Here is a 233,724-nt window from a genome sequence, read left to right as displayed (position 1 = left end):
TATAATAATGGGGGATTTTAATTACCCCCATATTGACTGGATACATGTCACCTCAGGAAGAGAAGCAGAGATAAAATTTCTCAATAGCTTAAATGACTGTTTCTTGGAGAAGCTGGTGCAGGAACCCACAAGAGGAGAGGCAATTCTCAATTTAGTCCTGAGTGGAGTGCAGGATCAGATCCAGGATATAACCGTTACAGGACCACTTGGGAATAGTGACCATAATATAATAACATTCATCATTCCTGTGGTGGGAAGAACACCTCAGCAGTCCAGCACCCTGGCATTTAATTTCAAAAAGGGGAATTACGCAAAAATGAGGAGGTTAGTTAAACAGAAATTAAAAGGCACAGAGACTTAAAAGGCACAGAGGCTAGAGCCAAATCCCTGCAAGCTGCATGGAAACTTTTTAAAGACACCACAATAGAGGCCCAACTTAAATGTATACCCCAAATTAAAAAACATAGCAAGAGACCTAAAAAAGAGTCACCGTGGCTTAACCACCATGTAAAAGAAGCAGTGAGGGACAAAAAGGTATCTTTTAAGAAGTGGAAGTCCAATCCTAGTGAGATAAATAGAAGAGAACATAAACACTATCAAATCAAGTGTAAAAATGTAATAAGAAAAGCGAAAAAAGATTTTGAGGAACAGCTAGTCAAAAACTCAAAAAGAAATAATGTTTAAGTACATTAGAAGCAGGAAGCCTGCTAAAAAACCTGTGGGCCCCTAGATGATCGAGCTATAAAAGGAGCAATCAAGGACGATAAAGCCATTGTGGAGAAACTAAATGATTTCTTTGCTTCAGTCTTCACGGCTGAGGACGTTGGGGAGATTCCTGAATCTGCACCGTCCTTTGTGGGTGATGAATCTGAGGAACTGTCCCGGATTGAAGTGTCAGAGGAGGTTTTGGAACAAATAGAAAAACTTAATGTTAACAAATCGCTGGGACTGGAATGGCATTCATCCAAGGGTTCTAAAAACTCAAATGGGAAATTGCTGAGCTATTATCTGTGGTTTGTAACCTATCCTTTAAATCTGCTTCTGTACCTAATGACTGGAAGGTAGCCAACGTGACACCAATATTTAAAAAGGGCTCTAGAGGCGATCCTGGCAATTAGACCGGTAAGTCTAACTTCAGTACCGGGCAAATTAGTCGAAACACTAGTAAAGAATAAAATTGTGAAGCATGTAGAAGAACATAATTTGTTGGACAAAAGTCAACATGGCTTCTGTAAAGGGAAATCCTGTCTTACTAATCTGTTAGAGTTCTTTGAAGGGGTTAACAAACATGCAGACAAGGGGGAATCCAGTAGATATAGTATACTTGGATTTTCAGAAAGCCTTTGACAAGGTCCCTCACCAAAGGCTCTTGTGTAAATTATATGGCCATGGGATAAGAGGGAAGGTCCTTTCTTGGATTGAGAACTGGTTAAAAGACAGGAAACAAAGGGTAGGAATAAATGCTAAATTTTCAGAATGGAGAGGGGTAACTAGTGGTGTCCCCCAAGGGTCAGTCCTGGAACCAGTCCTTTTCAACTTTATTCATAAATGATCTGGAGAAAGAGGTAAGCAGTGAGGTAGTAAAATTTGCAGATGATACAAAACTGTTTAGGATAGTCAAGACAGAAGCAGACTGTGAGGGACTCCAAGAAGATCTCACCAAACTGAGTGATTGGGCAACAAAATGGCAAATGAAATTTAATATGGATAAGTGTAAGGTAATGCACAATGGGAGAAATAACCCCAACTTATACGTACAGTATGATGGGGGCTAATTTGGCTACGACAAATCAGGAAAGAGATCTTGGGAGTTATTGTGGACAGTTCTCTGAAAACTTCCACGCAGTGTGCAGCAGCAGTCAAAAAGGCAAATAGGATGCTAGGAATTATTAGGAAAGGGATAGAAAATAGGACCCAGAATATTTTACTGCCCCTGTATAAAACTCTGGTATGCCCACATCTTGATTACTGTGTACAAATGTGGTGGTGTCACCTCAAAAAAGATATTTTGGCTTTGGAAAGGGTTCAGAAAAGGGCAACTAAAATGATTAGGGGTTTGGAACGGGTCCCATATGAGGAGAGGTTAGAGAGACTGGGACTTTTCTGTTTAGAAAAGAGGAGACTGAGGGGGGATATGATAGAAGTCTATAAAATCATGAGTGGTGTGGAGAGGGACCGATAAAGAAATTAATAGGGAGCACGTTTAAAACTAATAAAAGAAAGTTCTTCACTCAGCGTGTAGTCAACCTGTGGAACTCCTTGCCAGAGGAGGCTGTGAAGGCTAGGACTATAATAGAGTTTAAAGAGAAGCTAGATAATTTCATGGAGGTTAGGTCAGGTCCATAAAAGGCTATTAGCCAGGGGATAAAATGGTGTCCTTGGCCTCTGTTTGTCAGAGGCTGGAGAAGGATGGCAGGAGACAAATCACTTGATCAGTCTTCGGTCCACCCTCTATGGGGCACCGGGTGCTGGCCACTGTCGGTAGACAGGATACTGGGCTAGATGGACCTTTGGTCTGACCCAGTACGGCCGTTCTTATGTTCTTATATAAATAATGTGAGTGAATTGAAAAGTAGCTTCTGAAGTGAGAATGTATATGCGTCGTGCTGATTCAAAATCAGTGGTGATAGTACCATGTTTTGGGGCTTACCTTTGATTTACTTTGACTTCCACTATTTCCCTGAAGTATCTTGAGGTTTTTTCCCCCCTCAAGCAAGCAAAATTTTTAACTCTTGTCAGCACAAATGCATTGTACCATTGAATTTGGGGAAAGCTTCAATATATGAGGACTGCCTTTCTTACCATATTTGTATGGCTTTTACTTCCATGCAAACAGCTGAGGTATTGCCAGTACAAAAATGCATGTACTATAACAAATGCTAGCTGTGGAACTCCATATTAAGTCATGTTAAAAGTCCATTCTCTAAATCGCCTGAAGGGCAGACCTCCCAATATACCACTGTCCTAGTCCGACTGTAATGAACTATAAACTTAACTGACTGAAGAACTAAAGGATTTACTTTGAAACATTGAGGAACATCTAGGCAAAGCTGTGTCCTAAATGTGCATGACTGGCTACATCTGAACACTTGTAGTGACATTATGCAGGATAACAGATGACAATAACAGGAGAAGTGTTGGAGCATATCACATAAAATGGGACTGTTGTGATAAGGAAGAAACTGAGCCTTAAAGCAAACAAAACAAATTGGTATGGTATTGCCAAGAACATGACTTTCCTTAAAACAGTTATAAGACACACAAGATCAAATTAAGACTGATGGACAGGTTAGACCAAACCATTACGCCCAAATGCTGGGACACAAACGTTTTAATTACAAAATAAGAAACTTTAAAAGGAACAGACGTATTATGTGCATGTACAGATGAACATGAGTTCAAGTAGTCAAATTCATTATTGGAGTAGTGTTTCCATTAGATTTCACCTTGCTAAAAAAAGTTATCAGGTCAAAAGTAGTTACATAGAATTTAATCTGTAATAAATCACAGGTATGTTATGAAGCTTAGTTAGTTTTGCATATTTCCTTACAGTGGAGGATTCCAAATTATTACAGTCCTGCATTAGAACTGTATTTTCATCTATTTCTGACCTTGACTATTAACCATTGTCATTGACTCTGCAATTAGGTGACATTACAAGAAAAAATTAGGTGGATATTCTTTGCTCAACTGTACTAAAATATCACCTTGAATCACTTCATATTAAGGTTTCAATACCTAATTTTTCCACTTTTGTTTTTAAAATCAAAGTTTATAGATGCATTCTAAACAACTTCATAGCCTAAGCATACAGATTTTAACCATAAAATACATATTCTGTAAGCTTGTGCTTCAAGATTAGCTTCTGATAGCTTCTAAAATCTTGCTGTTTTGTCAGATTCGGCAAATACTACTAGGCAAGAGCGCATCCACAATGCCATGTGCTTTTGCACAAGAGTGTCCATGGCCGCATGGACTCTCACTTTCGCAAGAAACTCCTGTTGCCCATCCACACTGCTTTCTTGCGCAAGAGGGGTTAATCCTCACTAGGAGAGGAATAACTCTTGTGCAGGAAGCCCTCTGTTCAAATGCTTTACTGTAAATTTACTTGCACGAGGATGCATATGCAGTGTAGATGCTTCACAAGTTTTTGTGCAAGAATACCTATTCTTGCACAAGAAGTCTGCAGTGTAGGCGTAGCCCTAAAGGTTTGGTTCACAGGGTAATAAAGGACCTTGAAAGCTATTAATAACAGATACAATATGAGAAATAACTGGATGAATAAGAGAAAAAACACTTCTCTTGTTTCTGCTCACTAAACTGTGTGGCTGTGTCTAGACTGGCAAGTTTTTCCACAAAAGCAACTGCTTTTGCGGAAAAACTTGCCAGCTGTCTACACTGGCAGCATGAATTTCCGCAAGAACACTAACGATCTCATGTAAGAAATCAGTGCTTCTTGCGGAAATACTATGCTGCTCCCGTTCGGGCAAAAGTACTTTTGCGCAAAAGCTTTTTTTTGTGCAAAAGGGCCAGTGTAGACAGCTCAGATTTGTTTTGCGCAAAAAAGCTTTTTTGTGCAAAAGCGTGTCTAGATTGGCAGGGACGCTTTTCTGCAAAAAGTGCTTTTGTGGAAAAGCATCCCTGCCAATCTAGACGCTCTTTTCCGCAAATGCTTTTAACGGAAAACTTTTCCGTTAAAAGCATTTGCGGAAAAGCATGCCAGTCTAGACGTAGCTGGTGTGTGTATAGGATACAGTAGTGTCAAATATTTATAAAATTACATTTTCCATATCAGATATACTGATATCTAGTGCTAAATTGCATTTATTGTGTACCTTTGCCATGCACCTACCATCTGTGTACTATTGCATTAAGCAGGAGTGGCCTGAGGCTGGCTGTGGCAGCTGATGCCCCAGGCGGAATGCGCGATCAGCGCTCCCTCCTGCACGGCTGTCAATGGCATGATGTAATTATCAGGTGCCCCATGACATCATCATCGGGCGCCCCAGCCACCCCGTTGAAGGTGGCACCCTAGGCAACCACCGAGTCTGCCTCTACTTACGGGCTGCCCCTGGCACTAAGTGACTAGACTCGAAACATTCCAATATCCTGAATGACTTTAAAAACCATGTGGCAGAAAAGTATCTTTCACCACAAACATGAACACTCAAAATTATGCATAGCCAAGGCCTAGAAAGTATTCGGGGCTATTTTTATATAGTGCAGTTGTACATTGAGAATGACTATGTGGTGATCTTGCAGAGTTAGAAAACTAAGTCTGTCCTTTCCTAGGTACATATTGATATAAAGCTTTGATTTGCGTGAATGTAGGGTGATCACATTCACAAACTGCATAATTTTAATTAATGATGCAGGTCATTGCAAACAAGCTTATTAAAACCTGTATATCACGCAACTGCAAATTCTGTATGTACTAGGTTAAAGGAAAAACATTGTTTTTTATAGTTTATTGGGCTTTTTTGCACCTGCGATGCAGGCTGGAGTTACAAAGGACGCAGGCGTCATGTGCACCTCACAAATGTCTGTGAAGCGGCCATGGTGGTCCACGAGGGCCTGGAGCATGACGGAGAAGTACCCCTTCTGGTTAATAAAAATGGGGCACTCGATGTTCTGGGGCACAGATGGGGATGTGGGTTGCATCCATGGCTCCCCCGCAGTTGGGGAACCCCAGAGCAGCAAAGCCAGCCACTGTTGTGTCAGTACCCTGAAGGCGGATGATTCCCTGGAACAGGATGTCATTCATGGCATGGACAACCTGCAGAAGAGCACACAGAAACATAGGGAATGTACCAAATGAGGCAGAGTAGGTGCATGATCCCTTTGGGGGTGCCGACCCCCCTGTGATGCCCTCTGTCCCCAAACACACCAGGACCCCCTTGCCCCACAGTCTCTCCCTCTCCCCCATATCAGCAGGCCTGTGTGAGGGAGAGATGGCACAAACCCCTGGGTGACGGGGCTTTCCCCACCCTGGAGTCCTTTTCCTTCCTCGGGGCAGGGAATGCAGCACCCCCGCAGGACTTACCTGCATCACAACGGCACTGAGTGTCCCACTGAGCAGTAGCTGTCCAGAGTGGCCAGCTTCCAGAGGGCAATGGTGACCCTCTTGTTGACCAGGATGTCGGGCCGCAGCCGGGTGGTATGTCTCCGGAGCGCAGGGGCGAGCCAGGCACACAGCTCCAGGCATGTCTGCTTTCGCATTCTGAAGTTCCGGAGCCACTGTTGGTCGTCCCATTGCTCCAGGACCAGCCGGTCCTACCAGTTGGTACTGGTGTCCAGTTTCTAATAACATGTCTCGATGGTCAGCTGGGGATGCCACAGGGACACCACTGCATCCATGGAGAGGGGTCCAGATCAAGCTCGGTCTCGAGCTCCTGTAGGAGTAGCGCAGCAGCATGGAGCAACAGCTGCAGGTACTCCAAAAAATGGCCATGTGGGGCCAAAGCAGGCACAGAGGCACCCCAGGCTCCGTGGCACAGCAGTGAAAACGCAAAAGGCACTAGGGCAGAAGCTGTGGTGTCCAAAGAGGCTGAGGGAAACCACAACTAGAACTGCTATGGCTGTCAGTCCCTATAGAAGGTCCTGAAGCACGCAGCAGGAGAGAAACAGCTGTCCAGGGAGATCCCTTTAAGCACGTGTCTCAAAGGAGCTCCAGCCCCCGCCCCTTGAAAGTTCTGGTGCCCTTTTGCCCTCTGCAAAGTAGTTCTGGGCTGAAGTTTTTGCGCAAGACCGTCCTATCAGCATGAATGCTCTCTTGTGCAAAACAGTTCTTGCACAAGAAGCCTGCAGTGTAGATGTAGCCCTTGGGTTAGGGATGTGAACAAATAGTTGAATAGACAACTGATAAGCCTAGGCATATCAGTTAATCTTCTTGACTATTCAAATTTACCCCCCCCCCCTCCTGCCCCATCACGCAATTTTGTGAGATCCCTTTGTAGCGCTTTGCAATCAGCTTTGGATTAGTTCCTGTTCACCCCTCTTTCAAGAACATTTGTAAGTTTAACAATGACCCAAATTCAAATCCCAGCAGCACAACACTCTTTTCCTACTCTTCTCCCCCCCCCCCCCCATCTTTTAAGTGGCAATGTTTTCTTGATGACCTAACAGCCATTCAATTACTTGAATGCCCAGCCTTTTCTTATTGTTAATGGCCCTGCCTTCCTTTTTTATAACAAGTTCCCTGCCCCAAAGGCAAAGCTGCAAGCAGCTCAAACTCTATTGCATGTAAGAACTGCCTCTGGCCCCCAGGACATCTCTTTAAGCAGACAAGTATGAAATCCAACGGGTTCATACTTGGGAGCGGGGGCTACTGCTCCCTCTAGCCCCCCATAAATGGTGCTTCGGCAGCAGCCTCCCCTGGCCAATGGATAAACATAAAAACAACCGATGGGCTGGTAGCACTGTCCAGACTCTCAGAACCGGAGAGGGGATCGCGAGCCTCCGTGGGCACAGCCCCTTCTTCTTCGAGTGATGTCCCCGTGGGCTTTTTTAGTGTGGAAAAAAGAAGATTAAGGGGGGACATGATAGCGGTTTTCAAATATCTAAAAGGGTGTCACAAGGAGGAAGGCGAAAATTTGTTCCTCTTGGTTTCTGAGGACAGGACAAGGAGTAATGGGCTTAAAGTGCAGCAGGGGAGGTTTAGATTGGACATTAGGAAAAAATTCCTAACTGTCAGGGTGGTCAAATATTGGAATAAATTGCCAAGAGAGGTGGTGGAATCTCCCTCTCTGGAGATATTTAAGAACAGGTTAGAAAGACATCTGTCAGGAATGGTGTAGACGGAGCTCGATCCTGCCTTGAGGGCGGGGGGCTGGACTCGATGACCTCTCGAGGTCCCTTCCAGTCCTATTATTCTATGATTCTATGTGGGTGCTCCACTACAGGTGTCGGGCTCGTCCCGGCGCCGCAAACCGGAAAGTTCTTGCTAGCAATAGCCCCCTCCAGAGGACCGCGCATGTGCAAAGTGTCCCGCGGCGTTCGCGCCTTTTCTGCGTCGCGCGGTCCGACTCGCCAGTTCCTCCTAACCGTCCACGGCCGCACATGGATTTGGAACACGCTCCTCTCCTGAGGAGAAATCGCATTGTTATTTCTGTATTCTTTCCCAGTTAGCCCCTTCCTACATAGTGTTAGTCAGTTATTGTCTTAGATTAGTTAGTTAGTAGTTAATAGTTAAAAAAAAAAAAATTCTTTTCCCATTATAACCCCTGAGGGCCACTCCAGCGAGCCCCTCAAGTTGGTCTTTCCCCGGAGACCTCCGCAGTAGACATGCCCAGCTCTCCGGGATTTAAGAAATGTGCTTCGTGCGGTGAGGCCATGCCTGTCTCTGATGGCCACTCCCGTTGCATTCGCTGCCTAGGAGAAGTGTGGTCACTGTGCCAAGAAATGTGGTCACTGTGCCAAGCTGACTGCGCGCACAAGGCACGACAGAGAAATGCGCCTGAAAATGCTGCTTTTCAATAAGGCTCTCCAGCCCCCGTCAGCAGCAGAACGAGAGGCTCCGGGCGCGCATAAGTCCAAGGATGGAAGAGGCTCCGCTCCGTCCAAGAGCCTAAGTGCAGCAGACGCACAAGGCTCGTCGGGCCACCCTCCCACACAGGGAGCGGACAAGTTATCGAAAGCTCGCAGCACATCAGCGCCGAGCCCCACACTCTCAGTGCTATCGGTCCCGCCAGGTCGCCCGGAATCGGCACCATCATCAGCGGCACCGAGTCTCCGAGCGGCACCGCAGCCAGATACGGTGCGGTCCTCGGCACCGAGGCACTCGGCACCGTTACTTCACGAACGCTCCCAGGCTAAGCCGGCACCGGGAGTCGACCCGGCACCGAAGCCTAAGCAGGCACCGAAGACTAAGCCGCAACCACCTAAGGCACCGGATACGGCACTGAGAAAACACTCGGCACCTAGGTCATCCCATTCAAGACCTAGTGATGCAGCTACCCCACACACACAGGGCACGTCTGCACCAGCCCGCACCGACCAACCATTGTGCGCGGCTGAGCCGGCTCCGTCTGTTGTTTCGGCTCTGGCCCCTATGGCCCTACAACCCCACGTCTCTGGGATTGATACGGCTCCACCATCTTCATCTTCTGCACCTCGGTCACCACACCTTCCGGGAGAAGTCTCTGACGTTGCCTCAGTTGCCTCCATTCCGGGTAGCCCAGTCCCCCAGGCTCCACCATCCACGGCGGTGCCAACTAAGGCGCAAAGGAAGACCCACCATCCTCGCACACCTTCTCCAGGTTCCGATAGGGCGACTTTCTCCCCTGGACCATCGCTCTCACCCCCTCAAAGACGGCGGGATCACCATTACGATTATTCCCCTACGCATCGCTATTACAGATCCCCAAGGCGATCCATTACACCACCTCGCTATCACCGCACATACTACTCGAGATCTCCGTATCATTACTCATACCGCTCACGATCCCCGCGATCTCCTCCTCGCTCCCATTACTATCGCCACAGGAGCGTCGCTTCTTACTCTCCGCAATATTCACACCGTGGTTCTTGCCATCGTATGCACACCTCGCCTCATTCTGATCGTTCACGTTCAGTCACAAGGTGCTCACCCTTGTCCCCAGACCGGAGACAATTATATTCACCACGGCCGACTACCCAGGACTCTATCCCGCCGGCTCAATGCCCACCAACGCCCACCAACACCTATCGGGGATGCGTCAACAACCTCTGCCCCGCATGACGATATCACTCAGTCACCGGTGGCAGAGCACCAGCCCGTGGCCTCTCCGAGAGATGCCGCTTCCTCTTCCCCGGACAACGCGGTGTTTAACGATGAACCTCCTCTTGCGGATGACTACAAGCAATTTCACGAACTTTTCAAACGGGTAGCACATTCACAAAACTTACGTACTTCTGGGGCACCACCAAAGCACCATGCCCTCCTTAGAAACTTACAGCAATCCAACAAATCAAAACTAGCTCTCCCTTTCTATGCCGCTATCCTGGAAGTAGCTAATGACATCTGGCAAACCCCGGCATCTATGCCCCCTACCAATAAACGCACGGACAGGAAATACTTTATTGATGCCAAAGACACAGACTTTCTTTTTACCCCGTGCCAAATTCCATCGTTGTCGACGCAGCCCAACAAAAGGCAAGGTCCGCACAAGAGAGAAATTCCGCCGCGGACAAAGAAGCCAAGCGTCTGGACTTGCTCGGCAGAAAGGTATATTTGTCGGCAACAGCCACATTAAGGATGGCAAACTACTCCGCCCATCTTGCCAACCATGACTTCGATAACTACTCGAAGTTGGTGCCGTTGATACAACATCTTCCACATTCCAAAAGGGACGTACTGAAATCCATTGTGCAGGAGGGTTACACAGTGGCCCGTAATGCACTCCAGATATCTCTGGATATTGCCAACTCAGCTTCCCGCACTACGGCGACATCGATCGTCATGCGACGTGACTCGTGGCTCCACCTGGCTTCTGTGCCAAAAGATCTACAGCCTAAGGTGGAAGACCTTCCATTCGACCGAGCATCCCTGTTTGCCCAAAACACGGATCAAGTGTTTCACTCCGGAAAAGACTCCCGAACCACGTTAAGAACCCTCGGGATGTACACTCCGCCTTTCAGGCGCAGGAGAGCTTGGCCGTATAATAGACAAAGGCCTCCTCCTTCTTCTTCTTCTTTTTATTCCAACCAATGCTTTAGGCCTTACGACCAACATAGACAAAGGCAGCGCCCCCAACGTCGCTGCCAGCAGCCTAACAAAAATCACAACCAGCAACAACCTCGGCAGCAAGTTTGACGGACTTGTCGAGGGTCTGCGTACCATCCCCCTACTGGAATCCCCACCACGAGTAACCAAGCTCTTCCACCGCCATCTGAACCCTTATTGTCTTCGTTGGTTCGCCATCACCACGGACCGTTGGGTCAGGGAGATCGTGACCTCTGGGCTCACCATTCCGTTCTCCACTTTACCTCCCACCAACCCCCCATCCCTGTCCCTTTTCAGGGACCCCTCTCACGAATCCCTGTTACGTCAGGAGGTCATGCACCTACTTACCATAGGTGCGGTGGAAGTAGTTCCTCCCGAGTTCCGAGGCAGAGGTTTCTATTCCCGGTACTTCCTCACCGAGAAGAAGTCTGGGGGATGGAGACCGATCCTAGATCTTCGCGGCCTCAACCGCCACCTGCAAAGACACAGATTCAAGAAGGTTACTCTGGGTTCCATCATCCCAGCACTACACATAGGGGATTGTTTCGCGTCCCTCGATTTACAGGACGCATACTTCCATATTGCCATCCACCCAGCTCACAGGAGATTTCTACGCTTTACCGTGGGAGACGATCATTACCAATACACGGTGCTCCCCTTTGACCTATCCGCAGCTTCAAGAGTGTTTTCAAAGACCATGGCAGTCGTAGCTGCGTACCTCCATCGAGCCGGCATCACCATCTTTCCCTATCTCGACGACTACCTCCTCACGGCCCCTTCGAGACAAGAGGCCGAGACCGCAGTTACCACTACAAAAGGTATCTTCGAGACTCTTGGACTAATTATCAATCTTCCGAAATCTACTCTGATCCCCGCCCAGTCCACCGTTTTCATTGGGGCCAAACTAGATTATACCACCGCTATAGCGTATCTACCTACAGACAGAGCCGACGCCATCCGAGACCTATCGAGCGTCCTGCTTATGGCCCCGACAGTCTCATACCTTACCTGCCTGAAGCTGTTAGGCCACATGGCCTCCACCACGTATGTCATAACCTACGCTCGCCTCCGCATGCGATGTCTGCAACATTGGCTTCTCGCAGCCTACAAACCGGGCATTACCAATATCAACAGTCTCACACCTGTCCCTGCCCGTGTCAAGGAATCGCTCGCATGGTGGCTCTAACCGGCCAATACTCTGGCGGGTGTTCCCTTCCGGATCCAATCCCCGTCAATTCAACTTACCACGGATGCGTCCCTTGTAGGCTGGGGGGCACATATGCTACACTATCGGGTCCAAGGATTATGGTCCCACCAAGAATCCCTACTTCACATAAACTTCCTGGAACTCAGGGCAGTTTTCAACGCTTGTCGCCACTTCGTCCACCAGATACAGGGAACCACTCTACAGGTCCTTATGGACAACATATGCACTGTATACTACATCAATCGACAGGGCGGAGCCAGGTCCAGGACCTTGTGTGCGGAATCAGTGCGCCTTTGGAACTGGGCGATTCGTCACAATGTCACACTCACAGCCTCCTATCTCCCCGGCAAAACCAATACAATTGCGGATGCACTCAGCAGGTCCTTCCAATCCCAACACGAATGGGAACTCCTTCACGCCGTAGCCCGCAATCTGTTCCAGCTACGGGGCTACCCAGAGATTGACCTCTTTGCTACTCGCGACAACAAGAAATGTCGCGCTTACTGCTCAAGAGCGGGCATAGGCACCCAATCGATGGGGGATGCCTTCCTGCTCAGGTGGGGAACATACCATCTCTTATACGCTTTTCCCCCAATTCCACTGATACCCCGAGTAATAGGGAAAATACTATCCGACTCAGCGACAGTAATCCTGGTGGCCCCCTTCTGGCCTCGCCAGACTTGGCTCACGCAACTCATGCAGATGTCGGTATCCAGACCTCGACGGCTTCCACGGCTCAGCAACTTGATCTCGCAGCAAAAAGGCAATCTTCTCCATCCGGACATCAACCGTTTGCACCTGACAGCTTGGCTCCTAACTGGCTCCAAGGCCTAGAGCTAACCTGCTCCCAAGCAGTCAGGGACGTACTAGTACAAAGCAGACGCCACAGCACTCAACGATCTTACCTCTACAAGTGGCGTCGCTTCTTTGCTTGGTGCCAATCACAAACCATCGATCCCCTCAAAGCACATATTCAGTGCATCCTAGACTATGTACTTCATTTACATTCGCAAGGCTTGGCAGTTGCTTCCCTAAGAATACACTTGGCAGCAATTTCGGCTTTTCACGCTCCAATAGAGGGTTTTTCCGTCTTCTCTCATCCATTTACGAAGAAGTTCCTCAAGGGTATTTTCAATCTCTACCCACCGCATAGACCTATCTCACAACCATGGGACCTTACCCTCGTGCTGGACACTCTTACCCGCCCACCATTTGAACCACTTGCAACTTGTGATTTACAGACTCTCACTATTAAAGTTGCCTTTCTCCTTGCGATCGCCTCAGCTTGACGAGTCTCCGAGCTCGCGGCACTCTCCGCCGATCCTCCCTACACAGTATTCACTCAGCAGGGAGTCTCACTGAGATGTCATCCAGCTTTCCTGCCAAAGGTTAATTCGTCATTCCACGTCAATGAGCCTATAGTCTTTCCTACCTTCTACCCCAAGCCACATGCTACACCTGAGGAAGCCCGCTGGCAAACATTAGGGGCTACGTCTACACTGGCATGAATTTCCGGAAATGCTTAAAACGGAATACATTCCGTTTTCAGCTTTTCCGGAAAAGGAGCGTCTACATTGGCCACGGAGTTTCCGCGATAACGATGCGCTTTTCCGGAAAAGTGCGTCTACATTGGCGGCGCGCTTTTCCGGAAAAGCAAAAAGCCCGGAACCATTTTGAAAAGGGCAAAGGCCACCAGACCTTTCCGGGGGCGGGGCCGGAGCTCCGTCCAGACGCGTGGTTAAAGGGGTCTCGCCGGGCAGCCGTTTGTCTCGTGCTCCCGTGCCTTGTGACCTCTGCCAGAGACTGGCACCCTTCACAGGGTCGGTGGTTGCCCTGTGAGTTTTGGGGACACCACCCTTTGGCCCCCCACCAGCTTTTCCTGGCATTTTATTTTTTCTGCTCTGCACTGTCTGCTATGGAGCCGTGGGTGGCCATGTACCTGCTCGGGCCCCTGTTAGACCTGTACAGGTGCCTGGAGCTCGTGCTGCAGGCTGGTGCCCTGCTGTACACATACCAGGAGGCAGAGATTGCCTTGGACTTCCTCACCAGGGAGGTCCTGGCAACCGCGTGGCATCAGCACCCAACGATAGACCGGCCCATTTGGACTTTGGAAACGAGCACCGACTGGTGGGACCGTGTGGTCCTCGGACGATGGGACGACTACCAGTGGGTCCGGAATTTCCGAATGAGAAAGCGGACCTTTTTGATGCTGTGCACCTGGCTGACCCCCGCGCTGCAGAGAACCGCCACCCGGCTGCGGGCACCCATCCCCGTCAACAAGAGGGTTGCCATCGCGCTGTGGAAGCTGGCCACACCGGACAGCTACCGCTCGGTGGCACACCAGTTCGGGGTGGGAAGATCCACCGTTGGTGTTATCGTCATCCAGGTAAGTCCCAGGGGGAGTGAGATTGGGGGAGGGTGCTCCACTCCAGGCCCAGGGACACCCAAGACTTCAGGCTGGGTCGCTCAGGGGTTTCGACCGTCCCTCCCTTGCACCGGCCCACTGGTGGGGGGGGGCGTGGGGCGAGGGGGGCCCTGTGTGTGTGTGTGTGTGTGTGTGTGTGTGTGTACAGAGGGAATCAAGGGGGGGACCCAAGGGAGCGCACACTCACCCCTGGCTGTATGTAATGTGTTCCCTTGTGTTTCTCTGCACCCTTCTGCAGGTCGTCCACGCCATCAACGACGTCCTGCTGCCAAGAATCATCCGCCTGCGCGACGTCGATGAGACCATGGCCGGCTTCGCTGCCCTCGGGTTCCCCAACTGCGGGGGAGCCCTGGACGCCACCCACATCGCCATCCGGGCCCCGGAGCATCGAGCGGGCCATTTCATGAACCGCAAGGGGTACTGCTCCATCGTCCTGCAAGCCCTCGTGGATCACCGGGGTCGCTTCCTGGACATCTATGGCGGCTGGTCCGGCCAGGCACACGACGCCCGCATCCTCCGGAACTCAGGACTGTTTCAGAGGTTGGAGGCGGGCACCTACTTCCCCCGGCGGGACTTGACTGTCGGGAATGTGCCGATGCCCATCTGCATCGTCGGGGATGCGGCCTACCCCCTGATGCCCTGGCTCATGCGGCCCTACACGGGGCAGCCGGACCAGAACCGGGCCCGGTTCAACGACCGCCTCAACCGGGCCCGAAACCCAGTGGAGCTGGCGTTTGGACGGTTAAAAGCCCGCTTCCGTTGTTTGCTCACCCGTCTCGACATGGGTGAGCAGAATGCAACGGAAGTGCTGGCCGCGTGCTCCACAATATTGTGGAGCGCAGTGGGGAGGCCTTCCTCCCTGCATGGGTGGCAGCTGAGGCACAGACCTTGGACCAGCCCGACACAGCTGCCATCCGCCAGGCGCGCCAGGAGGCGGTGCGCATTAGAGAGGCCCTGGTGGACATGTTTGCCCAAGCCCCGTAGCAGGGTCGCTTGGGTCACCCCAGAGTACTCCGTCCCAGCTCCTACCCTTCCCCACCTCCTCCCCTTACCTCCCCCCTCCCCATAGTATAGTAAAGCGTCGGGTCACAGCACATCGCGGCCGTCATCGAGTCTGTTCGTCGGGTGCGTCGGGTGTAGTTAGGGTTTTTCTTTTAAGTTAGGCTAGGGTTCAGGCCACCATCGCCGTCCTGAGGAACAGCCAACAGGATTTGGGACTTGTGTGGAAGGCTTACATCAGTGCCATCTTCAATGGATCTCCTGGCTGTTCCTCTCCTGAGGCCCGGAAGGCCCAAAGGACTGACATGGCCAGGAACACCACAGTCATCCGTCGAGGGATCTCCTGGCTGTTCCTCTCCTGAGGTCCGGAAGGACCAGAGGATCGAGGTGGCCAGCAACACCACAGTCATCCGTCGAGGGATCTCCTGGCTGCTCCTCTCCTGAGGCCCGGAAGGACCAAAGGATCGAGGTGGCCAGCAACACCACAATCGTCCTCCCTGAGCCTAACTTATGTTTTTGAATGTGTACTGTACTGCATATTGTAACCATTTTTTTCTGCTTGTTTGTTGCTATGTAAATATAGTTTCTGGTTAACATCTTTACTGAAAAGTCTCAGTATTTCTTTATGCGCCGCGAACCAATGACCACTGAAAAAGCACCCCCCCACCCCGGTGATAGAGTCATGAATTTGTTGTCCACAGTTGTAACCCTCCTTAAATTGAAGTGGCTAATTGGCATCTCACATAATTTCTGTACAGTTACTAGAGGAACACAATAACCACACAAGATTGAAATGAAAACAGAACTTTTTATTTACAAAGGAGGGGGGGGGGGGAGGGAGGGGGGGGACCTTTAACTGCGAGAAGGAGGGGGGGGACCTTTAACTGCGAGAAGGAGGGGGGGGCAGTTACTGGGACGGGTGGTCCCTGCGAGCGCCCCTCTGGGGGCGGACCTGCCCACGCTGGGCAGACCGCGTTGGGGCAGCCTGCACGCTGAGGTGCCCACGAGTAGGAGCACGAGTAGAAGCACGAGTAGGAGCACGAGTAGGAGCACGGTCTTCAGGGTCAGGAGCGGGAGCATGAGCAGGGTCAGGGTCAGGGTCAGGAGCATGAGCAGGGTCAGGGTCAGGAGCATGAGCATGAGCATGAGCATGAGCAGGGTCAGGGTCAGGAGCATGAGCATGAGCAGGGTCAGGGTCAGGAGCATGAGCAGGGTCAGGAGCATGAGCATGAGCATGAGCAGGGTCAGGGTCAGGGTCAGGGTCAGGAGCATGAGCACGGTCAGGGTCAGGGTCAGGGTCAGGAGCAGGAGCAGGAGCAGGAGCAGGGAGAGGAGCAGGAGCTGGGAGAGGAGCAGGGATAGGAGGGGGCATGGGCTGTGCTCCCGGAGGGATGGCGGGGGCATGCGGTCCGGCCATGCCATAGTGGATGGCATGTATTAAATGTGCCGTCAGGGTGCCCATTGTGGCACGCATCTCGCGGCATTCCTCCAGGAACGCAGCCCATCCCTCCTGCCGCCACTCCTGGTCCCCCTGCACACGCTCCGCAATGGAGGTCTGGATCCCCTCCACCGCGGTGACATGACGCCGAAGCAGCTGGTCCCGGTGTCGGAGCCTGGTCCTCCGGGCTTGGGCAGCTGGGGGTGCCGCTGCTGCTGGAGTCGCTGGTCTGGTGCTGGGTCCTGCTGCAGGGAAGAGAAGAAAGGACGGGTCAGTCAGGCAGGCCATCCACTGTCCCCACACTTCCATGCCCTCCACCCCAGAGCCCCAGGTGACCGCACAGTTGTGGCTTGGGCCCACTCAGTTCCCCTCCTGCTCCCGGGGGGTGTTGTATGTTGGCAAGAAGGACCACCCCTGGGAGTAGGGTCCTCCCTGCAGTATTGTAAGCACCGGTCTGTATCCTGGCTCCGTGCAGGGCAGGAGGGTGCTTGTGCTGCGTTCACCTGTGGAACTCCCTGCCGGTGGACACTGTGAAAAGCTTAGGGCTAATCACTGGTGTTTGACAGGGAGCGAGATGCATCCCCACGCAGTGCCTGGGAGCACACCTGTCAGTGGCGGTCTGGGCTCTCAGATCCCATTGCGTGCGATATCTCCTGGTCAGAACCAGAAAGGGTGACTGGGTGGGGGGATGTCCCATCCTTGCAGCAAAACTCAGGGGCCCATCTCCCTCCCACTATCCCTCCCGCAAGCCTGGTAGCCCAGGGACAGGTGTGGCCGCAGTGGGGACTTCCCTCGGGGAACCTGCCAAGGCACTGGGAGCAGGTGAGCGGCTCGGTGTCGGTCCACGGTCACAGGACTGTGACGCTGCACTTATCCCAGGAGCAGCTGGCTGTGCCTCACAGCCAGGCCTGGGACAGTGTGCCATTCCCTGTGCTGCACCCCTTGGTGGAGCAGCAGGCTCTGGGCTGAGTCCCTCGGGCCCTGGCCGGTTCCAGCCGGCATCCACCCTTCCCCCTGATCCCGCTGAAATGTGTTGTGAGAAGCACGGTCCCAGCCGTGCCCGCAGCTGCCTGCCCCGGCCACCTGCCGCTCAGTCACCAGGTTGCACGTGCTGCTAACTGCCGCATGCTATGCAGCGTGCAGCTCACGTGGCCTGAGTGACATGCTCTCCCCTTCCCCCCTCCGGACACTTGGGTCTCGCTCCCCCCCGCCCTCCGCCCCCCGCCCTTTGGGAGTGTAACCTTCAAAGACTCACCAGTGGGTTCCTCCCCGGCCACAGAGGAGCTGCTGGAGGGGGCCTGCTGGGTGGCAACGCTGGCCTCCTCTCCCGAAGCGCCGCCGCTCTCGTCTTCCTCCTCCGGTTCGGTGGGACGAATGATCGGGGGGTGCTGGCAGGTGTCAACGGGGACAGCTGGGCCTTGCGGGGCTGGCTCGCCCAAAAATGAGTTCAGCCGCTCAAAATAGGGGCAGGCATCAGGCCCTGCTCCCCTCCCCTCCGTGGCCCGCACGTACCCCAGCCGCAACTCCTTAACCTTCGAGCGGACCTGCTCGCAGTTGCGGCTGGGGTGCCCTTGCTGGGCGAGGTTCCTGGCCATCCGGGTGTACAGCTCAGCATTCCGGCGGCGGGACTGGAGGTCATGGAGACCCTCCTCCTCCTCCCACAGGTCCAGGAGGGCCTCCAGCTCCCTGGGGGTCCAGGATGGGGCCCTGCGCTTCCGGCCCCTGGGGGCTTCCTCCTCTGCCCCGGGTGACGGTGGCTGACCACCTCGAGCTGCCATGCCTCCGCTCAGGTGGCTGGGCAGCACACTTGCCACGTCGCAGAGCTGGGAAGGGAGGTCTCTGGGGGCCTCCTGCCACGTGCGGCCAGTAGTGTGCGTGCTCTTTAAGCCCTCGGGTAATGCGGAAGTCCGTGGCTTCTACGGGGTCTCCCGCCGTCCAAACCGCTTTTTTACGTTTCTTCTGCTTTTCCGGAAAAGCTGTCTACACTGGCCCTTTTCCGGAAAAGCTTTTCCGGAAAAAGGACTTATGCCCGAGCGGGAGCATCGTACGGTTTCCGGAATAGCGGCTGATTTTGTACAGTACAGCATCGTTGCTTTTCCGGAAATTCAAGGGCCAGTGTAGACAGCTCGCGGCTTATTCCGGAAAAGCGGCTGATTCTCCGGAATAAGTGGCCCAGTGTAGACACACCCTAGCTGTCAGAAGGGCGTTGGCATTCTATTTAGACAGAACCCTTCCGGAAGTCTCCACGATTACTATTGTCACTGGCGAATCGCTCTAAAGGTCATCAACTGTCGTCACAACGTATTTCGGCACATATCGTTAACTGCATCACTCGTTGCTACACCCTCAGGGGCAGGTCTCTATCCTGTCCACCAACCGCGCATTCAACCAGGAGTGGGCTGCCTCCACGGCATTCATGAAGAACGTCTCGCTACGGGACATATGCCGTGCAGCTACATGGTCGTCCTCATCCACGTTTGCTCGACATTATGCCCTTGACTGTCTCAAAGCGGCAGACATAGCAGTCGCTCAGGCAGTTCTTTCTTCTGTGCACAAGTAATTCCAAAGCACGACCAGTGGTTAGATGACTGCTTCATACTCACCTGTAGTGGAGCACCCACGGGGACATCACTCGAAGAAGAAATTGTTACTCACCTTGTGCAGTAACATCTGTTCTTCGAGATGTGTGTCCCTGCGGGTGCTCCACTACCCGCCCTCCTCCCGGCTTCGGAGCTCTGTCTTATCTCTTTCAGATGTTCTGGCTAGGAGGAACTGGCGAGTCGGCCCGCGCGACGCAGAAAAGCCGCGAACGCCGCGGGACGTTCTGCACATGCGCAGTCCTCCGGACGGGGCTACTGCTAGCAAGAACTTTCTGGTTTGCAGCGCCGGGACGAGCCTGACACCTGTAGTGGAGCACCCACGGGGACACACAACTGGAAGAACAGATGTTACTGCACAAGGTGAGTAACAATTTCTTCTTCACGTGACCCGAGAGCCCTGGGAAGCATCCGGAATGAGACAGGCTCTGTGCCCCGCCCCATCCTCTGCTGGGCCTTCGGAGCAGCTGACAACATGGCCGAATGGGGGGGGGGGGGGACACCCAGGAGGAGGTACCAGAGATCGCCCCCCCCCCCCCCCGCTGCATGGCCCCCCTCTCGCTCTTTCCAGCCTCCATGCCTGTCCTCAGCCCCGCTCCTGCCCCTTGTCAAACTCCCTCCCCCTTCTCACCCTGGCATCCCCGCCCTCTGCCCCTTTCTCCGCCTCGAAGCGGCTCCCCGCGAGCTCCAGCGGCAGCCTCCGTGCCAAGCCAACCGCTCCCTCCCGCGCGCAGAGCAGCCCCGCCCGTCCTGTCCCGCCCCGCCCCGCCCCGCTCTGGCACCAGCCCCGAGCTCCGCCTTCAGCCGAGCTGACTACGTGTCCCACGCGCCTTTGCGCGAGGCCGGGCTCGCGAGAACTGCCGCGTGTGGCCTAGATCCGGGAGCCGCTGGTTGGGCCGCGAGCTGAGTTCCCGCGGAAGTGCTTCGAAGCCGATTTCCCTTTCCCCCTCCAAGGGGCATCGTCACGGCAACGCATGGGGCGGAGCCCGATGGCCGGGCCAATCAGAGGAGAGCATTGTACGAAGCTGCCCAATGGGGGCAGAGGCGGGGCGCTATTTGAAGCGGAGGGCGGCGCGCTGGGGCCGTAGCTGTGTCAAACGCCGGCGGGTGTGGGAGTCGCTCTCGCAGCCAGCCCGTGTCCCGTGCAGAGCTGCCGCCCTCATGGCGCTGGTCCGGCGCGCTGCGGTGAGTGCGGGCCGGGCTGGGGCGACCGCGGGGTCCCCTGCAGGCGGGTACCGGGAAGGGAAAGCCCGGGCAGGGCTGGGTCTGCGACTCCGGGCCCAGCCTGCTCTGCCCCGGGCGGGTCGCAGCAACAGCCCCGGCAGCTGTGGCCAGGCCGGTGGGATCACGGTCACCTCTGCCCAGGGGTGGGTGTTGGGTGGGGGCGCTTGGCTCCCCTGCATCCCCTCACGTGGGGACTCGCCTCACGCTGCTGTAACTCACTTCCCGTGCAGGCAAGGCCGCGCGCCAAGGGCCTGAGCAGTCTCCTGGGGCAGTGCAACACCTGGGGCTCAGGTATTGATCTCAGCTGTGTCTGTCAGGCAGGACACTCAGCAGATGGCAAGAACAGCGCTTATCAGCTTGCCCTATGGCAGGGTTTCCCTATCTGTGGGTTGGGACCCAAATATGGGTTGCTGTTATATTTCAAAAGGGTCTCCAAGTATCTCCCCAGGTGGCTCTGCCTCCTCTCCGCTCCCCATTTTTGAATTGCCTTGGGTCACCAAGTCCTCCTGAATTGTCAAAATGGGTCCCCATCTGGAAAAGGTTGGGAACTGCTGCTCTATGGGAATGGGAGACAGAAGTGCTTGGGCAGGGAACTTGTTCTGGGAAAATCTTCCATGACTTTTCCAGAACAAGAAGAATGCCTACTGTTTCTCTTGAGCTCTGGGAGCTCTTCAAAAGTAAGGCTGCTATACAGCTGACTGTGGTGATCTCAAAAAAAAAAAATCGAATAGCACTTATAGACTAACAAAACACGTAGATGGTTTCATGAGCTTTCGTGGGCCCAAATAAATAGGGGGAAAAAATGGGAGTGCAACTGGGGAAAAACATGTAGGCAGAGCTGGTAGTTTAAGAGCATCTAAAGATTGGGTAGTTAAGATCCTAGGATAGCAATTACAGAGGAAGAGTACTAAGGCAAGAATCTACAGACAAAGAGCTGTTGGCACCTTCAATGGAGATAATGGATGGCTGGGACATTATCAACCTAACAGTCAATGAAGGTGCCAACAGCTCTTTGTGTAGAGAATTGAATTTTTGTTGTTTTACAGTGCTTTATTATCTTTGCACTTGTACCCTAAAATTTCATTGCCCAGCTACCAATAAGTTGTTTAAACAAATGTGTTGCAATGGTAGAAGAAAATTGTCTAAACTGTAGGTATTGGCCGGGGGGAGAGGTGTATTTTATTAAAAAAAGTTGAGTAACACTGTTCTTTTGGAAACTATGTTGCAAAGCCTGAAATATGAACTAATTGCTCAGACACAAGGGACAACAAATTTAATTTCTACGTTGTGACCACTAAAATATTCTTACAGCAGAGTAAGTCTTCTCAAAGGCTTGTTCTCATGTAGCTCTTCCCATTTCTTAGCTTTCAACAAAAGGAGACATTACTATCACCCTTAGAAATCTTTCCTAACTTCACAGTAACAGATAGGTTTCAGTAAGGCAGTTCAGGGCTCTGCTCTTCTATCTGAAACTGAGTAAAGTACTTTGATGCTCTGACATACAAAGCATGCAAAATAACTGGCAACAATGCCTTACCATGTAGTGTAAAATGCATAAGGCAATTTCCTCTTTGAGGTTCTTTTGTCCCCACCTAATCTGGTCACTAAGCTGCATTTCTGTGGAGGTGATCCAGTTACAATCGGGTGGGCACACTAAGTAGTTAAACCACAGGTGAGCATTCTAAAACTGAACCTTAAAGCATTTGTTTCCAGTGAGGAAGGACAAGATTTGGGTGACTTCATTTCTGATTTCTGTAAACAGTTTTAATAGCACTCTCCATCATGCATTTGACCAAATCCTTTTATTCGCCTCCCTGTCCTGCTATACACAGTTGTGTGCTGGGAAAACACAGTGCAGTAGCATACAAGACTAGTGAGTGTGCCCAGATACTGTGGTGGCTGATTTTAAGCTTGGTAATCTGAAAGTAATTCTACTTGGACTTGATTTAGCTTTTTAAACCTTGCTTACATTTTTTTTCCCTTGCAGATTACTAGAGGGGTGGAAAATGCTGGGACAGGACTTAACAACAAAGGCAAAAGTCAAGTAACTAACAAAAGGGCTGCTCTGGAAGAGATTGGAAATAAAGTTACAATCAGAGGAACATATATAGCCAAGGTAAAGGTTTTGTTCCACTTTAGTAGGCAGAAAAGCAATTTGCTAGCTCTTATTAAATGTTCTTCTTTCCTCTGGTAGAAAACAGATAGCTTCAAAGTACCTATAAAAACTACAAAAGGAGCTACTAAGCCGGTAAATATAACTGCACAACCTAAACCTCCAGTTGCAGTGAATTTAACACTCAAAGAAGATCCTGTTCCAAAGGTAGGAAATTAATTCCTATACTATAGTTTTTACCCTCTGGTCCTCCACTCTAGGCCTTTCTAAGGCAAGAGCTTTAACAGTTCAGAAAAAGATCAGATCAATATTATGGATATTATCCCTGGCTTCAAACTATTGGCTCAGAGTAGCAACTGTCTTGGGATGTGACAGTTAACACTACCCTGTTAAGACTTGGAAAAAACACTGGTCAGATCATGAAAGATATCCGTAACTATGAAAAGGCTTTATGGGCTCAAATATTGTAGGTGTCTTAAAGCTAAGATGCCATTTTGGTGGCTGGCTGCTTAGTTTACCTGCCATTCAAACAACTTGGGGGAAGGGCAAAATATTGTAAAATGAGATGGTAGACCTAATGTACAGGCATCAGGAACTCTAATCTTTCCACTAGATTCTGTCTCCAACCCCTATGGATGTGTCCATGAAAGAAGAGGACCTATGCCAAGCTTTCTCCGATGTTCTGCTTAACAACATAGAGGATATCGATGCTGATGATTGGGAAAACCCTCAACTATGCAGTGATTATGTAAAGGATATTTATCTGTATCTGAGGCAGCTTGAGGTATGAACGCTTAAGTACTACACATTCAAATGAAATTAAACTTTCAGTCTATTTCATATGGGTCTCTGTTTAACAGTTGCAGCAATCAGTACGTCCATACTATCTCAATGGGAAGGAGATTAATGGGCGTATGCGTGCAATTCTAGTTGACTGGCTGGTTCAGGTCCACTCAAGATTTCAGCTCTTGCAGGAAACACTGTACATGTGTGTTGCTGTTATGGATCGTTTCTTACAAGTAAGTATCTGAAATAAGCCTGCCCAACAGAGATGGGCTGGATCCAGTCTAAGCCTTTCACTTTAGACTGTGGCCATCCTGCCAACTCTCAGGCAGGGAGCAATCTCAAGGCTCAGCGTGGCTGTTGCATGTGCCTATCTGCGCAAGGGGGAGAGGGGAGCTTCGTGTGCTGCCCATACCTAGCATAATCACTCTGCTCCCATTGACTGCCCCTGCTCCCAGTACAATTGAACTCTCCCAGCCATTGGGAGCTGATTATGCTGGGTGAAGTGAAGGCAAACTGACCAATGGGAGCTCAGTATTCTGGGGTGGTGCATGAATCCTCCCTCCATGGCACACAGAGCAGCCAACTGGAGGGTCCTGCTGTCTAGGAGCTACCTAAGCAAGTGCCTCCCAATCAGCCTGCCCTCTGGCACCAAAATCCCTTCCACACTCCCAACTCTTGCCCCAGGTCACCACCCTTTCCTGCCTTAGATCACAACTCTCATCTCCTGCACAGACACAGATCACAGCTTTCACAGACCTTGCACCCCTCAACTCTCCTGCATCCATATCTCCTCCTGGACCCTGAACCCCATCCCTTGCCCCTGGTCACTGCACCCACCTTCATCCTAGTCCCCTACCTTGAGCTTTCTACACCCAACCTCCATCCTAGACCCCAAACCTACTCCATAGATGAGTGCAGCCCTTGACACTTTACAAAATCTTGGCAGGCCCCCATCGAGTTATTGCTCACCCTTGCTGTACAACATGATCTTGCATTAGGAGACTCATTAAATACACTCTAAAGTAACTCTTGTCTGATGCTTCTGGATTTTGGATGATAGATATTCCATGCAAACTTAATGTTAACTTTCTACCTCCCAGTTTAGCTCTGGGAGGGGTGTTCTGGCTACCCCAACTCAACTTGGGGACAGATGGATCCCAAGGTTAAATAGATGTATTGCATGCTGAAATTAAATTAAACTGACTCGCTAAGCAGATTCACAGGCCTTTTTAATAGTTCTCTAAACCTGTTAATACAGATTCATCCTGTATCGCGTAAGAAGCTTCAGCTGGCAGGTGTTACAGCATTGCTTCTTGCCTCAAAGTATGAGGAGATATTCTCCCCTAATATTGCGGATTTTGTCTACGTCACTGACAATGCGTACTCTAGTGCTCAGATCAGAGAGATGGAAATGATGATTCTTAAGGAACTGAACTTTGATTTGGGACGCCCTCTGCCACTTCACTTCTTAAGAAGAGCATCAAAAGCTGGAGAAGTATGTACTTTTGTCTCAATTCTCCTGCTAATGAGATACAATTATTGGTGGTAAGGGAAGTTGGGGATGCCCATTTAGGCAGTGTGATCTGGCCTTCTGGTTTTAAAGCAGGATATGCTAAGACAGGGTTTCCCAACCTATGCATTGCCAAGTGGCTCTGCCTCCCTCTCCTCCCCCCCCCCATTTTTGAATTGCTTTGGGTCACCAAGTCTTCCTGAATTGTCAAAATGGGTCCGCATCTGGAAAGGGCTGGGAACTGCTGTGCTAAGGGATGCTCACTTAAACAGAACAAACTGGTGTGTAGGATAGGTATGTCAGAGGCAGGAGCCAGTGCTGGGAGAAATGGCTTTAAAGCTGGTATCCCCCCAGCACTGTCTCTCTGGTGCTGCCAGTTCTCTCCTCCCCTGCCTGGGGCTACTGCTTAAAAAGAGGCTTCCCCTGAGCATGATCTCTCTAGTGCTGGGGGAAAGGGAAGGAGGGGGGGCAGAGAGGGCAAGGGAGACAGGGGTGCTGCAGCTCTGCCTTTTAATGTAGTAAAAGCTGCCTGGCTCTTACTACTTCATTAAAAAGGCAGAGCCACAGTGGGGTTAGCAAGCTGGGACCAGTGTGAGCCAGGAGTGCTTAGCCCCAGCTCGTGCTGCCTCTGGGGGCTAACCCTGCAGCAGCTCTGCAGTTTAAATGTAATAGGAGCTGGGCTTCTGCATGCCTGGCCCCTATTACATTTAAACTGCAGAGCTGCAGCAGGCTGATCAGCTAAATTACAATCTAACATCCCTATTTATATGGCCCACCCAACAAACAGTCCTTCCTTACAGAAAGGACTAGGCAGTAGTGAGTCATTTTACTCTGACTACAAAGTAATTTATGAATTGCCACAAAGACTGACAACTTGACAGTGTTACAACAGTTACAATTCTCCTCTTGAATCTTTTGTTCTCATAAGGATGTAACAACTACAGATGTGTAGCTGTCTGATACAGATGACTAGTTGGTTAAACAACATGGCTACATCTACACTGGCATGATCTTGCGCAAAAACGCTTGCGGAAGAGTTCTTGTGTTAAAGTAGTTGTGGGAGAGCGTGTCTACACTGGCATGTGCTATTGTGCAAGAGCATCCATGCCACTGTAGACGCTTTCTTGTGCAAGAAATTCATGTTGCCTGTCTACACTGGCCAGTTGTGCAAGAGAGCTTATTCCTGAGCGGGAGCATCATCGTTCTTGTGCAAGAAGCCCCGATTTTATACAATAGAATGTCAGTTTACTTGTGCAAGAACTCGTGGCCAGGGTAAAGAGGCAGCAAGTTTTTGCACAAGAGCAGCTGCTTTAGCGCAAGATCGTGCCGGTGTAGACACAGCCCATGAGGCAAGTAACCAGGAGCAGGGTGGCAGGTGGGAGCTGCCTCTTGTGTAATCCCTGAGATTTTCAGCAATTGTTTAATTACATGCATTAATATCCCTAGTTGTGCAATAGATTGAAGGAGACAAAGATTAAAATCGAAGAGCAAAAGCTTTGCTCACCCTGTCACAGAATGGAAGCCTTATTAGGTGAAACCATTGGCTGTAATACCTTAATCAAAATTAAGTTATCCATTGTCTCACCCCAGAGAGGCAAGAGTAGGACTCCTCATTCTCTAGGTATGCTGTAGTACTTGCAAAAAGCACTGCAGGGAGTCTAGCTTTTCATGGTGAGGCAAATAGTGACCCATACCCATTAGGCTTCTGGTTAGACCAAACAAGTCTTGCTACCTGCTCTGAGGCAAAGGTTCTATTGCATCTTCAAGAGAAAAAGACCAAACTCCCACTTAACCAAGTTGCAAAGACTTGTATAACAGAGGGCAACAGGGTTAGCAACAACTCTATTCCAAGCAGAAGGAAGAACATGAAGTAGCTGTAAATCTGGACCACCTTAATGGTGCTACCATGAAATGGAGTGGCAAATATTATGACTTAACAAGCTATTGATCTTGGCAGGCTGATGCTGAGCAGCATACGTTAGCTAAATACCTGATGGAGCTGACACTCATAGACTATGATATGGCACACCATCCTCCTTCAGAGATAGCAGCTGCTGCCTTATGCTTGTCTCAAAAGGTTCTGGGGCAAGGCAAATGGGTGAGTTGCTTTTTTTATTTGACCAGACACAGACGTCAGCTAAACTTGTGGGCTGTGCAAGTTATCTATGCAAAACATAGCTGGTATGATTACTACTAAGTTTCTGGTACTAATGAAACATTTGTATTTTGTTGCCCTTAGGCCTGACCAGTTCAGTGTGTGTTAGCTGGAGGGTTGGAACACTATCACAGTGCACTTGGCATGAAGGCCTATACTAAGCTACTAAATTTATCCTCAGAAATAATGGTGGGGGGAAAAGCCAGTTTAGCCACTAGGTCCCATGCCTTGAGTATTTTTCTTGAGTATTCTTTCTTTATCTGCTTAATAAGACTATAGTGAGGGCATTCTGAAATAGTTAGACCCAATAACTTTCAGTCAGTAAAGGCTTTTTGGTCAGTATCAGAATTCCACTTCAGGAAGCAATGTGGTCTGGTACCACAAAGAATAGTGACTGCATGAGAGCAAATTCCAATGACGGTTACTGAACTATCTACACTAACATCTTAGCCTGGCTTAGATTTTTGCCTACAATCACATCTTCCCCTTGGTGAGGAAGGACCATGTCAAGGCAATAGTGTAAAGCAGTGTTTCCCAATTTTATTTGGCCACAGAACCCCTAGTTGCCTTTTTTAAAAGGCCCCTGCCGCATTTTGTTGAGCCAGAAAAAAAAGCCCTTGGCCATGGCTCTTTCACAGGAGGCGGGGGAGTGCCGGCTCTTTGCAGAACCCTTGCTTTCGCTTTGCGGATTCCCGGGTTCCCCAGAGCACCAATTGGAAACACTGGTGTAAAGATACCACGGTAGGCAATGTAGTGAACATTTTACTGGGATGAACAGTCAAAAGTAGGCATCAGCCTGTGGCTCTCGGGAACTTGAAGTAAACTTCACCTGGATTATGATAAACATGTTTGAGTTGGGTCCTGCACTCCTTAAACTCAGACACTTTTGAATCGGTCCTGCTGTTGCAGGTCACTCCTTCCTTACCACTGTCAGCACAGAGGCTGGAAATGCCCTGAGCACCTGCTGCCTTTCCTGCCAGCTGAACCTGTTCAGCACACACAGTTCAAGTTTTACTGTGGCCTTTTAATGTTTCTGACTTGCATTAAATCCTTAGGACTGCAACTTGGGTGCCATTACCTAAGCCTCATAACCAAAGATGATTCCGATCTAAGCTACACACAGATTGAGTTGAACGTGTTACCTTTTAATGTTTGGTTTAGACTGGATGTTAGTTTGGGTGATACTGTAGTGTCTCAGGCATTTTAGGCAACTATGGTAGGGGGTTCTGACTAGTCTTGTATTGCAGGGTGTAAAGCAGCAGTTCTACACTGGATATGCAGAAGACAGTCTTACACTAATAATGCAACATATGGCCAAGAATGTAGTAAAAGTAAACAAGAATTTAACAAAATACACTGTAAGTATATGGTAAGGCTAAATATCTATACTTGAAATTAAGTAATATACTAGAGATGTATATTGCCTAAGTTTCTTTTCAATATTAAACTTTCTGGACTCTTTGAAAGTGCTTCAGTGGAAATAGGTAGTAAGTAGTCTGATTTCTCTAATGTAGCACAAACTGTAAACTTGTGTACTTGGTATTAATAGTCTCTCTAATTCCTACAGGCTGTAAGGAACAAGTATGCAAGCAGCAAGCTCATGAGAATCAGCACAATTCCTCAGCTGAACTCCAAAACAGTCAGAGACCTAGCTTCATCACTCATGGGATAATCCTAGGTAGACAATTTCTGCTCCATGCACTTTGTCAACATATGCCTATTGAGGCAGAACTGCTGCTTTTTGTACATAGCCTTCCAATCTTAGCACAGACACCTCAGACTGTGAAAGCAAACTTTTAAGACTTGACCTCTACTCTTCTATACCTAGAAATAAAGCTCCTTTTCTAAAAAACCTTTCATTGGGCATTACTTGTGTAGATAGTGCATGTGACAACTTTTTGCACTTAGTGTTGACTTGAGATGACCTTTGTCATAGGCCAGCAATCAGATAATCTACATTTGTCATAGTTAACCAGGCCTGGTCTAACCTGATTAGGGTATAAGCCGTAACTTATGCCACAGCAGTGATTCATGTCAACAAGGTTTCATATTCAAATTTCTACTTGTGCTCCTACCAATCCTAAGTAGATTTGCTACAAATCTCCTGCAGTAGCCATATATGGCTGTGGCATAGTATTACAACATCATCTGCCCTCCGTGGCTTGCTAGGGGTAGAGGTACATTTAAATCTGGTCCAAGGCAGGAGCTTATGTTGTCTGAACAGGGTTTTAGTCATGAATAGCAATTAGACATTTAATCGATTCCCTACCTTAATCAGAACCACCTTTCCATATAAGCAAGTCCTAGGCTAGCACTGTATGCAAATTGCTGTCTAGCAAAGTACATTAGCAAAACAAATCTTTATACCAATAATTGGATCTTCCTTCCCCTATAGTAGGGGCACTTCTTGGTCTCATAGGCTATAGCATGTTGTCATGGATTCTAGTGGGACTAAATCTGTATTGTATACTCACATGTGAGTGCACAAATAAACAATGAAAATGGCAAATGATGATGATCTGACCAGGCACTTAAGCACCCCGCAGGCTTAAACTATCAAGTACAGCTGAGTGAACTGCCTTGGCTGGTCTCCAAGATGGTGATGAAAAAGGGTTTGTGTTGTATTTAAAAAAAAAAAAAAAACATGTCTTAACTAACATAGTAATGCTGTTGCTAAAGCAAAATGTTTTGGTGACAACCATTTTTACTTCATGCTGCAGTTTTATTGTGGTTGTCTAAACTCACCTCCCTGTTCTAACACCCTCAGGACCTGAATGGTCCCAACAAAAGTTTGCTGGACCAGAGGAGGTTAGGCCTCTGGGGATTTCCTTGCTGAGCCCTGGCCAGACTGGCAAGCTGGCAGCAGCAGGATGTGGAAGGCTCAGGTGCTGGACCACTGGCCCTGTAGGTTGCTTGCTACCAGACTGGCTTGGCTTCCAATGTGGTCCAGCAACATCCAGAGGGAGTGGGTGGGGGTGTGTGCGTACATACACTAATTAGCCTGTATTACACCTTAACACCCAGTAAAGGGGGTCTGGCTAGAGCTAAGTGTGAAAGAGCCATAGGCAAATTCCCCCATTACATGTTCTCTTAATTCTGAACTTTTAATCCCTCTTACATTTCACCTGCTGCTTATTGACAGATGCTTTTCCCTAATGTTGCTGTTTCTCTGGTTGTGTAGCCTCACCCTGTCCCCTTGTACCCAACTCAGCACAGACAGCTGAGTAGAAGGAATGCACTCCTAAAACTTGTTCACCAAAACACTATCCTGTCCCCCAAATTCCTCTTAAAACGAATGTTACCTATGACTGGTAAGTGATATGTAATCAAAGCACAGGCTATACCACCTCCTTTCACAAAACTCTAAAAATTCTATCTTCAACTGCTTTTATAATAAACACGGCAATTCTCCACCTTGCCTCTGTTATGGTGTTCAGTTGGTGCATCATATTTGACTTTGGATTTAAACTGATAGCGTTCTCTGTCTCCTTCCACTGGGTTCTTTCTGTACGGTACTCTGCCTTCCCTTTTGGGCTCTTAATCTACAATCCAGGTCTGTCTACAGTGGCCCCTTCTTTGGAGGAGGCATGCTAATTTAGAACTTTAGAATAGGGAAATCCATGGGGGATTTAAATATCCCCCACGGGATTTAAATAAAACATGGCCACTGCTTTTTTTCCGGCTTGGGGAAAAGCCAGAAAAGAGCGTCCACACTGGTGTGATCCTCTGGAATAAAGCCCTATTCTGGAGGATCTTATTCCTACTCGAAAGTAGGAATAAGAGATCCTCCGGAATAGGGCTTTATTCCGGAGGATCGCGCCAGTCTGGACGCTCTTTTCCAGCTTTTCCTCAAGCTGGGGAAAAAAAGCAGCAGTCATGTTTATTTAAATCCTCCACGGATTTCCCTATTCCCAAGTTCTAAATTTGCATGCCTCTTCCAAAGAAGGGGCCAGTGTAGATGTAGCCCAGGAGTCTTTGGAGGAATTGTGGTGTAAGGGCAGTTTAGGTTCATCGTAGGCTCCAAACCAAATTTAAACTTCAGAAGATTGCATTTTAAACTGCACTTAATGCTAGATTTTGTAGTACTTCCCTCAAACCACTCTGTGGAGATTACAAATATGCAGTACATCCCTCTTGAAATGAAAGAGCCTCTTTACCTACTTGCAGACCCTACTATGGCTGTGCGCTGGAAGTTTGGTTATCCATTCTGGAATGAGTTGCTTCATGAATGACTGGAAAACAAATACTACACATTCAGCTCTTTGGTGCCTGTGGTTTATTGAGAGACGGTTAGGGGAAAAAATGGATACTGATAGCAGCAGCCATTTTACATTGGGGGGGGGGAGAGAGGAGGCAACTGGGTTTAAAAAGCATTAACACTGATTTGATCAGGAATAGTGCATATTTGTATGTACCTGGCATGACACAGCTAATAAAACTACCTTATGGATAAGTACAGTGAATACTACATTATACATTCATACATGTTTCTACCATATTAGATTTTTTTATATACAGTGTAATTTTCTGTAAATGTACAGCTCAGGGGAAAGAGTTGCTTCCTGTAAAAGGTACAGCATTAACCATAAATCCAACATGGGCCAGCCATATTCTAATAAAAATCATGGAGAAGGCATCATTGCATAGTATACAGTACTTTTTTTTTTTGCGGTGCCTTTTGGAATCCCTAAATTTTACTAGCAAATAATAAACCAGCTCCATTACACATCTGTACAGAACTATTTAAATATACCATCACCAATCCTAAATCTTTGTGACATGTAGCAGCATTCTTAACATATTCCCCGGAGTGATCTGTATCAGAGGAAATGTGCATTCAATGCCATCTTCATTATATATATATATATATATATAAAAACTAAAGGCACTTATTAAATACAACCTTTCCAAAGTCCTTGGTCCCAGATTGCAAAGCACTGTGCAGTTTCAGGAAAACTATAAGAACTAAACACCCCTTCATTCACTCTGCCCTAGAAACAGGTTTAAATATAATAAATAAATCCTTTTCAGTACTTCCCTATGTGTATCTGAGGCACAGATCTGCACATTTGCTTTATGGGCAGTAAACTGAGTGACACTTTCTTGCTTGTATACAACTTCACCGGTGAAGATGCTGCTAAGAATTGCAGGCCTCTGAGAAGAATTGCCGTTTAACCTCATAGAAAAGAGAGGGAAGGGAAAGCATCATATTCTTCATTTAACAAAACCTTCTTAGTATTTTGTTACATCTTGGTCACATAGTTGTTGGGGAACAGTCCTTGCTTCCCTCGTAATCGGCCTGTCCACCAACCTGAGGGATCTGTGATAGACAAAGAGCAGAGTGAGCAATGAGGTTTTATGAATCCTTACTTCATTTTTAGTTCCCCTGCATTTTAGCTGTCTTTGCTTTACATGCATTTTGTGCAGACTGGCAAATCCTTCCACACACAAATCAGCAGCCTACTCTGTGGAGACCATGTACAAAAGGCTATGAGAGCCAGATTTTCTAGCCTTCTGGACACACTGCAAAGCTTTTCCACTTGGGAAGTATTGGAGTTGGAACTGCATTATTAACTGCTTTTCAGCTGCTGTGCTTTAGCTTTTGTTATGGTCTTATACGTGCAACTGGAGGCTGTGGTGGGGCACAAGATATGGAACTCTACAGTTGGGAATTCATTATGTTCAACTGAGCAGCCTAGGGCAGACACAGCCCTGCTTATAAATGAACAAGCCTAATAGATGTAAGTGTGAAGATTCCTCTTTATCCTGCCTATGCCAGAAGCAGGCCTTCTATTGTGTCAAGAAATGCAGGAGTGTCTCTTCAGGAAAATGTTCATAGAGTTGGTTAGCTGCAAGATCGTATAGTAACAATGAGCGTGTACTCAAGACTATGGAGGAATTTGTGAACAAAGGACATTTAAAACAGAAACAAATCTATGCCACCCACTTCTTTACTTACCTTCTTTGATTATATCAATTATGTCATTGGCATTAAAGCTAAGTTCATCTGTGTCCTGAGCATCATATGCATACAGTGCCCGGCACTGTGGTACCTGAGGCTTGGGTTTTGGCTGTGGTTTAGGTCTCCCTCCAGCTGGTGGGGGCCGATTTGTTGTCTGCCTGCGAACACTACAAGGGGGGAAAATCAAGTAATTAACAGGGAAAATGCTCCAAGACTATAAACTCAACCAATCTTACTGCTTTTTGCTCCATTACATCACCAGCTCAGCCAATGGAAGCACTCCGTGGATTGGGAGGCTGAGCCCACTCATGAAGATTCCCTGTAAATATAACAGGCCTTACAGAAAAAAGACTTGTTAGATTGCACATGGAGCTTTCATAATTCTTTTCTCCCCACTAGTTCTCCTGGAGGGGCTGTAATGGACATTACATTCTTATGTTCTATGACAAACTGTAGACAAAGAAGTAGGAGATTTCAGTTGCCCAAATACCTATTTATAGGAGTAACCATGTCATGTCATTCAGTGCAGCTTTATCTACATTCGTATCCCTTGCCTTGAGATAGAACTTGCCCATTTCTGCTCTTTTAGAGCTTCTTATATAGCATGGGTGATGAAAAAGCACAGAGTGTTTGTGGTTTGCCTTTCCCTGCCCCCAAATAAAATACTTTTGAAGCTTACGTGTCAGGGTACCTGTCATGATAAGAAGTGCTAACCAGCACCTGGTGACTAAGGGGTTAACTCAGATACCTAGTAAAGGTGTTGGCTGGGATTGGGGGGTTCGGGCAATCAGCCAATAACAATGCAAGTAGGAATTTCAAACTGAGGGTTTTTTTTCTCTTCTTTGAGAGCAGAGCAGTTGCGCCCAGGTATTGAGGAAGATGCTTTCTCTCTCCAAGAATGGACTTCTTGAAATGTGTAAGTAGGGAAAAGTTTAGATAATCTGTCAGGATTCAGTTCCTTGTTTGGGGGTTTGGAAATCATGTTTGAGCTGGCTAATTGTTTTTCTCTTTTGTAACTAAGGATTACAGCCCCGGGACTTTACCTGAGTATATATATATCAAATTGAGGCTATTTACCAACTCGCTAATTTACTATTCTTGCAAAGAGAAGTTACTCACTTTGTGCAGTAACGTTTGTTCTTTGAGATGTGTGTCCCTGTGGGTGCTCTAGTGTTGGTGTCGAGCTCGTCCCAGCATCACAGATCGGAGACTTGTGAAACAGTGATCGTCCAGGCAGTTCGGAAGCGGGCAGGGAGATCATAGAGACATGGGATAAAGACATGGGAACCATGTCTGTCGAGGCCATGCTGGGGCTATTAGAATTACTTGGACCCCCGTTTTCCTAGTTCTTTTGGAGGACTCTGGGAATGAGGGGGATAGAAGGCAAGGCATATAGTAAATGGGTCCCCCAAGGAAGGAGCATTGCATCTCCCAGGCTATGTCTACACTGGCCCCTATTCCGTAATAGGGATGCTAATGTAGCACTTGGGAATAGGCAAATCTGCGGGGGATTTAAATATCCCCCGTGGGATTTCAACTGGGAATAAGAGATCCTCTGGAAAAGAGCTTATTTTCCGGAAGATTGCGTCCAGACTGGCGCTTTTCTCCGGCTTATCTACAAGCTGGAAAAAAGCGGCAGCCATGAAAATGCAAATGCCGCGGGGGATATTTAAATCCCCCGCGGATTTGCCTATTCCCAAGTGCTACATTAGCATCCCTATTACGGAATAGGGGCCAATGTGGATGTAGCCCCAGGGAGCAGTATCCAATGCCCGCTCTTGAACAGTACTGGGGGCATTTGGAGTTCTGGTCACAAAGAGGTCTATCTGTGGTACACCCCAACACTGGAAGAGCTTGTGGGCGATGTGATTGTGCAGCTCCCACTAGTGCTCTTTGAGGAAGTTGTGACTGAAGGTACATGCCATAATATTCTTGTCCCCAGGTAAGTATGCTGCCATTATGGCTATGTTGTGGCTGATACACCAATTCCACAGCTTGGTTGCCTCTGTGCATATCGACTGGGATCTTGCACCCTCTTGGCAATTGATGTAGAACATAGTAGTCATGTTGTTGGTGAGATACGCACTGAAGAGCCCTGGATGTGTGGAAGGAAGTGCTTGCACATGTTGTGAACTACTCAAAGCTAGAGCAGGTTTATGTGGCGTTTGGACTCCTTTTTGGACCACTTCTCTTGCACAATTTGCTGTTGGAAGTGTGCACCCCAGTCCATCGGCGAGGCATCCGTAGTAATCTGTTTGGATGGCTGCTCACGGTGGAAAGGCACCCCTTTGCATAGGTTCTGTGCCTGGGTTCACCCCACTGGGAGGGAGGTAAGGACCCATGGAGGACGAGGAGGCGAGATGTAGCTGTGGATGTGGCAGCTGGCAGGCATGTACACTGAAGAAATCCAGTGCTGGAAACACTGAAGTGAAGCCTGGCGTGCGGAACTATGACCGTGGTGGCTGCCATGTGTCCCATAAGCTTGAGGCAAGTTAGGATGGGTACGGTTGGGCTGGTGGTCATGATAATGACAAGGCTTTTTATGTTGTTGAAACAGTGATTGGGAATAGGCTCATGCTGTTATGGAATCTATGCGAGAGCCTATGAACTCCAGGGATTGCATAGGACACAGTGTGGATTTCTGCTCGTTGATAATGAAGCCTAGTGATTGAAGAAAGGTCTTTTTGTAAACCTGATCATGCCTCTTGTGGCGTGTTGTGAGGGGCCTTTGATAAGTCAGCCATTGTATCTGAGATGTGCTGCTGCCGCTGTGAAGGTCTTGGAAAAGACTCTGAGGGCATAGAAGAGTCCGAATGGGAGGACTCTGTACTGGAAGTGATGTGAAGCTACCACGAATCATAGAAAACGCCTGTGTGCACGCTGAGGAGGAGAGGGTTAAGCTCTGTCCATAGCCGAGGGCAGCAAAGAAGGAACTGAGGAAAAAGTGAGCTGCGCATGCTACTTCAAAGGCGGAAATGCCTCTCTCCACTCGCACATGCGCAGTCTGCCTCATGACTACTTGAAACTCTCCGATCTGTGGTGCCAGGATGAGCCCAACACCAACAGTGGAGCACCCAAGGGGACATCACTCTAAGAAGAACAGTAGTTTTGTTTTGATAATAAAAGAGTTTTCCTTTTATGCTAATTAACCAGTATTGGTTGATTGTTGTTTCCTTAAGACTAAGGGTACGTCTTAACTACATGGCTCCGTTGACGGAGCCATGTAGATTAGTTTACTTGAAAAAGGGAAATGAAGTGGCGATTTAAATAATCGCTGCTTCATTTACATCAAAATGGCTGCTGCGCTGTGCCGATCAGCTGTTTGGCGGCACAGCACAGTAGTCTGGACGCTCCGCGGTTGACAAGGGAAGCCCTTGTCCACCAGCCCAGTAAACCTATTTTGATGTAAATGAAAATACACAGTGCGGCAGCCATTTTGATGTAAACGAAGCGGCGATTATTTAAATCGCCGCTTCATTTCCCTATGTCTAGAAACCTCATCTACATGGCTCCGTCGACAGAGCCATGTAGTCTAGACATACCCAACGTGCCTAGTTACAAGGGCAAAGTTCATCGTTGTCTCTGGATTCCCTCTGTTTTCCCAATCCAAGCTAAACAGTTTGGGGCAGTGGGGAGAGCTTTACCTTAGAGAGGGGATTTCCCAAGTGACCTCTTCTCTGGAAAAGAGTTTATTTTTATCTTTTCTTGGGATCATTTGGGTGGTAGCAGCGAGGAACCAGTCTTGGGTGGGTTTTTGTTTTGTTTTTTTGTTTTAAATCTCAGAAGGACTGAGATTGAATAAGTTTGTCTCTGGGAATCATAGAGACAGGCTTTGCAGAGTTTTTTGGTTAGCCGGCCCCCCCCATCTCTGCATGCATAGTGTCAAGTTGGGGGACTGAGCCGCGACAGTACCATTTACCAAAGATTCTACCACATATAAAATTCCTTTCTTGCACAAAAGCTTGCTGTTCCAATACTATCATTGCATCAGCTCTTGGAGGTGGGGGAATGTCTAGAGTTGATGTGTGCTAGATGTGAAGCAGTGGGTAATGTGACTTTATTGGAGTGGCTACAGTCCTTCCAAGTATCCAAGGCTAAGCAAGGGAGGAGGAGTAAGAAGAATGGTACCTTTTCATCTTAGCAGGCAGGAAACAGTGGAAGAAAGCATAGATGGTGTGTGGTGTGTGAGAACCACAAACAGCCCCTGCAGAATCCACTGATATATGAAGCAGATGAGTTGTGCTAGGGTAGTGTCATGCTGGGCTTATGCTGTGCAGTTCTGGGCATGTTTGCTTGAAAAGAGCTTCTACCTTTCGTAAGTGCAACATCAGGAGGGGTGTGGCCCTACATGATACTTTTAAACTTTGTAATGTGCTTCCTGGAAAGAAAGTACTTAGGGCATGTTAAAAAACTTGAAGCATTACCAATGGTCAGAAAGAGTTTTTCCTAATATGTTTATTTATTAAGGGGTATCTGCAATTGGCCTGGAATTTTTGTATTTGCTCTGAACATGTTTATTGTTTGCTCTGGACAGATGATACCATTTGGATCAAATTAATAATAATCATTCACTCTTCCATTTTCATCTGAGACTTACTTCAGCTATGATATTGTGCTTGCAGGCAAGAAGTTAGGAGGCCAGTTCTATAGAATAAATGGGTATATATCTTAAATTGCCAGCAACAGCCCAAGAAATTAAAGACGTGATTAAAAACTGTAACTTTTCCTTCTCCACCTACAGCTTTTGGTGGTTCATATAAAATGGAACCTCATTCTTGGGGAAAAAACCCTCCCCTCAAACAACAAACACGCAAACCACCACTACCTACAAAGCACCATATGTCAGTTGAGATTTGAAAAACCAAAATCCACGCCACTCTGGCTTGTCCCTTGTCTGCTAGGAACAGAAACTACATCTCTGCCTCAGGAATGTATTATTTATGATGAACAATCCTCCAAGACCTATGCCAGTGACTAACAACTTACTGTAAAGGAATAGTGGGATTTCAGAAAAAGTTACTGACTCAGTATGATGGCGTTCAGGAAAAGATTCCTGTAGCCTTGATACCACTGTCTGTGGCCCTTTCCCTTGTACTTATCACCATGAAATAAAGAGTTATAAAACCACTTATTGGTCAGTTTCCCCCCCTTATATGTAGTGTTGTAGCTGTCTTTGTCCCAAGTTATAAGGTGGGAGAAGTAATAATGTCTTTTATTGGATCAAATTTTTCAGTCTGGGAGTATTTTTCCTTTAATTTTATATTTATTATCTCTCTGGTGAACCAGCGTTATAATAACATTAAACATTCCTGTGGTGGGAAGAACACCTCAGCAGTCCAGCACTCTGGCATATAATTTCAAAAAGGGGAATTACACAAATGAGGAGATTAGTTAAACAGAAATAAAAAGGCACAATGACTAGAGCCAAATCCCTGCAAGCTGCATGGAAACTTTTTAAAGACACCATAATAGAGGCCCAACTTAAATGTATACCCCAAATTAAAAAACATAGCAAGAGACCTAAAAAAGAGTCACCGTGGCTTAACCACCATGTAAAAGAAGCAGTGAGGGACAAAAAGGCATCTTTTAAGAAGTGGAAGTCCAATGCTAGTGAGATAAATAGAAAGGAACATAAACACTGTCAAATCAAGTGTAAAAATGTAATAAGAAAAGCAAAAAAAGATTTTGAGGAACAGCTAGCCAAAAACTCTCAAAGAAATAACAAAATGTTTTTAAGTATATTAGAAGCAGGAAGCCTGCTAAAAAACCTGTGGGTCCCTTAGACGATCGAGCTATAAAAGGAGCAATCAAGGACGATAAAAGCCATTGCGGATAAACTAAATGATTTCTTTGCTTCAGTCTTCCCGGCTGAGGACGTTAGGGAGATTCCCAAATCTACACCATCCTTTGTCGGTGATGAATCTGAGGAACTGTCCTGGATTGAAGTGTCATTAGAGGAGATTTTGGAACAAATAGAAAAACTTAATGTTAACAAATCTCCGGGACCGGATGGCATTCATCCAAGAGTTTTAAAAGAACTCAAATGGGAAATTGCTGAGCTATTATCTGTGGTTTGTAACCTATCCTTTAAATTGGCTTCCGTACCTAATGACTGGAAGGTAGCCAACGTGACACCAATATTTAAAAAGAGCTCTAGAGGCGATCCTGGCAATTACAGACCGGTAAGTCTAACGTCAGTACCGGGCACATTAGTTGAAACAATAGTAAAGAATAAAATTGTGAGGCATGTAGAAGAACATAATTTGTTGGACAAAAGTCAACATGGTTTCTGTAAAGGGAAATCATATCTTACTAATCTATTAGAGTTCTTTGAAGGGGTTAACAAACATGCGGACAAGGGGGATCCAGTAGATATAGTTTACTTAGATTTTCAGAAAGCCTTTGACAAGGTCCCTCACCAAAGGCTCTTGTGTAAATTACATGGCCATGGGATAAGAGGGAAGGTTCTTTCTTGGATTGAGAACTGGTTAAAAGACAGGAAACAAAGGGTAGGAATAAATGGTAAATTTTCAGAATGGAGAGTGGTGTCCCCCAAGGGTCAGTCCTGGGACCAATCCTTTTCAACTTATTCATAAATGATCTGGAGAAAGGGGTAAGCAGTGAGGTGGTAAAGTTTGCGGATGATACGAAACTGTTTAGGATAGTCAAGACAGAAGTAGACTGTGAGGGACTCCAAAAAGATCTCACCAAACTGAGTGATTGGGCAACAAAATGGCAAATGAAATTTAATGTGGATAAGTGTAAAGTAATGCACATCGGGAAAAATAACCCCAACTATCTTTTTTTTGATCTGAGGAAGTGGGTCTGGCCCACGAAAGCTCATCATCTAATAAACCATCTTGTTAGTCTTTAAAGTGCTACATTGTCCTGCATTTTGCTTCAGCTACCCCAGACTAACACGGCTACATTTCTATCACCCAACTATATGTACAGTATGATGGGGGCTAATTTGGCTATGACAAATCAGGAAAGAGATCTTGGAGTTATCGTGGATAGTTCTCTGAAAACTTCCACAGTGTGCAGTGGCAGTCAAAAAGGCAAAGAGGATGCTAGCAATTATTAAGAAAGGGATAGAAAATAAGAAACAGAATATCTTACTGCCCCTGTATAAAACTATGGTATACCTACATCTTGAATATTGTGTACAGATGTGGTCTCACCTCAAAAAAGATATTTTGGCCTTGGAAAGGGTTCAGAAAAGGGCAACTAAAATGATTAGGGGTTTGGAACGGGTCCCATATGAGGAGTGGTTAAAGCGACTGGGACTTTTCAGTTTAGAAAAGAAGAGACTGAGGGGAGATATGATAGAGGTATATAAAATCATGAGTGGTGTGGAGAGGGCGGATAAAGAAAAGTTATTTATTAGTTCCCATAATAGAAGAACTAGAGGACACCAAATGAAATGAATGGGTAGCAGATTTAAAACTAGTAAAAGAAAGTTCTTCTTCACACAGCGTGTAGTCAACCTGAGGAACTCCTTGCCAGAGGAGGCTGTGAAGGCTAGGACTATAGCAGAGTTTAAAGAGAAGCTAGATAATGTCATGGAGGTTAGGTCCATAAAAGGCTATTAGCCAGGGGATAGAAATGGTGTCCCTGGCCTCTGTCAGAGGCTGGAGAAGGATGGCAGGAGACAAATCGCTTGATCATTGTCTTCGATTCACCCTCTCTGGGGCACCGGGTGCTGGCCACTGTCGGCAGACAGGCTACTGGACTAGACGGACCTTTGGTCTGACTCAGTATGGCCATTCTTATGTTCAGCGTTCTCCCATGAATGAATGCTTGCAATTGCTGCAACAGGTGTACTGCGGACTGAATTTGTTAAGGTTAAAAATGAAAAAAGCACTTAGGTGCTTTTATTTGTATGGTGCTTTTTCATATTATGTTGAACAGCTATACAGAATAAAGGCCTTCTGGGATCTAACATTTAAATAAAACTATGTCAGAAGGACTTTCATTTTCCTCCTGAACTTTGCTTTTATTTCTGAGACCAAGCAGGAAACCCTGGAAATGAATGGTAGTTCCGTAGTTAGCACTGTGTGTATATTTAATATATTATAAAGATATTCCTCTGTGGCTGAAATATACGGTACATGGCCCAACAATCAAGAAAGAGGGAAGCAATGAGCTTTGGGTCAAAACATCAAATGGGCAGAGGAACTGATGAAAACACCAGCAGGGGATTGTTAGCTGCACCTGTTGTGAGAGAACTCTGCAGAAGTTCCAGATCTAAACTCTTGTATGGAAAAACCAAGAATCAATTACAAAGGCAGGTAACAAAAGCGTTTTTCATATTGCTGCTGAATCTGGAATGTATTTGTGAGAGGCCTTCAGATTCTGCAAGTCTTATACCAGTCCCACAAACTCAGGCTACCTGGCAACCCCACAGGGAGAGTAATTACAGACTCCCAGGGAGAGCAAAAGCTTTGTGGGTACCTCGTAGCTGACATGCAGACATTACTCCTGGCTTTTCAGGCAACCACAGGTGTAGGGCTTTGCTAATGAGAGAGTAAGGAGGGAGACACTTCTGATTGGTAAAAGAGAATAAGAATTCAGAGACTTGATGACCAGCAATAACCACCTGGATTCAAATGCCTGTGAGAGGTTTTATTTCCAGAGCTGTAAATGTCAAGTGAAGTGCCATCTGTTTCAACCCTCAAGTACAACAAAAGATTTTCCTTTTTAATAGCCAGAATGAGAGTCTGTAATTATTTGATGCATGGCAAGATATCCAAGTAGCTTATTGCATTTGAAGAGTTAAACTTCAGCATAGCAATTCACACACCATTCATTGGGATCACTCTTATGAGGACAAATCTCAACACATGCTTCAGGAAAATAAGCAGAAAAATGCTGGATGATAAGAGGGCCACAGTGCTTTGGAAGCCTTTCCAAAGAGTGACTGTTACTGTTACAAACAGTGTGTTTTGCACTGTGGGGTTTGAAAGGTTTGGTTCAAAATTGAGGCAGATCTCCCTGTTCAGGACTGGATGGCTAAATACTAATTTGTGCATGCATTTTCCAGGGAATCTGTGCAGTTTCCAAGCAATGCACGGTCCCATTTCTACAAGAGGACAGCCCTATTGGAGGGAATGGCGAGGAAAGCTATCAGGGAAAGCCTCTGGTATTCTCCCTTCTTTACCTCCCTCTCATAGCTTTTCCTCTGGGGGGAGGCAAGCAGCCCAATTTATGTTTCCAAATATAGGTAAGACACCATATGCTTTGGAGATAATTCTGATTAGACACTTGGACAGTTCATTTGACTTAATGAGTAGTTCTGAGAGCTGATTTTCCTTCACTTCACCTTTGATCTGGTAAGAGAAACAAATATGTGCTCTTTTCATTTAAAAAAGTAAATCAAGCCAATGGGGGAAAAAAATCCTGATTTGATTAAGCCAATACTACAGTTTTCATTCAAACAGTTTTTCATCAAAAACACAAGCTGCAAAAATAGTAAGTGGCAATACAGAGCTAACCATGTCACCCTAAGGATGCCACAGTCTGTGAAAGGCTGGCCTGGAAACAAGTAGATGGTGCTGCTTGTCATCATATAAGACTTATTTTTCTTTAGCATGGGGAACACAGTCTGCACAAACTTTTCTAGTGACTTGCAACATAGATTATAACTAGATTGCACATTGACTGATCTTGATCAGGAATTAAATTGCTATACTTTGGCAAAAATTCAACTCCATTATTTGAACATGGACTAAATATGTGCTGAAGCTCCAGGAGATGCAGATTAAATGATGCAACCCAAGAGCCATATTCTGCAGCCCTTTGCTGTGCCTGTACTGGGGGTATCACTCTCCACCCCTTGCATTCCATTAGTGTGTTCATGAACAGCATGACAGAATGTGTCTAGGGCAGCTGCAAAGCAGTATTCTTAGTGATGAGATTAGGTTATACAATGTGATCTGGAAAGATATATTGCTCAATAAATCATTGTAATAGGGATGGGAGGTAGTTACGTTGTACTGGAAGTAGGTGTAAATTTTGGTCTTTTGCTGGTTGCTTGCTTGCAGACGTTTGAGTCTGTTGATATGTCCCTGTCCTCCCTTTATAACTACCAGCTGGTTAATGCAGTGCTGTTTACTCTCATTCTGCCATGTTCAGCTTGCCAAAATCATTACCTTTGTGCCATACCCTGCCCCCCCAGCTCTTTCTGGTGAAGTCTCTACAATAATTACTGGAATTTTTAATCCCAAGGTCTGAGCACGTTACCCTCACCAAGAGTGCTTCTTCCAGGCATTCTCCCCTCCTCCTTTTGAAATTCCATATCAGCCTGCCTTTCACAAGAGACCAACAATAGACATATAAGTCACAAAGAGGTAGATGGACACTATGCTATATTGCACATGCATTTCATCTTCACTATTAACCACATTTCAAATTTTTTAACTCACATCCCATTTGATGCAGCCTGACTAGGATGAATACTATAGAAGAACAGGTTTACCAAGAATAAATTGACATGAAGTAAAGAGGATCATTACACAAATTAACGAAGAATGATGTTCTTACTATAAATATTGTAGTTTACTTGAGTTGATAACATGGCAAATTAACAGTGTCTATCATTTGTTTCTTAGGTATGGGTCATAAAATATGCAAATCAAAAGAAAGTTTTAAAGTTTTTTGGGGGGGCCTAAAACTGGTAAGAAAAGGTGAACATCTAGGAAAATGTGTTGGACAGTAGTGGAGCAGGAATCTAGAACAGATGATTTAATATAATCTAGAGCAGAGTGTGTCTACACTGCACCCTTAGTTTGAAATCAGCTATGCAAATTGCGTAGCTTATTTTGAGTTAATTGCAAAACAGATTATTTCGTAATTTGGCGCTGTCTACACAGCTATTCCAAAATGTCCCTTAATCCTTGTGGAACGAGATTTACAGGGATGTCAGAATAGTGAACCCATTATATTTCAAAATAATGGGCTTGTTTCAAAGATGCGGAACAGCTATTTTGGAATGCCAGAAATATCCGAAATAGCGCTGCAGTGTAGATGTACCCTAAGTGGTCTGCCTGTGAAAATTATTGCCTGCCGCTGATCAACAGGGTCATATGAATTCAACTGAACTCCTCTTGGCATAGAAAGGCCTTTGGCTCTATGTACATTTACATATCCTCTCTCATATATGGTGAGCACTATTATTTTGTAACTTATCTGGACAAAGAAAAGAGCTATACAATGTACTGTGTTAAGTTCTGTTAAAAGGCAAATAGGACTGCATTGAACAGAGTAAGAGAGGTGGCTAGCCCTCCGCCTGAAGACGTAAACTGGAGGGTGTAATGCAGGTCACCTGGACACCCTCTAAAAGCTTCCCTGTACAGGGGCATGGCTGCTTATCTATAAGGCTGAACTGTACCAGGTGAGTGAGTGAGCTGTTCTACCACTACAAGAGTCAAAGGAGGGATGTTTGACTGACATGGCAATGTCCTCTCTAATCTTTTCTTTCTAGTGTGGAATAATGTTTATGTGCACCGAGGCATGTACAAATGTGCACCACCAGCAGAAACAAAATACCTAGCTGTGGGCACTCCGCTAATCAGCCAGGCAACAGTGAATCTCTCTTGAGCAGGGCTGGATTATCCAATAGGCAGACTAAGCACATGCTTGGGGCGGGGGGAGGGACATAATCTTTTCAGTCCTTAAGGCCTCTAAAGGTCTTAATCTGGCCCTGCTCCTGAGCAGTACAAGTGGATAGTTTACTGGGAACACTGCACTAAGGGTATGTCTATACAGCAACTACACTGGCATTACTGGCCTATGCCAGCCAACTCTGGCTCCTGGGGCTCTGCCTGCAGGGCTCCCGTGTAACTTCTGGTGTCGGATAGCATCCTGAACACTGGGACCCTGCCTGCCCTCTGAAGACCACGAGAGGTCCTGCAGAACAGGAGTGGCCAGGTTAGAAGTGGAATAAAAATTCAACTCAAACCAGGGCTGGGCAAAATATGATCTGCAGGCTGGATCCAGCCCATCAAGCTGCCAGATCCAGCCCACAAGAGCCTCAGACAGCTCCCTGCCTGCCCTGCATCTGCTCGGCACTCAGGAAAGTTGGCTGCAGGGCCATGTGTGTGTTTTTGAATGCTGAGAGCCTGGGAGTGGGGACAGAGGCTTCTCGTGCTGCCCCATCCACCAGTAGTTCCTACTGGCTGGTTTACAGCCATTAGCACTTGCCTGTATGCAGGACAGGCAGCATGTGAAGTGCCCCTCCTCCCTCATTCCCCAGGCTTACAGCTTCAGTTCAGAGCAGTACACAGGGTCCCTGCAGCTGCCCTGAGCACATACAATCCTGCTGCGGCTCTGCATTTAAAGTGTTTATTATTAGGAGGTAGGAAGGCAGGCAGCCTGGGTCAGTTCAGTCTCACACCAGGTCCAGGAGCTCAGATCTCCCACCCCCAGACATGGGCTGCTGCCACCTCTGTATCAGAGGCAGCAGTGCGGAGTGGCAGGGGATTCCTCAGGAGTGAGGACAGATTACAATGGCTGCCAGTCCCATCCCCGGGACTATACAATAGTAGAATAACTGATAAGAATTCATGAGGTCACAATCCCCTCCAAACTCCCTCCCCAAGCTCCCTTCTGCAACCAAACTCCATCCCAGACCCCCACACCTCCTCCATTAATATAATGGAAGAGTGCAGCCCTTGACCACTTACCAAATTCTTGGAGTGGTCCCCCGTCAAAAATTATTGCCCACCCCGACTCACTCCATCCCTAGTACAAACTATACATTTGACAGAATGATTCCTCATCAGGCTGAGACCTTGCATAACAATTTACAAGCCAGGGCAAAATTGTTATGACCTAGTTTTAATTGTCTATAAATAGAAAGTAGCAATGGAAAAAGTGGAAGTGACCTTGAATAAAGCAGTATGATTACACCAGAACAACTGGGATGAGATAGGGTAGGAAGACTGCTACTAAAGCAGGCCCTTCTGAGTCTCTTAGGGCAGTGCAGTGCGGCTACACAGGGCACGAACTAGGTAGTTCGAACTAGGAAGCTGCACGGGGTTCGAACCAGCGGGGTTTTAAAAATGGCGGCTCCCCGCTTATGCAAATGAAGCCCGGGAAATTCAAATCCCGGGCTTCATTTGCAAGTGCGGTATGCCTACATTACCCCGCTAGTTCGAACTAGCAGGGTAATGTAGACATACCCTTAGTTTGAGAAATTCATACTCTTCTGTAGCAAAATTCCCAGTATGACAGCATCTTTGTTTTAACTTTAACCTCCTGTTCTACCTTCAGAGAATGGTTGGGACTCAGCTGCTAGGGTCATTGGGAGCTCAAACCCTGCAATGAATCAGTCAGAACAACTATGCAGCACATGGCTTATTGCTTCCAGCTGGCCACTTGCTGAGATATGCTGGGCTAAATGACCAAGAATCTATTGCAAGGGGTTAGGGGAAGAGAGACTGTATGGAGGACAAGAGTCTGGGAAGAAGGAGTCTGGTGGTGGTGGTGTGAAAGGGAATGAATTTGGATTATAGTGGTCCCTGTTAAAGTGGAATTCACCCCATCTACTCCTCCTATAGTAACACAAACTTAAACTAACACAGCACCCATCATTCCAAGGTACTGCAGAGTCAGTTGGTGATTTACAGCTATGTAAAATGTTTGAAAAACTGCTTTCAATGAGAAAACCTGAGCTCTAATTATATTAAAATATACTAACAGACTTGACTCATTGTTCCCTAACTAAAGTGACAGTCACTGAAGTGACAGACAGCTCTATTCCAAAACAACTGCTGTTCTGTGCCCTCTGAATTTTTCCTCCAGAAGACCCAAGGTATGCAACCTCTCCTATTTGCTGGTAGGAAGTGATCATGTTGGGATTTCTGTAAAATGGTGGGCTAGAAGATTCTGGCTATTATCATCCTAAACATGCTGTGTTGTTTTACAGTAGCCTCCAATGGAAACCTGAGCAAGCACTCAGAGTACAGCATGGAGCATTGTAGATTGCTTGCAAGTGCTGTAATTCTCAGAAGACATATGCAAGAGTGCTTGTTACAGGTGTAAAAATCACCAGTGTGTGATGTACAGATACATCCTAGGGCTGACCCCCATTTTTAATATGAAAGTTGGAACCAATGAAACTATGCCTCGTAATGTGATGCTCATGATCTGTGATCATCTCCAATATTGTACTGTTTGAATCACATTTCTATTTATTAAAGAATAGAACGCCTGTAAAGTACTCCATTTTGTACAATTTGGATTCCTGAAAACTTTAGCATGTCCCCTCTCCTGAACAAAGTTTGCATCCCTGCTTCATCTCATCTATTCCTAAGGGAACACCACATCTCACAAAGGACCAAAATCAGCATGGAGGCTTTAGAATAACAGTCTGCATCCTGGACAATTCCATTTTAAACACTGAAGTAACAACACAGATTAACAATATGGAAGGAAACCCTCCCCCCCTCCCCCCGGTCAGTCAGCAGTGAGCTATTGATGAATAGTCAATACATGCTTATTTTGATAGGCTGCAGCTGACAGACGGGAACTTGTATAAACTGTCACCAAGCACAATTATTAATACTTATTGACATCAGATTTGTGTTTTATGTGCACGAGTTATGACTGCTTGGTATTTGAATCTACTCTTGGTATTTGAATCTGTCGATTTGAATCAACATTTGGATCTTGGTCACTTCATAATTATCTCATTATAAGGAATAGAGAACTGTGTGTATGGAAATATGCAAAGTGATTATTCCAGATCAGATTATGTTCTACAATAGTCAAACAGGCAAGAACCTTTGAATCTGACAATCAGCTGGCATTAAAATTCCTACTAAAGCAAAGCTCCAGTAAATGTGCATGAAAGCAGAGTAGAAGGTTCTCAGAGGAGAAATTGTTTAGTCACTGTAATAAAGACTGTAAGTATATTGTGTTTAAATATTTAATGTTATTTCAGGGCTTGGGAAAGGTGCCAAATTGTTATCCCAGAGACTAAAGACTTCTGTTTATCCACATAACGGTGACAATATTGACAGCAGTTGTACAGCTTTTCCCACACAAGACCAATGAGGGGAAAGCTAAGCGTGAGTGGTTAGTTCAGCCTTCATTGTCAATTTAACTTGTGGTCTCTCTGAACTTCTTATTTACAAGTGTGGTGGTGATGGTAACAATGATTTTGGTGATGAGAACACCTGTCCATTGGGAAATACACGGACAGCACAGGGCATCTGGCAATGAATCTGGGCCAACAAGTTGACTGTGCTATACTCTTTTGCAATTGTTTAGAATAGCTTATTCATAATTAAAAACAAAAATAAATCTATATTACTGATTTCAGCTGATCAACCTCAACGCCACTGTCAAGCCAGAGAATTTTTTCCTTAGCACACATAGTGTTGTCATAGTAACAGATTATAGGAAGTGGGTTTTTTTTAAGTAATTCTGAGATTTCTCTTATTGTTGATTCCAAAAAATGTAACCTGGACATCACTTCCTGTTACTCCTCTTTGGTAACTGAGTAATTTCCATGTCAACTGTGAGCTAAGGTATTTTGGTACTATATCATTCACACAATGTACAGCTCTCCAGTAATCTAGTAATTTCCTGAAGTAATCAGGAATGTGTACATCACCAGTTTCCATTTCTGAGTCAGTAACATGTTACTTTCTCAAAGTAACTGAAATGACCCTAATTACACATTCGACTTGACTATGATCATGATCTAATATACCTACCTGTGTCCCTCCATAGATGATTGCCTAATACAGTTTCAATCCAGCACTGAGAATTGCTTCATGCAGGAGATGGGGGCAAGATGTCACAGAGCTGGGTATAATCTCCCTAATTCTCTTCCTTCTGCAGCTCTAATCCTGGTGTTGGAATTGAGTATATTCTAATGATCTACACCAGGGCTACGTCTATACTGGCACCCTTTTCCGGAAATGCTTAAAACGGAACAGTTTTCCGTTATAAGTATTTCCGGAAAAAGCGCGTCTACATTGGCAGGATGCTTTTCCGGAAAAGCACTTTTTCCGGAAAAGCGTCCGTGGCCAATCTAGATGCACTTTTCCGCAAAAAAGCCCCGATCGTCATTTTCGCGATCGGGGCTTTTTTGCGGAAAACACTACTGTGCTGTCTACACTGGCCCTTTTCCGGAACAGTTTTCCGGAAAAGGACCTTTGCCCGAATGGGAGCAGCATAGTTTTTCCGGAAAAGCACTGATGATTTTACAGTAGATCGTCAGTGCTTTTCCGGAAATTCAAGGGGCCAGTGTAGACAGCTGGCAAGTTATTCCGGAAAAGCAGCTGATTTTCCGGAATAAGTGGCCAGTGTAGACACAGCCCAGCTGTCAAAGATGACCAAGGGACTGTGTGCCACCTGGGAATTGCCAAGCCATGCCCCCTGCCCTTCCTTTCAGCTGTCCAGATATGACCAATATTCAAGCTCTTTACATTGCACTTCCTGAGTACAAAGGAGACAAATTGGAGCGGAATTAATATGGTCCCTAATTTCACCAATAAAATCAACTTCCTGCCATTCTCCCTCCAACCAAAAAACATCAATCTCATCTGGAATAACTGTCATCTTCTTATAACGATAAGACAGTATTTGAGAGGGGGGACTGTCCCATGGTTGGAACAGGGGACTGGTAGTAAGAATTCCTGGGTTCTGATAGTTGTTGGGAGACAGAAGCCAAGTAAGGTATTCTCACTCTGCCCATCCATCAAATGGATATGAAAATACCTCTCTCAGAGGGGATGTACGTGTACATTGGCAGCTTCTTGCGCAAGAACTGTTTTGCAGAAGAGGTCTTGCGCAAAACGTCTTCCACAAGAACACATCTACACTGGCTTTTGCAGAAGAGATGTGCTTTTGCGCAAGAGCGTCTATGGCAGTGTGGATGCTCTCTTGTGCAAGAAAGCTCTGATGGCCATTTTAGCCATAGGGGTTTCTTGCACAAGAAATTCATGTTGCCTGTCTACACTGGCCTCTTGTGGAAGAGCTCTTGTGCAAGAGGGCTTATTCCTCATGGGGAGAGGAATAACTCTTCTGAAAGAAGCCCTGTTTTCCGACGTTAGACTGTAAATTTACTTGTGCAAGAATGCGCGTGCAGTGTAGACACCTGGCAAGTTTTTGCACAAGAACAGCTGTTCTTGCGCAAGAAGCCGCCAGTGTAGTCGTAGCCTAAGAGTCTTAAGTTGTAGATACTGTGTAAGTACCTGATCTTAGCATTTGGAATACTGGAACTGGTTCACACTGACTGCAGTGAGTGGATTATGGTCCTAAGCTCACCATCACTCTGCAGGTAGAAATCCTACAGAAGTCAATAGGACTCTTGAGCACAGCTTAATGCCATGTTTTGGCCATGTGCACGCATAATACCATTTCACCAGGGTGCATCATTTGAGTCCAAGAACCTATTTATAAAGATTAGCCCCTTCTCTCTTTGAAAGAGTTTCCACATAAAAGCTTACCCAGCAGCCCCTTGGTCGGGAACCTTGAGGAAGTCCAGACTTTGTGGTTGGTGTGAAATCTTGTCTGATCCTGCTGAGAGTTGCTGTGGTAATGGTGGGCGCATCATACAGGTTGTATACAGGTTCTTCTGACTGGCTCCTTGGTTTCTTGGCATGTGGGGACGTGACACAAACTGCGGGCTTTTTATCACTCCATTTTGATGGTGACCTAGAAGTATTTAAAAATACGAGCGCATGCAGAACAAAAGTAATGTGATAAAAGGCTTTCAAAAAGGTGGTCTCCTTTCTGCAGTGCTTAGCTTTGTCAGTGGTTCAACTGTCAATTGCCACTTGGGATTCAATTTTCAAGGAATTGAAAAACTCAAAGTAAAATCAGCAAAAACCCTAACGTGGCTCTGTACATAGCCCAGGGTTACTGAAAACTCATCCCAGATTCATGAGTTCAAGACCCTTGTTTAAGTTTCAGATATGTGATAAAAGGATCACTGGGATTTGCACAGCTCTTCCTTTCGCAAAACTTTACATTTTTTATGTTGGCTGATCTTTAACCTTAGCCCTTGTGTTTTGAAACCATTGCAAGGGGTTTTAGCTATGTGGGACTTGATCCAATTCCAAATAAAGGCAATGAAACTCCCATTGACTTAAATGAACTTTGGGAGAGGCACTTGATTTTCCAAAAATTAAAGGGAATCATATGAGGAAAACAGTATAGCAGGGTAACTCAACTTTGAAAGCCCTGAGGGGATGGGGGGGGCACAATGATACTCTCAGCACATGCTGAGAGCTGCAAGTATGGTTGCATATACATGCAAATATATATGCAAATAGCTTCTTTCACACTGATGGGCATGAATTCAAAGTTTAAGGCAAGACTACACAACACACAGGCAGTTCTGCTGATACTAATAAAATGCAGTATTTACCCGATTTCCACCAATTTGACAACACTTTTAATGAGCAATGACAACCAGGAATTTAACTATTAAAACGCATGTCAACAGAAGACCATTATATTGACTCCTTTTTTGTTTTGGCTCCCACTTGTGGGCCGTGTGTTAAGCCCTGCGTAAACCCAAACCGCACCGCAGACCGCAAACGGCCCATGGGCCGAGTAGCCCTGCCCTATAGAGCTCTTTGAACAATGAAGTAATTCTACCTTACAAGGGTTTCTATTTAAAATAACCAATGTAAATGTTTGCCCATGTAAAAGAAGTACTAAAAGAATGGAAAAGACTTATTCAGATGCTTTCTGGCTCTCTCATGGATCAAACAGTGACTCTTTAACCGTAATCTGGAGTTCACTATAGAGATATGAAGGTTTAAATGGGTTAACTGGTAGGGCTGGAGCAGCTCCCCACCTGCCGTGGGCAGGGGCTGCACCAGCTTTGCAGGGGGCCCACCACAGGTGGAGGCAGAGGCTGGGTTGGAGCAATACCTGTCTTCAGGAAGGAGGGGGAGCCCAGTGGTGGGTCGGTTGAGCTGGAGCGACTTCTACCTGCTCATCCCTCTTTAATCAGTTAACCAGTTAAACAATGTGTTAAAGCCGTTAGCCAATTAAATAGGATTTTACATCCCTAGTTCACTTATGATCAATAGAGACTTTTGAAAACTGTCCATTGCAAATGTGTGTAACCTCTCACAATATTTAACCAGTCATTCACATGTAACATCATCCACTGATGTCACACTGCAGAGCATGAGGCACAAAGGTAAAGGCAGTGCTTTGTCTTAAGCGCATTGCAGGCCAATGCAGTCTCCACAGTGCACTGCAGCAGATGTACTGCCTTCAGCTGTCCTCGAACCATGGTGCAGCACTTCACACGCCCGTTCAGAAACCTTGCTTCTAAAACAGACTTTCAAACAAACATCTCCTGACTTCAGAGCTCGTTGCAGAAGGGGCTTATCAGAACCGGGGGTTCCTCAAGATGTGTGGTCCCTACTTGGGTGCACACAAGGCCGGCCCACAACATTTTGGTGGGGAGCTCAAATGACACCCCCCATACACCCTCGCTTGGGCCAAAACTTTGAAAGGTCTCGATTCTGCCCTCTTCCTGTTCTACTACTTTCATGGTACTGCTCTGCTAAGTACCCCAATAAAGGAGAACTAACAAGTTAAAATGCCTTGTTCAAAAATTTTAAGTAACACTTAACTTTCAAATGCCTGAACGGCAAATGTAACTTTTCTTGTCCGCATAGTAAACACTGGCATTTTTATCTGTTTGAATAATCAAAGTGGTGTTTTCCGTGCCTTCTTGGTTGCAAAGATTTGAACTGCTTCCTGAAGGTCCACGGTCTGGGCCAAATCATGCTTACTGAGATGGTTGCAAGGCCAACCAGCCTCTCCTGTGTCATTATGGAGCATAGATGTGTTTTTATTAACACACAGATGTGTTTTTATTAACTTCAGCTTGAAGAAGCTGCGTTCTCCACTGGCAACTGTTATAGGAATTGTCAGAAGTATGCACAGAGCAACAAAAGCATTTGGAAAGAAGGTGGTCATCTTATTTGTGCACATATATTCCAGAACAGCCTTTGGAGTTGATCCTGCTGAAATGTATTTTGAAAGGGCTTTCAGTTCATCATCTAAATCACTCGCATCAATATTGCTCATGCCATCATGTGTCAGCACCGTCTCTGGTGCCCTGCATTGCTGGTGTAGGTCTTCAGGTATAGTGAGGAGTTTTGGAATATCATACAACATCCCAAATATACTGCTGTGTTCCTTGGGCTGCATGAAATGTTCTTCAACTGACTGTATTGCACAATCTAGCACCTGGTTAAAGAATTCAACTTTGAATTGTTTTTTTGGGTCTCTTATGGGATTATCCCGTGGCTTGTAATCAAAATGTCTTCTTCTTCGGTGACTCTTGTATTCTTGAATGGGTGGGAAAATAGCTTCAGTGTGAAGTTCCTCCGCCAACTTCAATGCACTCTTCAGAACGTTTTGAAATCCCTCATCTGACTGGTAAGACTGTAGGTATGACTTTGCTTTGTCCAATTGTTCCATTGCTCCAGATATATCAAGGTCAACACCTTGGAGTCTCTTGCTTACAACATTTATTTCAAACAGTATGTCATGCCACAATACTAAGCCACACAGAAATTTGAAGTTATGTATATTTCTGGTGATTCCATTTCCCTCTGCCACTGTTTTCCCATTAACAGTTCCTGTCATAGCATTATCCTCCATAATGGCAACTATGACATCATCTATCTTCCCAATTTGGTGTTTGATAGGCTTTATCGCCTCCACTCCACTTTCCCATCGTGTGGCACTCAGTGGCAGAGAGGATGTTCCCAGATGTTGCTTCAAAATTTGCCATCGATGAACTGATGCAGAGAAAAATACATAGATGCTTTGAATTACATTACAAAATTCAGCAGCCTCATGAGAAGCTGATGCTGCATCACTGACCACCAAGTTCAATGAATGAGAATTGCATGGGACAAAAAAAGCGCAAGGGTTTAACTCTCAGATCCATGTCTGCACTCCTCTGTTCTTTCCTCTCATGTTGGCATCATTATTGTAGCTCTGACCTCTCATGTCAGCTATCGCAATTCCCGTATCTTCCAGCTTTTTAAGAAGCACATTTGTCATACCAGCTCCTGTAGTATCATCAATGTCAATAAATTCTAGAAAATGCTCTCTGACAGTCATCATTGCATGGACATTTTCACTAGGTTCTGTTGTTGTTACAAAACACACCATTAAAGTCATTTGTTCCATATGGCTGATGTCAGGTGTGCAGTCCAGAATAACTTGCTGACTTCAGATATCTGTAATAACTTGCTGACTTCAGATCTGCCACAATCTTCTGTTTGACTTTTGCTGCCAGTAACTGTATGATCTCATTTTGAATTGTTTTTCCAAGGTAGTGGTATGTGTACATTTTTTGGGTGGTGAATCTTCTTAGATGCTACTGGAGTACAGCGTCAAACTCAGCCATCAGCTCCACAATTTTAAGGAAGTTTCCATTGTTCAGCACATACAGCTGATCTGAAGTGCCACGCAGTGCTAGATTTTGGGTAGCAAGTATTCTCACAATGGCAATGAGCCTTTTCAGAACATTTTGCCAGTAAAGAGACTCTGATGTAATCTTCTCTTGGGGTGTGTCTAGACTACAGGGCTTTGTTGACACTACCGCCGAGTTCTATTGATATAATGTCGACAGAACTCGGCAGTTTTGTCGAGGGTGGTAAACCTCATTCTACGAGGAATAACAACACCTTTTGTTGACAGAGTTCTGCCAACAGAAGGCGTTATTGCATCTACACTGTCCTTTGCGTCTACACTCTCATGTCGACAAAACAGCTTGCTTTGTCGACAGAACTGGATTTAGTCTAGACGCGCTTTTTCGACAGTATCTGTCGACAAAGCCTCTGTCGACAAAAGCCTGTAGTCTAGATGTACCCTTGATGCTGATCATCTATGGTGGCCTTAAACCTTAGTCTCATCTCAAGCTCTTTCCACCTATGGAACGCTCTGGTGATTTGCTGCCTTCTCATGGCATGGCAGATTTCTAGCCAGATTTTTCCAGTCCTTTGTTCCTGTAGAACCCAATGAGGCTGGAACTTTAGACTGGAAGAGTTTGCAACAAAAACAGTATGCAGCATTCTGGGTTTTTGAGTACATAAGTCATGGCCTCTCCACTTTGTCACCATTGTGGATTTCACGCCAGTAATGTGTTGGATGGAAACTTCTATTTTCATTGTCTTTGGGGAACATGAAGTTGTTCACTTGCTGTGGCCCATGCAGTACAAGGAAGTCCCTCAGGCTACTGCTCAAGTGGGTCCAGAGTCCTGGATCAATCTAGACTTAAGGAACGAAACTCAGCAGCAGCTGTTCCTTGCGCCTTCACCACACTCTTCTCTGATCTACACTTTTCTTCAGAGATGTGCATGGTTACATCCATTTGAGATGGAGATATGGATGCTGCAGTGGCTGCCAGGTCACCTGCACTCTGACTAACTGGAAGATCAGGCATCTCCTCATCACTCACATCCTCACTGGGGCCAGAAGGCTCACTGTGAACATTTGTGTCTATGTATCTCAGGAGCGCTCCTTCCTGCTTAGATAGAAAAGCTTCCTTTGCTTGCTTGCTTTTTCTGAATGCTGCCCCAGAGGGGCGTTTTCTTCTTTCACTCATGACTACTGTTCTGTGCCAGCTATAGTGGCTCTCAATTCTCAATTGAAGGGGACAAATAAGCAGGCTGCTAGCAGGGCCTGAGTGAGGGAAGGGCCTAACTGGCTCTTACTACTTCAGTTGACTGCCTGTTCTCAAGTGGGTTCAGGGAAGCAGCAGGAAACAGGAAGTTCCCTGAGAAGCAAGTATTAATCAGTCCAGTCTCCTGGGGGTGCTAGAGAGGTACATAAGAGGCTCCTCCTCCTCTCTCTCTCCCCCTGCAGCTCCTGCTGCTTTCTGTTATTCCTGCCATTTTCTCCTGCCTGCCTGTTATGTCTCTTGTGCCCTCCTTCCTCAAGAAGCTGACAAACCCAAACTGTGGCCCTCCCCCCCCCCCCTTGGACAAGGGGGAAAATAATTGTTCTTGGTAGCTGGGATTTTCATCAGAGCCTAAGAATTTAGCTCCCCAAATGACATGGTGCCTAATTTCCTTTGAAAATCCCAGTGAGTCTGTTTGAAATACTCTGGGATGTTCTCTTAAGGCAGTAGGTTGCCTAATAAGGGTGGTTTCTTGCACAGGTGAATTGAGAAAGAACACACTGCATGAGCAGAGACAGCTTTGGGATGTTAAATGTCTATTTAAAAATCTCTTTAATTTTTTAAACAAAAACTCTTAAAAGTGACAGTACAGATCTGAAGGAATGTCCGAGGACAGCTGGCCCTGAGTAGGGGGCTCAGTCCGTCCCAACAAGCTTCACAAGAGAGAATGAGGCAACTCAAGTTAACCCGGGTCTAATGAAATCACTGAGTAATCAGGAATTAATTAGGTAAGGAAGCACCTGGGCATGATAAAATGGAAGGTATGGGGAGATTAGGAGAACAGAGATCCCTGGAGTGTAGGGAGAGCAGTCTCCTTCAAAGAGGCTTCTGGGGAACCTGGTGAAGGGGGCAGCCTAGCAATGGAAACCCAGGGAGAATGCTTCTGGGTGGGAGAGTTTTCAGCAGGAAATTATAAGATGTCCTGAAGAAGGGTCCTTCTGGTTAGCCTTCATGCGGGAGAGCCTTGGCTTAAGAAGAGATCTGTTCCCCAGTTATTGCCAAGAGGAGCCCTGACTCCAGGGCTGTGTCTAGACTGGCATGATTTTCCGGAAATGCTTTTAACAGAAAAGTTTTCCGTTAAAAGCATTTTCAGAACAGAGCGTCTAGATTGGCATGGATGCTTTTCCGCAAAAGCACTTTTTGCGGAAAAGCGTCCGTGCCAATCTAGACGTGCTTTTCCGCAAAAAAGCCCCGATCGCAATTTTTGCGATAGGGGCTTTTTTTGCGGAAAACAAATCTGAGCTGTCTACACTGGCCCTTTTGCGCAAAAGCTTTGCACAAAAGGGACTTTTGCCTGAACGGGAGCAGAATAGTATTTCCGCAAGAAGCACTGATTTCTTACAGTAGGAAGTCAGTGCTTTTGCAGAAATTCAAGTGGCCAGTGTAGACAGCTGGCAAGTGTTTCCGGAAAAGTGGCTGATTTTCTGGAAAAACTGGCCAGTCTAGACACAGCCCAGAAGTGATTCTGGGTCATGAAGACCTTGCTGCTGGTAAGAAGCTTGGATGTAAGTGGAGGTGATAGATTAAGGTTGATTCAGTCTATCTTCCCACCAGCTACAGAGTGGGAGGACTCTTCATGTGATGTTCTGCTTTTGGAGTTGAATAAACTAGATTCCCTGCATGTTTGCTGTGCTAGGCAGTAGTATGCAGAGTTGAGCCCAGCATGGATATCAGGAGAGTCTTATTTTCACTTATACCCTTACTCTAAAGTAATCTTATTTGTTCTGAACTCACAGGACAGAACAATGTTTTGTTGATGTAACACTTTCCAAAATTTATTTTCAAAATTCTCACTTTAAATGAGGAAAAGCCACTTAGTATTTCAGGGAAAACCCGCAACAATACTAATTATAAAGTTCATGTCTAAAGTTGAGGCAGATCATTCCTTTAGAATTTTCATTCCATGATATTCAAAGACACAAACTATTGTGGACTTATTAAAAAGCTCATTCAGGGAAACTGAGGCAGAATTGCAATGGTAGGCTACCTGGGGTTGGCCCCTGTGCGAGGTTCCCCATTATACCTACATTTGCTATTGAACAAAAGGGCCTTTACAACATCAAAACTCAGGGTATGTCTACACTACAATGTTAGTTCGAACTAACGGATGTTAGTTCGAACTAACATTCATAGCCACTTCACTAGCGCTTCACTAGTTCGAATTTGAATCGAACTAGCGGAGCGCTTAGTTCGAACTAGAAAAACCTCATTTTACGAGGATTAAGCCTAGTTCGAACTTACTAGTTCGAATTAAGGGGTGTGTAGCCCCTTAATTCGAACTAGTGGGAGGCTAGCCCTCCCCAGGTTTCCCTGGTGGCCACTCTGGCCAACACCAGGGAAACTCTATGCCCCCCTCCCGGCCCCGGACCCCTTAAAGGGGCACGGGCTGGCTACGGTGCCCGTGCCAGGTACAAGCCTGCCAGCACCCAGCCAGCAGACCCTGCACCTGGCACGGCACAGAGCCACCCACCCGATGTCCCCCAGCCCACCCCCTCTTCCCGGGACCAGGCTGGCGGCTCCCGGGAGCTTGCCCTGGACCGCAAGAGGCGGGCACCTTCCTGGGCTAGTGCGGACATCGTGGACCTCGTCCACGATCTCCGCACTAGGCACAGGAAAGTGGCCGTCTAGGGCAGGAGAGCTGCCAGCCTGGCCACCCAGGAGCAGGTGTGCATGAAAATCAAGGGGGTCCACTGAGACCCCCGACCCTGAGCCCTGAGCTTACAATGGCCGTCCTGGGTCAGACCAAAGGTCCATCTAGCCCAGTAGCCTGTCTGCCGACAGCGGCCAACCCTAGGGACCCTGGAGGGGATGGACCGAAGACAGTGACCAAGCCATTTGTCTCGTGCCATCCCTCTCCAGCCTTTCACAAACTTTGGGCAGGGACACCACTCCTACCCCCTGGCTAAGACTACTCCATGGACCCAACCTCCATGACTTGATCTCACTTCCCTTTAAACTCTGTTCTAGTTGTAGCCTTCACAGCCTCCTGCAGCAAGGAGTTCCGCAGGTTAACTATTTGCTTTGGGAAGAAGAACAACTTTCTCTTACTAGTTTGAAGCCTGCTACCCATTCCTTTCCTTTGGTGTCCTCTAGTCCTTCTTTAGGGAAACTCATGAAGAACTTTTCTGAATGCACCCTCTCCACCCAACCCCTGCTTTTAGGGACCTCTATCCTGTCCCCGCTCCATCTCCTCTTTTCTAAGCTGAACAGTCCCAGTCTCTGTAGCCTCTCTTCATCTGGGACCTGTTCCCAACCCCTGATCATGTTAGTTGCCCTCCCCTCTCCCAGCCTTTCTCTTCCCCTCTCCCACCTCCTTTTCCCAGTCTCCCCCAGTTTTGTTCAATAAAGACAGAATCAATGTTGGAAGAAACGTTATCTTTATTTTGTACATCAATAAGAAGGGGGGCTAGGGAAGGGTAAGTGGAAGGAGGTGAGGGAGGAATGGGGTACGAGCCCCCAATGGGGAGGACTGGGCTGGCTCTGCGGGCTTCTGGGGGTGGAAGCTCTCCTGAAGCCCCCCGATTGCCTCCTCTCCCCAGATGGCAGCCTGCGGCAAGTGCAGCCGGGCTGATGGCCGAGTGGTGTGATGTGCCCAGTGTGGGTACTCCAGGCACTCCAAGCCAGGACTGCTTTGCAAGCGGGGCACCCCTTAGAACTGTCTGTCCGGGGTGGGGGTCGGGACCCTTTAAGCGCAGCCCTCGGCTAGCCTGAGACAGCATCTCCACGCTCTAAGTCCTCCTCTGATGCCCTGCCGGCACTGCTTCCGGCCATCCTTAAGCCCTGTTCAGGGTCCACTCAATGTGGACTTGCTAGTTCGAATTAGCAAAACGCTAATTCGAACTAGTTTTTAGTTCTAGACGCGTTAGTTCGAATTAGCTTAGTTAGTTCGAATTAACGTTGTAGTGTAGACGTACCCTCAATGTGGCTGTCTTTTGCAGGCCTGATTCTCAAACACTGGTGAGTGTTTGCAAATACTGTTAAAAATAAACAAATTTAACTCCAAACAAATATTTACTGCCTAATTATGAACATTCAGAACTAGGCTACATCTACACTGCAGACTTTTTGCGCAAGAACAGTTGTTCTTGTGCAAAAACTTGTGGGGTGTCTACACTGCACGTGTGTTCTTGAGCAAGTAAATTTACAGTAAAGCACTGGAACAGAGGGATTCTTGCGTAAGAGTTATTCCTCTCTCCACAAGGAATAAGCCCTCTTGCTCAAGAGCTCTTGTGCAAGAAGGCAGTGTGGATGAGCAACAGGGGTTTCTTGTGCAAGACACCCCTATGGCTAAAATGGCCAGCAGAGGTTTCTTGCGCAAGAGAGCGTCCATACTGCCATGAACACTCTTGTGCAAAAGCACATCTCTTGCGCAAAAGCACATGGCAGTGTGGACACACTCTTGTGCAAGAATTTTTGTGCAGAAACTCTTGTGCAAAACAGTTTTTGCGGAAGAAGCCTGCAGTGTAGACGCAGCCCTAGTGTTGAAGAAAAGTTGATCCAATATTTACTGCAGTGAAAGCATTCTATTGCTTAATTGTTGCAAACAGGCTTCACATCTTGAAAAATAATTCCATGCAATTCTTTTTGTCTGAAATTCACGCTGAACTTTGTCCTGCCTGAGTCAGTACTGTATACATTTAGACTTTTATATTATTTTATCTGGCAAAGTGTGTCAGCATGAAGTTTTCTCCTTGCACTGTTCTTCTTTTCTAAAATAAGTGGTTGCTTCTTATTGAAAAAATGTCTAAGACTTTCCAAAATGTGCTTAGTAAATTACAGTGTTATTTTCTGTAAATTAAATTATAACTTAAGGGCAAAAGTGAAAATAATAGACCCAAGCCTAAGGACATCAGTCTAGATTCAATTCTGCCCACAACTTAGAATAAAAGCTACCATCCAGGTTACTAGTTTATTCAACTCCAAGGAGAGAACATCTCATAGAGAGACTGCCTCTTCTGCATATATGCACTGGTGCAACTCATACTCATCAACATTTCTGAAAGCTGTTGCATACCAGAAGAGTAATGAGGCACAAGTCAAGTTCCTTTATGGGTGGCAGTGAGAGCACAGTGACATGGCTGAGTATTATCTAGCCCTGTGCTGTGTTTACTTGTTGACTAGTCAATTTCCCCCTCCCACTCCCGCTACCTCTATCAGATAGAGGCAGCAAAGGGGGACGAAAGGGGGGTACTTCAAAATGGCAGCGCCGCACAGAGTCTGTACTGAGCTCCATGCTGTGCTGCTGCTTTGATATGCTGAGGTGGCATTTCATAGGGGCAGCGCTGCACAGCTGAGATTGGGCTCGGTGCAGCACTGCCTGTTTGAAGTACCCCCTTTTCAAAGAAGCAGCGCCACACAAAACTGAGCTTGGGATCAGCTATGCAGCACTGCCCTTTTGAAACACCACCATGGCATTTCAAAGCGGCAGCGCCAAGTGGAGCCCAGGGTCGGCTGGGGACTCATCAGCGAATCCCGGGTTCCGGTGCGGCATTTCAAACTGCGCAGAGCCTGGGGTCAGCTGGGAAATCCCCAGCTGACCCCAGGCTCCACATGGCATTTCAAAGCAGCAGGGTAGCATGTAGCCCGGGGTCAGCCGGACTTCCCATTGGCCCTGGGCTGCATGCGAAGTTCCACATTCCTCCTTTGAAATGTACAAGAGCACTTACTTTTAGAACTGAGGGATAAAACAAACTCCAGAATGCTTTGCCCAGCTATCACACCAAAGACAGAAACTGAGTCTGGAATGCAAAAAGAGCAAGATAACTTACCTGGGGGAGGTGGAGCAGCCCTCATGGGGTAATTCTGAGTTTGAGTCCTGTGGGAATACCCTCTGCTTTGGGTCATGTTCCGTCTCGTGGGGCCTACAATAAGCACACTAAGCTCTGTCATTCTTGATCAGAACAAGGCATTTGAAACTCAGGTCTTGGCCAAGCTTAGAATATCACCTGAAGGGCTAAGGGATGAAAGGTAACTTAATGCCATTTTAACAAACCCACCCAGTCCTAGGGCCAGCTGGGGTTTGGTTTTGCTCCCTACTGTGATCTTAAAGCTGGTTTAAACGGAACTCAAGTGCCATTAGCCCCAAGGAATGTTCCAGAAGCCAGGGAGAGTTGGTTTAATAGTGTTCCAAACACATTCTTTGTCCAGTAATTTCTTTATACTGTAAGTCCACTATGTCAAGTATTACTGAAGCTCTGTCAGAAGATTTCCTCATGTCAGAATCCTTCACTAGCTGGCTCTGTGGATCCTTTGAACCACAGAGTGGCACAAACTGGCCACACTGTGGCTGAGAACGTATCTTCTATTTTTTAATTAAAGGGCTGTAGAGAAAAGTGAGTGTGTGTGTCTGTGTGTGTGTGTGTGTAAAGGGGGGCATGAGAGGTAGACCTCTGTAACCACAGGTGAAAGAACAAAGGAACAAAACTGGCTAAATATGGTTTGAACACAACTTATGATATGTACAAGACTTAGCTCATGTTTGAGAGGCTTTAATACTTAACAACAGATTATTACAAGGTCTGTTACATCTGTGGCTCTTCCTTACCCCGTAGTAGGACTCCAAAGGCACGTCTACACTACAGAGGAAGATATAAGTTGCTGCTGTAGATCTTCCAGGGTTTGAATTAGCAGTCTAGTTAAGATAGCTAATTTGAAGTGAGAGGGGCACTCTGGTTGATGCCAGTAACCCTGCTTTCACAAGGAGTAAGGGAAGTCGAAGGGAGAGTGTTCTTCCTTCGACTTCCTGCAGTGTAGACAGCACCAAAAGCCGAGTAAGCGACTTTGACTTCATCTACACAATTAACGTAGCTGAAGTTGCGTATCTTAATTCGACTTTGTTGCTGAGTGTAGACATACTCCAAAGGAGCACGGAAATATGCAAATGGGGTAGTCCTCAGAACCCCATTACACGAGGTGGGAAGGCTACACAGCACAGAGATGCTCTGTGGCAAAGCTACTGAATTCTTAGGTACTATTAAACTTGCTGTCGTATCACTCCATAATTTGATATTGGCACCTTTTCCTCCTCACCCAGCCTGCCCCCTTCTCACATGTGGATCCCCAAACCAGAGAAGGGTTCTCTGTAAAAGATAGTGCCCTTTGTGGACAGACTATGTCTGATCTGCACCTTGTACTCTGTTCCATGTTACAAGACCAGACTTCTTATGTCCCAGGGTCATGAGCTCAGAGTCTTCCATAAACAGTCACTGTGCACTGCTGAATTAACAGTGAATCACATAAAGGCTGTACAAGGTGAGGCACGTCTATTGCAATGTTATAGTTTGCAATTCACTCTTCTTGTGAATGCCAGAGAGAAACTGTGAAGCACATAGGGACTGTGGTGGATAGGGAAGAGACTGAGAAATAAAGGTAAAATGAACAGACAATATCAAGCCTGTAATCCATTGAGAAAGACAGTCAAGGGGAAATTCATACTTACGGGAATTCTTTGGTAGTCCTGGTCCAATGCTGACCTGCAGCACCTTGTTACTTGGCTTGAAGATGGCTAAATCTCCTTGGCCTTGCATAAATTGCACTTGGCGAGAACCACCTGCACTCCATGGTCCCCAATTCTCCTTCTTCAGCTTCATTTCAAGTCTAATGCAAGCACATATACACACATGCAGACAAAAAGAGACGCATTCATGTCTGGGTCAAGGGAACATCATTAACCAACTGAGAAAAATAAACTGGAGAAAAATAAACAGGACCATGCTGATAGCTGTACCTGAGAAAGTGCATCGTGAGTATTTTAAACTGAACAAAACATGGTTTCATTAACTGTTCTTGGGAGGCCTAAACAAAGTAGAAGATGCTCTCAGTGGAGTTTCAACTTTAGAGAATGAATGTTCAAAGGTTTGAACAGATCACCCACTGTACATGCAGAACCCAGCACATGCTAGTGGGTGTCACATACCAAAATATTCATTAGTGTATGCCATTGCCTGACATATGCATGCAAATACATTTCCTTGTGGGTGCTATGGGAATGTTTAAAATTTTTGCAGGTGTGCTTATGCCCTCCTTTAATGATACAGGCCTCTATCAAAATTCAAATAGTTTCATTCACTGAAGGCAATATCCACTTGCTGAGGATATAAGCAATGTACTGTAGCTAGAGATGGGCTCAGGCAGCCATAGTAAGCAAAACCTCAGTTATGCATTGTTTTTACAATAGTAAACTGGTTTTGGATTCCCAGGCTACATGACTATATGGAACCTTTTACACTTTTTCCTACTCACCCATGTCATTATCAAGCTAAAGTAATATTCTCCCTTAAATAATTCTTACACTTCTTTGACTGGAATAAAACAGATATGCAAACTTCAGGCTCAATATCATTATTTTACTTACTACATAGCAGTATTACCAAGAACGCAGTGTTATTGCTATGGTATCCAGCATGCTGCTGTTATAGCAAAAATCACTCCCAATATCCAAACAAAATCCTACAAATTCAAGTTCTCTAATATTTGGGGGCCTCTTTGGACAAGCATCTAGCTAGAAGTTCTGATACTTATCCACACTATGCCCACTGATCCCTGCAAGTCTCTGGTCCCAAAAATCCAAACACCTACCCTAAATAAGGACCCATTTTCAAATAGCCACCCATCACTCCAGCCTTGTTTCCCCATTATGTGTCTAAGCACATATATTACATGCCTCAGTGTAGTACTTCAGCATCTTCAGGGTAAGGTCAAGGAGTACACAATGGGACTGAAGAGAATTTTTCCTTTTTAGGGCATGCCATACCAGAACAGCCTCTCTGCAGCTGCTACTGCCCTGTCCTCCTCTAATAGGGGCAGGGTTTGGACTGTGAATCTATGTGGCTGGCCTCTTGCAGTTGGGAGAACTGACACAGAGAACTGTTATGTTGAACACCGACGGTGAAGAATGTCCCTTATGTGGCCTCTCTATAACCTGATTCCCCATTCAGCGAAGCAAAGGCAGTCATGCTGCACGCAGGTCACACTGCACGCAGAGGATCAGAAGTGGGAAGTGGTTAGGATTTTACCCTGTGGTATTACACAGGCAATGCAAGAAAGACATGTGCTTAGAAAGCCAGAAGACTATGTAGGCATTCAGGGTATGTCTACACTACCCCGCTAGTTCGAACTAGCGGGGTAATGTATGCATACCGCACTTGCTAATGAAGCCCGGGATTTGAATTTCCCGGGCTTCATTAGCATAAGCGGGGAGCCGCCATTTTTAAATCCCCGCTGCTTCGAACCCCGTGTAGCGCGGCTACACGGGGCTCGAACTAGGTAGTTCGGACTAGGGTCCTATTCCGAACTACCGGTACTCCTCGTGAAACGAGGTGTACCGGTAGTTCGGAATAGGAACCCTAGTCCGAACTACCTAGTTCGAGCCCCGTGTAGCCGCGCTACACGGGGTTCGAAGCAGCGGGGATTTAAAAATGGCGGCTCCCCGCTTATGCTAATGAAGCCCGGGAAATTCAAATCCCGGGCTTCATTAGCAAGTGCGGTATGCATACATTACCCCGCTAGTTCGAACTAGCGGGGTAGTGTAGACATACCCTCACATAGCACACCTCACCATAGTTCTGTAAAAGAGCATGGAGTATCAGTATGAGAATACAGTACTCACACTATCCTGTTTTTGCACCTTAACCCAGATAACCAGAAGAAACAGTTGTTTAATTAAAAAAAAATCTGTTGGAAAAGCCATTACTCACATATTGCTAAATTTCAGAGGTAGTTTTCTTTGTGTTTTCTCTTCATATCGCTTAGATAAAAGGCTTAAAAATTCTGTTTTGAAGACTGATTCAAGCAAACTATCATATTCCTGCTCATGTAGAATGAAAATGTCATCTTGCATTGTGCTGTAAACGAATCAGATTATGCGTCATTCAGACTTGAATCCAAAGTGAAACAAATAACCCCGCATTTTTAATAGCATTTGAAAGCAATCATGGTGAAGAATAGCCAAATTTTGCTTTTAGATAATGGTCCTTTGTTTCAGCTGCTGGTAATGGAATTCCCCTAACAATCTTCCTATGTGATAGCTGAATACAAATTAGTCATTTTAAGTTAATTATTGTTATTATAAAATGGGAATATGTGCTATGATTATAAGCTCATATCCTTAACAACAACAAAACTGTCATTAAGGCTACATTTGTAGAGTGTTGTGTGACGTTAATTAAGAGAAGCTGAAAAAGAATTACTATTTAAAATGAGACAAACTCAAACGAACAAATGCAAGCAATCTCCCATGCTGCATCACCTTTAACTTGGACTCACCAAACTTGGACAGTGAAGCAATCATAGACTCTAGGTAAAATCCTTAGCTGGGGTAAGTCAGCATCATTCCACTGACCTCACTGGAGTGATTCCAATTTACTTCAATTGAAGATCCTACAAACTCATAGAAGCAGAATCCCAAGGCCACATGGAGTTCTGTTAAAGGACTGGGACATGGTTGATTCTGCACACTTCTGGAATCCCCAAGATAAAAAGTTCTCTCTTGTGATACTAAGGGTATATCTACCCTGCAACACTATTTCGAAATAACTAGCGCAATTCCAAAATAACTTAGTCCACGTCTACAGAGCAGGCAGTTATTTCGAAATAGTGTCAAAATACTGTTCAGCTGGAGGACTTCTTACTCCAATTCCTGTAACCCTCATTGTACGAGGAGCAAGGCAAGTCAGAGGAAGAGTGCTCTGTTTCAAAATAAGTGCTGTGTAGACGCGCTCTATTTTAAAACAAGCTATTTCGAAATAAGTTATGCAATTGACGTAGCTCAATTTGCGAAGTTTATTTTGAGTTAAGCCTTGCAGTGTAGACGCACTCTAAGACACCAAGCCAGGTTTACCTTTGCTTCAGCGTTAATGTTTAAAATAGTTCTTGTTTATATAGAATTCTTTTTTTTCAGGGTACATCTACACTGCATGGCTATTTCAGGATACCAGAGTAGCACTGGTATCCTGAAATAGCTACCCTGTGTCTACACAAACCGCCCGTTATTTTGAAATATTTCTTGAAATAACAGGCACGCTATTTCGGCATCTCAAAGGGCCTACTGCCTTATACACGTGTTTAGGCTGCCATTTCTTACAGATGTTAAACTCTGCACACAGCTTTTACGGCACCCATACCAGTGTAAGGCTTTGTTGCATACTGGCCTCCCTTTCATCTTCTCTTCTGACTGCTAACAACGTTAGCAAATATTGGGTTACTGTTGGCTGTAACATACTAAGCAAAAGAGAACCTGGAGTCTGCATTTCTCTCTGAAAAGAAATGATTTTGTATTTCAGCATTTAGATTTAGAAATAACATTTATTTAGAAAGGCTCTTTTTAAACGGAAACTTATTAGAATCTGTTGCTGCAACACTAGTCAGTGTCAATATCCACCTAATCTAGTGAAAGCTGTGGCAAACCATGCCTCTTTGTAGCCAGGTGGAAGGGAAGCCCAGATTATATGGTGGCCAGCAGGTGATGGCTTCATTTCTCAAAAAAGTACGTATGGTGTTAAACCAAGCAAAGGAAATCACTGATGGCTAACAGAAATCTGAATATGTATAGCTTCAACACATTACAACAAATCAAAAGAGGACTAATTAGGTCAACCACACAAGGCTCTTTCACCCTTTTGTCTGACACAGAACTCAGTTTGCTCACTCTTTCAATTACCTACTTTTTGATTACCTGGCTATTAATTACCCTCCCCTTTTAGGCACACCCTTTTAGAATGCTCCTTTCCCAGCATGCTTTGTTTATAGCTGGCACTTTAAATCTGGGAGAGGCAAACAGCAGCAGCCTTTTGATACTCACTTTGTCTTAGATTGCTGCAGAATGCAAGCCTCTCCAGTTCAGATTGTAAGTGTGTATATATATTGTACATAGAATAAAAAGAATACCTGCTCTAGATGCCCTCAAATTAGCTTAAAATAAAAGCGCCCATAGTCACTCCTCTTCAATATTATCAAATGACAGCAATTCCATCTCATGTAATCCCCAAGCAGAACACTGAGAGGAAAAGTTGAACCTCTCTATCCCTCTGAGAAATAATCACACTCTCTACCTCCCACATTCCTATTTAAAAATATGCTTTATTCTATTCTGAGTGCTCTTGTTAAATTAAAACATGTTGAAAATAATAGTCTAGAAAAGAATTTAATGCTTTGAAATGTTTGTTATAGTTATAGATGTATAATTGTAATCCATTCGAGATGAGCTCAGGAGAAACTAATTTAACATATTTTCCTTCTGGATTCATTTCCAGGTTTGTTCAACAATTCAATTATTGTAACTATATTTAAAACATGCAGAATTTTCCAGGCTGAAAGATTGTGTTGAAAAGTGCAGATTGATTTACTCATGAGACACTAAAAAGCATGAAGAATTTCTATACAAATAAAACTCCATGGCTGTGTCTACACTGGCCTCCCTTTCGGAAAAGGGATGCTAATGTAGCACTTTGGAATAGGCAAATCCGCAGGAGATTTAAATATTCCCCGCAGTATTTGCATTAACATGGCTGCCGCTTTTTTCCGGCTTGGAGATAAACCGGAGAAAAGCGCCAGTCTAGACGTGATTCTCCGGAAAATAAAGCCTTTCAAGTAGGAATAAGAGATCCTCCGGAAAAGGCTTTATTTTCCAGAGAATCACGTCTAGACTGGCGCTTTTCTCTGGCTTATCTCCAAGCCGGAAAAAAGCGGCAGCCATGTTAATGCAAATACCGCGGGGGATATTTAAATCCCCCGCGGATTTGCCTATTCCAAAGTGCTACATTAGCATCCCTTTACAGAGTACTAGGGTCCTAGTCTGAGTGCCTGGTTGTAGTAATTTTCAGGATCCACACTCAAACAGTTTAGTTTTCAAGCACCAGAATGGGAGACTTCACTCTAACATCCAGCCAACACCTATAACTGTAGCTGGTCCTGGTTGCAATTTTTGTTCTAAATGTGTGTCAAACAAAACAGCACAGCCTGATTTGAAAATGAAGTGGAAAAGAACAAGACCAGGAATGTGTTAAGATATCTGCTTAGAAATACTTTGATTGAACTGGCACATTTTACACCGCTTTTCCTTATCCATGAAAATTAGGAACAGATGTGAAGTAAAAACCACACAGAAATATGAATTTGGCATTTACTAAGCACCTGATGTTCTGATAATTTGTCTGACAGAATTTTAGGCTGGGCTAATTTGAGGTAGATATTTATAAACATGTACTTCAAAAGTTTACTTTTAGTTACAAACCCATAATATTGAGGTTGGGAATTAAAAACATGTTACTTTAATATTTAACTCCACTTATTGATCTAAACAGGTGGTTTGGTTATCACTGTGTATCAATCAAATGTCAGCATTGGCAAAATGTGACAAGTTCAAAGATGGCAGAAACCTTTGTTTTCTCCTTTTGTGAGGGAGAAATGTGTTTTAGATGGGAAGCTGTCTAATGTGCAGTTTCTTGTTGTTTTGTTCTGAATCACCTGGAAGTGGGTTCCTAAGCATTATGTGACCACAGAAGCTATTTCCTGTAATTGGGAATTTGTCTGGCCCTGAGTCAGCAGAAGTACTTAGCAGGCTAACCAGCACAAAAGGCCTAATGTAGAATGGCTGGAGAGAACGTTTCTTTAGCAAGTTTTACTGGCAGAACTCCACCAAGAAGGACTGACATAAGATATACTCAAAAAGCATTAGGAATTGTTCTAAGATAAGACATTCGGATAAAAAGCAATTACCAATTCTTAATGTTAATTACAATTGATCATGCAGGTGAAGACACGGGTCAAACTACTGACTGCACCGCTTTACTAGGTACTCAGAAATCTGCATGTGTTTGTGCAAATGTAAGTTTGTGTACTCCTGTATCTGGCATTTTGGTAAGAATGGAAAAGCAGTTTGGTTTCCAGAAATGTGTCTCATTGCTGTCATGAGTTTTCAAATTCACCAAATACTGCCAGCTCTTGTAAACAACCTCCCCTCCCCTGCTCCTACATGATTTTTCTCTGCCAGCAGAAAGAACCTAGCCAGGCACTGACCTTAGGGAAACAGAAAGAATTCTTTCCACCTCAATCCTCCGCTTTAACACCTCCTTCACCAGACCTTTTTCTGGACCTTGCTTCACCTTTTCACGCCCAATCAGATATATGCACTTTGGGGTAAGGACAAGGTCTCGCTTCACACCCTGAAATGTGAAATGATTTGAAAAAATATAAATGTACAGCATCATCAAAATCCACAGGCACCTAAAATTGGCTAAACAAGAAGCACACAAATAAGCTACAGATACATAATGTACCAGCTCTATTTTTTTTTTGGGGGGGGGGGGGAGAAGTGGGTGAATGTTTCTCAGCTTGGATTGCATTTAGATAAAAATAAAACTTTGCTCACTACTCTCTATTTCTTACTCCATTTTCTACTCAGCACCTGCCACAGCCCACCCTATCCTTGGGACAAAAAGCTTGAAAATGACCTGGATCATGGCTAAAAAATGTGACAGCATCCTTTACCAGAAATCATATGCATCCATCTGTCCCAAAAGTAATAATTTTCCTTCAGATTGGAATCCTTGGGTGAATGGAACTGCCCTATACCCTTTCTACAGTCAGGAACGGGGGTTTTCTAAGTTTGGTGGAGTTTCCTATACAGGGTAGTTCCTAAAAAGCTTTGATCCAAAATATAGACACCATGGACTGAGGACCATGAAGTTTTTTGTAATCATACCTTAAACCGCCTGTCATATTTAGTAATAGTGTCTGCAAAATCAATTTTCTCCCGTTTCCCTACAAACTGACGTAGCTCTGGATGCTCTTCCATGCCTATGTAGTCCCCAATAAAGTTCCTGTTGATGCTGTTTCGTCTTCTCTCTTTCTTGTTCAGCAACAGATCTGAGGCTTGAACACCAAAAGTGTACATCAATAAATACTGCTTACCAGAGACGTTTCTAAATGCATGAACAGTAAAAGCCCATAGGGCTTCAAGAGGAGCTTAATGTAAGGAAAAAATGTAGGCAAATATATTTGTCTGAAAGGTTAAAAAAGGCAATGGTTAAGCTGATAATCCTTCTGATAGCCAATGTGTGATTTGAAAGCCATCCCTATTTAAGTATTTGCCCAGAATGGAGAACCACTTCCAGAATTTGGGTTGGTTCTGATGCAAACCTGATCTCTGTGGCTTCGAACTCTTTCTAAGAGCAACTACTAACCCCGCCCCACAAAAAGCCTCAGTGCTGTCAAACTCGTGCCTACCAAGATTGTCAAAAACTATTCATTTTTTGACTGACCGAACTGTCTTTGAAGTGAGAGTATATCTTCTTCAAACAAACATTTGTCCAGGCAAAGCAACTTGAAAAGGTCTTGAGAATTAGCAATGTCACACTGAAATGGGTTTTCCATGAATCGAAATGCCAACATTAAGCTTTCAAAATCTGAAAAAGGCTGGCTGAATTACATTGCCAGGTGTTCAAGCCATCTCACATAATGCTGACAATCAAGGTCATCACACTCAAATTCACCGTCTCCAGCAATTATCTTCAAATTTGGGAAGTGGGTGAATTCTCCTGCCTACATTTGAATGATGAATAGCTGTAGCTTAGACATGAACTCCCAAATGTGCTGGGCCACATCAAAAATCATCTTTCCCTGAAGTTTCAGACCGAATTCATTCAAATGACAAGTTGCAGTGGGGGAGGTCTAGGTTGGATAGTAGGAAAAACTATTTCACTAGGAGGGTGGTGAAGCACTGGAATGGGTTCCCTAGGGCAGTGGTAGAATCTCCATCCCTAGAGATTTTTAAATCCTGGCTTGGCAAAGCCTTGGCTAGGATAATTTAGTTAGAGTGGTCCTGCTTTAGGCAGGGGGTTGGACTCGATGACCTCCTAAGGTCTCTTCCAACCCTATGATTCTATGACTCAATGAGAGATTTGACTACTGGTACTTTCTTTTGAGGCTCTCCTATAATGGGAACATTTTTATTCCCTGGGAATCGTAAAATGAAAAATGAAAAGTAAAATCTTAACGTTTTAACATTGATGACGATACACCTCAGTTTTATCCTCTGATGCTTGGGTCTCATTTTGCTGATCTACCAATTTAAATCCCAGATGTAATCAATCCCTATAGAAATATTGCCAGCTTCTGCTCTCATATTCTGTGTAAGCAAAAGGAAGCAGAACTTCCTATTTCTGGCAATGAAAGAGCATACATATTTAGTATCAATACCCCAAATCTAAAGTATTACTCAACATCCTCTGCCATCATAACAGATTCGTGCTGTAATAAGCATCATACTTTTTTCAAAATATTAATTCCTTACTTTTGTTTAAAGCTAAGAACTTGTGGGAGTATTTTGCTATTGTCCAGGAAGGCAATAAAGCATGACAAATCTAGGACTGAATTTGTATTCTGTTCAGCAATGGGAAGCTCTTTTTTCAAAATCCTAGATAACCTCAATCCCCACCACTTTGAATTATTAGAAAAATGCATTCAACTTCAAACAAAGCAATGCAACAGTTTGCACTACAAGATGGGAGATACTACTTTGCTTGTTTAATCATGCTCTCTTTCTGGATCTTGAATCATTCATATAGCGCCAACAGCATAAGTAGACATACCTTCTTCTCTCATTTGTACATACTTCTTCCTGGCCATGTATTTCCTCCATGCTTTCTGGATTGCCCTAGCATATCTATCATACTTCCGTTCTCTCATCTCTTCAAGCAAAAACAGCTACACATAAAGAGGAAAAATGAGTCAAATACTTCAGATGAGGACTAAGTAAAGTTGGAAAAATGCACGTTCCAGTTTCAACCTCCATGGATGCCACCTATTGTTTACACTTCAGAATCAAGAGTCTTTTACAAGCAGTGTCAGTGGTCCCAGCATCAGACTGGGAAAGAAAGACCTCTCAGAGAAAGGAAGTGTCCTCTGATGGTGATGGGGGAAATGATGGTTCATGTTGAATCTACTCCCTACTGCAGCTGTCAAAGTCTGGAGGACAGTGAATAGGGACAATCTTTCTCCCTGCAGCCCTATCACAACTTTGACTGTGGTTTTCTAGTGGATCCATCTCAACTGTACTATGTGTGACCTGCCCTCCTGCCATTTGCTGTTTCTTGACTGAATCTGGGCATGGCATTACCAGGGTACAGAAGAGGACTGGTCTTATCTTAGATAACATGTAATCAAGGATGCCTAACTTGATCCTACCCTCTCATTTCAGGCCAGAGGGTGACTCTAGTTCCTGCCCTGTCCAAGTCTTCTGAATTTCAAAGTCATTGTGCCTCTTTTTCAGTAGTGGAAGTCCCCTAGATGATTCTGTAGGTCCAAGTTACTCAGGGTTCCCTGATAGACATGGTGTAGATCCTGGTTCAATTAATCTGTGCCTAATATGCTGTTTTTTGGCAAGGTTTTAGGGCATCTCTGGGAAACTTCCCTGTAGGCTATATCCAGAATTCTTGAGGATGGTCCCCATTGTGTTCTGAAATACTGTTTTCTTGGCATAAGAAATTATATGCCAAACATAAGAAATTATATGCCACTTATATAATTATAACTAAAGATTTAATTACAGTTTAGTTAGTAACAAGACGCATTACCACATCAGAGATCAGTAAGCTTTCAGTTTGTGGGATGTGTTTGAGGAGTTCAGTTGTTCTTAGGAATAGAAAGCAAAACCTTGGATTTATGGAATGATATCTTAACTCCATATAAGTATATAATGACCTAAGTGGACGGCAGGTATGCCTATAGTGTTCACTAACAACTGTACTGCTTTGTGGGTGTGTGTGGGTGGGCGGAGGTTCTGGTAATAATTACAGAAAGTCCCCAATTTACAAATCGGTTTGGTTCCAAAAGTTCATTTTAAATTCAGTTGTTTGGAACTCAGAACACATTTTCCCATAGAAACAGTGTTATAAATGATAGTTACAGTCCCAGGCTAGCCCAAAAACACCTATTTAACCCATAAAATAGCTGAAATACTGTATATTTGCAATGCAAAATAGTAGAAATAGTTTTTTATTTAATCTTGAATGCTGGTGCTTGAGGAAAGGTAGATGTAATTAGAGACAGATGAGGAGATAGGGAGCAATTCTGAAGGGGACTTCTGGGAATCTCCCAGCCATCCCCTCACCATAGAGTCTGCACTGGCCCCTGCAGCCAGACGCATCCTGTGCCCCTTCCTCCCATGGGCTGCACCCAGCCCCCATTCACACCAGGACGTGGCAAACACAGGCTGGAGGACTCCGGAGGAATAAGGGGTGGCGGTGTTGTTGGCAGTTGGAGAGAAGCAGTGGTTTCCCTTTCAAAGCACTACTTCTCTCCAGCCGCTGATTACATGACCCTACTCCTCTGGAGTCCTCCTGTCACTTGCACAGCTCACCACCAACTGTGCCTCTTGCCTGATCCTCTGAGGCTGCAGGTGAGCTTTTGTTTGTATGTGTGGAGGCTTGTAAGTCAGATGTTTGCAGAGTACCTGTAATAGCATTCTGCATGTTAGCTACAGCACACTTGAAGGCAAACCTTCGATAAGGACACAGGATTTTTTAATATCCTAGTAATTCTGTACTGTCTGTGTATATGTACAAATAGAGAGGCACAGCTAAATTGGATGGGAAGATGTAAGAAGAAGAAGAAATACATGGCATGAGTAAAGTGTTTGCATACTTAAATGTTTCTTTCTAGACTGCTGAGTTATCTATAGAAATGAACACATATTTTTGAGGCATTAGATAGACTGATAGATGCTGATATTTTTAACCATAACTATTTTGAGGGCTGTTGCCAAACAATATGTATGCTTTTCCCCTGCAAAAATGTAATATCCAGTATATCTGCAAATGTGAGAAGATCCTATAGAAATCAGAGGAAAGTCCTTCATGAAGATACCATGTCTATTGTTTTTCAGGGTCACAGACCCTACATTTGGTTGCTAGATTTCAGCTGAAAGAGAGGCATGTCAATATGTTATCCTAGGAATACAGACAGACCATAAAACTTTAACACATGGAACTGTGAGTAGCAATTTTAAAATCTTGACAGTGCTGTGCATGGGCAAAATCATGCTTAGAGCCAATCATGGCACTAACTGAACACTAAGCCAATTAAAAGTTATAATGCAGGCACAGGCTTGACTTGTTTCAAAAATTCCATGGGAGTTTCACAAATTAATCCAGAAAGGTGATGAAGTCTGATGCTTACTCCATATGAAAAGGGAAACTCCTAAAACTAGGTTATTCTCTTTTCATTTTAAAATCATTTATGCCAGCTAGGGGTTTTGGGTTTTGTATATCTTTGCAGGATGTTTCTTAGAAAAGGCTGCAGGAATTTCTGTTGTTTTCTGAGAGAAAAGCAAAGATACTAAATTTCCTCTTTGCTAATTAGGGTATTTCATAAAAATGGTTAAAAAATAAGCATAAATATAAAACATAAGTATTAAAGTATAAGCATAAAATATACTATTTTAAAAGAGTTAGCTGTCTTGTGTGAATGTCTTTCAAGCTGTGAAGTTTGAAACTGTGGATGCTACCAAAAGAAAAATAATGTCATGCCTATCCACTGTGGGTTTTAAAGCAAACACATCTTTTCTGCATGTTCAGCAAAGTAACTAGAGCTACCAAAGTGAAATCATATGGTAAACATAAAGCTTTTACACAAAACTGAAGATGGGAAGTTGGTCTTAAAGAGAAACCCACTGACAATGGAGCAAATTTTAAAATGATACCAGTCATACAAGTGGGAAGATTCATTATATTTGAGGAGTGTTTTAAGCTTACTTTCTTCTGTTATAAAGTGCTTTTCTGTAAGGGACAATGGGAAGGTCTAAAAGCATCACTGCCACCCCTTTGTACACTTCTTCAGTAGCAGCACTAAGATAAGTCCTCCTGGTGTCTACATTCCACAGACCTGCCCGGGTGTTTTGGGTGTTGAATAATACACAGGAGTGACATTGCCATAAGCAGGAAATGGAACTGAACATCAAGAATATCGTAAAAATCAACTCTACACAAAATGTTTCCAAATGTATAAATTTAATCACCTGAAGGGCAATATTTAAAAATAGTAGCTCAAAAGTTTCACACCAAAGTGTGATTTCCAGTTTTGTTTCCCTCTAAAGTAAAATATCTGAGGGAAAAAAAGATTAGGACTTGTGATGTCAGCTGTGTTGGAGAAACAACATACAATCCTGAGCTCTTCCTAAAAGAGACACTTGGTTCAAACACATCTTGGTGCAGAAATTACTGGGTGAAATTTTATGGCCTGTGTTATGCAGGAAGTCAGACTTAGATCATGATGGTCACTTCTGCTCTTCACATTTTTTGTAACATAAGCTTTGCCACTCATCTTAGGGTTAAAAATAGGCCTTGCCAGTCTAAGGAGTTTCATAACTGATAAAAAAAAAAAAAAAAAAAAAAAACAGACGTGACCGATAGTAACAGTGCATGTTTAATATTTTGATTGTCAGAATTAATAACCGACTTAATATCATTGTTGTTGACACAAAGCAAGACCTGATTTTTACTCCCAGTAGAGATACAGACAATGGCACACATGCTACGATAGAATACAATTGTGTGAGCCCATATTACAGATTAGATGCAAACCTGATTGAATTTTGCATTTGGGACCATTATGGACCCACCAAGATAATGACAGGAGGTTCCTGTGGTGGTCACAACCTCAGTGATTAAAGTTAGTAAAATTCTAAAGAAGCATATAAAATAAAATTTTCCCCTCCCCACCTTCTGACATGTAACACAGGGAGCGCTGTGCTTTAAAGATCTAAACACTAAATCTTTTTCAGAGACTGAGATCGGTGTTTGTTTTGTGGATACTGAAATGACATGGACAGAAAAGGAAATGTTTCATTTTATATAGAAATGAGGTAATGCTAATGTGGCACTTCAATACAAAAACACAGAAATATTACTACACTCCTTTTAGAAGTGTGTTTTACTCCTGTATATGTCTTATTTAGTATCTCAAAGCTTGTGTGGAATAAAAAAAATCAGAACCCAAACAATGAATTCTCACTAAATTGCATTAACCTGATAGTTTCAATAAAGAATAGATAGAGTCCCTGTGACTGATCATTCTGCATTGTATCAGACTCATAAATATAAAAAAAAACCTCCTCAACTCTATTACATAGATCTATAAATAGACAAGGATATAAAAGCTGACTGTAATTTTACATTTTGATGCATATTGTGAGGAATTATAGTTTCTCCCTTTTTTTGCTCTCTCCATGTACAATGTGAGCAGAACCTAATGTAGCCTCCTATATTAAATATCAGTGCAATGTTGTGAACCTTTCATGGCATAATGTAGTACAAGAAGTAATACTACAAAAATAATTACAGAAGATGTCATCATTAGCACCTTGGTTGTTATCCTGTCAGAAATATGTCCTTTTACTAGGGTGATCAGATGTTCCGATATTCAGGGCTTGACAAACCGTGGCGAAATCTACTAGTCAGCCCCGCACTGTGCATGCGCAAGACCTGCATTGCGCATGCATGCGCCACCGGTGAACGGGGCAACCGGCTGAAATTTACTCATCACGGGCGAGTAGATTCACTGATTTGTTGAGTCCTGCCGATATCATTGGGACCATCCTGTTACTAGGGACTTTGTCTTTTATAGGAGCATAGTACCCCCTGCCCCACCCTGTCCTGATTTTTTACTTGCTATCTGGTCATGCTATCCCTTATATAAATGCAAAACCTGGAAATAACCATGTACCAGTCGCACAGTAAATTAGATGCTTATGGCATGTTCTAGATTGACTACTCCAGGACCCAGAAGAATACAAAATAAAATCTCCCCCTCCCCAACTTCTGACATATAAACATATAAGGGAAATGAACCTAAACCAAAACCCTAGGAATGATTCTTTTTTTTTTTTTTTTAGTGGAGCTAGTCTGAGAAAACACAGATCATAGGTTCAGAAGTATCTTTTTTTTTTAGTCAGTTAATGAGATTCTGAATAATTGTCATAAGAAACTGAAAGAGTATTTGTTTTAATCCAGCCAGATATACAGACTTGGTTTATTAGAAATTTTCAGTAGAGCAATTTTCATAATTGCAAAGGAATAGAACATATTGCACTGTATCCATTTATGGCACTGTAAATTTTTTTGTTAGTAGGCTGATTTTTATTGTAGGGAAAATTTTTCCTACTTAATTAATGCTGCTTTTATCATCAGCATGATCATCCAGCTTACTGTATCATGGTTAAATCACAAAAATGTTGTCTGGATTGATCTGTACTCGCTCTTGTTGTTTGTTAAATTGCCATAAGCAGTTTGTTTCAAGTAGCCAGCAATAGACCCCCGAAAAACAGTGAAAATCATCAAACAGCAGACTCAGACATTTAAAAACCTTTTGCTCAGTTTATCTCCTGAAATCTTGCAAAGACTTAGAAATGCTATAAAAAGGGGGTGTCATACTGATATTAAAGAAAAAAAACCACAATCTAGTACAAACCATTTTCACTGGGTCTCACTTTCCCTTGTATGTGAAGGCAGAATTATTTACTCAGGTGTGTATTGGAAATGGCCTCCTGTCTGCCATTCATAAAACCTTACTTCATAGTTAGTTGGCAACTCTTCATCTATAGAAAGCTTGTAAAATTCCCTTCAGAATGATGCAAGCAGTAGATAGGATTTCAGCACACAAACTCCAGTCCTTCAGTCAGCTTCAGTGGGGGCATGATCACACCCTAAATCAGTGCACTTTAGGTTATAGCAACATTACTGATGTTGTGTCCTGTCAGCACATACCATTTTTGTCTATCTGTCATACTAAAAGCAGTCTAGCAAAGCAAAGCACTTTATCAGCTGTAATTTAAGGCCATTACAAAGTCATACTCTCCCTCATCTAATAAAAACATTGATTAAAAAAAAGTGCTGTTCACAGTAAGATGTTGTGAAACAAAAATACTAGAGAAATTCTTTCATAAAAAATCAATGTAGTCATTACATAGTCAGTTCCTTTTACACTCCCTCATAGCAAGCTGACTGAGCCCTGCAAATCTGTGGATATCCATTTTATATCTGTGGGTATCCACATCCACAGATGTGGATATGGAGGTGGATATTCAAAGATGTGGATGCAGATATCCGCAGCTCGTTTTTGCAGATATCAATGGGGATACAAATTTTGCATCTAAAACACTGCCATTTTGCAGCTATCCACTTTGTATCCATGGATATCTGCATCCGTGGATGTCAATGCAGATATCCGTGGCTCATTTTGTGGATACCAATGCGGTTGCAGATACAAATTTTGTATCTGTGCAAGGCTCTACAAATCATAGGTCTCCCCACCTATAACAATCACATGCCTCCTTTTATTTTGACAGAAACAAAATATAAATCTACATGAGTCATCTACAGCTTCATGTCTCTCAAAATTAATGCAACCCTTTTAATAGTTTGGATAATTTAATAAGATAATAGTTTGATACCAGTGGTTGGGTATTTTTTTTCTGGGAAGATATGTGATTTAGGAGCTGGCTAGAAAATATGCATTTTCTTCTGTCAGTGGAAAATTTCATCTTTTTGTCAAAACAATTTTTTTTGATTCTCAGCGAAAGCCCTCCAAAATCCCCCAAAAAGCAGATTTGATTTTTCCAATGAAAAAACTGAAAATTTTGGGAAAGTGAATACTTCCTGTGAATATTTTAATTGTTAAGAACCTAATTTTCAGTAGAAAGCAAGTTTTGACATAACATTTTCCAATTAACCTTCATGGTGGGACTGTGAAAAATGCTTTCAAGGGAAATTGTGGAAGCACCATCAGATGACATTTAAAACTAAACAGGATAAGGCAGAAAAATGTACCAGCAAGGGAACAGCCCTCCACTGATTCAGGCCCTGATATTCTGTCCTTTGAAAGACTTCTGATGACTTCCATGGGAGCTGGATCAGATTCTAGGGGTATGTCTACACTACGGGGTAAGTCGAATTAAGATACACAACCTCAGCTATGATAATTGTGTAGCTGAAGTCAAAGTACCTTAATTTGACTTTTGGCGCTGTCCACACTACAGGAAGTCAAAGGGAGAACACTCGCCTTTTGACCTCCCTTACTCCTCGTGGAAGCAAGACCACTGCATCAACCATACTGCCCCTCTCAGTTCGAATTAGCGTGTCTTCACTGGACCTGCTAATTCGAACCTTGGAAGATTGATAGCATCAGCTTTGATCTTCTTTGTAGCATAGTCATACCCTAAGTGAGGTAATAGGCCTTTTTCCACCACTATTTTGTTCCAAAAGTCTGACTGACTTGGGACTGAGAAGGACTATGCAATGTTGAATGCACTATGTTTTCCCACTAAGAAAGATATTTTTTCAATAACAAATGTTAAAATAAATAAATAAATAAATAGTTGTTGAATCTGATTTTTTTCAATGTGAGTTCAGCAAGTATCGGGATAAATATTCAGTCCAGTACCCTAATGTTCACATGGTGTCATCTCTTAAATCTCAGTCATGCCAGAATATTTGGTGCGGGTCTAATAAATACAAAACAATTTATGCTCCATAATATTTAGGGCATTTTCTCTACATAGACACTATTGCTCATCTGTTATGTTTGTGATTGATCAAATAATACTTCTTTTATTTCTTGTTCTAATAGTTACACATATGCTTTCATTGCTTGACTCCTCCGCATATTACAATTTCTTACAGCGATGTGCAAGCAATGTTCCATGGACCCCATTATAAAAGTACTTGTAAAGTCTTCCCTCTATCCTAAGAGCAGTCTTGTCAGTGACTTGTTGAGCCTGGATAAAAAGATAATATTCCGTCCTTCTGAGGTCCTGCCCACAGAGGCTTCTTGCATAGCAGGAGAAGGCAGAACTGAACCTGTCCCAACCAAATTGTGCCATGTGCAAAAGACTCAGGATAAGTCATACTTACAGACTCTGGAGCTTTGATGAAGATCTTAGTTTTCCCAAGCTGGTACTGATCAGGGTCCATATTGACTGAGCGGAGCAGGTGGAGAATCCCTTGTTTCTCATCTCCTTTCCAGGAAGGCCAGGTTGCTTTGGTCAGAATGGCATATCTGAGACCGCAGTGAGAGAGAGGAAAAAAATTAAGACTTGGCATCATGCAAATAGCAGGTGCAGAATGCCACTGGCTCCCAGCCAGTATAGCCCCCGGGATTAGTCCCTCTTTTCTGTGTTATCACACTGTGTAGGAAAGGGTTTGTGGAAGAACACACAAATGTATGTGTTTTCACTTTAACCAAAGTGGTGGTGTTCAGTGTGAATATCTTTGATCGAACCTTTCCAGTCTGCCTAGGTCAAGGGTAGGTGACAAAACAAACACCAAAATCTTTGCTTCCTTAATCCTTGACAATCTTGTGACAAATAGGTTCATCAGCAGTATTTATAGTGAGACAATCAGTAAATCATCTTTGGCACCTCGCTGATTCCTCCCAAAACACACGACCTGTTCCAATTCCAACCCTTCTCTAATCTTTGCTATGGCCGTTTGTGAAGTACCTCTAATATCTAAGCTAGCAGTCAGCTTCACTCTCCCAGTCCAGCTGTTGTCTGCAGCTGGCCTGCTCAGAGAGTCATTCTGGCATCTGTACTAGGAGGCCCTTGGTTTGGTCTCTCCTGCAGGAGGAAGGGGAGGGACTGGCATGATGGCCACCTGCTCAAGACTTGGGTGCTTGGTAACTGGCCACATCAAGAATTTGAGCAGGGAGAGAAGTAACTGTAATAGGGAACAGGACAGGCATTTGGCATGTGCTGAAAGACGGTCCTTGGATGAATATTCAGTACTACTGTGCTGTTCTGCAGCATGAGGGAGAAGATGGAAAACAGGACTGTGACAAGGACAGGCAGCTCCCACCTGAGAGAACCAGCCACAGAAGTGGCCATCATGCCAACCCCTTCCTTCCCCTCCCTCCTTTAGGAGAGACCAAGCCAAGGGCCTCCTAGTATAGATGCCAGAATGGCTGTCTGCTGATGAGCAGGCCAGATGTGGACAACAGTTGGACTGGGAGAGTGAAGCTGACTTCTACCTTACAACTACTTGGGAGTTGCCCACATTTCTTAAGGTTAACTAGATAGAAACATGGGGTTTGGAACTGAATGGCCCAGAGTTAGTCACAACTCTCTGGAGGGTGTGCGCTTGCATGCCCACATAGGAAGGAATAAAGGGCTATGCATCTAATTAGTGGAGCTACACAGGCATGGCAGTGGTTCCACTAATTAGGTACCTCCTGGACCCTGAAGAAGATGTGGAAGATGAGCTAGCGGGTGGTGGAATACAGGGGTGGATGAGGAACAAGGGTCAGGTGGCGTTCGGGACTAAGTTTCGGGCATGCTACACCCAGTTGGGCTACCTGTGTGAGCCAGGGAAAGTTCCCACTGCAGCAGTAGCCAGCAGGCAGAGCAGCATCTGACTCCATTTCAGCCCCAGCTGAGCTGCTTGGAGAACTGAGAGACACTGAGGCTACGTCTACAGTGGCATGATTTTGTGCAAGAACTCTTTCACAGAAGAGTTCTTGTACAAAAACTCTTCCAGAAGAGAGCGTCTACACTGGCATGTGCGTTTGCGCAAGAGATGTGCTTTTGCGCAAGAGCATCCATGTCAGTGTAGATGCTCTCTTGTGCAAGAAAGCTCCGATGGCCATTTTAACCATAGGGCTTTCTTGCACAAGAAATTCATGTTTTCTGTCTACACTGGCCTCTTGCGCAAAAACAGTTGCGCAAGAGGGCTTATTCCTGAGCAGGAGCATCATACTTCTTGTGCAAGAAGCACTGATTTCATACATTAGAATGGCAGTGTTCTTGCGCAAGAACTCGCGACCAGTGTAGACAGGCAGCAAGTTTTGGTGCAAAAGCGGTTGCTTTTGTGCAAGATCGAACCAATGTAAACACCACCTGAAAGTGCCTGCTCCTTCAAATGTGCTGGGGCAGCTCTTAGAGAGTCTGTCTCCCTTTCAACCCCAGCTGGGCTGGGAGGGGCTGGGAGAGACTGAGGTCTGCGGTCTAGCTGCACTTGAGCAGCCTGCAGAGGGGAATGGGATTTCCTTTGAGCCTCAGCTGGGCTGTGGGGGATGGAAGGAAAGAGACAAGTTCTGGATGGAGAATAACTCCAATAACTGTAGGGTTTTTTTTAAGGACTCCAAACTCTCGTATTTTTAACCTGTCATTATCTGAACCCCCGGTCAGGGGCTACAGTGGCATTGTCCAGGAGAGATGCCTCTTTCCCAACAATTTCTAAAACTTAATAGAAATTGCTTGGTTTCTAGACAAGTGATTCTCCATTAGGTTTTAGAACATGTTTGGGGGCAGGTATTGAAAACCATTAAGGCAGATCTTTGGTATTTAGTGTAGTTCTGGCTCCTCAGAGTACTTCAGTGACTCATAAGTAACAAGCACTAGATTTAGTGTTATACTTGTAGAATGAAGACTTTATCTGCAAGCTCTTTGAAGCAGGGATGCAAACTCCAAAGCCATGTGCTCCATTTCCTTAAGGTGTGTCAAAATTTAATGAGCCTACTCTGTTTTCTTAAGTTGGTGAAACACAGTGCGAAACCAGGAAAACATTTTCTTTTTTCTACGGGGCTCTATTGCATTTGCACAGTTTGTGGGTCCTAAATGCTCATTTAAAATACACATAACCAACTACTTGTTTTATGTTCCCTTGTATTTCAGTGCTGTCATTTGTTTGATTACAGTTTTGTTTGCTCTGTGTTCCTTTATTATTTATTTTTACTGTTTTCTGTGCGTGAAGTATTAATTGAATTAATATGCCTTAGAAATTGTGTATGCCTGAGTGGAATGCCTTTCACACTCTTTCCAGTTATCAGAAAATTTTGTATTAATATTTGTGACGAGGGAATGATTATTTCTAGATGTTTCACAGATTTGTTTAGCATCTTAAAACTGAGCTATGCATGCAACAAGAATGGTTTTGTGAACTGCAAAAGTTGATGGCATGGCAGTGTTTTAGCAAATGCTTCATTTTTTGAGAGAAGCTTTCCTTGAAGATTTAGTAGTCTGTCTATGATAGGAGGAGTAGGTTATTAAACTGGGTCTCTGATGCATATTTTTATGCTTTCACTTAATGGCCATTGTGGCAAGGGCCCCTCTTCCCCAAGCCACCACTGGGTAGGCCTCCTCCTCTTACCCCCCAAGTTTGGGGTTTTTGCAGCGGGTCTCAATGGTAGGGAGCCCGGACAGGGGCCCACAGGCTCCCTCCCTAGCTGCCTTTCCCTAATGCTGGTCAAAATTGTTCTCTCCGATTTCTTCCTCTCTGTCTCTCCACCACCTTCCTTTTGTCCTCTCACTCTCTCCTCCAGCCTCCAACTGCTGAGGCTTTTAAAGGCCCTCAGACAGACAGCAGAGAAGTCAGCTGGCCCCAATTTGCCTGAGCCTGCTCCCTCCCAGCTGCATCTAATTGGGCTGCAGTTCTCTGCTTCTTCTCACAGGGTTTTTCCCTTTTAGGCTGCTTTTTCCCTTCTCTGCAGCAGCTCTCTGGCCTGACCCTGCCACACCATGCCTTTCTTTATGTAGCTGTTTTGAAGATACCACATTTTGGTGTATTTATTATCTTTAGTTGTTAGAATAAATGATAAAATACTTGTATTCCAAGCATACTGTTAATTTTTTTTATTTGATTTATATTAAATACTTAAGCAGTGATCTTGTTAATTATGCATTGTTTTAATATTATTTTCCATAACTATGAACTTTAAAAATATACATCTAGGTTTTTTGTTTGTGTTGGTGGCACATAATCTCAATATTGGTGCACACACCAAAATTCAATCCACCCATACATAGAAAAAAATTAGAGGGAAAACTGGTTACAATGCTTTCTTGTTTCACTGCCCACCAATAGGCTAGGTTTTATATGCCTCAGTGTGCCTGGGGATAAGTAATTTTTGCAGAACTCTGAGCTGCTTTATGAACTAGACTGAAAACAGAGCTGCAGAAATCTGCCTCACAAAATGAATCTTATATTCATCTCCATTTTAGACAATCTCATCACACTTTGTTTTCCTGAGCCCTGCCACGCATCCTGGGGTACAGTGTAAATCATGTTTATTAGTGGAACTATTTGAATAGTGGGGGAAGAAAATCAGTGATAAAGTGTTGTTTGGTTCACTATGATTTCTGAGCTCCTTCTATTCTTGAGAACTGAGGCAGCTCCTGGGTGTTAGTGACAATGTTTCCAGACCCTGAAACAAGTTATTTATTAGAAAATTAACAGTGGGAAAGTTCATTTTTCATTGTTCTTCTGTCTAAAACATTTCCCAATTGGGGATCATATGCCATGCGATGTATATGACAAACCATACAACACAAATAACAGTGACAGGCAACAGACTGTGAACAACCCAAAGTATGCAAATAACTTGTCCAAACTTCCACAAAAACTCATGAACAGCAAATGTACTAGGGAGAATTTGTGAACAATTCAGTAATTAACAAGAGGAATTACATCTGTAATGACTCTCTTGACCAAATCTATTTATACATGTTAAAGTTCAAAGGCTGAAGTAATATGCAAGATGGTGTAACATGGACAGCAGTAGGGCCCTCTAAAATTATCTTAGACCTAGGTAAACTCATACTGATGCAGCAGGGAGTCTAAAGTTAGTATAATTTATGTGGAGGAGCAAGAAGAACTGTTAATGAAAGAGATTCCTACTCAATTACAATTTCTTCTGGCTGGTCAGCACATAAACTCATCAGTACAATGGGTTTAAGTAGATCCAGGGAATCTTAATGGGGACTCTAAGTCAGTTTAAGAAAGGTTAAGTTATATTATCTTGCATATTCCCTCTGAATTTGACTTTATACATGTTCCAAATCACAAATTCTAGCCATTTTTGGGAGGAGATACAGACGTGGAAATCAGAGAATAAAATATTATTATAAAGCTATAAAAATACTTAGAAACTTTTTTTTCCTCACAGTTACTAAATACACCACGATCGCTCCAACACACTGCATGCTGTGGAGTATCTAAGTTTCAGGACAGCTAAATTATTATATAATATATAATAATATATGGTGGTATTTGTGCTCTGCCATGTGGTATAGCACTCCTCTCAAACATCTCTCTGTGTATTTGATAATGCTGTTCATTTCTATTAGTAGTATTAATATGCCTCTATCTGGGCTTTTCGAGCTCATGCAATATGAGATGGCAGAGTGACTGAGGCACAAGCGCTAAGCCTGTGATTAAAATGCCTTTGAAAAAATGCCAAATCATGACTACCAAAAAAAAAAAAAAATTATAAATACACACTAAGCACTTAGGTCATATGTCTAAATATGGGGTTTAAGTCTCAGATTGGTTATGCTTTAAAACACATAGGCCTTTTCAGTGACTTTGGCTTTTTGCATGCAAATATAAATTGCAGACACAAAAGTCCATTCAGCCCAGAAATCTCCACTTACACAGAGCTGCCAAGGCGCTCCCAATGAAAACAACTGCACAAACATGCATTTCCTGTACATCCCATGCCTCAGCCCATTTTACTCACACTGACTCATGTTGTCAGAACAGAGCTTGTTCTGGATGTTAGGTAACTGTGAATGGAAAGGGTGCAGGAAGAGTTTTACTCATAACAAGAAGTTACACTTTACCAAATGGTACTGACACAAAGAAATAAATCCTACGGCAGAGGGTTTCATGGATGATGTGGATCTCTGCCTTTAAGGGAAGAACTCTATTTTTCTTCTTTTCTAAGTGTTGTGTGACTCACTATGCAGATCTCTCATTCTGAGAAACTTTTGGATCTGCGTGGCCCCAATATGTGGTCAATGTTCAGCTATTATCTGGCTGAGACTAGCTTTAACATGTAGTATTAGTTACTTATCCTATCTGCCAAACAAAATGCTTAATTCTCCAACCTGTATTTCTTTAGCATAACATTCTGAGGTTGGCTCACACATTACATTCATATTTTACTGAAAGGAGAATAAATCATGTGAATAACTGTTCCACAATCAATTATCCCAGAGAAGGGAACAAATTAATTCCTGGAAATACTCTACTGGCTTCTCTGCAGCTATATTACCAAACAGGGGGACATGCTAAAAAAAATGAGGTTTCTAATCAAGACTCTTCTTCATGCCAAGTGCCCCATCACTAAGGTCAGGTCTGCACTGGACCTGAAAGGTTGGCTTAAGATACCCAACTGCAGCTATGTAGAATATGTAGGTGTGGTGGCGCTCACAGTGCAGCAGGCCGACGGCAGTACAAACCCATAAATCAAACACCAGATTGACCTCCAGAGCGTCTATCCACCAGTAAGTATGACGTGTCCTAAGATTGTTGCTTCCAAAAAAGGAAGCAATGTTTTCTATCTTGGTGTGTCATTCCTTAGCTTTTCTTGATCCCAGCACATCTGGCTTAACACAAGAGTATGGTATTGAGATTGAATGGTTCTTCCAGGTGGAGGCTTTCATGATGAGGAATTAAAATAAGATGTCCATGCCTTATTATTTTAGATCTATCCACTATCTTAAGTTATTCTGTTTCTTTCTTTGTGAGGGACACGGAGGGAGGTGTTGGGTGATCTTCTTATCTCATCCTTTGTAATAATAACTTTTGCAATATATGCAATATATATATATATATATATAATTAAAGCATAGATTCTCAAATACAAGAGGAAAGTTGGTTTTTTTTAAGTACCAGCTTGCTGATCTACCATAAGATGTCTGTTTGATGCACAGCTATCCAGGGTCAATTATTCCAATAAAGACTGGAATACATATTATTATTTGGTTGAAATTACTTTCATTTAAGAGTGTCTCGGCCAGCAAAGAGATACACAATAATCTACAAATACAGTGCTAGTCCCACAATAGGGAACTCAAAGAAGTGTGGGTTTCATAAACTGGAGCATACTCTACTGAATACTTTCCTAATTTTCTAGAGACTTTAATTCTGACCACTAAGGGGTCCATAGCATTACAGTAAGAATAGATACTTTAGGTAGGTTAAGAGAAGAACATGATAATTCTCACTGGCAAACAGTTGGTTTTAAAAGCCTTTGTTTTTTTAAATTTCTATATAAACAGCATACAGCACAGTAAAAGCTAATGGGAGAGAACTAGTAGCATTTCCCCATCTCTCTAGCAAACTACTGTACAGTAGTACTGAAACTATCTATAATACTATACCTCTGCAAAAACTTTTTGAATACCCGTCTGTAGGCATAGCCTGCTCTCCTTACTCGAATATTTTCTTTCAGGCCTAGGTATTCCACTTGATGCTTTACCCTGTGGGGAAAAATACAGTGAGATTTATAATCCTTTTCTTTTCAGTCTGTTACAATTTTATATTTTGTTTAAAGTCACTATTCTGAACTGCATACCTATGTGTGTGCGTTGCATTCACTCACACTGAGTACAGGAAGAATAATATTCAAACTGTATGTCACTACATGGTGGGATGAACATGTGGATGCAAGCGAGACAGGGATAGAGTTATTATATCTATTCTGTTCCTCTTCCTTGTAAATTTATCTCATTATAAATTAATGTTTAGGGAAACATGAGCACTTGATTAAGCCTATTCTCATGTAGAGGTCCTTTAACCAGAACTTTAACTTTCCAATTTTATTTTGGCATTTTTTTTTCCCTTCTGTTTAAATTAAAATTCTAAGATATAATTCTGGATTTGATTAGTCCACAGTTCTTGGCTTTAAAACTTGGCTACACAAAAAGCCAAGTAAATGCTGATCTGCACAAATGCTCCAAATACTGAGATGACATTGGAAGATGGAATGAGAGATTAACTTGTTTTCTTTTACAGTACATTATTAATTTTCACCTTCTCTTTACATAGATCAAAAATAGACATCTTATTTTTGGCTATTCAGGCTCAACACTGTGTGAGAAGGGGCCAAGTTTGATGCCAATAATCCAAAATACCACCTTTTAGAGTAAGAGGGACTGGAAAGCAGAGGCTGGACAGTGTGTCTCTGAATACTATGGGTCCTATGTCTGTCATATTACCAAGGGATTTGTGGCAGGAGCATGCTTAGCAATCTGCACACTACATAGTTCTAATGGTCACAAGCCCTGTGGGCTGGTACCAGTCCCACAGGCTGAACTAACAGCTATAGGCAGGATGTGGAGGTGCTTTGTATCTTGTGTATGGGCTGAAGGGGAAGATTCCATTCCTCTCACAGCTCTATAGTTTCTCTGTGAAAAGCCCTTTTACTTCAGTTCTGCACAGGAGCTGAGGATTTCATCTTAAATCTCAAAGAGGGAGAAACATTAAAGACAAGGCTTCTTTGGGACTTCATTCTCCCTTTCTGGACCTTGGGAGCATATCTGATATTTTTCTAATTTTTATTTAAAAAGTATATATCCTGCTAGGCCACTTTTTAAAGCTTAGACATGAAAGCAGAATGAGGGACTATTTTTCAATGAACTGTTGTATGAGTTATGCTTTACTGCTCTGCATTTCCTTAAATTCCTGAATGTTTGTAATTCACACTGGAGAGCTGGACGGTATGTATATTAAAATGACTGAATTTTTTAAAGGTCCAAATCTCAATAGCAACAAGCAATAACAGGACTGCTGAAGTTTTTATTGTGAATCTAACAAATCACAACTCCGTCTTTAAATTGTGTATAATTTTAAAAAAATCTTTTGCTTGCCATCTCTCCATTCTTTACAAAGAACTATTTCAAAATCTGGTACCTCTAAATTAGTGTTTAATATGTAAAGAAAGAGGGGCTTGTGCTCAAATTTTTTTAGAACCGTAAGTAATAAATATAACAAGCTCATAGGTTTCTGGGCTATGAAAAGCTAAGACTAAAAGTCACGAGGCTCAGTCCAGGCACAAATTAAAAACTCCTCTCAGTTGTTTCTTCATTGCTTCATTCCAAGCCTCTAAAGTACAGGATGTTTTGCCCGTTGATTTTTTTTTTAAATCAAGACATTCCTTTTACATGACTCACAGTATAAAGAAGGATAATTTTTCATTTTTAAAATCCCACGTTGTCAATGACAAACCCTCTGGTTACTTCTTATTTTTAATGAAACTTTACAAAAATTAAGCAATATACGTTGCTTTTTGGACTTCAAATTGACAGGAAAAATGCTGCATATATCATCTTGCAGTATTCAAAGAACCAAGGTAGGTTTTGTACGCTTCTGGTGCAGTAACAGTAGAGAGATGATGGTGAAAAATACACTTTCCTGTTTATAGCTTTCCCTCCTGTTAACATCTGGAATAATGCAGTGGAACAACATTACAACCCCCCTTTTCTTACTACTCTGCCAATACCAATGTCTAGCAACACATTTCTGAAACATTTTTTTTTGTCCTTTTTTCTTCTGGAAAAAAAAAAGCCATTCTTAAAAATTTCTCTTTAGGTACCAACTTCAAGCTGGATCAGAGTCTAGGAATTCTGCTAATACAGAAATTTTGAATTTTAGGCCAAACAGCTGCATCTGAATTGAAGCAAAAAACACTCCCCACATTTTGAAATAAAGCAACTAATCCTGCTAAAGCTTAGATTTGATATAAAACTTAATCTTAAAAAGAGTGATGCAATTTCAGAAACTATTTGATTGAAGTACAAACCAGGAGTATCATGGGTTTGGACAGCACAAGGTAACACAGACTTCCCTGGACAAAGTTCTTTCTTTAGCAAGACAATAATTTTGAAATCCAGTAACATGCTAATGGATCAGCTATGCAGCCACAACCATTTTTCTAATAGGTGTATGCATTGTGTGGTGCATGAGACTAAATAACCCGAAGAAGATACTCCATTCAAAAGCTAAAACATTGTACAGCAAAATACTACTGTGGTTCTTTCAACCCAGTTAGATGTTGTCTCACTCAACTTTTCCACAGCAGGGAGATCACACGACTATGTAAGGAAAACAGCAAAACAAAAAAAATTCCTTTGGTCAGTTCCATGAATCCTCACAACATAAACAAACTGCAGACTAGAGTTTTGCTTGGAGATATGTATATGAGAAGATGTGCCTTTCCTTGGGAACATCACTAACAACTATGAAGAATTTCTGGGTGTTTTGAATAGAATATAAAAATAAAAAAAATTCAGTGTAATGAATGAGAGACCATTTCTTTTTAAAAACTAGGGAAAAGTGCTCATAGTTATATGGCTAGATGATGTCAATTTACTTCTGGGGATGTTATCAGACAGAGTGTTGTATTATATTTACCTATATTTCATTGCCAATTACCTCAGCAATGACAAAACAACATACATTCTTGGAAAATGAGGGCTCAGATCCTGAGCCCAATGTCTAGGCTGCAATTTTATAGTCCTGTAGCCTGTGCCTGTTGACCCAGGCAGTTATGACTGTGCCACAAGCCTTTTATTGCAGTGGAGACATATCCGGAGTGACTTCTGCTCAGACTGTTAGCTAATAAAAATTTAAATCAAAGGAGAGAAGTCAAAATGTCTTCATACTTTATTTTTATGGCACATTCTTATATATTAAATTCAAATTTTAATTAATAAAAATAACAGTAAACATTGCGCTGGTTTTTAACTACCTACTAAAAGCTGTTTTTCAAAGCAACAAGCAAAAGCTACAAGCTACATCCCATATGTGTATAACAGGATTTGGAAGTGTCAATCCTATTGTATTATTCTGGAAATTTAACCCTTAATTACTGGGTTATTTAAATACGTTCTGTAAATCGTGATTACCCATAACTGGCTAGGGAAAGACTAAGATTAACCATAGTAATGGCTAATGCTAAATCAAACAAAACTACTGTTTTCCTCAGAGTTTAGTAGAGGCCATAGAGTAAGTTGGTATAAACCAGGTCTTATTTCTGAAGGATTTTCTTGAGTACTGTGTCTAGAGTACCCAGTTCTATTTGTTGGCATGCACAGTTTCTGCTGGTTTGGATTATTACTTTGGTTTTGCACACCCATATTTGCTAACTCATACCTGCTCTCCTCCCAATCTCGAGGCTTCTTGGTTTCATTGGGCTTGATGCAGCGGATATAGTGAGGTGTACATTTCATCAGGGTACCAACAAGATCATTTGCTTGTTTCTGTGAAACGAGGAACAAAATTTAGGTATGAGCTCATTCAGGTAAGTTATATGGACATTTCTTCCAAGTGTCAGTCATCTACTGCTCCACTGACCACTAAAGAAACATCGAATAATATGCAGCATGCATCAGTAAGTAGCCACTGTTACCATTTACAAGGCGTTTTAATTAAAAACCTCAAAAATTGAAGGCCAGCTATCAGTTACTTTTACATTGTAGACATTTATCTATTTCTTGCTCTTGTTTTATGTAATTCAATTTTGCTCCATTAAAAAAAGGAAACTTCCATCTTATTGATTTGTCAACTATACCCACTGTAATAGAGGCATACGTACACCTTGAATGCACAACTTAATACAACAAGACTAACTTTATATCCACTGAAAAATTCCACCAGCTTCCACTATAATGAAACTCAGCAGGTCTATATTATGGGGAGAAGTCGATCTAATTTGTTACATTAGTAGCAGGATCTACGCTGCGCTGGGTCAACAAAAGAAAATATAATGTTGTAGCGGTTGAAACAAAAGTACTGTACACCTGTGCCAGCTTTGTAATTTTCTTCTTCATCAAAATAGAAGAAAAACAAAGAAAAACAGTGAACTATTTTTTTCATTAAATACACCCATCCACCCATATTACATTATGTATTTGGGAAAAAATTATATATATGTAATTGGGGGAAAATATATTTCCCAAATACAATATACATGCATGTGTGGGTATGTATGTACAGGCAGTCCCCGGGTTACGTACAAGATAGGGACTGTAGGTTTGTTCTTAAGTTGAATTTGTATGTAAGTCGGAACTGGTACATATTTTGGGGGGGGACGGGGAGCTGGAGTTAGGTGGAAAAGACCCTGATTCTCATACAACTTCCTTATTCTAAGAAAAACACATACTGTTTTGATATGAAGGTTTTTTTGGTTGATATTTTAATTAAAAATTGATCATAAGTTTCAGTGTTTCATACTATATCCAAATCTTCCTATTGGGGTACCTGAAAGATCCCAGTTATTCATTTAATAGTCAGAATCTTTGTTTTTTATAACTAAAAAAAGATTTATTCAATGCATATTACTGTTCCAAATAGAATTTGCTACAGATGGTCAGTGAAATGGGTATTAAGTGTAATCAATAGTCATTGGAGAGCACATTGTCCTCATTGTCCACTCACCCACTTTGCAACCAGATCCATCCCCTCGGGGCTTACCCTGCTCTGCTCCAGCCAGGGTGTGGGGCTGGGGCTTATCCCCTCTTCCCTTCTGTCCTGCTCCTCCCCATTCTTGCCCACCCACACCACTGGGTAATTTTTCAGCTTCACCTCTGCCAGGCTGGAAGGGACTTGTAAATTTCACGTGACGCTAACAAGATACTTGCAGCTGTAGTGCTGAAGAGGGAAAGCTGTTGCTCCCAAGGTGGTGACTGTAACACAATGGGTCTCACTGCCTGCTGTTCCTACTGTTCCCTAGGAAATTTATTTTTCCGCTCTGGAGTGCCCCCTTTTGGCTGGTGTCTTGTTCCCCCCAGCAGTCCCGCGTCCTCCGCGGCGAGAAAAGCCGCTCCGCGTCTCCCTGAGGGGGGGAGAGGGGGCGCTAGCTCCGCTTCTCCCTGGTCTGCCGGGGGGAAGTGCCCCCCGCGCCGCCGGAGGCAGCAACAGTGCAGGAGGCACCCTGCACTAGCTGCGCCCGCCCCCCCCCGTTTGTAACTAGGGATCCGACGTAAGTCGGATTGATGTAACCTGGGGACTGCCTGTATTTAATGAAAACAAGTGTTTTTCACTGTCCAAAACTCCTGTTTTGGTTATAAGGAAAATTACAAAGCTGGCATGACTGTAAAATAACTTTGTATATAGTGTGTATGTGTGTGTATATGAAATTCCAGCACTCCTTTTTTATCCATACAAAACTTAGAAAATTTGCTATTGCTAATTTGAAGTTACTGCCTTGCTTGTTGTGCAGTTTGTTGGTTTTTTTTACTTTTAATGAAATAAAATGGATTGACTTTTCACTTTATTCCAAAATGGTTACAATGCATATATTTTCTAAATGCAGTACAGTATTCATCTTTCAAAAGAACACTCTGATCCTGATGCGTGGCCGGTATAAAATGGTGTACCTCCATTGATGTCAATAAAGCCGTAACAATTTACCACTTAAGGAATTTGGCCTGTTAACTTTGAAGCCCAGGCACATTTCTTATTTTTGATAGTGTAGCCAGACTTGTTTTTACCAGATACATTTATTAAATAAGCATAATAAAATATTTTCCACTCATGCAGCTAATGTATTTTTCAAAAGCTATGCAAATATTAAGCACGGAGAGGTCACAAGGTCTAACTTATCAATTCAGTTAAAACAGATGTTACACACATAGAAAATGTTCAATAACTATTTGATAGGAGCCACAGATGGGAACCTTTTTTTTTTTTTGGTCCCTCTATCTAGGCTAGGGCATCAGACCCCCTTGAGCTGATCTGTTAGTATTAAAAAAAGTCTTCAAAGATAAAAATAATACCAACTCCAAGAAAAAAAAGTTCTGCCTTATCTCCCAGTTATACGCAAGAGACATAAACTGAACATACCTTAATTTTACTGCCAGCAGTGGTTGGGCGGCCCTTCTTGTCTGCTTGAAGGTTTTCAGGAAACAGAGCCTTTATAAAAGGTCTGGAAAAGAATTAGCAAGATGTACTGGGTGTATGAGGACAGGACAGCCATGTACTGGGCACACTCAAGAATATCAAGGGATACATGGTAGAAACTTGTGGTTTAGTAGAATATGCATGATTATTTACAGGAATTTGTGAACATGGCCATATCTATCTAAGATCAACATTTTCCGACAGCTTTATCAGTGAAAGTCACTGGACTAGAACCCTGATGCCTTTATTCAGGACTAAAATCTGATCTTCCCACTGATATTTAGTTTACCATTGGCCTGATCCCCACTGCATTTTGCACATTGTATAATCATTCACATCTGTGCAAAGTGAGTGCAAACTGGCTACAAAATACTCCATTTTCCGACTGGCCCTGTTTTATACCCACTTTGCACAAGTGCAAATGACTAGTCATGCTACAAGACACTGGAGAATAAGGATCCTGGCATCTACCTGAACCAACATACTAGTTTCCAAAAGTGTATATATTAAACCAGTTTTGTTTACATACAGCTCACTGCTCTGCATGAGTTCAATCAAGTCCATGAAAAGAACGTCCCGATTCCTCTCACAGAATCCATCCATATCATAGGATACCTGGGTCCAGGAGGAAATAAAACATAGATGTTTAGTAAAGAACCTGATAATTAAACAATATTTTAAAACCCCCATGATTTTTCTGTTTTTCTGATTCCTTGGCAACCAATAAATCCCTGTGTATAATTTGTCTCATGAATTTTTCATGCAAGATAGCTGATATCAGGTATGTATTTAGAATTTGCAAAATAATATCATACAGCTGGCATACCAGCAACAGCATGGAAAGAAATTTAATCTCATATAGAAAAAAACAAATGTTCAGTAAAATCAGGGTTTCTAGTAATTGAATATGATCAATAAATACTGAAATATTAAAAATATTATGAACAAATAGGAGAAATATAGTAGGACTTAATACAAAATAATAAACAGAATACCTGCATATTTATTCCAAATTTAAAGGGGACACCATCTTTCTGAAAATGTTTTACTATTGTTGTGACAACCAAGGTTTAAAATTAATATAACTGATGGAACAGAGGGAGGTAGTACATTTGACAGCACTTTGTATGCAGTCAGTTTCACTTTTTCTCCTGTGTAAATCACTTCCCCTTTGGTTTCAGTGAGTATCTCTCACTGTCATAGATAATGTCATTTGTAAAAACCACAAAAACTGGCAGAGACTTGGGGACAGATACAATACCCAAAACTGCTTTTATTTTTTAAAATTGACTAGATTTCAAGTTCACTAAGTTTCTTTATTTCAGTTTTGAAAAAAACTTTACTAGTGGATGGATTTTATAGCAGAAAATGAGTATTTCTGCCATAATAATTTGATTTTTCCAAATGAAATAAGCAATATGGGCAAAAGCCCTATTTTGCAAGTACAATTGCAGCTTCACTACAGTTTTTCCTATATAAAAAAACGCCATTAAAAAATCCACAATCCTCAGACATTACAATCCTGGCAAAAGCTTTTCATGTAGACCAGCCCCTTGAGAAAAAGGGCCTGACTCTCCTCTCACTTACCATGAGTAAAACAAGGGTAACTCCTTTGAAGCCAATGGAGTTATATCAGTGGAAAACTAATGGCATTCAGAGGAGGGTCATATTCTCTAAATTGGATAAAGTTCTACAACTGATCATTTAGTTTTAATCAAGGATTATAACTATTTCCCCTCTATTTGGTCACTGTCCTTTATTTTAAAAGAAATTAAACAACATTTAAAATAGGGTTTTTTTCTTTTAAAAAAGGATTTTCTGTAGCACCTTTCCTGCATAATGGTGGATGATAAATCCCTGGTTCCAGCTGTTGAAATGTTCATGGGTCCCAATCTGCATCTGAAGCTTCTGGAGCAGCGTCTGGTCAGCTCCCTCTCCCACTGCATGCATTGTGGCGCACACATCATCCAGAATGCTCATAATTCCAGGGGGATTCTGATGGGCAAAAGCATATGGGAAAGTAGGGGAAGAAAAGAAAAGAAATGTGATATGGTATCAGGGTCTTTCCAGAAAAGAGAAATGTCTTAATATCAGCGGAAAACGCTACAGCAAATTAATTTCAGAAGTAATTTCCCCACAGCCAATGGAGTTATATTGGGGATTAATTTATCCATTAGCAACAATAAGGAAGAGCTGCAAGTCCCAGGATTGACTAGATTAGATAGCCCTAAAGATAGGAAGAAAAGTGAATGGGTCCAGAAAATCTATTTCTTTTAGCTTAAAGTTATCACAAATATTTAGACAATTTTCTTTTCCTACCACCAAAAACTAACCTACATTTCAGATAATTATTATTAATCTCTATTCCTGCAATTTAACAAACGTGAGTTAAATCTGTAGAACTGTAGTATGTCATACATAACATTATCCTATCTATGTGTCTCTTTGCATGCAGATAAGAAAGGCAACATTGGGAATGCTATGCACATGGTTCACCATTTCCTTTGGAACTAAGTCCAAAGTTTGGGATTTTGTGTGTGGGTAAATAGTAAAGCTACTCGAACAAAAATGATCCCAAATCAGGATGATAAGTCTGAACAGTAAAAGTTTTCATGGGAAGAAAAAGTTCTGAAAAAAATTCTACCTGGAAACATTAAAACTCCTTGTTTTGGGTCAACATCAATCTGTTTTACTGGAGCTGCCACAGTGCTTCATGGCAGGTGTAGTTCTGGATCCCTCATGTCCCATTCTCCACTATGGACCCAGCTTCCCATGATTCAGTGTAGTCTCACCCTGTGACTGAGCCTTCTCAGTGTAGTTTGGAGTTCATGGGAAACTTAGATTTTGATTAACTCAATTTTCCAGCAGAAATAGGTTCGTTTTTTTCCTTTTCACCAGCACTAGTATGGGTTCTGCTTTCAGTCTATTTCTAATACAGGCAGTCCCCGGGTTACGTACAAGATAGGGACTGTAGGTTTGTTCTTAAGTTGAATTTGTATGTAAGTCGGAACTGGTACATATTGTAGGGGAAACTCTAGCCAAACATTTCTCCAGAGCTCAGTTTTATTCTCCCACACCTCACTTCCCTCAGTCCTTTATTCTCAAGCTGAGGTGTCTGCTGAGAAAAGCCGCTCTGCGTCTCCCTGGTCTGCTGGGGAGGGGGCGCTAGTTTCGCGTCTCCCTGGTCTGCTGGGGGGAAGCAGCTAGTGCGGGGTTGCCTCACCCCGTTTGTAAGTAGGGATCCGATGTAAGTCGGATCCATGTAACCCGGGGACTGCCTGTACATGCCACCTACATGGGATTGGGGTGATCCTCTTGCTGTCCAACCCTGGGCCAGAGTCCTAACAATTAGTTTGGTGAAAATGTCTCAATTTCATACATTTATATTTGTGACAAAAACTTACCACTTTGTTCTCAATGAGGTCACATACTATTTTGTTGTTGAAATAATCTATGGGTGTCCACCTAATTCCTTCTTGCACATATTCTTCCTGTGAGACAGAAAGACCCAAATATTCATTCACCTTGTAGGTTTAGTAGTGGATTTAGGGTAGCTCACGTACATTCAAATGCATATTAAATGATCTGTCTATAAAGATGAGTGGGAGCTTCTTTTAGGTGATCTTGTCAAAAGACAATAATTCCTTCTGGATAATTTCTATGGAATCATGTGGTGGATTCATGGAATGGTGTCCTAAGTGAACACAGTGGAATTCTGAGGCAAATTAATCTCTTTGAGGTGCGTTTAACTTTTAGTGCTTTGTGAAATAAAGTGGAGGGATGGAAGCTGCAATTTTCCACTTCAATTCACTGAATCTGCGCACAGTGCACAAATGGTCAGAAAGTCATATGGCTGCATAAATACACTGTATAAGAAACTCACCTTTATATAATTTTACTGGAAGATAAATGTGTCAGTAACTGACGCTATTTACATTTTCAAGACTAGCCAACTGAAATGATTTTTTTTGTCTTCCTTTATAAAAAAGGGAAATGTTATAGTCACTAGCTGAAACCTCAGTCTAGCACCAAACACAGCTAGCACTGTGAATTTTTAACTCAGAAATTATCAATGTGTAGTTACCTGTTCTGCCTTCAATGTTAGTTCAATAAAAATCTGCTGTAGTTTTTCATTAACAAAGTTGATGCAGAACTGTTCAAAACCATTTTTCTATAATAAAGAAAAAAATGAACAAGGTTAGACTCATGCGCCACATTCAACAGCTTTTGATTTTTTTATAACAAGCAACTTGAGGAGAGATTTTAATGAAAATTTTAAATGATGCATTGGAAGCTGATTTTACAGCTATTCTGTGTATTGTCAGAATCTCAGTGTAAAGGTTAGTGACCTAGATTCTCTGAAGTTGTTTTCAGTACTTCATTTTTATTACGTAAGTTATTACCACTGAGCACTGTAGTTGTATAAATGCCCAGGAAGCTGACATTTTCCTTTCTTCTCAACAGTTAAAAAACCAGCCTTCTCTCCCGATCAGATCAATTTAAATGTAAAAACTCTTGAATTTTGCACAGTCTTACCTGGAATATTTCAAAGCCATAAATATCCAAGACACCAATGTTATACTCTTCATAGTCTTTCTCCATAGCCTTATTGATAGACTAATAGAAAACAGAGAAAACATGTTTACCTAAAACAAACTGCAGTTTAAACCCTTAAGCAACTTTGAACTGAAAAAAATTAGGTTGTAAAAAAATAACCACTTTGTACGCAAGGTAGCATGAAATTCCCTTTCCTCCTGTCAAGTGTATTTGACTTTATTTAAAAAGATAAAGTCTGTCAGCTAGCTAATGTCTATTCTATTCTATTATTATCCAAACAAGCAAGCCTTCAGAGATACAAAACTTTTTTCCTTAGAAAGAGTAACTGGACCAGTTAAAAAGAGAAATAAAACAAGCAAACAAGAAATTGAAGGACCTTTTATAACAGCTCAATAAGGGTTCTGCTGATATGCAACCTCATTCTTCCCATTTACTTTTAAAATAAAATTTCTGGTTTTCCTCATTTTGCTTTTTTTAGATGCTGGCAGCAGTGACACCTGCTACAGGCAGTGGAAGCTGCCATGGTGAGGCAGTTATAAGAAAATAGGAATGTCACCCTGGAACAAACCTTTGCTCCAGCAAGCCCAGTTTGTTGTCCAATATCTGATGTTTCTCCCTTCCCATTTCAGCCTAGAGATTCATTCTGAAAAGAGACTACCTCGCACGTGAGGTAGGGAGAGGGAGTAGAATGACATCTGGAAAGCAGCAAGAATGGGAGAACGAAGGGAGGTTGTCATAATTTTTCCTGGGAATTTTATTACCTGACTGTTCTTCCTTCCTGAGAGTGCCCCCAATCTAGATCACATTAGGGCCCTGAAAGCTTGAGCCATATTTTGGCGATGAGCTAGGAAAAGGTGGTACACCACATGGGCAGCAGTGACTGGAGACTGAGAGGAGGCATAATGCTAAGCGTGCTAGAGATGGCACACTAATCAGCCACTTAAATTTTTTGAAAAAATGCTTGGAAGAGCCCTTCTACATTCCTTTCTTCTGTCCTCAGCATACCTGCTTTAAAATAGCGAGAGGGGGGATTCTTGTATGTAAGCGGAAGAGAGCACTGAGAGGGCAGTACAACAGTGGGTTAGCAATAAGTTAGAAAAGCTGTTTAAAGCTTGGGGAAATGTAGTTCAAATGGGGGAAGGAAACAATGGCCAAAAAGCAGAGAACTGTGGGGAAAGTCCACATGCGATATTTATCTCCTTCAACATTTAACCCTAGTGACATAATCAGGAAACATTCATCTTACCTCCACCAGGTAGTCAAAGATGCGGGCATGAAGAGCTTTGGCTAGAGCATCTCTGGTGTAGCAGGCCTGTTCCACATTGAGCGTCACGTTAATGGACTCTGATTTGCCTCCCCACTTACTGTCCATCTGTCTGCTGGTCAGTTTCTCTTTCAAGCGGCTCTGGTTAATTCCCAGGAGGAAAGCAGGGAAAGCCAAAACTGCAAGAACAACTAGGATTGTATTTTAACTAAACCAATGGATGATGATTTAAAGATTAAACCAAAACAACAACAACAACAAGCCCTTAAAAACAAGACAATCTACAAGTATCTTAAGCAGCAATTAGAAGAAATAAACCTAGTGGGATGTGATAAAAATGAAATGTATGGCTCAAAATCTTCTATAAATTTTCCAATAAATGATTGAAGTCTTTACACTCAGGTGGATTTTACAGAACTTGCACCCCATTCCAAAGATAGGTCTTCAGCTGTTTCTTTACTTCAGACCTTAGAATGTGTACACAGCTTCCACCAGTGATCTGAATATAAGCAAACCACTCTGTGGAAGAGAGATGAAAATTTAAGCACTGAGCTCAGACCAAAAAAAACGAAGTGAAATTAATATCCTAAAAGGTTCTTGTATAAAGCATCAAGTTACAAAGCATGACAAGGAAGGACATGGTTATCCAGCTCTTAATATTTCCTGTTCTCCTAATATTTCCTGTTCAGGGTTCGACAGGAAGCTATGGTAGGATTGCTTTACCATCCACGTTTTCAAAAGACAGCAGTTGTTTTTATCTAGTGCAGAGGTCTCAAACTCTCGGACCATGAGCCATCCCTGGCTAGAGTGATTGTGCAATGAAGTCTGGGACTCCCAGCAGGCTGTGTGTGTGTGTGGGGGGGGGGGGGGGGGGGGGGGGGGGGAGGGTCTGCCCATTACTGGCTCCCAATATCTACCCCTTCCTGACATTGCCCCTTTTTGCCATCACTCCCCTTGTCCCCGTGGTACTCCATTCTACCAGGAGACCCAGGCTAGATTGTGCAATTGCTCCAGTTGGGCATGTCCTATAGATTGGGAGTTTGAGACCCCTGATTTAATGCCTGGATAGGATGGGAATATGGACAATGTCCACAAGCATCTATGCTCTGGCTACAAAGGCCAGCTCTGAAGGGAATTGCTGCTCTACCTCTCTTTAAGTCAATGAGATTGCATGGAGTATAACTAAGGGCTATGGCCCATATAATTTTTGGAAGAGAAACTGAATTAGCAAGCCCAGAACATGAGAAATTATGCAGTGTATTTGGATAAGCAGCTCACTACTCAGTTCACCTTGCAACATCTGGGCCTTAGCCTGTTGCATCATCATTAATTCTGTAATTGTTTCCAGAGCTACCTACACTCTTCACTCTCCACAGCAGCATAGTTGCCAACTTCTTTAAAGCTGATATTTCCCAAGTGCAGCACTCCTGCCACAATCTGTAGTACCAAGGTCTGTTCCTCTGCAAAGATCCCAATCACATTCATTGCATGCTGGGAATAAAAAGACACCAAGTTACTAACAAGTATCTAACAAGTTCACTCTGTATTTTTCACAAACTATGTATAATTGATTGAAATAAAAAATTACATCTGGGATTTTCAAAAGAATTTAAAGCAATCAGGCATCCAAATCCCATTAAATTTTCCAGAGAACTTTATCAATACAGGACGATGAGATCTAGCTCAGTTCATTATATATGGCAAAAGATGCACACTGCATGCTTCTATAATAGTTACATTTTGGCTGGTTTAGGCTGTGCACTGCTGCAAGTCACAAAAACTATTATCTGCAGAATCGTTTTTTAGAAGTGCAGTGAATGGTTCTTACACAAATCTGGTTCCTAATCTGTAATGCTTGCCAATGTTCAATATAAGCTGGTACAAAGAGTAATGATGGTTCTTGGCACTTACATCAAGTTTTGCATTGGAAGAGGCAGAGGTGGCCACATCACTTGCCAAAGGTCACACACAGCAAGTCAGTATCAGAGCTAGATGCAGTCTCTCCGGACTCTTTGGCCAGTCAAAAATCCATATCCCTGAGCAAGGCAGTTATACAGACCCAGTTCCTAGTGTGGACAGTGCTATGGCAACAGCAGAGCATCTTCCGTTGACACAGTTACCATCTCTCACAGTGATGGATTAACTACACCGACAGGAGAGGTGTAATAGTATCTTCACTAACGCCCTACCCTGCACTGTACATAGAGAGAGGCCCCCTAGTCCATCTTCCTCCCTTTGGTCCATGCAACTATAAACAGTAGAGGGGTTTCTTTTTTTTTTAATTTTCACTTTTCAGTGGAAGCTAATTCTTGTGCTATATTTTAATATTTTTCATAATGCACTTTCTTCTCATGTTGCTCATTGGTTGATCTCCTTTTATATTGAATCTATACCTCTAAAATAAATTTCTGCAAATCCCTGACAAAAAAAAATACTGTCTACAATGTAGCTATCTTAGCAGAATTATCAGAGTGCTACCCAGAAAGAATACTCATTCATAATAAAGGGGTAATTAAAATTATATGAGTGAGATTTTATCTACAAGAATTTGCAGCATGTGGTTTTCCTTCACACATTTCCTGTCATTTCAGTAAATATGAAGGATTAACCTGTTTGTCTTAAAAAGTATATCTGGACAGATGGATACACACATACTCCCGTTCTTACACACAAATACACACTCTCTCTTTCTCTCTCCCTTATTTTAAAAACACACCAGAGTTTCCTGAAAATCAGATTTGTCATTTATGTCATCTACTTTGTAGGATCCAGAGAGGCTCAGATAGTAATAGTAATCCATACTGGTAATGCCCAGACTGTGTTTTTGCTCGGAGGAGGCACCTTCAATAAGCTGCAAAAGAAAAACAGAAGAATCAGATATCATTCCACTAATGCTCTTGAACTGGGAAAGGACAGCTCTTGAATAGGCAACTGAGGCTGTAATGTCAGAGAAGACAGTCTCTTTATGTGCCAGGTAAATGCAGTGCCAGCAGTGTACTTTTATCCTGTTTCTCTGATCACTTGGCCTGAAGAGCAGACACTCTTTCCCACTGCCAGGAATGTTTTTCTTAACTTTTGTGTTCAGGACTGGATTTTTGAACAAGCCTCACAGTTTACAATGCCCCTCTGATAAGAGCTCCCTCACAGTAGAGATGTGAGGAAAACATGAATTGAATGGGTAGGATAGGACTGTCTTCAAGTCTGTAATACCAGAATTAAATTTCCAGGCATATTCCTTAACTGTGCTAATTTGTAACTTCCTGATCCTGAGGCCAGTTTTTCACTGCCCCCCACCCCCCACCCCACTCCCAGCATAGTTGAAAGTGGCGTTTGTTCTGCTCTGAACAACACAGGCTTGTCACTCTCCCCAAGGGCCTGTTATGGCAGCTGTGAATCACTCAAGCAAAGTGTGTTTCAGTCATGCCACTTCACACCTCTTATACTAAGCAGGGCTGGAAATAAGTGGCACAGGGCTGGGACAGGGCAATTAAAGAAGCTCTTTGACCTCTTTGTATCACCAGAGAGTATGAACTGAGCCGCCACATTGCCTCAGATATATGTACATAGACACACCTGTAACACCAAATGCAGGACAATGTAGCATTCTGCTACAAAGACCTTTTACATCTGCACTTGAAAGGGAATCCTCTGAACTGTCATTCATGTTAAAATTCGACACTCTCCAAGAAGGAATTAACAAACACTCAAACTATCTTACCCATTACCAAGATAGCTTCCCCAATTATCACCTCTAATACCATTAGCTCACAAACATCCCACTCTCCCCACCTCTAACATCATCAATTCACAGACACTTACCTTCCTTCCTTTCCCCCCCCCCCCCCCCGCATGCCCCTCCTGTTCTGAAATGTGATTTGTCCTTTTCATATGTGTTCTTTTTTTTTTAATTGTATCCTTTGGTATATATGGTTGTGACTATTTTCTTCCACTATTTGATCTGAGGAAGTGGGTCTGGCCCACGAAAGCTCATCATCTAATAAACCATCTTGTTAGACTTTAAAGTGCTACATTGTCCTGCATTTTGCTTCAGCTACCCCAGACTAACACGGCTACATTTCTATCACTGTAACACCAAAACATTAATCAACAAATCCCCAGTGGAACCTGTGCAATTGCTGTCAGAAACTTATTCCTCCATCCTTCTCATCCATCTTCATGGTCTGTTTTGTAGCCACCCTTCTTTGTGAGGAGATGGGCTACCCTCAGAGTTTGTCAAAACCCTTTCTAAACTGGGAGGAGTGGGATGCAGAAGAACAATGCATTCACATCCCTCAAAGAAGAGAATGGGTTGGTCCCTGAAACACTTCCCCCCAATTCTGCTTTTTCTGCCTGGCAGTGATATTTCATGTCCATGATGCTGGTCCACAATCAATTGTATTGACACTGTCTCTATTAATGGAAGTTAACCAGTATTTAACTTAAAGGATCTTTCCCATCAAAAGGCATTCAGTGTACATCTACACACAGAGCTATTTTGGGATACTGGAAGTATCCTGAAATAGCTATTCTGTATGTACTGAAGCAGCCCATTATTTTGAAATAGATTTCAAAATAACGGGCAGCTTATTCCTCACAAGGTTTAAGGGGAATTTCGGAATAGCGAGTTATTTCAAAATTCAGCGCTGTGTACACAGTGCCAAATTACAAAATAAACTATTTCAAAATATACTCAAAATAAGCTGCACAATTTGCATAGTGAAAATTGCATAGCTTATTTCCAGCTAAGGGTGCTGTGTAGTCATACCCTCAAAGAAGAACAACCCTTAAAAAAAGGTTCTGTAATAGCAATGAAATATAGAGGGTACTATAGAAATAATCCTAAAATTTTATAGAGTTTAATAGAGAACAACATCTGTTGTTTCTCTTTTTCAGTAGAATCCTAGGACAGAAGGGATAATTTTCTATTACATTCTATAGAACAGTTTTTAAAAGTCTACAGGGAAAATATCTATTACATTCTGTTGAACTCTTCCATGTGGGAGCCAACAAGGAATTTTCAAGCTGGCCCAGAGAAATGCATCATGTTATTACTTCATTGAGGCTACTAGGGTTGTCAGATACTTAAAAAAAAAACCCTAACATGGCGGGAAAAAAATTGGTTGAGCAAAATAAAAACCAACACAAAAGAAAGAGGCATTGCGCCTTTAAATCCCCACGCTCACTGCTCCCTCTGCCCCCGCCAGATTTGGCAGGGGCGGAATGTCCCAAGAGGCCTTCCATCCAAGAAAAACAGAAAAAAAAAAACATTTTACATGCCTGGTATTTTGTTTTTTTTACTGGACAGAGGCCACAAATACTGGACTGTCTGGGCCAATACCAGACACTTGGCAACCCTAGCTATGTCTACACTGCTGGCTTTTGCCTCTCATGGGGAGGTATAAGGATCTTGCACAAAAAAGGGTTTTTGCACAAAAAGGAAACGTCTACACTGCTTGTTTTTGTGCAAAAACCCCTTGCGCAAAACCAGCTTGATTAGATTATGCAAATGAAGTGTGACAAAATGCTAATCAGTGCTTAATTTGCATACTCTTTGCTGGTAAAAGCCGACAGTGTAGACAAAGCCCGAGAGTCTACGGTTTTCTCGATTTGGAAGGAGACTCAAGCCACTGAATGCTTCTACATTAGGCAATGTGCTCTGAAGATACCAAGCAATATTCTGACTTCCTTTAAAAACATATAATGAATAGCATGATTTTCATTGAGAGATGTACCAATATAAAGGAAAAACTGGAAATGGAAGAATTATTTTTAGTAACTGAGAAAGGAACTATTCATTTCTGACCTGATAAAAAATGTGAAAACTCCTCTCTCCGGGATTCCTCATTACCACCCGAGACTTTTCCAGGAGAAAATTGGAGATCTTTCCACCATCTGGCTCCCCACCTGGGCTAAACTGGATTTCAAAATATTTTCCCTGTAATAAATAAGTGTAGGGTTTTTTAAATGATTAACAAAAATGAAGCTTAAAACAGGAAAATAACTAGAATATTTATTCTGTATCGCTTCAATATTTCAAGGTTAAAGTAGGCCTACACTATTAAGAAATATTCTTCCCCATTTTTCCATGTCTAGTTACTTAATTCTAAACTCAACATAATAATTCTGTAGTACATCAGAACAAAGATATATACTAACCCGTAAGTAAGGACCAACTGGGGGATTTGTTTCTTCTACCTTATTTGGTTGGTGTAAATTAGGAAGATTGCAGAAAGGAAACACTTATGGCTAAATGTATTGCTGATGCATATGGGAACTACTCCAGTGTAGCAGATTTAAAACCCCATAAATCAGTACTTAATATGGCCTTCTGTTTCCAGGTGATGTATATCAATGATCCTTTTATCTTGGTGGGCTGAGGAATTGCATTAGTAACCCCATATCAATGGACATATACACCTTTACATTTATTCTGTGAGGGACATAATTAGGGGGGAGCAAAAGGGAAAGAAGCTTGTCAAGCATGGCTCACTGCTAATATAGTCCAGCAGGGGAAATACATTGAAAAACAATAAAGATAACTACAGTTTTGTATTTTCCCCCTTGCAGGATGTCAGATAACCTAGCTGTATATTTTAATTTGCTTTATATCTGAATATCTATCAAGACATTCATATTGTATTATATTCGATATGTTTTCAACAACGGCCTAACATTTGAAAAACACCGTTTAAAAGGGTAAAACCATTTTAATTTAATAGAGCTATGTCCATTTACACCACTAGGGTATTTGATCCCACATATGTAACAATGTAACATATGCAACAATTTTGCACCCTTTCTTTCTACACCATACTTTGTAAGTACATGGTCCTTTCCAATTAAATATTGTAAGGGCTACATTATTTAAAACTGAATTTAGGGTATGTCATCAGGCCATTTTCCAGTATATGGAACAATTAGTTCCCATTGCTATGTGTAACATTTATAATCAAGTGCTGAAAACAACTCCTTGTTACTCTTTGGAAAGATGAATAAAACTTTGTGCCCAGCAGTGAAACCTAGCAACTGTTTCATACATTTTTAAAAAATCACAGCTAATTATTACATGGACTGGAAAATAGATATGTTCATCCTTTCCAGTTCAGTGCCAGTTAAGTTGCTAATTGTCTTGTTTACACATCAGACTGCTTGCAAATAGCTTCTCCCAAATAGTAATAGAAACAAACATTTGCAATAACATCTAGAAGACCTTGAAATGTGTGCCTCTCAGTTAATATGAAAACCAATATTTTCCTTCACAAAGATGCACAAAACAAACCCACACATATTGGGAGCAAAAGCAATCTTTTAGAGAGAGGAACTTACAAATCTGCTGGAGTTATTGTTCCGAACAGTCTTCGCATTCCCGAAGGCTTCCAGTAAAGGGTTTGACTGCAGAATAATGTCCTTCACATGCTGAAATATTTTTAAACACAAAAAAAAATCATCTTTGGGATCTTTATGAAGGTTTTGGAACGTTCAAACAAAACCATGCCTTGTAACTTTGATATGTATAAGGAGCAAGTATGCCTGTCTCTACAGGCGGGTGTTAGAATATTCATTTGGTCAGGTGAAGAGGATTCTGCACCATCATGTTTTCTGCAGAATGTAAGCTATGTTTTAAAAAAAAATCAGTTTCGAGTTTCCATACTATGTATGATAGTACATAAGAACAGCCATAATCCTTTCTTCCAACAGTGGCCAATGCCACATGCCCCAGAGAGAGTGAACAGAACAGATAATCATCAAGTAATCCTTCTACTGTCATCCATTTCCAGCCCCTGACAAACAGAGGACACCATTCCTACCCGTCCTGTCTAATAAGTATTGATGGTCGTAACCTCCGTGAAATTATCTAGTTCTTTTTTGAACCCTAATAAAGTCCTGGCCTTCACAATATCTCCTGGCAAGGAGTTACACAAGTTGACCATGGACCATGTGAAGAAAAACATTTTCAACTCTCCAAATGATTTTCTTGTATGAGAAAAAAAGTGCCATTCTACATCTTTCTGAAGAAGCAGGAGCTCCTAAAGATGCAGGGGTCACACACCTTTCCCGACCATCCCATGCTGATGTCAGTGAAATGGCCCGTGTGATCCAACAGCACCCGCAGCACCATGGAGAAGTACCCCTTGAAGTTAATGTACTCCATGGCAAGGTGGTTGGGGCCAAGATGGGGATGTGTATTCTGTCTACTGAGCTCCCGCAGTTAGGGAACCCCATCGTGGGAAAGCCACCCGCTATGATATTCATGTTCCCCAAAGTCACAGCCCTTCATAGCAGAATGGTATTAACTGCCTTGGCTCCTTGTATAACAGCAGCTCCCATTGTAGATTTCCCCACTTGGAACTGATTCCCCACTGAATGGTAGCTGTGAGGAGTTGCAAGCTTCCATTGGGTAACTGCCACATGCTTCTGCAAAGTAAAGCTGAGTCTAGACTGCATCCCTCTGCCGACAGAGGGATGCAAATCAAGCACTTCGGAAGCGCAAATGAGCCCGGGATTTAAATATCCCGGGTTCCATTTGCATATTCACGTTCCGACGCTGTGCCAAAGTAGTACAGGATCTGCTGAAAAAGCCCCCGTTGTCGGGAGAAACGCGGCAGAGCTGCGGCTACTCTTTACTTTCACTTTCGACACTGAGCCTGATCGGCACAGCGTCGGAACGTGAGTATGCAAATGGAGCCTGGGATATTTAAATCCCGGGCTCATTTGCACTTCCGAAGTGCTTGATTTGCATCCCTCTGTCGGCAGAGGGATGCAGTCTAGACACAACCCATGAGTGGGTCTCATTCAGGTATTCTTGTGCCTCAGTGCAGGGGCAAGCCATTTGCAAAGTTCCAGGAACGTGGCCTTGTGCATTTGGAAGTTTTGCAGCCACTGCTGAGCATTCCATCTCTGCATCAGTATGTGGTCCTACCAGTCTGAGCTTATAGAACTAGTAGGACCACATGGCGCCAGAACCGGCATTGCTCTGTGTCCAGAGGATTGACTGGCAGCTGTGCTAGCGTCAGTGCCAGGCCTTTCATGAGCAATGCTTCCATGCTGTACCAAGCTTAATTCTCATTCTCTTCCATATCCTCATGTATACACCCTCCGATTTAGGTGCACCACGACACACGTCACAATCACAGTGGTTTTCTGCAAATCGGACTCCATGTTTGCATTGCTATGGCATCTGCATGGGTGACCAGAGCACAAAAAGGACAAGCACACGCCCTCCCCTTTATCTCATGTGGGGAGGAGTGGGACTAGATGAGTGCATTATGGGATGCTGGAGACATAAGCCATAACTACCTGCTGTACAGTTTTGGTCCCAATGGGCATTGTGAGCATAGCTCACAATGCAAAGCTACCCATGGTGCATGCTCTTTGAATTGATGGTAAGCTTCCTAATGAGGATGCACTCCTTTGGACTGCATTCGATTCTTCCCCTTAGTGAAGACATAGGCCTTTGACTTTTAAAGATGGGGTGGTAAGAAATCGACCGTAGGATTCGACCTAACCTCGTAGTGTAGATGTACCCTGAAAGTTTTGACTGCAAAAGGAATAGTAGCACAAGACCATGGGGGAGGGGGAGAAATTGGTTGGCACTGTGACAGTTTAAAATCAGATAGGATGGAAAGAAGTGCTGGGAGCATGGGATTCTCACTTATCCAATGACCATAAAACCCAGCCTAGCTGATCAGCCCAGAAGTTGAACCATTGGCTATGTTAGAGCCATTTGCTTTAGTGGGAACAGGCTCAGCTGTTAATTTCTTCCTCAAAACTAGCGTAGACTCACGTTTGTGTAGGGCAAACTGAATGTCATGCAAAAACAATACATTACCCAGAGAAACTTATCAGTTTAATCAACCTGTAACCATTGAATTTATTTTACATCTTGTACAAAGAGCTGGGATTTACTTAAAATAACTGAAACAATTATTTATAATATGATTAAGTTCACTCCAAAAATAACACAATGCACATTTCCCTTTGCTGTTGAATGTCTATGCAGTGTTCCCTGTATCATTGTCTCCCAAAACAAAACAGGAAGAATATAATCATCATTGGAGTTTGTACTAAGGCCAATGTATTATCCAAAGTGTGCATACACACACACACACAAATCCCACATGGTAAATAGTAGCCGCTACTTACCTAGAATAGTTATCTATCAATCAGATGATGATCTCATATAACTCCATCAGTGGAATTTTATGGCTAATATAATTCATTAGCTTTAGTTAATACGCTTATGTAGACAGTTCAGACAGTGGTTGCAGAATTAACAACACACAATTCATGGCTCCAACTAGTGCTCAGAAATTATACTTCCTGTTAGATAATTCGTTTAAAATAATGTTTAGAGGGAAAAGAGAAGGACCATTTACTAATGTGAGAACACAAATTTAAATGGAGATGTGAATCACTGAGACATAGTTCAATTCTCTCTAGAACGGAAAGATCTAGTAAAAATTCATATTTGACACTATAGAAAAAGGAGATTTTCTGAGGTTTTATTAAATAATGTTTGGTTGCCATCAATTATGCTTCTCTCCTTACAACTTGAGAGCACAAATTGCATTAAAAAACTCTTTCTCCTAAAAAAAAAACTTATAATCTTTAAATAATTCAGCACTAATGCTGAGAAACTATTCACAGGGGTCAGTTCAAATTACAATTTGAATCTCTGGCACTCTCTGGTCCAGCAACATCCATGATTTTAATTAGTCAAATGTTCGCTTACAGGTATGTCCAAGTTTCTAATGGTCCCATAAAGTTTGTTTACAGACACCAGACCTGGCTCTCAATGTTCTGTGCTGTTATTTAGTTAATTAACCCTTAAATGTCTTCTAAGAGTCCAGTAAGCAGTAGAAGTGTTGATAATGCTACTAAACTAATGTTTTTCAAAAAGGGCCCCACACCCACTTTGAGAAAGATGCTAATGGGCCGCTTTGGTCACTTACCGGCTCTGCTGCCACGGAGCGTTGTGGCTCCCATTGGCTCCAGTTTGCCATTTGCACCCAAAGTGAGCTTCAGAAAACCAATGGGGGCTGCAAGGCTCCATGGCTACGGAACTGGTAAGTAAACACTGTACTAGCCAATACTGACGTCCTGTGGTTCGGCAAATTTTCTAGTTTCCCACTGATCAGGTCCTGAGAGTGCCAAACTAGAGAGATTCAACCTGTAGAGGATTTCCATGTTATGGACTCCCCATCCATAGGTGGAAGACCACCAAATCTGTGGAGAGGTGAATGCCTGGCCCCAACTCAGCTGACCCCTACAGAGTATAATTCACAGATGCCTTTGCTGTACAGCTACTCCAGTTCTATGCCAGGTGGTCTATGTTGGCTATATATGTGTGGTCAGCTGTTTATCTCATAAGAGACCTCTCTTGTTCTGTGGCTATACAATAAGATTTGACATGGTTACCTTACAGCAACTTTTCACTATATCAACTCACCTGAACCTTGGGACCACCTCCTGATATTTTTGAGATGTAACTCATGATATATTTAGCAGCTACAGTCTTTCCAGCACCACTTTCACCACTAGGGAGAGAGAAACAGAAATACACATCTCTTAAGTGGTTCAGGCCTGAAAACAACCTGGAACTCAATAAAATGTGTAATGCCGCCATATTCAGTAGCACTAAAACTATATAGATAAAAAGATTACATCAAAATAAAGTCTACTGGCAATTAAATCTTTGTGATTTAGTTTTCCAAGAAAACACAGAGAAAATGTAACTGAAAGAAGAAAGATAAATTGTCAGTCCTACCAATAAGTTTTCCAACACATGCCCAAATTTTACATTCTGATACACTAAATCAAGAAAGAGTGGTTACTTACCTCATGTTGTTCTTCGAGATGTGTTGCTCATGTCCATTCCAATTAGGTGACTCCAAAGCAGAACCTATGGAGGAGGGCCGGGTGCTGAAGCTACCGAGGAGTGGAGAACCGCCCTTCCCAGGGCGGTGTCCTCTCTGGCTTGACTGGCAAAGGTATGGACCAAGGACCGCGTGGCGGCTCTGCAGATGTCCAGGATGGGAACCTGTACCACGAAAGTAGAGGAGGCGGCCACAGCCCTCGTAGAGTACGCTTTAAGGGGAGGGGCCGGCACCCCCGCCAGGGCATAGCACTCCTTGATGAACACGGTAATCCAGGAGGAGATCCACTGAGAGGACATGGGCTGACCCCTCACCCGTTCCGCAATGGCCACAAAAAGTTGTGGTGATTTTTTGAATGGTTTTGTCCTGTCTAAATAAAAGGCTAGCGCTCTACGCATGTCTAAAGTGTGTAAAGCTTGTTCTTTCCCAGACATGTGCGGCTTAGGATAAAACACTGGCAAGAAGATATCTTGGGAGGTGTGGAAGGCAGACATCACCTTGGGCAAAAAAGCTGGGTGTGCGCGGAGCCTGACCTTATCTTTGAAAAACACTGTGTAGGGGGGATCCGAGGTGAGCGCCCTGAGTTTGGATACCCGCCTGGCCAACGTAAGTGCTACCAAGAGGGAACCCATCGCTAATGGCTCAAACGGGCCCCAAGAGCTTAGAAAGGACCAGGTTTAGGTCCCACTGGGGAACGGGTTGGTGGACGCGTGGGTAGAGCCTGCCAATGCCCTTCAAAAACCAGTTGACCATAGGATTGGCAAACAAGATTTTCTCCCCTTCCCCCGGGTGGAAGGCCGAGATGGCCGCCAAATGAACCTTAATGGATGAGGAAGAGAGGCCCTTGAGCCTGAGGTCCAACAGGTAATCCAGGATCAGGGGGACCGTAGTCCACCTTGGGTGCACCCCCTTCTGGGAAGCCCAAATGTAGAACTGCTTCCATTTGGCAAGATATGTGGCCCTAGTGGAGGGTTTCCTGCTACCCAGCAGGACTTCCTGAATCCACTCTGAGCACTGAAGCTCCTCCGCTGTCAGTCATGGAGCTTCCACGCTGTCAACTGCAGCGATTGCAGATCTGGGTGGTGGAGCCTGAGATATCAGGTCCGGGACCAGCAGGAGGGCCATGGGTCTCTCGCAAGACAGACTGAGGAGGGTGGAGAACCAATGCTGTCTGAGCCATGCAGGGGCGATTAGGATCAGGAACGCCCTGAACTCCTGCACTCTCAGGAGGACCTTGTGAATGAGTGGGAATGGAGGGAAGGCAAACAGTAGGCCCTCTGGCCATGGAAAAAGGAGAGCGTCTCTTAGAGAACCCCTCCCATCCCATGAGGGAGCAGAACCTTGGGCACTTCTTGTTGTGCCCTGTGGCGAATAGGTCTAGATGGGGAAAACACCACGCACAGAAAATAGAGTGGGCCACATCCCACCTTAGGGACCATTTGTGACCCGCAAAGGACCTGCTCAGCCTGTCCGCAAGGACATTTTGGGAGCCCAGGTGGTATGAGGCCATTGGGTGGATATGGGTGGATATCCGCCCCGATGCAGAGGTCTCAAAGGTGGATCACCTCCGAGCACAGGCGAGGGGAACATGCCCCTCCCTGCTTGTTTATATATGCCACCGCTGTCGTGTTGTCTGACAGAATAAGGACAGACTTGCCCTTGAGGTGGAGAAGGAAAACTGCACAGGCTAGTCGGACTGCCCAGAGCTCCCTGATGTTGATATGCAGGGAGATCTCATCCGCAGACCACATACTTTGTGTGTGCAGGTCCTCCAGGTGGGCTCCCCAGTCGGTATCCAACGCGTCTGTGACAAGGTGGATGGAGGGCACTGATCTGGAGAACAGAACCTCTGCGCAGACCACCGCCTGGTGGGTCCACCAGTCCAACGCAAGGAGGACGGGGGCAGGAACCGTCACCACCCTGTCCCATGAGTGGACGACCGGGTTGTGGACTCGCGATAGCCACATCTGTAGCAGGTGCATACGCAGTCTGGCATGCTGCACTACATAAGTGCAGGCAGCCATGAGACCCAGGAAACGCATGCAGGTCCGGACAGTAGTCACTGGAAAGTTCTGGAGTGCCCTGACCGCCATCTCTATTGTGAGGAACCTGGAGCTGGGTAGAAAGGCTCTCACCGATGAAGAATCCAGAGTGGTACCCACAAACTCTATTATCGGGGTGGGAGTTAGGGTTGATTTGTCCAGGTTTAGAAGAAGATCTAAGTCTTTGAAAAGCCTGCAGGCTAAGGAGATGTGGGCTCTGACCTGCAACTCGGAGTCCCCCCTCAGGAGCCAGTCATCGAGGTAGGGAAACACCTGAATGCCCCTTTTCCTGAGGATGGCGGCCACACCGCCATGCATTTGCTGAAGACTCAAGGGGCTGTAGAGATGCTAAGGGGAAGGACCGTGAATTGGTAGTGGTCCGGGCCCACAGTAAAACGAAGGAACCTCCAGTGCTGGGAGATGACTGAGATGTGAAAATAGGCACCTTTTAAGTCGAAGGCAGCGTACCAGTCTCTGGGGGCTAACGAGGAAATTATGGACGCCAGTGTCACCATTTTGAATTTTGCTTTGGTGATGAAGGAATTGAGGATTCTGAGGTCTAGGATGGGACGGAGGCCCCCTTTGGCCTTTGGGACCAGAAAGTAACGGGAATAGAACCCCCTGCCCCGAAACTCGGGGGCGGGGGAACGTGATCTACTACCCCATCATAAGGAGATGTTGGACCTCCTCTTGAAGCAGAGGCTTGTGAGAGGGATCCCTGAAAAGGGACGGTGTAGTGGGTTGGGAAGGAGGGGGCGAGTGGAAAGGGATTACGTAACCCTTTTCCACTATCTCCAGCACCCATTGGTTCAACCCACAGCAGGGAAGTCTAGATGTACCGCGGTTGACAAGGGAAGCCTTTGCTAACCGCTCCGGTATGCTTTGTGAAACGAGGTTTAACAGAGCGGTCGACAAAGGCTTCCCTTGTCGACCACGGCACATCTAGACTGTCCCGCTGTGCTGGATCAGCTGACCGTCCCCGCTGTGCCGGATCAGCTGATCGTCGGCACAGCACGGCGGCCATGTTTATTTTAATGAAGCAGGGTTTATGTAAATCCCTGCTTCTTTGCCTATGCCAAATAAACTATTTTACATGGCTCCGTCGATGGAGCCATGTAGTCTAGACATAGCCAAGTGTATTAATTTCTAAGTTTTAATACTTTCCCTTTTTGTATGTAATGTAATTGTAAATGTAAATGTAATTCAGATGCTTATGCAGATCTCCTGTAAAACCAGACTGGAATACTCACAAGATGCCTCATCCTTTGTGTTTCCAGTCAATGCAGAAATATTGCAAACAAGTCATTAGAAATTTCACCACATTGTCTCCTCATCCTGATTACAACCAGGAAACACAGATCAAATATTAAACAATGTTTAAAAGCTGAAAATTTTTTTGAACTTCTCTTTTTTTTTTTTTTCTTCTGAATTCAGTTAGACGTCTGGGTGAAGATTTGGGTAAGTTATTTTATTATTTGAACCACGTCACCGAACCAGCATGAGAGAGAGAATGCAGCCATTTGGTTTAGCCTCTGGAAAAATCTGAATTACAGCTACATTTGCTACAGGACGGAAAGTAATCTCTGAATTTAGAAGTATACATCAACAGGCAATCTGAAAACTAAAAATAGCAGAAGTACAGTTCTTCAAAGGAATGTCTGGCCAAAGTGGATACTCCACAACCATAAATTTTAAAAGCAGGAAGGATAAATCCATTCAAAGCTGAATCAGATATCTGTGCTAATGTCTAGTGCAAAATTCAAGCAAATATAAAAGGAAACAATGTTAAAATCGAAATGAACACCACTGATTTATACTTTCCATTTCCCATTTTCTCACTAGGGTTGCCAGGTGTCTGGTATTCTACTGGACAATCTGGAATTTGCGCTTTGTCTGGTAAAAAAATTAGAGAATACCGGACATGTGCAATGTCCGGTATTCTCTGATTTTTCCAGCTATGCACTGGATGAAAGCCTGGCGTGGGCGGGGGGAGCGGCTGGAAGGCAGGTCCACGATCAGCGCTAGGAGCCTGTGATTGTGCAGAAGCCTGGCAGAGGTGGGGAGAGTGGCTGGGAGTCCCAGCCACTCTCCCCACCCCCGCCAGGCTTCTGCGCAGTCACAGGCTCCCAGGGCCGATGGCGGCCCCGCCTCCCAGCCTGGGAGTCCCAGCCACTCCCCTCGTCTCCGCAAGGCTTCTGAAATGCCCAGAGCAGCAATCACGACCCTGCCTCCCAGGTGGGGAGTCTCAACTGGTAGGTGGGGCCACAATTGCCACTCTGAACGGGGAGGCTTATTATGCCGCGTTCCTTTTTTTTTTCTCGACTAAAAAATACCACGTGTCCAGTATTTTTTGGGAGACCATCTGGCAATCCTATTTCTCAGCGGCGAGAATAGTAACAGATTTCGATAGGTTTCTACTCAATATTTTTAATGTGAAACTAACTCTTGAGAGAACTGACACACAGAAAATTACTGTAACATTAGTAAAATCTAAGGAGAAACCTCATGTCCATGATATGGTATTCAAATCGTCACACCATTTCAAAACACAGTCACAAGCAATTAGAATTAATTAATTGCAGCATCAGCTTTCCCTAGTGATACTAGTTTCCAGACTGATCAAACATTAGTTAAACATCTCTTTGTTATATTACCATGAAAGAGTAAATGCTTTATAGGCTGAACATACTTCCTCCTAATTTGAGGGCCCAATTTGTGTTGTCAGAGTCTTTCCCAAACCACCATATCCTTTACATTGTTCTATTGGTACAAAATAGCCAGTAGACAGAATAACCGGCTATTGGGATTTTGAGATATAAGGAATCTTTCCTTCATGTCCCTGACACCACATTCTCTGTCAGTTTTAGGGCATGGGTTGTGGCGAGAGAATATTGACATTCTAATGATTTCTATTCCTCAGAATAGTTCCTGAGGACCATTGCTGCTGGGTACACTTTAGAGCAGTGATTCTCAACCTTTTTTTTATAAAAATACCCTTTAAAAAATTATAAGTACCCTCAGTACCTACAGTTTTCAGACACACACAATTTTTTTCTACCATTGCAACACATTTGTTTAAACAACTTAATCGTGGCCGGGCGAGCAATGAAATTTTGGGGTGTAAAAATTACAAAATAATAAGAGCTGTAAAACTTAAAACAAAAATTCAGTTTTCTCTAAATTTCAGTTGTGCTGATGTACCTCCCAGACTTCTCTCGAGTACCCCTAAGGGTACTTGTACCACTGGTTGAGAAACACTGCTTTAGAGCATCCCTGATGTTTTAACTGAGATCAGGATATGAGCAAATGAAAGCTCTTTGGTATGGGCTGCATGACTGAGCTCAAAGTCAGTTTTCAGCATCAGGATTGCTACTAACAGTAGGCTAACAGCCTTTCACTATGCGAGCTTCCATTTTGTGGTGTTACACATAATGGGTACAGCTCTCCTTTGGCTGAATTTTTCCCATTATGATTATTTTATCTATCTTAGGTTTTATAACTGCATCCATCACCAAGGTGTCACGTTAAACTGTTTAGCAAAGCCAGAGCCCTAGTGAACTTAACAAAATCTTCTGCTCTGGCCTGTTTTTAGATTAAAGACAATTTTTTTTCCTTTAAACAGGGGAATATAGGCAAGCAACACGGGAATGCAGGGGCAAGATTAGAAAGGCAAAGGCACAAAATGAGATCAAACTAGCTACAGGCATTAAGGGAAACAAGAAGACCTTTTATAAATACATTAAAAGCAAGAGGAAGACCAAGGACAGGGTAGGCCCACTGCTTAGTGAGGAGGGAGAAGCAGTAACAGGAAACTTGGAAATGCTCAATGACTTCTTTGTTTCGGTCTTCACCGAGAAGTCTGGAGGTGTGCCTAACGTAGTGAATACAAGTGCAGAGAGGGTGAGTTTAGAAGATAGGATACACAAAGAACAAGTTAAAAATCACTTAGGAAAGTTAGATGTCAGCAAGTCACCAGGTCCTGATGAAATGCATCCCAGGTTACTCAAGGAGCTGATAGAGGAGGTATCTGAGCCTTTAGCTATGATTTTTGAAAAATCATGGAAGACAGGGGAGATACCAGAAGACTGGAAAAGGGCAAATATTGTGCCCATCTATAAAAAGGGGAATAAGAACAACCCAGGAAACTACAGACCGGTCAGTTTAACGTCTGTCCCAGGGAAGATAATGGAGCAGGTAATTAAGGAAATCATAAGCAAACACTTGGAAGGTAATAAAGTGATAGGGAATAGCCAGCATGGGTTTGTGAAGAACAAGTCATGCCAAACTAATCTGATAGCTTTCTTTGATAGGATAACGAGCCTTGTGGATAAGGGAGAAGCGGTGGATGTCATATACCTAGACTTTAGTAAGGCATTTGATATGGTCTCGCATGATATTCTTATTGATAAACTTGGCAAATATAACTTAGATAGGGCCACGATAAGGTGGGTGCATAATTGGCTGGATAACCGTAGTCAGAGAGTTGTTGTTAACGGTTCTAAATCCTGCTGGAAAGGGATAACAAGTGGAGTTCCTCAAGGGTCTGTTTTGGGACCCGTACTGTTCAATATCTTCATCAATGACATAGATATTGGGATAGAGAGTACGCTTATTAAGTTTGCAGATGATACCAAACTGGGTGGGATTGCAACTTCTTTGGAGGATAGGGACATAATTCAAAATGACCTTAGCAAGTTAGAGAAATGGTCAGAGGTAAACAGGATGAGGTTTAATAAAGAGAAATGCAAAGTGCTCCACTTAGGAAGGAACAATCGGTTCCATACATACAAGATGGAAAGCGACTGTCTAGGAAGGAGCATGGCGGAAAGGGATCTAGGGGTCATAGTGGACCACAAGTTGAATATGAGTCAACAGTGTGATGCTGTTGCAAAAAAAGCAAATATGATTCTAGGTTATATCAACAGGTGTGTTGTAAGCAAAACTCGTGAAGTCATTCTGCCGCTCTACTCTGCACTAGTTAGGCCTCAGCTGGAGTACTGTGTCCAGTTCTGGGCGCCACATTTCAAGAAAGATGTGGAGAAATTGGAAAGGGTACAGAGAAGAGCGACAAGAATGATTAAAGGTTTAGAGAACATGACCTATGAAGCCAGGCTTCATGAACTGGGCTTGTTTAGTTTGGAAAAAATAAGATTAAGAGGGGACATGATAGCGGTTTTCAAATATCTAAAAGGGTGTCACAAGGAGGAAGGAGAAAATTTGTTCCTCTTGGTTTCTGAGGACAGGACAAGGAGTAATGGGCTTAAAGTGCAGCAGGGGAGGTTTAGATTGGATATTAGGAAAAAATTCCTAACTGTCAGGGTGGTCAAATATTGGAATAAATTGCCAAGGGAGGTGGTGGAATCTCCCTCTCTGGAGATATTTAAGAACAGGTTAGATAGACATCTGTCAGGGATGGTGTAGACGGAGCTTGGTCCTGCCTTGAGGGCGGGGGGCTGGACTCGATGACCTCTTGAGGTCCCTTCCAGTCCTACTATTCTATGATTCTATGATTCTATGATTATGGTGGAAAAACTTTATCAAAGAGGGAAGTTTTTGCAATGTGACCTAAAATGTGGTTTACTTATATTTGTAGTGCATGCATTTCTGCAGTACTGTTTTCTCCAGTAACAGCTGAGCTTGTTGTTACTGTTGTTACCTAGCTAGGACATTATTAGGAATTATAGATCTCAACTTACCAAAGCCTCAGTGAGGAACAAATATTCAAAATGAGGGATTAAAAAAATAATTCAAACTGCTTCTGTACCCTCAGTTACTAAGCAAACCTCAATAATAAGAGTGAGGAGGCTCTAATTTTGTGTGGACCACAGATAATTCTGGGCTTCAAATGAGGGACATTGGCTGAGTTTGCAGGCAGAAAGAAAGCAGTATGTGTGGAGAGATGGGGAAAATGAAAACCATTCCCTACAGGCTTGCATTATATTGTTAATAACTGTATGTAGACTCATATTATATCTCACTCTTTAAAAGTAGTTAAGTGAAACAGGTGAAAAAGCAAAAAGACTTTCTGAAGTGGCAGTCCAAAATGAACCACTAGTTACACTTTCGCTTTTAAAATACATCATCCCCTAGGTAGAGTCACACCTTAGGTACTGTGACCAAGAAAAGATGTTATTTACTTCCTGCTATGCCCCCTGGGATACTCTCAATCCCACGACAGTTCTGCTCATTGGCAACCAATAATTTTCAAGGACATTTCCTGAGTGATTTAGAAAATCAAGACCTATATGTAGGCAGGATTAATTTTATTTTTAATAACTGACAGTATCCATGTTCATTTTTAAGCTTTTTTTTTTATTATTTTCAGCTATTTATATTTTCTGTTGTATGAAGTTTTGGGGGCTCAGAATTTGCTGCCAGAAGACAATACAATTCAAAAAGTTAAAGTGTTGAAAATGGTTAACACAAACTGACAATATCCCATGTCAAAACGAATAAACTAAATATCCTTAAATCAACAAATCATACTAGTTTTTACCATTTATTCATTAGTCCTTTTGTAACAAGCCTAATTCAAATATCTAAATTACTGGGTTTTGATGCTAGTAAGTTCTCAAGCAGTATTTTTCTCCCTTTGTTTCTCTGTTAATGTTGATGATTATGATGTAAATATTTGTATTGGTTTATGCATGTGTGGTGAAATCTATGTTTACTGACATTTATCAATAGGCTTTGAAGGGCTAGATTTTTATCTGTATCTAACCATAGCAGCTCAACACAAAGCTGGGAACTTCAAAGGAAGTCCAGTTGAAAGTCAGTGGATGCAGGTACATAACTCCACAAGCCCTTGTCTTACCCAAGGATCTTTTTCCGAAATAACCTCTCCAAGTCTGAATTTATAAGTGGTGCAGCCACACTGCCAGGCCCATTATTTCAAAGTAACAGGCTGAGGAATTTGAACACTGTACTGCTTTTCACGATGGCTGTGTCTACATTGGCACCCTTTTCCGGAAAAGGGATGCTAATGAGACACTTCGGAATTGCAAATGTCGCGGGGGATTTAAATATCCCCCGCGGCATTTGCATGAACATGGCTGCCGCTTTTTTCTTGTTCGGGGTTTTGCCAGAGAAAAGCGCCAGTCTAGACGGGATCTTGCGGAAAATCCCTTCAAGATCCCTTGAAAGTAGGAATAAGGGATCTTCCAGAAAAGGGTTTATTTTCCACAAGATCCCGTCTAGACTGGCGCTTTACTCCGGCAAAACCCCGAGTCGGAAAAAAGCAGCAGCCATGTTCATGCAAATGCCGCAGGGGATATTTAAATCCCCTGCGGCATTTGCAATTCCGACTGGTCTCATTAGCATCCCTTTTCCGGAAAAGGGTGCCAATGCAGACACAGCCAAGGAGTAACACTAATTCCAAAATAGTAATTTTGAAATAACAGTGGTGTCACTAATCTGAACTTATTGGCCTCTGGGAGGCCTCCCACAGCTCCCCACAGTGCTTCCTGAAGTTCTAAGTCTGTGGTAGCGTGTCCACATTAACGGAGCCTGTCTTGGACACACTAGTTTGATTTTGTTAAATTGGGAGTTCTTAAGTCAATTTAGTAATTTCAAAATAGTTTTCTTAGTGCACACATGGCTCAAGACAACATTAGCATGCTATAATTAGAACCATCTTTACATGCAGAAGTGCATAGACTGATCTGCTGTAGTAATCTTAAGGATAAATTACAGAAAAAAGGGGAAAAGAACTGCTAAGACAAATAATGCAGCCCTTGATCATTTTAAAATAGTGTCATAAATCACTTTAAACAAAAGATTTCCTTACTGAATAAGTTATCCTTCTCCCCTTTCTTTAAATTATATGCAGTTTGTATTATTCGTTAAATAGCGGCAGCCATGAATACTAATCCGGAGGAATGCAGTTCCATTTTATTTGAAGTTTCTGGATTTAAGTGAAACTTTTAATAATATGACTGACTTCAAGCTTGCCTTTTCACATTTTACTTTAGATTTACACATGCACATACTTTTCCTGGTTTTACAGTTGATCACAGACCAGTAAACTGCAAAAATTAAACTAGAACCATGATAGGATGATGGTACATTATTTATATGCTGCAACAACTATATCTGATGCACTTTGATAGTATATCTTGCCTTCTCATGAGCAAAGCACAAAATTAGTCAACTGCTTCAAGAGAATTGTGGTAATTCCAGCAAATGATTCACCTAGAGCAGTTTTTCCACAGATTTAGTGATTATAAAATAATACAAGGTCTATTTTATATGTCTTTATATATCTCTCTGTATATACAGATATAGTTTAAAAGGGCATGTTTTTAAAATTTAGCAAAAAGTGGCTATAATGGTTCAGGTTCATTAGGGAAACATAAAAATGATCCATTTCATTTAAAATAACCTCATGTTATAGTAGCAAATGTTTCCATATCCAGATGTTATAAAATTGGAAAATTTGGTATAAATTCAAAAAGAAAAAAGGAAGAACTGGATCGAGAGGACAGGTAATTTAGAGATTAAAATAGAGGATTAGGAGTCAAGACTTCCAATTCCCATGCCCCATTCTGACTCTAACCTGTTTCTGATTTAAGCGAAGTCACTTAAAACCCTGGGCACCATTTTCCCCATCTGCAGAATAGGAGGGATAATACTTCTCTGCATGGATTGGGATTGGGGAACTTTATTATTTAATGTATACAAAATGCTCTTAGATCTACTGACAAAGGACAAAGCAGATGTAAAATATTAATCTTCTGTGTTTGGAGAAGATTTCCAGTGAAAGGTTAATTTCTTTAGTTTTGTTCAAAACAAACAAATCAGTTTTGCATTGGTAGAAATATTTCCCACCTGTACAGCTGGTGACTTTTGCCTCACAGTTCCTTAAAATGTTAAAGATTTGTTCTGAATGCCTTTTCCTAAGTGGTTGCTATCAGTGAGATTCAATCATATCTCCAGCAGGATTCTCTGCTGCAGAAATTTTTGAAAAAATCAATTGTTTGAGACTTGCATGAGCTTTGCAAGGCTGCAGCAGGACAAGATTATTTTTATTGACTTTTGGCCTTAAGTGACTTAAGACTAAGCGTTATTCAGATTGTTTTACTGAGAGGGATAAGGTGGAAAGAAGTCTCCACTGATATTAATGTACTTTATGAAAGTTGTTCCAGCCTAAGGTTAAGATAGGTAGTTATCTTGTAAGTAAATATTACCAGATGCAGATGAAAACTAAAATATTAAAAATAGGAAGAGCCTTGAATTGAAAAATGTCTTCATAGTACATTAAAACATCTCATGGAAGAAGTTATTAAAGCTGATAAAAAGAGAAAATTAAGCTTCCACTTTTACAGAAACATACCACTTTAAGGATAATTTGAAGAAAACATCTATTATCTCACACAAAATAGGAAACTACTAATCGTAACATCCACAGTCATGATCACAAGACAATGATGTTGTAGAGGGAATTAAAAACAAGTCTCCAGACAACCCTTCATAGTGCAAATATCAGCTGAGTGAATAGTTTTTTGGCAGTTTTTAGGTATCCATTGAAGGGCAGCCATTTTTTTCTTTGGGGGTGGGTGGGTGGAACAGTTCAGCAGGTTGGTAGAGTGGAATACAGAAGTAAGATCCAATAATATACACTTAAGTAAACCACCATATGTACTCCTTAGCAAAATTCAGAGAAATGAAATGAAATGTCAAACCCTGCTGAAGCCTAAACTGCTTAATGTGAATAACATTTTGGCCACTATGACTGCATAGCAAATAATTTCAAACTGCACTGTCCTTCATATATGGGAACAAGTGCACAGACAGATCGCTACCTTTTGGGAATTTCAGATGCATACACAAGTAACTAAAACTGTCAAATGCTCAAGCTACTTAACCATTCAATTGCCACGGACAAGCAAAGGCTAAAAAAATAGAGAGCTGTCTCATGTTTATAAATTAATATTACAATGGAAACATATATTTGTGAAAACTGGTTCAACATTATTCTCTCCTTAAATGAAGATGCAAATCTTCCTGTTCTCTTTGGAGCACTTTTCAGCCCTGGGAAAAGAGAGAGAGTGTAATCCTTGTGTTCTCTTGAGCAGAGGGACTGAGCGACTCTGCCTAGCGTCTATGTGGGCCATACAAATGGTGCTGAGGAAGGCTCCCTGCATCCTTCCACCTGCCCATATGCTGTGCACCTGCATTCGGACCAGGAAGAATCCAGCCCTTGAATAGCCTCATTGTTTACATTGTTCACAATCATTCATAATAGCTCAGTGTTCTTCAGCTATAATTAGAAACATGTACACACAGTTTTCTTCACACACATGGTAATTATTCCACAAATAAAACAGGCTTGTCTGTCCCTTGAAAGATATATGACAAGATTGTAGATGAAATTGTCTGTTTCACCTTTCTATGAGCCAAAAAGAATAAAAGGACAGAAACGGTACAGAAAGCAGAAATGGCATCAGTGATAAGGAGACAAGAGAACACTTTTTCTAAACCGTAAATGAATAGCTTGAGATTTTAGCTGCAGAAAGGAAGGTCCAATAAAAGGTAAACAAGGGAAAACACTTATAATCTGAGATAAATAAAAGAAAAGAAGACCAGAGGATTTCCACAGCTTCCTTAATAGACTTTCATCAAAAATAACATTTAACTTCAGTACTGTTGATCAAACAGAAGAGCTTGTTGTTTGCTGTGAGGAAATTACTCTGGGTGAATTTGAAGCAGCTATTGAAAGAACTAAAGAACAATACATTGCCAGGTGATGATCAAATTGAAGAACTGCTTAAAGTGAGTGGAAGGGGCAGTATGAAAATCCTTCTATGCCTTTTCAGTTTGGTCTGGGAGAAAGAATAGAACCCAGAAGAATGAAAAAGAGGGATTACAATCAAACTCCCTCCCTCCAAAAAAGGATATTTGAGTTTTGTAACAACTGGCATGGGATTATGCTACTTTCAGTCCCAGTGAAAATCTTCTATGCAAACACACTAAACAAATTTAGATACAAACAAGCTGTTTTTGCCAAATTGATCCTGTGCAGATCAGCCCTTCATCCTGAATAATATTGTCGAGCCCCCAGTAGTCTTGAATTTTTGTGAATTTCCAAAAAGCATTTTATTGTGTAGATGATCATTGTGGGAGATACCATTAATTTATGGTGTCTAAAAAACAAACTCATTCAAATTATTAAAAATTTGTATCAGAACGTTCAATGTGCACTAGAGATAAACCAAATGTTAAATGACTTGTTTAATGTTAACAATAGTGTCAAACAAAATTGAGTCTTTCCTCCCATCTTCTTTGGCATAGCTATTGACCTTGTGACAGATTATCTGTATGGAAATGGACCCTTCAAGAATAGACGGGGAGCTTGGAGTCATAGACTTTGCAGATATTATCTGTCTTATGAATGAATCAGGGTTATGCAGCAAAAGACAGATGGGCTTGCAAATTCTGACAAGCCATTACATATTAATAGTAGTATATCAAAGATGGATGTTATGAAAAATAAATTTACCTACCAATGATTTTATCTACTTAGAAGGTGAGCCTTTGAAAATGTAGGTAGGTGGGTCACATCATTCACAATTCCGGTGATTCCATATCCAATATAAAATCCAGAACAGTTAAAGCAACAACTACTGCATTTCAAAAACAAATAACCAAATATAAGAACTTTTACTGTCATAAATGTCCTCTTTTATGGAGCAGAATCCTAGAAAATAGTACGCACATCCAAAGCAAATTGATCAGCTTTCATTGCAGGTGTCTGAAAAGGATGTTCAAGGTAAAATGGCCTGATAGAATCAGTAATGTAAAGGTCCTAGAATGAGCATAGATTAGAAAATGAAATATCATAATCAGAAGAATCTTTGAATAATCCAAGGCAATATACAGGCAGTCCCCGGGTTACGTACAAGATAGGGACTGTAGGTTTGTTCTTAAGTTGAATTTATATGTAAGTTGGAACTGGTACATATTGTAGGGGAAACTCTAGCCAAACATTTCTCCAGAGCTCAGTTTTATTCTCCCACACCTCACTTCCCTCAGTCCTTTATTCTCAAGCTGAGGTGTCTGCTGAGAAAAGCCGCTCCGTGTCTCCCTGGTCTGCTGGGAGGGGGGGGGATGCTAGCTTCGCGTCTCCCTGGTCTGCTGGGGAGAAGCAGCTAGTGCGGGGTTGCCTCACCCCTTTCGTAAGTAGGGATCCGATGTAAGTCGGATCCATGTAACCCGGGGACTGCCTGTACATAGAATTTGATCAAGATGACAAAAATACAAAAATAAGCTAACGAACAGTACAACTGGCTGAGATCTCAATTTGACAGATGTAATAATCCAGCAGTGAACCATTCATTTTTCCCCAAAATCATATACCAACATAAAAAGCATTTGAAAACCTAGTTCCCTGCTTTTCCTGTGTTAATCTCTCACACAAAAAAATCTTAGGAAAAATAAACATGCATCAAGGAAAAGGAACATATTGTATATAATAACAATACAAATTATTTTCTTCTTTCATTCTTGTTAGACCCTTCAAATGTATCAAGCACAACATAGGAAGAGTGTGATGAGGCTGTACACATGCTAAGGGAACACAAACCATCCTTTATTTACAGTATGGGCCAGACTTTCCATAGAGCTAATTATCCACAATCAGAGTCTGACTTTTATTAAAAAAACCTCAGCTCTCACAATTCAGGCACCTAAATAACTGTCCAGAATTTCCAAAGTCCTTGACGTTCTGGGTGATGGGGATGTTTAAAAATCTGGCCGTTATTTAGATTTAATGCTGTGAACCCTCAACTTTTGGGAATTCAGATAGAGTTATTCATAGGCAGGTCCAATTTAAGCTCTGGGTTTTGCAAGACCAAAGCTTACAGCAAAACCAACTCTAAATTTGCCTGTTTCTAACACCTAGAAACTCAGAAATGAGACCAAATAAACCTAGGATTGCTAAAAAGAAGGCTGAGGATTGGGAGGGAGGATGAACTGATGGTATCGTTGCACATATATACTCAATTACTTCCAAGGAGTGACATATTCTTGTTTTCTGGTACTTAGAAGCACTCAAACACTTTTCTGCTGGAGCTCAGCCAGGGGACTATGAATCAGAGTTCCAAAAGAAGTATGAAGAATTTTCACACAACTCCTCCTTGTAAGGCTTTCAAGAGCAGCTCATCTATGACATATGTTAAGATGATCTCTGTTTCACACTGTGGCATGCAATAAAATGGCAGAAAACCTTGCATGAGGCACAGTTTCATATATAAACACTCAGCTGCTGGCCCCTGCTCTGGCTCCTTTGAACCACTCCAGTGACACAAGAAGCCAAAGAAGTTCCCATACGTTTTCTTGGTCTGAGGAATCCTTGGCTGACACTAGTTCTTTGCCACATCTAAGGGCCCCTATCATAAGCGGGGAGTGGCCAAAGTATACTGGACTTGGTGATCCCTACAAGCCGGATGGCTCTTTGGGAGCTATTACAAACCTAGGTACTTTTCTGCTGATCTAAACCAAGGTGGCAACAAGAAAAGGAGAGTGAAAGACTTCCTGGGCACAGTTGAGCAGTCAGACCAAATTTTTTTTTGGTTCAGAGCAAAAGTTTAGATGCATTTTTTGATTAATGATGACTTTATAACAAACCAAGTAAGGTTCAGGGCATTTTTAAAAAGTGACACCTGAGTAGCAACCTCACACAGCATAACCCACTAATAATGTCCTCATATATAAGAAAACCCCTCTGGGAATGAAGTATAGAGGAAGTCCTGAATAGAGCAGATCAGAAAATTATGAAAAGCCATTTTTAAAATGACCTAGCATGGTTTTATTTGTAACTCTGTCTCTTTTGTATAAACATATGTTCTCCAGAGACTTTGCGGTTTTGGTAAGGGGAACCTTACCATGAGTCAGATATTGAGAAGGGGAAGGTTTTTTTTGTTAAACTACTAGCAAAGAACACTTTATAAAACAAAAATGAAGATCCAAAAAGTGTTAAAATGTGTTGAAAGGTCCTTTGTTCTTGAATGCAGTTGATTGCAAGTGTACAGTGCATTATAATTTTGCAGTGAGAAAGGACAGGAAGCCTATTTGTGGGTGATTACAATATATCTTGGTGGTATTACAAGGTAAAAGGCCAAAGACCAAGTGACTTTAACTACACAAGAAATACAAACATTCCTTGCTGGAATGTCTTGCTGTTTTTCTGAAACTGATTTTTTATATATAAAAACGTGGGAAAGCAGTAAGCTTGTACATTTACTGGGTATTCATAAATATGGTTATGATATCACTTGTAGCCAATTAGAAAGCTCCATGATATTTCCAGAGTTCTAAAGTAATTCCAAAATAAATAATACATCATCTATATCACATATCCCCACAAAACACACACACACTCATACAAATGTATAATTCTACATAATTATGGGAATCTAGCACTAAAATGAGATCCAGCCTCTTTCTGAGAAAGCTTGAAACTTACAGAAAAATAGGTGAACAGCTGTTTCTTACCTGATAATGACACACTGGTTTTCTCTGTCAATAATCATGTTTCTGTACATGTTGTCCGCTAGAGCATAGATATGAGGTGGATTTTCATACTGAGCCTGTGGGTATGTGGGGGAAATATAATGTACATTACAGACAGAATATTAAATACCACAGGGAAAAATATTGTAAGTATTTAGTATGGAAGAGTTTCTTGCTACAAAAGAAAATTCTGCATGTTAAATTCACCCAAATCAATAGTCATTGTCACTGTTGAGATTTGGTATTTATCCCTCAATCATAATTTTTGTTCTAGCTCAGGTATGTAAAAACCCTATTTTAAAAATGTAGAAAATGTAAATATGTATTTTGTTGAAGAGAAACTCACATCATTTATGCCCTTTTCAGAAGTGGCCTTAAGCTAACAAATAAACAGGCTACACCACTGCGCAGAGCCTCGCACTGATAGGCTACATCTGCCTCTTCCACCCCATTCAAACTGAATAGTATATGTAGTTTTCTGTCTATGGACATCCCAGATTCCATTGCAGCAGGAGACTGAATTACATATGTCCTAGTGTCCTCCTTCTGTCCCATACTCACAGTCCAATTTTCAAAACTGGCCTCTAAGGGTATGTCTACACTAGCCCCATAGTTCGATCTAGGGAGGCTAATGTAGGCATTCGAAGTTGCAAATGAAGTCCGGGATTTAAATATCCCGGGCTTTATTTGCATCTTCCCGTCCAGTCACCATTTTGAAATTTCACTAGTCCGGACTAACAGTTCATGGCTACACACGGCAAGGAGCTGGTAGTTCGAATTAATGCCCTAATTCGAACTACCTGTTATTCCTCCTGCAAGGAGGTTAACGGTAGTTCAAATTAGGGGCTTTAATTCGAACTACCGGCTCCCTGCCGCATGTAGCCACGGGCAGTTAGTCCGGACTAGTGAAATTTCAAAATGGCGACTGGACGGAAAGATGCATATAAAGCCCGGGATATTTAAATCCCGGGCTTCATTTGCAACTTTGAATGCCTACATTAGCCTCCCTAGTTCGAACTAGGGGGCTAGTGTAGACATACCCTGAGTTTGGTTGCCTATGTGTTTTGGTGCATTAGAGATCTAAGGTGTAGTGTAGATAGCTGGTGACAAATTCCCCTTTTGAAGAGGAACTCTCTGCTGGGGGAAATCTGATTTTGATCAAACTTAAATCAATAAATGAATCTGTTGTGCCAGTTTAACTCTGTCTTGGTGAATCCAGCATGTAAATGGAGGAAAAAGCAGATGCAGCATCTTATTAAAATTAGATGCTGCGTGCAAACTCAGTTACTCTGAACTAGTAAGTTTCACTACCACCCAAAGCAGTCAACATCTATTCTCATTAGTCCAAACAAAATGAGGAGAACCTTTACATACAAATGAATATCTGCAATATTTTATAGGAAACTTTACTTACAGCTCCTTGGTACATTTCAATTTCCTTTTCTCCAAAGTATGGCATCTGTTTGAAAGGATTCACAGAGATTAACACAGATCCAATATATGTCTGTATTTGAGAGCAGTTAAGGTTTATGAGACACCTCAGTAGCTAATATTTACTAAAGCATTACCTCATCAATGGGGATGTATTGCATAATATTTTGATCTATAAATACCTATCAATAAAACAAAGCTTTAAGAAAACAATTGGGTTTTGCCATCAAAGCCTTTAAATAGCTACAGGTGAACCTCTCCAGTCTGGCACTCTTGGGTCCAGCAACACCTGTGGTCTGGCATGATTTTATTTAGGCAGATATCCAGATCCTAATAGCAGAAGGTAGGTTTGTGGGGAAGATGTGTCTTCCCTGGCTGCATCCCTACAAACCTGCCTGAGTGCAGGGTGGCAGTAGGGAGATCTGCAGTCCACACACAAAGGCTTTCTATGGTGAGTGATGGTGCTGGACCCTACAGAGTTGCAAACCTTTCCCCACGCTTTCCACAAATTGGGGCTGAGCACATCCTAGTGCTTCCTTCCTTGTGCACGGTCCCAGAGCAGGTGCAGCCTAGTGCAGGCAGGGAGAGTTACTGTGCAGCTACAGCACCTAGACTGCAACTCCTCTCCTGGCTACTGCTCAGCCCATAGCCTCCCCTTGCAGACCCACATCTCCAGAAGGAAGCACTGGGACATGCTGAGTGCTGGCTCCAGCCTGGTTTGTTGGACTGCAGTCAGAGAAGGCAAGTTTCAGCACATCCTTCTTTACGGGCAGCCCCAAAAAACTGCCTGCAGGGGGCACGCAACTTCCTAGTGCTTCTTCCTTCTCCGGCAGCAGCTTTGCAAGCTGTCTGTAGATAGAGCTAGGAGGTAGTAATAAGACATATAATATTACTAATATCCTAATCCCAGAAACAATGATGTTTAATGGGATGTGATTAGTTGCCTCTACTTCACTTCCTCTCCTCAACTGTTACACAATTGTGCTGTACGCTCTTACATAGCTGCAGTGTTTTACTGTAGAGAATCTAACAAATGGATGAATCAATTCCTCTGAGCGTGTGTAATGTATTTAGACATTTATTATGTACACATCTATGTGGTTTGTAAAACATTTTAGGATCCCTTGGAATGAAAAGTGTTATCTATTTATAAGGGGTGACTGATATTATTTTACAATCAGACCTAGTTTATTTGAGTTGGATTTAGCTCTCTAAGGCTATGTCTAGACTGCAGGCTTCTTTCGAAAGAGGCTCTTTCGAAAGCATCTTTCGAAAGAGCCTCTTTCGAAAGAGCGCGTCTAGACTACAATGCGCGGATCGAAAGATCGATCCGCTATTTCGAAAAAGAGCATCCAGACTGCTGGACGCTCTTTCGAAATTGAAAGCCACCTGGAACTGCTTCTGCCAGGGCATGGGGGCAGCATTTCCTTCCGGGTGCTGCCTGCCTGCCCTTTGCAGAGACGCGTGGTTAAAGGGACGCCCCTGAACACCCGTTGCTCTGCTCCTGCAGCTGCCTTTGCTGTCCCTCGAGGAATTAAGCAAGGCATTGCAGTGCTGGTTTGGAGTGCTCAGCTTCCTGGGACACCCCAGCAGCTTTTTTCTTTTGAGGTTTTTCTGCTTGCAGACCCTTTTTTTTTTTGCATGGAGCCAGAGCTGCTCCTGGGCAGGCGATGACCCCACACCACCATACTGCAGCTGTTGCTGCATCTGCATGACACTGTCATGAGGCTACTTCCCGAGCTGCTCCCAGACCAGAGGTACGAGGGGTTCCTCCGTCAAGCAGCCGCACTGCCCTTGCCTCCTAACTTTTTCGTGGACAGGCGTGTTTGGAGGTTTGACACCAGCTCTGACTGGTGGGACTGGCTCGTGATGGAGATCTGGGATGACCAAGACTGGCTACGGAACTTCAGGATGAAAAAGACCACTTTCCAGGAGCTCTGTACCTGGCTTGCCCCTGCTCTGCAACGGCAAGACACCCACCTGCGGCCCGCCATCCCCCTGGAAAAGAGGATCGCCATTGCCCCCTGGAAGCTGGCAACCCCCGACAGCTACCGCTCCGTGGGACACCAATTTGGCGTGGGGAGATCTACTGTCGGGGCCGTCTTGATGGAGGTAAGTCATTGTCTGGGGACAGTCACAGTTTGGGGTGGGGGGAAGGGAGACTGTCAGGAAGGGCCAAGTGGAGTGGGAGTGGGAGGGAGCTCCTCCACTCACCCTGAATTGTGGGGGGGGGGGGGTTCTGAGGAGGGAATTCCCGGGGTGTTTGAGAGGGAAGGTGGGCGGTGGGTTCTCCTCCTAAGAGATAAGGCACCCCTTCTAACATTTTGTTGTCTGTCTCGTTCTGCAGGTGGTGAGGGCCATCAATTCGGAGCTGCTCAACAGGCTCATCTGTCTACCAGATCTGGACAGCGTCATGGCCGGCTTTGCTGCCCTCGGCTTCCCCAATTGCGGAGGAGCGCTCGATGGGACACACATTGCAATCCGTGCACCGCCCCATCGAGCAGCCCAATTCATAAACAGAAAGGGCTACTTTTCTATGGTCCTCCAGGCCCTGGTCGACCATCGTGGCCAGTTTTTGGACATTTGTGTTGGGTGGTCAGGGCAGGCACACGATGCCCGCATCTTCAGAAACTCGTACCTCTACCGGAGGCTTCAAGCAGGAACATTTTTCCCCCATCGCCAGTTTGCGGTTGGGGATGTGCACATGCCGGTGTGCATAGTGGCTGATGCCGCCTATCCCCTGATGCTGTGGCTGATGAAGCCCTACACCGGCCACCTGGATGCGAGCAAGGAGCAGTTTAATGCTCGCCTTAACCGGGCTCGCAACTAGGTGGAATGTGCGTTTGGCCGTTTAAAGGGCAGATTCCGGTGCTTGCTCACACGCCTCGACATGGGGGAGAGCAACATCCCTGAGGTGGTGGCTGCGTGTTGCGTCCTCCATAACCTCGTGGAGAGGAAAGGTGATGCCTTCCTACCAGGGTGGGGTAGAGCTGCTGATGCCCAGGAGAGGCTCTTTGCCCAGCCCCGGACAGCTGCCATCCGCCAGGCTCACTGGTCTGCTGTTGGCATCCGGGAGGCCCTCCGGGAGCAATTCTCCAGTGGAGGCCACTGAGACTGAGTGCACTGAGGGGCTTCTGCCTGGGGACTGGGCCCTGGCCCAATAGAAGCTTCCCTCCACAACCCATCTCCTGACCCTGTTTGGACACATCACTTATACCAGGGTGTGTTTCAAAATAAAATGATCTGTTTACTTTTTGTACATATTATCAAACAATAGTATAAATGTTGCAAACATAACAAAATTTTTTTTCATTTTTGTTGTTGACAAAACTATTTACAATAAAGAAACATTTTATTGAACTCTTTGTTTAACTGGGGTGATGGGGGTGCTTGAAACCTGGAGGGGGGAAGGGGATCAGGTTGAACGGTGCTTGCCAGACTTCCCTCTCCTGCCTGGGCCTCGTGTTTGGGGTGCTCCACGGCTGCGGGATCGGGTGGTGCACCTGTCGGTTGGCTGGCTGGGGTGCTCTTGGGACGTGGAAGCCTGGGGGAGAGGAGGGCCAGGGGGAGAGAGGGGCTGGGGGAGCTGGGGGGGCTGGGTGAGAGGGAGGTCCAAGGGGGGAAAGGGCTGCTGTTGTGGAAGGGGGGTTTGGTGGGGTGGGGTCATGGGGTGCTGGAGGAGCAGGACCAGGCACAGCAGCAGGCAAGCCGCTGACCTCCCTCAGAGTGGCGCACAGGACCGTGTGCTGCAGGACCAGCTCGTTCATGAGCCGGTCACGCCAGCGATCCTCTGCCTCCGCCCTCTCTCGCAGGATGGAGTTCTGCTCCTGCACGGCCTCAACGTGCTGCCTCAGGATGTCCGCATAGACACGCCTGTGTCTGCGGCTCCCATGTCCCCGAGATGTAGATGGAGATGGAGGTGGGGCTGGGGTGCTGCGGCCCTCTTCCACGGCTGGTCCGGCTGTGGAGGAAAAGAAGAAGACACAATCAGTCCTAAAAACTGGACTCTGTAGCACTTAAAATACTAACAGGATGGTTTATTAGGGGATGAGCTTTCCTGGGCCAGACCCACTTCCTCAGATCAGAGTAACACGGCTACATTTCTATCACAATCAGTCATGTGTGCAACAGCTGTCCAAAAGGGCATGCCCTCTCCCTTGAGACAGGGGAAGCAGACATTCTGAAGGTCACACTGTGTGTGTGTGTGTGTGTGTGTGTGTGAGACCTGGGCATCAGCCTGAGCATGACAGGTTTCCCTTGTGCATCACCCACTGTGCACCCACCTACCTCCCCCCCCCCCCCGGGTGTGACACAACCTCACTGTACTCACCTGCTGCTTCCTCTCCTGCGCCAGATGACGCCTGGGAGGCCTCTGAGGTCTGGGTGACTGGCTCCAAGGTGGTGAGGGTCGCCGTCTCCTCGCTGTCCTCCTCCTCTTCTGGGACCATGTCCCCGTCTCCAGAGTGCTCTAGCTCCTGCTCTGGAGCGTCCACCACGGGGTCTGCCAGTCCAGACTGTACAAACCTCCGTGGTGTGCGTGCTTCTGCACTGCCACCCAGGATCTGGTCCAGCTCTGGGTAGTAGGGGCAGTAGTGGGGGGCTGCCCCAGACCGGGAGCTCTCCTCCCTGGCCTTAACGTACCCCTGGCGCAGCTCTTTCACCTTTGAGCGCACCTGGTCCTGGGTGCGGGGGTAGTGGCCCTTCTGGGCCAGGGCTTCAGCCATGCGGCCATAAATGTCAGCGTTTCGCCGCTGGCTTTTGAGGGCCTGTAAGGCCTCCTCCTCTCCCCACAGCTCCAGCAGGCTCTTTATCTCTGCGCCAGACCAGGATGGTGCCCGGCACTTGGAGCCCTTGGCTGGGTCCCCAGAAGGCTCGGTGGAAGGGCCAGGACGGTCTTGGGGCTGGGACATGCTGCAGCAAAGTAGCCGTGTGCTCTGGCTCCTTGTCTGCAACAAGTGTCTGTGAGGGTGCCTATCCCTTTAAGGAATGGCTGCAGCCAGGAACCACAGACTTGCAACCCATGGCCCAGATTGTCCACCAGGGCTTCTTCCTGGAGGCCAATTCTTTCGAAAGAAAGGGCTCCCCCCGTCCAGACTCACGTTCTTTCGACGGATCTCCCTCGAAAAAGGCGTTCTTCCTCGTAAAATTAGGTGTACAGCCGTCGAAAGAAAAGCCGCGTTCTTTTGATTTAATTTCGAAAGAACGCGGCTTGAGTCTGGACGCAGGGGAAGTTCTTTCGAAAAAAGGCTACTTTTTTCGAAAGAACCCCTGAGTCTGGACACGGCCTAAGTGTAAGAATCCAGTACATTAAGGATTTCAGATTCTATTTTGCAATTTGGAACTGTCCATGGGTAAACAATCTACTATTTAAACACTCCATACCCCAGAATTGTAGAATTAGTATTTAATGTGCTACATAAAAATCTATTGTTATGAATAATAGCTGCAAAATGATGTCATGTTAGGCAGCAAGGAAATAAAAGCTAATGAACATAATTTCTGTATTGTGAATTTGCAACACTCCTGTTTTACATTTATGGATTTAATTCAAAGAATGACAACATCCAGGGCACCAATATGGTAAACCACGCATTCATTGTGTCAGCATAAACATACATAACGATAGTTTTCTGCTGACAAACAATGTCAGCATTTAGTGGAAAGATTCAGTAATCTCTGCCTTCAATGGCACAGACCTAATGTTCATTCATGGAGGGACACATTAACAATTGATCACTAGTTTAAAAATAAATAAATAAATACATAAATAAAAGCCTATATAAACTGGAGCGGAATAAAAAGGGACTACTATATATACATATGTATGTATCTCCATGATCTTGTATTTACTACAAGAATACAGTAGTCTTGTATTTACTACAAGAATCTGAAATCTAATGGGTCTGATTTAACCATGAATCCTTCTGAAAAACACTTAATAATGCTCTTTGTTGGATAATTTTAATACAAATGCTATATTTTTCTAAGAAGAAAATGAAGTATCCAATGTGCTTTCATCAGCGCAAAACACAGAACTAAAAAATTAGCAAGTGTAACCCAAGATAGACAAAATGTTGTTTGCTATTAACTGGAAGAATACTATCTCTTGGCTGTAACATTTTGCTCTGAGTCTAAAGCATTTTGCTTAGTATAAGGTAACCGCATAGGGAAATTCGGAATACAGGACACCAACGGGGGGGCTGCTGGCTCTCAGGGCTTAAGGCCCATGGGTGGGGGGAGTTGCCAGTGCTCAGGGCTTCAGCCCTATAGAGTGGGAGGGGAGCTGCCAGTGCTCAGGGCTTCACGCCTGCAGGAGAGGGAGGGGATAAGGGCTTCCAGTGCGCAGGACTTCAGCCCCACAGTGAGGGGGAGGGAATCCACCAGCACTCAGGGCTTCATCCCTATGAGGGAGAGGGGAGCCACCAGTGTGCAGGGCTTCAGCCCTGCAGGGGGCAAGGGGAGGAGGTGCCAGCACTCGGGGCTCTAGTGGCTGAAGCTCAGAGTAATGGCGGCTCCCCTCCCATCCTACCCCGCTGCAGGGATGAAGTTTTCTTTCACAGCATGCAGCGTGGGGAGGAGAGAGGAGCCCTGAGCACTGGCAGCTTCTCCCCCATCCCCTGCCGGGGAAAAAAGGACAATGTGCCCATTTAAAAAAAAAAAAAGTCAGGACACCAGGAGGAGGCCTTAAATAAGGGTTTGTCCTGGTAAAAATGGGACAGATGACCACCCTAGTTTAGTACCACATAACTTTTCATATGAAATGCTCAGCATCGTTGAGCAATCTTCTTTCATGGAGATACATACATATGTATATATAGTAGTCTTATATTCTGTATCTGCAAGCCCACACTGCCCCAGTAAAAACATGCCCATAAAGGATACAAAAATATAATCATCCATGTATCGTTTCTTTAGATTCTCCACTATAGAATCCTCTGTGATTTTGGAGAGAAGAACCATATCATCCACTCCGCTGTGCTTGACATTGTGACTCTGCCAATGATACCGGTAGTGCACCTTGCTCCCCTGTAAAATAATTTAATATGGATTGAAATGATACAGAGTTCTCATTAGCTTCAAAAATTGACTTCAGTTCATTCACATGCTGACCCCAAAATATTTTCTCACATTAAAAATCATCCACATCTTACAGTCAGAGACAAGTAAAAAGGCATCTCTCTGCATGTGTTAACTTCAAAATTTTCAGTAAATAATTCAAGCACTCATCAATCTATTTAAGCTGACAAAGAGAAGGTTACGAGGTTATTTGATCATAGTGGACATGAATCTATACTGGGAAGAGATTTACAGTAACACACAGTTCTTTAATCTAGCTAAGCAAAGCATAATGAGATTCAATGACTGAAAACAGAACTTCAAAAATAAAATAAAATAAAATAAAATAAAATAAAATAAAATAAAATAAAATAATGCCAAAAACCATGCAATAAATAAGGTGCAAATATTTAACAATTACACTAATTGACCATTGGAATGATTAACTAGCAATATAGTAGATTCTCCATTACTTTAAGTCAAGACTAAATATTTTTCTAAATGAATTAAATTCAAACAGAAGTTATTAATTTGCAGAAATTATTGGGTGAAGTTTTATGGATTGCGTAATGCAGGAGGTCAGATGGTTTAATCATAATCCCTACTCATCTTAAAATCTATGAATTCTTTAATTTAGATTTGTAAAGAAAGAGGCACATGCTAGCCATAGCCCAACTATGTAGTCCTCATATGTGAAAAATCTTCTTGCATGTGACTGGTGCTTTGCCTTTACACAATGCTTTTGGAAAACAGTGATTTTGGAAGCATTTTAAAAATGAAGGAACCAATTAATTTTTGGAAGATATTTTAAGCCATATGACTAAAAGATCAATTGAGGGTCAGGATATTTGAGAACATGAGATGAACTGAACCAGAAGTCCAACAAAAAGCATAATTTCCCTCAGCATATTCATCAGCTATTTGGGATATTATCTTTGGAAAACTGGACTGGCAGAGTAGATACACAAAGAGGTACAGAATCAAGAAAAATACAAGAAAATGGCCGTCATTTCAAAACTATTCAGATTGTGGTTTAATATTAGACACAGAAGGAACAATTATGCTTTAATTGAAGTCAATAATAAAACTCACACTGAATTCAGTGAGAGCAGGATCGGGTCCAGGAAGCCAACACAGATGGAAAATGAGTAAAATACTGGAAGATTTTACATGAGCCCGAAACTGTTGTTGAATACATTTTGGTCATGTATATTGGGAGGCCAGAACATTTTTTTCACAAAAGCAACACAAAACAGCAAGAAAGCAGGATAAGCAGCACTTGGAAAGATCATCTTATAATTTAAAACCACTTTCCACATTACTTACAAATATGCATTTAGATTAGATTAGGATGTCTCAGTTTGGATCCAAAAAGGACACTTACAAGCAAACAGAAGAAGGAGCACACAAATAACCTAATGACAAAACGTAATTAGAAACAAAAGCATGAGTGTGCAAGATATTTTAGCAGGATAAAATAATTTGCTTCAGATTAATATTGTATCACATTTAAATTGGGGGTTTCACCAGTATCATTGAAACTTCATTAAAGCCATCGAGAGGAGTGCCAGCATGATCGGAAAATCCAGCAGGTCACAGCCCAACCTTACCAGCAGCTCTGCCAAAATAAATAGATGCCATATCTAACATTCTCTCCCTGTACCTGGTCAGCTTGGGCCAGAGAGATGGAGACATAGCCCTGCCCTAACCCCACCCTTCCCGAGAATGCTAGCTCCAGTAGCACAGTGATGCTGTTCCTAGCTACATCAGGCCACTAGGGCACAAGATCTGTGAGCTTCTTTGTGCCCTCGTTCCATCATTATTGCTCAGCCATGCAGGAGTACTCACAATATGTCCCTTAACTTTATATATTACAACTTGACTTGAATTGTATACAACCGTGTATAACAGGTATTACTGAACACTTGACTAACCCTATGCACGCATTTAGGGTGTGTCTGCCTTCTGCATCTTTTTGTAGCAACATTTACTATTATAGATTTATTGTAACACTTGATAAAACTTTTATCCACTTTCCCATACGCTCATAATTAAGGTTAGTTTGTTAGCCCAGTTTTACCATAGTCCTCCATGCACACGTTCTAAGTAATATCCACAAGTTCTTATAAGACTAGTACAGGGTTCCCAAACTGTGCTATGTGGGCTTTGTGCTCCATCCATTCACTTCACAACGATTTTAAAGCATGTTGTACATGAATCAGTATAAGTTTGGGAGCCACTGAGTTAGCTAACCTGTCACAAAACACAATGGAGACAAGGCATATCTGTTTTAGTGAGAGGTAACAAAGGCAATCATCATGTGGGAGTGGGTATGACCTCACTTAGATAACTTGGAGTAAGCACTTTGTCTCCACTTAGGACTTTACAGTGATAACATCTTTGCATCAGTGAAGACAAATAGCTGTTAAAGGGGGAGCTTGGCAGATTTAAACAAACCTCAGCCTGCACTCAAGTTTTCAAAATCACAGGCTGGAAGCGAGCCCCAGGAGACCCAAGAGTTTAATTACCTAGCTACCTGGGGGCCTCTCAGCAACTTTGAAAGATGTTTTCCAAAAACAATGCTTGAAGTAGAATTAGGAACTGAGATTGGGCAAGGAAACAGGAATAAACTATGTGTACTGCTTTGTTGTCAGCTTTTATTTTTCATTTTGTTGCTGTTCCAGGCTTATGATCAGACCTTCTTTGCATTCTCACAAGAATATTTGAGGGTGATATAACAACTTCCTGTATGCTAACAGTCTGCTGTTAGATGTACTCCACTTTAGGAATACCAATGTAATAGCTAGCACATTGAACTCAATTGTTAGACTGAAATCTGACAACAACAGCAGACATCAGTGATGATAGCCTTCTGCTCAATTTTATAGTTATTCCTGTTATAAATGCTTTGAAACAATCAAACCTGTAAACAAGATATAAATTAAGATTAAGATGCAGTTTTCATTTTTCCGATCTCTCAAGTGACAGACAATAAGATTATTCTACAGACACTTCAAATAAGCTTCAGGGAGCAGCCGAGTTAGTCTGTACAGGATAAACTTAAAAAACAACAAATAGTCTGGTAGCACTTTAAAGACTAACAAAACATGTAGATGTTATCATGCACTTTCGTGGGCACAGCTCACTTCTTCAGATGAGCAGCTGTTAGAGGTACTACACTTTAGGAATACCTAAATATCTAAAGCAGAAGCTTCAGCAAGTAGCTGAGTTCATCTGTACAGGATAAACTTAAAAAACAACAAATGGTCTGGTAGCACTTTATAGACTAACAAAACTTGTTAGTCTATAAAGTGCTACCAGACCACCTGGATCTAACTAAAGCATTTTTTAAATTCTTTGTGGATCTAACTAAAGCATTTGACTCTGTCAGTTTTGAGGGCCTCTGGAAGATTATGGCCAAATTTGGATGCCCAGATACCTTCATTGAAATGGTGAAGCAGTTCCATGACGGCATGCTTGCCAGAGTCCAAGATTGTGGCAATTATTCAGAACCATTCACAGTCACAAATGGTGTGAAACAGGGATGCGTCCTGGCCCCCAGTCTCTTCAGCCTTATGTTCTCTGCTGTGCTGATTGATGCCTTTAGAGAAAACAATGTCAGGATCGACTTGCGCTACCATTTTATTTAACATGAGGAGGCTTCAGACCAGAACCAAGGTTCAGGTGGAGACCATTCGTGACTTTCTATTTGAGGATGACTGCGCCCTCAACTCAGGTATGCAAGCAGGCATGCAACACTGCACGAATCTATTTTCCTCAGCGTGCATGAGCTTCGGCCTCACAATATCCACCAAAAAAAACAACGTTCTGCATCAGCCCACTCCTGGCTGTGACTACACTGAGCCATCCATCACTGTCAATGGCCAGAAGCTCGATAATGTGGACAAGTTTACATATCTTGGCAGCACTCTATCGAAGGCAGCCAACATCAACGAGGAGGTGAATACTAGAATCACCAGAGCCAGTGCAGCTTTTGGAAGGCTTCAACTTAATGTTTGGAATCGAAGAGGCATTAAGACTGAGACCAAGCTAAAAGTCTACTCGGTGGTTGTCTTGCCCACCCTCCTCTATGCTTGTGAGACCTGGACTGTATATAGTCGTCATGCGAAATAGCTGAATCACTTCCACCTGAACTGTCTACGGAAACTGCTGAAGTTAAGATGGCAGTATAAAGTTCCAGTTACTGATGTTCTTCTACAGGCTAATATGACAAGCATTCACACCATGCTTTGCAAGGCACAACTCAGATGGGCTGGCCATGTTGTGCGCATGTCCGATGATCGATTGCCCAAGAAGATGCTCTATGATGAATTACAACACATCAAGCGATCTCTTGGAGGTCAAAAGAAGAGATTCAAAGACACCCTTAAGGCCTCCCTTAAGAACTGTAACATAGATCCTGGAAATTGGGAGAGTATTGCTGATGATCGTTCCGCCTGGCACAGACAAATACATGATGGTGCAATAGCCCACGAACAAAAGAGACTGCATTATGCTGCAGAGAAATGTCTTCTTCGCAAGTCCAGGGCTGGTATCTTCTCTTCCTCAGGTCGGCAGTCCGATCTTTCATGTCCCCACTGTAACCATCAATTTCGGACTCGGATTGGACTAATCAGCCATCTCCGAACCCACCCCCAACTAAACTGATGACACTGGGTGGTCCTCATCGACCTCGATGGACGAACAGCACCAGACCACCTAAAGTGCAGTACCTTTAACAGCAGTGCGCTGTGCCCACGAAAGTTCATGATACCATCTACATGTTTTATTAGTCTTTAAAGGGCTACCATACTATTTGTTGTTTTTTAAGTTACTTCAGATAAGGCTATTTGAATCTTCAATGTGACAGAAGGTGGCAAAGACAGTAAAGCACTGAAGTCCACAATTTTATAACTGTTGTCACTTGTACAGCATAATTGAAATGCTGACTATGTAAGGGTATGTCTACACTACAGCGCTAATTTGAACTAACTTAGTTCGAATTAGTTAATTCGAACTAAGCTAATTCGAACTAACGCATCTAGAACTAAAAACTAGTTCGAATTAGTGTTTTGCTAATTCGAACTAGCATGTCCACATTAAGTGGACCCTGAACTGGGGTTAAGGATGGCCGGAAGCAGTGCCGGCAGGGCATCCGATGAGGACGTAGAGCGTGGAGCTGCTGTCTCAGGCTAGCCGAGGGCTGTGCTTAAAGGGACCCGACCCCCACCCCGGACAGACAGTTCTCAGGGGTGCCCTGCTTGCAAAGCAGTCCTGGCTTGGAGTGCCCTGAGTGCCCACACTGGGCACATCACAGCACTCGGCCATCAGACTGGCTGCGCTTGCCGCTGGCTGCGATCTGGGGAGAGGGGGGAATTGGGGGGCTGCAGGAGAGCTTCCACCCCCAGAAGCCCGCAGAGCCAGTCCAGTCCTCCCGATCGGGGGCTCGTACCCCATTCCTCCCTCACCTCCTTCCACTTACCCTTCCCTAGCCCCCCTTCCTGATGTACAAAATAAAGAAAACGTGTGGTCAAAAATAGAATCTCTCTTTATTGAACAAAACTCGGGGAGACTGGGAAAAGGAGGTGGGAGAGGAGAAGAGAGAGGGTGGGAGAGGGGAGGGAAACTAAAATGATCAGAGGTTTGGAAGAGGTCCCATATGAAGAGAGGCTAAAGTGACTGGGACTTTTCAGTTTAGAAAAGAGGAGACTGAGGGGGGATAGAATAGAGGTCTATAAAAGCATGAGTGGGGTGGAGAGGGTGCATACAGAAAAGTTCTTCATTAGTTCCCATAATAGAAGGACTAGAGGACACCAAAGGAAAGGAATGGGTAGCAGGCTTCAAACTAGTAACAGAAAGTTGTTCTTCCCAAAGCAAAGAGTCAACCTGTGGAACTCCTTGCTGCAGGAGGCTGTGAAGGCTACAACTAGAACAGAGTTTAAAGAGAAGTGAGATAAAGTCATGGAGATTGAGTCCATGGAGTGGTATTAGCCAGGGGGTAGAAGTGGTGTCCCTGCCCAAAGTTTGTGGAAGGCTGGAGAGGGATGGCATGAGACAAATGGCTTGGTCACTGTCGTCGGTCCATCTCCTCCAGGGTCCCTAGGGTTGGCCGCTGTCGGCAGACAGGCTACTGGGCTAGATGGATCTTTGGTCTGACCCAGGACGGCCATTGTAAGCTCAGGGGTCAGGGTCGGGGGTCTCAGTGGACCACCTTGATTTTCATGCACACCTGCTCCTTGGTGGCCAGGCTGGCAGCTCTCCTGCCCTAGATGGCCACTTTCCTGTGCCTAGTGCGGAGGTCGTGAACGAGGTCCACGATGTCCGCACTAGCCCAGGAAGGTGCCCGCCTCTTGCGGTCCCGGGCAAGCTCCCGGGAGCCGCCAGCCTGGTCCCGGGAAGAGGGGGAGGGCTGGGGGGCATTGGGTGGCTGGCTTGAGCCGTGCCAGATGCAGGGTCTGCTAGCTGGGTGCTGGCAGGCTTGCACCTGGCACGGGCATCGTAGCCAGTCCGTGCCCCTTTAAGGGGTCCGGGGCCGGGAGGGGGGTCCATACGAGTTTCCCTGGTGTTGGCCAGAGTGGCCACCAGGGAAAGCTGGGGAGGGCTAGCCTCCCACTAGTTCGAATTAAGGGGCTACACACCCCTTAATTCGAACTAGTAAGTTCGAACTAGACTTAGTCCTCGTAGAATGAGGTTTACCTAGTTCGAACTAAGCGCTCCACTAGTTCGAATTAAATTCGAACTTGTGGAGCGCTAGTGTAGTGCCTATCAAAGTTAATTCGAACTAACGTCCGTTAGTTCGAATTAACTTTGTAGTGTAGACATACCCTAAGATAAATTCCCTTATTACAGAATTCTATATATTACGACAGGGCTACAAGCACATCTTTATTGTTTTCTTCATAATGTGAGCAGATGAATCAAATGCTGCAGCTGGATTTTTATTTACAGAAGTTTGGATATCAGATTCCTCCTTGTGTTACAATGGCAACAGTCTGTGTTTTTATTTCTGTCCCTATTGTGAAAAAGAACAAGGAACGACAACATCCTATGCTACAAGTGTTTGATGTAGTTATAAAAAGGTTGGGTCATGCTGGGATACACAACAGGGTTTTATATAACTGAAAAAAGCAAATATTTTGTAGTTCTGACTGTTTTTAGGCCCTTTGTCTAAAAATATAACATTTAAAACAAGAAACCTAAAGAGACTGCATACTCAGTCCCCAAGGAAAGGCTAGGCATGTCTAATGTCTCTGTGAAGTAACTCTTTCTAGCATCTGAATGAGCAGAATTTATAAGACCTTTGAAGGATTATCATCAGAGCCTTTGGCTGCACCTGCAATGGTGAAAATGGACCTGTAATTCACCATCAGAGCAGCTCCAAATCATGGCAACCTCCTCTGCAGCAAAAGGTGATTCACAGCTCCTTAGCTGGTGCAAGATATTTACTTTACCACAATTAAAGGCATGGCCCAACTTTTTTTTTCTAGCCACAACAAATGCTTGCAGGTGCAGCATCTGTGTTCTACTCCCAACCAGAACAGAAATATGATTTTAGGGTTAACACAAGATGAGATGAGGGTAAAAACGCCTGCATCCTGCCTGCACTATAGTTCCCAATACTTCTAACCCAGCAGAGATACACCAGTGGGAAATCATGCATCTCATTTTTCCCCAGCATATATAAAGTCTTTTATGCCTGGTCTACACTAGGACCTTAGTCCAAAATTTGCCCCCAAGATTGAATTTGTAAGCTATGCGTTCGTACTACCAAACTCATTATTCCAGAATAAGGGGCTGCGGAATTCGAACTCTGTAGTTCTGCTTTTCATGAGGAATAACACTATTCTTGAACTTATAAGTCTGAAATAAAGTTTAGTGTGTATGCTTTGGTACTGCTAATTCAAACTCATTGGCTACTGGGTGGCCTCCCACAGCTCCCCAGAGTGGTCCTGGGGTTCTGCGTCCAAGGTAGAATACCCACATTAATGGAGTCTGCCTCGGACTACATTCAAATCTTCCCTGTGAGGACACGGAACTTGGCCTTTGTAAAACCGGGTGCCCAGAAGTCAAATTTAGTACATTTGGATTAATCTCCTAGGCTACGTCTACACTGGCCCCTTTTCCGGAAGGGGCATGTAAATTTCACCAGTCGTCGTAGGGAAATCCGCGGGGGATTTAAATATCCCCCGCGGCATTTAAATAAAAATGTCCGCCGCTTTTTTCCGGCTTTTAAAAAAGCCGGAAAAGAGCGTCTACACTGGCCCCGATCCTCCGGAAAAAGTGCCCTTTTCCGGAGGGTCTTATTCCTACTTCAAAGTCTTATTCTGACTTCAAAGTAGGAATAAGACCCTCCGGAAAAGGGCACTTTTTCCGGAGGATCGGGGCCAGTGTAGACGCTCTTTTCCGGCTTTTTTAAAAGCCGGAAAAAAGCGGCGGACATTTTTAATTAAATGCCGCGGGGGATATTTAAATCCCCCGCGGATTTCCCTACGACGACTGGTGAAATTTACATGCCCCTTCCGGAAAAGGGGCCAGTGTAGACGTAGCCCTAGTGTAGACATGGCCTTAGGGCAGTGGTCTCCAACCTTTTTACACCCAAGATCACTTTTTAAATGACAGACCAAGCCAAGATCTACCGCCCTGCCCCTTCCTTGAAGCCCCGCCCTCTCTATTCTCCTCCTCTCCATCACTTGCTATCCCCAATCCTTATACTACTGCTTATTTTTTTTTTTTTATTCTTCTGTAGGAAGAGGTTTTTCCAACATTTGGCCTGTCTACACTGGACCAAATGTCAGAAAAAAACCCCTTCTTTTGGAAGCCACCTTATTCCTTGGCCATGGTGCTCAGCCAGGGTGCCACCAAGCTCCATGTGGGCAGGCGCAGAGGGGAGCCGCCCAATCAGCTGGAGTGCGGTTCAGCCTCCTCTGGGCTGAACGCCACAGCCAGCAGGCCAAGCAGCTTCTCCTCTGAGCCAGCCCACGTGGAGCATGGTGCACCCTGGCTGAGTGCCATGGCCAGCTGGCCGGGCAGCTGCTTCTCTTCCCTCTAGCCTGGCTGCCCTGCGGTCAGTCCGGAGGGAATGCGGCCCAGGGAGGCTGTGCCTAGCTCCAGCTGTGAAGGCCACAGTCAGCTGGCTGGGGTGTTTCAGCCCTCCCGACCTCCCAGCTCCCACCATTCCTCGCAGCTACTCACCTGTGTTGTTGCTCAGTAAGTAGCTGCTCCTCAAATGAGGAAATCTAATGTAAATGTACGGTGCAGGTGCGTAGTTCAGAGAGTGCTCAAGAGCTACTCTTAGAGCCCCTGAGATCTACCGGTAGCTCACGATCTACTGGTTGGTGACCACGGCCTTAGGGTGTGCTTCTGAGGAGGACAGGGGGATAAGAAACACAGTAATCCCAAAAGATGCCTCAAAAAGTTTCATTTAGCCACTATCCCACAGTTCGGCTCACAATTAATAATATAATTGGCCTCAAAACCTAAGCCAAAATGGAGTTTTGATTATCAGTGCTCCCTTCAACCCAATCTTTATTTAGAACCATTCTCTATGAAATTCTCATTTAAAATCATCCCTGTATACTACTGATCCATGATGAATAAATGTGGGTTTGTACTAATTTTTCTATCCTCTAAAAAATATGTAACCTTATTTGTGATTTCCAGACTTTTTTATTTTTTTAAAATCTAAGGTTACATCTACACAGCAGTGTTATTTTGGAATAACTGATGTGAGGCCTGGTCTACAGGTAACTGATGTTATTCTGAAATAACACAGTCCCCATCTACAAGCAGTTATTTCAACATAATGTCAAAATAATGTCGAGTTGGAAGATTTCTTACTCCTCCTCCTGTAATCTTAATTTTATGAGGAGCAAGGGAAATCGGAGGAAGAGTGAGCTTTCTCGGACTTTCTGCTGTGTAGACAGCACCAAAAGCCAAAAAAAGCTATTTCAACTTAAGCTACGCAATTGACATAGCTCAAGTTGTGTAGCTTATTTCAGCTTTAGCCTTGCTGTGTAGACATGCCTTAAGGAATTATCTTGGGACCAAAATAAGCACACAGCTGCTCCCCAGTAACATCTATAAAAATACTTATAATTTACTTTTCAGCATGAAATATGTTATTCTCAGTAGAAAAATATTCTAGAAACTTTAATATGAATTTCAACCTCAGGTAATGGTGATCAAAAAATCAAAAGGCAGCAACCATAGGAAGAGAGAAAAGTGCCTAAAACAGCAGCTATATATGTACTTTCAGAAGAAAAAATAGGAATATTGCTGTAAAAGACACAGTAAGCAGAATATTTGAAAGAGGAAATGAAAGGAAGGAGAGCAAAAGCAGCTAAAAAGACTAACCAAGATAAAAGGCAAATGCTTAAAATTAAACATGAGGGAAACATTAAGCAAGGAAGACAAAAAGCAGTGCTGAAGATCTGAGAAAATGACAACAAAAATGTATGCAGTTTTTAGTTGTAGGTCAGGCAGCTTGAACAAAAAAGGAAAATAAAACCCTTAAGAAAAAAGAAGACAGAAATCTCTCACACTAAAAATTACACTTACGGATGTAAAATAGAAAAAATGAAATTTCTGTGATGGGTGAAGTTATCTTGGTGCATTGAGGCAACTGCTGTTTTGAAGCGTACTTTTGCTTTATGAAGGTTGTTTCTTTAATCTTGGATTGTGAGTATGAGACATTCATAGAATGCATGTACTACACCTCAATTCAGCAAGTCAGGAAAAAATACCAAAAACAGCAGGAATTCTTATAAGGTAAAATAAATAAATAAATAAAATATTGCCAAAGTGAAAAAAATGTATGTATTAACCAAAAAAAATGGCTGCCTCCCTGTTTCTGCCAGGTGACTTCGGGGATTACATGTTGCATTGTTTGAAATCTTTAGATTTTTTTTAGACGAGATTATTTAGAAAGGTTCCAAAAATACTATCCCAAAAGAATGCAATATTGTGAGAATTTAATATACCTGAAGTGTGAATTTCAACTTAATCTTCACTAGAGAGCTACTCTGATGCCAGCTGAAAGCAAAATCAGTGAGGGTATGTCTACACTACCCCGCTAGTTCGAACTAGCGGGGTAATGTAGGCACACCGCACTTGCAAATGAAGCCCGGGATTTGAATTTCCCAGGCATCATTTGCATAAGTGGGGCGCCGTCATTTTTAAATCCCCGCTCGTTCGAACCCCGTGCAGCGCGGCTACACGGAGCAAGAACTAGGTAGTTCGAACTAGGCTTCCTAGTTCGAACTACTGTTACTCCTCATTCCACAAGGAGTAACAGTAGTTCGAACTAGGAAGCCTAGTTCTAACTACCTAGTTCGTGCCGCGTGTAGCCGCGCTGCACGGGGTTCGAACGAGCGGGGATTTAAAAATGGCGGCGCCCCGCTTTATGCAAATGAAGCCCGGGAAATTCAAATCCCGGGCTTCATTTGCAAGTGCGGTATGCCTACATTACCCTCCTAATTCGAATTAGGAGGGTAGTGTAGACATACCTACAAATATTACAATACTTAAGTGTGCAGCCATTTCCTAATTTAATTCCCTCCTTTACCTGTCCTTTCAGGACTTTGGAATCTCAGGAATTTTTAGCACCAAACCAGGCCAAAATTTCCCCTAGTAAATTCCTCTCTCTTTGGTCATTGCCCTGTTTGCATTGCTGAAAATAAACCTCGATTGCAAGTTATTTTTTTTGCCAACTGACAATCTTTTCTTTGATGATACTAAGGTATTTGTTTTCTCACAAGACTGAGGCTCTCAGCTAGAGATGCAACACAAATTCTTTTTCCAGTACCCATCTCAAGTAGACAACTGTGCATTGAAGACTACCACAGGGACTGAATTCCTCTGGCTACATCTAGACTGCCCCCTCTTTCACAAGAAAATTTGCAAATGAGGCGAAGCGGTGAATATTTCTGTGCCTCATTTGCTTACTTAATGAGCTGCCATTTTGTGCAAGGGACTTTTGTACAAGAGCTGTTCTGCCGCTTTTTTTCAGGAAGATCGGCTCTTGTGCAAAAGTCCCTTGCGCAAAATTGTGGCTCATTAAGTATGCAAATGAGACGTGGCGATATGCACCGCTTTGCCTCATTTGCATATTTTCTTGCGCAAGAGGGGATAGTCTAGACATAGCCTCTCTGTTTGCTGCCTCTAGGCCAAACTTTTTTTTAAATAAAGTACCCCTTTTTCCCCAGTACCTACAGTTTTCAGACACACAATTTTTTTCTATTATTGCAACACATTTGTTTAAACAACTTAATGGTAGCCAGGCAGGTGGTGAAATTTTTGGGTGTAAAAAGTACAAAAATAATAAAGTGCTGTAAAACTTAAAACAAAAATTCAGTTTTCTCCAAATTTCAGTTGTGTTGACGTACCACCCAAACTTCTCTGGAGTACTCCTACGGGTACTTGTACCATTGGTTGAGAAACACTGCTCTAGGCTATTACTGTAGTCACCCTGGCTGTTAATCTCCCTTCTATAATGAGGCTGGTGGCTCTTCATAGAAACAGGCCCACCCCTGGATAACAACATCTCTACAATAAAGTGTGGGGACCATGGTAGTAGTCTGGAGATGGCTATTTAGTAATCTGAATCAGCTCATCCCTGGCTATTCTGCCCATACCACCTCCCTAGTCAGTGCTACCTTACTTTGCAGCAGCACAGCTGGTTGCAGACCTCCTCTTGGAGGTGGCTTATGGATACCTACAACATCCTCCTAAATCAACTGCAACCCTTTGGCTAGCTGTATTTAGTGGCATGGTCAGTGAGTGTCTGCCAAATGCCATGGCTAACTCCTCTGAATCCCTGTTACAGGCTTGAATATTAAGATAGGGGTATCCACATAACTCTTTAGGGATATCCACATAACTCTTCTTTTATGACAAATCATGCCACTAATATTGCTCTGAAAAGATCAATTGTCAATGGTAACAACTTGATTTATATTAGGCAGTCATTCTGCTGTTGCCTGCACACAGCACCAGTAGTAATTCATACGGGGTATGTCTACACTACAATGCTAATTCGAACTAACTTAGTTCGAATTAGTTAATTCAAACTAAGCTAATTCGAACTAACGCGTCTAGAACTAAAAACTAGTTCGAATTAGCGTTTTGCTAATTCGAACTAGCGCGTCCACACTGATTGGACGCAGGGGGGCATTTAAGGGCGGCTGAAACCAGTTCTGGCAGGGCATCAGGTCAGTAGTTGCTTTGTGTGGCTGCTGTCTGAGGCTATCTGAGGCTCGTGCTTAAAGGGACCCCCCCTGGACAGCCGGTTCTCAGCTTTTCCTGCTTGCTTGCCAACCTCGCCGAGGGACACCAAAGCGTTGGTCTCTGTGCCCGTCTGTGTCGGTGCTTCCCTTCGGGGACGCCGCCGCAGGTGGCAACATGGAGCCAGAGCTCGCCCTGCACCTTCTGGTGCACTTTCTGGACTTGCTGCTGCAAGCCTGCCACCAATGGCTCGAGGCTGCCTGGCACCTCCTGGTGCACATCAGCCCCCTGCCTCTCCGCCTGGCTGCCCTGGGGGCCGTCGAGGAGCCACGGCGGTGCCCCGGCACCGGCGTGCCCCGCCGCATCTGGCGTCTGGACACCAGCACCGACTGGTGGGACCGCATTGTCCTGGAGCGCTGGGAGGACCGACAGTGGACCCAGAACTTCAGGATGAGGAGGGACACCTTCCTGGAGCTCTACGAGTGGCTCGCCCCTGCCCTGCGCAGAAGGGACACTCGCATGAGGCCCGCCATCCCCCTCCAGAAGTGGGTGGCCATCGCCGTCTGGAAGCTCTCCACGCCGGACAGCTACCGATCCGTCGGAAACCAGTTCGGCGTGTGGAGATCCACCGTCGGAGCGGTGCTCATGCAGGTATGGCACTCGTCGGCCACTGCACCGGGGGGGAAAGGGGCTGCGAGGAGGGGATGGGCCGCCCCAGGGACAAAGGGGGGATGGGAAGAGGTGAACGCGCCCCACACTGGAGGGGTCGGTCTGTCCCGGCCGTACTACACGCCGCCAGGGGGGTTGCTTCCGGGAGTGAGGCGCGGGGCACTGCCAGGGCACGAATGCTCCCAGCCACCCGGGCGCCCCACTGATTGGCGCTTTGCTGAGTCTCTCTCCGCAGGTGGTCAAGGCCATCAACTGGGTGCTGCTCCGCAGGGTGGTCCTCCTCGCCGACCCGGACGCCGTCATCCGGGGATTCGGCGCCCTTGGCTTCCCCAACTGCGGGGAGGCCATCGACAGGACGCACATCCCCATCCGTGCCCCGGAACACCAGGCCTCCCGGTACGTCAACCGCAAGGGGTACTTCTCCATCCTCCTGCAGGCCATGTGTGACCACCGGGGACAGTTCACGGACATTAATGTGGGCTGGTCCGGCAAAGCACACGACGCCCGGGTGTACCGCAACTCCTCTGTGTGCCAGCGGCTGCAGGACAGGACCTTCTTCCCCGACCGCCACATCAGGGTCGGGGACGTGGACATGCCCGTGTGCCTGTTGGGGGATGCCGCCTACCCACTGCAGCCATGGCTGATGAAACCGTACACGGGGCACCTCAATCCCTCCCGCCAGGCCTTCAATGCCAGGCTGACCAGGGCCCGCATCGTGGTGGAGGGGGCCTTCGGGCGACTGAAAGCCCGCTTTCGATGCCTCCTCACCCGTCTGGACCTGGCCGAGCACAACATCCCTCCAGTGGTGGCAGCATGTTGTGTGCTCCACAATTTGTGTGAGCGAAAGGGGGAGGCTTTCCTGCCAGCCTGGATGGCTGAGGCTGACCGCATGGCTGGACACTACGGTCAGCCCTGCACCGCCGCCATTCGGGAAGCCCAGCGGGGGGCCGTCCGGATCCGGAAAGCCCAGCGGGAGAGCTTCCAGGTGGAGGAGGAGGACTGACCTCTCCCTTGCATGCCCCACTGGGGCCTTCTTCTACCCTACCCCCCTTTCCCTTTCCCCTCCCTACCTACTATAAAATAAAGACACCTGTTTTTCAAACAAAAATGTCTGTTTATTTCACATAACTGGGGTGGGGGGAGGGAGGAATGAGGATGGGAGAGGGGAGGGGGAAACCTGGGACGAGGGAGCTGGAAGGGAAGGGGAGGGAAGGGAGGAAGAGAAAGGAAAGCTCAGGGGTGGGAGTCCGGCTGCCTCTCCCGTCTCGCCACACTGCGGGTCCAGGGGCGTCAGTGGGGAATGGTTGTGGAGGGTGGGGCAGGAGGGACACGGGGTGTGGAGGAAGCAGGAGCGGGAGCAGGAGGGGGAGCTGGGGGAGCAGGGGGAGCAGCAGGGGGAGCAGGAGCGAGAGCAGGAGGAATTGGGAAGCGGTTGAGCAGGCTCTGGAGGTGTCCTCGCAGGGCACAGCCCTGCTCCTCCAGGGCCTCCAAGCTCCTCCGGCGCAGTCTCAGGTCCTCCTGGACCCAGTAGTCCTGGAGACGGAGCTGTTGCTCCAGGAACTGGAGGTGCCACCTCTGGTAGTCCTCCTGGTTCCTGGCTCTCCTGCTTGCCCAGGCACGGGCAGCTGCTGCAGGCGGGGTGGTGCGCCCTGCAGGCCCAGGTGCTGCAGCTGTGGTGCAACAAGACCAGCAGTCAATTACCCCAGGGGCCCAGGTGTGTGAAACCCAGCTCCCCTCTGCAAGGCCAGGGCCCCTGCAGGATCCCCAGCTGCTGCTCCGTGGTGGGCAAGGCCCAGGCACACGGTCCCGGGGCTCCCTCTCACCCCAGCCCTCCATACACATAAGGGGAGCATGATGGTACTCACAGGTAGACGCCTCCCCGGCCTCGGACAACACAGGCGAGTGGCTCTGTGGGGTGCCTCGGGGGTCCCGGGTCCTGGGCAGGCTGCCGGCAGGCTCCTGGCTCTCAGAGCCCTCCTCCTCCTCCCTCTCCTGGAGCGGTCCCTCTGCCCCGGGGTCTATCACGTCCCGGGGGGCAGGGACGGCATGAGCCCCCAGGCGGCAGTCCAGGGCGTGAAAGTGGGGGCAGGCCTCCGGGTCGGCCCCTGGCAGGCAGACCCGGGAGTAGGACTACCGCAGGTCTTTGATCTTGCAGCGCACCTGCTCCCGGCTGCGCTGGTGGCCCCTGGCGGCCAGGCTGGCAGCCATGCGGCCATAGACTGCTGTGTTCCTGTGGCTAGTGCAGAGATCGTGGACATTGGAGGCTTCCCCCCAAACCTCGATGAGGTCCACAATCTCTGCACTTGACCAAGCGGGTGCCCGCCTCTTGCGTCCCCGGGCAGGCTCCTGGGAGCCGCCAGGCTGGTCCTGGGGAGCAGTGGAGGGCTGGGTGTCGTCGGGTGGCTGGCTCATGTTGTGGCAGGTGCAGGGTCTGCTGGCTGGGTGCTGGCAGCCTTGCAACTGGCACAAACTGTGTAGCCAGCCCGTGGCCCTTTAAGGGCTCCGGGGCCGGGAGGGGAGCAATAGAGTTTGCTTGGTGTTGGCCAGAGTGGCCACCAGGGCAAGCTGGGAAGGGCTAGCCTCCCACTAGTTCCAATTAAGGGTCTACACAGCCCTTAATTCGAACTAGCTAGTTCGAACTAGGCTTAATCCTCGTAGAATTAAGTTTGAACTAACGGAGCGCTAGTGTACCGCCTATGAAAGTTAGTTCGAACTAACATCCGTTAGTCCGAATTAACTCTGTAGTGTAGACATACCTTTGGTGAGAGGGTGACCACTGCTGCCTAGACAGCAGCTGATGTGTGCTGTTAAGGGCATGACCTCTACCTGGACCCTGTGCTAGCAATTTTTTGTTTCTTTTTACCACTTTCTTCCTTTCCTGCAGGTGTGTAATTTTCCCATAAAAGTTCGTGGGAATTATGCACAGCAGAATGCTCCAAAGGGAGAATGTACATACACTGACTTTTTATTTAAAACATAATTTCAGTTTCAAGTTCTGATTCCTTTTGCTTACACAGAATATGAGAGCTGGAAATATTTCTATAGGGATTGATTACAACTGGGATTTAAATTGGTAGATTAGCAAAATCAGACCCAAGCATCAGAGGATAAAACTGAGGTGTATCTTCATCAATGTTAAAACATTAATATTTTGCTTTTCATTTTTCATTTTACTATTCCCAGGGAATAAAAATGTTCCCATTATAGGAGAGCCTCAAAAGAAAGTACCAATAGTCAAATCTCTCATTGAGTCATAGAATCATAGGGCTGGAAGAGACCTCAGGAGGTCATCGAGTCCTGCCCCCTGCCCAAGCAGGACCAACCCCAACTAAATCATCCCAGCCAGGGCTTTGTCAAGCGAAGACTTAAAAACCTCTAGGGGTGGAGATTCCACCACCTCCCTAGATAACCCATTTCAGTCCTTCACCACCCTCCTAGTGAAATAATTTTTCCTAATATCCAACCTAGACCTCTCCCACTATAACTTGAGACCATTACTTCTTGTTCTGCCAGAGGTCAATACTTCAAACAGCCTCTCTCCATCCTGTTTGGAACCTCCCTTCAGGAAGTTGAAGGCTGCTATTAAATCTCCCCTCACTCTTCTCTTCTGCAGACTAAATAAACCAAATCCCTCAGCCTCTCCTCATAGGTCAAGTGCTCCAGCCCCCTAATCATTTTGGTTGCCCTATGCTGGAACCTCTCCAATGAATCCACATCCTTTTTGTAGTGGGGGCCCCAGAACTAGATGCAATACTGAAGATGTGGTCTCACCAGTGCTGAATAAAAGGGAATAATCACTTCTCTAGATCTGCTGGCAGTGCTTCTCCTAGTGCACCCCTAATATGCCATTAGCCTTCTGGGCTACAAGGGCACACTGTTGACTCAAATCCAGCTTCTCATCCACTGTAATCCCCAGGTCCTTTTCTGCTGAACTGCTACTTAGACACTGTAATCACCAGCCTGTAACAATGCTTGGGTTTCTTCCATCCCAAGTGCAGGACTCTGCACTTGTCCTTGTTGAACCTTGTGAGATTTCTTTTGGCCCAATCCTCTAATCTGTCCAAGTCACTCTGGACCCTATCCCTGCCCTCCAATGTATCCACCTCTCCCCCTAGCTTAGTGTCATCTGCAAACTTTCTGAGGGTACAATCCATCCCCTCATCCAGGTCATTAATGAAGTTGTTAAATAAAACCAGCCCTAGAACCGATCTTTGGGGCACTCCACTTGAAACCGACCGTTACCCAGACATCGAACCATTGATCACTACCTGTGGGGCCCGACAATCAAGCCAGATTTCTATTCACCTTACAGTTCATTTATCCAATCCATATTTCCTTATCTTGCTGGCAAGAATATTGTGGGAGACCGTATCAAAAGCTTTGCTAAAGTCAAGGTATATCATATCCACTGGCTTCTCCGTGTCCAGAGCCAGTTACCTCATCATAGAAGCTAATCAGATTGGTCAGGCATGACTTGTCCTTGGTGAATCCATCTTGACTATTCCTGATCACTTTCCCTTCTTCCAAGTGCTTCAAAATGGATTCCTTGAGGATCCCCTCCATGATTTTTCCAAGGAATGAGGTAAGACTGACTGGTCTGTAGTTCCCGGGATTGTTCTTCTTCCCTTTTTAAAAGATGGGCACTATATTTGCCCTTTTCCAATCATCCGGGATTCCTCCCGATCTCCACAAGTTTTCACAGATAATGGCCAAAGGCTCTGAAATGAAATTCGCCAAACTCTCTCAGTACCTCAGATGCATTAAATCCAGACACATGGATTTGTGTACGTCTAGCTTTTCTAAATAGTTCCTAGCCTGTTCTTTCTCCACCAAGGGCTGCCCACCTCCTTCCCATATTGCATTACCTAGTGCAGTAGTCTAGAAACTGACCTTGTCTGTGAAGACAGAGTAAAAAAAAGCATTGAGTACTTCAGCTTTTCCCACATCATCTGTCACTAGGTTACCTCCCTCATCCTGTAAGTGCTCCACACCGTCTCTGATCATCCTCTTATTGCTGACATTCCTGTAGAAACCTTTCTTGTTACACTTCACAAGCTTTGCTAGCTGCAATTCCAATTGTGCTTTCATCTTCCTGATAACTCTGCTGCATTCTCAAGCAATATATTTATACTCCTCCCTAGTCATCTATCCAAGTTTCCAGTTCTTATAAGCTTCCTTTTTGTGTTGAAGCTCACCAAGCATTTCCCCAGTAAGCCAATCTGGTCGCCTACCATATTTGCTTTTCTTACTGTGCATCGGATGGTTTGTTCTTGTGCCTTCAGTAAGGCATCTTTAAAATACAGCCAGCTGTCCTGAACTTCTTTCCCCTTCATGTTAGCATCCAAGGGGATCCTGCCCACCAGTTCTCTGAGGGAGTCAAAGTTTGCTTTCCTGAAGTCCAGAATGTGTATTTTGCTGCTCTTCTTTCTTCCTTTGATCAGGATTCTGAAATCTACCATCTCATGATCCCTGCTGCCCAGGTTGTCATCCACCTCTACTTCTCCTACTAGTCCCTCCGGGTATGTCTACACTACCCCGCTAATTCGAACTAGCGGGGTAATGTAGGCATACCGCACTTGCAAATGAAGCCCGGGATTTGAATTTCCCGGGCTTCATTTGCATAAGCGGGGCGCCGCCATTTTTAAATCCCGGCTGGTTCGAACCCCGTGCCGCGCGGCTACACGCAGCACGAACTAGGTAGTTCGAACTAGGCTTCCTAGTTCGAACTACTGTTACTCCTCATTCCACGAGGAGTAATGGTAGTTTGAACTAGGAAGCCTAGTTCGAACTACCTAGTTCGTGCCACGTGTAGCCGCGCGGCACGGGGTTCGAACCAGCCGGGATTTAAAAATGGCGGCGCCCGGCTTATGCAAATGAAGCCCGGGAAATTCAAATCCCGGGCTTCATTTGCAAGTGCGGTATGCCTACATTACCCCGCTAGTTCGAATTAGCGGGGTAGTGTAGACATACCCTCCGTTTGTGAGCAGCAGGTCAAGCTGCGCATGGCCCTCGGCTGGTTCCTTCAGCACTTGTACCAGGAAGTATAACTCAGTATAACAGCAATGGAGTGAGAAAGGCAAAGTAAAATGCAAATGTAGCTTTTTTTTTTTTAAGTGTCAGACAGGAGGTTTCTGAAAAATCAGCATTCCATATCTACAGAGTCTGTTAGTGACTCCTCCCAGGGGAGTTTCCTGGCTTAGTGGGGGAAGTTGTAATGTACAGTTTTTTATTTGTTTAATTTCACAAAACGCTGAACAAATGCACTCTAAATTCATCAGAACTACTATCTAGTACTGAATCCGCATTCTAGGGTAAAGATGCAGCGATTGTTTTGGATCTAATCTATGCTGCAAATCAGGAGTGATTCCCCTGAAGTTAATTGAGTTACTGCATCAGTTTTACCATGATGTGAGATCCAGGATCAGGCTTTTCAAGTCATGTACCTGAATACCTTTGAGGATCTTGGCCCTGCCTCACACAGTGGGCCAAGCCAGTACTGGCACATCATCCAGTAATATAGGGTATTATACCTATATTATAAATGCCTTCCATTTCAAAAATTAAATATTTACTGGATCCATAAATATTTCTTAAGGGAGAAATCCTTAGTTGTCATATGTGGATTGGCCAGAGCTGACAAACAACCGCATAGAAAGGAATCCAATGCATCAGGGAAGGGCAGACAAATAACCAGTGGCAAATTTTTAAAGTGCTTGTACACAAATGCTAGGAGTCTGACTAATAAGATGGGTGAACTAGAGTACCTCGTATTAAATGAGGAGATAGACATAATAGGCATCACTGAAACCTGGTGGAATGAGGAAAATCTGTGGGACACAATCATACCGGGATATAAAATATATAGAAAGGATAGAGCAGGCCGGGTGGGTGGCGGAGTGGCACTTTATGTGAAAGATAATGTACAATCAAATGAAATAAAAATATTAAGTGAATCAACATGTTCCATAGAATCGCTATGGATAGAAATTCCATGCTCCAATAATAAGAAATTAGCAGTAGGGATATATTACCGACCACCTGACCAGGACAGCGATACTGACATAGAAATGCTGAGGGAGATTAGAGAGGCTACCAAAATAGAGAACTCTATAATAATGGGGGATTTTAATTACCCCCATATTGACTGGATACATGTCACCTCAGGAAGAGAAGCGGAGATAAAATTTCTCAATGGCTTAAATGACTGCTTCTTGGAGCAGCTTGTGCAGGAACCCACAAGGGGAGAGGCAATTCTCGATTTAGTCCTGAGTGGAGTGCAGGATCAGGTCCAGGATATAACCGTTACAGGACCGCTTGGGAATAGTGACCATAATATAATAACATTCAACATTCCTGTGGTGGGAAGAACACCTCAGCAGTCCAGCACCCTGGCATTTAATTTCAAAACGGGGAATTACACAAAAATGAGGAGGTTTGTTAAACAGAAATTAAAAGGCACAGTGACTAGAGCCAAATCCCTGAAAGCTGCATGGAAACTTTTTAAAGACACCATAATAGAGGCCCAACTTAAATGTATATCCCAAATTAAAAAACATAGCAAGAGACCAAAGTAAGAGTCACTGTGGCTTAACCACCATGTAAAAGAAGCAGTGAGGGACAAAAAGCTATCTTTTAAGAAGTGGAAGTCCAATCCTAGTGAGATAAATAGAAAGGAACATAAACACTGTCAAATCAAGTGTAAACATGTAATAAGAAAAGCAAAAAAAGATTTTGAGGAACAGCTACCCAAAAACTCAAAAAGAAATAACAAAATGTTTTTAAGTACATTAGAAGCAGGAAGCCTGCTAAAAAACCTGTGGGTCCCCTAGATGATCGAGCTATAAAAGGAGCAATCAAGGACGATAAAGCCATTGCGAAGAAACTAAATGATTTCTTTGCTTCAGTTTTCACGGCTGAGGATGTTGGGGAGATTCCTGAATCTGCACCGTCCTTTGTGGGTGATGAATCTGAGGAACTGTCCCGGATTGCAGTGTCATTAGAGGAGGTTTTGGAACAAATAGAAAAACTTAATGTTAACAAATCTCTGGGACCGGATGGCATTCATCCAAGGGTTCTAAAAGAACTTAAATGGGAAATTGCTGAGCTATTATCTGTGGTTTGTAACCTATCCTTTAAATCGGCTTCCGTACCTAATGACTGGAAGGTAGCCAACATGACACCAATATTTAAAAAGGGCTCTAGAGGCGATCCTGGCAATTACAGACCAGTAAGTCTAACTTCAGTACCGGGCAAATTAGTCGAAACAATAGTAAAGAATAAAATTGTGAATCATGTAGAAGAACATAATTTGTTGGACAAAAGTCAACATGGTTTCTGTAAAGGGAAATCCTGTCTTACTAATCTATTAGAGTTCTTTGAAGGGGTTAACAAACATGCGGACAAGGGGGATCCAGTAGATATAGTATACTTGGATTTTCACAAAGCCTTTGACAAGGTCCCTCACCAAAGGCTCTTGTGTAAATTACATGGCCATGGGATAAGAGGGAAGGTCCTTTCTTGGATTGAGAACTGGCTAAAAGACAGGAAACAAAGGGTAGGAATAAATGGTAAATTTTCAGATTGGAGAGGGGTAACTAGTGGTGTCCCCCAAGGGTCAGTCCTGGGACCAATCCTTTTCAACTTATTCATAAATGATCTGGAGAAAGGGGTAAGCAGTGACGTAGTAAAGTTTGCAGATGATACCAAACTGTTTAGGATAGTCAAGACAGAAGCAGACTGTGAGGGACTCCAAGAAGATCTCACCAAACTGAGTGATTGGGCAACAAAATGGCAAATGAAATTTAATGTGGATAAGTGTAAAGTAATGCACATCGGGAAAAATAACCCCAACTATACGTACAGTATGATGGGGGCTAATTTGGTTATGACAAATCAGGAAAGAGATCTTGGAGTTATCGTGGACAGTTCTCTGAAAACTTCCACACAGTGTGCAGCGGCGGTCAAAAAGGCAAATAGGATGCTAGGAATTATTAGGAAAGGGATGGAAAATAAGACCCAAAACATCTTACTGCCCCTGTATAAAACTATGGTACGCCCACATCTTGAATACTGTGTACAGATGTGGTCTCCTCACCTCAAAAAAGATATTTTGGCCTTGGAAAGGGTTCAGAAAAGGGCAACTAAAATGATTAGGGGTTTGGAACGGGTCCCATATGAGGAGAGGCTAAAGAGACTGGGACTTTTCAGTTTAGAAAAGAGGAGACTGAGGGGGGATATGATAGAGGTCTATAAAATCATGAGTGGTGTGGAGAGGGCTGATAAAGAAAAGTTATTTATTAGTTCCCATAATAGAAGAACTAGAGGACACCAAATGAAATTAATGGGTAGCAGGTTTAAAACTAATAAAAGGAAGTTCTTCTTCACACAGCGTGTTGTCAACCTGTGGAACTCCTTGCCAGAGGAGGTGGTGAAGGCTAGGACTATAATAGAGTTTAAAGAGAAGCTGGATAAATTCATGGAGGTTAGGTCCATAAAAGGCTATTAGCCAGGGGATAAAATGGTGTCCTTGGCCTCTGTTTGTCAGAGGCTGGAGAGGGATGGCAGGAGACAAATCGCTTGATCATTGTCTTCGGTCAACCTCTCTGGGGTACCTGGTGTTGGCCACTGTCGGTAGACAGGATACTGGGCTAGATGGACCTTTGGTCTGACCCAGTACGGCCGTTCTTATGTTCTTATGTTCTTATGGAGCCTTGCAAATCTGCATATATCTCTCTATATAAGAGATTTGTGCACCTATCTGTTTGTGTGTCTGTTTGCAAGTCTGTTTGTTCAAGAACTCCTCCTAAAAGGTAAGCGCTAGGACCATCAAATATGATACGCACCTTCCTCTTATCCTAACTTAAAGCAAGGTCAGGTTTTGGTTGTGCCAGAACAACTGGAAGCACCAGGAAAGAGATCGTTTTCCATAACATGGAACAGGGGCTGTTCAGAAGGCTGCATTACTGAGAATGGCCACTGGGGGCAACAAGCCCACAGGGGAGAACTATCTTGCAGAGTATCCACTGGAGGCAGCCTTACTATCAAGGAGGGTATGTCTACACTAGTAGACACTAGTGTACACTAGTAGACACTACTCCTCGTGGACCAAGGTGTAACGGTAGTTCGAATTAGAAAGCCTAATTCGAACTACCTACTCCGTGCCGCGTGTAGCCGCGGGCACGGAGTCCGAACTACCGGGGATTTAAAAATGGCGGCGCCCAGCAAGATGCAAATGAAGCCCGGGATATTTAAATCCCGGGCTTCATTTGCAACTTCGATTAACTACATTAACCACCCTAGTTCGAACTAGGGTGGTAGTGTAGACATACCCGGAGTGATCAGCTGGTCTGGAGTTCTGCCATCATGCCTGCCAGCACAAGAGGAAAATAGGCCCCCTGCCTCAAACTCTTTCCCCACTTCTGATCCTTGACTGCAACGCCAAAGGAAGGGCAGAGAAAAGGGCCCTGGAAACAGAGGAGGAGCCAGGGGCCAGAGAAAAGGCCCCTGGTGGCTGGCAGGAGGAAAGGGGGGGGAATCCTTGGCAGCCAAGGGGAGAGAAAAGGCCTGTGTCAGATGGGATCCCTCACCCTAAGTCCCTTCTTGCCTCCCAACCCTCACTCTCTCACCCCACACCTCTCCAGCCTCCTGTATTTGCCCCTCTCACACATTTCTAAGGCCCTGCCCTGACTCCTGTATGCCCCACACCAATACGTCCCTGCTCTGAAGAACCCAAACAATGCTGGGTACGTTTTCTAGTCTGATTCATATTTGTGGACTGTGTTTGCAGATGTAGATACAGATGCAGATCAGATATGGGTAAACAAAACTTTTTTTGCACAGGGCTCTAGTCATGCAATCCCCTAAAATGCAGCTGTAACATATTATTTCTCCTTCAGTGCCGAGAGTGTCAATGGTTAGTTGATGAAAGAGGGGCCTACACCTTTTGCTGACTGAACCTCTCCAATAGCGCCTCTACACAATGTAACAGAGCAGGGTGACCAGCAGATATGCACACATGCAGGAGGAAACCCCACATGGAGTGTGTGACATATTGTTCTAGACATCCATAACTGCAAGATGCTGTGTTACTCTTGCTAATTAGGCTTATTTACATTTCAGTTGCCTTTTGTCCCTACATCTTAAGTTTTAAACCTGTCACAAAATTTTACCTTGACATATAATTGGTGTTTCATTTCAGCAGTAGGACAGGGAACAGTGCATTCTTCTAAAACAGGGGTGGGCAAAAGGGCTTCCGTGGGCCGGGTCCAGCCTGCCAAGTAGGTGGATCCAGCCTACAAAGGCCCTGCAGCTTGCCTATCCCCAGGACAATGAGGGCCTGGGGGCGGGGGAGCGCATGAAGCCTCCTCCCACCCTGCCAGCAGCACGGGGCGCTTTGAAGCGTCACGCACTGCTCGTGGGGTAGGGGGAGAGTGGAGGAGGCTTCGTGCACTCCCCCACCCCCAGGTTAATCAGGGCCTGGGGGCGGGGGAGCTGCATAAAACTTCCTTCACCATCTCCCAGACCTGTGAGGAGCTCGCAGCACCTCACAGGGCGGGAGGAGGCTTCCGGTGCTCCCCCACCCCAGGCCCTGCCAATCATGGTCTCGGGGTGGGGTAGCCCTGCCCCTTCCCGTTTAGGCCCTATCCCTTCCAGGGTGGCTCGGGGCTACTTCAAAAATTTTTGAAGTGGCCCCTGGGCAAAAATTATTGCCCACCCCTGTTCTAGAACCTAGAAAGGTACAGAAGGTACTTTGGAATTATGGGACAAGGGATAAGCACATCATCTCGAAGTTTTTTGTTCAACTAATTAGTGTTGAAATAGTTAGAAACATTGACTTTTGAACTGACAATGAGTTAACACCCATATCGGTGAATGACGATATTAATCTTCCTTGGTGCTATCTTTCAAGCTATCTGCATACACAGAAAATAAATTCTGCTTCATGTTACACTAAGTAACATTTGAAACAGGGTTGGTTTTGGAGTAAAACACTGTAGCAAATGAAGTTTTAGAAGCAAATCATACAGCAGCAGAATTGCAGAATACAAGAGGATTTTAATTTTACAGAAGTATTTACATAGTTTATATGATTCTGACAAAGGAATGCAGGAATGCTTTACTTCACTGTTTAATATTACAGTACCTTCCCAGTCATATTTACAATGACATGCTATTTCATGAACACTTTACAATATAGCTCTGCCTACCTGAAATTTTGTAAGCCTGTTGAGGTATCTTCTTCCTGTCAGATCCTCTACCTCAAAGAATTTACTCTAATTTATATTATAGAATCCTAGAATACTAGGACTGGAATGGACCTCGAGAGGTCATCGAGTCCAGTCCCCTGCCTTCATGGCACGACCAAATACTATCTAGACCATCCCTGATAGAAGGTTAGATAAATCTCTCTTAAATATCTCCACAGATGAAGATTCCACAACCTCCCTGGGCAATTTATTCCAGTGTTGGACTACTCTGAGAGTTAGGAACTTTTTCCTAATGTCCAACCTAAACCTCCCTTGCTGCAGTTTAAGCCCATTCCTTCTTGTTCTATCCTCAGAGGCCAAGATGAACAAGTTTTCTCCCTCCTCCTTATGACACCCTTTTAGATACCTGAAAACAGCTATCATATCCCCCCTCAATCTTCTCTTTTCTAAACTAAACAAACCCAATTCTTTCAGCCTTCCTTCATAGGTCATGTTCTCTGGACCTTTAATCATTCTTGTTGCTCTTCTCTTCATTGGTTAGATCATATCTGTATTCCAAAGAGTTTCACATTTCCCACATTAATCATACAATGCAAAAAGTGAAACAAAAATAAATATGCCTAATCTCAACTGGCTCTGCATGTAGTAAACACAGTTCACTATATCTTGCTACTGAAACTGTGGTCCACAATAAAAACACCCAAAAAATAATAGGAGACATTACTGGGACTATAAAGTGCTAAATTCGTCCCTTGGGATAAATCTGATCCCAAAGATCACAATACTGGCATTCAAATGACCTATAAGGAAACAAGATGGGTAAGATAACTTTTATTGGAACAACTTTTATTGGTGAGAGAGACAAGAGATCTGTGCATCTTGAAAGCTTGTGTCTCTCACCAAGGCAAGTTCCAATAAAAGATAATGCCTTAACCACCTTGTTCCATTAATATGAAGGAACCAACATAGGGTATGTCTACACTACCACCCTAGTTCGAACTAGGGTGGTAATATAGTCAACCGGAGTTGCAAATGAAGCCCGGGATTTGAATTTCCTGGGCTTCATTTGCATGTTGCCGGGCGCCGCCATTTTTAAATGTCCGCTAGTTCGGACTCCGTGACCCGCACTACACGCGGCACAAACTAGGTAGTTTGGACTAGGCTTCCTATTCCTCGTTCCACGAGGAGTAACGGTAGTTCGGAATAGGAAGCCTAGTCCGAACTACCTAGTTCGTGCCGCGTGTAGCCGCGGGGCACGGAGTCCGAACTAGCGGACATTTAAAAATGGCGGCGCCCAGCAACATGCAAATGAAGCACAGGAAATTCAAATCCTGGGCTTCATTTGCAACTCCGGTTGACTACATTACCACCCTAGTTCGAACTAGGGTGGTAGTATAGACATACCCATAGCTAGAAATAGCACTGCAAACTACGGGGGCCAGGTTTTTTATTATTGTAATGATATTTATATGGACACTGGTCCTAAATTATGTATCTAGTAGCCCAATAACTGCAATACCTGATTGTGGGCAGACTTTCAGCTAATGTTTTAAAGTGATAGTTTATATCATTCCAGAAAAGCGACTTTAAGAACAATAGCAACATTCTAAATTGTTTTTGGAATTATTTTAGAATGTTTAGTGTACATATTACAATGTCCAAATTAAGTATTACTAAAACAAGAAAACTAACAGAAAACCAGATGTCTGAATTAATTATCTTTATAGCTGAGAGCTATTCTGCCAGATGTGACAATAGACTTCATTTGTAAATGGGCCTTCTTTGCACTACTGTTATAAGAAATGGATACTTTTGCTCTGGCAAAGCCTCAGAAGCGCGGGAACCCGCCCGCTGCTGCCGCTTGAGTCCAGGTGCCTGTGGTCTGCTGGGGACGGTCCCCAGCAGACCACAGGCACCGGGACTGAAGCCGCAGCCGCGCGGGGGGGGAGAGAGGGGTCCCGCACCTCTGAGACTTTGCCAGAGCAAAGCCTCAGAGGCGCGGCACCCCGCTGCCGCTGCTGGTCTGCTCCCCGTGTCCCTGGTCTGCTGGGGGGGGGGGCGCGGATAGTGTGCCCCCCCCAGCAGACCAGGCTTTTGTTTTGGACCCTGGAGCAGAGCAGCTGGGGCGCTGCCGATTGGTCCTGCAGCACCCGCTCTGGGCACTACTGGACCAACCCTGCAGCACCCCAGCTGCTCTGCCCCAGGCGTCCAGATTCAGCCGCTGCTGGTCAGTTTCAGCAGTGGCTGAATCAGGACGCCTGGGGCAGAGCAGCTGGGGTGCTGCTGGGTTGGTCCAGTAGCGCCAGCAGCACCCCAGCTGCTCTGCCCCAGGTGTCCCCAAGTCAGCCGCTGCTGAAACTGACCAGCGCTGACTACAGGAAGCCCGAGGCAGAGTTGCTCTGCCCCAGGCTTCCTGGAATCAGCGCTGATCAGTTTCAGCAGCAGCTGACTTGGGGAAGCTTGGGGTTCTTAAGTTGAATCTGTATGTAAGTCAGAACTGGCGGTCAGTTTCAGCAGCGGCTGAATCTGGACGCCAGTTCCGACTTACATACAGATTCAACTTAAGAACAAACCTACAGTCCCTATCTTGTACGTAACCCGGGGACTGCCTGTACTCACGTTCCAACACTGTGCAGATCAGACTCAATGTCAAAAGTGAAAGTAAAGTGTAGCCGCGGTCCTGCCATGTTTCTGCCGACAGCAGGGGTTTTTCTGGCAGATTCTGTACTCGTTTTTTGGAGTAGAATGAGATAGGATCCAGAGTGACTTAGACAAATTGGAGGATTGGGCCACAAGAAATCTGATGAGGCCAGATTAAGGATTGCAGGGGTAAGAATATACCTGCTAGGTGTCTTTTTTTTGCGCGCATTCAATAAGAGCTCAGAGAACCAAAAGAGTTTCATGGTACCTGTGAGTGACTTTTCAGTGTAATTTCTGTCTTGTTCTTTTGTAGTGGCTGTGTTATCTGTAACACAGCAGTAACATTTAACAGCTAAGCTTGCCTTGTAACAATAAAATAGTAACTATTTAAGCTTTGACCTGAATCCTTCAGTTGCTGTAACAGAACCAGACACAATCAAAAGAACATAGCTGGTTAGGGGTAGACGCAGTGAGAGTTGGGCGTTGGGGCTCTGCCGCCTCCACGGGGCAGACCCTTGGGGTACCCGTCAGCCTCCCCTGGCTGCCCGCTGCAAAGGGACCCCATCCTAGCAGCTAAAGACTCGGGTGTAAAACTTTGGAGCACTCGTCAGCCTTCCCGGCTGCCTGCTGCGAAGGAACCCCGCCCTAGCAGTTGAAGACTCGGGTGTTTAATAGGGCTCACAGACCACTCACTGCCCCGACCACCAGCTAACAGCAAGCAAGCAGGGAAACCTGAGAACTGGCTGTCCAGGGGGGTCCCTTTAAGCACAGACCTCAGATAGTCTCAGGCAGCAGTCCCACACAGTAAGTCCTGATCTGGTGCCCTGCTGGAACTGGTTCCAGCCAGCCTTAAATGCGATTCAGAGTCCACTCAGTGTGGACGCGCTATTTTGAAATAGCAAAATGCTATTTCGAAAAGCATTTTGTGTGTAGACGCGTTATTTCTCAATAAGCTATTTTGAAATAACTATTTCGAAATAAGATATTTTGAAATAACACTGTAGCATAGACATACCCTAACAAATTTATTGGAGCATAAGCTTTCATAGAAAGTGGGTCTTTGCCCACGAAAGCTTATGCTCCAATAAATCTGTTAGTCTATATGGGTATGTCTAAACTACATGGCTCCGTCGACAGAGCCATGTAGATTAGTTTACTCAAAAAAGGGAAATGAAGCGGTGATTTAAATAATCGCAGCTTCATTTAAATCAAAATGGCCGCCGTGCTGTGTCGATCAGCTGTTTGTCGGCACAGCGCAGCAGTCTATACGGGGATCTACCGACCCCAGACCTGTTCATCAGCAGATCCTGTAAGCCTTGTTTCAAGAGGCATAAAGGATCTGCTGACAAAGGGTTCTGGGGTTGGCAGATCCCCGTCTAGACTGCCGCGCTGTGCCGACAAACAGATGATCGGCATAGCGAGGCGGCCATTTTTATTTAAATGAAGTGGCGATTATTTAAATCACTGCTTCATTTCTCTTTTTCGAGTAAACTAATCTACATGGCTCCGTTGATGGAGCCATGTAGTTTAGACATACCCATATAGACTAACAGATTGCAGGCGGAGTAACAGTAGTCTGAATTAGGATGTAGCCGCTGGCAGGGAGTCCGAACTACCGGGCATTTAAAAAATGGCGGCGCCCGGGAACATGCAAATAAAGCCCGCGGTATTTTAATCCAGGGCTTCATTTGCAAGTTCGAATGACTACATTAGCCACCCTAGTTCGAACGAGGGTGGCTAGTGTAGACATACCCTAGGAGTCATAGTGGACCACAAGCTTAATATGAGTCACAGTGTGGTGCTGTTGCAAAAAAGGAAACATGATTGTGGGATGCATTAAAGGTGTGTTGTGAGCAAGACACGAGAAGTCATTCTTCCGCTATACTCTGCTCTGATTAGGCCTCAGTTGGAATATTGTGTCCAGTTCTTGGCACCCCATTTCAAGAAAGATGTAGAGAAACTGGAGAAGGTCCATAGAAGAGCAACAAGAATAATTAAAAGTCTAGAGAACATGACCTATGAAGGAAGACTCAAAGAACTGGGCTTGTTTAGTTTGGAAAGGAGAAGACTGAGAGGGGACATGATAGCAGTCTTCAGGTATCTAAAAGGGTGTCACAAGGAGGAGGGAGACAAATTGTTCTCTTTAGCCGCTGAGGATAGGACAAGAAGCAATGGGCTTAAACTGCAGCAAGGGAGGTTTAGGTTGGACATTAGGAAAAAGTTCCTAACTGTCAGGGTGGTTAAACACTGGAATAAGTTGCCTAGGGATGTTGTAGAATCTCCATCTCTGGAGATATTTAGGAGCAGGTTAGACAGACATCTATCGGGGTGGTCTAGACATGGGTCCCGCCATGAGGGCAGGGGACTGGACTCGATGACCTCTCGAGGTCCCATCCAGTTCTATGATTCTAGACTGGGCCAAATGTTGGAAAAAAAACCTCTTTTGGAAGCCCCCTTCTTCCTCATAAAACAAGGAAAACAGGGGCTTCTGAAAGAGCGTGTTTGCTCTTCCGCAAAAAAAAGCAGAAGAGCAAACGCGTTCCCTGGATGCTGCATCCCAAAAAACCCCACAGTCTAGCTGTACCCGTACAGTGCTAAAATGTCTTGGGAATTTCACAATTTTCAAAAAATATCAATAATAATTATAGTATAAATCAATAATTATGACAAAGGTTGCCTTTCTTTATAATAAACTGCTCTCTTATAAATGAACCTTTATCTCAACAGTAAACTGATCCCTATGGTTTTCTAAAGTAAGACTTTGGGAAAATCATCTCCTAAAGGATGTCAGTGTCTTTCCCACATGTCCCATATTCCCTTCCTAGTGGTAGCAATGAGGCTATGTGAAGATTTCATGTCAGTGTTAATGCAATTAACATCTTTCATTCTATATTCAACTAAAATAGAAACCTCAATTTAAATTTTCACTAGTTTGTCTAGGACATGTGTACAAAGATAAATGCATGATTCATGTATTAGGAAGATATTTTCTGGGCAGGACACTTAATCCTTAGTTTAAAAAGTGAGGCTAACTGACAACTGTTTACTCTTCCATAATCAGCCAAATTCTTTTGAAATGAGTGAAGGGAACAAACTTGCATTTTGGTGAAACCTAATTAGGCATACATAAAAGTGGCAAAAAATATTGGTGATGGTCCAAATATCTGGACATCTCATGGTGTCTTTTTATCCTCATAATTACAAAAAATTAAAAATCATTCTAGTTATTGCATTATTCACATTCAGATTTATTTATTTATTGCTTATGCCACTAAAGAAATATAAATGAATGATAAAAAGACGACTTATAGACCACACTACTTTATTGACAGCTTATACTGTTTCTTAATGAGTAGGATTAGCTACAAATGCCCTCTGAGCAAAATTTTTCCTACGTTTACTTGAGGACTGGCGCTATGCCTGGTGTTGGTATTATATTTCAAGGGCCCCCTGAACCTTTCTCTCTTCCTGTATTATTCCCTTTTATATTTCATGAAAAATAAATGTTCTAAATATTTTTTATAAGTTGCTTCTGATCTGGCTCTTAGTTTTTACAAAGGTAATTTCTTTGGTTTCATTTTGGTGTGAACATTATTACAAAGTACAAACAATACAAAATGAGCTCTGTTTAACCTGAACATATAATAGTAAGTTTATTCACAGCAAAGATGGCAGCGATGATAAACAGTTTTTCCCTATAAGTATTCAAATATCACTAGGCATTTTAACATTAGTATCCAGTGTGGGGGATTTTAAAAAACTTTTTACATGGCATTATCTAACTTAAACTATTTAGTCCACTTTTTAAAAGTGGGCTGAAGATCATCCAGTCTTTTGATAACCCATTTAGAGCAAAGAATGCTCACAGCAATACTGTGAATTCTCAAATAATTATGGTAATGACATTACAGTTGCAACACAATTCTGATGTCTTCATTCAACAAGGCCAGAGTTTCAGATGTGTTTTATTTGATAGGTGATTTATATTACCTATTTTGATTTTCTGAGGGCATTCATAGCCTTGTCTTCTGCATGTTGTACTGGGGTTAGAGTTCCTGTTGTGTTATATGGGCTAGTGGAAGCACTTGTTTATACAAATTACAACAAAATTATTGATGTGCCCAGTACCATTGAAATATGGATGCATTTTAATCTCAGAGAACTACATTGTTAGTCCAGGGCTTGGGAAAATATCACCATAAGTTAGGGTACGTCTACACTACAATGTTAATTCGAACTAACTTAGTTCGAATTAGTTAATTCGAACTAAGCTAATTCGAACTAATGCGTCTAGAACTAAAAACTAGTTTGAATTAGCGTTTTGCTAATTCAAACTAGCAAGTCCACATTGAGTGGACCCTGAACAGGGCTTAAGGATGGCCGGAAGCAGTGCCGGCAGGGCATCAGAGGAGGACTTAGAACGTGGAGATGCTGTCTCAGGCTAGCCGAGGGCTGCGCTTAAAGGGTCCCGACCCCCACCCCCGACAGACAGTTCTAAGGGGTGCCCCGCTTGCAAAGCAGTCCTGGCTTGGATTGCCCGGAGTACCCACACTGGGCACATCACACCACTCGGCCATCAGCCCGGCTGCACTTGCCGCAGGCTGCCATCTGGGGAGAGGGAGTAATCAGGGGGCTGAAGGAGAGCTTCCACCCCCAGAAGCCCGCAGAGCCAGCCCAGTCCTCCCCATCGGGGGCTCGTACCCCATTCCTCCCTCACCTCCTTCCACTTACCCTTCCCTAGCCCCCCTTCTTATTGATGTACAAAATAAAGATAACGTTTCTTCCAACATTGACTCTGTCTTTATTGAACAAAACTGGGGGAGACTGGGAAAAGGAGGTGGGAGAGGGGAAGAGAAAGGCTGGGAGAGGGGAGGGCAACTAACATGATCAGGGGTTGGGAACAGGTCCCAGATGAAGAGAGGCTACAGAGACTGGGACTGTTCAGCTTAGAAAAGAGGAGATGGAGCGGGGACAGGATAGAGGTCTCTAAAAGCAGGGGTTGGGTGGAGAGGGTGCATTCAGAAAAGTTCTTCATGAGTTCCCCTAAAGAAGGACTAGAGGACACCAAAGGAAAGGAATGGGTAGCAGGCTTCAAACTAGTAAGAGAAAGTTGTTCTTCTTCCCAAAGGAAATAGTTAACCTGTAGAACTCCTTGCTGCAGGAAGCTGTGAAGGCTACAACTAGAACAGAGTTTAAAGGGAAGTGAGATCAAGTCATGGAGGTTGGGTCCATGGAGTAGCCTTAGCCAGTGGGTAGGAGTGGTGTCCCTGCCCAAGGTTTGTGGAAGGCTGGAGAGGGATGGCACGAGACAAATGGCTTGGTCACTGTCTTCGGTCCATCCCCTCCAGGGTCCCTAGGGTTGGCCGCTGTCGGCAGACAGGCTACTGGGCTAGATGGACCTTTGCTCTGACCCAGGATGGCCATTGTAAGCTCAGGGCTCAGGGTCGGGGGGTCTCAGTGGACCCCCTTGATTTTCATGCACACCTGCTCCTGGGTGGCCAGGCTGGCAGCTCTCCTGCCCTAGACGGCCACTTTCCTGTGCCTAGTGCGGAGATCATGGGCAAGGTCCACGATGTCCGCACTAGCCCAGGAAGGTGCCCGCCTCTTGCGGTCCAGGGCAAGCTCCCGGGAGCCGCCAGCCTGGTCCCGGGAAGAGGGGGTGGGCTGGGGGACATCGGGTGGGTGGCTCTGTGCCGTGCCAGGTGCAGGGTCTGCTGGCTGGGTGCTGGCAGGCTTGCACCTGGCACGGGCACCGTAGCCAGCCCGTGCCCCTTTAAGGGGTCTGGGGCCGGGAGGGGGGCATAGAGTTTCCCTGGTGTTGGCCAGAGTGGCCACCAGGGAAACCTGGGGAGGGCTAGCCTCCCACTAGTTCGAATTAAGGGGCTACATACCCCTTAATTCGAACTAGTAAGTTCGAACTAGGCTTAATCCTCGTAAAATGAGGTTTTCCTAGTTCGAACTAAGCGCTCCGCTAGTTCGATTCAAATTCGAACTAGCGGAGTGCTAGTGTAGCAGCTATGAATGTTAGTTCGAACTAACGTCCGTTAGTTCGAACTAACATTGTAGTGTAGACATAGCGTTAGTGAGTGGCATTTTCTGGTGAGCTTGAGGTGTTATCAACTTCTAAATAACCTAACTTTTCATATTTAGTTTTATCGAGAAGAAAAACTAAAATGCTTAATCTTCACTGTGAAAGCCAGGATAGCTCATGCTTGTTAGTGACTGCAAGGTAATGTGAGGGGAAAGAGCCATAGGAGAGTGAACGGTCAAGGAGGGGATAAGACTGAGGCTATGTCTACATGGCAGCATTATTTCGTAATAACTGACATTATTCTGAAATAACTGCTTGCTGTGTAGACGTGAACTATGTTATTTCAACATAACATTGAGCTGGAGGAATTCTTACTCCAACTCCTGTAACCCTCATTTTATGAGGAGTAAGGAAAGTCAGAGGAAGAGTGCTCTAACTCAGACTTCCTGCTGTTTAGACATCGCCAAATGCCAAAATAAGCTATTTCGACTTTAGCTACACAATTGACATAGCTCAAGTTGCGTAGCTTATTTTGGCGATGAGAAAATGAGAAATATTCACTAGCGTAAGTGAAGAGAGAAGAAGAAAAACTTCTGTCGGTAATGGGGAGGAGAAGAGAATTGAGGGAAGGAAATGTTGACAAGACTGTCAAGACAGAACCTTTCCTCAACACTTCACCACGCTAGAACGGCTCGAATGAATGTAGTTGAGTCATATCAGGAAAGAGGAGAAAAATAAGGTTGGTTGAGGCCACGTTACACTATGCTCAAATGCAATTTTAGTGCCTATTGTGCTGCACATACCTGATGTAAAGCCCCGTTAAATTAACTGACATCTTTTCTGTTCATTTCAATGGCCCTTGGATTAGTCTCCATCTCTGCTAATGCTATTCATTCTTTTCTGTCTTTGTTCTGAGCCATTTTATATCTTCATTCATTAAACAAACATAATAATAAACCTTTACTAAAGAGTTTCTTGAACATGCAATGTTCTGTTCTATAATCTCATCATTGTATCTTATGAGATATGGTGGGGAAAATATTCCCTGAGCACTCCATTTTTAACCATTCCATCCATCTGGTAATAACTCATTACTTTTCCTGTACAGCATGTAAATGCAAAGAGTCATGTGTGTGAAAATCTGTATTATGTTGCTGTGTGCATCTCATCTGGTTAACCGGAGACTCCAAAAATTATGTATATTTAACGAATGAGGGTTGCAAGGTGCATTTGGCATGCTCCTTTATGCAATCTCTGAGTGCCGTGCTCACTTAGCTACACTTTATTCACATTAAAAAGGGATAAGAAACAACTTGATAATCAGTATGTGAAGCCCTTCCACTTCAGGCTCTGTTCTTGTCTGATCTCATAAAGTTGAGCAGGACTGAACCTGGTCAGAATGAACATGGGAGAATACATAGAAAAACCTAGGATTCTGCAGGAAGTGATGTTGATAAGTTAATAATTGGTGCTCTTCCTTTGAGTCAGTACTGAGCCAATGCTCCAGCAATGTATCACTACAGGGTAGGGTTTTTCAACTAAAATGTGACACAGAGGTCCTGACCACTCGTGGTCATTCAAGATCCCATCAAATGTTTGCAACAGTAGGAGTTTTAAATCCAGAGTCAAATACAAGAGTGATTATATTCTTCTGATTTAAAATATTCTCTGTAGCTTCAAAAGGTATTCTTTATCTGATGCCATACTAAGAATGCCTTATGTGTAGGTGTGGTAGAGAGGAAAGGATTTCCTGTGGCCTCCTTTAGTGCACCCACATAGGATCAACTGCTTTCTGACCCATTTTCTGACTTCCAGTTTTGTAATTGCAATTCTCTTATCTGTAACTTACTGTGCATTTAATTTGCAAGAATAATGGTGTATTTTGCCAATTCTGTGGTGATACACTGCTCTAGCAGCACATTACACTTTACTGCAATACTTGAAATTCCTGCTCTACTGGCCAATGACAAGTAAATAATACAAAAGGAAAATCTCTTGACTCCATTACAAAGTCACTGAATGGGAGTAATATTACAGGTGTTTCTTGCATGAGCATACAGTCATCCCAAAGATTAACATGACTCGTGCTTCCTTGTTGGGTAAAGTACAGGCAGTCCCCGGGTTACGTACAAGATAGGGACTGTAGGTTTGTTCTTAAGTTGAATCTGTATGTAAGTCGGAACTGGTACATATTGTAGGGGAAACTCTAGCCAAACATTTCTCCAGAGCTCAGTTTTATTCTCCCACACCTCACTTCCCTCAGTCCTTTATTCTCAAGCTGAGGTGTCTGTTGAGAAAAGCCGCTCCGCGTCTCCCTGGACTGCTGGGGGGGCGCTAGCTTCATGTCTCCCTGGTCTGCTGGGGGGAAGCAGCTAGTGCGGGGTTGCCTCACCCCGTTTGTAAGTAGGGATCCAATGTAAGTCGGATCCATGTAACCCGGGGACTGCCTGTAATGGAAACTGAATGTGACTGTACATGTGACTCCTTTCCCTCTCACCTCACGGCAGTTTTATGTAAAACTAAAGAAACTTACTGTAAATTATTCAGCCCTTAGATTTTAGAGGTGTAGTTTTAACACCTTGCTGGACTGGGTAAGGTTTAGGTTGCTACATAGTTTTAACACATATTAGTGAACATGTAGGGTGTGTCTAGACTACTCCTCTCTGTCGACAGAGAGATGTAGATTAGGCACATCGAAATTGCTAATGAAGCGGGGATGTAAATATCCCATGCTTCATTAGCATAAATATGGCCACTGCTTTTTTTTGGAACGGAGCTTTTTTGAAAAAAAAATGGCAGTCTAGACGCGGTTCTTTCGAAAAATAAACCCTTTTTCAAAAGATCCCTTATCCCTCATAAAATGAGGTTTACAGGATCTTTCGAAAAAGGGTTTATTTTTCGAAAGATCCGCGTCTAGACTGACTTTTTTTTCAAAAAAGCTCCGTTTCGAAAAAAAGCGGTGGCCATGTTTATGCTAATGAAGCACGGGATATTTACATCCCCGCTTCATTAGCAATTTCGACATGCCTAAACTACAACTCTCTGTCGACAGAGAGGTGTAGTCTAAGCACACCCGTAGTGACAAACACCTTCTTTCTAATGAAGCAAGGCCAAAGAGTCATGCCAAAGGTCACACAGACAATATGTGAAGAACAAGTGTGTGAAGAACTGAATCCAAATATCAGGCTAGCACTCCAACTACTACTTATTCCTGCTTTGCCCTCTCACCCTAAAGTTCAGTCTAGGTTATTTGACCTTTGTTTCCTATGAAAACATTTACTTTATCCTTGTTTTCCTTCCTGTTTGAGAGTGATACACACACAGTGTATCATTTAGTCCAAGTACTGAACACAGTATGGAGACTGAAGTCCAAATCCTATCTGCCAAACCTGCAGGAGTTGCTACAGTTCAGATACGCCATAGGGGCAATGGTGTCTGGAAAGTTGCTGGAATGAACATAAGATCTCAACCCATTTCACATTGTACCGCCCAGCTTAGAAAGTCTCCTGGTACAGCTCCACATCTTGGGACGGGGGCTGTGGCAGGTCCAGAGGGTCTGTTGCTATGCATACCCTCTATTCCTTCCTTTGGCAGGAGAGCACTGGGCAATGCAGGGGTTGTGGTGGTGTAGTGGCCACAGATGCTATGACCACAAAGCCGTTTAAGCCTAGAGTTAGTGGGACGTGGAATCAGCTGACCTGTGAAATGGAACTCTGGACTTGACCATCTACATTTAAAGCATAGGTTAAGAATTTTCAACTAATGTTCAAACCTAGGACTCTGGCAGCCACACTGCAGTGCACAGACCTTAGTCAAAGTAACCTTATCCCAAAGCACCTATCACCCTCCACCCCCATTCACTACTTTAGTCCAGTGATTCTCAAAAAGGGATGCACAGGGATCTTCCAGGGGTACATAAACTCATCTAGCTATTTGCCTAGTTTTACAATAAGCTACAGAAGAAGCACTAATGCAGTTTATACTGCCCTATATACTATGCTCTGAAATGTAAATACAGTATTTGTATTCAAATTGTTTAATTTTATAATTACATGGTAAAAATGAGAAACTAAGCAATTTTTAGTTTTCACTGACACTTTTTTATTTTGATGTCTGATTTTTAGCAAACAAGTTGTTTTTAAGTGATGTGTATTTTGGGGTTATGCAAGGCAAATCATAGTCCTGAAAGGGGTACAAACACAGTAGTTTAGAAAGGTTGAGACCCACTGCTGTAGCCCTAAGAATGTGGTGCACTGAGGAAAGTGGTTTCATTTGGATCAGTACTGCTCACCCTGTTTCCTAACCGTGGCAGTGCTATTGATGGGACTCACATGCCAATAAGGAGCATATGAGTACATAAACTGCATAATTAGCTCCTTTGATCTCAGTAGAATGACTGCAGTTGGAGAAGGGTTTATGCTGAGCTGCCATCTAATCTGAGAACTGGGCTCTCCAGCTCGAGGTGGAATCACATTGGGAAGAAAATGCCCATGTGCACCTGCTCTGAGAATAGTTAGTCATGAGTCGCTAGGGCTGGTGAACTATTAAAATGAAACTTTGCATTTCTTAATATTTAAAATGGGATGTGCAGTGAAGGTGTGATCAGCAGGGATCCTGGCTCAGTATGGCCCAGGGTGGGACGACCCTCATCATGCTGGAAGCTAGAAACCACCTCCCGCTAGTCAACTTTACTCTCTGCAAGCTCTGTGCAGTAGCAAGGTTGAGTTGTACCCTCCACCATCACTGTAACAAGAGGTACAGGAAGAGGGAGTGTGCTCAGCCAAACAATAATGGCACTTTCAGCTGCAGTGATGGCTGCCACCAATGCTGTTGTCAGAAACTCTGGGATACATCTAGAGGACTTCCAGGACCTGAGTCAAGCTGGGTCTGTGTGTACATGGGGCTCGGCTGGACCCTGGGTTTCTCATAGGTTTGCACATTTGCAGTGTGGATGCAAGGAGGGTTTGGCTTGAGCCTGGGCTTAAACTGCTGTGTAGACATCCAGAGTGGCTCTGCCGCTACTCCACTACCTGCATGTGAAATCTTCCTGTGACTCTTGCCACAGCAGCTTTTCAGTGCCAAATTACTGATTGGAAAAAGCGGACAGGATATGGGGAAATGGGAGATTTTGTGGTGTTATAGCTATAGCTATAATAAATGGATTAAAAGAAAAAGAAAGCGAAGAAGAGTCCTGTGGCACCTTATAGACTAACTGAAGTGTAGGAGCATAAGCTTTCGTGGGCAAAGACCCACTTCGTCAGATGCATGTAGTGGAAATTTCCAGAGGCAGGAATAAATATGCAGTCCAGGATCAGGCTGGAGATGACCAGGTGGATCCAATCAAGGAGGATGAGGCCCACTTCTAGCAGCTGATCTGGAGGTGTGAATTCCAAGAGAATAGAAGCTGCTTTTGTAGTTAGCAAGCCATTCACAGTCTTTGTTTAATCCAGAGTTGATTGTGTCAAACTTAAAGATGAACTGTAGCTCAGCAGTTTCTCTTTGAAGTCTGGTCCTGAAGTTTTTTTGCTGCAGGATGGCTACTTTTAGATCTGCAATTGTGTGTCCAGGAAGATTGAAGTGTTCCCCTACAGGTTTTTGTATGTTGCCATTCCTAATATCCGATTTGTGTCCATTGATTCTTTTACGTAGGGACTGTCCTGTTTGGCCGATGTATATAGCAGTGGGGCATTGTTGGCACATGATGGCATATATTACGTTGGTGGATGTGCAGGAGAATGTACCAGTGACAGTATGGCTGATCTGGTTAGGTCCTGTGATGGTGTTGCTGGTGTATATATGTGGGCAGAGTTGGCACCGAGGTTTGTTGCAAGGATTGGTTCCTGAGTTCGAGTTATTATGGTGCGGTGTGTAGTTGCTGGTGAGAATATGCTTCAGGTTGGCGGGTTGTCTGTGGGCAAGGACCGGCCTACCTCCCAAGGCCTGTGAGAGCGAGGGATCATTGTCCAGGATGGGCTGAAGATCACTAATGATGCGTTGGAGAGGTTTTAGCTGGGGACTATAGGTGATGGCCAGTGGTGTTCTGTTGGTTTCTTTCTTGGGCTTGTCCCGTAGCAGGAGGCTTCTGGGTACACGTCTGGCTCTGTCAATCTGTCTCCTCACTTCCTCGTGTGGGTATCGCAGTTTACAGAATGCTTGTTGAAGGTCTTGTAGGTGTAGGTCTCTGTCTGAGGGGTTGGAGCATATGCGGTTGTACCTCAGTGCTTGGCTGTAAACAATGGATCGTGTGGTGTGTCCGGGATGGAAACTGGAGGCATGCAGGTAAGTATAGCGGTCGGTAGGTTTTCTGTATAGGGTGGTATTGATATGACCGTCACTTATTTGTATCGTGGTGTCCAGGAAATGGACCTCCCGTGTAGATTGGTCCATGCTGAGGTTGATGGTGGGGTGGAAGCTGTTGAAATCATGGTGAAATTCTTCCAGAGTCTCCTTCCCATGGGTCCAGATGATGAAGATGTCATCGATGTAGCGTAGGTAGAGAAGGGGTGTAAGTGGACGAGAGCTGAGGAAGCGTTGTTCCAGGTCAGCCATAAAAATGTTGGCGTATTGTGGGGCCATGCGGGTGCCCATAGCAGTGCCACTGGTCTGGAGGTATATGTTGTCACCAAATCTGAAATAGTTGTGTGTGAGGATAAATTCACAGAGTTCAGCCACCAGTTGTGCTGTGGCATCATCAGGAATACTGTTCCTGACAGCTTGTACTCCATCTGCATGTGGGATGTTTGTGTAGAGAGCCTCTACATCCATGGTGGCTAGGATGGTGTTTTCTGGAAGATCACCTATGCATTGTAGTTTTCTCAGGAAATCCGTAGTGTCACGAAGGTAACTGGGAGTGCTGGTGGCGTAGGGTCTGAGCAGAGAGTCCACATAGCCAGACAGTCCTTCAGTAAGAGTGCCAATGCCCGAGATGATGGGGCGTCCGGGATTTCCAGGTTTGTGGATCTTGGGTAATAGATAGAACAACCCTGGTCGGGGCTCTAAAGGTGTGTCGATTTGTTCCTCTGTTTGTTTGGGGAGTGTCCTGAGCAGATGGTGCAGTTTCTTAGTATATTCCTTAGTGGGATCTGAGGAAAGTGGCCTGTAGAATTTGGTATTGGAGAGTTGTCTGGCAGCCTCCTTTAGGTAGTCAGGCCTGTTCATGATGACAACAGCACCTCCTTTGTCAGCCTCTTTGATTATAATGTCAGAGTTGTTCCGGAGGCTGTGGATGGCATTGCGTTCTGCACGACTGAGGTTACCAGGCAAGCGATGCTGTTTTTCCACAATTTCTGCCTGTGCACGTCGGCGGAAGCATTCTATGTAGAGGTCCAGACTGCCATTTCGGCCCTCAGGAGGAGTCCATGTGGAGTTCTTCTTCTTGTGCTGTTGGTGGGAAGGTATCTGTGTGTCAGTGCACTGTTCAGTGTCGTGTTGGAAGTATTCCTTGAGACGGAGACGGCGAAAGTAGGCTTCCAGATCACCGCAGAACTGTATCATGTTAGTGGGAGTGGCGGGGCAAAAAGAGAGTCCCCGAGATAGAACAGATTCTTCTGCCGAGCTGAGTGTGTAGTTGGAGAGATTGACGATATTGCTGGGTGAGTTAGGGGTACCATTGTTGTGGCCCCATGTGGCAGGTAGGATTTTAGACAGCTTACAGTCCTTTTTCCTCTGTAGAGAAGTGAAGTGTGTAATGTAGATCTCCTGTCTTGTTTTAGTAAAGTCCATTTGTGCAGAAGGTTGGTGTTTTATGAGAGACTCCAGATTGGAGAGCTCTTTTTTGATGTTTTCCTGTTTGCTGTACAGGATGCTGATCAGGTGGTTCCTCAGTTTTTTGGATAGTATATGGCATAATCTCTCACTGTAGTCTGTGCAGTATGTAGATAGCAATGGATTTTTCACCTTCAGTCCATTTGGTATAATGTCCATCCGTTTGCATTTGGAGAGAAAGATGATATCTGTTTGTACTTGTGCAAGTTTCTTCATGAGGTTGATAGATTTCCACTCCATACGGCTAAATGCAGTGCCTTGCATGGTGTCAAGTATCAGAGGGGTAGCCGTGTTAGTCTGAATCTGCAAAAGCGAAGAAGAGTCCTGTGGCACCTTATAGACTAACTGAAGTGTAGGAGCATAAGCTTTCGTGGGCAAAGACCCACTTCGTCAGATGCATGTAGTGGAAATTTCCAGAGGCAGGAATAAATATGCAGTCCAGGATCAGGCTGGAGATGACCAGGTGGATCCAATCAAGGAGGATGAGGCCCACTTCTAGCAGCTGATCTGGAGGTGTGAATTCCAAGAGAATAGAAGCTGCTTTTGTAGTTAGCAAGCCATTCACAGTCTTTGTTTAATCCAGAGTTGATTGTGTCAAACTTAAAGATGAACTGTAGCTCAGCAGTTTCTCTTTGAAGTCTGGTCCTGAAGTTTTTTTGCTGCAGGATGGCTACTTTTAGATCTGCAATTGTGTGTCCAGGAAGATTGAAGTGTTCCCCTACAGGTTTTTGTATGTTGCCATTCCTAATATCCGATTTGTGTCCATTGATTCTTTTACGTAGGGACTGTCCTGTTTGGCCGATGTATATAGCAGTGGGGCATTGTTGGCACACCATCCCGGACACACCACACGATCCATTGTTTACAGCCAAGCACTGAGGTACAACCGCATATGCTCCAACCCCTCAGACAGAGACCTACACCTACAAGACCTTCAACAAGCATTCTGTAAACTGCGATACCCACACGAGGAAGTGAGGAGACAGATTGACAGAGCCAGACGTGTACCCAGAAGCCTCCTGCTACGGGACAAGCCCAAGAAAGAAACCAACAGAACACCACTGGCCATCACCTATAGTCCCCAGCTAAAACCTCTCCAACGCATCATTAGTGATCTTCAGCCCATCCTGGACAATGATCCCTCGCTCTCACAGGCCTTGGGAGGTAGGCCGGTCCTTGCCCACAGACAACCCGCCAACCTGAAGCATATTCTCACCAGCAACTACACACCGCACCATAATAACTCGAACTCAGGAACCAATCCTTGCAACAAACCTCGGTGCCAACTCTGCCCACATATATACACCAGCAACACCATCACAGGACCTAACCAGATCAGCCATACTGTCACTGGTACATTCTCCTGCACATCCACCAACGTAATATATGCCATCATGTGCCAACAATGCCCCACTGCTATATACATCGGCCAAACAGGACAGTCCCTACGTAAAAGAATCAATGGACACAAATCGGATATTAGGAATGGCAACATACAAAAACCTGTAGGGGAACACTTCAATCTTCCTGGACACACAATTGCAGATCTAAAAGTAGCCATCCTGCAGCAAAAAAACTTCAGGACCAGACTTCAAAGAGAAACTGCTGAGCTACAGTTCATCTTTAAGTTTGACACAATCAACTCTGGATTAAACAAAGACTGTGAATGGCTTGCTAACTACAAAAGCAGCTTCTATTCTCTTGGAATTCACACCTCCAGATCAGCTGCTAGAAGTGGGCCTCATCCTCCTTGATTGGATCCACCTGGTCATCTCCAGCCTGATCCTGGACTGCATATTTATTCCTGCCTCTGGAAATTTCCACTACATGCATCTGACGAAGTGGGTCTTTGCCCACGAAAGCTTATGCTCCTACACTTCAGTTAGTCTATAAGGTGCCACAGGACTCTTCTTCGCTTTTGCAGATTCAGACTAACACGGCTACCCCTCTGATACTTGACACCATGCAAGGCACTGCATTTAGCCGTATGGAGTGGAAATCTATCAACCTCATGAAGAAACTTGCACAAGTACAAACAGATATCATCTTTCTCTCCAAATGCAAACGGATGGACATTATACCAAATGGACTGAAGGTGAAAAATCCATTGCTATCTACATACTGCACAGACTACAGTGAGAGATTATGCCATATACTATCCAAAAAACTGAGGAACCACCTGATCAGCATCCTGTACAGCAAACAGGAAAACATCAAAAAAGAGCTCTCCAATCTGGAGTCTCTCATAAAACACCAACCTTCTGCACAAATGGACTTTACTAAAACAAGACAGGAGATCTACATTACACACTTCACTTCTCTACAGAGGAAAAAGGACTGTAAGCTGTCTAAAATCCTACCTGCCACATGGGGCCACAACAATGGTACCCCTAACTCACCCAGCAATATCGTCAATCTCTCCAACTACACACTCAGCTCGGCAGAAGAATCTGTTCTATCTCGGGGACTCTCTTTTTGCCCCGCCACTCCCACTAACATGATACAGTTCTGCGGTGATCTGGAAGCCTACTTTCGCCGTCTCCGTCTCAAGGAATACTTCCAACACGACACTGAACAGTGCACTGACACACAGATACCTTCCCACCAACAGCACAAGAAGAAGAACTCCACATGGACTCCTCCTGAGGGCCGAAATGGCAGTCTGGACCTCTACATAGAATGCTTCCGCCGACGTGCACAGGCAGAAATTGTGGAAAAACAGCATCGCTTGCCTGGTAACCTCAGTCGTGCAGAACGCAATGCCATCCACAGCCTCCGGAACAACTCTGACATTATAATCAAAGAGGCTGACAAAGGAGGTGCTGTTGTCATCATGAACAGGCCTGACTACCTAAAGGAGGCTGCCAGACAACTCTCCAATACCAAATTCTACAGGCCACTTTCCTCAGATCCCACTAAGGAATATACTAAGAAACTGCACCATCTGCTCAGGACACTCCCCAAACAAACAGAGGAACAAATCGACACACCTTTAGAGCCCCGACCAGGGTTGTTCTATCTATTACCCAAGATCCACAAACCTGGAAATCCCGGACGCCCCATCATCTCGGGCATTGGCACTCTTACTGAAGGACTGTCTGGCTATGTGGACTCTCTGCTCAGACCCTACGCCACCAGCACTCCCAGTTACCTTCGTGACACTACGGATTTCCTGAGAAAACTACAATGCATAGGTGATCTTCCAGAAAACACCATCCTAGCCACCATGGATGTAGAGGCTCTCTACACAAACATCCCACATGCAGATGGAGTACAAGCTGTCAGGAACAGTATTCCTGATGATGCCACAGCACAACTGGTGGCTGAACTCTGTGAATTTATCCTCACACACAACTATTTCAGATTTGGTGACAACATATACCTCCAGACCAGTGGCACTGCTATGGGCACCCGCATGGCCCCACAATACGCCAACATTTTTATGGCTGACCTGGAACAACGCTTCCTCAGCTCTCGTCCACTTACACCCCTTCTCTACCTACGCTACATCGATGACATCTTCATCATCTGGACCCATGGGAAGGAGACTCTGGAAGAATTTCACCATGATTTCAACAGCTTCCACCCCACCATCAACCTCAGCATGGACCAATCTACACGGGAGGTCCATTTCCTGGACACCACGATACAAATAAGTGACGGTCATATCAATACCACCCTATACAGAAAACCTACCGACCGCTATACTTACCTGCATGCCTCCAGTTTCCATCCCGGACACACCACACGATCCATTGTTTACAGCCAAGCACTGAGGTACAACCGCATATGCTCCAACCCCTCAGACAGAGACCTACACCTACAAGACCTTCAACAAGCATTCTGTAAACTGCGATACCCACACGAGGAAGTGAGGAGACAGATTGACAGAGCCAGACGTGTACCCAGAAGCCTCCTGCTACGGGACAAGCCCAAGAAAGAAACCAACAGAACACCACTGGCCATCACCTATAGTCCCCAGCTAAAACCTCTCCAACGCATCATTAGTGATCTTCAGCCCATCCTGGACAATGATCCCTCGCTCTCACAGGCCTTGGGAGGTAGGCCGGTCCTTGCCCACAGACAACCCGCCAACCTGAAGCATATTCTCACCAGCAACTACACACCGCACCATAATAACTCGAACTCAGGAACCAATCCTTGCAACAAACCTCGGTGCCAACTCTGCCCACATATATACACCAGCAACACCATCACAGGACCTAACCAGATCAGCCATACTGTCACTGGTACATTCTCCTGCACATCCACCAACGTAATATATGCCATCATGTGCCAACAATGCCCCACTGCTATATACATCGGCCAAACAGGACAGTCCCTACGTAAAAGAATCAATGGACACAAATCGGATATTAGGAATGGCAACATACAAAAACCTGTAGGGGAACACTTCAATCTTCCTGGACACACAATTGCAGATCTAAAAGTAGCCATCCTGCAGCAAAAAAACTTCAGGACCAGACTTCAAAGAGAAACTGCTGAGCTACAGTTCATCTTTAAGTTTGACACAATCAACTCTGGATTAAACAAAGACTGTGAATGGCTTGCTAACTACAAAAGCAGCTTCTATTCTCTTGGAATTCACACCTCCAGATCAGCTGCTAGAAGTGGGCCTCATCCTCCTTGATTGGATCCACCTGGTCATCTCCAGCCTGATCCTGGACTGCATATTTATTCCTGCCTCTGGAAATTTCCACTACATGCATCTGACGAAGTGGGTCTTTGCCCACGAAAGCTTATGCTCCTACACTTCAGTTAGTCTATAAGGTGCCACAGGACTCTTCTTCGCTTTTGCAGATTCAGACTAACACGGCTACCCCTCTGATAAGAAAAAGAAAATATCCCTCTAATTCACACACCAGTGTAGTTACGATACACTTAAATCCTGCACTTGCCCTTACTGATCCAAATGAAATCACTCCCTCCCTTTTAATCTCTGAGAAAAGTGTGGAAGTGTTTGGGCTGAAATATGACTTTAATTGTTACAAGATTTCCATGGTAAAATCTTGCCAAAGGTCTAAGCCTATAAAAGCTCACAGCTCCACTATAATGAGGCAGAACTTCCTTTTTCTCACAGCATTTCAATTGGCTTATTGTAAGCCACAAAGAAACCCTTATAAGGACAAATTCATCCAAATACTTAACATTTACATTGTTTGCAATATCCTGTTAACAGCATGAATGTAACATTTCTTTAGCTACTAATTTTGTGATGTTTTGTTTGGCAAATGCAACAAGCTGATATTAACTTCCCTTTTGTTTTCTTCCTAATTTGTGCACCTGCATTCTCAATAATGACAGACAACTACAGGAATAGTGCTTATTAGTTTACTTGCTACCATAAATCCAAAGAAAGGAGGAAGATAAAAGAAGAGGGCATTGTTTTAGGTTATTTTTTTTTAAGCTTGGGGAAGTAGCAGTTGCTTTGTTTTTATTGTTACACATTTTTTCAGTGACAGTGGATTTTTCATTCTAATCTGTATTTCTTATATAAAAATTAAGTCTGGAGGATATTTTAGTACCAGGGGATGGCCATTTCAAGCTAAAATAAATACTGGGACCTTATTGACTTGAGAGCATCACTTTTAAATAGGGATATTAAAATGTGTTTAATTAAGTAAATGTGTAACTGCTGAAATTTCAGCAGTTACAAATGGATTGGCAGCCAGCTCCATGCGCGTACTGGGAGCCTGCATGTAACTGTGAACATTATCCAACGAGCCCAGGCTCATTGGTTAACCATGTGCACGGTTATACTCTCACATTTCTACTTTTAAATATCTGATTGCTATGGATTCAATCCGTCTTCAATTATGTTTAAAAAAGGAACATGAGACTGGGGAAAAGAGATCTGTCATTTGCACAGAATTCTAAAAATAGGAAGTTGCCAATGGTATTTTTGGCTGAAGACTTTCTGTACCACACTAAATTATGAGTGACTTAATTGTTCCTGTATATCAGAGATCCAGTAGAAATCATAATAGTTGGGTTACATCCAGGTTGACTAGGACGCTCTAACTTGCTTTGTTCCTTACAGTTTTTCAGACTGGACTGTAGCCAGCTAAAAACCTGCTCTACAAATATTAGGAAGGAATGCTTTTGTGTGACAGATGCTGTGGCTCAAGGAATTTCACATTCTCTGGATAGTTTTCTATGCTTTGTCCCTTTCCCAGGAGACCTCTGAAAGCAGGGCATATGCTAAGAGGAGAAAAGGTAACCAAAGACACTGCCAGGGGGAATGGAAACCCACAGGAGTATGCAGGGAAGCTGAATGAATATAGTGAAACTAGTAAATGGGGAATTATGGTTGTGAAAAGCTCTAGAAAAAGATGATGGGACAGAAGAAAGTCTAGATGCAAACTGACCCAAATCCCAGGTTGGTTGAGGTCTCTTAAAATTCATACTAATATAAGTGTAAATCTGAGTGGCAGACACAGACCTCGACCCACATCTGGAGTTTAGAGCCACAATTCTGGTGCAGGATCATCTATAGTTTCAGTATTTAATGGACTGGATCCCAAGTAACTTGCTGAACTTCTGGATACGGTACTGGAAATTATACTGTATTTTTTTAAATTGTATCCTTTGGTATATATGGTTGTGACTATTTTCTTCCACTATTTGATCTGAGGAAGTGGGTCTGGCCCACGAAAGTGCATCATCTAATAAACCATCTTGTTAGTCTTTAAAGTGCTACATAGTCCTGTATTTTGCTTCAGCTACACCAGACTAACACGGCTACATTTCTATCACTATTCACCATGTTGTTTATAGATTGATATAGTGGGAGAGTGAATATGACAAGTGAGGAACTGCATAATGGACAGGTATGAGAAACAATGTGTCAGTTTATTTTATTAGCAAATTAACTAGATAAAAGGAAATACAAACTGATTTCAGACACAGGTGAACACCCTAACGTTAAATCTACATTGCACTTTCTTGAGCAACATATGCAAATGAGGCACGGCAATGAATATTGCTGTGCCTCATTTGCAGACTTAATGAGCCATTTTTCACAAGGGCCTTTTGCGCAAGAAGGAGCAGTCTACACTGCTCCTTGTGCAAAACACCCCTCTTGCGCAAGAGCCGTTCTGCCTGAAAATAAGCAGCAGAACAGCTCTTGCGCAAGAGGGGAGTTTTGCACAAAATAGCAGCTCATTAAGTATGCAAATGAGGCACGGCAGTGTTCATCGCCGTGCCTCATTTGCATATGTTCTTGCACAAGACCTGCCAGTGTAGACGTAGCCCATAGGTGTGTTGGAGTAAATAGCTTTTCTGTGATCACTGAGGTCATTAGTTGTGAAAAAATATGCTTCTCTGTATTACATTTAAGCTACTGCATTCAAAACATATTCATTAACATGTCATTAATAACTGTAGTAGGTCTATAAAGTATGTTTACATAAAGTGTACATCAACAGTCTGAACGTGCGTTCAAACTACTTAAGCTTTTATCTTTTTTCCACAATAAGTGAGACTCTTCCCAGAACAGCTGTCAATTCTGACGTTAGATTCATTGGCACTGATTCCCTGATGGCAGAGGACTGAGGGCTTTTCCTAGCTTGATACTATACTCTGAATAATTAAGTCTACATGTGTACAGGCAGTCCCCGACTTACGCGGATCCGATTTACGTCAGATCCGCACTTACAAACGGAGCTTTCTCGCCCCGGAAGTCGGGGCGAGAAAGCCGGGGCGAGAAAGCCCCGTTCGTAAGCTGCTCCGGTGCCCCTGGTCTGCTGGAGACCGTCTCCAGCAGACCAGGGGCACCGGGCGGGTTCCCGCGCTTCTGAGGCTTTGCCAGAGCAAAGCCTCGGAAGCGCGGGAACCGCTGCTGCTGCCACTTGGGTGCCGGTGCCTGTGGTCTGCTGGGGACCGTCCCCAGCAGACCACAGGCACCGGGACCCAAGCGGCAGCAGCGGGCAGGTTCCCGCGCTTCCGAGGCTTTGCCAGAGCAAAGCCTCAGAAGCGCGGGAACCCCCGCTGCTGCCGCATGAGACCCGGTGCCTGTGGTCTGCTGGGGACGGTCCCCAGCAGACCACAGGCACCCAGACTGAAGCCGCAGCCGCGGGGGGGTCCCGCGCCTCTGAGGCTTTGCCAGAGCAAAGCCTCAGAGGCGCGGGGAACCGCCGCTGCTGCCGCTTCAGTCAAAGCGGCAGCAGCGGCGGTTCCCCGCGCCTCTGAGGCTTTGCTCTGGCAAAGCCTCAGAGGCGCGGGACCCCCCCGCGGCTGCGGCTTCAGTCCGGGTGCCTGTGGTCTGCTGGGGACCGTCCCCAGCAGACCACAGGCATCCAGACTGGAGCGGCAGCAGCGGCGGTTCCCCGCGCCTCTGAGGCTTTGCTCTGGCAAAGCCTCAGAGGCGCGGGACCCCCCGCGGCTGCGGCTTCAGTCCGGGTGCCTGTGGTCTGCTGGGGACGGTCCCCAGCAGACCACAGGCACCCTGACTGAAGCCACAGCCGCGGGGGGTCCCGCGCCTCTGAGGCTTTGCCAGAGCAAAGCCTCAGAGGCGCGGCACCCCGCTGCCGCTGCGGCTCTGCTCCCCGTGTCCCTGGTCTGCTGGGGGGGGGGGGCGCAGCTAGTGTGCTCCCCCCCCCCAGCAGACCAGGCTTTTGTTTTGGACTCTGGGGCAGAGCAGCTGGGGCGCTGCCGATTGGTCCTGCAGCGCCCGTGGGCACTACTGGACCAACCCGGCAGCACCCCAGCTGCTCTGCCCCAGGTCCTGATTCAGCCGCTGCTGGTCAGTTTCAGCAGCGGCTGAATCAGGACGTCTGGGGCAGAGCAGATGGGGTGCTGCTGGGTTGGTCCAGTAGCACCCCAGCTGCTCTGCCCCAGGCGTCCCCAAGTCAGCTTCTGCTGAAACTGACCAGTGCTGACTACAGGAAGCCCCAGGCAGAGCTGACTTGGGGACGCCTGGGGTTCTTAAGTTGATTCTGTATGTAAGTCAGAACTGGCGGTCAGTTTCAGCAGTGTCTGAATCTGGACGCCAGTTCCGACTTACATACAGATTCAACTTAAGAACAAACCTACAGTCCCTATCTTGTACGTAACCCGGGGACTGCCTGTAATTCATCTGCAATTAATGCTGCAGCTTGGCATGTGGTTCTAATTTTTTTTTATTTAAAAAAATGTGAAATGTTTTCATTAGTGATAATGAAGATGAATTCATTTTCCAAGTGTAACCTATCTCTAGACATATGGAATATGTATTATTTCCTCTGAGGAATTTGCTGTGGTTTTCATTGATCCTGACCTTGGCGTCAGGAATATGCATTAATTTAGCAAAGTGAAGGAACCTATACTCAGGCCATAGAGTGGCTAAAGTAGCATACAGTAGTAGAGGATGAATTAAGAGTGACCTCATGTATGCAGTACTGCCACATTAACAGACAGATTTAGTATTAAAGAAATATTTAGCCTTCCAATTTTAAGTGTCATCTGACTTTTCCAGAAATCTTAAAGCTGTTCCCATGAACACTAACCTTTAAAGTTTTCCTAGTGGTTAAATAGGAATCCTAGTGCCAGGGCTCTTAATGTCTAAAATACCAGCACACCCAGTCCATAGAGACTTGATCTCAATGTGCTGAATTGGATCATTTCAAACAGCAGTTTCTTGGAAGTGAGAATGGTAATGGCTTGCTTTGTGTTTTTTTATCCCTACTTGATTATAGGAACACTGGAGGGAGAACTGAAGAGCAGTGGATAGTTAATTCCTGTATTTCAGAAATACTATTGTTTAATAGATTTCCAGATGAAACATAGTCCTGTCCATGAAAAGTAGGAGTGTCTAGCCATCGGTTTTCCAAAAAATCTAAATCTTCTGAGAACCACAAGTTCAAATCCTAATATGTCGGTACTATGCATAGCCCCATTTAATTTCAATAGCCCCATTAAAAATAAAGGATTGAATTAGAATAAAATATAGCTGTGGGATTGCTTTATACCAGAGAGCTAAATTCTGTCCTCTTTAGCCTGCCTCACCCACAAGATCTCTCCAAGAGAGTCAAAGGGAGGAGAACTCTAAATCCTGGGGAACCTGCAGTCACTCTACAACTAGTAATGCAGCTTAGGCTCTACAGCATGGCTGCTGTGCTTTGCTCTTCAGGAAGATGTTGGTGAAGCCACTCTTTGTCCCCACCCAGACATTAGAAATATGGTGCTCTCAGTTATTTGGGCCTTGTTCACCTGCAAAAGAGAGGAGAGAGTAGGACTTATCCTTTAGTAAAAAGCAAACAAAGAATTTGTTACACTTTGTCATTTTGCATAATTAGTCTTCATACCAACGATAAAGAAGGTCAGCCTAGATCTCCACATGATTATATCACCACCACTTAGCAAATACGATAGCCTCAGCAGCGGAACCTAAATACTCTGAGAGGAGCCAGCATAGGTTGACTCATAGATGGCCTGATTTGGGTGCAGGGGCATGTCCTGCGCATTGGTAAGGACTAGGGATGTTAAGTAATGGTTAATTAGCTAATCAAGTAGTCAATGGAGTTTCCATCAACTACTCAATAAGGAAAGGTGCTCGCTACCACCGCTGCGGCTCTGCATTTTAAATGTAGTAAGAGCTATTGGGTTAGCTCTTGGGGCCAGCTCAAGGCAGTGGGGGAGGGGGAGAGTGATACAGTGGCAGTGATACAGAGACAGCGGGGCAGCGAATAGTTGACTACCCTATAAGCAAGACTAACCCAACTACTTGCTTACATCCCTGGCAGGGACCAATGTATTGGCCAGTCTGGATCCCATGGGCATACCACCAGGCACAGGGCACTGCATCTAAGGGCTCCCAGTAGGCAGTATCAGAGCCCAGAGTGCTGGCAGCATCAGCCAGTTGCCCCATTCCTAACAATGCTGAGGTTATACAAGCCACCCTTCCTCCTCTAGAAATGACCTCCGCTCCCAGGCCAGACCCTACGGCACGTGGTTCAGAGGAGGTGGCATGACAGGAGGACCCTATTCCCCGTTAGCTTCCTCATTATCCTTCCTGGACAAGATAGCCATGGGGATCCACCTCTGGGCCACCTCCTATAGACAGCTGTGCCCACCAGGATGTGCAGAGCGGCACAAAACATGGGTCTGCAAGCCAAGGAGGTGGTAGGGCCAGCGAACCCTATTGTAGACATTTAGGCCACAGAAAGTCCATCTAGGGTGGCCCTACCCCTCATTTAAAACTATCCAGGCCACTGCAAAGACCCTTAGGTAGACCCCAGCCTCCATCCCTCCCAGGAAATCAAATACCTCCTACATGCATCTGCAGCCTTGCTCACTGATGGTGGCTGCGATGAACAAACCAGAGAGGCAGAGGCAACAAGGTCTCACACCTAAAATCAAGGCAATCCCTTCACTAGATCTGTTCAGGCGTCAGGTATACTCAATTGGGGTCTGAAGGAAATCCTGAATAGATATTGTTTCAGTTCCTGGAATTGCATGTTAAAATTTAAGAAGTGGGAGCCAATGGATGTTAAGTAGTGGTTAATAAGCTAACAGAGTAGTCAATCCGATTAGTTGATAAGGGGATTAGTTCCTGAGGGCAGCATGATCCAGGACTGAGCAGTTCTGGGTTGCACTGGCTCTGGGACCGCTGTGGTTCTGCTTTTTAAGTGTAGTAGGAGATGCCAGGATCTTACTACATTTAAAAGCAGAGGCCCAGTGGACTGGGACTGGCATGAGCTGGAACTGCTTAGTTCCGGCTTGCGCCTGATCCCGCGCTATGCCTCTACCCTCCTTGCATCTCCCCCCATGGAGACAGTGCTGGGGGAACCGGCTTTTAAGCTGGCTCCCCCCCTGCACCGACTTCTGCTCCTCCCCTTGCTGCCTTTGATACAGAGGTAGCAAGGAGGGGGAAGCGAGCAGTCAAGTAGTGACTCGACTATCTGAAAAGCTTAGGCTTATTGGATAGTCAACTATTCGACTAGTTGCTTACATCTCTACTGGAGCCAGCAGTGTCCAGGGACAAGTTTGGTGCTACTGTAGAGGAGGGCAAGGCAGCACCATGGACCTCTTTACAGACTTCATTGGATTCTGCAGAGACAGTAGCATGTACCTTGTCTTCTGGAATCACTATGAAACACAGCTCATGGCTGCTGGCCTCAGGCCTTCCACCCAAATTTCCAGAGACTCTGCCAGACCTGTACATTGATGAAGCCAGCCTGTTCATGAAGCAAACTGTCTCCAGGCCACAAAGCCTCAAGGATTCGATGGCTACATTGAAATCTCTGGGCATGTATGCTCTAGCTATGCAGTGTAAGCATTTCAAGCCACAATCCTCTCAGTTTACCTGCATGTCATATGCTAGAAAGGACTTCTCTAGGAAGCGTGGCAGGAATAGTAGGTGCATGCTGTCCCAGCCCTCTTCCACCCAGGGCCAGGGGTCCATATCAGACCCATCAACCTTCCTCTGTCAGAGTAGCCAACAAGAAGAAACTGAGGAGGCTCCGGGTTGGCAGGGTCATAAACTGAGCGCTATGAAGGTGCCACTCAAGGGGGCTCCACAGCCAAATCGATGGGTGCTGCTAGGAAAAAAGCTTTCTGACAACTGTGTACACAGTGCTCACACACCTAATTGAAATGAACATGAGCAACACTTCTCAAAGAACATCATTTATGAGACGGTAACTGTTTTCCGCTTATGTATTCCAGGCTGTAGAGCCTAGCAGTGGCATGACCCTGATGAGAGTTCTACATTGTGGTTGTTGCTTAGGCCAGAATTTGGGTATTGATTCTTTTTCACCTCCCCTCCATAGTCCTACCTTCTTCTCCTAAAGCATAGCTGTAATTCAAGTGAGGGTATGTCTCCACTACAAAATTAATTCGAACTAACAGCTGTTAGTTCGAATTAACTTTCATAGCGTCTATACATGCAAACCGCTAGTTCGAACTTAATTCGAACTACCAGAGCGCTTAATTCAAACTAGGTAAACCTCATTTTATGAGGACTAATGCCTAGTTCGAATTAAGTAGTTCGAATTAAGGGCTGTGTAGCCACTTAATTTGAACTAGTTGGAGGCTAGCCCTTCCCAGCTTGCCCTGGTGGCTACTCTGAGCCAAACCAGGGAAACTTTTCTGCCACCCTGCTGGCCCTGGAGTCCTTAAAGGGGCACGGTCTGGCTACAGTGCTCTTGCCAGTTTCAAGCCTGCCAGCACCCAGCCAGCAAACCCCGCACCTGGCACGGCATGAGCCAGCCACCTGCTGCCACCCAGCCCTCCACCTCTTCCCAGGACCAGGCTGGCGGCTCACAGGAGCCTGCCCGGGGCTGTAAGAGGCGGGCGCCTGCCTGGTCTAGTACGGAGATCATGATCCTCATTGAGGTTTGGGGGGAGGCCTCCAACGTCCACAACCTCCGCACTAGACACAGGAATGCGGCCGTCTAGGGCAGGATAGCTGCCAGCCTGGCCACCACAAAAGCCACATGTGAACCCAGGAGCAGGTTTGCATGAAAATCAAGTTGATCCAGGAGACCCCCGACCCTGAGCTTAGAACGTAAGAACATAAGAATGGCCGTACTGGGTCAGAGCAAAGGTCCATCTAGCCCAGTAGCCTGTCTGCCGACAGCGGCCAACACCAGGTACCCCGGAGGGGATGGACCGAAGACAATGAACAAGCGATTTGTCTCGTGCCATCCATCTCCAGCCTTCCACAAACAGAGGCCAGGGACACCGTTTCTACCCCCTGGCTTAATAGCACTCCATGGACCCAATCTCCATGAATTTATCTAACTTCTCTTTAAACTCTGTTATAGTTCTAGCCTTCACAGCCTCCTGTGGCAAGGAGTTTCACGGGTTGACTATTTGCTTTGAAGAAGAACTTTCGCGTATTAGTTTTAAACCTGCTGTCCATTACTTTCATTTGGTGTCCTCTAGTCCTATTATGGGAACTAATGAAGAACTTTTCCTTATGCACCCTCTCCACACCACTCATGCTTTTATAGACCTCTATCATATCCTCCCTCAGTCTCCTCTTTTCTAAACTGAAAAGTCCCAGTCTTTAGCCTCTTTTCATATGGGACCTGTTCCAAATCCCTAATCATTGTAGTTGCCCTTTTCTGAACCCTTTCCAAGTCCAAAATATCTTTTTTGAGGTGAGGAGACCATATCTGTACACAGTACTGAAGATATGGCTTACCATAGTTTTATACTTCCCCTCCTTCTTCCCCTGGCTTTCCCCTTCCAGCTCCCTCTTCCCAGGTTTCCCCCTCTCCTCTCCCACCCTCTCTCTTCCCCGCTCCCACCTCCTTTTCCGAGTCTTTCCAGAGGATAATCCCCCCCCCCCCCCCCCCCCCAGTTTTGTTAATTAAAGAGAGTTTCTATTTTTGAACACACGTGTCCTTTATTTTTTAAATCAGGAAGAGAGGCTACGGAGGGGTAAGTGGAAGGAGGCGAGGGAGGAATGGGGCACAAGCCCCCAATGGGGTGGCTCTGCGGGCTCCTCGGCGTGGAAGCTCTCCTGCAGGGCCTCCTGGATCCTGACAGCTCCCCGATTGAGCCCCCCGGATGGCAACCTGCAGCAAGCGCAGCCAGGCTGATGGCCGAGTACTGTGATGTGCCGAGTTTGGCCACTCAGGGCACTCCAAAACAGGACTGCTTTGCTGTCCCTCATCGAGGTAGACAAGCAAGCATGGAACCCTGAGAACTGTCTGTCCAGGGTGTGGGTCGGGTCCCTTTAAGCACAGCCCTCGGCTAACTTGAGGCAACAGCTTCACACTCTAAGTCCTAACCTGATGCCCTGCCGGCACTGGTTCCAGCCAGCCTTAACTTCGGTTCAGGGTCCACTCAATGTGGACATGCTATTTCGAATTAGCAAAATGCTAGTTCGAATTAGTTTTTAGGTCTAGCTGCACTAATTCAAATTAGCTTAGTTCGAATTAGCTAATTTGAATTAAGTTAGTTCGAATTAGTGCTGTAGTGTAGGCATACCCTCATTGTGGGGATTCTATAGTTAATCTCAGCATTCTGCATGCACAAATAGCACCAAACGTTCAAAATATGATCTTAAGAAGTAACAGATGGTAACTAAAACAGACTTTGCTGGTCATGTAGTTCAACATCGGTATATCTTGCAAAACATTTTCTCATAACAAATTTCAATAAAACACAAATTTGTGATGTTATTAATAATGTATCCTTGTAATAATGAGAGGAAAGGTAATCCAGTGTTTAAGGTACTGGATATGGATTCAATTTCTGGTTCTGCCATAGACTTTTTTTTATGAACATGCACAAGTCAACTGCACTGTGATTTTCAAAAAACAAAAACAAAAAAAACAAAAAAAAGTGGGCATTTGACTAATGTTAGTTTTGTTTTATTCTTCAAATAACACAAACAATGTTTATTAAGATTTTAACAGCTTAAGCAGTAACAAGTACATTCTCTCTCTCTCCCCTCCTCTCCTCTCCCTCCATTTCAATGTTTGAAAGATTGCTCTGGAGCCATCACAATAGAGCCCAATTCTGGAAACACTGCAAAGCAGAAGGCACAGTTCTACTCCCTCTGAAGTCAATGGGAATACATCTCGAGTTGTTGCATTGGTTTATGCCTGGTAATGTTTTCTTGATTGACAATTTGCACATATTGTCTTGCTGACTGCCCCCCCCCCCATCTTTAGCTTTTCAAAGTCTTTTGATTAACATAGAAATTCTGATTTATGTCCAAACAAAAAAAGTTAATAAATAGGAAAATCAAGCCATTTATGTGATGCAACTCTGCCTCATGCAATATTTTGGGAAATAAACCCACAGGAAACGTACAAATGGTGTGCAACAGTTTTATAATTCAGATCTTGTACGTGTAGTAGCAAGTATTTGGGAAATAAAGGATTTAAAAAACAAGGGATATGTAATTTGGGGATTTTTATTCTGTATTTTTCCCTGAACAAAATCAAGTTGATTGTGTGGTAATTAACAAAAATAAAGCTCCCATGATTTTAGAAGAGGATGTATCTAGGAGAAAAGCATTTAGAAAGAACTGTCTCTTATAAATCATTCTTATATAATTGTATGGCACATTTTCCCTTTGGCAGTTGTGCACTAAAACAGACTTATTCTAGGGTGCCTTTTTTAATTAAACATATGAAATCTATATTCAGTTCCCCCCCCACACACACACAACTCGCAGTCAAACTGTGGAACTCCTTGTAAGAGAATGGTATGAATGCCAAAATGATAACAAGTTTCAAAAAAGATCTAGATAAGTTCATGGAGGAAAAGATCCATCAATGACTATGTGAAGGGGCGAGGCAGCCCCGCACTGAACCTACAGGGCCCAGCCAGGGTTACCTGGCTGCAGAGGCCCCTCCCCCACAGCTCTACTGAGCATGCCCGGGCTGCAGCAGGGCTATAAAAGCCTGGGGAAAGACTCAGTCTAGAGAGACGGCTGCAGGAGAAGGACTGGGGCAGGGAGCGCCCTCTCAGCTGTTGCCGGGGACGCCAGGAGAGGCGGAAAAGGATGCGGAGGCGAGTTGGGGCAACCCCGGGACTACCGACCGAGGGGATGCCAGCACGGAGCTCGCAGCCAGCTGGGCAGGTACAGGGGAAGGCACCCCCAGGGACTGGGTAGGAAGTGGCCCAGGGCACTCTCCCGCCCAGAGAACCTCGGTGCGTTTTGGCCAGACTGCCCCGCTGAGGGAGTGACCCGTTACCCGGGTGGGACCCGGTGGAGTAGGGTGGGCCTGGATCTCCCTACCCGGGGGTGTACCCCGCTATAACCCCTCAACTACATTGTGGACTCAGGCCGGAGGGCCTTGGCCTTGCTTAAAGGGTCAGCTATAAACAGCATCGTAGCGGTGTTGGGGACTCAGGCGAGAGGGGCCTGCCACAGGCTATTAGCCACAATGGGCAGGAATGGTGTCCCTAGCCTGTGTTTGCCAGAAGCTGTAAATGGGCAACAGGAGATGCATCACTTGATGACTGCCTATTGTATTCATTCCCTTTGGGGCACCTGACAATGACCACTGTCAGACAGGATAATGAGCTGCTAGAATGCTAGATGGTCCTTTGATCTGAACCAGTATGGCTGTTTCTAAAGTTCATTTATACTGTTTATTAAATCATTCTTCTCTAAAAATAAAAGATATTCACATATTAATATTGGATTTTTAAGTTCCACAAAATGGCTTTTGAGATTAGGTTTCTAGAAATGCCTTATTTTTTTTGCTTGGGTTCATACTGAAAGGATCGCACAGCTTCTAGTTTATGGATTAAATGCCAAAATATTGTCCATCTTTCTTCCTAACACATCTACCTTTGATGGGCAGAAAGATAGCAGAAGGGTTATTGTAGAGATAATCATATATCCATGAGATACCAAAAGAACCATCACAGCTCAAAGACCACAGAATTAATGAAATATTAATGTTGTGAAACATCCAGGAAGATATATATTCAGAGCATGAAAATATATTATAGGTCAGTTTTTGCTATAGAATATTGTTACAGAAAAATAATGGTGGTAATTTCATACTAAAATAACTTTTATTTTTGAATATGCAATATGTACCCAATAAAATGAACAGACCTTTTAATCCAATAGACTATATGAGATTTAAAATTGGTCAGCAATATTAATCTACATGAAGTTCAAATATTTTGATGGCACAGTTATTCAGAGCTCTGTTAATGCAGGGAGAGTTGAGTTCTTATATAATGTTTTTTAAGTCAACAGTAGAATTGTGAGGTACTGTTACAGCAAAGCTCTGAAGATTTCTATAAAGCTTAGAATCTCTGAAGATTTCTATAAATTTGTTATCCAAGTAAAAATAAATAAAATACTAGTCTACTGCTTGGCATTGCACACTCTCAAAAAATACTGATAAAATAATCCCAATCTCAATTTTTCTATATTTCTGCTAATATGAAACTCTGAAAAGTCATGGAGTCAAAGATAACAACAATAATACTAAATAATATTGCCAAACCACAAAGAATCGTAAGTCTTGTGAATAAAATGGAATCAATCAACATTCACGCATTTAACCCGCAAAGATGCTAGCTCAGAGATCTGGCAACACATACTGAAAGATACTTTTTAAAAGATTTAACTGAGTGTGAAGGACACGTGCCAAAAATGGAGAGGCCATGCTTTGTTAGTCATAAATCAGGCTGTACTGTTGTGACTTGAACAGGCTTGGATACTTAACCACAAGGATGACAGTAGCAAACAATTTATAGATTTGAGCCCAACTGAATAAGGTGATTCAGTGAGTGACTCTGAGCTGGCTACAAAAAGCTGCCCTCACACTTCCTGTGTAGGAATGCATGCAGCTAATCATTATGAGGCTGTAAGTCCTAAATACAGGATGCCAAAATCTTTGATTTAGACTTCAGACTGCTGAACAAAACATCAAAATAACTTCTGGAGATGCTTAGTTTTACTTAAATCATCCCTTTCCAATTCTGCTAGTGAGACACTAGGTTAAAATAACCACATTTATGAGCCTACTGTGAGCTCTGTATAACATGTCAATTTTATGAAAGTGTATGTCTCAACAGCAGCATTATTTCGGAATAACTGACATTATTTCAAAATAACAAAGTGCACATCTACACAGCAAGCCTGTTATTTCAAAATAATTTTGAGATGGAGGACTTCTTACTCCAACTCCTGTAATCCTTGTTTAATAAGGGAAGTCGAAGGAGGAATGTTCTTTCTTCAACTTCCTGCTGTGTAGACAGCACCAAAAACCGCATTTAAGCTATTTTGACTTCAACTATGCAATTGATGTATTTATTATGCATCTTAATTCGACTTTAGTCCTGCAGTGTAGACATACCCTAAGGTTAGGGTATTACTGAACTCCATTTAGCATGGAACCATGATGGAGTAGAAAAAAGGTGGCAATCTTCTCATTTTTTTTCAATCCTGTGAGCTGCCAAGATGCCACTCTTGGCTGTGGTGTAAATTACAGCAGCAGTGGAGCTGCTCTAACTTGCACCTGTTTCTAACAGCAGTAGGAGATATGTCCAGATCTTGGCTCATGATCTGGCCACTTTGCACCAGTCTGGAAGATTTACACTCAGCTAATGTATGCAGTTTGAGAGATTTATAGATTTACCAAGCCTTCTAGCAACATTTTTAGTGTTATGAGCTTTCTGATAAGTAGTACAGGTTGAACCTTTGTTCTGTACTCTCTGTTCTGGCATGATTTTAGTTAGCTTGGAAGTCCACTTATCATGGGTTTCCTGAGGTCCACTTATCCAAGTTTCCTGAGGTCCCACAAACTTGTTTACAGCCACAAGTTCTAGCTTGTGTGTGTTATTTAGCTTCTAATTTAACCCTAAATGTCTTCTAAGAGTCCAAAAAGCAGTGAAAATGTTGGTAACGCTGCTAGACAATGCTGACCTTCTGTGGTCTAGCAATTTCAGTATTCCAGCACCCTTTGGGTCCCAAGGGTGCCAAACTAGAGAGGTTCAACTTGTAGTATCAGTTTTAACAAAGATGCTCCCCCTCTGAATGGTTGCCGTTAGTAGTCTATTCTTTTTGGGTGCATCTACACTAGCCCCCTAGTTCGAACTAGGGAGGCTAATGAGGGTGACTGAAATTGCTAATGAAGCACGGGATTTAAATAAGGGGTTCTCAGAATCCCTCTTCTCTGCTGCGTGTAGACACTGGCAGTTACTTTGGGCCAGTCAGTTTCCAAAATGGCAACCAGCTGGGAATATGCTAATCCAACATGGGATATTTAAATCCCGTGCTTCATTAGCAATTTCAGTCACCCTCATTAGCCTCCCTAGTTTGAACTAGGGGGCTAGTGTCGACGTACCCATAGCTACTAACCTAAGTTCCATTTTCAGTTCTGCCACTCGCTTTCTGACCTCAGGCAAATCACTTAGGGTATGTCTACACTGCCACCCTAGTTCGAGTTAGGGTGGCTAATGTAGTCATTCGAACTTGCAAATGAAGCCCGGGATTAAAATATCATTGCAGGAGGAGTAACGGTAGTTTGAATTAGGAGCTTTAATTTGAACTACCTAGCCCATGCCGCATGTAGCCACGGGCAGGGAGTTCGAACTACCGGGCATTTAAAAATGGCGGCGCCCGGGAACATGCAAATAAAGCCCAGGTTATTTAAATCCCAGGCTTCATTTGCAAGTTTGAATGACTACATTAGCCACCCTAGTTTGAACTAGGGTGGCTAGTGTAGACATAACCTTACTCTCTGTGTGCCTCAAATTCCCTAATCTGTGAAAAGGGGGTAATGATGCATCCCTACTTTCTAAAGGCATTTTGAGATCTTCATATGACAAGAGCTAAGTTGTAATTTCAATTACTCCAAAGTAAATGCAGACTAACTCCACTGACTACAACAGTGGCCACCAACCAGTAGATCAGGAAGAAGAGGAGGGATGTCCCTCCCTCCACCTTGTACCCATCACCACAGAGCAGAGGTTGGAGTAGGGATGGAGAGTTTACTGGATGCTTTTGCAAGCAGTGCAGTGGCAGGGTAGGAGTAAGTGTGCCTTAACCCCCTGCATCACCACCCAGAAGCCACCTATGGTAAGCTGGAACCTGCATTCTGAACCCCGGCCCCAGTCCTGAACTCCTTCTGCACCACAGACCTCTGTTCTAGCCCTGAGTCCCCCTGCACCTAAACTCCCTCCTAGAGCCTGCACCCTGAAACCCCTCCTGCACCTCAGTTCCCTGCCCCAGGCTCAGCTCAAAGCCCCTCCCACACTCCAAATCCAAGACCAGAGCCTGCATGCCCATAAAATTAAAAATGCAAAACAAAATACACAAATACCCCCCCCCCCAACAATGTTGTTGCATTACATAGGATTAACCTTGTAAATTTTAAAGATATACTTACATATTTGCTGTGTGTATATATATATATAGAGACATAGGAATGCCATCTCCACACATGACAAATTATAATATTGAAGATACAGCAAAGGAAATCCATTCATAATCCTGTACAAAAGTCAGCTTGGAAGGATTGGATTTTTACCACTAAATGACAATGAATATCAATTTCACCATATATCCTCAAATCATGGAAAACTACAGTAAAATTCTATTAGTCCGGCATCCAATGCTCCGGGACTCCTGATGGTCCGGCACCATCAGGAACCCGAAAGTGCTTGGGGCAGCCGGACAATTGGAGCTGCTCTGCGCCTGGCTTCCCCGATTCAGCCGCTGCTGAAACTGACCAGCATCGAGGAAGCCGGGGGCAGAGCAGCTGTGGTGCTGCCGGGTTGGTGCCACAGAGCTGCCCCTCGGGGCCGCGGGACCAACCAGGCAGCACCCCAGCTGCTCTGCCCCAGGCGCCCCTATTCAGCCGCTGCTGAAACTGATCAGCAGCTGATTCTGGGAATCCCGGGGCAGACCCCGGGGCAGAGCCGGACTATCGGAAGGGGGGCTATGAGGGGTCAGGTGTGGCATCCCCCCACCCCACTCCAGACCCCTCATAGCCCCCCCTTCTAATAGTCTGGCATATCCGATAATCCGGCACCCCATGGGTCCTAAAGGTGCCAGATTATTGGAAGTTTACTGTATTTTTACTAGCAATAATAAAAATGTACAGATAGATAAGCAACAAAAATGCTGCTTCAGAAACAAATGCTGCTTCAGAACTTACTGCTTGATTTAATGGTATTTACTTTGTATATTTTGACATTAGGTCAACTATTTGCAATTTATAGCTGCAATGCTTTAACTTTTTGAATCTCAATGTCCACTCATTAAAAAATTGTCTAACCCTGTCCCCCCATATTTTCAGAAGTGTGAACATTTAATAAAAATGTTTTTAAAAGCTTAAAAACAAACTATATTATTTGTAATTTATATACATAAAAGGAAAAAAATTCTGCAAATTCTATACGTTTATTTTAATGTAGTCCTGATTCCTTGGTATTGTCTAGTCCCAACTTTAACAAAAAGTACAACACTGGCCTATAATCGTTTTACAGTCTGCTTTCAATATGACTTATTTCTAGGGAAAATTTAAATTATATTTCTGAAAAGATACTCATGTCTAATTTACTTTACTAGAACTACTGTTAAGAGTTGGGCAACACATTGTTTCCTTTGAGGATACTGCTACTTATATGGGATCAGATTATGATCTTGGCTTGACATTTTACTTGACATTTTACTGTACAACTTTTTTGCTTCAGGGGAGTTTTATTTAAAGAGGTTTTTCTGCATACCCAATGGTTTAACACCACAGTAAATTATCCCTTGACTTGATTACTCTCTAGTGAAAGCTATCTGTGGAATGATTGACCACAATTCACTGACATTTTTGCTCTGACATGTCCTTCTGCATTGAAGATTTAGCAAATTAGACATATGAAAAAAACCAAACCAACCAACAATTGGAGGGCAATGATCCCTGAACTAAATGCATGTGCAAAACTAACATACAAATCAGGTATGACACATCCAAACTGCACATGCATTTCCTGATTTATGTACAGTTGTGGCAACTGAACATGCAAATGCAACCGTGACTGCAATTCTATATGCATTGTTTGGAGTTGAAAGTGAACCTATTTTAAAAAGAATGCTCCATAACACAATGTATCTACAAAAAAAACACTTTTAAAAGGCTAAAATCACTGCTTCAGAAAGAGGTAAAGAGAAAATTACACAGGAAAGTAAAACCTGTACAAGTAAATAAAAACAAAACCCACACATGAATTATAAATCATTAGTTTCACTGAATACACTACTATACTTCAGTCTTAGGCATCAGCCAGACTTGAACACCATGTAGCCAGGAAATTTTTCCATGCATGCACCTCTCGACACAAAGTTCACATAATGCAAAGCACATGCTGTTATTCTGCTCTCCTATTCCACATTTGGCAGAGGACAGAGTTATGGCTAATACTACTGTCTACAAATGGAAAAGTACCCATCAAGTGCAAAAGCAAAAAATACCTTGCTTGTAAATTTTTTTTTTTTACAGGAAAGGGAGAAATTTAGAGTTATGGTACAATATCACAATTTTCTTCATACATTAGCTAATTGAGGGTCCACTCTTGCAAAATGTGAAACACCTTCAGAAGTTCATTGAGACTCACTGTAGTCTTTGGAGAGTGAAAGCATTCTATTCAGTTCTGTCTCAGAATGCTTCAGGATTGGGCCCCAAGCATTTAATATTGCCACCAAATACAGTTCAATCTCTGTGCAGAAAAGGCGTTATTTTTTACTTTTTTTAAATTCAAACCTATCCACCCATATCAATGTTAAAGGAGGGGGGAAAAAAAGGAAAGAAGGGAAGATAGCAATGCCAACAGGAGAGGCAAATACTGGCATTTACAGTAAGATACAATGATTAGCACTGCAATCTTGGTTTAAGAATGGCAGTACAGGGATCTCTTTAGCATGGCACTCCTGGGACCTGACTGTTGCAGAACCAGAAAATGTGCTGAACCACAGGACGTCAATATTGTCTAGCAGCATTACCAACACTTCCATTGCTTACTGGGCTCTCAGAAGACATTTGGGGTAAATTAGAACTAAACAACAGCACAGAACACTGACAGCCAGGACTGGTGGCTTTAAAACTTTAGGGGGACCGCAGGAAATTTGGTCACACTTGTGATACATGGACATCTAGCTAGCTAAGGGTATGTCTACACTGCGTCCCTAGTTTGAACTAGGGATGCAAATGGAGACAACTGAAGTAGTTAATGAAGCGGGGATTTAAATATCCCGCGCTCCATTAACATGATCTCGCCGGCGTGCTAGTTCGAATCACAGCTGATTCGAACCAGGAAGTGCGCGCCGGGACGCGTTAGTTCGGACTAAAGCCCTTGAGGAGTAACATTAGTTCGGACTAAGGGCTTTAATCCGAACTAATGTTACTCCTCAAGGGCTTTAGTCCGAACTAACGCATCCCGGCGCGCACTTCCTGGTTCGAATCAGCTGTGATTCGAACTAGCGTGCCGGCGAGATCATGTTAATGGAGCGCGGGATATTTAAATCCCCGCTTCATTAACTACTTCGGTTGTCTTCATTTGCATCCCTAGTTCAAACTAGGGAAGCAGTGTAGACATACCCTAAAATATCTGTTTTGGCATGATTTTTATTTGATATGAGCGAACTTGACTTTGGCTGGTTCCAGGATTTGTAATTGATTGTAGATTAAAAAACAAAATATTTATTCTGTCAATTTGCTGTGGGGAAAACACACAAGACACCACCAGATGAAAAGAGTGATGTACAATAATTCCAGCAGAAAGAATCTAAAATAGAAACTGCCAGAGGAGGCAAGGAAGACACTAATTGGCATCTTTGGGATTTTTTTTTGGAAGACTAAAATAAAGTTTCTATTACAGTTGGACTGCATCTGCCTGTGAATGTCAAATATGTTACACTCGTATTATAAAGAGGCAATCCAGTTTACCATACTCATGGGAGCAATCTTCCATTTAAAGCTGTTTAAGACTATGGCACTACTACAAGTGAGGGGTGAGAGACAGCACATTAATTCAAAAAGATTTCCTTTTGCAGCACATGAATCAACAGGCTCTGTATGGGTGTATCTACACTTGTACCCTAGTTCGAATGAGGGATGCAAATGTAGGCGACCGAAATAGTAAATTAAGTGGGGATTTAAATACATGGGGATTTAAAAAATGGAGTAACCTTAGTTCGAACCAATGGGTTTGATTTGAACTAATGAGGCCTGGAGCACACTTCCTAGTTCAAAACAGCTGAGTTCCAAAACAGCACGTGGGCGAGATTATGCTAATGAAGTGTGGGATATTTAAACCCCACTTCATTTACTATTTTGGTCGCCTACATTTCCATCCCTCGTTCGAACTAGGGTGCAAGTGTAGACGTACCCTATCTGACCTCCAAAACTGGCAAGACTATGGAAGTCTGCATTGCAATTATGCAGGCCAGTTCTGTTGCATCATACAGACCAGGTTTGAGTCTAGAATTATGCAAAATTTTAATTACGAAACCAGAACTCCACACACAGCTTACCTGGACTTAATGTTTGTTTACAAAAAACCTCAGCCTAGTTTTGTTGTAGCTAAGGTTTTCAGATGGTTTCAACAAAAATACTGGTCACACTTGACATTACATCACAATCTACATTATTTCTTATTTAGAAAATACTGGACACTTATATTTTCTCAATTATATTTTCTTAATTTGTTTCCTGAACAGAAAGCTCAAATACTAGACTGTCTGGTTCAAAACCGGACACTTGACAACCCTAGTTGTAGCTTTGCTTGGCCACTTTAAGTTGGGATGTAAATGAGTAATCGAGTATACGATTAACTGATAAGCCTAGGTTTTCTGATTAATTGTACTCCCTCTTTCCTTCCTGCCTCTGTATCAGAGACAACAATGGGGGAGGGACAAGGGAGGCTGCCGCGAAGGAGCCACTGTCTGCAGTGGGCCCAGGCTTTGCAGCAGCAGACCCGGTCTGGGGGGCAGGGGTCTGAGCTCCCCACAGACAGACATTAGTCTGGCAGCAGTCCCACGGGCAGGGGCTGCTGCTGAACCACCCTCTGTTCATAGCCATCACACCAGCCTGCCCCCCCCATAGCAGCCTCTGTCCGTGGGGAGCTCAGACCCACATGGACAGGGGCTGCTGCCACCCCACGAGGTTTTTAAACTGGCTCTCCTCATGGACTGGCTCCTGCCTGCCATCATGTGCTGCTGCCTCTAATAAAGAGGCAGCAGTGCAGGGTGGCAGGAGGCTCCACGGGAGTGGGGCCAGGTTGCTCTAGCTGCTGGCCTCACCACCAGGAACTACAGAATAGTTAACTAACTGATAAGAATTCATGTGGTTACTCAACTATTACCCAATATCTAACAATCCAATATCTAACAATCCTAACTTTAAGCTTTTGTGATGAAGCCATATAGACTTTACAGCTGCTGCTGAAATTTCTTGATGTTTTCATCCATTTTGAAGGAAAATTTTTAAAACAAAGCTGGGAAAACAAATCTATTGAATTGAATCAAAAGAGTAGAAAATAGATCTGATATTTGGCCCTTTGATAAAGAGCCATTCACACAAATAAAGGTTTTATAAGACTTGATTTCTCCTTCTGAAATGTTTCACTAATTTTTTGTAACCTTTACTTCATTCACACACACAAGATAGCAAAGAAAATGAATGCACTCTTACTGCTGTTGGGAGCTGTTTAAAATATATTGTACCCTAACTTGATAAACAGTTATGGTCAAGAAACGTGTGCAACAAACATTGCAACACACTTCTGTCCTGCATTCTTATTTAACATTTCATTTATCATCAGTTTCTTGGATAATTCTTAAAAGTTGCTGAGTGCTTCATGAGAGGTATCTCTGCTGTAATTGAAATCTCACTACTTTACCGAGTCAAGCCCTGTATAGTCTGTATATCTGAATGTAGACCATCTTAAAATTATCACACCTCATAGGTAAGGGCTTAAAACTATTTTACTCAAGGAAATAAGAGAAGTTTCTTGTGGTGCTATTTGGAAATAAGTTTTTTTTAAAAGTCATGCTCCACTAAGCTAGTAAATAAGTATTTTTTTTTTAACAAATCACAGCTATTTAGACTACAACTATTTAAATGTTTCTATGGGGGAAACATTTTGTTAGTCTTTTGTATGGGATGAACAAGGAGTAGTGAGAGGCTACACTGGTTCTTTACACTTCACTCTTAAACAATGATTCAGATTTCCACTGGTTTAATAGCAAAGTACCAGAAAAGGAATTCAGGGTCATCAACTTCCATTGACATATTCTAGGGCTATCATTTCTGTTTCTAAATAAAAATAAAGTTCTACAATAAACAAATGTTACAAGGTACAAAAAATGCATTTGAATGACATACAATTGAAGAAAACATTCACTGATACATGGCAAATACTGTAGCCTCATCAAGAGGTTGAAACAAAGCCCATTCAAGCTAATGAGAACGCCCATTGATTCAGGGGCCTTTAAAACAGGCCACAAACATTGATTTTACTTTAAAGTAAAACCAATGGGGTCATATGATCTTAAATTCTGATCATCCACATACTTTGAGGATGGAGACTCTCCTTCCAGAAAAGAAGGGATGCAGATAAGAATACCCTTCATCTGTACATGGTGATATATTCGTCTCTTTAAGAACATGAACAGGACTGGGTTCTTGTTCTTTACCACAAAATATTAAAATTTAGTTTTGATAAACTTAATAGAATGATGACCATGTCTATGATAAGAATGCCCAATATGTTCCATCCATATATATTTTTATATATATGAATGTATGATAAATGTATTACCACATAAATCTACAGTGATTTATGTAAAAGTGACATTCATTGCAATTAGAATTACTTTATAAAACATTCTTTTTTTTATTTTCTAAAGAGTAATGAATGAGACAGAAGGGGGAGGGATCCATTTAAGATTTGAAAACAAATAGACCCTAGGCATATTTAATAAATTTCATGTTGGCTACGTAGTATAAATTGGCATAATGGTCACAATGGTCAGGAAATGAGTAATATCAGACTTATGTATGTAAACCAATAGAATTTTAAAGCAATGTGTAGGCAGAGATATATGGCATCCATTCTTTGCAAGTAACCAATGCAAGTTTGTAACAAGACACAAAAATGACACTATTAGAAGTACTGATCAGTTTTTAGTAACTACAATGCTCTTCAATAAGGTTTCTCAATTTTCTATTGAGTTTTCAGAAACTATTTTATTTGTTTGCTTTCAAAATGTCAGCCTTTAACTGAAAGCATTCATTAGAACTTTAATCTAAAGAGAGAATTTGGTTGAAATATTGATTGTTTACCTTCTAAAATCTTTAATTTTCAATTTCTAAGACATTTAACCTTTACAATAACACTTTGTTATATAAGTTTCAAAACTCTTGTCATAAAAAATAATATAACTAAAATTCAAAAAGGTAACGCAAAGAAAGCATTAATAGCCAAAATAAAAGATAATGTAATGATAACAGATTCTTTATGATCCCAAGCTGGGAAGGTTTGCAGCTGTTGTGGAGGATAGGGTTGTAATTCAAAATGATCTACACAAACTTGAGAAATGGTCTGAGGTAAACAGGATGAAGTTTAATAAAGACAAATGCAAAATACTGCACTTAGGAAGGAACAATCAGTTTCACACATACAGAATGGAAAGACTGTCTAGGAAGGAGTACTGCAGAAAGCAATCTAGGGGTCATAGTGGACCACAAGCTAAATGAGCCAACAGTGTGATGCTGTTGCAAAAAGAGCAAACATAATTCTGGGATGCATTAACAGGAGTGCTGTGAGCAAAACAGAAGTTATTCTTCCGCTCTACTCTGTGCTGATTAGGCCTCAGTTGAAGTATTGTGTCCAGTTCTGGGCACCCCATTTCAAGAAAGATGTGAAGAAACTAGAGAAAGTTCAGAGAAGAGCAACAAGAATGATAAGAAGTCTAGAGAACATGACCTATGAAGGAAGACAGAAAGAATTGAGATTCCTTAGTTTGGAAAGGAGACGACTGAGAGGGGACATGATAGCGGTCTTCAGGAATCTAAACAGGTGTCACAAGGAGGGAGAAAAATTGCCTCTGAGGATAGGACAAGAAGCAATGGGCTTAAATTGTAGCAAGGGAGGCTTAGGTTGGACCTTAAGAAAAACTTCCTGTCAGGGTGGCTAAACACTAGAATAAGTTGCCTAAGCAGGTTGAGGAATCTCAATCTCTGGAGAGATTTTTAAGAGCAGATTAGATAGACATCTACCAGGGATGGTCTAGACCCGTGGTCCCCAACGCGGTGCCCGCGGGCGCCATGGCACCCGCCGGGGCATTCGTGGGTGCCTGCCGACAACCTGGGCCGGCCCCGCCCCCGGCACACGGGAGGCACCGGCCCCAGGTGCGCAACACGCACCGGCACTGGGTGCGCGGCACTTGGGCAGCCCCAGCCCCGGGGCACATGCGGGTGCTCAGGCGCGCGGTGCTCCAGCAGCGCCAGTGCCGGCCCCAGGTGCGTGGCTCGGGCAGCAGCGCCGGGCCTGGGCCCACGGCACAAGGCGCTCGGGCGGCCCCAGACCCGGCCCTTGGGCACGCGCCGGGTGCAAGGGCATCCCAGTCCCCTAGCGTGCCCCCGGACGAGCAGCCCCACCTCCCGGGCGCCCGGGAGCCTCTGAAGGTTGGGGACCACTGGTCTAGACTGTGCTTGGTCCTGCTCTGAGGGCAGGGACTCAATGACCTCTCAAGGTCCCTTCCAGTTCTAGTGTTCTATGATTCTTGGAAAGTAGCAAAATGTTCATAGTTGGGATCAAAACTGGTATTCTAATGAAGTCCTTTCACAATTTTTTTATTAAAAATGTCTCCTCATTCTGAAGAGAGCAGAACAAGCTTCTGATATTTAGAACATATTTGTTAATCAATACTATGAACTGCATGTGGCTATTGGAAGTTGAATAACTGATTCTATTCAATCCTCTAATAAAGATTTGCAGTAGTTACTGCTACTGCTTGCTGGCCTTATATCCTCTTAAAAAGAAATAGGGGCTGAGAAACAGAATCAAAATGGATATCCTTTGAAGTAAAACAGCCCAATCTTATATTCCTTGCACACAAACTTTCCACTGAAATAGTCAGAAGTTTTGATTGTTATAATCTCAGGTTTTGCACCAACTAAATCTTAAAATCAAAACAAGCTTCAGAATGAATCCTTGGAAAATAAAAACATATTGGAAGTCATAAGTGAAGGGGTTTTGCCCACTATTTCAGAAATATATTTTTGCCAAGCCAGCTAATTTTTTTGGATGCAGGAGTTACAGGTTTTCTCCCATTCTCCTAGGATATAGAATGTTTAATTTCCTATCCTAAACTACTGAGTAATGTTACAGTATTCCTCACCACAGGTGGCTGAAATAATTACCTGCCATGCCTTGGCATCAAAGATGCTATATAAACTTAAGCTATTGCTATTCAGCAAGAGACTTCTTTGTAATTAATGCCAACACAGTTCAGTACAGCCAAAAATCTAGCTGCAGAACCCTTAGTTTTTTCATAATTAATCCAACTCAGAACTTGTTTAGTTGTGGTGCATCTCCCTATTCATAATGGACCTTCAAAAGATCCAGCTGTTTCAAAGTTCTTAGCGAAGAAGAATCTTTGCTTTAACAATCACATATGCTGCAAATACATGTTAATTTGCCCAAAAGCAGCATTATTTTGGAATAGCAACGCGAGCATCTACACCGCAATTCCATCATTTCAAAATAAATTTGAAATAATGAACAGCTTATTCCAATTTCTGTAAGCCTCATTCCATGGGGAATAACGCTTCTTCCAAATTTGCTATTTCAAAATAGCTATAGTGTGGATGCTCCACAGCTGCTATTTCAAAATAGCTCCTCCCAGGGCCATACTACATAATTACTCCCTAGTGCTTCCTGTGGCTCTAAATTGACGTAATGCGTCCTAGGGGAGCCTGCCTCAGACTAATTTTGAGGCTTCCATGTAGTGTAGATGCCTATTTTGGAATAAGCTATTTTGGAGTATTTCTTCTGTTCAGTGTAGATGTACCCTAAGACATGGAAGCTAGACAATGATGGGTTTAGAGATGTAACCTGAAGAACACTGCAAGTACCATCTATTGTGTAGTGATAGAAATGTAGCCATGTTAGTCTGGTGTAGCTGAAACAAAATACAGGACTATGTAGCACTTTAAAGACTAACAAGATGGTTTATTAGATGATGCTCGCGGGTCGTGTAACTAGTGCTACATAGTCCTGTATTTTGTTTCATCTATTGTGACATCATTACCATATGACTACATTCCAAAAGCATTTTGGATCTCATGATACATGGAGATACAATAAATAAATATAAAATGGAGAATAGAAAGGGACAATGCTAAGCAATTCTGACTGCCACCAAAATAGATTAGTGTAACAGGCATGTGAAACTCATGGTGACAAAGTTGGGTGGCAAAATATGACAAAGACAATACTGTCCTCAAATACACTTTGTGGGACAAAGCACATGTTTAAAGTTAAGTTCTTTGCTTCATCAGCACCGTGTCCAGCAATTTGAAGGATAGAATCTTAGATCAGATAGAATAAATCCTTCTTCAGTATGACTAATTCAGGCTATGGCATTTTTGGTGCAGGAACAGTGTTATCTTCTGTGTTGCTGTGTGCACAATGACAGAGCTATAAAAATAGCAGTGGTAGTCTGAGGAAATGTGATTAATTGTTTCATTCTGCTTGAGCGGGTTGCTTAGAACACTCAAATCTGTGGCAGCAATTCCACGTGACTTTGGATCCTCACAAGAACAATACTGAGTTAACTACATGTAATTTTCTTAACAATCATAAAATATATATGCTTGTTCTGGAGTTGTGTTCCCACACTTGTAACAAAGTCAAAAATTACGTAGTGGTTGTGAACAACAAACAAAATCTAATATTGTTTCTGAGAAACCATTGTGGAATTCACACCTTTATTGTTTACCTGAAATGTATGGGGCTATATTCACCTCAAAGGAATAACTTTCTAAGGAAGAAAGCCCATTGTTTTTCTGACTTTGGCTGATCCTTTACATATCTTTAAAATCAAATAAAAGACAGTATAATACTATATCTCTAGCTCAGTATGTGCATATAGCTCCCAGATTAATGTTTACAGTAGAGGTTGTTGGAAATTTTTTCCAATGGAATGGTCCAACTATTTATCAAATTAAAACGAGATCAGAAAAATGGTCGAAAAATAAAATCAATTTGGGGGATTTTCCATTATTGTAGGAAAAAAATCAGCCAGGTAACTCCCATGAAAATCTTAGGGTCTTTCCCAGTTTCATCAAGATTATCAGCCATAGTTTACAGCAAAAGAGCCTGCGTCGTTTTCTGGTGTGGTTCTACTCCCTTACTTTTCCTCAAACCCTGTGGTTATATTCGGTGTACACACATTGTGCTGAATGTTAACATTCGGTGGGTAGCCCGATGAGGGGAGAAAAGAGTGCAAGAGGCACCGCTCCCACACACCAGGAAGAAGAACAGCAGAAATAAGGTTTTAATTCCCCTTGTGCCATCACACTCAATCCCGCCTGCTGCAAAGTGGGCAGCGAGGCTCACCTTGCTGGGGCACTCAGTGCTAAGGGGGGGGGGCGCGTGTATTTGACTGAAGGAACCCGCTGTCGGTTCCCCGCCAGCTCTCCCTACCCCGGCGCGTTCTGGTGAACCCTGCCCGCGCTCCCCGCTGCCTGTCCGTGCCCGGCTTAGCGCTGGCACCTGGCAAACCAGAGCCGCTTTCGGGGCACCCAGCCACCCACCGGCTGCTGGGCGAAGGGCGCGAAGAGCGGCTGGCTCAGGGGGACGGTAACTGCTGCCCCAGGGACAAGAAACAGGCCCCGGAGCAACTTGCTGTACGCGGGAGTTGGACAGAAGCGGCTCCCGGGACCGGGCCGGGACAGCGGAGGGGCCCCGCGGCTGGAGCCGGCGCCCCCCGGAGCGAGCCCCGAGAGCCCCCTCAGCACACACTGACAGGACGGGCACGGCAAGAGCGGGGCTGCATCCCCACAGGTCCCCGGCACGGGGTACGCAGCGTGGAACAGCCGCCGCCACGCTTCCCCCAGTGCCCCACAGCGGGCACGGAGTCGGGTTCCCTCTCCCCACCGCCGCTCCAGCCCTGAGGGGGGATGCTCGGTCCCATCCCCCGCCAGCCCGGCTCGGTCACTCACCATCTCGCTGCCGCGGCGACTGCTCTGTCTGCCGCTGCTGCTCCGCACAGGCTGCCTGCCGGTGGATCCGGGGACCGGGCTCGTTTCCGCCCCCTGGCTCAGCGGCCAAAGTCCGTCAACCGCGGAGTGAGGGACCCGAGTTCAGCAGCGCTGAGGGGAGGCCAGCGCGGACCCCATGCGGGCGGGCGAGTGTCAGCAGCCGGGCAGGCGAGAGGCTCCTCTCATGCTCTGACGGGGGACTCTGCGCTTGCTGCCGCCGCTCCGCCTGTGCAGCCAATGTCCCGGACTCCAGCGCCAGCCGCTCTGTCCATAAATGGAAAATTCAGCTCGGACCTGGCCAATCACGGTTTGTTTTCATAGCGTCATTCCTGAGGGAGATCCTAGCAGCTGGCTGCGTGGAGCTGAAGCTGCTGCTGGAGCAGCCACAAAGGCCTCTGGGTTGTGTAGTCTTTGTCTGCCCCCTGCAACTTTTTGAATTTGTTTTTTTTGTGCCTGGGCGTGCTCCCTTGGCGATGTCCCAGCCCTCTCTTCCAGAACCAGCCACAGTCAGAGCACTTGCTCTATAGCAGCCATGACCAACAGCTTGAACGCTGTTAGTCAGGCCTGGTCTGCGCTAGGGAGGCTTTGTCAGGGTAGCTATGCCAGCAGAGCTCCTTAGTGTAGATGCAGGATCTGCTGACAGCTGTTCTTCCACTGGCATTGGCTGCATTACCTCCCTCAAGCATTTGTTTTTTGCACTGCACTGGGGTATTGTTTGCATAATTATCTGGGCTGCTAGGGTGTATAATTTTTTCACATCCATGCTTATGTAGCTATGCTGACAAAACTTTGCAGTGTAGGCTTTGCCACACAAAAGGTCATTCTTTCTTCCTGTATGAGAATTGTGATGGCAATATAAAGCACTTTTACTGTGCTAGGGGAGAGGACACAGCATCATTATATCAATATCCGCCTTGGGTGCTGGTTATTCTTTAAGGTGCCACAGGACTCGTTTTTTTTTTTTGTTTTTTTTTTGCTGAAAGAGACTAACAAAGTTACCTCTCTTAAAGCTTTTCTAAGTATTTGTAAGCAGGAACTGAATGAATGCTTTCATTATAGGTAGCTGGAGTGGGAGATAAATTCTGGGTGTGTCTATGTAAATACAGCTTGCTCCTGCTTTGCTTAGATGTGTTAGATATTTAGCTGATGGAGTAATTGTAATAAACTTGGCTGGTGTTGGGTCACAATTGTGTTAATAATGATTGCAATGTATATTATTATTGTATGAGCTAGATAGATTTATGGAGGTTATGTCCATCATTGGCTATTAGCCAGGATGGGTAGGAATGGTGTCCCTAGCCTCTGTTTCTCTGAAGGTGGGTGACAGGAAAAGTCTATGCTTAACCTGGTGCAAAGAAGAGAAACACTTTCAGTTTAAAGAATGAGATTCTGGGTGTGCCCAGGTAAATACAATTCGCTTCTGTTTGCTTAGATCTGCTAGATATTCAATTGAATCCTGTCCAACTTTTTTATAAATGATCTAGAGAAAGGGGTAAACAGTGAGGTGGCATAATTTGCAGATGATACTAAACTGCTCAAGATAGGTAAGACCGAAGCAGACAATGAAGAGCTTCAAAAAGATCTCACCAAACTAAGTGATTGGGCAACAAAATGGCAAATGAAATTTAATGGTGATAAATGTAAAGTAATGCACATTGGGAAAAAATAATCCCAACTACATACAATAGGATGGGGACTAATTTAGCTACAACTACTCAGATCTTGGAATTATTATGGATCCAGGCAGTCCCCGACTTACGCGGATCGGCAAAGCTGCTGGACTCCCCCAGCAGACCAGGGACACCCGAGCAAAGCCACCGCCTGGGCTTTGCTCTCCGTCTCCCTGGTCTGCAGGGAGACGGGGAGCAAAGCCTTGGAGCACGCCCGCAGCGGGACAGTCCAGGCGTGCTTGGGCTGTCCCGCTGCGGGCGTGCTCCGTGGCTTTGCTCCCCATCTCCCTGGTCTGACCAGCAGACTAGGGAGATGGGGAGCAAAGCCTTGGAGCATGCCAGCAATGGGACAGCCACGGCGTGCCTGGACTGTCCTGCTGCCCGCGTGCTCTGCGGCTTTGCTCTGCGTCTCCCAGGTCAGCAGACCAGGGAGACGGAGCAAAGCCGTGGAGGACTTGGGCGGTCCCACCACCCCCGTCTCCCTGGTCTGCTGGGGGGGGGAGGGTACAGCTAGTGCCCCCCCCCGCAGACCAGGCTTTTCTTGCCTACCCCTGGGGTAGAGCAGCTGGGGGCTGCTGGGTTGGTCCCGCAGCGCCGCTCCGGACCAACCCAGCAGCACCCCAGCAGCTCTGCCCCAGGCGTCCTGATTCAGCCGCTGCTGGTCAGTTTCAGCAGCGGCTGAATCAGGACGCCTGTGGCAGAGCAGCTGGGGTGCTGCTGGGTTGCTCCAGTAGTGCTGTGGAGCCGCGCTACTGGAACAACCCAGCAGCACCCCAGCTGCTCTGCCCCAGGCGTCCCCAAATCAGCCGCTGCTGAAACTGACCAGCGGCTGACTACAGGAAGCCCGAGGCAGAGTTGCTCTGCCCCAGGCTTCATGGAATCAGCCGCTGATCAGTTTCAGCAGCAGCTGACTTGGGGACGCCTGGGTTTCTTAAGTTGAATCTGTATGTAAGTCAGAACTGGCGTCCAGATTCAGTCGTGGTTGAAACTGATCAGTTTCAGCAGCGGCTGACGCCAGTTCCGACTTACATACAGATTCAACTTAAGGACAAACCTACAGTCCCTATCTTTTACGTAACCCAGGGACTGCCTGTAGTTCTCTGAAAACTTCCGCTCAATGTTCAGTGGCAGTCAAAAAGCATATAGAATGTTAGGATTCATTAAAAAAGGGATAGAGAATAAGACTGAGAATGTCTTATTGCCTCTATATAAAACCATGGTACGCCCACATCTTGAATACTGTGATGTGGTCACCACATCTCAAAAAAGATATTTTGGCATTGGAAAAGGTTCAGGAAAAGACAACAAAAATGATTAGGGGTTTGGAATGGGTCCCATATGAAGAGAGGTAAAAAAGACTTGGTCTTTTCATCTTAGTAAAGAGGAGACTAAGGGGATATGATAGAGGTCTATAAAATCATTACTGGTGTGGAAAAAGTGAATAAGGAAAAGTTATTTACTTATTTCCACAATATAAGAACTAGGGGGTTACCAAATGAAATTAACAGGCAGCAGGTTTAAACAAAAGGAAATTTTTCTTCACTCAGAGCACAGTCAACCTCCTTGCTAGAGGATGTGGTGAAGACTAGGTCTTTAGCAGGGTTCAAAATAGATCTAGATACATGCAGGTTAGGTCCATCAGTGGCTATTAGCCAGGATGGGTAGGAATGGTGTCCCTAGCCTCTGTTTCTCTGGAGGTGGGTGACAGGAAAAGAATCACTTGAGGATTATCTGTTGTGTTCCTTACCTCTGGGGCATCTGGTATTGGCCACTGTCAGCAGATAGGACACTGGGCTAGATAGACCTTTGATCTGACCCATTATGGCCGTTCCTATGTTCTTATGATACAGTGCTGTGAGTGGGGTGTTGAAGTGGAGGGCACACTATGTGATTTGGGATGTTGGACTAAAAATCTTGAAGCAAAGGACTCTGCCCAGTGGACTCCGGGGATGGTGTCTTCCTTACGAGTTTTTCTTTGTTTATGTGTTGATTTTTTAGGCTATTGCTAGGTTACTGTTATTAAACAGACTGTTTCTATCTCAGATTTTGTGCTTGCAAGAGGGGAAGAAATGCTTCTAAAGGTGCCCAGTGGGTAGGTTGGAATTTTCCCAGTTTACTGAGTGGGGGCTCAAGCCAGCTGGCTACATTATTGAAAGAACCCCCTAGATATGGATCCTGACCCTTGTTGCTGACAACTGCTACTGGAAGAATGGTTACGTATTTAAGCTCTAAGAAGACACAGTCTTCGTCCCCAAAAGTTTAAGATTTCTTGAAAATACTTCTGAATTTGCTTTACACTTTTAGTAATTACATTGGCTTCAGTGAGATTCCAACCAGGGAAAAAAGGCGCCATAGACTATATTATAGGAAACAAAAATAAATAATAATCTTACAGTTATATAGATATATAATCAAATGATTGTGTTCTCTCAAAATAATTAAAAAACATTGCCCATAGCTATTATTTATTTGTTAACCACTCCACATATTTTTTTACATTTTTTTCCAGTTAATCATTGTCCTTAACAGTCAGGCTTCATCTTCGCAGTGAGTTCTTCTGGCAGAAAATATGCTAATGAGGGACTCATTAGCATAAATTACAATCTCATTAGCATCTTTTCTGCTGTTTCTTTTTTGCACAAAAAGAAGCAGTGTGGACCTTTTTTTTTTTTTTTTTCTCAAAACCCCTGTTTTGCACAAGATCCTTATCTTTTTATTCATCCTGCCTTCCTGAATCTTTGGTAGTCTGGGTAAAATAAAACTGAAGTGTGAACTATTTCTGGGATGTGTCCTGGTTCTGCACTCAGACTTGTGTGGGTAGATAAAACTTCATGGAGCTCCCTAGAGGTAAATGGGCCTGCCTTCATGGACTTGAGAGCAGAATTGGGGTGCTGATTTGCAATGTGGCTCTAAACCATTCCTGCTTTGATCTCAGACTGTATCTGAAGAACGAGACCTGGTTTGATTTGCAAAAATAAAACCTGACCGATGAAGTATTGCAATATCCAGACCACCCTGGTTTATTCATTATAGAAAAGGAACAAAAACTATTTAATGGCCTTCCTTTTAGTCCCACAAACTTTAGTGGTTTGCATAAAATAGAACAGCTCCCTTGGATCTGAGCCATGCTTGGTTTTGGTTTTGAAAAATCAAAACATTGCTTCCTCAGCTCAATTCTGCTTACATTACTGAACAAGTAAAATGTCGTTTGCACTGGAGGCCTGGGCATTATTTGATAGTTATTTTGGGGGAAAACAGTTTTAATTGAAAAAAGTTGGATAGTAACTACAAGCACAAACTATTATTAATACAAATATATCTGACGGTGCTAAGTGTGAGCTGGAGTTTGTAAGAGCTGAGATTTATGCTTAATTCTCCAGCAGAAGGTGAATAGCTGCAGTTTTACTGGAACTGGAAAAATAGTTTATTCAGTGTTTATCTTGAACTTGGAGAAAGTAATGTAAACCTTGTAAAACAGATAAAAAGCTTAAAGAAAAGAAACAGAAATCAATCCAGAAAGAGAACCTGCTATGGATATATTATGCTTATGAATGTAAGCAATAAATATATATCTGTCATTTATTTAGGTTTTATATTTACATATTTCTGTGTCTACTTTGTACTTTGTGTTAATATTAAAGTTTATTTCTTTAAAACAATCTTAATATAAATTACATAAGAGAAACCGGGTCGGGAAAGAATAATAAGGAAAACCCTGGACATTAAATTTGAGGGACTACTCAGGCCTGTTCTGCTCAATTCTGTTTTATCTGTACTTGTTGGATGCATCTACACTGGAGTGGGCAAGATACAGCTTGCATGTCCTTATTTATATGTCTCCACATTAAATTAAACATCCCTTTTCAGTCTCGCCTATATGGAAGTTTCTCCATGCCTTTGACCACCATAAACGAACAGCTCAAGACTGCTGGTCAATTCAGTTTCATAATGACATTGAAAATATTTGAGTCATCAACACTGATGGTGTTTGGGCTATCTAGAGTAAGGGAGGTTGTGACGGGGCATGCATATCCCACACAGTGAAATAGTTCTGTTATTTTTAATATTACCCACAAATTCAAGTGAATAGGTAGTGTGCATCTTGCCTGTTATTTCATTAAATTGGGTATTTTAGGCTGAGTAAAAAACAGCTTTTGAATCCACAAGACAACTGTATTTCTTTTCTTCATGTTGAGCCGTATAGGGAAAACAAATCAGTACAGATAAAACAAATCTGACAGAAGGAATTGACAGATTTCTAACTGATGAAAATCTGTTTAAGATTCAAATGCTAACACGGCCTTAGATATTAGAGCAAAATATTGTATATTAAACTTCTAGGAAGATAGTTACATTGTCAAACAGAAATTTCTAATCTTTACAGAGGAAATGTGAGGTGGTCTTATATATGGTAGGAAATTATTTTGAAATAACTTATTTCAAAATTATAACCCGAAACAATAATTTCAAAATAGCGTGCCCACACTATGGGGAAGCCTTGAAATTAGTCCGAGGTAGGCTCCGTTAATGTGGATGTGATACCTCAACTTAGAGCCCCAGAAGGACTGGGGAGTAATTAGTTTGAATTACACTAGAAAGTAATTATATTGAAATAGCAGCACCAGAGCATCCACACTACTATTTCGAAATAACTATTTCAAAAATAGCATTATTCCTTGTGGAAAGCAGGAGTTATTATTTCAAAATAACCAGTCCATTACTTTGAAATAATGGGCTTGATAGTGTGGACACTCCGCTTGTTATTTTTAAATAATAGGAGTTATTTCAAAATAACTCTGTAGTGTAGACCAGGGCTAATAGATTGAACAGTGAAACATATAGCAAGATTTACTGCAGACATTCAAGTCAGGAAAAGAGACCAGTAGAGCAAAATTATAGAGTGAGGGAAAAAAACTGTATGACAATAAACATGGATAGTCGTTAGAGTTTGTGAACATATTTTCTTTTAGACTTACTTATGTAAGTATGAAAGCATAATTATAACTAGCCAGTTGGGCATTGAACGGGGGGCAACTGTTTTGCAGCAAGGAATATTTCTTTTTATTTCTTTTCTTAGTACAGGCCATCATCTCTAAATCCAAGATACATTCCAAAAAACTTGGACTTATTGTGAAACAACTTAAAGTGGATAATTTTTTGCCGTTGGCTGACTTCCATTTGTGCAAATTGGTGGGTTTTTTTAATGACTTAAGAATTGGGAATAGGAGGACTTATAACACATCAGTTCTTACAAGTGTCAACGACTTTAGTGCGGAACAGGGTGACTTATAGTGGGCACGCCCTGTACTTAATGAAAAAATAATGCAGGCACAAGAGAAGTGTGGATCTTATGAAAATCAATACTTTTTGATATCATTGTCTGGAATATGCCTAGGCATTTTATACACAGTGGGCCTGATTCTTATTTACCAAATGGATGTTTCTACATGGCAAAGTTTTACCAGTTATACCACTTACCTTTCTGTGTTATAACTATGCAAGCATAGTGGCCCATCTTGATTTTCATATTCTGGTATAAGAATGGCCTTTTTTATTGGCTCAGATGAAAATCTTTCCCCTGTGACACAAACTAAAGTGAAATAGGCACTCTTATACTAGACTAAGAGTGTCCACTCAGGTGGGTTAGAGCTGTATAACTGTGATGGGGTGAATTAGGCCCTGAGGCCCCAGGCCAGAGACCCTGTGTGGGCCTTCCCTGAAAGACAATAGAGAAGTCCTCTCAGCAGGCTAAAGTGGCTGCAAGAGAATTAACCAGTCAGGCTCCAGGAAGGCCCTATAAAGGAGTTGGAGAATAGATCTGCAGTCAGTTTCCTCTGGAGATCTCAAGGTGTGCAGATTGTTAGACTGGCTGGGAGAGCAACTGCACCCTGGATAGCTCTGTGTGGAGAGCTTATTTGAGTTAGCTGAATTGTGTTGGGACTCTGAGATGAAAGCCCTTAGGTAAGGGCCAGGGTGCTGGCTCCAGGAGGGGAAGCCCTGGAGGCACCACTCTTTGCCAGTGGGGAGAACAGACTCAGGCTATGTCTAGACTGCAGGCTTCTTTCAGAAGAAGCTTTTCTGGAAGAGATCTTCTGAAAAAACTTCTTCCAAAAGAGAGCGTCCACACTGAGTGGATGCTAACTCGCATTTAAGCTGTAATTATTATGGACAGAGTGGCCACCAGGGCACTTGTGCTTTTTCCTCTTTCCTCTTCTTTTGAAAAAACTCCCTCTTCCCTGTCCTGAAGAGTAGGAATAAGAGATCCTCCAGAAAAGAGCTTATTTTCCTACTTGAAAGTAGGAATAAGAGATCCTCCGGAAAAGAGCTTATTTTCCGGAGGATCGCGTCCAGACTGGCGCTTTTCTCCGGCTTATCTACAAGCCGGAAAAAAGCAGCAGCCATGAAAATGAAAATGCCGCGGGGGATATTTAAATCCCCTGCGGATTTGCCTATTCCCAAGTGCTACATTAGCATCCCTATTACGGAATAGGGGCCAATGTAGACGTAGCCCCAGTGTGATGTAAAGGGGACCTTACTGTTAATGAGAATCAGAGCCAATCAAATTGTCATGCAATGAAGCTGTTACCTGCAGTAGTTGAGATCTCTTGTACACAGGAAAAGTTACAAAGTATTTTGGGATAACTTAGGGCTGTCAGTTAATCAGAGTTAATGTGTACGATTAACACAAAACAAATTAGATTTAAAAAGTCACTAATAATTGCAGATTTAATTGCACTCTTACACAATAATAGAATGCCATTTTGCTGATAAATATTTTTGGATGTTTTCTACATTTTCAAATATGTTAATTTAAATTACAACTGTGACTACTAAGTGTATGTGTTCATTTTATGTTATTTTTATTAGAAATATTTGCACTGTAAAAAGATAAAAGAACATTTTTCAATTCATCTGATACAAGTACTGTAGTGCATTATCTTTATCATAAGTGTGCCTTACAAATGTAGATTTTTTTTATATAATTGCATTCACAAACAAATCAATGTAAAGCTTTAGATTGCATAAGTTGAAGCATGAATGGGCATACGTAAGTTTAGCATAGCTTGCATGTAAATACCTTGCAATACCGGATGCAATGGTGTCATGCAAACTTCTTCTGTTCTCATTTTAAGCTGCTATTGTTAATAAGAATCAGGCAGCATTATTTCCCATAAATGTAAACTAAACTGGGGTTAATCACAACTAATTTTTTAAAAATTGACTAGGGCTGTCAAATGATTTTAAAATCATTTGACAGCCCTAGTGTAAGTATATACACATATAATTAAGGCCCTGCTTAGCTTGTGATATTGTGGAAATTGCAGAGTCCACAATATCAGGCTTCCACCACAGTTTTGACAGAGGGAGCCCCAGGTGGCCAACAGTGGAAAATCATGGGAAATTAATTCAAGTATTGCCTTGGGTATAACTGATGAAGCTTCCTTTTGTACACAGTTCCTAAGTCACACAGGGCCAGATTCTGCTTATCCCTGTACTGTGAGCAGCGGGAATGAAAAGTACAAGGACTGTCCCCTGTACCTTATTGCTTAGCTCTTGTAAGGACCAGGCAGAATTGCAGCTTCTGAGGAGTGCAGATAGTGTCCCAAAGGGAGTAAGGCAATATAGGAAGGAAGTAGGAGTATGCCTTTGGCCCCACCAATACACTAGCTAGTTCAGTGACATAGTTGTATAGAGGGCAGCAAGTTGCACCTCACAAGGGGGTTCAATAGTAGCCACTCAGTTTCCTGCACTCTATCATTCTCTCCTCTGGGACAAATGGTTCCTGGTTTTCCTTCAGAGTAGTGTGGCTCTGCACAGCTGCTTGCTGTGGGGCTTGTGTACAAGGCACAGTTTTCATGCATAGTCCTTTTCATGCATTTAAACACAATGGTTTAATTTAGCTTACATTAAAGATAAACACATAATTCCCCAGCTGATTGTATTCACTGGTACTTATTCAGTGACTGTGCAGGGGTACAAGGATGATACTTCATTTCAAATGGTAGTTCGCTGCAGTGTGTGAAAATTACACACACTTGAGATTCTCTAATAATATGGTATGAGCAAGATGTCTGTGAATCACTAGCACAATACAAAGGAATCTGGGTACATTTAAAATAATTCTGTAAATTTGAAAATCATAGGTATGCGTATACTGCAGTGTAGGATTGGAGTCAGACTCATGGTTGATTCCAGACCACCCTAGCCTCCCACATCTGTACACGTAGTTCTGTTCTGACTTTGGCTTGCCGGCCTGCCCTCTGGGGAAAGTCTCCCACAGGGGAGAGAGAGCAGGCTTGAGTCTAAGTCCCATGGGGTGCAATAACGGGAAGAAGGATTCACAGCAAGTGAAATGGCACAGACAAGCAGCAGAGCGAGAGGACAGAATTGCAGTGTGCAAGGAGAGTCTTGCAGCACAGTTTCTAAATTAGGAATGTCAGCTGAGCAAGGAAGATAAAGCACAGCAGAAAAATCTGTTTGAAAAGCGGCTTAGGTTTATGCCACCAGAGTACAGGCTACAGCTGTATTCCCAGCACATCCTGAGTCCAATTCAGAGTACATTGCAGACCAGGAACAGTACTTGGGTGGCCCACACAACTAGGACAGGGGTGGGCAATAATTTTTGAACGGGGGCCACTTCAAAAATTTCTGAAGTGGTTGTGAGCTGCTCTGGAAGGGGCATGGCCTCAGGCAGAAAGGGTGGGGTTGGGAGACTTCCTGTGTTTCCCCCACCCAGAGACCCTGATTAGCCTGGGGGTGAGGGAGTGCATGAAGTCTTTGCTCCCCACTCTCAGCACCCAGAGAAAGCTGCCAGCTGTTTTGAACAGCTGGCGGTTCCCTCTAGGCACCGTGTGCCCCTGTCAGTAGGAGGAGACTTCGTGCACTCCCCTCACCCCCAGGCCAGTCAGGGTCTGGGGACATGGGAGCGCTCAAAGTGTCTTGACCTCCGCCTCCCGCCCCTGCCCTGCCAGGGGCGCATGGTGCCTAGAAGGAACTGCCAGCTGTTTTAACAGCTGACTATTCCCTCTGTTGCTGCATACATCTGTAAATCCACGCTTCACATGCTCCCCTGTCCCCAGATTTTGATTGGCTTGGGGTGGGGGAGTAATGGGGGGGCAAAGACCACATCAACCGGCTTGGCGGGCTGGATCAGGCCTGTGGAGGCTGTATTTCCCACCCCTCAACTAAGACTTAACAGCATCTGGACATGGCAAATCTACCCCATGCAGTCCTCCACCCTCATGCAGGTCACCTCTCTGCTGCATATGCCCACCCATGTGTTGACACCTTCCCCCTGCAAGCTTTCACTCCCATGATGACTCCCTCTCCCTGCAGGTCTGCAGCCCAATGCATTGGAACCAAATGCATGCTAACTGTGGAAGAAAGGGGAAGGAGAAAGGGGGCGGGCGAGCAGAGAACATGTACACTTAGGGGATTTATTTGTTGGTCCTATGTTTGCTGTTTGTGCTGTTCAATCTTTGTTTTATGTACTTTGTTCAATTTGCAAATATTTAATTTGATTTTTGTTTATTGCGCGTATGTTGGTATGCAGTTAGGTAGCTGCCCTTCCTGGCAATGATTTAATAATTTATTTTATTTATTCACAAAAAGGCTTTTATTTTAGTAAGCATGTTGGGTACTATTACTGTATCACATTATATAATGTGTAGTTCAAATAATAAAGATAAACACATAATAAGAGACAACTAGGATGTTGTATTAAAACACAATGGCTACGTCTACACTGGCCCCTTTTCCGGAAGGGGCATGTTAATTTCAGCGATCGCAATAGGGAAATCCGCGGGGGATTTAAATATCCCCCACGGCATTTAAATAAAAATGTCTGCCGCTTTTTTCCAGCTTTTAGAAAAGCCGGAAAAGAGCGTCTACACTGGCCCCGATCCTCCGGAAAAAGCGCCCTTTTCCGGAGGATCTTATTCCTACTTCAAAGTTTATGTAGGAATAAGATAAAGATGAAGTAGGAATAAGATTCTCTGGAAAAGGGCGCTTTTTCCGGAGGATCGGGGCCAGTGTAGACGCTCTTTTCCGGCTTTTCTAAAAGCCGGAAAAAAGCGGCGGACATTTTTATTTAAATGCCGTGGGGGATATTTAAATCCCCCGCGGATTTCCCTATTGCGATCGCTGAAATTAACATGCCCCTTCCGGAAAAGGGGCCAGTGTAGACGTAGCCAATTAGTCAAGATTGTTTCTACATCAGTCCATACAGTAAATTCACAGTTCATGCCTGACACTCTCCTCCCTAGCTTATAATCAGTCAGTGTACCCATAAGTACAATGCACAGCAATCAAGCTCCCTTGTTCATGATCAGTTATTTCACTCATAAGTACCGTATTCAGCAATCAATGCTCCTACAGATCATAATCAGTCAGGTCACCCATAGGTACAGTTCTGACAATCACTGTATGTTGGGGTAGTAGATACACCATTTTCTGTCAGTGGCGAAGGTAGATTTTAACTCTTAGGGTATGTCTACACTGCCACCTCATTGCAGGAGGAGTAAGGAGCTTTAATTCGAACTACCTAGTCCGTGACGCATGTAGCTGTGGGCAGGGAGTTCAAACTATGGGGCATTTAAAAATGGCGGCGCCCGGGAACATGCAAATAAAGCCCGGGTTATTTAAATCCCGGGCTTCATTTGCAAGTTCGAATGCCTACATTAGCCACCCTAGTTCGAACTAGGGTGGCAGTGTAGACATACCCTTATTTGTACATCCTACCCATCCTCCTCACAAAAAATATTCCATGACTAGAGCTCCATAGATGCAAATATAAATTGGTATCTGCTGAACCGCAAGGCTCTCCTTGGAACCACAGCAGTGAAAGGAGCAGATCATGGGGTCATCTTTTCCAAGGAGCAAGGCAGCTCCTCCAGTGAAGCAGTGCCACCCTCAGCCATACTCCAAGCCCTGTCCTCTGGATGGGCTGTATAGACCCCAAATAGGCGATCCAGTTGTGTGGAAGTGTTAAGGGCAGGGCTGGAAGTAGTACAATCATGCCAGAGGGAGTTGCTGGTGTGTGGCACTAGCTCCTGGGAGCAGTGGCCTCACATTCTGCTCTTTCACAGCTGCAGTACCTGGGACAACCCAACCATTTTGCGGATGCCGATTTCTGTATGTGGATGAAAGTCGGATCCATGTAACCTGGGACTGCCTATATAAATTGCTCCGAAAGCTTCAGAAATGTAGCTTTCTTCAGCTATGTCTAGACTGAAGAGTTTACGAGGAATAAGCAATGTTCCAAAAGAGGAGGTTTTCTGACTTTTGGCCCTGTGTAGACAGGCCAAATGTTGGAAAAGCCTCTTCCAAAAAAACAAGTGGAAAAAGATATGCAAATTGCGGTTTGCAATTCGCATATCTTTTTTCAGAAACGCTCCCTGGCAGTGTAGACATAGCCTTCATGTGAAAATTCTGGATTCACTGCTAATCATCCAGGGTCATAATAAAATAATAAAACTGAAAAGAACCTTGAGAGGTCATCAAGTCCAGTCCCCTTTGCTTACAGCAGGACCAAGTACCATCTAGACTAATGTCTAATCTGCTCTTAAAAATCTCCAGTGATGGAGATTCCTCAACTTCCCTAGGCAATTTATTCCAGTGCTTAACCATGACAATGTGATCAGTACCAGTGTTTCTCAACCAGTGGTATGAGTACCCTTGGGGTACTCAAGAGAAGTCTGGGGGGTACGTTAATATAATTGCAATTTGGAGAACTGAATTTTTGTTAAGTTTTACAGCGCCCTATTATTTTTGCACTTTTTACACTCAAATTTCATTGCCCACCCGGGTACGATTAAATTGTTTAAACAAATGTGTTGCAATGGTAGAAAAAAAAGTGTGTCTGAAAACTGTAGATACTAGGGGTACTTATAATTTTTTTTGAAAAAGGGGTACTTCATATATTTTTTAAAAAAAGGTTGTGAAACACTTCATTAGTCTTTGCTTGTGGCCCTGCTTCAGAAGCACCTGTCTACATTGGGCATATACGCAGCTATCCCAAGAGCCATGAGCAGCATCAGCTAATTTGAGTATTCAGTAGGTCTTTAGTACATGAGAAAACACTGTTGAAATATCCACTGGTGTCTCATAGACGGTCTGCCTGTTTCATGAAAGCCTATGCAAGAGAAGTTCTTCAAATGATCACTCTTCCACGTTGCTGGCTCTGGATGCTGGCTGCATACAGACCTAAGATGACTTGGCAGAATATATTGGGAGACTGTGACAATTGTCTGTGATGTGGGGAGTAGATAGTCAAATTTTCTTACACTGCACAATGAACCAGAGTAATGACAATTGAGGAGGGTCCAAGGAATCCTGTAATATGATGATTTTGATTTGGATCTGAGTACTGCAGTGTGGATGCTGGAGCCTAGGTTTGGGGCTCAGGTCCAGATATTCTAAGCCTCTGATCACCATTGAGTGTGGATGCTCAAGCCATGGACTTACAAACCCAGGATCCAGAGATTCGAGCCCACTAACCCTGGGCTTTCATTGCAAAGAAAAAAAAACTGCGGCAATGAGTTTCAGAGCACAGGGCAACTGTTATCTATAAAGCCTTCAGAATGATCCACAGGGCAGCAGGTTACAAGGAAAATTAAATCAAATAATACAGGATACACTTCTTTAAAGGTACTCTGTCACACACTTGATTTTTTTTTTAAATGTTGATCAATGAAAAAACCAAAGGATAGTTGATAGTGTCTTTACCACACTGACCATAACACCCTGGAGCAGTGTTTCCCAAAGTGTGGTCCGTGGCCCAGTACCAGTCCTTAGAAAAAAAATACTGGTCCTTAGAAAAATTATCACGCACGATCCTATTAATTTCTGTGATGGGGTAGCAGCACACCGCACTGTTGAGCGCGGCCCTCTTGGGAGAGAGCCTGTTACCATGGCGTCTCTGCCAGGCATGCTCCCAGGTGGCAGGGCTAGATCCGGCAGGTGCTAGGACCCAGGGAGAAGGCCGGGTGCCATGCGCACCGATGCAGAACGTCCGGCACCGGATGCAGCCAGGGGATGCGGCGCTGGCTGATAAAGCTGCTGGGATTGGGGCCTGGGGGAGGGGGGGAACAACCTGCCGGGCACCAGGTACACGGACACAGAATGCCCAGTGTTGGATGCAGCCGGGGGAGCCAGCTCCGACCGATAAAGCAGCTGGGATTGGGGCCAGAAGAGGGGGCAGAACAATGCGCCGTGAGCAATATGCACCAATGCAGAACAACCGGCACCAGACACAGCTGGGAGAGCCGGCACTGGCCAATAAACTGGCCGGGATTGGGGCTGAGGATGGGGGGGGGGGCAGAACAACCCACCAGACAGTTAGGGCCAGTGACACGATTAATTTGCATATTCATAATTTGCTTAATAAATATGCAAATAAATGTTACTAGTCCTTCAAAAGCTTGTGAATGGCTTTACTGGTCCCCAGTATCAAAAAGATTGGGAACCACTACCCTAGAGGAAAGGAATGTTTTCCTACTCCAATGAATGAGTGAAACCAGGATTTAAAATGAGAATTTACTTCCCTATTCATTATCATACAAATCTGAGATCTTTTCATTTGTATTTCCAGTCCTCCTTCCCTTCTCCCCCCCAATGAAATAACATGATCTGACCACACAAGAGACATTTTCTTCACTTAAACACCATGTACTTTGTCCAGCCAGGTGCTGAGTGCAGTTACCCTGGTCCAACAAAACACTTAAACATGATCTTAACTTTAAGTGAATGAATCATCTCATTGACTTAATGTTAAGCATATGTTTAACTGCTTTGATGGAAAAGGGCCAGGATGGTTAACATATAGCAGGACTAAGCCCTGAAATATTTAGGGCTTTAACTATTTTTGCCAAGAACGTATTTCTAAACTTTTGAAAATATTACAAAATACAACTTTTGCTTTACTTTCAATCTAAACGTACACTGACGTTTCAATGGATAATATTCTTATAGGAACTCTGAATCTGGAAAAGATTTGAAGTTTTCGTGTAATAGGCACTGCCCTGTCTGCTTTTTAATTAGTTAAAGCTGACAGTGTAAAATATGCACTTATGCTTTCTTGTTAAAAGTTCTTGAAATATATTTAGAACAAATTTTCCACTATGCAAACCACACTTTTGTGTTTTATTAATTAGAATCATTTTATTAATATTTAAATGATTGAAAACTGCTAAAGTAGGGCTTCTAATAATTAACAAAAATGTAAGATTTTCAGTTTGCAAACCACACATTTTGTTATTTTTAGAGATCTATAAGTTATATCATAGAAAAATCAAATGGTATAAATTAAGCAAACTTTAGAGTAGTGGTAGAAATGTAGCCGTGTTAGTCTGGTGCAGCTGAAACAAAAGACAGGATCACAAAGAAAAAACAGTTTCTTTCCACTTCAGCCAGAAAGGACATTGTCTCAACGACTTGATTACCTGCATCCTACTTCAAAGACCTTTTAAGACTGTACTTCAAAGAGAATCCTCTGAACTGTCATTCATGCTTAAATTCGACACTCTACATGCAAATTTGAATAAAGACGCTAATTATCTTACCCATTACAAAGATAGCTTCCCCAATTATCACCTCTAATATCATTAGCTCACAGACATTTACCTCCCTCTCTCCCCCCCCCCGTCCATCCCCCTTCTGTTCTGTAATGTGATTTGTCCTTTTCATATGTGTTCATTTTTTTAAATTGTATTCTTTGGTATATATGGTTGTGACTATTTTCTTCCACTATTTGATCTGAGGAAGTGGGTCTGGCCCATGAAAGCTCATCACCTATTAAACCATCTTGGTAGTCTTTAAAGTGCTACACAGTCCTGTTTTTTGTTTCAGCAAACTTTAGAGGGTATTTTTGCCTGATTTTGCTTTTCAAAGAATAATTGTATATTTTAATACCTTTCAACTTTTTTCCTAAAAACAGATGGCTAAATGCTGTTTTCAGTTATATAGAAATAAATGAATCATAGAATACTAGGACTGGAAGGGACCTTGAGAGAGAGGTCATCGAGTCCAAGTCCCCTGCCTTCATGGCAGGACCCAGTACTGTCTAGACCAGGGGTCTCCAAACTACGGCCCGGGGGCCGGATGCGGCCCGCGAGGCCCTCTCATCCGGCCCGTGGAGACCTTTTTGGATTCAAAGGCAGAAGAAGTGAGATTGTTTCAAAACCCATTTGAAGCAGATGTGGCCAGTTTCCCAGATGAACTGCAGCTGGAAGTCATTGAGTTGCAAGCAAATGACCTCCTTAGGGACAAGTTCAAAATAGGACTGGTGGGTTTTTACCAGTTTTTGCCCAAGGAAGACTTTCCTAATGTCAAAACTTTTGCATCAAGGTACCTTTCAATCTTTGGAACAACATACCTGTGTGAACAAACATTTTCAAGAATGAAATACGTGAAGAACAATTTGAGAACAAACTTGTCCGATGATAATCTCAGGTCACTGTTGATGTTAGGGACAACAAATCTAAAGCCAGAAATGTATGCTATTTTGGCATCCAGGAAACAATTTCACCATTCACACTAATACAGGTGTTCATGTGTAGTGTATGAATGTGTTATTAAATAATAACTGAATAAAATAATATTAAATAAATAATTAAAAACAACATCCATGTTTTGATTGTTTTTTATTTGGACCTCAAGTGTGTAGTCGGCCCCCGAACTGCTGTTTGATAGTTAATGCGGCCCTCGGGCTGAAAAGTTTGGAGACCCCTGGTCTAGACCATCCCTGAAAGACATTTATCTAACCTCTTAAATATCTCCAGAGATGGAGATTCTACAACCTCCCTAGGCAATTTATTCCAGTGTTTAACCACCCTGACAGTTAGGAACTTTTTCCTAATGTCCAACCTAAACCTCCCTTGCTGCATTTTTAGCCCATTGCTTCTTGTTCTATCTTCAGAGGCCAGGAAGAAAATTTTCTCTCTCCTCCTTTTGTGACCCCTTTTAGATACCTGAAAACCGCTATCATGTCCCCTCTCAATCTTCTCTTTTCCAAACTAATCAAGCCCAGTTCTTTCAGTCTTCCCTCATAGGTCATGTTCTCTAGACCTTTAATCATTCTTGTTGCTCTTCTCTGGACCTTCTCCAGTTTCTCCACATCTTTCTTGAAATGTGGTGCCCAGAACTGGACACAATACTCCAACTGATGCCTAATCAGCGCAGAGTAGAGGGGAAGAATGACTTCTCATGTCTTGCTCACAACACAAATGAAGTATAGATGTAAATGTAGTACATTTTAAAAACATGTAAATGATTGGAACAATCAGGTTTTCCACATTGTAACTCAGTGTAATCATGTGACCTCATTTCTGCCATCCTCTGAATTCCTCCCTTATTGCCTACTACAGGCAGTCCCCGGGTTACGTGCAAGATAGGGACTGTAGGTTTGTCCCTAAGTTGAATTTGTACATATTGTAGGGGAAACTCTAGCCAAACATTTCTCCAGAGCTCAGTTTTACTCTCCCACACCTGAGAAAAGCCGCTCTGTGTCTCCCTGGTCTGCTGGGGGGAAGCAGCTAGTGTGGGGTTGCCTCACCCCGTTTGTAAGTAGGGATCCGATGTAAGTCGGATCCATGTAACCCGGGGACTGCCTGTACTGGCCTTGAAGGAAAGCACACCTATTCAGGAAACATATTTAAACACAAGTTTAGCTTTAAGACTGCTCCTTATGCATTTATATAGTGCATAGCCAAATAGGGTCTTTGGATGTTACTGGAACAATAGGTAATAATAATAATAACCGGGCATGTTGATATCAGAAAGGAAAGGGGGCAATTGTCCTGCGGCCTGGAGGTTCACAAAGGCCTGAGGCTCTGGCTGCAATAGTGGCAGCCAGAATCCCTGGGCCCTTTAAATTGCTGCCGGAGCACCACATTTAGGGTTGCCAGGTGTCCAGTTTTGAACCGGAGAGTCCAGTATTTAAGCTTTCTATTCAGGAAACAAATTGAGAAAATATAAATGAGAAAATATAAATGTCCAGTATTTTCGAAACAAGATGTAATGTATATTGTGATGTAATGTCAAGTGTGTCCGGTATTGTTGTTGAAACCATCTGGCAACCCTAACCACACTGTGCACTCCGGGCAGCTCAGAAGGCTGTTCTGGGGAAGGGAGGCACATTGCATTGCACTCTGGGTGGCACTGAAGGCTGGCTCCCTTAATCCCGCCCCTTATGGAAGCATGGAACCACCTTCTCCACCCCTACCTTGCCCAGGGGCCCAGCAAGTCTGTCAGCTCCCCTGAAAATATCAATCAATGGAGTTCTTCTGGTTCTACACTATATAATTGAGAGCATAATCATGTATCTTCACTTAAAGAGACTTTGGACTTGATTAAGGGATATCCAGAGGACTGTTTCCTGTCCCATTGAAATTAGTTGCAGAATTCAATTTATACAAAATTGTGCTTTCATTTCCAGTGGCATAAAACTCAAGAACCTCCATTGATTTCCATAGTGTCTGAACCTTGAGTCATTTCACTGTAAATACAAATACAATTTGCCCTTTTGTCCTCCCTGGAAACATTCATGAATACCAATCCAAAGTTATTAAGTTAAAAATTTTACCTATATTGTTGCTAAGTAAAATGAGTCTTCACTTCTGACTGGATTATTTGGTCAGTCCTATTTCATTAAAGGTTATTATTGTTTATGTTGTTAATCTTGTCAGGGAAAGTTGCCTAAATTTGTCTTTTAAGACTGCAATCTATCTCTTTATTATCCAAAAATAAGATTATTGTAGGAGCACACAAAAATACATTCATGTTCTCTGTTGGCAACATCAAATAAGTAGTGTTTAGGTAAAATAACAATGATGGTTGGCAAGGTAGCATTCTTTATAAAGTGGAGTTGTTTGATTTTGTTTGAGTGAAAATAATCCCATTAATCAATATTTTCACAATGTGAAAGAAAAACAACAGTCTTTCTAATTTCTAATGATATGATCAACAATAATTAAAACCCCAACAAACTACTTAAAATGATCTTTAAATGTGGTCAGTTGCTTTCTATTTATTTAACCACTTTTAAAAGTAATATCATTGGGTATGTCTACACTGCCACCCTAGTTCGAACTAGGGTGGCTAATGTAGGCATTCGAAGTTGCAACATTTTAATTGGTCTTCCATAAAAACAGTTTGTCCTCTTGTGCGCCCTCTGAAGCAGCAGTTAATTAACAAACACCATATGCTTTGAAAATGTTGGTGCACTAAAGCATAAGTGAATTAAATAACCATGTTAAGTTTAAATTCTGTTACAAAGATTGGGGAGAGCAAAACATTGGGGCTATGTCTAGACTAGCATGATTTTCCGCAAATGCTTCTAACGGAAAAGTTTTTCCGTTAAAAGCATTTGCGGAAAAGAGCGTCTAGATTGGCACGGACGCTTTTGCGCAAAAGCAGTTTTTGCAGAAAAGCATCTGTGCCAATTTAGACGTGGTTTTGCGCAAGAAAGCCCTGATTGCCATTTTCGCCATCGGGGCTTTTTTGCGCAAAACAGTTTTTAGCTGTCTACACTGGCCCTCCTGCGCAAATACATTTGCGCAAGAGGGCTTTTTCCCGAACAGGAGCAGCATAGTATTTGCGGAAGAACACTGACAATCTTACATTAGATCGTCAGTGTTCTTGCGCAAATTCAAGCGGCCGGTATAGGCAGCTGGCAAGTTCTGGCTATTGAACTTTAGCAGAAAATATCAGACATTTCCATAAAGTCAATGCACTTCCCATATTCATAAACAAATGCAGATTAGATGATGGTGATGGTAATGGGTGGTCGATACAGCTAGAGCTGTGGGAGGCAGGTCCCTAGCTCCACCTTCAGCGGAACTTGCTTTTCAGCCTCAGCTCTTTGGTTTGTGATAACACCAACATCACCTACTCTATAACATCTGAATGTCTACGTGAAATCCATGTATGCGATACACTCAATTGACTTTCAAACCCTATGACTGGGAGCACAGGAAAGTCAGTGGGGCTGGAGGTAAGTCACAAAGCTGCACTGCGCTAACACGTTGAGGGAGGGGAGGAGGCACGGGAACAAAGAGGAAGATGCAAGCACACACACTCTAGCCTCCCCAGCCCTGAGCCCCAGGAAGGAAGGAAGCCGTGTGGCTCCAGCCCCCCAGCTCCCAGAGCATGGTGGAAGGAGGAGGCTGCGTGGTTCCAGCCTCCCTGGCCCCGGAGCACAAGGAGGGCAGATACTGGGGACAGCAACACTCTGTCCCCAGAGTGCCGACAGCAAGAGTTCTGGGGGCTCAGTGTGGACAGGGCCAGGCCTGGTGGTTTGAGACCTTCCCCTGCCTAGGCTATTGGATGCCTATGAAGATGGTATTGAAAAGACTTTGAACAAGAACAATGGACAGTACAAATCTTGCTAAATTAATTTCTATAGGACCAAACTTGAAAGGACCAAGGAGAAAAAATAAAAGACCTCAGAAGGCTGTGGATCACTTTCATGAACTGCAGAGGAAATTCACACATTTAAGAGATGAAGACAAGGGGCCTCCAGAAAAAGAAATGTGCTTTATTTGTGAAATGAATTTACCCTCAGAAGACCTGCATAGAGCGTCGGTCCTCTGTACTGATAGACCACAAGAACAGCACATGTT

At 44.0% G+C, this 233,724-nt stretch overlaps 4 protein-coding genes across 6 annotated transcripts; 2 read left to right on the top strand and 2 right to left on the bottom strand.

Moving 5' to 3' along the window:
- The first annotated feature begins 11,075 nt into the window (after positions 1–11,075).
- On the top strand, positions 11,076–16,116 carry LOC149523591 (uncharacterized). The gene is made up of 2 exons (XM_089781995.1): positions 11,076–14,295; positions 14,573–16,116. Exons 1-2 carry the CDS (start codon positions 13,414–13,416, stop codon positions 15,401–15,403), a joined length of 1,713 nt encoding a protein of 570 aa, XP_089638121.1. The 5' UTR covers positions 11,076–13,413; the 3' UTR covers positions 15,404–16,116.
- A 62-nt stretch (positions 16,117–16,178) lies between these two features.
- On the bottom strand, positions 16,179–19,970 carry LOC142818327 (uncharacterized). 2 transcript variants are annotated; one of them, XM_075897338.2, is made up of 2 exons: positions 18,027–19,970; positions 16,179–17,013 (listed from the first exon to the last, which is right to left on the bottom strand). In XM_075897338.2, exons 1-2 carry the CDS (start codon positions 18,547–18,549, stop codon positions 16,241–16,243), a joined length of 1,296 nt encoding a protein of 431 aa, XP_075753453.2. In that variant the 5' UTR covers positions 18,550–19,970; the 3' UTR covers positions 16,179–16,240. The 2 variants fall into 2 exon arrangements, with proteins under 2 accessions (XP_075753453.2, XP_075753451.2); XM_075897336.2 differs by having other exon boundaries at positions 16,179–17,016; positions 18,027–19,968.
- A 417-nt stretch (positions 19,971–20,387) lies between these two features.
- On the top strand, positions 20,388–29,324 carry CCNB2 (cyclin B2). The gene is made up of 9 exons (XM_006118903.5): positions 20,388–20,553; positions 22,580–22,708; positions 22,787–22,912; positions 23,319–23,489; positions 23,566–23,724; positions 24,750–24,986; positions 26,959–27,099; positions 28,404–28,514; positions 28,724–29,324. Exons 1-9 carry the CDS (start codon positions 20,401–20,403, stop codon positions 28,826–28,828), a joined length of 1,332 nt encoding a protein of 443 aa, XP_006118965.3. The 5' UTR covers positions 20,388–20,400; the 3' UTR covers positions 28,829–29,324.
- A 2,091-nt stretch (positions 29,325–31,415) lies between these two features.
- MYO1E (myosin IE) lies at positions 31,416–212,746 on the bottom strand. Of its 2 annotated transcripts, XM_075897339.2 has the most exons (28): positions 212,397–212,746; positions 137,032–137,175; positions 130,133–130,222; positions 128,701–128,795; positions 111,742–111,829; positions 107,619–107,708; positions 106,096–106,227; positions 103,009–103,143; positions 101,651–101,783; positions 100,275–100,471; positions 99,008–99,088; positions 98,556–98,642; positions 97,876–97,962; positions 96,299–96,466; positions 95,001–95,086; positions 94,415–94,496; positions 91,724–91,830; positions 87,952–88,050; positions 80,705–80,849; positions 72,389–72,503; positions 70,501–70,670; positions 69,816–69,961; positions 65,498–65,644; positions 63,241–63,398; positions 61,571–61,663; positions 50,581–50,788; positions 33,116–33,285; positions 31,416–32,476 (listed from the first exon to the last, which is right to left on the bottom strand). In XM_075897339.2, exons 1-28 carry the CDS (start codon positions 212,397–212,399, stop codon positions 32,400–32,402), a joined length of 3,333 nt encoding a protein of 1,110 aa, XP_075753454.1. In that variant the 5' UTR covers positions 212,400–212,746; the 3' UTR covers positions 31,416–32,399. The 2 variants fall into 2 exon arrangements, with proteins under 2 accessions (XP_075753454.1, XP_075753455.1); XM_075897340.2 differs by lacking the exons at positions 128,701–128,795; positions 130,133–130,222; positions 137,032–137,175; positions 212,397–212,746 and adding an exon at positions 112,131–116,182.
- Between the last annotated feature and the right edge of the window lie 20,978 nt (positions 212,747–233,724).

This window comes from Pelodiscus sinensis, chromosome 14 (genome assembly GCF_052426305.1).
Source record: "Pelodiscus sinensis isolate ZL-2025 chromosome 14, ASM5242630v1, whole genome shotgun sequence".
NCBI classification, from domain to species: domain Eukaryota; kingdom Metazoa; phylum Chordata; order Testudines; family Trionychidae; genus Pelodiscus; species Pelodiscus sinensis.
This window is presented reverse-complemented; position numbering and strand designations above follow the sequence as displayed.

Coding starts and splice junctions, on each gene's coding strand:
- LOC149523591 (XM_089781995.1), top strand. CDS start 13,414: ATGAATTTCCGGAAATGCTTAAAACGGAATACATTCCGTTTTCAGCTT. Junction 14,296..14,572: donor TTGGTGTTATCGTCATCCAG/GTAAGTCCCAGG, acceptor ACCCTTCTGCAG/GTCGTCCACGCCATCAACGA.
- LOC142818327 (XM_075897336.2), bottom strand. CDS start 18,549: ATGGCAGCTCGAGGTGGTCAGCCACCGTCACCCGGGGCAGAGGAGGAA. Junction 17,017..18,026: donor GGCCGGGGAGGAACCCACTG/GTGAGTCTTTGA, acceptor TCTTCCCTGCAG/CAGGACCCAGCACCAGACCA.
- CCNB2 (XM_006118903.5), top strand. CDS start 20,401: ATGGGGGCAGAGGCGGGGCGCTATTTGAAGCGGAGGGCGGCGCGCTGG. Junction 23,490..23,565: donor TGTATCTGAGGCAGCTTGAG/GTATGAACGCTT, acceptor TCTGTTTAACAG/TTGCAGCAATCAGTACGTCC. Junction 27,100..28,403: donor TTCTGGGGCAAGGCAAATGG/GTGAGTTGCTTT, acceptor CTTGTATTGCAG/GGTGTAAAGCAGCAGTTCTA.
- MYO1E (XM_075897339.2), bottom strand. Junction 128,796..130,132: donor TTGAAATGTACCAAGGAGCT/GTAAGTAAAGTT, acceptor ACATACCCACAG/GCTCAGTATGAAAATCCACC. Junction 111,830..128,700: donor AACCAGTGTGTCATTATCAG/GTAAGAAACAGC, acceptor CTCTCTCCCTAG/TGGTGAAAGTGGTGCTGGAA.